Source organism: Macaca nemestrina, chromosome 1 (genome assembly GCF_043159975.1).
Source record: "Macaca nemestrina isolate mMacNem1 chromosome 1, mMacNem.hap1, whole genome shotgun sequence".
NCBI classification, from domain to species: domain Eukaryota; kingdom Metazoa; phylum Chordata; class Mammalia; order Primates; family Cercopithecidae; genus Macaca; species Macaca nemestrina.
Genome location: NC_092125.1, coordinates 183,466,504 through 183,754,861, shown reverse-complemented (window position 1 = coordinate 183,754,861; position 288,358 = coordinate 183,466,504). Strand labels below are relative to the sequence as shown.

General features: G+C 38.7%; 2 protein-coding genes across 32 annotated transcripts in view; one reads left to right on the top strand and one right to left on the bottom strand.

Moving 5' to 3' along the window:
- Positions 1-105,792, bottom strand: part of LOC105495012 (BEN domain-containing protein 5) — a 1,475,945-nt gene extending 1,370,153 nt beyond the window's left edge. For 3 of the 13 annotated variants that reach the window (XM_011764134.3, XM_011764137.3, XM_011764138.3), the window contains exon 1: positions 105,600-105,792. In XM_011764134.3, the coding sequence (XP_011762436.2) occupies positions 105,600-105,633 (34 nt within the window). In that variant the 5' untranslated portion in view covers positions 105,634-105,792. Of the gene's footprint in view, positions 1-2,210; positions 2,290-105,599 lie in introns of all 13 variants that reach the window. The other 10 variants (XM_071093269.1, XM_071093272.1, XM_071093285.1 and 7 more) reach the window with 5 other exon arrangements.
- A 25,269-nt stretch (positions 105,793-131,061) lies between these two features.
- LOC105495017 (ELAV like RNA binding protein 4) lies at positions 131,062-286,720 on the top strand. Of its 19 annotated transcripts, none has more exons than XM_024797006.2 (8): positions 193,137-193,415; positions 225,878-225,964; positions 229,081-229,321; positions 259,752-259,855; positions 276,757-276,910; positions 278,543-278,768; positions 280,410-280,448; positions 283,795-286,720. In XM_024797006.2, exons 2-8 carry the CDS (start codon positions 225,959-225,961, stop codon positions 284,120-284,122), a joined length of 1,098 nt encoding a protein of 365 aa, XP_024652774.1. In that variant the 5' UTR covers positions 193,137-193,415; positions 225,878-225,958; the 3' UTR covers positions 284,123-286,720. The 19 variants fall into 19 exon arrangements, with proteins under 19 accessions (XP_011762453.1, XP_011762459.1, XP_070949334.1 ...); XM_024797004.2 differs by having other exon boundaries at positions 193,241-193,415; positions 283,753-286,720; XM_011764151.3 differs by lacking the exons at positions 193,137-193,415; positions 225,878-225,964 and adding an exon at positions 131,062-131,191 and having other exon boundaries at positions 283,753-286,720.
- Positions 286,721-288,358: the final 1,638 nt, after the last annotated feature.

The following is a 288,358-nucleotide window of genomic DNA, read 5'->3' as shown; positions in this document are numbered from 1 at the left end:
ATTACAGATACTGGCAAATAACTGTCCATATTTGGTATTCAAGAAATACTCATTCTTATAATAATTATAGTGATAATCACCATTGTCTTAGTCAGTTTGGGTTGCTATAGCAAATTACCATAGACTGGATGACAAACAACAAACATTTATTTCTCACAGTTCTGGAGGCTGGACATCCAGGATCAAGGTTGTCAGCATGGTTAGTTTCTTGGTGACTGCCTTTTCTTGCTATGTCCCCACATAGTTGAGAGAAAGACAGCTGGCTCTCTCGCCTCTTGTAAAGCTACTAGTCTCATTCATGGGAGATCCACAAACATGGCCTAGGTACCTCTCAAAGGCTCTACCTCTAAATATCCTTCACATTGCTATTAGGGATTCAACATATGAGTTTTGGGGAGATGCCTTCAGTCCATTGCAACCATATATAATTTAGTTAGTGCTAAATAGAGCCAAATAAAACAAAGGCTTGGAAAAGTAGAGCTGAAGTACATAGGCTGAAGGAACAAAGCTGGAAAAGTATGGTGTTGTCAGATCAGAATGCCAGGCCCATGAACTGGATTCTATATGGGGTCTGATTAGCAGTCTCAAGCACTGAGAATATTCCAGAAGGTAAAGAAATAAGAGGGAAACAATGTGTGCAATATACTTTTAGAATCTGTAACAAATGATTATCAAATAACTACCATACATAAAAGGTAGGCATGGTGGCAGGTAGCAGACAATGGATCCATTTATTCATTAAGGAAATATATATTAAATTTTTGCCATCAGCCACTCTGATAGATGCTAACATCATACAGCTATTAAATTCAACTCAGATCTGATTTCAAATACTCCTGCTCTTTCCACTGTATCATTCTAAATCCCTTCATATGGATACTTTTTCTCAGCCTCAGGGAAATATAAATTAAGCTTATTCCATAAACTTATCCCTAAAAACACAATTATACAACTTTAGACCTTGAAGGGTCTTAGAGCTTATTTGGCCACCAACAACCTGTGCAATGTTATAGGTGATGAAGCTGAGGCTCACCTAAGAGAAGTTAAGGGGCATATTTAAACTCAAAAGTACATTTTAGATCTATGCAAGGGTACCTGAATTTCCAATGTTGGTGCAACGTGGTGACAGAAGCATTGGATAATAATACTTCATGAGTCTTTGAAATTCAACCTCATTACAAAAATAACATATAAACTGGGAAAAATAATCCCTGTTCTCTCTGCACAATCCCTTCATCTTAAAGTTTTCATCAAAATGAAGGCCAATTATGGAGATCCTCATAAGAAATTAGCTCTTTTAAAAACAGCTAGCTGGAAAACTCCAATGGCATTTGTCTCCAAACTAGGTTGCCTTCAATGGTAACTGTAGTAGTTGTCCAAAAAAAAATGGCCACACCCATGTATAGCATAATCAAATCTTACATTCTATTTCTGAAAGTTGCAGACATTTTCAAGAACATTGTATTTTTATAGATAAAACTGATTTCTTACAGAGAAGGTAAACAATCATTCTACTTTGTACTGTGAAAAACCTTAAGTTCTATGAAGTGAGCTGCTAGAGGCTATTTTCATGCCACATTAGGCAGAAGACAAGCATGGCTGCAATATTCTAATTTAAAAACAATGTCACCAAAGAGATGATGAAATTACAGCTGCGGGGTTGGCCTTTGGACAATTAGATTTCAAGAGTGACGGAAAAAAAGAGAACAATGCCTATAAAAAATTTTCTCTGCTGAACACAACATGAGTTTTATGACCAAGTATTATTCAATTTTGACAAAGCAAATTTATCTGAATTCATTGTGATGATTAGAAATTTCACAAAATTAGAAAAAGATATTTATTTTCAGGCAAAGCATCATGACATCACTTCACAGTATAACATACAATTTTCTTAAAATATATATAACTTACATAGGAATCCTCCCTGCTTCACAAATGTTTCCCTAATCTTTTTAGAAACACACTTGCCTTTTGTTTAACATCTAATACAATGTATCCTGAATAAGGTTGTTTGGGGCCTTGACATGGGTGGATTAAAGCATAGGTAGATCATAAATACATTTCATCACCAGCCTCTAGTCTCTTCCCTGGGATCAAGATGAAAAGTCTTTTCCCTGAAATAATCACATGATTACCCTTATGGTGCCCTGGCTTGAGTTACAAGCAAAACCCTTCTGTGTTCACAATCAACATGAAGCAAGTCATACCCTTCCGTTGGTCCAGGATGGTTCAGATTATGGTCCAGGGTAGCTCAGACTATGAAAGAAAGTCAGCAGCAGCAGAAAGCTGAAACCAGAATAGATAATACCTAAATATTTGGGGGCATTAAATTTTATTAGGAATGAAAGGATTATGAACCATTCCTTATTTGTCTATATCACTTGGCTATTTGCTGTGATTAAGAGAATCAAAATATAGCCTGGCCAAGTTAAGGGATACATCCCCAATTTCAACAGATCCCAAAATTAGCCCACAGTCAGATATATTTTGGGTTAGGGAATACATTACATTACAGTTGTAAGAATTATTAATATGACCAACAATTGAGCATACTCTCAAAAATATATTCAGCATACATGAAGAACTGTATATATTAAAATAATAGATTTATAACACCACTTACTTCTTGAGTCTGTATGTAGTTAAGAGAATACAGCTTTAATACAGACTTACAGCTGTATTAAATCTCTACTCTCTCCCTTAGTATGAGTATGATTTTGAGCTTGCTTTCAGAATCCTACTCCATAGGATTTTATAAGAATTAACTAAGATAATGTATATAATGTATTCGGCAGATTATGTAGCTATTGTTGCTGGTATTATTTCAAATCTTGACAGGATTTACTCACTTTAAGATAAAGAGAAACAGGACTCTGTGTGTGTGTGTATAACTTGATCCTTATTCAATTAAATAGCATTGTTATGTGGAAAAAAGTTTTCTTCACAATTATTTAGAAAATAATATTTATTTTTTTGTAGTTATTGTACTTAAAAACATCTTATGTGCATAAACTCATGTATACATGCATAAATAGACATATCAGTAAAGCTAAAAGGGTTCACCACACCAGAAGAACCCTTAGAGATAATCTATTTCTCTTTTCCTTCAGTTTGCACTTAAATAAAAACTAAGGACCATCACTGGAAGAAGTAATTTACATTTTTGTGGTTATAAGTTTTTCCAAAGTTATACAACTATTAATGTCAGAGAGACTAATTTAATAAAAAATCACCCAATCCAATTCTCTTTCCTACTAAGTATACCCAATGTTTATGTCAACCCTCATTATTGGCTAACAGTCAATAAATGCAAAATTCCATAGTTGTAGCCGGGCACGGTGGCTCAAGCCTGTAATCCCAGCACTTTGGGAGGCTGAGACGGGCGGATCACAAGGTCAGGAGATCGAGACCATCCTGGCTAACACGGTGAAACCCCGTCTCTACTAAAAAATACAAAAAACTAGCCGGGCGAGGTGGCGGGCGCCTGTAGTCCCAGCTACTCCGGAGGCTGAGGCAGGAGAATGGCGTAAACCCGGGAGGCGGAGCTTGCAGTGAGCTGAGATCCGGCCACTGCACTCCAGCCTGGGCGACAGAGCCAGACTCAGTCTCAAAAAAAAAAAAAAAAAAAAAAAAAAAAAAAAAAAAAAAAAATTCCATAGTTGTGTAAAGTATATCTCAAATGCTAAAACATTTTGTTAAGACATGCTAACGATTAATTGAAAAATATAGCTAGTCCGTTTCCAACAATAAGATGTGATATATGTGTATGTGTGTGTTTGTGAACTGCATATGTAAGTAAACATGTGTAAAGAAAGAAAATACTACTTTCTGCCTCTAAATTGGTACAGACTATTCTTTAATTTCCTCCAGCAGCACATGAAAGCTTAGGACACAGGAAATAGCAAAAAGAGCCTGCCAGGAACTATTTCAATCTATATGAAATTCTGGTCCTGGAATTTCCTTAAATCCACATTTTCTTACAAGGTCATGAAAAAGGTCATGTTTAAATATAAGATGGGCCATTATATATTTTTTCTACTTAAGTCAATATAAGTTTCTAATCCCTTTTCATGAGAACTATAAAGTTTATTTCACCAAAAGCCTTTCTGCCCATGCTGACCATGCTGAAACTTTTCTAAGTTGTAGCAAAACAATCATAAATGATGTGATAAAAGTTCATATCAAGTATAAACAAGCACTTGATCAAATATACAAAAGGTTGTAATTCATTTAACTTAACCAAGTGCCTAGTTGGTGTAAGACACCATAATACATGCTATATAAAGAAGAGTAGTAACATCTTCACTTCTTAAGTTTCTTTTAATCTTATTTTTAAAGGGCTCCTCATATCCAAGAATGTAAAATTTGAAAGAAGCATTAAGTATACCAGTCCTTATTCCAAAAAGAATATAGTTTTAACTGTAGGAAAATGAGTGCAGGTTTTCCCACAATTATTCCTTTATACTTCATTACATCAGTTAACATGAACTGACAGCTGGTACCAGGCACTGTGCTTTCATATATATTATTTCCATTAAATTTCATGAAATGCCCTTAGGTAGGAATTATTACCCTAATTTGCAAATTGATTACATTTCTAAGTGAAAGAAACCAATCTGAAAAGCCTACATGCTATATGATTCCACCTATGTGATATTCTGGAAAAGGAAAAACTATAGAGTACAAAGATCAGTGGTTATCAGGGGCCAGGGGTTGAGAGACAGAGATAAATACATGGAGCACAGAGGATTTTGAGGGCAGTGAAAAATGCTCTGTATATAATTATAATGATGCACACATGTCATGAAACATTTACCCAAACTCATAGACTGTACAAAATCAAGAGCTAATCCTAATGTCTGATAATAACGTATCAAAGTAGGTTCATTGATGCAACAAATAATACTACTTTTCTGGAGGATGTTGATAGTTGGAGAGGCTATGTACATGTCAGGGTAGGGGTATGTGAGAAATCTCTTCCTTTAATTTTGCTATAACCTAAAACTGCTCTCAAAAAAATAAAGTCTTTAATTTTAAAAAAAAAATCATACTGAGAATTAGAAAAAATAAGTAACTTGTCATATGTCATTTAACTAGTGAGTAGTGCAGCTGAGATGAATAAAACTTTGTTAAGAAAGTGTCTCAAGGCCAGGAATGGTGGCTCATGCCTGTAATCCTAGCACTTTAAGAGATTCAAAGCTGGAGGATTGCTTGAGCTCAGGAGTTCAAGACCAGCCTGGGCAAAATAAATGAGACCTCATCTCTCTAAACTTTTTTTAATTAGTCAGGTGATACAGTTTGGATGTTGTCCCCTCTAAATCTCATGTTGAATTATAATCTCATGTTGGAGTTGGGGACTGGTGGGAGGTGACTGGATCATGGGGGAAGATTTCTCGTGAATAGTTTAGCACCATCCTCTTGGTGCTGTCCTCACAATGAGTGAGTTATTGCAAGACATGGCTGTTTAAAAGTACTTGGCACCCTCCTCCTCCTTCCTCTCTATTGTTCCTACACTCACCATGTGACATGCTTGCTCCTGCTTTGCCTTCTGCCATGATTGTGAGCCTCCTGAGTCCCTCACCAGAAACAGATGCCAGTATTACACTTCCTGTACTGTCTGCAGAACCATGAGCCAATTAAACCTCTTTTCTTTATAAATTACCCATGCTTCAATGTTTCTCTATAAGAACACAGGAATGACCTAATACACGGGGCTTGGGTGCAAGTGCCTGTAGTCCTAGCTACTTGGGAGGCTGATGGTTTGAACCCAGGAGGTCAAGACCAGCCTGGGCGACAGAAGGAGACCCTGTATCAAATAAAACAGGGGGAGGGTCTCAAACTGAGAAATACTAGCCATTTGCTCATAAGATAATTATCTTGTTATTATAAAAGTCAATATCAGTTAATAATATTTCATGAATTTTAAAATCTATACTTTTTATCTTATTACTAGTAATGAATTTCATCATTAACAATTGCTATATATACATATACATATGTATACTGAACCCTATCTAAGAGACAATAGGGCATAACATAGTTAAGTACACAATAGAAGAAGGTGGCCTAACTTCCAATCTCAGGTATGCCACTATCAACTGTTTGACCTTGGAAAGAGTACTTAACAGCACTGTGCCTCAGTTTCTCCATCTGTAAAATAACAATAATAATAGTACCTACTTCCCAATGCTTTATGGGTATTATAAAGAATAAATAATATTTGTAATTTTTGAAGTGTCTGGCATATGGTAAGAGTTATGTAAGAGCTTGTTAAATATATGCATACATACATACACACACATATATATACACCCACATATATACATAAGTATATTATATGTTTCTTTACAAGTAAAGGAGATAGAGGGATAGAAATGGGTTGCTATTTTAAATAGGGTGGTCGGAAAAGATCTCCTTTGAGGGGGATTTCAGTAGAAACCGGAAGAAAGTAAGGGGACGTGAGCCATGTGGATAACTGAAGAAAATGTGTTCCAAGAAGAAGGAACAGCAAAAGCACATATCCTGAGGCAAGAGTGTGTTCAGCACAGTCAGTAAAGACAAGGAGACCAGTATAGTCTGAACAAAGTGAGCAATGAAGACAGAAGTGGGTACTGGGGAGGTACGGGATCACGTAGAACCTTAAAGATCAGTGTAAAAACTTAACTTTTAGTCCAAAGCAGACAAGAAGTAATCAGAAGATTTTGAGATGACATATATGTTTAAAGAATCACTTTGGCTACTACCTGAAAAACTAACTGTAGGGGTAGAAAAGTGGAAGCAAGGAAAATATCAGGACTTATTCATCAGGATTTATATTTGCTAATGAATCTGATATAGATTGCTAGAGAAAAAGAGGATTTAAGGATAACTTCAAGGTTTCTGGCTTGAAGAGCATGAAGAATGGAGCTTTTGTCTATTGAGAAACAGATTTGAAAGGGTAGAAAATCAGAAGTTTATGTCTGGGCATATATGTTTGGGAGGCCTATTAGATATCCAAGTAAAGATATTAAGTTGAGAATTTTATATACAAGTATGGAATTCAGTAGATACGTTGAGGCTTAAGGTATAAAGGTGGGAGCCATCTGCATTTAGATAATACTTAAAAGAACTAAACTGAATAAGATGACATAGGGAACCAGTAGATAGGAAAATTTCCTACAGTACTAAATCCTGACGTATTTCGAAGGTTTAAAGTTCAGGAAAATGAGAAAGAAACAAGTGAAAACAAAAACGAGTTAGGAGGAGAGCCAAGAGAGTGGTCCCAGAAGCAAAGAGATGAAACTGTTTCAAAAAGGTAGAGGACATAACCAACTGTGTCAAATGCTGCCAAGGTCAAGAAAATGATGAATGAGAAAAACTGACTACTGATTTGGTAAACTGGAGGTCACTGATGACCATGACAAGAGCTTCAGTGGAGTAGTGGGCAATGAAAGCCTGATTGGAGTAGGTTCAAGAGAGAAAGGAGGATAAGTGGCAATATCCAGTACAGTTAACTCTTTGGGGGGGAGGCTTTGCTGTAAAGGAGAGTAGAGAAATGGAGCAAATGATGGAAGAGTATGTTAGAAGGAGAGGTGTCAGGAGGTATAATCCGATATTAGAACCTTGAAAGATAAATTTTTATGGGAAGGAGTTTAGAACGATTCTCTGCAAGTGGCAATGAGATGAATGAAGGATTAAAAAAAAAAGAAAAAAGAAGAAAAGAATAAAGAAAGAAAACCGCGCCAGGCATGGTGGCTCACGCCTGTAATCCCAGCACTTTGGGAGGCTGAGGCAGGCAGATTGCCTGAGCTCAGGGGTTCGAAACCAACCTGGGCAACACAGTGAAACCCCGTCTCTACTAAAATACAAAAAATTAGCTGGGCATGGCATCATGCACCTGTAGTCCCAGCTACTCGGAGGCTGAGACAGAAGAATTGCTTGAACCTAGGAGATGGAGGTTGCAGTGAGCTGAAATCGCGCCACTTCCCTCCACCCTGGGCGACAGAGTGAGACTCCGTCTAAAAAAAAAGAAAAGAAAATCAACCTTTTGAATGTAGGGGAAACTTTTCAAGGGAGAACTAGTTTTCAATTACAGTAAAGTTATGCAAGGGAGGTTCAGGGTTGAGATTGAGATTATAGATTTTGCTGATGATAAACCATGAGTTCCAGAGGACACAGTAGAATATTCTGGGCAGTTATACAGGGGTGGATTGAATGTGGGAGTGGGGTTGTATGGTGCCATAAAGAAATGAGAGTCTGGAATAAAAATAATGACCTGGACTCATGAGCCTTCTGTAACTGAAATAAATAAAAAATAAGAAATACATTCTTTCTGTGATTGTTGAGAGGAAGAAGTGGTGGAAATCTTGTGAGAAGCACACTAAGCTCTAGCACCACCTCTTCACTCCTACAGATGGTGGAATAAAAGGCAGGCAAGTTCAAAATCACATATAGTCATTATTGCAAGATAGTTCTATGGATATAGATACTACATACAATATAAATCATGCTCATTGAACAGTTTAATGGAAACTACTGTGAACTTCATATCAACAGACTTGGGACATCACCAAGATAGCAAAATAGAAGGTAACCCACTGTCAGTCTAAAGTCTCTCTATGCGAGCCTCAGGATTGAGGCAAGATTTTGTGAAACCCCTGATGGAGCCCAAAACCTAGGAGGGTCATTTTCACAGCATACACTGATACCCAGGTGGCTGATCTGCCCTACTGAGTGTGCTTCCTGGTTCAAGCCTGAAAAAGTCCCAGTCCCCTAAGAGGCTTGGCTACAGTCCCATTTGGCCTTGAGCCTGCAACCAAAACCATCTGCCAAGGGGTCCAAAAGGAATCACACACAATAGTGCATTGGTGAAAAGGCTCACCTACCCCCTTACATTGGTCTTGGCACTGAATCTTAAAGTTGCCTGAGCTTTGGCTCCAGCCTTCCTCACCTGAGGTCCCAGCTCAGAACTGCTTGCACAGGGACCTGTATTTTACAGCCCAGGAGTATGAGATTCCCTGACTGGTATGCCAACTTCTGTCACAGCAGATCCTGTGGGGCTAAGTCTCAACTTTTGTTCTTCTTGCTGTAGTTGAGGAACTATTCCATCTGCACTAAGACTTGCTACAACACATGTATCTGTATGGACTAAAGAGATGGGCTCCTCGGCCTCTGTCTCACAGGAGATCCCAAGAGGGCCCAGTCCCAGATCCAGCTCCCCTGCTGTAATGAGAAAACTATCCCATCTGTGCAGGGACTTGCTAGGAGGCATGTGCCTCCCCAGAGTCAACAAGACCAGGATCTCTAGCCTCTATCCCACAGCAAATCCTGAGAGGGATTAGTCTCACCTCCAGTCCCTTCCACTACAGTTGGGGAGCTATCCCATCTATGATCTGATGGTTGCTGGAAGAAAAAGTATCTGGACAGTATAGGAAGGCTTCTCTGAGAAGGCAGTAATAAAAAACAGTAATAACAACATCTAATATTTTATAGTATGTAACATTACCAAACATTATTCAAAGTGTTTTATACATTTAGCACATTTAATCTTCACAACAACTCTATGAGGTACATATTCCCATTTTATCAGAAACTGGAATACAGATTGATTAAGTAATTTGTTCTGTTCTCACGGGAACTAAGTGTAAGAGCTGGGATTAAAACCTAAGTAACCTGGAAAAAATACCTATATCCTAGACAATTATGCTACACTAACAGTTTGCTAAATGTCTTACTTTATCTTCTTCTGCTATAATAGAATACCACAGACTAGGTAGTTTATAAGGAAAAAAAAAAAAAAAAAGCCTTATTTGGCTCAACAGTTCTGTAGGCTGCAAAGTCCAAGAACATGATGCCACATCTGGTGACAGTAATTCCACAGCAAAAGGCAGAAGGGCAAGAGAACATGTGAAATAGAGGGAAACAAAGGACCAAAATTCCACAAGAACTAACTCACTCCACAATAACAGCATTAAATGATTCATGAGGAGAGAACCTTCATGACCTAATCACCTCTTAATGGTCCCCACTCTTAACACCGTTATAATGACAATTAAATTTCAACATGAGTTTTAAAGGGGACATTCAAACCATAGCATTCATCCTCTGGCACCCCAAATCTCACTTCCTTTGCACATACAAAATACATTTATTCTATCTCAATAGCCCCAAAGCCTTAACCAGTTCTAGCACAAACTCAAAAGTCCATGGTCTAAAGTCTCATAGAAATCAAATATGGGTGAGACTCAAGGCATGACTCTTCCTGTGGCAAATTCCCTCTAGCTGTGAGCCTGTCAAATTGAAACAAGTTATCTACTTACAAAATACAATGGTGGAAAAGGTATGGGATATACATTCCCATTCCAAAAAAGAAAGACAGGCAAGAATAAAAGGGTAACCGTGTCCACAAAAGAAAAAAACTCAACAGGGCAAACAACATTAAATTTTAAAGCTGAAGAACAATCTCCATTGACTACATGTCCCACATTCAAGGCACACTGGTGTGGATATTGGGCCCCCAAGGCCTCAGGCAGTCCTGCCCCTATGGCTTTGCTGGGCTCAGCCCACACTTCAGTGCTGTTGGATTAGAGCCTCATGCCTGCAACTCTCTCATGCTTGAGTTGGATGCTAGTGGCCCTAAGTTCTGTGGTCTTGGGGGTGGCCCCATACCATGGTTTCACTAGGCTTTATACTCATAAGTACTCTCTGTGACAGCTCTGCACCTGCAGCAGGTTGCTGCCAGGCAACTAGGCTATTTGCAACATCCTTGGATATCGAGGTAGACATAGCTATACTCTCCACAGCTTAACATCACATGGATGATACCAAGGTTTGTGGCATGTACCTTTTAGAGCAGTGGGTTGAGCCGCACCTGAGCCTACCTGAGCCACAACAGCTGGAAAGCACTGTGCCAGAATGCAAGAAGTAGACTCTCAAAGAGGCCCTGGCAGCAGGCCCATGGAGGGTGCCCCAGGCCCATCCCTAAAAACAATTCTTCCCTCCTAGAGCTCTGGACCTGTAATGGAAGGAGCATCCTTAAGGGTCTTGGAAATGCCTTCAAGGTCTTTCTCCCATTGTCTATATGAATAGCACCTGGCTCTCTTCTAGCCATGGTAACCTCTTTAGCAAAGTATTTCCTGGCCACACCCTTGTTTCACTCTTCTAAAGACTCCTTATCATTCTACTTTGCCAGGCTGTGAATTTTCCAAATCTTTCCAATCTGTTTCTTTTTTGACTATAAATTTTGTCTTTCACTCATTTATTTCCTCTCACATCTCTCTGTATGTGGTTAAAAGCAGCCATTTTAAAAGTGTAAATGCTTCGTTGCTCAGATATTTCTTCCACCAGATATCCTTGTTCATCACTCTTCAGTTCTGCATTCCACCAAGCCTCGAGGAACAGAAACAATTCAACCAAGATCTTTGCAACTTTATAATGAGGAAGGTCTTTACTCCAGTTTCCAATACCTTTTCCTTATTTCTGTCTGAACTTCATCAGAATAGTCTTTGTTGTCCATATTTCTACCAAAATTCTGCTCACAATCACTTAAGTAATCTCTTGGAAGATTCAGAATTTCCATACAGATCTCCTGAGCCCTCACCAGAATCACCCTTACTGCTTCTTTTATGGCAATACAGGATTCTTCTAGCCTATTCCTCCAAGTTCTTTGAGCCTCTATCCATTACCCAAATCCAAAGTCACTCCCACATATTCATATATTTGTGATGACAACAGCCCGAGTTTCCTGTACCAATTTTCTGTCTTAATTCATTTTCTGCTGCTATAATAAAATACCACAGACTGGATAATTTATAAAGAAAAAGGTTATTTGGTTCACAGTTCTGAAGGCTGGGAAGTCTAAGAGCAAAGTGTCATATCTGAGGAGGGTGATACCATAGTGGAAGACAGAAGAGCAAAAGGGCCCATAAGAGATAGAAAAGAGGGGCTGAACTCTCATGTAACTAACCCACTCCCACAATAATGGCATTAATCCCTTCATGACCTAATCACCTCTTAAAGGTCTCACCTCTCAACAATATTACAATAGCAATTAAACTTAAACATGAATTTTAAAGAAGGCAATCAAACCATAACACTGAATAAAGATAATTAAAAGAGGCTACTTAGGACAATTTTGTTTAAGTAAAAATTGTTTTGAATATCCTAAAACTCACTAAGAGCAACGCAATTCAATAGATCAAATTAAGATGTATATTCATAAGTTTTAACCATCAATGCAAATATATGTAAGTATTAGTCAGGGTTCTCCAGAGGGACACAACTAATAGGATATACGTATATTTGAAAGGTAGTTTATTAGGGACAAAGGGCTCATATGATCACAAGGCAAAGTCCCACAATAGGCCGTCTGCAAGCTGAAGAAGAAAAAGGCTGGTAGTGGCGCAGTCCGAGTCTAAAAGCCTCAAAAGTAGAGAAGCCAACAGAGCACCCTTCAGTCTGTGGCTGAAGGCCAGAGAGCCTCCAGAAAACCACTGATGTTAAGTACAAGAGTCCAAAGGTTGAAGAAGCTGGAATCTGATGTCCAAGGGCAGGAGAAAGAGAAGGAAGCATCCATCATGGGAAAAAGATGAAAGCGAGAAGACTAAACAAGCCAGCATATCCCACCTTATTCTGCCAACTTTGCTCTAGCAGCGCTGGCAGCCAATTGGATGGTGCCCACCCACAATGAGGGTGGGTCGTACTCTCCCAGTCCACTGACTCAAATGTCAATATCCTCTGGTAACACCCTCACCAACACATCCAAAAAAATACTTTACCAGCTATCAAGGCATCCTTCAATCCAATCATGTTGACACCTACTATTAACCATCATCATCTTGTTTTCTAAGAAATGAAAATCTTCTACCAAGTTAAAGGGAGAAATAAACACATAAAGTAATTTGTGCTTTCTGCATCTATTGAAATAATCCTGTTTTTGTCTTTTGTGGTTTTTTGTTTATGTGATGAGTCACATTTATTGATTTGCCTATAGTGAACCAAGCATCCCAAGGATAAAGCCTACTTGATCAGTGTGGTTAAGCTTTTTGATGTTCTGCTGGATTCAGTTTGCCAATATTTTGTTGAGGATTTTTACTCTCAATAAACTACGTATCGAAGGAACATAGCTCAAAATAATAAGAGCCATATATAACAAACCCACAGCTAACATCATATTGAATGGGAAAAAGCTGGAAATACTCCCCTTAAAAACAAGCACAAGACAAGGTTGCCCTCTCTCGCCACTCCAATTCAACATTGTATTTGAAGTCCTCACCAGGGCAATCAGGAGAGAGAAAGAAATAAAGGGCATCCAAATTGGAAGGGAGGAAGTCAAACTGTCCCTGCTTGCAGACAACATAATCCTATATCTGGAAAACGCCATCATCTTAGCCCAAAAGCTTCTTAAGCTGATAAACAACTTTGGCAAAGTCTTACAAGATTTTATATACAAAATCAATGTGCAGAAATTGCTAGCATTCCTACAAACCAACAACAGTCAAGCCAAGAGCCAAATCAGGAACAAACTCACATTAACAATTGCCACAAAAAGAATAAAATACCTGGGAATACAACTAGCTAGGGAGGTAAAAAATCTCTACAAGGAGAACTACAAATCACTGCTCAAAGAAATTAGAGATGACACAAACAAATGGAAAAACATTCCATGCTCATGGATAGGAAGAATTAATATTGTTAAAACGGTCATACTGCCCAAAGCAATTTATAGATTTGATGCTACTCAAATTAGTATTGAGATTTTTCACAGGTGAACTAGAAAAGAAAATTTTCAAATTCATAGGGAGCCAAAAAAAGAGCTCGAATAGCCAATACAATCCTAAGCACAAACAACATAGCTGGAGGCATCATGCTACTCGACTTCAAACAATCCTACAGAGCTACAGTTACCAAAACAGCATGGTATTGGTACAAAAACAGACACATAGACCAACGGAACAAAATAGAAACCCAGAAATAAGACTGCACACAAACAACTATCTGATCTTTGAAAAACCTGACAAAAACAAGCAATGGGGAAAGGACTCCCTGTTCAATAAATGGTGCCAGGATAACTGGATAGCCATATGCAGAAGGCTGAAACTGGACCCCTTCCTTTTACCAAATACAAAAACCAACTCAAGATGAATTAAAGACTTAAATGTAAAACCTAAAACTATAAAAGCCCTAGAAAACCTAGGAAATATCATTTTAAACAAATGCCCTGGCAAAGATTTGATGATGAAGATGCAATGATGATGACAAAAAAAAAAAAAAAAGACAAGTGTAACCTAAGTAAACTAAAGAGCTTCTGCGCAGCAAAAGAAACTATCAACAGAGTAATCAGACAACCTACAGAATGGGAGAAAACTTTTGCAAACTATGCATTTCACTAAGGTCTAATATCAAGAATCTATAAGGAACTTACAAATGTATAAGAAAAAACAAAATAACCCCATTAAAAAGTGGGCAAGGGACATGAACAGACACTTCTCAAAAGAACACATACATGTGGACAACAATCATGTGGGAAAAAAGCTCAATATCACTGTTCACTGGAGAAATGCAAATCAAAACCACAATGAGACACCATTTCACACCAGTCAGAATAGCTATTATTAAAAAGTCATGGTGGGATTGTAAACTAGTTCAACCATTATGGAAAACAGTATGGCGATTCCTCAAGGATCTAGAACTAGATGTACCATATGACCCAGCCATCCCATTCCTGGGTATATACCCAAAGGATTATAAATTATGCTGCTATAAAGACACATGCACACGTATGTTTATTGCAGCACTATTCACAATAGCAAAGACTTGGAATCAACCCAAATGTCCATCAGTGACAGATTGGATTAAGAAAATGTGGCACATATACACCATGGAATACTATGCAGCCATCAAAAAGGATGAGTTTTTGTCCTTTGTAGGGACTTGGATGCAGCTGGAATCCATCATTCTTAGCAAACTATCACAAGAACAGAAAACCAAACACCGCATGTTCTCACTCATAGGTGGGAACTGAACAATGAGATCACTCGGACTCAGGAAGGGGAACATCACCCACTGGGGCCTATCATGGGGAGGGGGGAGGGGAGAGGGATTGCATTGGGAGTTATACCTGATGTAAATGACGAGTTGATGGGTGCAGCACAGCAACATGGCACAAGTATACATATGTAACAAACCTGCACGTTATGCACATGTACCCTACAACTTAAAGTATAATAATAATAAATAAATTTAAAAAAATAAAAATAAAAATAAAAAATAAAAAGTCATAAAAATAACAGATGCTGGCAAGGTTGTGGAGGGAAAAAACGATTCTACAATGTTAGGGGAAGTGTAACTTAGTACAACCATTGTAGAAGACAGTGTGGTGATTCCTCAGAGACCCAAGGACAGTACTACCATTCAACCCAGCAATCCCATTACTAGGTATATGCCCAAAGGAATATAAATTGTTCTATTATATAGACACATGCATGTGTATGTTCACTGCAGCACTATTCACAATAGCAAAGACATGGAATCTGCCCAAATGTCCATCAATGTCATTCTCAGTAAACTATCGCAAGAACAGAAAACCAAACACCACATGTTCTCACTCATAGGTGGGAACTGAACAATGAGATCACTTGGACTCGGGAAGGGGAACATCATACACCGGGGCCTATCATGGGGAGGGGGAAGCGGGGAGGGATTGCATTGGGAGTTATACCTGATGTAAATGACAAGTTGATGGGTGCTGACGAGTTGATGGGTGCAGCACACCAACATGGCACAAGTATACATATGTAACAAACCTGCACGTTATACACATGTACCCTAGAACTTAAAGTATAATAACAATTAAAAAAAAAAGAAAATGTGGTACATATATACAATGGAATACTATGCAGTCATTTAAAAAAGAGAGATCATGTCCTCTGCAGGCACATGTTTGGAGCTGGGGGCCATTGTCCTTAGCAAACTAACACAGGAACAGAAAACCGAATACTGCATGTTCTCACTTATAATTGGGAGTTAAATGATGAGAACACATCAACACATACAGGGGAACAACACACACTGAGGCCTTCTGGAGAATGGAGGGTGGGAGGAGGGAGAGGATCAGGAAAAATAACTAACGGGTGCTAGGCTTAATACATGGGTGATGAAATAATCTGTACAACAAACCCCTATGACACGTTTACATATGTAACAAACCTGCACACGTACCCCTGAACTTAAAAGTTTAACAAAAGAATGGGTGTTACCTAATCCAAATATAAAATAAAAAATATGATTGATTAGGTTCACAAATATTTATTTAGCATTTACTATCTGGAAGGCATATTGCTGGTCACTACATAGGTGTACAAGTACTTACCTAAGTTTAATAGTGCTTGCTATATACCAGGCATCATGCTAGTAATTCAATTAAGATGATAAACTATCCAATTTAATCCTCATATCTCCCACAACAATAAGGTAATCACTATTATTATTTACACTGTAACAGAAAAAATAGAGAAACTGGAAACAATGCCCTCAAAATAGTAGCAGAGGAGGAGCAAGATGGCTGAAGAGGAGCTTCCACCAATCGTCCTCCTCATGGGAACACCAAAATTGACACCTATCTACACACAAAAAAAGCAACTCCATAAGATACAAAAATCAGGTGAATGATCATAGGACTTCATTTTAACTTCTTATCACTAAAAGAGGCACTGAAAAGAATAGGAAAGATAGTTTTGAACTGTCAACATCACCCCTGCCTCATCCCCCTAAAGTGGTGGTGTGGCAAAGCGAGAGATTCTGTAAGCTTAGGGGAGGGGGAGCACAGCAACTGGGGGATACTGCATTGGAATACAGTGCTGCCACCACTGAATAAAGTACTCTGGGGTCCTAAATAAACTTGAAGGGCTGTCTAGGCCACAAGGATGGTAACTCCTACTGCTGTGCTGGGCTAAGAGCCAGTGGATGGGAAGAAGAGAAGCCAGGTAACCTAGTGCCTAGTGAAACACCAGGAAGGTGGCTAAGGGAGTGCTTACATCACCTCTTCTCTAATCCAAAGCAGTGTGGCTTGTAGCTCATGTAGTGACTCCATCCTTTTACTTGGGAAAAGGAAAAACAGGAGTGGAGAGGACTTTGTCTTGCAACTTGGATGTCAACTTAGCTACAGTGGGATGGGGCACCTGGCAGAGTCACAGGGCCCTCATTCCAGGCACTAGCTCCTGAATGACATTTCTGGACATGCTCTGGGCTGGAGAAGAGCCTGATTTCTTAAAGGAAAGGACCTGGTCCTGACAGGATTCGCCACCTGCTGACTGAAGAGCCATTGAGTCCTGAATTATCATCAGCAGCAACCAGGTGGTACAGGCTGTGGGTCATGAGTGATAGTATGAGACATGCTGGCTTCATTCACAGCCATCATGGCTACAGGGAGAGACCCTTTCTCCTTGGGAAAAGCAGGGGGAGAAATGAAGGGGACTTTGTCTTGAGCTTGGGTGTCAGCTTGGCCAAAGAGGGACAGGGCACCAGGTGGACTTGTGAGGTCCCTGATTCGGGCCATTGCTCTCATACAGCATCTCTGGAAATGCCCTGGGTCAAAGGGGAGCCTGCTGCCATGAAACGTGAGCCCCACACCCGGCAAAATATACCACAAGCTGGCTGAAGAGCCCTTGGATCTGAAGTGAAATCCACAGTGCCCTGGCAGTGCTCCCCATGGGCAGGTGGTAGTGGTGGACACGAGGAGATTCCTCTGCCTAGGGAGTTGGTGAGGGAAGAGTGGGAAGAACTTTGTCTTATGTCTTGGATGCCAGCTCAGCCACAGTAGAATAAAGTGCCAGGTAGATTCCTAAGGTTTCTGACTCCAGGTACTGGTTCCCAGATAGCGTCTTTGGATCCACCTGGGGCACAGAAGAACTTGCCGCCCTGAAGGAAGCTACACAAGCCTGTCTGGCTTTGCCACCTGCTGACTGTACAGGCCCAAGGCCCTGAGCAAACATAGGTGGTAGCCAAGTGGTGGTTATAGTAGACCTTGAGCAAGACTCAGGGCTATGCTGGCTTCAGGTCTAACCCAGTGTAGTCCCAATGGTGCTGGCCACAGAGGTACTTGTGTCATCCCTCCTCCAGCTCCAGACAGCTCAAAAGAGAGAAAGGCATTTTGTTTGTTTTAGAGAAAGTAAGAGAAAAGAACAAGAGTCTCTGCCTGGTAATCCAGAGAATTCTTCCAGATCTTATTCAAGGCCACCAAAGTGGTGCCCCTATGAGTCTGCAAGAACCAGATCATTACTGGGCTTGGGGTACCCTTAATGCAGAAACAGCTGCAGTGACCAAAAATTGAGATCACAATACCCAAGTCCCTTTGAATACCTGAAAAGCCTTCCCAAAAAGGATGAGTACAAACAAGGCAAGATCATGAAGACAACAAAAAATATGTAACTGTTCAATGCCCAGACACCATCAAACATCCACAAAATCAAAACCATCCAGGAAAACAGGACCTCATCAAATGAAAATGAACTAAATAAGGCACTAGGGACCAATCCCGGAGGGACAAAGATATGAGACCTTTCAGACAGAGAATTAAAAATAGCTATTTTGAGGTAACTCAAAGAAATCTGAGATAACACAGAGAATAAATTCTGAATTATATCAGATAAGTTTAACAAAGAGATTGAAACAATTAAAAAGAATCAAGCAGAAATTATGGAGTAAAAAAATTAAATTGATATACTGAAGAATACATCCAGGTCTCTTAATAGCAGAATTGATCAAGCAAAGGAAAAAATTAGTAAGCTCAAAGACAGGCTGTAGGATTCACTAGAGGAACAGAACTAATAGGATAGATACACATATAAAAAGGGAATTTATTAAGGAGTATTAATTCACACAATCACAAGATCCCACAATAGGCCATCTGCAAGCTGAGGAGCAAGGAGAATCAATCCGAGTACCAAAGCTGAAGAACTTGGAGTCTGATGTTCAAGGGCAGGAAGCATCCAGCACGGGAGAAAGGTGTAGGCTTGAAAGCTAAGCCAGTCTAGTCTTTTCACGTTTTTTCTGCCTGCTTTACATTCTGGCCACACTGGCAGCTGATTAGATGGTGCCTACCTGATTAAGGGTGGGTCGGTCTTTCCCAGCCCACTGGCTCAAATGTTAATCTCCTTTGCCAACACCCTCACAGACACACCCAGGATCAATACTTTGCATCTACAATCAAATCCAGTTGACACTGAGTATTAACCATCACAGACTGTATTAGTCCATTTTCACACTGCTATGAAGAAATATCTGAGATTAGTAATTTATAAAGTTCCTCATGGCCATGGAGACCTCAGGAAACTTACAATCATGCTGGAAGGCAAAGAAGCAGCAGGCACCTTCTTCACAGGGTAGTAGGATGGAGTGAGTGCAAGCAGGGGAAATGCTAGACGCTTATAAAACCATCAGATCTCATGAGACTCACGCATTATCACAAGAACGGCATGGGAGAAACCACCCAAATGATCCAATTATCTCCACCTGGACCCACCCTTGACATGTGGGGATTATGGAGATTACAATTCAAGATAAGATTTTGGGTGGGGAAACAGCCAAACCGTATCACAGTTTATATGAAAGTACACAGTCAGAGGAGACAAACAAAAAAAAGAAAAAAAAAAAAAAGAATGAGAAAGAATGAAGCATATCTACGAGATCTAGAAAACAGTGTCAACAGGACAAATCTAAGAGTTATTGACCTTAAAGAGGAGGGAGAAAGAGATACATTAAAAGTCAAAATATCTAGCATCTGATCAAACATTATGTAGCATGCAATAGTCAGAAAATACTGCCAAGAATTAAGAGAATAATCAATCAGTTAAAACTGACCCAGAATTAAAAGAAATGATAAACTAGACAAGGACATAAAAACTGTTATTTTAACTGTATTCCATATGTTCAAGAAGATAGAGATAATATTGTACATATTAGATAGACATACTGGAATGTACAAAAGTTCAAATTCTACTTTTAGAAACAAAAATATGTTAATTAACGAGATAAGAAATTATACTGAATGGAATGAAGATTCACAATGAACATTGTAGAAGAAAAGAATGATGATGAAGTTAAGACACAGAAATAGAAATTATCTAAAAGAAAAAAGACTAAAAACATAAGTATCATTGAGCTGTGGGACAACTTCAAGCAGACTAATATATGTGCTATTGGAGTACCTTTTTTTAATTTTTTTTAATTTTTTTTTTTTTAATTTTTTGAGACGACGTCTCACTCTGCCACCAGGCCGGAGGGCAGTGGCGCGATCTCAGCTCACTGCAACCTCGGCCTCCTGGGTTCAAGCAATTCTCCTGCCTCAGCCTCCCGAGTAGCTGGGACTACAGGTGCGTGCCACTGCGCCCAGCTAATTTTTGTATTTTTAGTAGAGGCAGGTTTCCCCATGTTGAACAGGATGGTCTCCATCTCTTGACCTCATGATCCGCCCACCTCAGCCTCCCAAAGTGCTGGGATTACAGGCGTGAGCCACTGCGCCTGGCCTGAAGTACTTTACAGAAATAAAAGATTGGAAGAGGGAGAATAGAGAAAAATTACGTGAGGAAATAATGGTCAAAATTTAGCATATTTGATGAAAACTATAAACCCATATATCCAAGAAAATCAACAAATTATAAGCTCAAGAAATCGGAATAGAATTACAGTAAGGCACATATAATCAAGTTGCTTAAAACCAGTGATAAAAAGAAAATTCTTTCTCAAAGAACCAACAGTTGACCCACCATTTGACTGAGTATTCCATTACTAGGTATATCCTCAAAGAAAAATAAATCATTCTACCAAAAAGACACAGGCACCTGTATGTTCATCACAGCACTATTCACAATAACAAAGCCATGGAATCAACCCAGCTGACCATCAATTATGGATAAGAAAAAGAAAATATGGTACATATATGGCATAAAATGCTAGACAGCCATAAAAAAGAATGAAATCATATCCTTTGCAGCAACATGGATGCAGCTGGCAACAATTATCCTGAGCAAATTATAAATATCCCCACTTATAAGTGGCAGCTATGCATTGGGTACACATGGACATAAAGATAGGAACGACAGACACTGGGGAATACAAGAAGCGGAGGGGGGGGCAAAGATTGAAAAACTACCTACTGGGTAATAGGCTCATTTCCTGGGTGACAGGTTCAATTGTACTCCAAACCTCAGCATCACACAATATACCTTTGTAACAAACCTACACATGTACGCCAAGAATATATAATAAAAGCTGAAATTGAAAAAAAAAGAAAATTCTAAAGCAGCCCCAAAAATGACACATTATTCACAGAAAAACAAATATAAGAATAGCTTATTTCTTGTCAGAAACAATCTAGAACAAAGTGGAACAACATTTTTAAAGTAGTAAAAGAAAAAAAATAAAAACTAGAATTATTTACCCAGTAAAAATATGTGCCAAAAACTGAAGTAAATAAGTAAATTTTATGGAATTTAAAGTACATTTCAATAAACTGTTTAAAAACAAAATTAAGATGAAATGAAGACTTTCTCTGACATACACAAGCTAACAGAATTGATCACCAGCAGTCCTTCATTACAAATAAATGAGAAAGTTTCAAGCAGAAAAAAAAGATTCCAGATGGAAATTGGGGTCTACATAAAGGAATTAAAAGAGGCAGAAAATGTAACTACATAAATAAATACTTTTTATATTATCTAAATTTATTTTAAAATAATAACAATGTATTGTGTAGTCTATAAAACATATAAAAGCAAAATGTTTCATAACAATAGCACAAAGGTCAGAAGGATAAAAATTGAGTAACACTCTCATTTCCATATGCTATACATGAAGTGGCATCACATAATTTGAAGATAGACTGTGATAAGTTACAGATGTATTTTTTTAAGAAATCATCACTAAAATAGCATAATGAAAAGTTATAGTTAATAAACAAAGAGAATAAAGTGAAATAATAAAGAATACTAGTTCTTTGAGAAAGCCAATAAAATTGATACACTTCACATGGTGATCAATAATAAAAAAGGGAAAAAACAGAAATTAACCATTTTTGAGAATGAGATACGGAAATCACTATAGACTCTACAGATATTAAAGGTTAATAAGGAAACATTAGGAACAACTTTATGCCAACAAATTTGACAAATTGGGTAAAATTGATAAATTCCTTGAGAGACACAAATTACTAAGGCTCATGACAGAAAAATTAAATAATGTGAAAAGCTTCATATAAAATAAAGAAATTGAACTTGAAGATAAAAACCTACCCACATAGAAAATTCCATTCCTTTTTAGCTGTTGAATTCTACCAGATACAAGGATAAAATAACTCCAACTCTACACAAACTCTTTCAGAAACTTGAAAAGAATGCCAGGATTATTCTGGAACAAAAACTAAATGAAGACATTAAAAGAAAATAAAACTACAGACCAATATATTCATGAACATATACGCAAAAATTCTAAACAAACTTTTTACAAATCAAATCCAACCACACAAAAAAACACATGATGTATCATAATTAACTGGGACTTACACGAAGAACACAAGGTTGATTTAACATTCAAAAATCAGCCAATCATCAAATTAACATGCCAAAAACATGTAACAATCTCAATATATCCATTAAAAGCATATGATGAAGTCAAATATCCACTCAATAAAATTCTCAGCAAAATAGGAATGGAGGCCTCAGCCTGATAAGAAAAATGAACAAAAAAATTCAGTAATATCATACTTAATGGTAAAAGACTCAATGTTTTTCCACAAAGATCAGGAGCAAATCAAGGATATCTACACCAACCACTTCTATTCAACATTGTATTTGAAATCTGAGCCAGGTAAATGAGACAAGAAAAAATTTAAAAACATCCTGATTCGAAAATAGAACTTAAAACCGTCTTTATTCACAGATGACATGATTGCCTATGTAGAAAAATCCTATAGAATAGACAATATAAAAGTACCACTAGAAATAATTAATGAGTATAACAAGATCGCAGGATACAATGCCAATGAACAAAAATCAAGTTTATTTCTACCTATCAACGATGAACAATCATAAACTGAAATATTAAAGTACTACTCACAATAGTGTATAAATATAAAATCCTTAAAAATAAATTTGAGCAAAGATTACACTATCTCTATATTATAAACTATAAAATATTACTGAGAAAAAAATAAAGACTTAAATAAATTAAGATATATTATATTCATGGGTTGAAAGAATATTGTTAAGATAGTTGCATTAGTCCATTTTTACACTGCTATAAAGATACTACCTGAGACTGGGTAATATATAAACAAAGAAGGTTTAATTGACTCACAGTTCTGAATGGCTGGGGAGACCTCAGGAAACTTACAATGATGATGGAAAGTGAAGGGGAAACAAGGCACGTCTTACATGGTGGCAGAAGAGAGAGAGCAAGAAGGGGGAAGTGCCAGACACTTATCAAACAACTACATCTCATGAGAACTTACTATCATGAGAACAGCAAGCGGGAAATTTGCCTCCATAATCCAATCACCTCTCATCAGGTCCTTCCATCAACACATGGGGAATGCAATTTGAAATGAGATTTGGGTGAGGAAACAGGGCTAAACAGTATCAGATGGCAATTTTCCAAAAATAGACCTATAGATTTAACAAAATTAAAATTAAAATTCCAGTGAGCATCATTTTAGAAATTCACAAGCTGACTCTAAAATTTATATGAAAGTAGTGAGGACCTAGAAGAGCCAAAAACAACTTTGACAAATAAGGACAAATTTGGAAGACTAATGCTACCTAACTTCCAGATATATTATGAATTCACAGTAATTAAGGCAATGTGGCACAGGTTGTGTATCCCTAATCCAAAAATCCAAAATCCAAACGCTGCATAACCCAAAATGTTTTGAACACTGACATGAAACTGAAGAAAAAAGTTTAGAGGAGCATTTCAGACTTTGGTTTGGCAGATTAATAATGATCAACTGGTAACTATAATGCAAATATTCCAAAATAAAAAAAAATTCAAAATCGAAAACACTTCTTTTCCCACACATTTCAAATAAGGGATATTGAACCTGTACTGGCAACAAGATAGGAAAATATGTCAATGGAACAAAATAGGGAGTTCAGAAATAAAACTAAACATACATGGTCAGTTGCTTTTCAGCAATGATGCAAAGGCAATTTAGTCAAGAAAACATAATAATCATTTAAAAAATTAGATTGAGAACAACTGGATATTCACATGCAAAAAGAAAAAAAAGCTTCAATCCCTATGTTGCACCATATAAAAATGTTATTGAAAATGAATCATTGGCCTTAAATTAATATCAAAACTACAAAATTTCTAGAAGAAAAACATAATAAAAATCTTTATAACCTTCAGAAGGCAAGTTTTCCTTGCACACATTACCAAAAGTAAGATCAATAAAAGAAATTGACAAACTGGACTTAATCAAAATTAGGAACATCTACTTTTTGAAAGACAAGAGAATGGTAATTCAAGACACTAACTGGATAAAAAGCGTTTGTAAATCACATATCTGATAAAAGACATATCAAGAATATATAACGACCCCTTGAAACTCAAAAATAAGAAAGAATGACATCAGCAAAATGGAAAAATAAAAAATACCAACTCACTTTCCTCCCCACAAACCCTCCTAGACAGAAACATTGATGAAAAAAACAGTATTTGGATCAAAATACCATTATCAAACCAAACTGAAAAATTCCCTAGAGAGTTTCTAAAGTCGTCTTGATGAAGCACACTAAAGAATCAGCAAACGCAAAAACTAAAATTATTCAATCAGAGTAGAAAATAGAAAAAGTTTAAAAAGAGTGAAGAAAGTCTACAAACCTTATGAAACACAGTTGGGAAAACCTGTATGCACATTATGGGAATGCCAAAGAAGAAGAGAGACCAAAAACGTCAGAAAGCATATTTAAAGGAAGAATAGAGTTCAAATACTTCCCAAATCTTCTGAAGGAAATGGACATCCAATTTATGAAGCCCAAAAGATCCCAAATAGGATGAACCCCAGGAATTCTACACTGAGATAAATAGCAATCAAATTTTCAAAATTTAAAGACACAGAGAAATTTGAAAGCAGCAAGATAAAAACAAATAGTAAAGTACAAGTGAGTTCCCAAGGCTATCAACAATTTCCCAGGAGAAATATTGCACGTCAGAGGGAGAGGGCATATAATTCAAAGTAATAAAAAAAAAAACCACTGTCAACCAAGAATACTATTACCAGCATAACTGTCCTTCAAAAATGAAGAGATAGAGTTTCCCAGACAAACAAAAGCTGAGAAAATATGTTACCATTATTCCTGTCTTACAAAAAATGCTAAGGGAATTCAACAAAAGAATGAAAAGGTGCTAAACAGCAACATAAAAACATACGAAAGTAAAAACTCACTATGAAGTATAATATATAGACAAATTAGAATACTGTAATACTGTAATTATAGAGTATAAATAACTTGTCATTTCAGTGTAAAAATTTAAAAAACAAAAATATTAAGAATTATAAATACAAAAACTTGTTAATGGATTCACAATAAAAAAGATGCAAATTATGACAACAACATAAAGTGTGAGGGGGGAAATAAAAGTGCAGTTTTTGTATGCAGTTGAAGTTAAGTTGTTATCAGCTAAAAATAAACTATTGTAACTATAGAATATATTATAGAAGCCTAATGACCACCACAAATACATACAAAAGACATAGAAAAAGAGAAAGGAGTAAAAAACATTATAAGAACATCAGCAAAAAACACAAAGGGAGACAGCAAGTGAGGAAAAAAGAAACACAATCAGACAGGACACAATTAACAAATAGCAATAGTCCATCTCTGTTAACAATTACTTTAACATAAACTCCCCAGTCAAAACACATACAATGGCTGAATACATAATAAAACAAGACCCAAGTATATGTTGTCTACAAGAGACTTATTTTATTTTAGCTTTAAGCACACACGTGGACTGAAAATGAAGGCATGAAAAAGAAAGGGACAAAGAAACACCTACAACTATAAAAGGATAAAATCACTATAAGTAGATAGTAATGTGCACATATCAGAACTATCAAATATAGAAAGCAAATATAAACAGAACTGAAAGGAGAAATCAACAGCAACACAGTAATAGTAAGAGACTTAAATGCAGCAGTGTCAAAAACAGGATATCCAGACAGAAAATCAATAAAAGATAAAACTTCAGATAAAATGGACCTAACAGACATATTCAAACATTTTACCCAACAGCAGCAGAATATAAATTCTACCAAAGCACACATGGAACATTCTCTATAAGTAGTCATATGTGAGGTTGCAAAAAAAATCTTGATAAACTTAAGAAAACTGAAGTCATATCAGGTGTCTTTTACAACCACAACTATATACCACAACTGGTATAAAACTAGGAATCAAACAGGAAAAATGTTGAAAGATTCACAAATATGGAAAAAATCAGCTACATGCTTCTGAAAAATCAATGGGTCAAAAAAGAAATTAAAAGGGAAATTAAAAATTATCTTGAAAAAAATTAAAATGTCAACAAAATATACCAAAACCTGAGATGAAACAAAAGCGGTTCTAGGACAGTGCAGACCAGTAAATATCTGTAGTAAGAATAAGAAAGATCTTGAATGAGTAACCTAACTTTACACCTCAAGAGACTAGAAAAAGAAGAACAAACAAAACCCAAAGCTGGTAGAAGAAAGTCAATAATAAAGATCTGAGCAGAAATCAGTGACACAAAAAAAATAGAAAAGATTGACAAAATTAAGTGTTGAATTTTTTAGAAAAAAAAATTATTAAACTTTTAGCTTAACTAAGAAGGCAAAAGAGAGAAGATTCAAATAAATAAAAATATAAATGAAAGAGTAGATATTACAACTGACACCACAGAAATACAAAGGATCATGAAAGAGTACTATGAACAATTATGAGCCAACCAATTGGATAACCTAGGAGAAACTGTAAATCCCTAAACATATACAACCTACCTAATAACTGAAGACAACTTACAGACTGAATTATGAAAAAAATAGAAAATCTGAACAGACCAATAACAAGTAGATTTAATCAGTAGTTTTTTAAAAGTCTCCCATCAAAGAAAAGTAGAGAACCAGATTACTTCACTGGTGAATCCTACCAAACATTTGAAGAAGTAATGCCAATCCTTCTCAGTCTTCCTAAAAACTTCACAGAGGAGAGCACTTCCAAACTCATTTTACAAACCTATTTTATCAAAAATGTACAGGAGAGAATACTACCAAACTCATTTTTGTATCATCATTACCCTGACACCAGAGCCAAAGCAAGATATTACAAGAAAATAAAAACATAGGTCAATATCCAGGATGAATATGATGCAAAAATCCTCAACCAAACACTAACAAACCAGATTCAACAACACATTAAAAGTATCATACACTATTATCAAGTTGGCTTTATAACTAGGATACAAGAAGAATTCAACTTAAGAAAATTAATAAATGTGATATACCCCATTAACAGAATAAAAGATAAAAAAATATATGATCATCTCAATGGATGTAGAAAGAAAACGTGACAAAATTAAAAATCTGTTCATGATTTTTAAAAACTCTCAAAAATTAAATATAGAAGAAATAAGCTTCAATATATTAAAGATCATATATGGCAAGCCCACAGCTAATACCATACTCAACAGAGAAAAGTTGAAAGCTTTTTCTCCAAGGTCAGGAACAAGACAAGGATACCCATTCTCATCACTTGTATTCAATACAGTACTAAAAGTATAAGCCAGAGTAATTAGGCAAGAAAAAGAAATAAAAGGAATCCAAAATGGAATATAAGTAAAATTATATGATCTTTTACATAGAAAACCCTAAAAACTCCACCAAAACTTAGAACAACTAATAAAGTAGGTAAAATGTTAAAATAAATAATCAACATACGAAAATCAGTAGTATCTTCATACACTGAAAATGATTACACAAAAAACAAATCAATCCCATTTATAATAGCATCAAAAATACTTAGAAATAAATGTATCCAAGTAAATAATACATTTGTACACTGAAAACTACAAAGTGAACAAGTGAAACCGAAGGAGACACAAATAAATAGAAATCTCATGTCAATAGACTGGGAAAATTAATATTGCCAAAATGTCCCTACTACACAAAGCAATCTATGAATTCAAAGCAACCCCTATGAAAATTACAACGACATTTTTTACAAGAAGAGAAAAAGTAATCCTAAAATTCTTATGGAACCACATAAGACATCAGATAGCCAAAGCAATCTTGAGCAAAAAAATAAAGGGGAGGCACTACACTACCTGATTTTTCAAAACATATGATAAACCTGTAGTAATCAAGTAACATGGCACTAGCATAAAAATAGACATACAGACCAATAACACAGAAAACATCCCAGAAATAAATCCACATATTTACTATCAACTGATGTTCAACAAAGGTGTCAAGAACCTACCATAATAAAATAACAGTTTCTTCAATAAATAGTATTGGAAAGATTGTCTATCCACATGTAAAAGGATGATATTGGATCCTTTGTAGCATACATACACAAAAATCAACTCAAAATGAATTAATGACTTAAACATAAAACATGAAACTGTAAAACAATAAAACACAGAGGGAAAGCTTCTTGACTGTAGTCTATGCAATGAATTTTTGTATACGGTATCAAAAGCACAGACAACAAAAGCAAAAAATAGACAAATGGGATTGCATCAAATTAAAAAAGTCAACTGAGTGACGAGACAACTTATAGAATACAAGCAAATATTTACAAACTATATATGATAACAGGTTAATATACAAAATACATAGGCAACTCAAATAATTCAATATCAATCAATAAATAGAAATAATCAATTTTTATGTTACAATGGTTATGAGCAAACAGACAAAGGATAACAAATGTTGCCAAAAATGTGAAGAAAAGGAAATCCTTGTGTACACTGTTGGTGGGAATGTAAGTTAATATGGTCATCATGAAAAACAGTATGGAGAGAATCATGGCAGATGGGAGGCAGGACTAGATTGCAGTTCCCACTCGGATGGACAGAGCAGCATGTGAAATATTACATCACGAACTTTTGCTCTAGAACTACTGCAGGAATAAATTAGGAAAGCCAAGAGAACCCACAAACCCTCTGAAGGAAGTGGATTGCTCCTGCAGGACCTGGGAAACATCCCAAATATTGTGAGTGCCCAAACTGTATAAGTGGAAAAGGGGGATCATCTGCCCCTGAACACACACCCTGACTGGGGAACCTGAAGGTCTACATCAAAGAGAAGATTCTAACCTTACCTGGAGCTGAGTCAATTTAGAGAACCGAGAGAAATACAGGGGTGGAGAAAACAGTAGGAAAAGCCCTGTGAGCTCGCTGGGTATCCAAAAAAGCCATTTCCGCCTTGCCTCACAAAGGTCCTTTGAGAGGGCTGCCAGAGGTACTGGGAAAAGGTCACAGGGAAAAAAAAACAACCTGCAGCAGAACTTTGTAACAATTCCTATTAAATGAGAAGTCTCCCAGCCAGAATTAAGGGGAGGGCATGAATCCGGTGTGCAGGCTCCACAGGCAGGGACGCATGAAAGCCCTACTTGCTTTCACAGCTGGAAGGCTGGTAGCCTAGGGCAAGTTCTCTGCCATGCTCACCCACTACCTGGAAACAGATTCAGTGCTGTTGTGGGAGGGGGCATTGTGGGAGTAAGAACAGCCTTCAGAGTTTCATAGGAACGTAACTCCATAGACCTGGGAACCACATTCCCATCCCCCACAGCAGCCACAGCAAGACCTGCCCAAGGACAGTCTGAGCTCAGACACAGTTAGCACTGCTCCCACCTGATGGTTCTTTCCTACACAGCCTGGTAGCTGAAGACAAAGGTCATATACCCTTAAGAGTTATAAGGCCTCACCCACCACCTAATCCTCCCCATACTACCACAGTTGATGTGCTTTTGAAAGCACTGCCTCCTGACAGGAGGCCAACAAGCACAGAAATAGTGTACATTAAACAACCAAAACTAAGGACCCCCAAAGAGTCCATTTCACCCTGCTGCCATCTCCACCAGAGCAGATGCTGGTATTCACGGCTGAGAGAACCACAGATGTTTCACATCACAGGACTCCGTGCAGACAATCCCCAGTACCAGCCCAAAGCCTGGTAGACCGGCTGGATGCCTAGATCAAGGAGAGAAATAACAATCACTACAGCTCAGCCCCCAGGAAGCCACATCCCTAGAAAAATGGGGAGAATACCACATCAAGGGAATACCCTGTGGGACAAAAGAATCTGAACAACAACCTTAAACCTTTGACCTTCCCTCTGATGCAGCCTACCCAAATAAGAAGGAACCAGAATTTGATTCTGGTAATATGACAAATAAGGTTCTTTAACGCCCCCAAAAAATCATACTAGCTCACCAGCAATGGATCAAAACCAAAAAGAAATCCCTGATTTACCTGAATAAGAATTCAGAAGGTCAGTTAATAAGCTAATAAAGGAGGTACCAGAAAAAGGTAAAGCCCAGTTTAAGGAAATTTTAAAAAAAAAATCATACAAGAAATGAAGGGAGAAATCTTCAGAGAAATAGAAAGCATAAATAAAAAACAATCAAAACTTCAGGCAACAATTGATGCACTTATAGAAATATGAAATGCTCTAGAAAGTCTCAGCAATAAAATCGAACAAGCAGAAGAAAGAACTTCAGAGCTCAAAGGCAAGGTTTTTGAATTAACCCAATCCAACAAAGAAAAAGAAACAAGAATAAGAAAATATGAACAGAACAAAGCCTCCAAGAAGTCTGGGATTACGTTAAATGACCAAACCTAAGAATAATTGGTGTTTCTGAGACAGAAAAGAATGAAAAAGTTTGGAAAACATATTTGGGGGAATAATTGAGGAAAACTTCCCCCAGCCTTGCTAGAATCCTAAACATCCAAATAAAAGAAGCTCAAAGAACACCTGGGAAATTCATCACAAAAAGATCATCACCTAGGAACATTGTCATTCAGGTTATCTAAAGTTAAGGCAAAGGAAAGAATCTTAAGAGATGTGAGGCAAAAGCACCAAGTAACCTATAAAGAAAAACCTATCAAATTAACAGCAGGTTTCTCAGCAGAAACCCTACAAGCTAGAGGAAATTGGAGCCCTATCTTCAGCCTCATTAAACAAAACAATTAACAGCCAAGAATTTTGTATCTAGAAAAACTAAGCTTCATAAATGAAGGAAAGACATGTCTTTTTCAGAAAAACAAATGATAAGAGAATTCACCATTACCAAGCCAGCACTACAAGAACTGCTAAAAGGAGCTCTAAATCTTCAAACAAATCCTGGAAACACATCAAAACAGAACCTCTTTAAAGTATAAATCACACAGAACTTATAAAACAAAAATATAATATAAAAAAGTAAACAGGCAACAAATAGTATGATGAATGGAATACTACCTCATATCTCAATACTAATGTTGAATGTAAATGGCCTAAAGGCTTCACTTAAAAGATACAGAATTGCAAAACGGATAAGAATTCAGCAACCTACAACCTGCTGCCTTCAAGAGACTCTGCCTGCTGCCATGTAAGGACTCACATAAACTGAAAGTAAAGAGGTGGAAAAAGACATTCCATGCAAATGGACAACAAAAGTGAGCAAGTGAGCAATTCTTATATCAAACAAAACAGACTTTAGAGCAAAAGTTGAAAAAGACAAAGAGAGACATTATATAATGACAAAAGGCCTTGTCCAACAGGAAAATATCACAATCCTAAATATATATTCACCTAACATTGGAGCTCCCAAATTTATAAAACAATTAGTACTAGACCTAAGAAATGAGATAGACAGCAATATAATAACAGTAGGGGACTTCAATACTCCACTGACAGCACTAGACAGGTCATCAAGACAGAAAGTCAACCAAAAAAAAAGAATTTAAACTATACTTCTGGAACAAATGAACTTAACAGGTATTTACAGAACATTCTACTAAACAACTGCAGAATATAGATTATATTCATCATTGCATGGAACTTTCTCCAAGATAGACCATATGATAAGCTATAAAACAAGCCTCAATAAATTTATAAAATTTGAAATTACATCAAGCAATCTCTCAGACCATAGTGGAATAAAACTGGATATCAACTCCAAAAGGAACATTCAAAACCATGCAAATACATGAAAATGAAATAACCTGCTCCTGAATGATCATCGAGTCAACAATGAAATCAAGATGGAAATTTAAAAATTATTTGAACTGAATGACAATAGTGACACATCCTATCAAAACCTCTAGGATACAGCAAAGGCAGTGCTAAGAGGAAAGTTCATAGCCCTAAACACCTACATCAAAAAGTCTGAAAGAGCACAAATAGACAAAGATCATACCTCAAGGAACTAGAGAAACGAGAACAAACCAAACCCAAACCTAGCAGAAGAAAAGAAATAACCAAGATCAGAGCAGAACTAAATAAAATTAAAACAAACAAAAATATACAAAAGATAAATGAAACAAAAAACTGGTTGTTTGAAAAGATAAATAAAATTGATAGACCATTACCAAGAATAAACAAGAAAACAAAAGAGAAGATACAAATACACTCAACTAGAAACAAAACAAGAGATATTACAACTGACACCATAGAAATACAAAAGATCATTCAAGGCTACTATGAACACCTTTACACACAGAAACTACAAAACCTAGTGGAGATGGATAAATTCCCGGAAAAACACAACCCTCCTAGCTTAAATCAGGAAGAACTAGACACCCTGAACAGACCAATAACAAGTAGAGAGATTGAAATGGTAATTTAAAAAAAAAAAGTTCAGGACCAGACAGATTCACAGTTGAATTCTATCAGAAATTCAAGGAAGAATTGGTACCAATCCTATTGACACTATTCCACAAGACAGAGAAAGAGGGACTCCTTCCTAAATCATTCTATGAAGCCAATATCACCCAAATACCAAAACCACAGAAGTCCATAACAAAAGCAGAAAACTACAGACTAATACCCCTAATGAACATAGATGCAAAAATCCTAAACAAAATACTAGCTAACCAAATCTAACAACATATTGAAAAGTTAATCCACCATGATCAAGTGGTTTTCACACCAGAGATGCAGGGATAGTTTAACATACACAAGTCAATAAATGTGATACACCACCTAAACAGAATTTAAAACAAAAATCACATGATCATCTTAATAGACACAGCAAAAGCATTTGACAAAATCCAGCATTGCTTTATGATTAAAACTTAGAGCAAAATTGACATACAAAGGACATATCTCATTGTAATAAAAGCCATCTATGACAAATCCACAGCCAAGATTATACTGAAATGGGAAAAGTTGAAAGTATTCCCTGTGAGAACTGGAACAAGACAAGGATGCCCACTCTCACCACTTCTCTTTAACATAGTACTGGAAGTCCTATCCAGAGCAACCATACAAAAGAAAGAAATAAAGGGCATCCAAATCGGTAAAGAGGAAGTCAAACCGTCACTGTTTACTGATTATATGACTGTATATTTAGAAAACCCTAAAGACTCATTCAGAAAGCTCCTAGAACTGATAAAAGACTTCTTAAAAGTTTCTGGATACAACACCAATGTACACAAATTAGTAGTTCTTCTATACACCAACAGCGACCAAGCTGAGAATCAAATCAAGAACCCAACCCCTTTCGTAATAGCTGCAAATTTAGGAATATACCTAACCAAGAAGGTGAAAGACCTCTACAAGGAAAACTACAAAACATTGCTGAAAGAAATCATAGATGACACAAACAAATGGGAACACATCCTATGTTCATGGATAGGTAGAATCAATATTGTGAAAATGACCACACTGCCAAAAGTAATCTACAAATTCAATGCAATTCCCATCAAAATATCACCATCATTTTTCACAGAACTAGAAAAAACAATTCTAAAATTCATATGGAACCAAAAACGAGCCCACCAAGCCAAAGCAAGACTAAGCAAAAAGAACAAATCTAGAGGCATCATGTTACACATTAGAATAATTTCAAATTATTCTATAAAGCCATAGTCACCAAAACAGCATGGTACTGGTATAAAACAGGCACATAGACCAGTGGAACAGAATAGAGAACCCAGAAATAAACCCAAATACTTACAGGCAACTGATCTTTTTCAAAGCAGACAAAAACATAAAGCGGGGAAAGGACACCCTATTCAACAAATGGTGCTGGGATAATTGGCTAGCCACATGTAGGAGAATGAAACTGAATCCTCATCTCTCATACAAAAAAAAAAAAATCATCTCTCATCTTATACAAAAATCAACTCAAGAAGGATCAAGGACTTAAATCTAAGACTTGAAACTATAAAAATTCTAAAAGATAACATCGGAAACACCCTTCTAGACATTGGCTTACGCAAGGATTTCATGACCAAGAACCCAAAAGCAAATGCAATAAAAACAAAGCTAAATAGCTGGGACTTAATTAAAGAGCTTTTCCATGGCAAAAAGGAACAGTCAGCCCAGTAAACAGACAATGCTGTGGGAGAAAATCTTCACAATCTACACGTCTGAGAAAGGACTAATATCCAGAATCTACAACAAACGCAAACAAGTGAGCAAGAAAAAAACAAACAATCCCATTAAAAGGTGGACTAAGGACATGAATAGACAATTATCAAAAGAAGATATACAACCAGCCAACAAACAACAAACATATGGAAAAATGCTTAACATCACTAATGATCAGGAAAATGCAAATCACCTTACAATGTGATACCACCTTACTCCTGCATGAATGGCCATAATCAAAAAATTAAAAAATAGATGTTGGTGTGGATGCAGTGAACAGGAAACACTTCTACACTGCTGGTGGGGATGTAAACTAGCACAACCACTATGGAAAACACTCTGGATATTCCTTAAAGAACTAAAAGTAGAACTACCATTTGATCCAGCAATCCCACTACTGGGTATCTACCCAGAGGAAAAGAAGTCATTACACAAAAAAGATACTTGCATACACATGTTTATAGCAGCACAATTCACAATTGCAAAAATATGGAAACAACCTAAATGCCTACTAATCATATATATATATATATATATATATATATGAATATATATATACTACTCAGCCATAAAAAGGAATGAACTAATGGCATTCATGGCAACCTGGATAAGACTGGAGAGTATTACTCTAAGTAAAGTAACTCAGAAATGAAAAACCAAACATCACATGATCTCACTCATAAGTGGGAGCTAAGCTATGAGGATGCAAAAGCATAAATAAGAATGACACAATGGAATTGGGGACTCTCAGAGAAAGGGAGGGATAAAAGACTACAAATTGGGTGCAGCATATACTGCTCAGATGGTGGGTGCACCAAAATCTCACAAACCACCACTAAAGAACTTACTCATGTAACAAAATGCCACCTGTTCCCCAATAACCTATGGAAATAAAAGGTAAATAAAATTTTAAAATAAATAAATTTTAAAAAAAGAAAAGCAAAGTAATTTTTCTAAATAAACACATAATGAAAGTTCAATGAAGAAAAAAAAATAACAGTATGGAATTTCCTCAAAACATTGAAACTAAAACTATCATATGACCCAGCAATCCCATGCTGGCAAGGTATCCAAAAGATAGGAAATCAGTATGTCAAAGAGATATGTGCACTCTCAAGTTCATTGCAGCATTATTTACAATAGTCAAAATATGGAATCAACCCAAGCATCAAATGATAAATAAATGGAAAAAGAAAATGCAAAAATGTCATAAAATTGAATACCGTTTACCCTTTAAAAAGAAGGGAATCCTGTCATTTATGACAACCTGGATGAACCTAGAGGACATTATGATAAGTGGAATAAGCCAGACATAGAAAGACAAATACTGCAGGATCATACTTATATGTAGACTCTGAAAAACTTGAATGTATAAAAGCAGAGAACAGAAACGTAGTTGCCAGAGGATGGGGGAATGGAGGGGAATCAAGAGATCGTGATCAAAGGGAATACAAAGTTTCAGTTAGGATGAAAAATACCTATTGTACAGCACGATGACCATAGTTAATAATAATGTATTGCACATTTGAAAATTGCTAAGCCAGTAGATCTTCAATGTTCTCCCCGCAGAAAAAGGTAAGCATGTGATATAATGGATACTGTGAAATTTGTCAGAATCAACATGGAGTCACTTGTGTCAAATCCCTGAAAAATGGAAACAGGAAAGCCATGAAGTGAGAGTTCTCACACATGTGTGCCTGATAACAAGAACTATTAACTATTAACAAGAACTAACACAAAAGACTGCAAAAAAACACAACTTTGCACAAAAGCCACCATAACCTTACACAGAAAATACTTGGCAAGGACATCTGTCCAGCAACTGCCTGTCCAAACTTGGACTGACACCACCCTTTTTTGATCCTTGTAGCCAAGGATAATTGATTAAAAACAACTTACATAATCCTCATTTTGCCTTTTAAAACTTCCAATTGCCTCAACCTCCCTGAATATTCACATAGTTTACTATGGCATACATATTCCCATTGCAGTGTTACTCCCAAATAAATATCAATTTCTTTAAGACAGAGAGAGACTTTTCCTTTGTTATTTAGGTTTGGCAATGTATCGATTAGTTTTACTTAATCATTTCACAATATATACATAAATCAAAACATCACATTGTACACTATAACTACATACAATATTTATTTATCAATCATACCTTAAAGTTGTGGAAAGGGATATTTAGCAGTTCATTTATGGTTATATTGCTACCTTATATTGAGTATAATGTATATGAAAATAAGCTGAATTTCAGAGGGAGGGAAGAAGCAAGGGAAGGAGGGAAAGAAAGAAAAACAGAGGCTACCAGGGTCTGAGAGAAGTGATGAACGGGGAGTTATTGTTTAACAGGTAAACAGTTTCTGTTTGGGATGATGAAAATGTTTTGGAAATGGATAGTGATGATGGTTGTACAACATTGTGAATATATTTAATGCCACTGAATTTCACACCTAAAAATGGTTAAAATGCTAAAAATAAATGTATAACCTAATTTGTAAAAAGAGTAGGGAGTAGATAGTACTAAGAACACAGGAAGCCTCATTCCAGAGACCATGCTGTTAAACACCACGCACACTGCCTCCCACAGTCTGTTACAACCATACCCTGCAATCATAACATGTAGTGTGGAATGACACAATATACAAAGTATATGATAAAGTCAATAAAAGTGGTATATAAAATCACAAGAGTTAAGCAGAAGCATTTCTCATGGACAGGAAAAAAAAGTTGAAATTTCAAGCACTTATACATTCAGTATACTTTACTAAGGCTTGGCTATGTGTTAAAAATGCCTTTTTACATATGGCATTCCCTACTTTTACATTATCTCTGAGATAAAATTCTCACCCCCACTTTAAAAATTAAGAAATTGAACAAAAAGTAAGAATAGCCAATATCCAAATTCAGTGCCTCTGACTCCAAAGCTCATGTTCTTTTGACCTCTATTCACTGCCTCCTCAAATATAAATGAAAACAGGATAGGCAAAACCCAACATTCTTTGTCTCGGTCAAAAAGACTACCTACAGAAAACAGTCTCAGTAATAGATTCTAAATGATGGTAGAGATTTCTCTTGGTACATGGAAAAAGGCTTGCAGATACAGATGGGATGGTAAAGATATATGTAAATTGAGAAGCAACAATAGGAAAAGAATATGCTGGGAGCTAAGAAAGCTATAGCAACCAAAACAAAACCTGAAAATATTTCTCCCACTGCTACTTTTACTACATTATTTTTCATGATTTAGTAATCCCCAATAAATGGTAAGAATGCATGTCTCTGAGATATTTCTGAAAACCAACCTCCATGAGTGGTACAGAATTATGGCTAGCCAGTCTCCTTCTGAATTGGGACACATAAAGCAAGTCACACTGAAGTAGCTAATAAAAAAATAAAAGAAGAATGGTAGCCATGAACAGAAGCAAGAAGTTTGCAACAATACTTGAAAAATTATGCTTCAAACTTTTATCTATCATCATCTAGGTTTTATGGACCAGTAATGAAATGAAATATCTAAAGTACACATCCCCATATGTGAATCTTTTAAAATCTGTTTACACTTCATTGATCATTTCATTTCCTAATATTTTCAAGATTATGACACAAATGGAAAATTATACAGTTCAAGAGATCACTGGCTGTTTCACTATCGCGTTAGGTGCACTTCTTTGATTAAATGGGACCTTATTTTCTTCATACAAAAAACAAAAGATATAATTAATCAAACATACTTACTATTTTTATGCTATTTTACTGCAAATTTACTAATAAATATATCTCTAAATAATTTAAGCAGAATTTTTTAAAAATTGAGCAGAAGGTTGGCATATTTTTAATGTCTATTCCCAGAGAGGAGAAGTACAGGTTGAGCACACTTAATCCAAAAATCTGAAATCCTCCAAAACTGAAACTCTATGAGCACTGCTATGATGCTGAAAGGAAATACTCAAAGGACCATTTCAGATTTCAGATTTTTGGATTAGGGATGCTCAACTGGCATAATTCCAAACTCAAAAAAAAAAAAAATCTGAAATCTGAAACACTTCTGGTCCCAAGTATTTTGGATAAGAGATACTCAATCGGTATCTAAACACCATAATTAAACCAACAGAGTGTTAAAATTCTAAATTACAAACTCAATATTCTTTCTTATATCTAATAATAAAACCCCATTTATCTGGGTGACAATATTTATTTATTTATTTATTTATTTATTTATTTATTTAGATACAGGGTCTTGCTCTGTCACCCAGGCTGGAGTTGCAGTCATGTGATAATAGCTCACTGCAGCCTCAAACTCCTGGACTCAAACAACCCTCCTGTCTCAGCCTCCTGAGTAGGTAGGACTAGAAGTGTGTGCCACTCCACCCAGCTAGTTTTTTTTTTTTGTAGAGACAGGATCTCACTATGTTACACATATTGGTCTCGAACTCCTGGGCTCAACCAATCTCTCTGTCTTAACATCCCAAAGTGCTGGGATTATAGGTGTTATCCACTGTGCCAGGCTCTAGTTTTATTTTTTAATCTTCATTTCCCTGGTGAGAATGGCAATACCATTTATGCTGAGTGCTATGGCTTCAAGTGTTCACCAAAAAGCATGTGTTAGAAACTCAATTGCCAGTATTAACAGTATTAAGAGGTGGAACGTTGAAGAAGTGATTTGGTCATGAGGGCTCTGCCCTCATGAAGGAATTAATGTCATTTTCATAGGAGCAGGCTCCTTATGAAAGGATAAATTGTGGGTACCTGCTCCTCCCTTTCTCTCTCCCACCATATTCTTGCCCTTCCACCTTCTGCCATGAGATGACACAGCAAGAGGGCCTTTGCCAGATGCTGTTCCCTCCATCTTGTACTTCCCAGCATCCAGAATCATGAACCAACAAATTTCTCTTCATCAAAATTACTAGCCTCAAGTATTCTGTTGTTGTAGCAAAAATGAACCAAGACATTTCATATGACACTATAACTAAGTTCTGGCCAGTTAGGCATAAATATGAGACTTTCTAGAAGACTCTTAAGGGAAGCTGACTTGGCTAGAAGATGCAATCCACTCATCTTCCCCTTTATTCTTTCTGCTGCCTGGTACTAGCCATCTCAAACTATGAGGCATTTTATTTTCAATGGAGGTTACAAATGGTCGATAAACAAATATAGAGGGAGTCTTCGTGTTTTAACACCGTGAGGCTATACCTCTGCATCTCTTTCAGATTGGTAAGAAGTAAATTCTACCATATTCAAACTAGTATTATTTTGGGCTTTCTGTTACATAAAATGAGACCCAATTTTCATCTCAAAGAGGTCTCTCTTATACTTGATTATTAGATTCACTTTCCTGAAATATGCTTACCCCTTCAAAATTTTATTATTAAATAAAAAGTATATAAGACCCAACTGCAGTTGTGACTCACTTACAGACAAAGGATTTTTAATGGATCAACTTCTGAATTATTGAATCATTTAAAAAATTCACATATTGAGGCCAATACATTCTTGAAGATTTCAACTTGTTTCAAGGTTGAGAAATATTCTTGGCCATCTAGATTCACCACAGAAGTTTCAATGAGTACAATCAAACTAATAATTCACTTATAAAAACAAAGTTTCACTATAAAACAATTCCATCTGTGATTGTAATAAGAACACTTACAGACAACAGAATTACATTGGGTAGTTCAACTACTGTGTCAGAGCCAATACTCAGCACTTATTTATTCCCAGAGGCTTCTGCCTTCTCTTTTTCCTTAAAGCATACAAATATGCCTGGATAACTAAGTGATGCAGAAGCAGTAAGGGTCCCAATACTATACATTCTAATGAGATCTAATTGGTTTATAAATAGTTAAAGAACCATTTCACTGATGTTCCCTCTTTTAGTTTGTCCCATCTCCCCTATATCTGTAACCTTAAACTGCAACTCAATTAGAAATAAGTAGGGTAGAGCTCTATTTCTTAATAAAGTTCTTCCTAGTTTGGTAAGAGCCTAAGGGCAATTCTGGACAGTGAAAGTGGTATTGAAGAATGAGACAACACTATAACGTTAGTGGCCAAAAGTTATACCTCTGTCCCAATGAACTGCCCCCCAGAGAAGTGTGCCCTGGAAAAAAAAGTACAATGCAATCACTCTGTGCCAATTTCAGGAAGATTTTATTACCTTCTGGCTTGATAGAACAATATTCCATAATACCCCAGGCACTATTTATTCCCATTAGACAAATACCATCTATTTTAATTCTCATGAGGGCCATATCTCGTTCATTAACAGGATTTTTGGAAAATGGATTCACCAAATGTATATTTTTATATAATTTATTGTGTAGTTTGTCATATATTCTCTTACAATTTTCAAGGTAAATGTTATTATTGGCTGTAGTTTCCTTTTTTCCTCTTCCTCAAAGCACTGTCACTCATCAGAAATATGTCAGAACACAAATACGTTTATTTTATATGTTAAAAATTGTGTGATGAGCATTTAGGATGGAGAGATAAAATATACCATAGAATCTGACTTCAAGGAATTTACAACCTAAGAGAACATATCAAAACTCAGGGCAAGTTTATGTAAACAATTTTAAAAATATGCTGAAGAACACAGCTTTCAATTTTCTGGGCCCAAAATAATTTGTGACATACATTTCTACCTATTCTCTCCAGCTCTAATTTTAGATCAATAATAATAACACTGGATATCCAACATTATACCAGGAAGTACAGAAAATAAAAAGAGGCATAAACAAAATTAATAACTATTTATTAAATAACCATTTACTAGGTATTATGTATTTCATAATATATTTTAAAAGTATATTATAATGACTTACCCTTAAGAAATTTACAATGCAAAGGCAACTTAGTATGCTAGGAAGCAAACATTGATGTTAGAAAACTTTGTTTTGCAAATTATAAATTATTGGTAAACCACTTAATCTTTATCAAGCTTGATCCTCATTTAAAACATAAGGTTCAAATGAGATAAGATGTCAAAGTGATAACACCAATAGTCTCCAAAATTGTGTTTCATGGAGCCCCAGAGTTTGGAATCCCATGAGGTGCCTCATAGAATCAGGAGACAAATATTCTTTGGATCAATTAATGACTTTTGGACCAATTAATAAGAGTTTGAAAATCACCTGTATAAGCAAGATATCTCTGAAAGAGAACTGATCAGTTTGTCAAAAGCAAAACATTTTTCTTATAGGAGAAACAGTAGATTAACCCTAGATTGTGGAGAGCTTTGGATGCCTGGCTAAAGAATTTGTCTATACAGTGTCAGTTATAAGAAGTAGGAGAACAATCTGATCAAAGCAAAACTTTTAGAAAGATGAATTTGGCATGAATGTACAGGATCAACTAAAGATAGCAGGTAAAAGCAGAAAAATCAACAGAAAGGTATTACAATGATCCAAGTGTAATTAAATAAGAGCTGTAACTAGAATGGGCACAGTGGAAATAAGAGCTGTAATTAAATAAGAGTGTAATTAAATAAGAGTTTTAACTAGAATGGGCACAGTGGAAATACAAAGAATATGTCAAAGAAAATTAAAGCAGATCATGGATCAGTTCTGACAAAGTGGTAAAAAAAAAAATTCATATCCCATCTTAGAGGAAAGAGAGGCACTAAAGACCAAATGCGAAAGTCACTTAACAAATTCTAATAGTCAAACATCAAAAGCAACCCATGATAAAAAAGAAAAAAATAGAATCAAAATTCTACCTTTGACTAGGCCTGACTAGTTACTGGTTATCAAGAGAGAGGCAAGTAAAGCAAATAAAGGAGTAGGAGCTATGAATAGAAACCAAGGTCAGGAACTAGCAGAGACAAATCAGATAGTATTTGTGGAAATTCAAAGAGGAGTTGCAGTATAGTCTAATTTGATTCCAGGGCATGGCATATAGTTTTATTAGGCTCTTTTTAAATGGCTGCCTCAGAAGTGCCCGCAGGCATTATGAGTCTTTTGAAAGGTTTTGATCAGCACCTGGCAAGGATTTCATAGGTAAAAAGAAATAGAGACAAGGAGAAAAGAAAAATCAAAGATGTTTCACAATTCAGATCCTGGATATTCTGAAAATAGCAGCATTCATAGAAACGGAAAAGTTGAGTTGAGGGACAGTTCAAGATATCAGAGGTATGAAGTGTGAGGGGAGAGGCAAGAAGCCAAGAAATTGAAAATGTACAACTAGCACAATGCCTGGAACACAGTGGTTGTTTAATAAATATTTCTTGGATGAATTAATAAACAAATGAGCAAGTGAAATAAGACATTCATGCAGCCAACATGTGGAAAGCAGTGTGGCAATTCCTCAAAGAACTTAAAACAACTAGCATTTGACCCCGCAGTCCCATTATTGGGTATATACCCAAAGGGATATAAATTGTTCTACCATAAAGATACATGCATACATATGTTCATTGCAACACTGTTCACAACAACAAAGACATGGAATCAACCTAACTGCTCATCAACGGTAGACTGGATAAAGAAAATGTAGTTCATATAAACCATGAAATACTATGCAGCTATAAAAAGAACGAGATCACGTCCTTTGCAGCAACATGGGTGGAGCTGAAGGCCATTATCCTAAGCGAACTAACATAGAAACAGGAAACCAAACACCACATGTTCAAACTTTTAAGTGGGAGCTAAACAAAGAATACATGAATACCAGGAGGGGAACAACAGACGCTGCGGCCTACTTGAGGGTGAAGGGTGGGAGAGGAGAGGGGATCAGAAAAAAATACCTAGAGGGTACTATGCTTATGACCCTGGTGCTGAAATTATCTGTACATCAAACTCCCATGACCTGCAGTTTACCTAAATAACAAACCTGCATATGTACTCCTGAACCAAAAATAAATGTTTTAAAGTAAAAATTTTTAAAAGGCAGTGTATATACATACACACAATGAAGTACTATTTACCCATAAAAAAGAATAAAATCATGTCATTTTTGGTAACATGGATAGAACTGGAAGACATTATGTTAAATGAAATATGCCAGGAACTGAAAATTAAACACCACATGTTCTCACTCATATGTGAAAGCTAAAAAAAATTTTAATCTCATAGAAGAAAAGTAGAACAGAAGTTACTAGGTGCTGGTAAGGGTAGGGAGAAGGGGAGAGATGAGAGCGATTTCATAAAGTAATAAAACATTACAGCTAGATTAAATTCTTGTGTTCTATACCACTGTAGGATGACTATTCTTAAAAATAATATATTATACAGTATAAAATAGCAAGAAGGAGGCTATAATATGTTCCCAAAGAAACAATCAATATTTGAGATTATGGATATACTAATTACCCTGATCTAATCACCATATATTACATGTATCAAAAGATCACTGTGTATCTCATGGATAAGTACAATCATGTGCCAATTAAAATTTTTTTATTTAATTTTTAAACTTTTAAGTTGGTATTATCTCCATTTTATAGGTGACAAATGTGAAGCTCAGAAAAGGAAAGTAATTTTCAGGTCATGTAGCTCATAAGTAGGTTTGCGAGTAAGTACGTTTGTCTCTTATGCACTGTGTTGTAGTACAGAAATCTAAAAGGCCACAGAATAAGTGGAGAACTTGACAATTATTACATGAATATTTGTGAGCCATATGAATATTTGTGAGCCACACTCATTATTTAATAGAGTGTTAAGTTCAAAATGAAAAGGTAGGTGCTGAAATTGAAAATGTGTACTTGGAATAACAAAGCATCTTCTGTACCATGCTGAGGAAGATGGATTACATTGAATTTGATGAAGCGTCACCAAAGAGTTTTAGAGGCCATAGAAAGATATAATTAGATACGCATATTGGAACGATCCATGTAGTAGAATGGGATAAAAATAGAAAATAGGTAGATTTTATAAAGTTTTAGCCTTCTTTGTACACTTATTTTAAAACTTGCTCTTGGTCAGACATGGTGGGTCATGCCTGTATTCCCAGCGCTTTGGGAGGCTGAGGCAAGAGGATCACTTGAAGCCAGGAGTTTGAGACCAGCCTGGGCAACATCTCTACAAAAAATAAATTATCTAAGTTTAGTGGTGCACACCTGTAGTGCTAGTTACCTGGGAGACTCAGGGGAGACAATCACTTTGAGCCCAGGATTTAGAGGCTGCAATAGGCTATGATCATGCCACTGTACTCCAGCCTGGGCAACAGACCAAGACACTCTCTAAAACATAAAATAAAATCATTCAATCAATCAAACTTGTTCTTTAGGACTTTTCTATTACTTTTAATACCATTACTGCTTCTACTATGACTGTTCTTTCTACCATTATTAAAAATAATTGTAATAAAAGATGCTTTGAATAGTTCAGTAAAGATAATTTTCTTGAAAAGTACGCCAATATGCATTTTAATTAGATTCCAGAGCAATCACAGTTGCTTCAACAATCAACTAAATAATGGTTCAGTCAGTAACTAGAATATATGCAGTCTCAGGAGGAACAGGAACAGAATATACTAGTTACAACTAGTAACTAGTTGGAAAGAACAACTTTGGCACAAACAAAATAAAATTAGTTCCACAAAGGAATGGAAGATATTATAAATAGTTTCGTGTACAGCCCATTTGAAATGTTGAAAATCAACACTATCCAGAAAATATGGAAATAACTTTCTTCTCATTCTCTGGAATTCTTTTGGAGATCAAGTACTAATTATATTTTGTGTGAAAGCTTCTAAACCTCTTCTTTAGTGACTTTAGACTAGATATTTGAAAACAAAAAAGAGAAGAAGCTCAGATGCTGCTTCATGAAATACAGGGGAAAAGAAGACTACTAATTTTAACCTGCATTAAACATCTTAATGGTCTAGTAATTTTACATAATGCAGAAAAGACTAGACCTGTCCCCACAGAGTTCCCTAAGAGGGAATCATGCTGTGTAGTATAGAGTGCATGAATTCCAAGATCATCAATCCCTTCATTAAGTTGTCTAATAAAACTAATCTAAAACTCTTTTTGCTCTGACTTCCTGATAGGTTAATTTTCATGATGTCTTGTAAAGTTTTTCCATTTACTGTGGTAGTTTTAAAAGCTCCCAATTCTAGTAACAGCAGCTTACATCAGGATAAATAAAATACTTTTTCTAAGTGTGGGGCACATTTGAAAAATTGATTCTAATGGCATCATTTCATCAACTGCTTCATGGTAAATTACCTCTGAGAAAGCCCATGTCATCTGCATGAAGTTATCTTAGGGAATCTTGTATTGTAGCTAACCTTCCACTACATGAAATGTCAGGTAATAAAACTAATTAATTATGTTTTCATTTAATAAATATTTAGTGAGATCTTACTATGGCACTGTGCTGGATGTTTAGAATACAATGGTAAGTGAAGACAAACAGTTTTTGCCTCATGAAATTCATAGCCTAGGGGGTCACACACATTTTTAGAAACAATGGATTAAAATGGATAATATAGTAATTTACTTGACAATTATTACATGAATATTTGTGAGTCACTTAAAATCATTGAATTTTAGAGCTAAAGAGGACCTATAAGATCTTCTAGTCTAACTCCCTAATCTGACAAGGGAAGAAAAGTAGGGCTCAGAGAGATAAATTGATTAAATCAAGGTCATAAAAGTAGTTACTGGTTGAGACAAGAATGAAATCCAGACTTCCCGATTGTCCAGTTGATAATTTGCATCAAATCATGACACCTTCCCCTGTGCATCAATCAAAGAGACTGGTTATCTTCTGGTTCCATGTTCCCATCACAGGCTTCTCTGGATAAAGAACATAAAACTGAATATACATATACTTCCCAAACATAGTTGTCTGTTGGGTTTTCTCAGAAATGTAAGTATGGGTCAGACTATAACAAGTAACAAAAATAATTGTATTGGAAAACTGCAACACTTACAAAGAAAATGTAAAATACAGAGGAGGAGAATCCACAGTAGTTTCCTTTTGCCCCAGATTCCCATGTGTCTTCAGTATAGTTTCTTCCTTCGTCTTGTTAAGTATGCAATCATGTAATAAAGTCAAGAGGCACAGAAGCAGTGAGTGTTTGCTAGTTGTCATCATGTCTGTTCACTCCCCTACTCCAAAGGCTAGTGCCTGAACTGGGAACACCAAAGAAGCAAAACCTAACTCTTTTTCTGTATCTCAATATTAACATGATGCTAAGGCAATTATTTGAACTGCTGCAGTACTCATCAGTTAGCTAGCTCCCAACAAAACAACTTAAGATATTCATTCAGCTTTAGTTTCAGAGTAATAAAATATTCCAACATAGGCCCACTTCAGGACCAAAGTCAGGGCAAAGGTTTCTTTTCATGTTGGATATATACCTTGCTGCCTGAGATTTCTGAAAATAACACTGAATTCAGGGTTCTGAATGTTAGAATTTATTTTTCTATCAACTACAAAGAAAAAGAACAAAAGGTTACAAAGGAAATGTTCCAACTGCCAGTGAATATGTGGTACATAACTAAACTTGGCAATTTGACTATATATTCCAGGAAAGAGCAGAAATTATAATGCAGACTTTGTCACCTAAGTAAAAAGAACCATGATTTTTTTAAGCTAAATTCTCCCTTCTCCCCTCAAAAACTGTTCTTCAAAAATGCAATGGAATAATAACTAAGAGTGGAATGGAAAGCTGAGTGTCATAAGAAAAAAAAACTCATATATCTACTGGAAAAATGTTTTTTGTTTCTCATGCAAAAATAATTACAAAAGAAATTTTGAATTAAAGAAAAGGCTAACTTCAAGGGTCCAAATATCATTCATATTGTTCTCTATATTAAAATTTAATTTCTCTCATCTTGGTTGACAGAACCAAGTATGATCTTGTGCAGATTCAGGATTCTTCCTTCCAGCCTGTGATCCTACCATTGAGAATCTATCCTATAGATCAGATACCATCTACATACAATGTAATGGTGAAGAATGGAAACCTAAGTTTTGAATTAAGACAGACCTGGATTTAAGTCCTTCATCTGCCATTTACTGAATAATCTTAGGCAAGTTACTTAATCTTATTAGGCTTCAGATACTCATCTATAAAATGGAAGTAATAATACCAACTTCATACAGTTGCTGTATTAAACAGTATAATGTATGTAAAAGCCTTAACATAGTACCTGAAGACATTGTAAATGATCAAGATATTTAGCTAAAACTAAGAGTACTAGAAGTAGCAATAGTAGTGATTTTTGCTAAGATTTTTATCTCTAAGAATCTATTTTCTAGATGGCTAATATTATAATCATTGATGTCAGGAGTGTACAGAATATATGAGTTCAACCATTCTTTTCTCTGTGCTTTATTAGATACCGTAATATTCATTGATTAAACAGTTATTACAGAAATCATCCATTTTAAGATGACTTAACAGTAGATAATTATCTATTAGATTTTAAAACAATGTATTATGTCATTAAAAAATGAGTAAGTCTCCATTTCTTTAATATAGAACCTGATTTCAAAATTGATATTCAAGTCCAGGAAAAAAAATGTTCTAGAAAAAAGTCCAAACATTCAAAATGATTATTATTGACTATGGTGAAGATGACTTTAACTGACCTCTCCCACACATTCATTTAGGACATTAGATCATTTTTATTTATAATTTAAAGTGAAAAGCCTGAACAGTTGAATATGAACATAAAACATATTTTACTATAAAGAACAAATTAAACAAGTATGTAACTGTTGATTAGTTATTAGAAAGAGCAAAAGCTTTGGAGCTAGACAAACCTGAATTTCAAAACCCACATGAGTACATATTGTATCCATGATTGGGCAAGTTACCTAACCTCTTTATGCTATTACTATTGAAATTATTACATTATTATCAGGCTAACAATAAGAAGATCCAACTCCACGGAAATCAATGATTGTCTCCTATCAATTGTTCACAAACCCATGCTCTCTAGGTGAGCACCTACGTATGCATACATACATGACACAGACCATGCCCATGTACTTATGTAATTACCTTCAGTGTGACCCAAGACTACGATGCTTTACCTTGCTTATCCTCACTCTGGTTTTCTTCATTAAGAAAACAGTGTGGCAATTCCTCAAGGATCTAGAACTAGAAATACCATTTGACCCATCCATCCCATTACTGGGTATATACCCAGAGGATTATAAATCATGCTGCTATAAAGACACATGCATACGTATGTTTATTGCAGCACAATTCACAATAGCAAAGACTTGGAATTAACCCAAATGTCCATCAGTGACAGACTGGATTAAGAAATAGTGGCACATATACACCATGGAATACTATGCAGCCATAAAAAAGGATGAGTTCATGTCTTTGTAGGGACATGGATGCAGCTGGAAATCATCATTCTCAGCAAACTATCACAAGAGCAGAAAACCAAACACCACATCTTCTCACTCATAGGTGGGAATTGAACAATGAGATCACTTGGACACAGGAAGGGGAACATCACACACTGGGGCCTATTGTGGGGAGGGTGGGGGAGGGTAGCATTAGGAGATATACCTAATGTAAATGATGAGTTAATAGGTGCAGCACATCAACATGGCACATATGTATACATATACACATGTATACATATGTAACAAACCTGCACGTTGTGCACATGTACCCCAGAACTTAAAGTATAATAAAAAAAAAAATGGCCACTCAAGCCCTGATTTTCAGCTACAGGAAAGCAGAGAGCTGAGAAGAGGCATGAGTAGAAAGCATCACATCCATCTTATCACACAAGACTATCAGGCAAACTGGCACTCAATCCTTTTCATGTAACCTCTTCATAGTGATGGTCCCTTTTCCCCAAATACATTTAATTGAACTATGAGTTCTGAAACCTCCAAGCAAGTAAACAAAACCCATATAACCAAAATAAAGACATTGAGTACCACTTACCCTCCTTTTCTAGGTCCCAATAAACCATTTGGTTACTAAGTCATCTACTGTATAAAGATTAATATAAATAGCAAAAGTTATACATATTCTCAGATAACTATGATGTCACTATCCAACCTTTCTGTAGGAAAGATTGCACATTGCAAAGCAGTTATGAGATCACAAAAAGGGCCAATATAACAGGGAAGTTGGGCTGCTTCTTTGACAGCTTTGTTTAGCGACTGGACAATTCTACAATAAATAATTTTATTAAATTTTTTTCATTATTGAAGCCATATGTGTTCATTCAAGGCAATTTGGAAAGCAAAATAATAATAATAATAATTCAACCAGAGCCCCATTAGTCTATTACAATGATTTTTGGTTTTTTGTTTGTTTGTTTGTTTGTTTGTTTGTTTTGGAGACAGAGTCTTGCTCTGTCACCCAGCCTGGTGTGCAGTGGTGTGATCTCGGCTTACTGCAAGCTCTGCCTCCCAAGTTCACGCCATTCTGCTGCCTCAGCCTCCCAAGTAGCTGGAACTGCAGGCATCCGCCACCATGTCTGGCTAATTTTTTTGTATTTTTAGTGGAGACGGGGTTTTGCCATATTAGCCAGGATGGTCTCAATCTCCTGACCTCGTGATCCACCTGCCTCAGCCTCCCAAAGTGCTGAGATTACAGGCAGGAGCCACTGTGCCCGGCCTACAATAATTTTTAATAATTTGGTGTATTTCTTTTCTAAGTTTCTAAGCAGAGAGTTATATTTTTACATAATTGTAATTACTTGACAAAAAATTGTATCCTACTTCTGCATCTAACTTAAGTACATCACATATTAACACTAGCTTTTCAAAAATGAACATTTTAATAAATGCATAAAATTCTAGCAAGTTCTATAGTGTTCTTAACTATCCTGTATTATTCCTTTCTGTAAATGCTGCTGCTGAAAACTCAAAATACACAGAAAGACAGCACAGAGTGGTGATTAAACATGCAGACACTAGTACCAAATTTCAGACATCAAACCCCACCATCTCCACTTAGCAGTGAAACAGTGTGAAAATTTCTTAACTTTTCTGCTTGTCAGTTTAATCTAGTATAAAAAGGGAGTGAGGAGGAGGATAATACAGTGTATCTATATCATTAAGTGTCTTGTAAATATTATGTAAAGGGAGGCCGGGCGCGGTGGCTCAAGCCTGTAATCCCAGCACTTTGGGAGGCCGAGACGGGCGGATCACAAGGTCAGGAGATCGAGACCATCCTGGCTAACATGGTGAAACCCCGTCTCTACTAAAAATACAAAAAACTAGCCGGGCGAGGTGGCGGGCGCCTGTAGTCCCAGCTACTCCGGAGGCTGAGGCAGGAGAATGGCGTGAACCCGGGAGGCGGAGCTTGCAGTGAGCTGAGACCCGGCCACTGCACTCCAGCCTGGGCGACAGAGCGAGACTCCGTCTCAAAAAAAAAAAAAAAAAAAAAAAAATCATGTAAAGGGTTATGAACAACACTAGTACAAAGCAACCACTCAGTAAGTATTAACTATTATCATAAAGCCTTTTACTTATTCATGATTATTTTCTTAAAGTAGATTTTCAGAAATGGAATTACTGAGCCAATGAGTGTAAACAACTTTATGATTCTTGATAGAATTGCCAAACTGCTATCTAAAAAGATTATACTGTTGGACATTTGGGTTGGTTCCAAGTCTTTGCTATTGTGAATAGTGCCGCAATAAACATACATGTACATGTATCTTTACAGTAGAATGATTTACAATCCTTTGGATATATACCCAGTAATGGGATTGCTGGGTCACATGGTATTTCTTGTTCTAGATCCTTAAGGAATCGCCACACCGACTTCCACAATGGTTGAACTAATTTACACTCCCACCAACAGTGTAAAAGCATTCCTATTTCTCCACATCCTCTCCAGCACCTGTTGTTTCCTGACTTCTAATGATCGCCATTCTAACTGGAGTGAGATGATATCTCATTGTGGTTTTGATTTGCATTTCTCTAATAACCAGTGAACCCAAATGTCCATCAATAATAGACTGGATAAAGAAAATGTGGCACATATACACCACGGAATACTATGCAGCCATAAAAAAGGATGGGTTAATTTCCTTTGCAGGGACATGGATGAAGCTGGAAACCATCATTCTCAGCAAACTATCACAAGAACAGAAAACCAAACACTGCATGTTCTCACTCATAAGTGGGAGCTGAAGAATGAGAACACACGGACATAGGGAGGGGAACATCACACACCAGGGCCTGTCAGGAGGTGGGGGTCTAGGGGAAGGATAACATTAGGAGAAATACCTAACGTAGGTGACAGATGGATGGGTGCAGCAAACCACCATGCCATGTGTATACCTATATAACAAAACTGCACATTCTGCACATATATCCCAAAACTTAAAGTATAATCAGAAAATTAATTAAAAAATAAAAAATAAAGATTATACTGTTAATTTATACTACAGCCAGAAATATATGAGACCATCCTAACAAGCTTAAAGCCTTAATACGCATTTCATTTTTGCTAACTCCATAGAGTAAACATCTTGGTTTTGGTTTAAATTACATTTCTTTTATTACTAATAAGGCAGAGAACTATGCCATATTGCTGACTACTTATATTTATTCTTTTGTAATTGCTGGGTATAGACTTTTCATGGTTTTTTCAAGAACGTGGGATATACTTTATTTTTCTAAGATTCATCAGGGCCGGGCGTGGTGGCTCATGCCCGTAATTCCAACACTTTGGGAGGCCGAGGCAGGTGGATCACCTGAAGTCAAGAGTTCAAGACCAGCCTGACCAACATGGTGAAACCCCATCTCAACTAAAATACAAAAATTAGCCGGGCATGATGGCAGGTGCCTGTAATCTCAGCTACTCGGGAGGCTGAGACAGGAGAATCACTTGAACCCAGGAGGCGGAGGTTCCAGTGAGCCAAGATCGTGCCATCGCACTCCAGCCTGGGCACAAAGAGGGAGACTGTGTCTCAAAAAAAAAACAAAAAATCACCATTTCCTTGAAAAAAATCTATCATGGCTCAACAAAATAGTATTTTTAAAGCATTGGACATAAAAGTAGTCTTGCACATTCACATACATACACAAATGCAATGATTTTCTGCATTTTTCACACAGAAAAATGATTTGGGGCAGTGACATGTTTTCAAATATTTACATATACAGAGTGAAAGCCAATTCTATGTGACTTTATTTACAGTGCACTTGTGATTTTCCCAAAAACTATCAACTCGCTTACCCATTCTAATGTTTTGGCAGAACTAAAAATTGCCTTTCATTATGCATTTTTACCTTCTTTCTTAATGTCAGAATCTTGGATAGCATGCCTACTAAAATATTTATTTCCCAGCCTCTACTGCAGCTAAGTTTCTCCAGGTAATTAAGTTCTAGCCAATTAAATGCAAATAGAAGTTTTGATTCTGAATTCCTAGAATTCTTTAAAAGAGAAAGAGCAAGTATTCTATTGTCCATTCTTTCCTGCCTCATTCGGCTTCCAGTTTGGAACATGAAAGGGATGACTAGGGCTCCAACAGTCATCTTCGATGGCATGAAGGCCAGCATAGCATAGTAAGAAAAAAGGAGCCTTAGTCTCTCATGACAAAGTGACACTGTATAACTAGCTCTGAGTTACCTAACTCTAGACTTCTTTTACATTAGAGAGAAATAAACGTCTGTGGTTTTAATGATTGTTATTTTAAGGTTTTCTGTCATATACAGCCAAAACATAACCCAAGCTGACACGCATGACCAAAATGCATCTGTATTTGCTTTTGAATAGCATGACTTTCTAGTAACATATAAGTACTCAGAAATGTGGACTGACAAGCAACAGTATTTGAATTCACAGAGCACACATACATTAAACTATCAATAGGAAAGAGGTTGACGAGTTTCTTGGTTAAAATAAGAATAGTATTTCTTTTAAACCACTTTATTGAGGTATTACTGACATACAAAAAGCTATACATATTTAATGTATACAACTCGATGAGTTGGAGCTAAGTACATATTCATGAAACCATCATCATAAATCTATGCCACAAACATATCCATCACCTCCAAAAGTTTGCTCCTGCCCTCTTTGTGTGTGTGTATGTGTGGTATGTGTGTGGGTGTGGGTGTGGGTGTGGGGGGGTGTGTGTGTGTGTATGATACAGACACTTAACATAAGATCTATTCTCTTGGCATATTTCTAAGTATATAACACAGTATTATTAACTATAGACATTATGCTATACAGTATATCTCTAGGACTTATTCATCTGGCATAACTAAAACTTTTTACCCTTAACTAATATCTCCCCATTTCCCCCTCCCCACATCCCCTGGCAACCACCACCTACTATCTGCTTCTATGGCTTCTACTATTTTACTTCATTTAAGTGGTATTATGAAGTATGAGTTTTTCTGTGTTTGGCTTATTTTAATTAGCATAATGTCCTTCATTCAGGTTCATCCATGTTGTTGCAAATAGATTTCCTTCTCTTTTAAAAAGCTGAATAATACTCCATTGTATGAATATACTACATTTTCTTTATCTATTCATCCACTGATAGACATTTAAGCTGCTCACCTTGACTGTCGTGAATAATGATTCAATGAACATGGGAGTGCAGATATCTCTTCAAGATTCTGATTTGAAGCTGTCATAGTCAATACAGTATGGTTACTGGCATAAAAACACAGACACACAGACCAACAGAACAGAACAGAGAACCCAGAAATAAACACACACATACATGGTAATTCATCTTTGACAAGGGTACCAAGAATACACAATGGGGAAAGAGTAGTTTCCTCAATAGATAGTGTTGAGAAAATTGGATATCCACATGCAAAAGAATGAAATTGGACGCTTATCTTACACCATACGCAAAAATTAACCCAAAAGTGGAGTAAAGACTTAAACGTAAGTCCTGAAACATAAAATACCAACAAGAAAACATAAGGGAAAAGCTTCTTGCCATTTGTCTTGACAATGATTTCTAGGATCTGACACCAAAAACATGAGCAACAAAAGGAAAAATAGACAAATAGGACTACATAAAACCAAAAAGCTCCTGAACAGCAAAGGAAATATTCAACAGAATGAAAAGGCAACCTATGGCATAGGAAAAAATATTTGCAAACCAAATATCTAATAAAGGATTAATATCAAAATATATAAATAATGGCTACAACTCAATAGTGAAAAAACAAATAATCCCATTTAAAAGTGTGCAAAAGAAATGAATAGCCATTTCACCAAAGACATCCAAATGGGTAACAGTTATAAGAAAAGGTGCCTGTCTAACATGGTGAAGCACCATCTCTACTAAAACTACAAAAATTAGCCAGGTATGGTGGTGCACACCTATAATCCCAGCTACTCAGGAGGCTGAGGCAGGAGAATCGCTTGAACCAAGGAGGTGGAGGTTGCAGTGAGTGGAGATCGCACCATGGCACTCCAGCCTGGGTGACAGAGCAAGACTCTGACTCAAAAAAACACACACAAAAACAAACAAACAAACAAAACCGAAACGGTGCTCAACATCATAAATCATCAGGGAAATGCAAGTCAAAACAACGATGAGCTATCACCTCAACTCTCCAAATCATTTCCTAAGCTATAATGTGACAGCAAGCTAATTTTAAAAGTTATACAACTCCTTGAAACTATTCATCTCTAATCAAGTGTAGGCCTCTTTAACACAGGGACTGAGTATTATTTGCCTTTTATCTCCTTGTCCTGATACAAAGTAGGCAAAGTTGAATGAGTGTGAGGATGCTACAGAAATTTACTACATTAAAGTATTGGATTATTTAAACATAATTGATAAAATTTTTGAACACATTACAGAAGTTCCCCTTTATCTGTAGTTTCACTTTTTGGCGTTTCAGTTACCCTGTCAACCTTAGTCCAAAAATATTAAATGGAAAATTCCAGAAACAATTTATAAGTTTTAAATTACATGCTCTTTGAGTAGCATAATGATATCTTGCACAGTCCCACGCTGTCCTACCTGGAACATGAATCATCCCTTTATCTAGCATACCCATACTATTATATGTTACCCGCCCATTAGTCACTTAGTAGTTATCTCAGGTATCAGATCCATTGTTGCAGTATCACAGTACTTGTGTTCAAGCAATCTTTATTTTACTTAATAATGGTTCCAAAGCACAAGAATAGTGATGCTGGTAATTCAGATAAAAAGAAGTCATAAAATGCCAAAAAGAAGTCATAAAGAGCTTCCTTTAAGTAAAAAGGTGAAAATTCTCAACTTAATAAGGAAAGAAAAAAGAAATCACATGGTGAGGTCACTAAGAATTGCGGGAAGAAGGAATCTTCCAGGTGAAACTATGAAGAGAAAAAGAAATTTGAGCTAATTTTGCTGTCACACCTTAAACTAAAAAGGATACAGCCACAATGTGTGATAAATGCTTAGTTAAGATGGAAAAGGCATTAAGTTTGTGAGTGGAAGAAATGAAAAGAAAAAAAAAAACATGTTCCAATTGATGGCAACGTTTCACCAGAAAGTACTAAGCCTATATGAAGACTTCACCAAGGGATTCCCTGAAATGAATGACACAGAGCCATTCACTTCATCTCATCATCTTACAAGCATTTTTCAAAATTTTATTTATTTTTATATATTTAAGGAGTACAAGTGCAGGTTTTTTACATGCATATATTGCCTACTGGTGAAGTTGGGCTTTTAGTGTACTCATCACCCTAACAGTGAACATTGTACCCAACTGGCAGTTTTCAACCTTCACAACCCCCCGCCAACCCTTTCCACTTTTCATAGTCTCCAATGTCTATTATTCCACTCTGTACATCCATGCGTACCCATTGTTTAGTCCCCACTAATAAGTTAGAACCCACTGTATTTGATATTTTGTTTTCTGAGTTATTTCACTGAGAATAATGGCCTACAGTTCCATCAATGTTGCTGCAAAAGACACGATTTCATTCTTTTTATGGCTGAGTAGTAATCCACGCTCTTCAAGAAACCAAGATGGGAGGATTGCTTAGGTCTAGGAGTTCAAGATCACAGACATTTTATAATCTCACGCCATCACAAGAAGGGTGAGTATAGTACAATTAGACATTTTGAGAAAGAGACAACACTCATATAACTTTTATTACAGTTTATTGTTATAAGTGTTCTATCTTATTATTGTTGTTGTTAATCCCTTACTGTGCCTAATTTATAAACTAAACTTTATTGTAGGTATGTATGTAGAAGAAAAAAACATAGTGTATATAGGGTTCAATACTATCCATGCTTCGGACATCCACTGGGGGTCTTAGAACATATCCCCCACAGATAAAGGGGGACTACTGTATATATGTTCTAAATACTTCACATTTAGTACATTGCTTAATCTTCACAATAACTCTATAAAGTAAGTAACATTATCTCCATTTTATAGAGGAGGAAATCAGGCCCAGAGAGGTTACTAACCTGCCCAAGATCACATGGCCATTAAGTGACAGAACCAAGATCTGAAGTGAAAACCACCACCTGATAGTGGTACACAGAGCCACTGCCAGCCCATAAGGTGCCTTTGTATGAATTAGAGACAGGTGCCCTTTGAATGGATACAGATCTTTGCCAGGGTTCACAGGTTGGCAAGCCAAACACAAGCTAGGTTTTAGCCCTTACTCACCCCTTGTCTGCAACCCCTTGTAAAGTAAACCACCTGCACAACCATAAACAGCAGCCGTGGTGGAACAGGTTGGCTAATAAACTGATCATAATTCTAATCATTTAGAGCTGTGCTGTTTAATATGGTAGCTACTACATACCTGTGACTATTTAAATTTAGAATTCAGTTCCTCAGTCACAATGGCCATCCTTCAAATGCTCAATAGCTACACATGGCTAGCAGCTACTGTGTTAGATAGTTCAGATACAGTAGATCATTTCCATAATTGCAGAAAAATTATTTGGGAAATACTAATTTAGAGTATACATGTAAGAGTATGAGAATGTTTTAAAATATTATACCTGATTTCTCTATTTTACATATATGTAATTATATATTGTTATATATGGATTATCTATTATAAACATATATTATATATCATAAATATATGGTATATCAATGATATTGTATATTATATAGAAATGATATTGTTATATATCATTATATTATATATTGTATATCATTATATATATGACCTATACAATCATTTACATTTCTATCTTGTATTCCTAAGAGCATTACAGAAAGTGCCCTGCATAGGACAAGGATTTTTTAATGATACTTTAACATGATTTTATTGAATTTTCAGTGTACTGAGGATTTTAACAGAGTGGAGGAAGGGAATAAGAGACATTTAAAAGTACTAGACAGTGGAGAAATAATTATTTATTGGAACACTAAAACAAATGAGTAGAACAAAATTATTCATGAAAGAAAGACAACTTTCTTATTACTACTTTTAACTTCTATATATTACTTGCAAGAATATGTCTTATGAAGGCATCTTAAGTGGACTCTTTAAAACACATTTTTGAGATTTGATTAGACTCTTAAAAAGAATATTAGATAGGAGACCTATGATACATAAGAAAGTTTCATTGCTTTCAACTTAGTGCTTCATACTACCAGAAACACGTAGACAAGTTAGAGGAAGCTCAATGAGGGGAAACAGAATTGATTGTGAGAAAAAATGAGAGTGACTTATGAGAAAATATTAATCAATAAAATATGTATGGTAAAACCAGGTGATTTATAAAAGACCATAATAACTAAATACAAATAAATGGAGGACATTAACTTTAAGGAAATGTTTAGCAATGATGAGAGGTTATAACTTAGACAAAGCCACTGAAATAAATGAGGCCAAATATAAGAGAACTTCAAGGAATAGATTTCAGAAAGCAATATTTATTCTCAAGCGGGGAAATAGTCTTTCTTCAGCTGGTAAGTGGCAAGAGCAGTGTGTATTTCTTAGCACTGCATTTTTAAAAATCAAAGTATTAATAAACCCTAGGAACAGAAATCTGGTACTGATGATGTAGCATTCTATTTTCTTTTAACTGTAGTTCTCATGATGCTATAACATGTCATCATCTTTTTCTAGAAATGATTTTCATGACCCTAATAGGATATCTCCAAAGAGATAAACTAACAGGTTTTCTCCTAGAAGGAAGTAACATGTGTGCTGATGGAGTTCATTCAGAAAGAAGTTCACACTTACTCCTACTATCCTCTCCAATATCCACCTCCTCATTGAATTCTTTTGACATTTTATTTTTAAATACATATGCTTTAAATTTTTAAGGGAAAAAACACTGGAAAGAAAGAATGAAGTTCACAAAACCTGGAAAAAATAAATACGCAGGAAATATTTTTGTAAACATCTAAACCTGTATAGAAGTCTACATCATACACTATATACATTTTTAATAAAAGTATTCCATATTTCACAGATTCCAAAGATATCAAATGATGTGGTAGTTGCTATAGAAACTATTCTCTTTTAATGAAACTAAGATTAAATAACTGCATAAAACAAATTCAAATTTGAAATGCAATTACTATTCTAAAGCATATTTACATATTTGATTTTATAATGGTTACAGAAAATAAGACAAAATATTAAGAATACCTTTTACATTGCAAAATCAGTGGCAGTTATAAACTTAATTGCAACTCTGCCCTTAAATACAGTAGTGTTGGGTATAATGAAATTCTATTTCATAATAAAATCTCATACAAACTCTGTACCATTCGACTGCTTGGAAAAGCACTAATTTGCATGCAGTGAAAACAGTTCTGCAAATTTACCACTTTGCATAAATGGTGTAAATTCAGGGCAAGTATAAAAAATTCCCCAAAGGCTTGAGTACATCAGATCAATGTTCAGAAAACGGCCAGCAAGTAACCAATGGAATTCCACAGCAAGTGACTTGACAAAATAGTCAGGAAAGGTTCTACCTATCTAAAATTATAACACTTCCTCCCAGCCTACAGAGCTAAGATCCAGACTCTTGAGGTTTGCACACTCCTGTCTTACCACTTGCCATATTGGAAATATCACAGAATTTGTAATCAAAGAGACCACATTTGAAATCCTAGCTCTAATATTTACACTCTATAATATTTTAAGCAAGATACTCAACCCCTCTAAACCTATAAAACAAAGATAATACCTACCTCATAAGATCAATGAAAGATTAACAATATTTTGTCTATAATGCCTAGCATGGTTTCTGCACATTTGGTGCTCACTGCCTGATAGCTTCTGTTATTATCATTACTACTACTAAGACCATTATTGTTCCTACTACTGCTGCTGCAAGTACTAAAACAAAAAGTAAAGCCATGGTAACTTTTTTTGACTTTTGTTTCTTATATTTAACATGTCTTCAGTCTTCCTAATGCATGCATTGAAAGGCAGGGTAAGGGGTGTCAGTTGTGTCTGTTTAAGAGAACTGGCTTGAATCTAGCTGTGAAGCTGACCTACCTGGGCTCACCCCAGCCACCTGCTAATTTCACCAGATCCTTCTATGTGACACATTAGAGGAGACAAACAGGCTTCATTTTGGAAGGGCTTCTGAAAATGGAGCCAACTAACAACTAGAATTTCTCATTATTTGTCTTTTTAATTTGAATTGTAGAATTTTTGTTCATTTATTCTTTCCTCAGACAAGTCTTCCCAGATCATCTTTTCTATGTTGAAGCATATGCATAGCACTTTTCTCAATGTATTTGGTATTCTAGTAGATTGGTCGCATTATTGGCCCATATCAATGGCTTCCCTGTACCCATGCCTTTTGGGGGTTAAAATGAATATTGATATAAATAACTACACTAGATAGATATTGATAAGTATCCTAGTAGAGATTATAAATAAAATACCATGATAGTTCGAAAAAGGGAAACTATCTCTAACAAAGAAAATCACTGGGTGGCCAATTTTTCTCATCTTTGTAATTCAGGTAAAACTGTCCTCAGTTTTGGAAACCCTGAGCCATTTTCTTATTAAGTATAGAGAATACTTTCTCCTGTAGTATTACTGCTTGAAAAGCTCAAAATAAAGTACCTCCAGATTTACTTAAACTTGTGCTACAAAATTTCATCAGCATCACAGAGCTTTGTAATGATGTCAAACAATCCTTTAAAGAATATAAAATTCCTACGCTACTTTGTAATTTTAACAAGCAAAACATATATATATATATATATAGTTTTAAAATACTGATAGGCAGCTCCACTCTTCTCCATCCCTGACCCAGTCCTCTTTCAACCATTTCTGACTTCAGTTCTCCTAAAACGATCTCCTCCGTATCTCTAAATAGTATGTATCCATCTCAATTTCTTAACTTATCAATTTAGATGATACATTGTGATGATATCCTTCTGTCAAAGATTAGGCTTTAGCCAATTTACTCAATATACACACATACCTCCCTCTGCCAATATTTTTATAAGTTGCCTTTATAAACATAAATATTAACTCATATTTCTAATTCTTGTTTCTTAACACTAATAGCTTTTCCAACTCTCTTCACTGTCAGATGAAGATAACGTCCTTATTCTTCCCTCTATCTTTCATTCACTTCACCTCCCATCTTCCATGAGCTTCACCTCCCTTCTTCCATGGGCTTCACCTCCCGTCTTCCATGGGCTTCACCTCCCGTCTTCCATGGGCTTCACCTCGCGTCTTCCACAGGCTTCACCTCCCGTCTTCCATGAGCTTCATCTGCCGTCTTCCGTGAGTTTCACCTCCCATCTTCCATGGGCTTCACCTCCCATCTTCCATGAGCTTCACCTCCCTTCTTCCGTGGGCTTCACCTCCCGTCTTCCGTGGGCTTCGCCTCCCTTCTTCCGTGGGCTTCGCCTCCCTTCTTCCGTGGGCTTCACCTCCCGTCTTCCATGGCCTTCACCTCCCATCTTCCTTGGGTTTCACCTCCCATCTTCCACGAGCTTCAACTCTCATTTTAAACTATTCTACTTTTATATCATCTTCTGTAGACATAATACAAATTCATGCTATGTCTAAAAGTTGATTATAAATCAATCGACACCATTTAAAACAGAAAAATAGTCCACTGCAGGACCAGACAGTATGTTAGAATAGCATTTCCTTTTTTATGGCTCCAATGCCACAGCCCATAGACCATCTGAAGGAGAATATTTTTTGTGTAACAGTAAAATGTGTTCTCTTTTCTCACCCTCCAACAATTGCTTTAAATAATACCACATCTTATTTCACTTCATTTTAAAATATTACTTGTGCTACATTTATTTTATTTCTGCTGTTTTCAGTTGGCTTTCTAATTTTTCTCACACAAAAAAAACACACAAAACTTCAGCCTATCCATCCACTGCATAGATGGTTAGGGATATTCCTTTTTTCTTCAAAGGTATTTTTCCAATAACCTTCTATCTTTCTGCTCTAATCAGGACTGATCATGATTAGGCCTGCTGCCTAGCCATTATCTTCCATTTTTCTTTCACTATCATCTGAGAGTAAATCTACTTTTCTCTTTCTGCATATTCTCTTTAATTCTGCTGGTATATATCCTTAAGCAACTTTTGAGATAAGATGTCTCAAAGATACACATTCTGATTTCCAACGTGCCTGAAAATGACTTTATTGTCAAATTTGACTGAAAATTTGGCTTGACATAGAATTCTAGGTTGAAAATAATTTCTTTTGGAACTTTGATGGCCACTGCTTTTTGTTTATACACACACAAACACACACACAAATAATTGGTCAGATGCAGTGGCTCATAGCTGTAATCCTAGAACTTTGGGAGGCCAAGGCAGGAGGATTGCTTGAAGCCAGGAATTTGAGACCAGTCTGGGCAACATAGCAAGACCCTGTCTTTACAAAAAAAAAAAAAAATAGCCAGGTATAGTAGTATGTACTTGTAGTCCCAGCTACTTGGGAGACTGAGGCCAGAGGATCACTTGGGCCCAGAAGTTTAAGACTGCAGTAAGCTATGATTGTGCCACTGCCCTCTAGCCTAGGCAACAGAGAGAGACCCTATCACTAAAATAAACAAGAAAAATAATTATTTCAGGGTTGTTTATAAAAGGTACAACTGTGAAGCCCTAAATGCCCATCAATAGGGACAATTTAAAATAGTAGTTACAGTAGTTGTAGTATATCCAAACTATAGAGAACTTTCAGTCATAAACATGATTACAATGTAAGAATATGGAAAGATACTCAAAATAAACAAGTAAATGTTTTCCAGAAACTAGTTACAAATGAGTACACATATACCATTTTAGTTAAAATGTACATTTTAAGATATACTGTGTATACACATACAGACACTTATATGCATGGGTAAAGGAATAGAAGAATATATACCAAAATATTAACAGTGGTTATACTAAAGAAAATGTATTTTGGGTGATTTTATTTTATTCATATTTTCTGTATTATCTAAATTTTTAACAAAACACATGTGAGCCATTAGAAAGCTCAAAAAATAACATACAGTTGGCCCTTGAACAACATGGGTTTGGACTGTGTGGGTACAATACACACAGATTTTTTTCAGTAAGTATATTGAAAATTTTTTTGAAGATTTGTGACAGTTTTTTAAAAACCTATAGATGAACAATGTGGCCTAGACTATTTTTTAAATTAAGAAAAAGGTATGCCATTAATGCATAAAATATAAGTAGATACAAGTATCTTTTATAATTTACTACCATAAAATATATACAAATTTGTTATAAAAAGTTAAAATTTATCAAAACTTATAAACTGTTAAAGACCTTACATGGTATATTCACAGGAAAAAATGTAAGCAATTATAAAAATGCAGTGTTAAATCATAACTGCATAAAATTAATAGTAGTACATACTGTACTACTGTAATAACAGCAACTTCCTGTTGCTTTTGTGGTGAGCTCAAGGGTTGCAAATATCTGTTTAAAACACTGTGTCACACTAATTATCTCTACGTGAGCAGTTCAGCTCTCCAGTAAGGCATATTGCATTAAAAAATAGTCTTTCTTGGTTTAGTGCAATACCATAACCTTTGAATAACAACACAGGACCCATGTAGAATGCCACTAGTGATGCTGGAAGTGCTCCCAAGAAGCAGAGGAAAGTCATGACACTACAAAAACATAATTAATTGCTTGGTATGTACCATACATTGAAGTCTACAGCTGTGGTTGTCCATTTCAGAAAGATGATTCATCTTGTAAACAGACAACATAAATCTGGGGTATTGACAAATACAGTACAGTATTACAAATGTATTTTCTCTTCCTTATGATTTTCTTAATAATATTTTCTTTTCTCTAACTTATGGTAGGAATACAGTATATAATATATACACAAAATATGTGTTAATTGACTGTTATTGGTAAGGCTTCTGGTCAACAGTAGGCTATTAGTAAAGTTTTGGTAGGGATCTAAAGTTACATGTGGATTTTTGACTGTGTGGGGCTGTCGGCACCTCTAACCCATTGTTCAAGAGTCAATCATATAGCAGAAATTTTTTATCTTTAATTTTAGTAAAAACACTTAGCATAAAATTTAACATCTTAATCATTTTTAAGTCTATGTACAGTTCAGTCGTGATAGGTATATTCATATTATCATGCAACAGATCTCCAGAACGTTTTCATTTTGTAAAACTGAAACTAAATTTTGTAAAACTGAAACTCTCTACCCATCAAACAACTTCCCATTTCCACCTTCCCTTGGCCCCTGGTTACCACCATTTTACTTTCATAATAAATTTGACTACTTTAGATACCACATATAAGTGGAATCATATAGTATTGTCATTCTGTGACTGGCTTATTTCACTTATCATAATGTCCTCCAGGTTCACCATGTTGTACCACGTGACAGGATTTCCTTCCTTTATAAGACGAGTAATATTCTATTGTATGTATATACCACATTTTGTGTATCCATTCATCTCCCAACGGACATTTGGATAGCTTCCACCTCTTGGCTACTGTGAATATGACTACTGTGAACATGAGTGTGCAAATACCTCTTCAAGATCCCGCTTTCAATTGTTTTGGATATATAAATAAACACTTTTAAAGGTAATCAACTCTTAACTTCAAGATAAACTGATATTCTCCATATCCTCCGTAAAACACTCAGGCTAATTGTATGGCATATTAACTGCTCAAAGATAAAAGTTTTTCTCAAGTATGCCCTGTACTTCTGCTACTACCAATTTATATTGTTTTCTAAGAATTCACTTTTATCTGATACCAGGTTTATTTATGTTATTTGCACTTGGTATTGTAATTACTTTAATTGAGTGTTACATAAACTATTTAATTACTAATGTGAAAGAAGGCCACTTTTGAAGAAACAAAGTTGAATACTTCTGGAAATTTTAAGAAGGTGAAGGCAAGTAGCTTAAAAATTGTTAGGTTAAATGCAGAACAGAGAACTGCAAAACACTTATAAAATTATAACAAGCTAGAAGGATTCTGTACATACTTGCTTTATAGGTGTCTTTATATTCTAGCTCAACTTTAAAGAAAGCAAACCTGGAAAATGTAGGCAATGCATTATTTTTGAAGTTTATGCAAAAAAGACAATATGGAATTCCAATCATCAGAACAATACCAAAAGGAATGCCTTAGTCCTACATCCAAAGATTAGAGAATGAGTATATATTTATATGTCTTAAAGTGTGTATGTACCATTTTTATGATTCATTGCTTTAACTGACCTTTCCAATTAACTAAACAACTATGGATTCAGATTGCTCCAGATAAGAGGCATTTTACTATTTCTATTTTAAACTAAAAATATTTAATGTATACACACTATATATGTATATAAATACATACATATACATTTACATATAAATATGAAAACAATGGATACAGGCTGTCTGCATTCAAATCATAGCTCCACCAATCACTAGCTAGATGGTAATGTATTTAACATCTCTATGCCTTCGTTTCCTGATCAAGATAATAATCGCATTAACTTTATAGAGTTGTGCTGGGCACATAATAAATGCGTGCTATTATAATTAAGTAAACCATGAAACCAATTTCCTAATCCAGCCTAGGGACAATTTGGTAAATAAATCTGATAAATGAATTATATCCTTTGCCTCTTTTATCTATTTTGTAATCTTTACCAGAAGGATTTTCTTCCTCTACGTCTTCCTTAAATTTCCCCTTTTATAATTTAAAATCATTTGTTCAATTGTTTCAAACATGAAACTCATTGGATTTGACCAGGGATCCAGAGTGTAACTCTTGATGTCAAAGATACTAATTAAATGTTTAGTGAACATCACTGTTGCAGCTAAAGTACTGTTTTCTGTCTACTGAGGGTATTTCTTAATGTGAGAATTTTTTTAAAGAGAAAGGTCTCTAAAAACAGTGAATACAGTTGAATGGTGATCATTAAGATGTGTTCAAAATTAAGTAGTATCCCAACACTAAGTAAAACTTAGTGATGGCAGTGGTGGCCCAGCTGCCATGATACCAGCTGCAATGGGGGAGATGTGGCCAGGGCTGCACTCCACAGAGCTGGGCCAAGGACAGGCAGAAGCCTCCCGTCCTTCTGAGTTGACAGAATGGGAGCTTTGTGATCCCTGGGTACAGTTGGATATGTCCATGGTCAGGGCAGTACTGGCACACCAGCCCCATGCCACCTTGGCCCCCTGGAGACTTTGGGTACCAACAAGCACAGAAGGGAGGCCAAGGGGGTGCTGAGGGCAGCTCAGCACTGGCCTACAGGCGCCCCCTCAGCACGAACAGCCTGGGCACCATGAACAGCAGCAGGAGGAAGAAAGGCTTGGGGCAGAAAGGGGTGGGTCCCCAATGAAGTCCCACCTTCAAATTAGGGAAGGCCTGAGGCCTAGGAGCCAGGCTGCCAGTTCCATGAACCAGAGTGGGGACTTATGGTGCTTTTTCTGGGGCTACCCGGTGGCCGCCCATGAATCGATCAACACTCACTTCCTCCCTTCTGAAGCCCATTAAAACCCCAGACTCAGACGTCAGGACAATCAGCTGTGGAGAGGGGCTACCCACTCCCTGCTGAGAGCTAAGAGGCAACCAGATGACCAGCTGTGGAGAGGAGCTACCCACTCCAGGGTGTCTTCTCTTCTGAGAACTGAGAGACATTGGGGCAAACAGCTGCAGAGAAGAGTTACCCACTCCTGGATCTCCTCTCTGATAAGAGCTGAGCACTCAGCGGGACGGCCTGGCTATGAATAAGAGCTATCCACTGCAAGTCTCCTCTGACCTGTTCTATCTTTCAATAAAGCTCCTCTTTGCCTTGTTTACCCTCCACTTGTCTGCATACCTCATACTTCCTGGACATAGGACAAGTACTTGGGACCCACCAAATGGCAGGGCTGAAAGAGCTATAATACAAACAGTGCTGAAAAATGCTCCTTACTCGCCATGTTGCAGGCAATAAGGAGAGAAGAGCTGCAGCACTTCGAGGAGCCCAGACCTAGGAGCTCTCCAAACCAGAGCTGTGACACTCTCTTTAGGGCTCTGCAGTTCCTGACATCTCCAAGCTTCTGAGCACCAATGCATTCTCCAGTGCCAGACATAGAAGTTGCGTGTGGTACACCTGATCCAGCCCACAGCCTCACGGGGAGCCAGCACCTTGTGCTGCCTGCCCCACCACAGCCAGCGTGCCTGGCTGTGCACAGTGGTGGGACCCCATGCTCACTTGCTCACACACTCCTCGCTGCTCTACTCACCTTTGGCAGGCATGGGATCCAGGCCAGTAGCACAAGCCACAAGCAGCCTGCCAGGTCAAGTGACCAGTGGCATCTTTGCCCAAGTTTTGCTTGGCAAAAAAACTCAGGCAAAGGTGCCATTGGCCACAGAGGTTTCCAGCCGGCAAAGCAACACCCCAAGCATCCCGTAACATTAGTAAGATTAGAATTTCCGTTAATCAGTACTTTGAATACACCTATTTTGATGATGAACATTTTTTCGATTTTTTTCACACTTACTGGAGTTCATAAAGAAAAGATTTTAAAATATTGTGCTATAACCATAGATCAGTTATACATACCTGGTTTTGCAGTATCCATTTCACTGTGACTCCCAGTCCCAATAACTGACTGAATGGCCTCCCTGTGGCCCAGGAGACCCCAGAAAAACTTTAAAACCTTAAAACTGAGTTCCCAGTCATGACAGGACAGGTCAGATGTGGCCTGTTATACTCTCCCTCTTTTGGGGTTTGGACACAACTGACCAGCATTGTTAAAATAGAGATCATGAAACTGATAGAGCAGACTCTTTTATGGCAGTAAGATACCAAATTATAAACAGGACCTAAGTCCATGCTAGGCAAGGGTAAGGTCAGGCACTCCTATACTTAATGAATAAACTATGTTCTAGCTGCCACAAGGTTTTTCTCGTTCTCTAGCAGCTAAACAAACACTGCCCTTGAGATAAGCAATATTAAAACAATTACAGCTCATCCAGCTCACAGATTCTGACTAACTGACTAATGGTAACTACAGTTTTCATTGGACAATGGACTGATTTCAGTAACTTCCTCATACAGAAGACCACCAGCCATGGACTGGTTCTGGGCAGTTTACAGAGACCGCACGTTTGAGAGCCTTCATGTCCTGAAAAGACCTTTTGACATAGAGAGCTTAACTGTAACACATTTAAATGTTAAGTCTCTACCCAGGGTAAACATAGGTCTTATGTAACATACATGATACATGTTTGTTCAATACACATGGATCAGGACTACCTTCATGAATATTCATAGCTCCTCCTGTAACCTGTTGAACATGTATATTTAGCCAAATTGCTCAGCACAAACTCCCACCTCAACACCCCTCCTCCTTCCAGGTGTCTATCTTTGGTCTTTGCCAGAGGCACACTTCCCAGCCTGCAGTATGGCCACCTTGCAGGCTGTAACTCTTTAGAAGAAATAAAGTCTCCTCTCCAAATTTATAAAGACTTTGTGATTTTTTTCAGTTAACAATTGAAACCAACAGAAATATAAGATATTACATAACTGAAACAAAAGCAGCTTATGAAAGGGTATAAAAAACCACAAAAGACATTTATAAATGAGTCTGAGACTCAGCAGAGGAGTCTGACATGGAGCAATCACTGCAGAGATAGAAACAGAAGATTAAATGGCATCATTCAAAAAGAGCACATAGACTGAGAGAAAAGAGTTAACAATAGAACCCTGGAAACACCAAGAGAGAGAAAGAAGTCATCAGAAAAGACAGGAAACACAGACAATTGTGAGAAAAATCACTTATTCCATCTTTCAACCAGCACTTCTTGCCCAACTACAGTACTACATGCTTGGGGGAAACATGTTATAGAAGCCAAGGGGTATACTGCATGATACCAAGGTTTATAATACAAATAATCTTGTCACCCAGGTAATAAGCATAGTACCCAACACTTAGTTTTTCAACCCTTCCCTGCCTGCGCCACATTCCCTCTTGTAAAAAACCTACACAATGTACCCCCTGAATCTAAAATAAAAGTTGAAATTATTTTTTAAAATAAACAAATCATTTTATTAGAAACGAATCCAAGAGGAAGGCGACTCAAAGACAGAATAAACAATAGTGGCAAATGCTACAGAGAGCTCAAGAAATAAAGGCCTGAGAAACATATTTAGAAGGTGATTATTAACTTTAAAGAGTGTATTTTCTCTATAGTGATGGGTGTAGACGATGGACAGAAAGTTGAGGGAGGTAAGTGAAGAGAAAAAAATCACAAGTACAGACTTTCAAAAAGTTCAGTTACAAGGCAGTAGCCAGAGGGGATGCTTACTTGAGAAATTGATTTGTTGTTCTATAGATGAGAGATGGTTAAGATGCTTACATATAATGAGGAAAAAGTCAGTATACAGGGGCCTTTCAGCACACTCTTTAACAACATATTTGTTTGCTGTTCAGTTTTTCATTAAAAATTACTTGTTTGAATGCAGTATCTATTTTACCTATAGATGTTCAGCTCTTTGAATGTAATGACCCTTGATCTTTGATACTTCTTTGATTCATTTAATAAGAACAGGTGCAATTATATCATATTTTACAATACCTGAAAATCAACTATGCAGTTGATCCTCACAAATATTATTTTCCCTATTTACAGATAAATACCTGAGGTTTAAAGAGGGTAAATAATTTTTCCCAAACTAGTAGGTAGCAAGTTTCTTAAGAAAAAAAGGGAAAATTAAAAAGCCCAATTCCTCCTGCTTCAACACTTTAAGTATATCCTACTACTCTTCTGTTAAGGACATTCCAGATAACATAAGAAATCTCTTGAGTTATTGAAACAGATTGATTTTTAACTCTTTTTATGTAGATGTAACATACATACAGAAAAGCACACCAATCATAAGTATGTAGACCAATAAAATATCACAGTGAACACATTTATATAACAATCACTCACATCAAGAAATAGGACATTTCCAGTAGCACAAAGTCCTCATCTTGCCCCATCCCAATCAAAAGATCTTATGCCTCCCCAAAAGTAAACCCTGTTCTGACTTCCAACAACATGGAGTAGTTTTCTACTGTTCCTGGGGTTAATATTGATGAAATAATGTGATACATATTATTTACTACCCATTTCTTTAACTCAACATTTCATTCACTCTCATTGCTGTAAAGTATTACATTGTAATATGCCATTCTGTTGACTGTTACCTGGGTTACTCCGACTTCCACCTATTATTTAAAAAATAATGTCTCAACATTTTTGTGCATGTCTTTGGTGCACGTATGTACATATTTGGAGGAAGTACATACACCTAGCAGTAGGTCACAGGACATGTATATGCCCAACTTAAACAGATCCTACCAAACTGTCTTCTAAGTGGTTGTACCAGTTTATACTCCCACCAGCAGCATATGAGAGTTTCAAGAGCTCCACATCCTGTGTGGCAGATTCATTTTGAATATAGTTTACACCAATCTCTCACACATTGCTATTTCATATTGCACTCTTTAAAAGCCAAATATTTTGTTAATATTTCTTCTTTATTGAATACCAAGGTCCTAAGCCTTATTAAACTTGGATAGTTAACTTTCTTACATGCTACCATTGCCCATGAAAACAACAAAATGATACCTATATTCATCTATGTACTTTAAATGTACTTATACTACGAGTTATCTGTTATTCCACATTATAATCTTTCTTTCCTCACATTTCTTAGTAAGAAAATATTTGTGTGATACCTAGAGTGCCTATCTAACATCATCTATCTCCCAAAAATCTACAGAAGATTTTGATGGGTTAGTCACTTATTCCTCTAGGAAACCATTTCCCTGCTGGTAAAGGAAATGATCTATGTATAATACAGCCACTCAAGGGAAAAAACAAATCTATAAAAAACATCAGCATATACTAGCATGACTGCCAACTATATTTAACGCTTTGCAAGGCATTGTTTATACTTAATGCCAAATCATTAGAGTAATTCTCATTTTCTCAACAAATGTCAAGAAGAGGCAGAAAAACAGTCTCAATCATAAGAGTTTTGAAATTATTTATTTCATTTTCTAAGAAACAAGCCTTTTAGCCAAAGAGCTTTGGTATAGTGTTAACATTTTTACATTAGCCCTATGATAATAAGAGCTGAACTATCTAAAATAGCTCTTCCTAAAGGCAAATCAATTCAACAGTTTTTAACAACTAAATGGCCAAACTGACATATCTTTAGGGAGATGGGATTCAGGGATATTTTATTAGTACTCAGAAAACAAATGAAATATATTTCAAGGTATCTAGAAAATGTGAGGAGAAGTTATGTAAAATAGCAATGTAACAACAAGTAAAATACTGATGAGCATTTTTGTGTTTGGTGTCATCCATCTGAAACTTGCCAAGCACATATTATATTTAAGAAACTCCAAATCTAAGAGTGTCCGCTGAATTCATACTTTATCCAAATACTATACAGAAATTATAAACTTTTATAATTTTTAGAAAAGTTGTTGTATTATTTGTGTAATTTTTTATTATAAACTTTTCCATCCAATTTCTCATGATGTAACTTTTTAACAAATACATATACATTGTGTTTACTGTACTAAGTACTTTGCAACTATTAACTCACTTAATTGTTAAAAAAAATTGTAGGTAAATGGAGAGCCAGAATTTGAACCTAGACTGTCTAATTCAAGTTCATGCCCCTAACCACACAAAGTACTGAAAAAATATGTATGAATTTAACAACAACAACAAAAAAAAAAACCTATTCTTTTTTATAATAAATCTTAGCTATACCTAGCCTAGAGAATTAAGGGAAGAAAAGTTCATAGGAAGACTCAAAGACAAAAAGTATAATCCTTTGCTATATGCATACTTAGTTTGCTTAAAACAATATGTCATCAATTTTATAAATATATTAAGAGAAAATCTGAAAACATATTTATCCTTGAGCAATAAAAGCTTCTTTTAAACAGTTTAGAACTATAAAATCTGAAGCAAATAAAAATAATTTTAACTTCTCTAATTATGCTTTAATCAAGGATGCAATTCTAATCAAGTTTTTATCCAACCATTTATCTAGACTTTCGTAAGCATAGTATTTGAGAATACCAAAAGGCAGTTTCATTTTGTTTGTCAGGGAAGAAAAAGGATATAAGAGAACTCTAAGGTCATTTAGTCAATTTCCTGCTCAGGCATTTTATTTTCCCTATATTTCCCAGGGCTTTGCAGAGCTACAATAGAGAGTGCTAGAGTGCACATTTTCCCCTCAGTGATATAGAATGTTTCCAGCAAAATGAAAATATGTTCGAGTCAATTTTTTTAAAAAAAGAAAGGCATGCCTGCACGAAGCAAAGAAAGGACCATTCAAGTATTTGCTTTCCTGGTCTTAATAGATTTCAACTCATAATGGCCCTGCTTCCTCTGACTGGTTTTACTATTTAACATAAGTACTGTAATTCTAAATCAAATACATCTAGAATCTTCATGTATTACCAAAATAACCCAAAGAATGCCTGGAAAAACCTATAGTTCTGCAGCTATAAAAATCACTTCAATCCCAATGTAAATTCTCTATAAACTCCATCCCAGTTTCTTAAAAAGTACTAGGAGTAGTAACTGTAAGAGAATTAATATTAGAACCAGATTATATTTTTGATGTGCATTCAAAAATGCTTCTGTCTCCAGCAAACCATAGCACTTGAAATTCCCATTCGTGTAACTATTTGAATATCCAGATAACACCATAAAACTGCCTTAACACTAATACTTTATGCATAGCACACACAATTAACCCTAGAAACAAACCTGTATTTGTGCATTTGTCATAAGAGAAGAATGAGACTCAGTGAAGTTAGCATAACAGTCCCAAGATCACACAGCTTGACGGAGCTACCATTCAAATCCTCACCCAAGTCTAGTATAAATATACTACAGCTGCCCCAGTTCCCAAGTGGGCTGAAAGGAATAACAGATGATTACACATCAACATAAAATAATGGATTAATTTCACAGAAAACAGCATACAACAGAGCTTTGAGGAAAGGGGAAAACAAGACGTGTGCATTTGAAATGTAGAGAAGGCTGAACTTTGGGAGATCTGCAGCCTAATGCCCTCATCAGGCAGGAAAGGCTCCAATGGGATAGCTCCAAAGAGGTAGGGTCTAGATAGTCAGGAACAATGAGGGGACAAGTCCAGCAGAGACATGGTACCTAGATAAACAGCTTTCACAGCTTAACCTAGGCCTGTTGTGGTAGTCATATATTCAATACTATAGGTATAGTTAGTATCTTTATTTCTACCAGCTTACAAACTTAATTTTTTCTTCAGAATATATAAAGAAAAAGCAGATACCCTTCCAACTTTCGGGCTTGCTCAAAAATGCCCAAAATTGACATCAATGAATGACCTCTATTTAGACCATTTAAAGGAATATCAGAAATTCTCCTTTGTTTTAAATCAAGATGTTGTTTGACTGATTTAAAAAGATTAAATCAGCTATATGTCTGTGTATTTGCTTTAAAAATAAAAATAAGTTTAAATATGAAATGGCATTCCAATCCACTCTATCATGCTGAAATGCTCCAGAAATTCCTAAAATATTATCTCTTCACAGTATTATCTCCTTACAGATACCATAGATCTTACAGCAGTTGTACAGTATAAAATGCAAGACAGTATCTGAAGTATCTGAAGTACAGTATAAAAATCAAGACAGTATCCTAGGCATTTTAATTACTTCCTGGTGGGTATACCTTCAATTACATAATTTTACATAATTTCCTATTTCTTTCCAGAAAGGGTAGACACATAAAATACTTAGTGGGTGAGGAGTGGAAGGCAGCTAGAGATTATCTGTTAAATCCGGTGCCTCTAGGCATAACAAACAAATTGTGCATTTTAAACACAATTTTGTAAAACAATCCAAACAAATTAAAAACAAAAAGCAAACCTTTCAACTCTTACCATATACTGGTATAATTTTTATAATGACACTAAGTACTAACATTAATTGTAATACCAATGTGAAGATGGCTTTTGTTTTTCACATTTGATATGATTAGGCTTTCTGTCCCCACCCAAATCTCATCTTGAACTGTAATCCCCAGGTGTTGAGTGAGGAAACCGGTGGGAGGTGATTGGATCATGTGGGTGGTTTCCCCATGCTGTTCTCATAGTAGTGAGTGAGTTCGCATGAGATCTGATGGTTTTATAAGTGTTTGGCTGCAAGTTCCTCTTTCATTCACTTGTCTCTCTCCTGCTGCCTTGTGAAGAAGGTGCCTGCTTCTCCTTTTGCCATGATTATAAGTTTTCTGAGGCCTCCTCAGCCAGGCGAAACTGTGAGTCAATCAAGCCTCTTTCTTTTATAAATTACCCAGTCTCAGGTAGTATTTTTATAGCAGTGTGAAAACGGACTAACACAACATTTTATTTTCTTTTCGCTACTGTATACAATCTTCATAAAGCCCTAGGCTGATAGTAGTACTAATTGTAATGGCATACCTAAAGGCATCTCTGATCTGTCACTGATTAGCCATGTAATCTTGGCCAAGCTATTTAACAACAAGAGTCACATTACTCACTGTAAAACTGATGATACTATAGCATAATACCTCTGAATAGTAGGTCTGTAAGGATTAAATAAGTTTCAGAAATCTGTAGCATGTAGGATATGTTTAGCACAATGACTTTTACTAATGTGAATTACACATATGAAATTTCTGTGTATGTTCTGAAGTGTTGTAAAGATGTGCTATTACCATCAGTAACATACCAAAGATTATATGCATAATCTTCATTAAAAAAACTCAAACCTAATAGGGTCATTTGAGAACTAACAGCATAGCACATGTGAAAAATGTTTAACACAAAGCAAGCTCTCAGTAAATGTTTATTGAAAAATCCACAAGTGAAATATTTCCAACGAAGCCGAACAGGGAGATTTAGTAAACTATGTAGTTCCAGACTATGACATGACTGCAATGTTTACATATAATAACCTTTCATTTATGAGATAGAATATTACGTCGCAGATTAAAATCATCCATTATTAATGTTTGGAGTCCAAAAACTCTCATGAAATGTTATTAGAGCCAATATAATATGAATTCCCCTTGTAGGACATTAGTTTTAGTATACATTAAAAAACACATATATAATTATATACATATATTTATTTCAATATATGTATATATAATTCTTATGCATCTGCATACATGACAATCACTTCTAAAAACAAATATATTGCAATCTTTATAATACTTAGATTTTGCCAAAAATTTTATAAAGCCCGGTTTTTCTAAATCTTTAAATAAATGATTTATTTTCAATCCAACTTACTTTAGACAATATAAATCTATATTTAATCAACCACACACCCTTTCATCAATTTTACCTCCTCTCCTGATTCTCTCCCAGAGTCAAGCTTCACATTTCTAACTGCATCCTCATCATATCCACATGGATATACCATTATTACTGTAAGTTCAAGGTGCCTAAAATCAATCTATCCGTTCTACAACAAAACTGCATCCCCTGTTGATTCTTCCATTTCTGTCAATGAATTCCCAAGTTTAACAACTCCACTTTTTTTTTTTTATTCCTTTCTCTCTCCTCTCTGGAGAGACAACATCATATGCAACCAACATTAAAGGGCTTCGGAGTCAACTAGATCTGAGTTAGTCCTGTTTCTACTTCTTACTATGTGAGCTTAAACAAGTTATTATATGTTCTAAACTTAAGTTCCATATCTATAAAATAGAAATTAATCTCACTTACCTTGCAGGATTATAGAAGACTTAAATATAAGGCATACAAAGTACTAGGAAATAGTGAGCTTTTATAAGTGTTGATAAAGCCACTTATCTTCCTTAATCACAACCAGTCATCAAGAACTATAAATCCTTACTTTGAAATGTCCCCCATGTCACTACCTTGTTCTGGGGCCTTCTCATTTACTCAGGTTTTGGGTCTCATTTAGTTCCCTATGTATCTGGGATAATGGCCACAAAACAGCCAGCCTATCCAGTGATCATTTCTTACCTGGGTTACTAGCTCCTAATAACACAAAAGCTACTTTGCATCTATTTAGAATTCCTGAACATTCACTCCATCCAAGTTCCTTCTGCCTACCTTTCAATACTTTCCCTCATCCCTATGATCCTTTATTATTCCTTTAGGAGTCTCTGAGAGTGACCCTGACACAAATTCTCCATTTCCTTTTGGTCTATCCTTTTTATGCCCATCCAATTGCTCTGCCAGGCAGACAAGCTCCCTCACGTCATCCTACCTTGTAGAACTAATGTAATCTTGAGGACTCTAACTCCTATAAACTCTCCCCAATACCCCTATACTCTTCATTGACTGTTTCCACTAAGGGAACACACTATACCTGCACTATTTCCCTTACAATCCTCTTAAGAGGAGATGGCTCACTTTTTCTTTTTTACCATTGGTTCACAAACATGAGAGGAGAAACACCCCCATGTTAGCTTGCAGATCATTACTATTCCATCCTTACTCAAAAACGCTTTCTCTTTGGAAGGCCAAGCCATAAGACCAAACCATCCTTTCCCTGCTTACAGTGAAATGTTATAGAATTCCTTGTCATTTCTTCACTGGTTGATATGAATACACTGATGAATAAAGCAAATAAAAAAGGATGTTTAGTGGGATATGGTGACCAAACCAAAATACAGTAAGATTAATTTCACCATTTAAAAAATATTTTAATGTGGTTACTAGCAAATTTAAAATTACATATGAAGATTACATTTAAGGTTGACATTGTATTTCTACTGGACATTGCTGAGCTTGAGCTTTCCATTCCAAGTTCCTTGATCCAGAAATCTAGCCTTCAATTGACTAGGAGATTAGCTGAATGTGAGTTTTTAATTTAAACTCTACTATACTCTTCCTTTCTAGCTTTGATAGTCTCTACTCTTCTACCCAGACAGTATACCTATTCTCCTGAAAACTGCTTCTCACTAACTCCTCCATGCAGTTGTGTCTCTTCCTACCCAGAATACCCTTTTCCTTTCCCTTCTCACCCACAATAGACATCCGTGTGACAGAATATTCTTCAAAATACTAGCTGCCTGGCCCTATGGCAGAATTACACACCCTATCTTGTCAGTATTAGGCTTGCTAATATCATGAGAAGTAACATGTGCCATTTCCAAGCAGAAGCTTTAAAAACCATTGCTTAGTTCCAATATGGTCCCTTTTCTTCTTACATGAGACCAGCAGTAACCCAAATAGAAGCTTCTCCATCAGCCTGGATCCTGACATGAAGATGTAGATCAACACTACAACTGGCCCACAATAAACATATAAATGGAAGCAAGTAATAAACCTTTGTTGTTGTAAACTCCTGAGATTTTTAAGTATTTACTATCACCATATAATTTAGCCAAAACTGGCTAATCCTTTTACCAGAATCATTCCCATTGTTCAAGACCTATTTTAAGCTCTACTATCACCATAAAACTTTCCCTGATCAGTTTTGCCCTAAATTAGCTTTTCCTCCTCTAAATTCCAAAATTTCAGCTGTACTATCTTTTTGGCAATTCTAGTCCATTCTGGTTTTGAATTATTATTCAAATATGAATCATGCATATTACTTAATGCCTGCTAACATCACAAAAACAGAGAAAGCCAGACATTATATGTCTCTTATCAGCATATACAATAGTACTTTTGAATTAGTCTTGCAGGGGGAAGGGCGAGGGGGGCCTAAATCTAATCAAGCTTCTAGATATATCCAATCATTTACAGAAAATATAGAAGACAATACAATGTGTTGAACTACACCATGGGAAAGTATTTAGCAAAATGCAAAAAAGAAAAAAGAAAAAATAATAATAAAAAAACCTGCTTTCTTCAAACAAAAAAAAATTGCAGGGGGAAAAAACAGATGGAATGAGGAAGCAGTATAAGAAATAATCAAATTAAAAACTGAGGGCAGGTGTGGTGACACATGTCTATAATCCTGAGGCTTTGGGAGGCTGAGGCAGGAGGATTTCTTGAGTCCAGGAGTTGAAGGCTGAAGTGAGCCACAATCATGCCACTGCACTCCAGCCTGGATGACACAGTCAGACTCTTGTCTCTGCAGAATATAACAATTTTCATTTAAAAACTAACTGGGAGCTTTTTTAAAAAAAAAAAAATGGCAAATGGGAGCCAGGACTAGCTTGTGGCTCCACTCAGACAGAGCAGCATACAGAGACTTGTAAACTTTTGCTCCAAGAATGACCACAGAAACATACCAGGAAAGCTCAGAGAATCTACAGACCCTTTGAAGGAAGCAGCTTGCTGCTGCAGACTCCATAAGACAGTCAAAAAGCTGTTAAGTGCCCAAAGTGCAAAAGGGGAAACGTCCACCCCCCAATACACATTCTCACTGGGGTACCTGAAGGTCCAGATCATGGGAGAAGGATTTGACCTTTCCTGGAGCTCAGACAAATATAAAGAGCTGAGAGAAATACAGGAATAGAGGAAGCAGCAGGAAGAGCCCCGTGGGCACTCTTGGTCCCCAGGGAAGCCATTGTTGACTTTGTCTCAGAGGGGTCCATGGGGAGAGATGCCACTAGAACTGGGGGAAGACTACAGGGAGAAGGAAACTTCGAGCTGAACTTTGTAACAATGTCAACTGAACTCAAAGTTTCCTGGACAGAATCTGGGAAAGGGGTGACCCAGGAGAGAAGATACAGCACAGAAGCTGAGGCAGGGGGTAGGCACAAATCCTGAAAGCTGCTTGCTTTCTCAGTGGGGAGGCTTGGAGCCTGAGACAAGTTTTCAGCCCTGCTCACCGGCTGCCTGGAAAAAAACTCAGTGCTATTGGGGGTACATGGTGAAAATGGGACCAGCCTTTCAGGCTCCGTTGGAGCTGGGTGAGGTCTGTCACTGCTGGCTTTTCCCACTTCCCTGGCCACCTGTATGACGCAGAAGAGGCAGCCATAATCCCCCTGGGAATACAACTCCACTGGGCTGAGAATCACAACCCCATACCCCACAGGGGCTGAAGCAGGCCCTGCCAAAGGAGAATCTGAGCTAAGACATGCCTAACCCTGCCCTCACCTGAAGATCTTTCTCTACCTGTCCTGGTAGCCAAAGACAAAGAACATAATCTGTTGGGAACTCTATGTCCCAAACCACTGCCTGAGACCCAAACACTTATCCAAGCAACCCTAGGAAAAGCTTGTATCTTCCCTATACTACTGCAGCTGATGCTGTTTTGAAAGCACCACCTCCTGGCTGGAGGCCAACCAACAGAAAACCAGCATACTAAATAAAAATACAACCAAGGACCCTCACAAAGTCCACTTCACTCCCCTGCTACCTCCACAAGAGCAGGTGCTGGTATCCATGGCTGAGAGTCCTGAAAATGGATCACATCACAGGAAATGGATCACATCACAGGACTCTTTGCAGACACTCCCTAGTACAAGCCCAGAGCCCAGTATCTCCACTGGGTGGCTAGACTCAGAAGAGCATTAACAATCACTGCAGTCCAGCTCTCAGGAAGCCCTATCCCTAGGGGAAGAGTGAGAGCACCACATCAAAGGAGCACCCCATGGGACAAAAGAATGTGAACAGCAGCCCTTAAGCCAAATATCTTCCCCCTGACATAGTCTACCCAAATGAGAAGGAACCAGAAAAAACAATTCTGGTAATATGATAAAACAAGGTTCTTTAACACCCCCAAAAAAATTACACTAGCTCACCAGCAATGGATCAAAACCAAGAAAAAAAATATCTGAATTGCCAGAAAAAGAATCAGGTCAATTATTAAGCTACTCAAGGAGGCACCAGAGAAAGGTAAATACCAACTTAATGAAATTTTTTAAATGTTAAATATGAATGGAAAAATCCCTAGAGAAATAGATAGCATAAGTAAAGAAACAATCAGAATTTCTGGAAATGAAAAACACACTTAGAGAAATGCAAAATACTTTGGAAAATCTCAGCAATAGAATCAAACAAGTAGAAGAAAGAACTTCAGAGCTCAAAGATGCTTTCGAATTAATCAAATCCAACAATGACAAACAAAAAGGAATTTAAAAAATGAACAAAGCCTCCAAGAATCTGGGATTATGATAAATATTGATAAATTATGATAATTGGTGTACTCAAGGAAGAAGAGAAATCTAAAAGTTTGGAAAATATACTTCAGAAAATAATTGAAGAAAACGTCCTGAGCCTTGATAAAGATCTAGACATCCAAATACAGGAAGCACAAAGAACACCTGGGAAATTCATCACAAAAAGATCATTGCCTAGGCACATACTCATCAGGTAATCTAAAGTCAAGACAAAGGAAAGTATATTAAGAGCTGTGAGGCAAAAGCATCAGGGAACCTATAACGGAAAACCAATCAGATTAATAGCAAATTTTTCAGCAAAAACATAACAAGCTAGAAGGTCCTGGGGTCCTATCTTTAGCCTCCTTGGAAAAAAAAGCAATTATCAGCCAAAAATTTTGTATCCAGCAAAACTAAACTTTGTAAATGAAGGAAATAGTCTTTTTACAATAAATGCTGAGAGAATTCACCAAAACCAAAACAGCACTACAAAAACTCCTAAAAGGAGTTCTAAATCTTGAAATAATTCCTCAAAATACATCAACATAGAACCTCCTTAAAGCATAAATCTCACAGGACCTATAATACAATAATATAAAGAAAAAAAAAACAAGGTATTCAGGCAACAAACAGCATGATGAATAGAAAAGCACCTCACATCTCAACACTAACATTGAATATAAAAGGCCTAAATGCTCCACTTAAAAGATATAGAATGGCAGAATGGGTAAGAATTCACCAACCAAGTACCTGCTGTCTTCAAGAGACTTGCCTAACACGTAAGGTCTCACATAAACTCAAGGTAAAGGGATGGAAAAACATATTCCTTGCAAATGGACACCAAAAGTGAGCAGGAGTAGCTATTCTTATATCAGACAAAACAGACTTTAAAGCAACAGCAGTTAAAAAAGACAAAGAGGGACATTATATAACAATGAAAAGACTAGTGTAATGGGAAAATATCACAATCTGAAATATATATGCAACTAACACTGGAGCTCCCAATTATAAAACGATTACTGCTAGACCTAACAAATGAGATAGACATAAACACAATAATAGTGGAAGACTTCAGTAGCCCACTGAGAGCACTAGACAGGTCATCAAGACAGAAAGTCAACAAAGAAACAATGGACATAAACTATACCCTAGAGCAAATGGACTTAACAGATATTTACAGAACATTCTACCCAACAACTGCAGAATATACATTTTATTAATCAGCATATGGAACATTATCCATGATAGAACATATGATAGGGCACAAAACAAGTCTCAGTAAATTTAAGAAAATCAAAATTATATCAAGTACTTTCTCAGACCACAGCAGAATAAAATTGTAAATTAACTCCAAAAGGAACCCTCAAAAACCATGAAAATACATGGAAATTAAATAATCTGCTCCTGAATGATCATTGGGTCAACAATGAAATCAAGATGGAAATGAAGTCTGAAAGAGCACAAATAGATAATCTAAGGTCACATCTCATAGAACTAGAGAAACAAGAACAATCCAAACCAAACCCAGCAGAAGAAAAGAAATAACCAAGATCAGAACAGAACTAAATGAAATTGAAACAAAAAAAAGATAAGCGAAAAAAAAGCAGGTTCTTTGAAAATATAAAAGAAATTGATTGACTATTAGTGAGATTAACCAAGAAAAGAAGAGAGAAGATCCAAATAAGCTCAATTAGAAATGAAACAGGAGATATTACAACTGATTCCACAGAAATACAAAAAATCATTCAAGACTACTATGAACACTTTTATGTGCACAAATTAGAAAATCTGGAGGAGACAGATAAATTCCTGGAAACATACAACCCTCCTAGATTAAACCAGAAAGATACAGAAACTCTAAACAGACAAATAAAAAGAAGAAAGTTTGAAATGGTAATTTTAAAATTGCCAACAAAAATAAAGTCCAGGACAAAACAGATTCACAGCTGAATTGTATCAGACATTCAAAGAAGAATTGGTACCAATCCTATTGACACTTTTCCAAAAGACACAGAAAGAGGTAACTCTCCCTAAATAATTCTATAAAGGCAGTATCACCCCAATACCAAACCAGAAAGGACATAACAAAGAAAACTACAGAACAACATCCCTGATGAACACAGATGCCAAAATCCTCAATGAAATACTAGCTAACTGATTCCAACAGCATATCAAAAAGATAATCCACCATGATCAAGTGGGTTTCACACCAGGGATGCAGGGATGGTTTAACATATGTAACTCAATAAAGGTGAAACACCACATAAACAGAATTAAAAACAAAAATCACATGATTATCTCGATAGATGCAGAAAAAGCAGTTGACAAAATCCAGCATCGCTTTATGTTTAAAACCCTTAGCAAAACTGCCATGGAAGGGACATTCCTTAGGTAATAAAAGCCATCTAAACAAACCCACAGACAACATTATAGTGAACGGGAAAAAGTTGAAAGCATTCTGCCTGAGAACTGGAAGAAGACAAGGATGCCCACTTTCACCACTTCCACTCAACATAGTACTGGAAGTCCTAGCCAGGCCAATCAGACAAGATAAAGAAAGAAAGGGCATCCAAGTTAGTAAAGAGGAAGTCAAACTGTCACTGTTCGCTGATGATATGATCATACACCCAGAAAACCCTACAGACTCATCCAAAAAGCTCCTAGAACTGATAAATGAATTTAGCAAAGCTTCAGGATACAAAATTAATGTACATAAACAATAGCTCTGCTATACACCAACAGCAAGCAGACTGAAAATCCAATTAAGAATTCAACCCCTTTTACTATCACTGTAAAAAAAAAAATACTTAGAAATATACCTAACCTAGGAGGTGGAGGTAAAAATCTCTACAAGGAAAACTACAAAACACTGCTGAAAGAAATCATAGACAACACAAATGAAATATATCCCATGCTCACGGATGTATAGAATCAATATTGCAAAATGACCATAGTGCCAAAAATTATCTTACAAATTCAATGCAATTCATATCAAAATACCACCATCATTCTTCACAAAACTAGAAAAAACAATCCTAAAATTCACATGGAACCAAAAAAGAGCCCACCTAGCCAAAGCAAGACTAAACAACAACAACAAAATCTGGAGGTATCTTAGTACCCAACCTCAAAGTATATCATAAGGCCAAAACAGCATGGTACTGATATAAAAATAGGTACACAGACCAATGGAACAGAATAGGGAACCCAGAAATAAACCCATATACATATAGCCAACCGAACTTTGACAAAGCAAACAAAAACATAAAGTAGGGAGAGGACACCTATGCAACAAATAGTGCTGAGATAATTGGCAAGCCACATGTAGAATAATGAAACTGGATCACCATCTCTCACCCTATACAAAAATCAACTCAAGATGGATCAAATACTTAAATCTAAGACCTAAAACCATAAAAATTCTAGAAGATAACATCAGAAAAACCTTTCTAGACATAGGCTTAGACAAAGATCTCATGACCAAGGATCCAAAAGCAAAAGCAACAAAAACAAAGATAAATAGAAGGATTTAATGAAACTAAAAAGCTTCAGCACAGCAAAAGAAATAATCAGCAGACTAAACAGACAACCGACAGAGTGAGAGAAAATATTTGTAATCTATATATCTAACAAAGGACTAATATCCAGAATCTACAAGGAACTCAAACAAATCAGCAAGAAAACAAACAACCCCATCAAAAAGTGGGCTAAGGACATGAATAGACAATTATCAAAAGATATACAAATCACCAACAAACATATGGAAAAATGTTCAATGTCACTAATGAGCAAGGTAATGCAAATCAAAACTGCAATGTGATACCACCTTACCCCTGCAAGAATGGCCATAATCTAAAAATCAAAAATTAATAAGATATTGGCGTTGGTGTGGTGAAAAGGGAACACTTTTACTATGCTGGTGGGAATGTAAACTAGCACAACTACTATGGAAAACAATGTGAAGAGTCCTTAAAGAACTAAAAGTAAATCTACCATTTGATCCAGCAGTCCCACTACTGGGTATCTACACAGAGGAAAAGAAGACTTATACAAAAGAGATACTTGTACAGGCACGTTTATAGCAACACAATTCACAATTGTTAAAATATGGAACCAGCCCAAATGTCCATCACTCAAGTACATAAAGAAAAGGTGGCATATAAACACCATGGAATAGTACTCAGCCATAAAAAGGAACGAAATAATGGCCTTCACAGAAACCTGGATGAAATTATTCTAACTGAAGTAACTCAGGAATGGAAAAACCAAACATCGTGTGTTCTCATTCATAAGTAGGAACTAAGATATGAGGACGCAAAGGCATGAGAATAATACAATGGACTTTGGGGACTCAGGGGGAAGGGTGGGAGGAGGGTGATGGATAAAAAACTACATATTGGGTGCAGTGTATGCTGCTTGGGTGATGGGTGCACCAAAGTCTCAGAGACCACCACTAAAAAATAAATAAATAAAAATTTAAAAATTAAAAACATTTAAAAACTGTATATTTGATATTAAGGAATTATTATTGGTTATGATTTTACATACATGATGTGATTATATATATATGTCTGTGTATGTGGTATGACCACATATATATACACACACAAAAATGTAAAATATTTATATATATAAAATATTTCAATATATCCCTCTAAAAGACACACTTTATGTATAACAAAAAATGCAAATATAGGTGATATATTTAGGAGTAAGCAGACTAGGTAAACCCTAATTAAGAGATAAAGCCTGATAGTAGAAGAGTGACTTTATGAAAGTAGAAGAAAGAAGAACACAACCTTACCTTACATTTCTGGTGAATTTTTTCAACTTAGCCAGGAAAAAAACAATTTATATGTGTGTGTGTGTGTCTGTATGTGTGTGTATATATACATATATATGTATGTGTGTGTGTTTATATATGTTTTAGACCATCCCTGTGAATGTTTATATATACATTATACATACATATAATGTGTGTATATATATGTTTTATATATAAACATTCACAGGGATGGTCTAAAACAGGGGTTGCAAATTTTAGGAGCTATGCAGGCAAAACAAAATCAGTGAAGCAGACTAAAAATAAGAAATTAAGGAGAAAATAGGGAATGATGGGGACTGTCATACCAAACAGTCTTTTGTCCCTTGCTAAAGGCGGCACCAGCTGCTCAGCTCCAGCCAACAGTGAATGTGCTATAACACAGGCCCAGTTTTACCAAATCACATGGATTTTCCAAAGTCAGAAATTCATATTTTTACATGAAATCTTTCTATTTTGAAATACTTGACAATCAATGTAATCTAACTCTTTATTATCTTCATGAGCCCAACAAAATGTATCTGATAGCTTGATCCATCCTCTGTGCTGCCAGTTTGCAACCACTGGTCTAAGAGAAACTTAATATGGCATGGCATGGTGGAAAATAAAGGAGATATATTCTAGCTTTTTCCTGATAACAAAAATTTATTTTGTTAATAGCCACTGAGATGAAAAATGAAGGACTTCACCAGATTCACTGCTACCTTCAGTGTACTTTTTGTATAAATACATTCTTGAAAGTAAGTTCTTTGTGGACAGTTTATTTACTACTCTCTCTCATTCCAAGGCATGGCTCCACTAAACAAGGCTCTGCTAAATTAATTTGAAAGAGTACAGTCATAAGCTTCAGTTTGAGTAGGTGAGTCAAATGTACCAAAGGTAACTGGCTTTATCTTTAACTTATATAGCCAGTTTGGGAAAAGATACAATACCCCAATGTTAGCTGAGAAATTGTACTGGTTTACTCAGACTTATCTGAGCCCTTCAATCTGTCCTAGTTCTTATACATGGCCATAAAACATTCAACAGAGGAATTAACTGTGGAGGACTGGTGTGTAAGAGACAGAAAAGACTACCAGAGGCCTTTCACCTTAATGCTACTATCTTTTTGATTACTAGGATATGCATTACAGGATGCTAACAGCCTCAAGTTTCTTATGCTCCTACTTTCTGTATGGATGCCAAGTTTTATAATTCAAAAGTCACAAAAAAGTAAAGTAAAAATAACAAAAGTTAAATTAACAAAATAAAAATTAATAGAAGTTAATCAAAGTTAAAACAACAAAAAAGTAAAATCCAAGGCCAAAGGAAGCTAACGTGGAGGAAAATGAGAGCTTCTACTTACCAAGTCCAATGAGACATTCACTCACCCAATATTAACTCATGTCTGATAAAAATTTGCTTATAATCTTATGAGGAAAAATACACAAAATTAAGAATCATATACAAAAATAACTAGAATACAAGAATGTGATAAATATGATTCAAATAAAGCTATATAAAAGTTAACAGGAAATAAGAATGCTTCATTATTTAAATTCCCCATAACAATTTTTGCTTTTTGAAAACGAGTAAATAAAACTTGCAAGGCAAAGAGATAGATAGTTTCGGAATTAAGAAATGTAGTTATTCCCTAGTGCATTCAAAGATTGCTTTACTATTCTCATCAGAAGCAGTTTCCTTAGATTCAGAAAACAAACATTAATAGAAAGTGGATTTTAAGCCTTGACTTACTATTTTTAATACTGCAATATTCAAAAGACAAACTTGATTTTTAGGAATTTCATATACAGAAGTATTTTTAAAATTATATTTCCTAGACTATTTCTTCTTCTCAGCACTAAATATTCATAGTACTCAAGGTAGCTGGCAATGATAAACAGCATATGAATTTTAGAACTGAAATCTCTAGGGACCAGAGAATTGTATTGGCCTGCCAGAGAGACAATAGCCAAGTAATAAAAAGAGAAAGAGAGAACAATAAAGGTTAGAAGGAAGGAAGAAAGGGGCCAAAGATCTAGGGTTTATTCAGTAGGCCAGTGTCTTTTATTTAACTGGAGCAAGGAAAGGGTACGTAAAGCTTATAGCAGAAAAATTCAGGAACACTACAGCTGAAAAGTTTAAGGATTTTACCTAATTTCTACATTCTTTGAAAAAGAAAGTTCTTGGGTGGAGCCAGATAGCTAAATGGAAGCCTCCATCAATCATCCTCCCCACAGAAACACCAAAAGAACAACTATCCACACAAAAAAGCACCTTAATAAGAACAAAAATCAGGTGAGTGGTCACTGTATCTCGTTTTAACTTCCTATCTATCACTGAAAGAGGTACTGAAGAGGGGGAGGAAAAATAGTCTTAAATTGCCTAAGCCACTGCTCCCCCATCCTCTGGCAGAAGCCACATAGCACAGAAAAAGAATCTTTGCACTTGAGGGAGAGAGAAATGCAGTGATTGTGGGACTTTGCATTGGAACTCAGTGCTACCCTGTCACAGCAGAAAGCAACACTGAACAGAAATCAACCAGCACCCCCAGAAGGAACATTTACACCAGCCCTAGCCAGAGGGTAATTACCCATCGCAGTGGTTAGAACCTGAGTTCCAGCAAGCCTCACCACCATGGACAAAAGGGCTCTGGTGTCCTAAATAAACCTGAAAGGCAGTCTAGGGCACAAGGACTGTAATTCCTGGGCAAGTCCTGGTGCTATGTTGGGCTCAGAGACAGTGTGAGAAACCAGCCAGGGTAGCCAAAGGAATGCTTGTGCATCCCTCCCCCAACCTCAGGCAGTGCAGCTTACAGCAACAAAAGTGACACCTTCCTTCCTCCAGAGGAGAGGAGAGGGAAGACTCAAGAGGAACTTTCTCTTGCAACTTGGATACCAGCTCAGCCACAGTAGGATAGGGCACCAGACAGAGTCCTGAGACCTCATTCCAGACCACAGCTCCCAAATGACATTTCTAGACATACCCTGGGCAGAAGGGAACCTGCAGCCTTGAAGGGCAGAGTCCTAGCAGGATGCATCATTTGCCGATTAATGAGCCCTTAGGCCCTGAATAATCAGCAGCTGTATCCAGGCAGTGGACCTTAGGTGAGAATCAGAACATGCTGGCTTCAGGTGTCACCCAGCACATTCCCAGCTGTGATGGCTATAGGGAGGGACTCCTTCTACTTGAGAAAAGGAGATGGAATAATAACGGAGATTTGTCTTACACCTAAATACCAACTCAGCCACAATGGGGTACAGTACCAAATGGACCCTTGGAATACGCAAATCCAGGCATACAGAGCACAAGCAGATTCCTAAGGTTTCCAGGACTTAGCTCGCTGATGGCATCTCCAGACCTGCCCGGGAATGGGAGGAACTCGCTGCCCTGAAGGGAAGAACACAAACCTTACTGACTCAGCCACCTGCTGATTGTAGAGCCTTAGGGACTTGAGCAAACATAGGCAGTAGCCAGGTAGTGGTTATCGCAGGCCTTTGGTGAGACCCAGGGATATGCTGGCTTCAGGTCTGATCCAGCACAGTCCCAGTGGTGGTGGCCACAGGGGTTCTTGTGCCACCTCTCCCTCAGCTCCAGGCATCCCAGTACAGAATGACAGAGAGAGAGAGAGAGAGAGACTCTGTTTGTAACAAAATCAGGGAACAGAGTAAGAATTCTGCCTGGAAATCCAGAAAATTCTTCCATATTTTATCCAAAACAACCAAGATGGTACCTATTGGCATCTGGAAGAGCCACAGCATTACTGGGTTTCAGGAGCCCCTAAATGCACATATAGTTGTGGTAGCCAAAATCTTAGATCACAATACCTAAGTCCCTTCAAATACCTGGAAAACCTTTCAAAGAAGGACAAGAATAAATAAGCTCAGACTGCAAAGACTACAATAAATACCTAACTCTTCAATGCCCATACACCAACGAACATCTACAAGCATCAAGACAATTCAGGAAGACATGATCTCACACAATGAACTAAATAAGTCACCAGTGACCAATCCTGGAGTTACAGAGATATGTGACCTTTCAGACAGAGAATTCAAAATAGCTGCTTTGAGGAAAGTCAGTAAAATTCAAAACAACACAGAGAAGGAATTCAGAATCCTATCAGATAAATTTAACAAACATATTAAAATAATTAAAAAGTATCAAGCAGAAAATCTGGAGTTGAAAAATAAAATTGGCATACTGAAGAATGCATCAGAATCTCTTAATAACAGAATCGATCACACAGAAAAAAAGAATTAATGAGCTTAAAGGCAGGCTATGTGAAAACACACAGTCAGAGGAGACAAAATAAAAAAGAATTAAACATGTCTACAAGATCTAGAATATAGCCTCAAAGGACACATCTAAGAGTTATTAGCCTTAAAAAAGAGGTAGAGGCCGGTCGCGGTGGTTCACACCTGTAATCCCAGCACTTTGGGAGGCCAAGGCAGGCAGATCACGAGGTCAGAAGATCGAGACCATCCTGGCTAACACGGTGAAACCTTGTCTCTACTAAAACTACAAAAAATTAGCTGGGCGTGGAGGCGGGTGCCTGTAGTCCCAGCTACTCAGGAGGCTGAGGCAGGAGAATGGCGTGAACCCGGGAGGCTGAGCTTGCAGTGAGCTGAGATCGCGCCACTGCACTCCAGCCTGGGCAACAGAGTGAGACTCTGTCTCAAAAATAAAAGGAGGTAGAGAGCGAGAGAGAGAGAGGAGTAGACAGTTTATCAAAGGGATAATAAAAGAGGATTTCCCAAACCCAGAGAAAGATATCAATATTCAAGTACAAGAACGTCATAGAAAACCAAGCAGATTTAATCCAAAGAAAATTGTCTCAAAGCATTTAATAATCAAACTCCCAAAGGTCAAGGATAAAGAAAGGATCCTGAAAGCAGCAAGAGAAAAGAAACAAATAACATACAATGGCAGCAGACTTTTCAATGGAAACCTTACAGACTAGGAGAGACAAGCACGACATATTTAAAGTGTAGAAGTTAAAAAAAAAAAACTTTACCCTAGAATAGAGTATCCGGCTAAAATATCCTTAAAACATGAAGGAGAAACAAATAAAGACTCCCAGACAAACAAAAGATGAGGGATAATAATAGCTACAGACATCAACGCCCTGCTTTTAGCATTGGACAGACAATCCATATAGAACATCAACAAAGAAACATCAGATGTAATCTGCACTGTAGAACAAACGAACCTAACAGATACTTACAGAACATTTCAACCAATGGCTGCAGAATCCACATTTTCCTCCTTAGCATTTGCCTCATTCTCAAGGACAGACCATATATTAGGACACAAAACAAGTCTTTAAAATTTTTAAAAATAAAATTATATCAAGTATCTTCTCTGAACACAGGGAATAAAACTAGAAGTCAAGAACAAGAGGAATTTTGGAATCTATAGAAACATATGGAAATTAAACACTATGCTCCTGAATGACCAGTGGGTCAATAAAGAAATTAAGAAAGAAATTGAACATTTTCTTAAAACAAATGATAATAAAAACACAACATACCAAAACCTATGGGATATGGCACCAGCAGTACTAAGAGGAGAGTTTAATGCCGTAAGGACCTACATCAAAAAAGTAGAAAAACTTAAAATTAACAACCTAATGATGCATCTTAAATAACTAGAAAATCAAGGGCAAGGCAAACCCAAAATTTATAGAAAAAAATAATAATAAAGATTAAAGAAGAAATATATGAAATTGAACTGAAGAAAGTAATATAAAAGATAAACAAAACAAAAAACTTGGCTTTTCGAAAAGATAAACAAAACTGACAAACTTTAGCCAGACTAAGAAAAAAAGACAAATCTCAAATAAATAAAATCAGAGATGAAAAAAGGAGACACTAAAACTGATATGGCAGATATTCAAAGGATCATTAGAGGCTATCATGAGCAACCATATGCCAATCACATGAAAAACCTAGCAGAAATGCATAAATTCCTAGACACATACAACCTATCAAGACTGAACCATGAAAAAATCCAAAACCTAAACAGACCATAACAAGTAATGAGGTAGAAGCCACAATAAAAAGTCCCCAGCAAAGAAAAGCCCAAGACCTGATGGCCTCACTGTTGAATTTTACCAAACATTTAAAGAACTAACACCAATCCTACTCCAACTATTTTGGAAAACAGAAGAGAACGGAATACTTCTAAACTCATTCTATGAGGCCAGTATTACCCACAAAAAGACACATCTAGGAGAAAAAAAAACAACAACACTACAGGCTAATATCTGTGATGAACAGAAACTGATGCAAAAATCCTTGACAAAATACTGGCAAACTAATTTTAATAACACATTAAAAAGTTCATTCATCATGACCAAGTGGAATTTATCCCAGCAATGCAAGGATGGTTCAACGTATGTAAATCAATCAATATGATACATCATATCAACAGAATAAAGGACAAAAACCATGTAATTGTTTCAACTGATGCTGAAAAGAATTTGATAAAATTCAACATCCCTTCATGATAAAAAAAAATTTTTTTTAAAACTCAAAAAACTGGATATAGAAGGAATACATCTCAACACAATAAAAAACCTAAAGACAGACCACAGCTAGTATCATGCTGAATAGGGAAAAACTGAAAACCTGTCCTCTGAAATCTGGAACACAACAAGGATGCTCACTTTCACCACTATTATTCAACATAGTAATGAAAGTCCTACCCAGAGCAATCAGACAAGAAAAAAAAACAAATAAAGGGCATCCAAATTGTAAAGGAAGAAGTCAAATTATTCTTGTTTGTAGATGATCTTGTATTTGAAAAAAATCTAAAGACTCCACCAAAAAACTATTAGAACTGATAAACAAAGTTGCAGGGTACAAAATCCACATACAAATACCAGTAGCATTTCTATATGCCAACAATGAACAATCTAAAAAGAAATCAATAAATTAATTCCATTTACAATAGTCACAAATGAAATTAAATACCAAAAAAAATTAACCAAAGAAGTGAAAGCTCTCTACAGTGAAAACTATAAAATACTAATCAAAGAAATTAAAGAGGACATTGAAAAATAAAAAAGATATTCGGCCAGTCGCAGTGGCTCATGCCTGTAATCCCAGCACTTTGGGAGGCCGAGGCGAGTGGATCACAAGGTCAGAAGATCAAAACCATCCTGGCTAACAAGATGAAACCCTGTCTCTATTAAAAATATAAAAAATTAGCCTGGCGTGGTGGTACATGCCTGTTGTCCCAGCTACTTGGGGGCCTGAGGCAGGAGAATCACTTGAACCCGGGAGGTGGAGGTTGCAGGGAACCAAAACCATGCCACTGCACTCCAGCCTGGGTGATAGAGCAAGACTCCATATCAAAAAAAAAAAAAAAGAAAAAAAAAAAACTCAACGTTCATGGATTGGAAGAATCAATATTGTTAAGATTTTTCACACTACCCATAGCAATCTACAGATTCATTCAATCTCTATCAAAATACCAATGAGATTCTTCACAGAAATAGAAAAAACAATCCCAAAATTTGTATGGAACCACACATACACAAAACACACACACACACACACACACACGAGCCAAAGCTATCCTAAAGCAAAAAAAAAAAAAAAAAAAAAAAAAAAAAAAAAAACCTGGAAGAATCACATTACCTGATTACAATTATATGATACAGCTATAGTAACCAAAATAGCATGGTACTGGCATAAAAACAGACACATTGACCAATAGGACAGAATAGAGAACCAGAAACAAATCCACACACATACAATGAAATCATTTTCAACAAAGGTGCCAAGAACATACAACTGGGGAAAGGACAGTTTTTTCAGTAAATGGTGCTAGGAAAACTGAATATCCATATGCAGAAAAATAAAACTAGACCTCTATCTCTTGCCATATACAACAATCAAATCAAAATAGATTCAAGACCTAAATCTAAGAAATCAAACTACAAAACTACTGCAAGAAAATATTGGGGATACTCTCCAAGACACTGGACTGGGCAAAGATTACTGGAGCAATATCTCACAAGCTCAGCAACCAAAGCAAAAATGGACAAATGGGATCACATCAAGTTAAAAAGCATCTGCAAAGCAAAGGATACAATAAACAAACTTAAGAGACAACTCACAGAATGGGAGAAAATATTTGCAAACTACCCATAACACAGAGAAGAAATTCAGAATCCTATCAGATAAATTTAACAAAAAGATTTGTTAAATTTGTTAATTTGTTAAAGGGATTAATAACCAGAATATATAAGAAGCTCAAACAACTCTATAGGGAAAAAAAATCTAATAATCTGATCAAAAAATGGGCAAAAGATTTGAATAGATATTTTTCAAAAGAAGACATCAAAATGGCAAACAGGCATATGAAAAGGTGTTTGACATCATTGATCATTAGAAAAGTGAAAACCAAAACTACAATGATATATCATCTCACCCAGTTAAAATGTCTTATGTCAAAAAGACAGGCAATAACAAATTCCAGAGAGGATATAGAGAAAAGGGAACTCTCATATACTGCTGGTGGGAATGTAAATTAATACAACCACTATTGAGAACTGTTTGGAGGTTCCTCAAGAAACTAAAATTTGAGCTACCTATGATCCAGCAATCCCACTGGGTATATAACCAAAAGAAAGGAAATCAGTATATTGAGGAAATATCTGCACTCCAATGTTTGTTGCAGAATTGTTTACAATAGCTAAGATTTGGAAGCAACCAAAGCGTCCAACAACAGATGAATGGATAAAGAAAATGTGGTACATACACACAATGGAGTACTATTCAGCTAAAAAAGAATGAGATCCTGTCATTTGCAACAACGTGGATGGAACTGGAGATCATTATGCTAAGTGAAATAAACCAGGCACAGAAAGACATATGTCATCACATGTTCTCACTTATATGTGGGATCTACAAATCAAAATAATTGAACTCATGGACATAGAGAGTAGAAGAATGTTTACCAAAGGCTGAGAAAGTTAGTGGGAGGCTGGGGATAGTTAAGGGGTTGAAAAAAAATAGAATGAATAAGACCTACCATAAGACCTGCTATCGTGATAGCCTAATAGGGTGACTATAATCAATAATAACTTAATTATACATTTTAAAATAATTTAGAGTGTAATTAGATTGTTTGTAACTCAAAGGATAAATGCTTGAGAGGATGGATACCCCATTCTCCTTGATGTGCTTGTTTCATATCTCATGCCTATATCAAAACATCACATGTAACCTAATAAATATATACACCTACTGCATACTCACAATTTTTTTAATTTTTAATAAATAAATAAGAAAAAATTTTAAATTAGCAATATAAGAACATTCAGCTTGCTAGGACGGCAACAAAAGTAATTTATCTATCCTCCTGATAATACTTAATCCTGTTTTTGAAAACCAGTCAAAACTCTTAAGCTTTCAAAATATGTATATGTTCAGAGAAGACCACAATAGGATAAGGATGCTTTTGTCACCCTAAAAACAAGAAGCTCATTCCCAGAGGTTTTTAAGTGTACAGTGTGTTTTCAAGGGTGAGTTGGCAACTTTTGATAACCTAAATGTGAAACTGCATTAAAATTAGATATCTGAAGAAAATTATACTTTATCAGGATCACATGTAAAATTTTCTGAGAACAACTTTTTTGCCAACTTGAAACCACCTGGATAGTAAGAATGTACAAATAATACAGGAAAAGAACATGTCCTCGTTTGTTTCCACCAAAAAGTAATTTGACCCTGGAATCATAATTTGGTTCAGTAGTTAGTTACAACACCCATTGTCTCAGAATATAACCACTTTCAATTTCCATTAAAAATATATACAGTACTTCAGTTGTCTATTAAGTCCCTTAATTGAAGAAATTCAATCGAATTAAAGATACACTGATCTAGTCAAAATGTAAAATCTCCCAGAAATAGAAAAGCTCTAATCAGTACAACACAACCCGAAATTAGTCCCAAACTAGCAAATGTGAATTTAAAGGAAGAAACATTCCTCTTTTTTAGGGCTTTATTAAATCAGGTTATAGGAATTAATAAAAAGAGTAAATGAGATCATGAGTCCCTCCTCAAAATATAAGGGTAAGTTTCTTTCGTGAAGCTGAGTCCTAGACCATGCGTAGTTTCTGTTATATTGAAGCAAAAGAATCAGTCTCATCAGAGAAAAGAATAAAAAATTACCCACCACTTTTATTAAATCATTTGGTTTTCATCCAGCTGTATAATATGTGTGATGCAAATTAAAGACCCCACAATTTGATAAACCTAAACTGAGATAAAAGCTTTTTAGTCTTTTATAGGAAAGTTTAAAACATTTACAATTGTTAGTAGGCTGCAAAAAGTTTACTAGCATTTCCCATAATCACTGCTATTCTTGTAGTGGTACATCATTGGTAATGACACTACTAAATTGAGAAGTTACAGTATTACAGCTTAGTAATATATTTCCAATTTTTATTAAAATTATTAAGTTCTTCCTATATGTTTATGACACAGGGACTGATGTTCCATCCAAATAAAATTATAAAATTGTTTTCTTAAAGCACCTGGGGTAGTTACATGACGGGAGAAGATCTTTAAACATGTATAAAGCTGTATATCTAATAGAATGAAAGGTACCAATTAATCTAATTACTTAGTGAAAACAGTTTCTCCTATACTATATACATTACATATACCTCACACCCCTATTGAATAAAGGACTAGTATCTCCATTTTAAAGATGAAAACTGGGTTAGAGAAACCACTATTACACATTAATTGGTAGAGTTGAATGTTTTAAATCTTATCTTTCTAATTCCAAAATCCATGCCTTATTTATGTCATGCTGTCAACAGAGACAGATACATCCACATGAGGTTTTAAAGGCAGGGTGTGGTGGTGCACGCATGTAATCCCAACACTTTGGGAGGCTGAGGAGGGCAGATCACGAAGTCAAGAGATTGAGACCATTATGGCCAACATGGTGAAACCCTGTCTCTACTGAAAATACAAAAATTAGCTGGGCGTGGTGGCATGCACCCGTAGTCCCAGCTAGTTGGGAGGCTGAGGTAGGAGAATCGCTTGGACCCAGGAGGTGGAGGTTGCAGTGAGCCAAGATCACACCATTGCACTCCAGCCTAGCCAAGTGGGACTCTGTCTCAAAAAGAAAAAAAAAAAAAAAGATAAACAAAACAATTTAGGAGCCAGCATTTGCTTTGAACCTGCTCTAATACAAATGTTATTAGATCAACCCTTTTCACCAAAGTATTCCTACATTCAAGATCAGTTTCCTAAATAGACCTCATAACTAATGAACAGAGGATTTGTTTCTTTTTTTTTGAGATGGAGTCTTGCTCTGTGCAATGGCGTAGTCTTGGCTCACTGCAACCTCCACCTCCCAGGCTCAAGCAATTCTCCTGCCTCAACCTCCTGAGTAGCCGGGACTACAGGTGCACGCCAACACGCCCAGCTACTTTTTGTACTTCTAGTAGAGATGGAGATTCACCATGTTGGCCAGGCTGGTCTTGAACTCCTGACCTCAGGTGATCCACCCACCTTGGCCTCCCAAAGTGCTGGGGTAGGCGTCAGCTACCATGCCCGGCCCAGAGGATTTCTTAATTTGAGCTTCAGGATTTCATACCTTGAAATCATTTCAAATTTTTGTGTGCTTGCACATAGTGTGCATTTCCATGAGGAAGAATGCATTGGTATTTATCAGTTAATCAAGGGAATCTATGACTCCAGAAATGTTTAAGAATCTGAGGAGAAAGGAAGAAATATAGTCTTTAGCTCTGTTAATAGGTGTGCAATTTTAACAACATTCTAAGTGAGCATTATTCTCTCACCTCCACAACTTTGTGATGCACATGTTGCTTTCTCTGCCCTTCATTCCTTCTCTCCACACTTCTGCCTACCACCTCCACTGGGCTAATTCCTTCTCATCATTCAAGACTCAATTAATTTGTCCCTTATTCTAATCTAAGACACCTTCCTGAACTACTACCACTACCCCCAGGCTGTCAGGGAACCATTCTCTGGCCTCAGAATTCTGTGTACAACTCTATGTTGCCCGAATGATAATTTTCTAACTCTATTTCTCCTCCACTAGGATAGGAGCTCCTTGAAGGCAAGGACTTTTTCTAATACATCTGTGAATTTCCAGAGTTTAGCACAATTCTTGGTGCATACAAGGTATTCAATATAGTTTTGAATGAACAAGTAATTTTAAAAACAAATAAAAACCCTGTGAAACAGAGTGAGACCTTGCCTCTACAAAATATTAAAAAATTAGCTGTGTGTAGTGGCATGTGCCTGTAGTTCCAGCCAGTTGGGAGGCTGAGATGAGACAATCACTTGAGCTGGGAAATCAAGGCTGCAGTGAGCCATGATCATTCCACAGCATTGCAGCCTAGATGACAGTGTATCTCAAAACATAAATATACCCAAAGCAATCCTAAGCAAAAAAAAAAAAAAAAAAAAAAAAAAAACAAAGCCAGAGGCATCATATTACCTGACTTCAAACTATACTACAACACCACAGTAACTAAAACAGCATGGTACTGGTACAAAACAAGACACATAGACTCATGGAACAGAATAGAGGAAGCAGAAATAAAGCTGCACACCTGCAACTATCTGGTCTTTGCCAAAGTAGACAAAAACAAGCAATGGGGAAATGACCCCCTATTCAATAAACAGTGCTGGGATAACTGGCTAGTCACATGCAGAAGATTGAAACATATACAAAAATCAACTGAAGGCGGATTAATGACTTAAATGTAAAACCTAAAACTATAAAAACCCTAAAGAAAACCTAGGAAATACCATTCTGAACATAGGCCCTGGCAAAGATTTGATGATGAAGACATGAAAAGCAATTGCAACAAAAACAAAAATTGACAAGTGTGACCTAATTAAACTAAAAGGCTTTTGCACAGAAAAAGAAACTATCAACAGAGTAATCAGACAACCTACAGAATGGGAAAAAATTTTTGCAAACTATGCATTCAACTAAGGTCTAATATCCAGAATCTATATGGAACTTAAACAAATTAACAGGCTGGGTGCGGTGGCTCACGCCTGTAATCCTAGCACTTTGAGAAGCCAAGGTGGGCAGATCACCTAAGATCAGGAGTTCCAGACCAGCCTGGCCAACATGGCAAAACCTGTCTCTACTAAAAAACACAAAAATTAGCCAGGCATGGTGGTGTGCGCTTATAATCCCAGCTACTTAGGAGGCGGAGGCAGGACAATCACTTGAACCCAGGACACAGAGGTTGCAGTGAGCCAAGATTGTGCCACTGTACTCCATCTTAGGCGACAAAGTGTGACTTTGTCTCAAAACATAATAATAAATAAAAATAAAAATAACAAAAAGCGGGCAAAGGAGATGAACAGGCACTTCTCAAAAGACATACATGTGGCCAATAAGCATATGAAAAAATGCTCAACACACACATACATGAGGCCAACAAGCATATAATAAATGCTCAACATCACTAATCATTGGAGAAATGCAAATCAAAACCACAGTGAAATACCATTTCACACCAGTCAGAATGGCTATTACTAAAAAGTCAAAAAACAACAGATGCTGGAGAGGCTGCAGAGAAAGGGGAACACATACACATTGCTAATAGGAATCTAAATTAGTTCAGCTGCTGTAGAAAGCACTTTGGAGACTTCTCAAAGAACTTACAACAGAACTACCATTTGATCCAGGAATCCCACTACTGAGTATATACCCAAAGAAATATAAATTGTTCTACCATAAAGACACATGCACACATACATTCATCACCACATTATTCACAATAGCAAAGACATGTAATCAACCCAAAGCCCATCAACAGTGGACAGAAAAAAGAAAATGTGATATATATATTCCCTGCTCTACAGAAGCCATCACCAAATATTTCCTTACACAAGCAACCGCATCTATAATTCTCATGATAGCTATCCTTTCCAATCACCTATCTTCTGGACAATGAACAATAATAAATACTATTAATCAATTTTCATCCTTAATAACGGCCCTAGTAATAAAACTAGGAATAGCCTCCTTTCACTTCTGAGTCCCAGAGGGGACCCAAGGAACTTCTCTAATATCTGGCATACTTCTCCTTACATGACAAAAACTAGCCCCTATCTCGATTTCAAATTTTCCCATCAATAAACACGAACATCCTCCTATCACAATCCTATCCATTATAGTGGGTGGTTGAGCAGGACTCAATCAAACACAACTGCGAAAATCCTAGCCTACTCCTCAATTATTATATACATATATACCACAGAATACTATGCATAAAAAAGCCATATAAAGGAATAAGATCATGTCCTTTGCAGCAACGTGGAGCTGGAGGTCATTATACTAACGGAATTAATGCAGGAACAGAAAACCAAGTACCACATGTTCTCATTTATAAGTGGAAGCTAAACACTAATTACACATGGAGACAAAGAAGGGAACAATAGACACCAAGACCTGCTTCAGGGTGGAGAGCAGCAGGAGGGTAAGGATTGAAAAATCACCTATTGGATACTATGCTTATTACCTGGGTGATGAAATAACCTGTACACCAAACCCCACAACATGCAATTTATCCATATAACAAACCTGTGTATGTACCCCCTGAACCTAAAATAAAAGTTGAAATGGAAAAAAAATGAAAATACATAAATACATAAATAAAATAACACAGCCCATACATACTAATTTCTTCCACAAAGCCATGACACAGAGATTCACCTATTACTCCTGAAAGAAAGACAAGCAAACTATAATTATTGGCAGGTTGTTTTTGATGTTCCCTTCCCCAAGAGATTTATTTCTATAACATTTTTCAAAATCTTTATTTAGGAATTTACAATCTTATATAAAAGTTTTCAATCCTATATAAAATTTTAGAAGTCCTTTTGTGTTTCATTGTTTTGTTTTCCTTCAGGTGACATGAAAGTACACTTTTTTCCAAGTCTATTTAGAGACTCAAAAGTATACAACCAATAGTTCTTAAATATATATGACCAATAAAAAACATCTTCCTTTGTAGTTTAAAAAAACAGAAATTTCTTTTATGGATCCCATTAAATAAATGAGGAATATAAAAAGCAAAGATTAGCATATTCCCATATGGTGAACACTATCAATGAATTACTGCAAGCTTTTAAACTTCCAATAATTTTTATAATCAGAAACATCAAATTCATCTAAGAATGAAATTTTTCCTAAATCTATATTAAAATTAATACTCCATTGCTGAAATTTAACAACTAATAAAAATACTCTGAAACTCACATAAAACTGCTATTCTTAAATGACTCAAAGACAAAGCTGTGATTTTGTTTAGAATATGTACGCAAAATATTCACATCCTCTGACTTTCTTAATATATCTAGATCTTTAGTATCTTTCATTGAAAGTGACACTGAGCCACGATGCTGAAACTGAAGCAAATTACAACATTCATAGATCTCAGAAATACAGACATTATCCAAAGAGCCTTAGAAGAAACAAGCACATAAACTTTGTCAAAAAATAGCGTTTTCTGTTCCAATACTATTGAGATCTTAATATTAAGTTAAAGCTCACTTATAATATAGAAAATCTGAAAGTGACAAAAATATTTTAAACTTTTGAAAATATTTCCAAAAATGAATAAAATTACGTAAGTCCACAGTCCCTTTTCCAAAATCACCAAATATCTAACGTTGGCACCAAAACTAATTTGATGGCAAAACCCAACCCAATTTATGTGACTCTGTTTATAATTTTTATTCACTTACTGTGAATGTGATATTGATGTGTTTGATTACACCGTACTATCTCATACCCCATTGGGGGTATTATGTAATCGACAGTACATATGCAGTATTGCCTTTCCATAATAAAAAGAAATTTGAGTTCTGAAATATATTTGCATCCAAACCTGCCAGATAAGGGACTGCAGACCTGAATTTCCTCTTATTTTAAAGGTGATTTTCTACTGTGCCTTTAGGAAAAAAAAATATTATCTTTCTCTCTCTGTTTCTCTCTCTCTCTCTCTCTCTCTCTCTCTCTCTCTCTCTCTCTCTCTCACACACACACACACACACACACACACACCAATTAAGATATCATTTCTTTGGGGGTGTAAGACATTGTATACTTTCCATAACTTATCTCTAATTCTCACCTTAAAAGTAGCTGTTATCATCCCCAGTTAACAAATACAGAAACTAAAACAAAAAAGGCTTAACTACTACTTTGTCCAACCACTAACACAAGCTATTAAACAATATTCTCATTTCTAAGGCTTTTTACAATTTCAACATTCTGCCTATAATTGGTTTCAGATTCATATAGAACTGCTTTTTGAAATAGACCCATTTATTTCACAGAGAGTGATTAAGGTCCATTTTAACAGACTGCATCATTTAAAAAAATGTTTGTCTACCAGGGCCTCCACAAAATAACTTGACAAAATAGAAAAACAAATTATTTTACCAGGTAATTAAAATAAAAGCTTTTTTTATAATAGCTGCAACAGAGGGAGAAGAAGCTAAGAAAAAGAAGCAGGTGCAATCTTGCATGAGACTAATACTCCAACATGTAACTAACTGTAAGATTTTCTTTTTTATTAGTATTGATAATCAAATTTATAGGGAAAAAGAAAAGTCCTGACATTTGTGTCCCCATTTTAAAGCACAAGATTTAAAAGAAGAAACTTCCTTTTGTAAATCTGACCCTCTTACAGAGCTATCTACATGCTCTGTAAAAAGCTTGGATATAAAAAATTTCAAATGTATTGCATATACTTTACATATAAAACCATGCGTAAGATATCTTAAGTGTCCCTTCATTCCTCCAAGAAATTCCTCAAAATCTACTTCACACAGAGATCGGTCCTATGATACATAGTTCAGGTAACAATTCTACATTCTCCAAAACTTAATGTCTGTCTTTCTTCTGATAGCAAAGCAGTGAAAAACCAATGAAGAAAAAATAGAATTTCTTATATTCATCATTGTATGTTTATATAATTGCTTTTATATGTAAAGTATATGCAATAAATTTAAATTTTTTATATTCAAGCTTCAAGTGAACTAAGGACATAATATTTATTGGACACTTCAAGTACATGATATCTAATATTCACAATTATCCTGCAAATATCATCCCCATTTTACAAATGAGGAAACTGAAGATCAGAAAACTTGAGTCCAACGTCCATATATAATAAGTCACAGAAGTAGGGTTTATACAAGGATCTGAGCCCATTTCTTTCCATTTCACCTTATTAGAATATGCTTAGTTTAGAATATTTCCTGTAAGGCAGGAATTTTCATCATGGCTATGATTTCTTCAGAAAGTGGTATATTGTAATACAAACACAAAGCCAAATAATGAATCTGGATAATATTCAAATTGTCAAAAAAACTAATCTTCCACTAATTATTTGCAGATCTTAATTATGTTGTCAACTTCTCTGTGCCAAAACTTCTCCACATATAAAACACAGAGAAAACCTTAGACAACTTAGAGAGTTGTTATGAGACTGAAGTAAAATGTATAAACACTTAGTACAACGCATGGTACAAAACAAACACTTCATAAAGGTTGGCTATTTCAAGTGAGATAAGAAATTACCAGATGGCCATATTTTGTATCAGGGGACTCCAGCCAGCAATAGCTGCACACCTAATCTAAAACCAGTCAATCCTGAAACTGGACAGTGATTTAGTGGTAAAAGACAAGGAGGGTCAATAAAATTCTCTCTCTCAGAAATTTGAATTAAACAAAGACTGAGGCATTTATTCGCCTAAATGACCTGTCTTTTTACCATCACCAGTTTTCTACCGTCAATGTTACCAATGACCTCTCTGTTGCTAAATCTAGTTTTTTAGCCTTCATTTTGTATTGCTTGGCAGTATTCAGTCTACTGAGTATTTCGTTTCTCTTGAAACATTCCTTTGGTTGTGCTCTAATCTCTCCAGTTGAACCTTCTCAGTCTCTTTGGGAGGCACTGAAATATTGCAGCTACTCAACACTTCATCCCAGGCCTCTTCTCCCTCTAGGCAATTTCATCCACACCCATGGCTTGAGTAATTATTTCTATGTCAAAATAATTATCTCTATGCCAGTTTCTACTTTTCTTGTAAATACAACCAGCTTGTCAATCTCTCCACTTATTTGGATGTCCTAAAGATACCTCAATCTCCACATAGTCTAAAACCAAATTCATGATCTTTCCTTTCACACCTACCCAAAGCCCCTTCCAATGCTCCCTATCCCAGTAATGGCACCACTAACTATCCAGTTGCACAAATTAGAAAATGAGAAGTAGTCTTTGATACTTCCTTCTCCACCATCCTCATATTTCACTAAGTCCTATTAATTGTAGCTCCTAAGTATTTCTCAATTCCTTCTCTTCATCTCCACTGCTACCTTCCAAGGTCTCTTTGTATGCACTCTTGTATCCTCTGTACTCTCCTCACTGTAGCTGGTGAAGAGTACATCCTATATCAACTCTTGTATCCTCTGTACTCTCCACATTGTAGCCAGAGTTGTTTTTTAATTATTCTAATCATGGCATGCTTCCATTTAAAAGCCTTCGATGGCTTCCCATTATTCTTAAGATTTCTGACGCAAATTCATATCATAGTCTACAAAATACTGGAAGATCTGGCTTCAGCACACCTCTTCTCTCTTTCCATTGCCCCACATATACCCACACTTGTCTCCTTTCAGTTCCTTAAACACAGCATAACATGTTTCCACCAGTCTTGGGTTTTTTTGTTGTTGTTTTGTTTTGTTTTGTTTTTTGAGACGGAGTCTCACTCTCTCGCCCAGGCTGGAGTGCAGTGGCACGATCTTGGCTCACTGCAACCTCTGCCTCCCAGGTTCAAGTGATTCTCCTGCCTCAGCCTCCCAAGTAGCTGGAACTACAGGTGTGTGCCACCACACCTGGCTAATTTTTTGTATTTTTAGTAGAGACGGGGTTTCACCATGTGAGCCAGGATGGTCTTGATCTCCTGACCTTGTGATCCACCCGCCTCGGCCTCCCAAAGTGCTAGGATTACAGGCGTAGTGAGCCACCACGTCCGGCCCTGTCTTGGGTTCTTTGCACATGGTTTTCCTGCTGCCTGGACTACTGTTTGCCCTTTTTTTCAATTATCCAATCCCCATCATATGTCAGCTAAAATATCACTTACAGACAATATTAGTAATTCAGTTATTCATTTAAGAAATATTTATAGAGAACATACTAAACACTTAGTTCTAGACACGTGGTATTGATAAAACAACGCCCTTGTAGAGCTTACATTGTAGTGGAAGGAGACAGGAAATAAGTAATACAAGCAAGTAAATTAAATAGTATGTTCAAAGGCAATAAATGCTATGAGAAAAAAAGGAAAAAAGGACAAGGTAAGCTAATCCAAAGCAGGGAAATTCCCAGTGCCTAACTTATTGCCTGGCATATAGTTAGCACTCAATAATATTTGTTGAGTGGATGAATGAATAAAGGAATGAGCATGTTCAAGTTATGAGGGAGCTAAAACTATAAAATGAGTATAGGAGCTACTCAATAAAACAGAGATGCCATGAAAGAAAGGGAAATAATGAAGGTCTTGAGAGATAATGGTTCCTTGAACCATTTCTGAGGGTGCCATAGTTTTCAGTTCCATTTTCTGGTGTGTGTATGTACCATAACCACACACACACACACACACACACACCCCAGGACCGAAGTAATTCAAGTGGATCACTCTTGTAATGATAATACCCGATCAGGACACATATACAAGGTTATGTATACCACTGCCAATACCCATCACACACATATCCCCAAAGCCACTGATTTTCTACCCACACACCCATGTCATTCCATAACATCCAGGTCTTCAGTGGTCAGCCTCATTTAGAGTCAAACTCCCTCCCATATACTCAAAACTGTAAAAACCTTTGCTTTCTTCTATGACCCTGTGAGACACTTAAAGTCAGTATCTCACAAAGCCAGCCATATGCACAAGAGGTCCCCTCAGGAAGAGGATCCTGGGTCTCCCTTCTTGTCAGTCTCCCTGTCCCTTAAAGGCTATGTTCCACCCACAGAAGTGTGGACATGCACTCCTTTGATTCTGAATGACCTTCAAGATCACTGAACCCACATACTCTCACACTCAGGCTCCAGCCTCCTTTGCTAGGCTCCTAAAGGACTGGGGCTCTGGGTATCCCCTCAAGGCCTCTTGTCTTTTTAAGGACCTATACAAGGATTATTTGCATAAATTTCTCTGTGCCCAGGGGTGACCCTGAGGACACCGCACATGCCCAAACACAAATACTCTAACTCTCCTTTCCATGGCACTGTCTGATATTAAAGTAACACACCTTCCACGTATACCTCCCTCTTTAGAGTCAGAGCCTCCTACTCCCACCCCTAGCCCAAATCATGCCCCTTTAGGGATCTCTCCCATGCTCCCACAGGGCTGTGTACACCCTTTCCATGACACGCCTAGCCCTAGGATTAGCCTTCACCACAGGTGATCCCAGGATTAGGGTCCTGTGTCTTCCCTCGGGTCCCAGCCCCTTCCGGGTCCATGCTCTCTCAGAAGTGTGCACACTCCCCCACACTCCCCTCCACCACCCTGACTTCGAGGTCCCTGACCGCCATTCAGAGGGGTACACGCCACCCTTGACCCCTGACCCTGAGGTCATAACCCACCGCGCAAATATACAGCGGCGCCTCCTCAGGAGTAGGACCATGCCCGAGTCCCCTCTTCCCTGAGACCCAGGACAGCCTGGGTCTGTCCTTCCCAGATCGACCGCCCCCACAGACCTGCCTCAGGCGCCGTCTGGCTCCCCTCCGCCATTTTTGTTGTCCCTCAGCCTCCGAGCCCACGCGAAGACCGCGGGGCAGTAGGGAGCGGGTGGTGGGATCAGTGGGCTGACAGGAGCTCCCTCAGGAAGACGCGGCACGACGGTTGCCAGGGCAACGGGCGGCAGGCGCGCGGGCGGCCAGCGCGCGGCTGAGGGCGGGAGGGACGCCTGGGAGGAGCGTGCGTCCAAGGCCCCGCCCCCGCGGCGCGAGCCCGGGCCTTAGCAGGGACCTGGGCTCCGCGGCGGTGCTCCTCCGCAACCCAGGCACCGCATCCTGGCAAGTGAGCAGGCTCCGCCACCCCTAGAGCGCAGGGGCTAGGTCTGTAGGGATGGCACTTTCCTTCCGGCGACCGGGGTCCTCGTACTGACCGCCCAGACTAGCTAAACTGGCTTTTCTGTGGTTGGTGCTCAACTTTGGGGACTTGGGACAGGTTTCTTGATTTCCCAAAGCTTCTCTCCTTGGCTTGCCTGGGTTACTTGTCTTCAACTGAAATGCACTGAAAACCAACTGTGTGCCCACCCCAGCCCAAACACACAGAGGCCCAAAGGGTTCTGGCTCCTTGCCCCTCCGCGACAGCAGCAACCCTCAACCCCAGAAAAGACTTATCCTTTTGCTGATGTATTTTTCAGTAAATATGGGATGCTCTTTCCCACCTTTCAGTAGCGACACGCCATTATCTTCTAAGACCAAGCTAGAACATTACCTCTCCTGACCAGCTCTGGCCTCCCACAATCCCCTGTATATGCCCTGTATTCCAAATGCTTTATGCATTGTTTCCTTCTCGACCATGAGCTCTCTGATACCTAGGGTTGATCTCTTATCTTTGTATACTCCACAGTGCAGCGTGGTGCATGACACAAAATAGGATGTCAGTCAATGTCTGCTGAATGGAACATGGTGGTAATCTGAAAGGAAGTGAGGTGGAGAGAGTGCAAGACGGAAGGGGGAAAAACGCTAAGAAAAATGTGTTGTTGAGTTGATTGCTTTAGTAGACAACTATTTTTAATCTTACTGGAGACTCTGAAAAACAGGGCAGAATGTGTGCCTGCCATTGTCCCACTGAAGAACACGGAGGCTGGGGCATTTATGTCCTAATTTCTGTCTCCGTTGGTTGAGGGTTACTCTCCACCTTCCAGCTTGAACTCTCTCACATTTCCTGGTTATGCTTGCCAGGGCTGAGCAGACTTCTAGAGTTTGAGAGAAAGCCTTGAGGCAGAAATGCAGAGACAGACCAGAATGCCTTCTAAGTAAGATACTGGCCACATGCATGGAACTATCCATTCATCTGCATTAAAATCAGGGATAAGAATCTTGTACGGAAAGTTACATGAAAATATCTATCAGAATTATCTCTCACATTTGAACAGTTTAAAATTCACAAGCCATGTCCACACAACTATCAAGATGAATATATATGTGGTTTCCACAGTCCTAATGACACTTATATAAAGGCTGTGAGGGTTGTGGGAATGTCGGTGTCGGAGGAGTCAATAAGGGCTAAGAAGAACAAAAGAACTACATTAAGTATAGGGAGATGGAAAATAAAGAGAAAGATGTGGGTTCTACTCAGACTGACATTATAGCTTTATAATCTTGGGCAAATCATTTAAACTCATTGAGCCTCAGTTTCCTCTTCCAACATACAGACAAAGGTCCTGCCTACCACAAAGAGTTGTGCTAAGACACAAATAGGGCGATGAATGAAAATGCATTTGATGAGTATAAATCCAGCCAATAAAAGAATCTAGCATGGTTTAGAATAATTCACTTAAGCAAACATCTCCCATGCCTCTTCTGAGCCAGGCTCTGTGCAGATGCTGAGGATAAAGAGACAAACATAACACTATTAAATTGAACCACATTGGTCAATTTAAATTTTAAGTAAAATTTAGAACTCAGTTATTTAATCAAAGTAGCCACTTTTCAAGTGCTCAATACCTACATGTAGCTACTGGCTACCATGTTGGACAACATATGTATAGAACATTTCCATCACTGCAGAAAGTTTTGTTCATCAAAATTGATAGACAAATGCCTACTGGGCAGAGGAGATGAAAAGCCGGGAAAACCAGCTTGCTGACAGGACCAAGTTCAGTTCTCCTCTATGTCAGCTATTCCTCAGGAAGCAGTGCAGGAGGGAGTATAGACTTCTTCACTACTGCTGGAGTCCTCAGAGACTTCCCTTTTGTTGTGTGAAATAACACAGCATGGGAATTGGGGGGAAAATATCCCCCACATGGGCTCCTGGGAATTGGTTTCCCCATGCTACCATTCATATGTCCCTGGGAGGTCTGTCTCCCCCAGAGACCTCCTATGATTTCTGTCTCCACAGAAAACACCCACCCACAACAAAGGTGCCTTCTTTCAAGCAAAATATACCCTGTAGGATTCACCCACTCCCTCCATAAACATTTACTAAAATGATACCTTCCATGTGCCTGGCCAGTAAGTTAGATGCAGAATGGAATGAGATACATATTTAATTTATAATCATATTTTTACATGCACAAACTCATTTCATTCTCAGAGCAGCATTATGATATTGGTATTAATATCAGCCTCTTGTACAGAAGACGAAATTGAGGCTCACAGAGTTTAAGTGACTTGTACAAAGTTTCAGGCAGAAAGTAGCAGACTCAGGAAAGACTGAAACTATGCTAGGAAATTCATCTATGTTATCTCATGTAATTTTCAGACCAAAAATACCATGCCTTTGAAGTTTACAAACTAACTAGAAAGAAAGGATTAACGTGCACAAATTCAGTTTACAATTAATTTCTAAACAATGTGGTAAGAGCAATGACACAGGCATGCTCAGCAAAATGGAGGAGCACCAAAGAGAGATCCCCCTGATGGGCATCTATAGGCACAGCCCACCAGAAATATTCAAAATAGCCAATCCTAAATGTTTACTCTGCTATACCTTACATTTCTCACAGAAATCCCAATAAAGGCTTTGGTCTAGGATTTCCCCTTGCTCCTGTGTTCTGACATCAAACCAAAACTTGGTGTTTCCCCTGTGACCCTTCATGGCATAAACTTCTTTCCGAGCCTTGTTCTCGTTTACTCCTGTGGCCACACCCACTTAATCATACCACATCCAATATTTATGTTCTTAGGACATACTTGTTATTCTGCCCTTCAATAAACAGGCTATTGTTGTTTACTCTTTCCATGTAAAATTTTAAATCAGCTTGCCTAATTGCAAAAAACGAAAGAAAGAAAAAGTAATAATGTTGCTGTTATTTTATTAGAATTGTGGTAAATTTATAGATTAATTTAGGGAGAAATGACATCTTTATGATACTGAGTTCTTTTATCCAGATACATGATATGTCTTAAAATCTGTTTAAGTCTTCTATGTCCTTCAGAAATATTTAACAAATAGTTTTGTTTGTTTTTTGTTGGTTTGTTTGTTTGTTTTGAGACATAATCTCTGTCACTGAGGCTGGAATGCAGTGGCACGATCTCGGCTCACTGCAACCTCTGCTTCACTGGTTCAAGTGATTCTCCCGCCTCAGCCTGCTGAGTAGCTGGGACTACAAGCATGGACCACCATGCCCAGCTAATTTTTGTAATTTTATTTTTTAGTAGAATCTGGATTTTACCATGTTGGCCATCTGGTCTCAAACTTCTGACGTCAAGTGATTCGGCCTTCCAAAGTGCTGGGATATGCGTGAGCCACCACACCTGGCCAAAACATTATAATGAGATATTTTATATACATTTTCATACTGTGTCTTTAAAATCAGGTTTGTGTTTTACACTCATAGCATGTTTCAATCTGAATTAGCCACATTTCAAGTGCTCAGAAGACACATATGGCCGGCAGCTACCATATTGGAAAGCACAGGTCTAAACACTCTAATTAAAAGGCAGAGATTGACAGAGTGAATTGGGGGATAAAAAAGAAGTGAGACCTAATTCTATGCTGTATACAAGAAATTCACTAAAAATATAAAGGTATATATGGGTTAAAATAAACAGAAGAAAAAACAGACTGTACAAACACTTATCCAAAGAAGGCTAGATTAATATCAAAATAGACTTCAGAACAGAATATATTGCTAAAAAGTTTAAAGAGGACATCACATAATTATAGAGGTCTTTTCAGCAAGAAGATAGATAACATTATTCTTAATAATGAATTACTGAATGCTTATGGTATAAGACCTAAAAATAACATTTTATGCTGCCTTCACATCTAGTAAAAACAGGAGGGCCTGGAATTACCTAACCACAAGTTCTCCTCCCCATTCTTCTCACACAGATAAGGTCCCCAAGTCAAAAAACCCTCCTTATCAAACAGATCAAGTATAGTTCCTGATTATCCCTGAGTGGTTTCAGTTCCCTACCAATCCGTAGAAGTATTCAAACAAGCCAATTAAATCCTCCCATAGGAACCAGGGAAGCACTCAACCCTTTTGAAACTACAAAGCCTGCTTCTTACAGCTACTGATTGTTCACTGTGTTCCTGAGTATAACCTCCATTTGGCCCTTTAATGGTGTACAATGTCATCTTCTCCTGGGCTGTGAGTATATGTGACTAATAAACTGCTCTCAATCTCATCTGTCATGTCAGGTGTCATGTATTCAGCCATTCCCATAAGGCCAAGGCAGGAATTTCCCTCACCAATGGGGTGAAAGGGAAGTAATTAATGCTTTCCTCTATAAATCAGGAAGAAGAGAAGGATGTCCACTGTCAACACTTTTATTTAATATTGCACTGGAAGTCCTAGCCAGTAGAATAAGACAAAAATAAAATTCAGATAGACTGAGAAGGAAAATATAAAAATGTCTATATTTACAAAAGACATGTCTATATACTTAGAAAATCCAAAGGAATATACAAAAAGCTATTAGAACTAATGAGTTTTCTATATGCATATGTCAGTTGCATTTCTATATACTAACAAAAAACAAAACTTCAGGTTAAGAAAATAATACTATTTACAACATAAAAGCACAGATAAATTTAACAAAATATGTGCTAGACTTATACAGTGAAAGCTATAAACTATTTTTGAAAGAAATTGAAGAAGACCTAAATAAATGAAGATATACACCGTGTTCATGGATCAGGAAACAATATTGTTAAGATGTCAATTATCCTGAAACTTATCTATAAGATTCACTATCCAATAAATATCCAATAGCTACATGTAGCTATTTAACTTTATATTAATTAAAATTAAAGTTCTTTGGTCAAACTAGCCAAATTACAAGTTCTTAATAGCCATATATGGCTAGTGGCTACCACATTAAACAAAGCAGATAAAGAATAGTTCTCAGCTGGGCACAATGGCTCACACCTGTAATCCCAGCACTTTGGGAGGCCAAGGCAGGTGGACTGCTTGAGCTCAGGAGCTCAAGACCAGCCTGGCCAACATGGCAAAACCCCATTTCTACTAAAAATACAAAAATAAGCCAAACATGGCAGTGCATGCCTGTGGTCCCAGCTACTCAGGAGGCTGAGGTGAGAGGATCACTTGAGACCAGGAAGCAGAGGTTGCAGTGAGCCAAGATCACACCACTGCACCTCAGCCTGGGCAACAGAATGAGATCATCTCAAAATAAATAAATTAATTTAATTTAATTTTTAAAGAAGAATAGTTCCATAATCACCAAAAGTTTCATTGGACAATAGCAATTTATAAATTCAATGCAAGCTCCATCAAAATTCCAGTCATTAAATAACTTTTATAATTAAAAATGACAAGCTAATTTTAAAATGTATATATAAATACAGGAACTAGAAGAGCCAAAACATTTTGTAAAAGAAAAACGTACTAGGCCGCGTGCCTCAGTGGCTCATGCCTATAATCCCAGCACTTTGGGAGGGCGAGGTAGGTGCATCACTTAAGGTCAGGTGTTCAAAACCAGCATGGCCAACATGGTGAAACTCATCTCTACTAAAAATGCAAAAATTAGCCAGGCATGGCGGCCAGTGCCTACGATCCCAGCTACTTGGGAGGCTAAAGCAGGACTGCTTGAACCCGGGAAGCAGAGGTTGCAGTGAGCCAAGATCACACCACTGCACTCCAGCCTGGGCAACAGAGCAAGACTCTGTCTCAAAAGAAAGAAAAACATGCTTAATAATAAATTACTAAATTGGAGGACTTACACTACTTGGTTTCAAGGTTTACTATAATACTACAATAATATAAACAGCATCTGATTTGCATAATCACGTAACATACAGCATATAGACATACTTATAGATCAATAGAACAGAATAGCATCAAGAAAAAGGTCCATACATATATGGTACATTGATTTTTTTGACAAAAGAGCTAGGGTAATCAATGGGGAAAGACAGTTTTTTAAACAAATGGTAGTAGAGCAATTGGTTATCTATATGCAAAAGTAACATGAACTTGGACCAGTACCTTTACCATATACAAATAGTAACTTGAAGTGGATCATAGACCTAAAACTAGAATAAAAACTATAAAACTTTTAGAAGAAAGCATCAACAAACATTTTTGTGACCTTGATTAGGCAGAGTTCATAGGACACAAAAAGCATAACCATAGAAAAAATTGATAAATCAGACCTCATCAAAATTAAAAATTTCTGCTCTTCAACCCAGTATTAAGAAGACAAAGACCAACAACCCAACTATGGACAAAATGGTTGAGCAAGAAGATATGCAAATGGATGATAAGCATGTGAAAAGATGTTCAATATCATTAGTCATTAGGAAAATGCAAGTTAAAATCACCATAAGATACCACTACCAAACACTATAATGGTTAAAATTTCAAAGACTAAAAATACCAAATATTAATAAGGATGCAGAACAACTAAAACTCTCATATATTGCTGGTGAAAATGCAAACTTGCACAGTTACTTTGGAAAACAGTTTGGCAATTTCTCTCTCTCTCTCTCTTTTTTTTTTTTTTTTGAGATAGTCTCACTCTGTCAGCCAGGCGGGAGTGCAGTGGCACGATTTCAGCTCACTGCAACCTCTGCCTCCCAGGCTCAAGCAATTCTCCTGCCTCAGCCTCCTGAGTAGCTGGGATTACAGGCATGTGCCACTCACATGCCCAGCTAATTTTTGTATTTTTGGTAGAGATGGGGGTTTCACCACGTTGGCCAGGCTGGTCTCGAACTCCTGACCTAAAGTAATCTGCCCTCCTCGGCCTCCCAAAGTGCTGGGATTACAGGCGTGAGCCACTGTGCCCGGCCAGCCATTTCTTATAAAGTTAAACATAGCCTTATGACCTAAAAATTCTATTCCTAATTATGTACTCAAGACACTAAAACCAAGTTGCGGATATAAACATGAGCTAAATAAAAGTGGTAAATCCAACTACCAAGAAAAATGTAAGTGAGGCTGTTGGCCTAACAAGGAAAGGAAGAAAACTTGCAACAGATGGAGGGACTGTATGTTGGAGCAATAAAGAACTAAGGAGCAGGTAGTTTTATTAACTTTTTTCCCAGGCCATATGACTATCTGCAGGGGTCTCCCAGCAATGTTTAGAGGCATAGGAAATTATTTTCATGTTATGGACTGAATGTTTGTGTTCCCCCAAAATTTATATGTTGAAGCTTTCAATGTGATAGCATTTGGAGTTGGAGATTTTGGGAAGTAATTAGGTCATGAAGGTGGAGCCCTCAAGAAGAATAGTACTCTTACAAGGAGAGGCCAGAGAGCTAGCTAGCTATCTTTCTACCATGTGAGGATACAATGAGAAGTTAGCAGTCTGCAGCCTGGAAGAGGTCTTCAACAGAAGCCAGCCACACCTGCACCTTGATCTTGGAATGCCAGAATTCAGAACTGTGAGAAATAAATTTATGTTGTATATAAGCCACCAGTTTATAGTATTTCTTATAGCAGCCTGAGCGAAAACACTTCATGTAGAGAGAAGATATTTAATACCAAATATTAAAAAGAAAAAATTTAAAGATGAGCATGAGTGAACATAGCTAAGTTAATGAGGAGGGTCTCCTTGATTACATGAACACATATAAGTGCTGGATAAAATGTTAAAATTTTAAAACATGGCTGAATTCAAAAGAAAGGAAAATATTCTGAAGTTACAAGGAAGTTTGAAAGATCATGTTCTTCATTAATACGTTCCATTACCTCCCAGCTTCCCCCATACCAAGTTCTCAGATTCAATCAATAACTTAAAGGCAGCCTAATTTGATGGGCAGAGTATTGTCTCAATGATGGCTGGGGTGGAGTACTATCTGAATGAGTCAGACTTGATATTGACTTGAGGAAACTCACAGCCTAGGGAAAGAGACATTGTAGCAATTTAAAAATGGAGAAACCTGTCTCCTTACTAGCTCCTATCTCTCAATCATGGTAACTCATGCCATCAAAGAGGATGTAATTGACACTGACACCAGTCTTTCTGGGTAGCAAAGAGGAAGAGCCACTGACAGCTGGTTTAGTGTGTTTGAAATATAAACCGAGCTCAGGAGAGCACCAACAGCTTCTTAGCACAACAATATCATACTAGGGGCTACTCTTCTGAAAGGAGCAAAGCTAAATGCAACTAATAGAAAGGAAATGCTGTCCTTACTACTTTTTTATTGTCTCCAAGAAATATGAATGCCCAACCCACTGCCTTAGTGAAATGTGATAACTTCTTGGGAAGCAAGTGAGGAAATCAACAGTGATTCATTGATCTTATAATGGCTGAGAAGGGTAGGAATTGATGGAAAATTGACCCAAACCTGGTATACTGAAAAGGTCAGAGAGGCAGACTGTCCTCCTTTAGAGATAAGGAGCACAGTTCCTAAAGGAGGGAATGAGAACATGGCCCTCACGGATCTGGAAGGAGATGGAGTTAAAGAAGAAAGGTCAGGTAAATTGAGAAGGGAAAGAGGTCCCAAGGATGGAAATCCCCACAGAGGCCACTCTCTTTTTAAAGGCCCAAATCTGAAAAGCTTCCCCTTTTCCATCAAATAGACTGAAAATAGATGGGCTCCATTCTGTTTCTCCCACTCCTTGCTAGAGATAACTCCTTAAAGAACTTTGTAAACTTCACATAATTCTTCATTTGGATGAGATTAGCAGGACAACGTTGTCCAAGAAGGGCCAGACCTCATTGACCTCCTAGTATCTAGGGACTTAGTGAACATGGGGCTCGCAAAGGCATTATGCCCATATATAAATTTTTTTAATTGGTATATTACACCACATACTGTTTATGCCTTAGTTTCATAACTTAATGTTAATTCATAAGAATTTCTTCATGTCATGAAATATTCTTTGAAAACATTAGTCTTGTTGCTATAAAATCATCATAAAAGTGCATCATAACTAATTAAAGCATACCCTTCTTGGATATTTGAGTCCTACTTTTTTTCTGTTGTAAATAATGCTGCAGTGAACATCTTTGTATGTATACCTTTTGTCATCATTTCGTCACTTTCTTGGTTTGCATTTCTGTACATGAGGTCACTGGGTAAGGGGTATGAAGCGTACAAGGCTCTTGAAACATATTGACAAATTGTCCTCCCCAAAGACCTCATCCCTTTATGTTCCCACTGTCAGAGTATGCAAGTACCTGGCACATGATGCCTTTGTCAACATTCTGCCTGTGATATTACAGGAGAAAATGTTTTATCCAATTAGCCAGGACACATCTGCCCAAATGAAATTTGAGAAGTTTGGTTTAAACATGGAAACATGAAAAAGCTAATTGTACTTATCACAGATGTGGCACCTGCAGAAAAAGAGAAAAATTGTTTTCAACGTTTTATTTCTATCAGGAGAGAAGGTTTATAAACCCCAGGCTTCATTTCTCTTTCCGGAAAAGAGTATATGGTATGAATTAGTTATGCTGGATTCTCTGTGGTTAACTGGAGAAACAGATAAAGATCTCCATTTTTCCTCATGTTCATGCCCTTAACTGGTACTTATTTACAGGGTATTTGGAAGAAGATAACGTAGGGCTTGTAAGCCTAGTCTATGGCATCAGACGTTTTGATTCTTTAAATTTATTGAAGGATTAAAAGAGTTGGAGCTAAAGGGCTCTGAACACTCATTTTGCTACATCCCCCAGTATCATTCAAATCTTACTTTCTTACTGATGAGACAAAATATTTAAACACACTGAGATTGAAATTCTAGGGAATGAAACAAGGCTGTTGCTGGCTTGTTCAAGGAAGTGGAGACATTTAGACTGAACAGGAGGCCATAGAACCTAAATTATTCCAAATTTTAGTGTATTAGAGTTCTATCGTGGAAATGGAATGACTGTTTCAGAAGAGATTTGTAGATCATGATGTCAGTGAACCTAAATTTTCAGAATTGCTCTTGGAATGCAAACCTTAGGATGTGACCAAATATATATATAAGTATCTCCTCTGTTTTTGTTTTTTGTTTATTTCTTTGTTTGTTTTTTTGACATGGAGTCTCACTCTTTGCCCAGGCTGCAGTAAGTGGCACCATCTCGGCTCACTGCAACCTCTGCCTCCCAGGTTCAAGCAATTCTCCTGCCTCAGTCTCCCGAGTAGCTGGGATTACAGGCATCCACCACCATGCCCAGCTAATTTTTTTGTATTTTTAGTAGAGACAAGGTTTCACCATGTTGGTCAGGCTGGTCTCGAACTCCTGACCTCAGGTGATCCACCCGCCTTGGCCTCCCAAAATGCTAGGATTACAGATATGAGCCACCATGCCCAGCCTCCTCTATTAGTTTTAAGAGGAGATGATTGATATAAAAGTTAACTATGTCCAGTAGAGTCATAATATCCCTGAAACCATGTAGGCAAGTATATAAATCCCAGAACTACATGGAAATTTATGACTGTGTAATGAAACACTAGGCCATAATTTTTTTATAAAACATTCAAAAAGCAGAATATCACAATTAGTGATATAAATCTGGAATTAGAATGTAGATGTTCTCTGATTTAATACACACAACAATTTTTAAAAATAGTTTAGCCTGCTAAAAACATATATACTCACAAAATAGATCAATGGCAAATACTATGCCTAAAACTGTATGTCTTTTTCCTAACAATAAATATAATTAATTTTTACAAAACTTTCATATGACATCTTAATTCCACATTTTTGAACAACCTAAAGGTTTTACTTTCCATCACTGTATTTAAAAGCATGATACATATAGATAATGTTCTATTATAGGCATTATATAGGTTTGGAGAGCAGTAAGTCCAGGTACAAATCCTGGCTCCATCACCCCATAAAGTTCTCTCCTTGACCTTTAAGAACCTACATAACATGGAGAGGTGTGTCTTTGTGGTCTCACCTCCTACCACGTTCTTCCCCACTCATGATGCTTCAGCTACATAGGCCTCCTTGGGTTCCTCAAGCACCTCAAGCTAGCTTCCCCCTTCACAACCTTCAGTGTTCTCTCTGCTAGAACTACTCTCCCTTCATATCTTCACATCACTTGCTCTCTCACTTCATTAAGGCCTCTTTTCAAATGTCATCTCCTCAAAGAACCCTTCTCTGTCCATTCAATCAAAATAGCTCCCACCTTTGGTTACTCACAATCTCACTAATCTGCTTTTCTTTACTGTCTAAAATCATAAATTCTATTTAATCATTTGTCCATGTATTCAATGGCTTTCTTTCCAACAGTAAGCTCTGTGAGAACAGGAACCTTACCTATTTTGTGCCCTGTTACATATTCCATAGCTCAAACAACTTCTGATACACAGTGAGTAAATATTTAATAAATATTTTAATGAATATTTGAATAAATGAATGAACAAAAAATGATATGGGTTGGGCACGGTGGCTCATGCCTGTAATCCCAGCACTTGGGGAGGCCGAGGTGGGTGGAACATTTGAGGTCAGGAGTTTGAGACAATCTGGCCAACATGGTGAAACCCCATCTCTACTAAAAATACAAAAATTAGCCAGGCGTGGTGTTGGGCTCCTGCAATGTCAGCTGCTCAGGAGGCTGAGGCAGGAGAATCGCTCGAACTGAGGAGGTGAAGGTTGCAGTGAGCTGAGATCGTGCCACTGTACTCCAGCCTGGGCGACAGAGGGAGGCTCTGTCTCAAAAAAAAAAAAAAAAAAAAAAAAAGTATGATAGGTCCATGTACAGATAATTGGAGAGTACAAAAAAAAAATTTAAAAAGATCACCTAATTTAAACTTTCAGTTGAAACAGAGTGTAACCAAAGGAGATTTCCCAGAGGAAGGTAAAATGTGAGCTGAGTTTTAAAGGATAATTGGAAGAAAAAGAGGATCCTAGGTCAAAGAAACAGAGATGTGAGGACAGAGGGAAGAAAACACAGCTTAAATACTAACTGCAGGTGATCTGAAATGACTTGACAATAAGTTGAACAGGAAAAAATGGCTTCTCTGTGAGTGGAGAAGTTGAATATAGTCCTAGAAGCTCTATAAATACTTTGAATACCAAAAGCGGTAAAAAACATTGTATTTCTAAAGCCCTCAAAGATGACCAAACTCATGTGGACTTTCTTTCTAACAGAGTTTACAGCAATACAGGAAGTTTAAAATAACATTTATTGGGGAACTCCTCATCTTCAAAATCCTCCGCATGTGCCCTGTTCACCTCCCTCCCATACACACTCTCCAACTAAGATCTGGCAGAAACTCAGGCCAGTCACCCTTTAGGACATCCAACAACATCCATAATTATAAGCCAGCTTCTCTGATGGGATTAGAGACAGATTCTGTATGGTGAGTTCATCTCACAGTAGCTGTATTTAATAATATCCAGTAATTGCTACTGTTACTACCTGTGTCTTGGCAGATGTTTTAAGTGGTAACCTCCTCCCACCTCTCTCCTCTCTCAGGTGCCACACAATAAATTGATTGTTAGAGATACAATTTCTCATGTATATATTTTTAATGCTGCTACAATTGCCAGCTTAACAGCCATGTTTTCTGAATTTGCGGGCAGGGGGTGGGGGAATAGTATATGCTGCTTTGTAGCAGGTAAAATGGTCCAAACAAAAAACTATATCCCTGCCCAAGTAGTCTGTAATCCAAAAGCAAGAGTAGGCAAGCTTCAGAACATAGTAGAACAATACCCACACAATACAGGCAGATGGAGTGGCATATGGCCACCACAGCTGGAATATTTTGTAAATGATCCCCAAACCATTGCTAGTCTTTGAACACTTCCCCAGTTCAAAGTACAGAACACCATCTATTATCAACAAACTCCTAAAAGCCAAATGAGATGTTTAAGATAGCCTTGAGTAAAGGTCATATTCCTAAGTGAGCAGACCTAAAATAGAACGCTTTCTGACATAAAGTAAATTATTATCCATTCACATTACCATCCACCCTCAATGGTAACACATTCTATACCCTTGTTGTCAGAGGCAAGCACAGTTTATTGACTTTTTGTGATAAGATGCCACTAACCAGTTAACCAAATATTAAATGGATATTTTAGATCAATGTTTTGGGTGGGCAAATAATGGAAAAGGGTGTAGCAATTATTCTCTTGCCTTATATTGACCAACCATTAAAGCCTGGTACTGTTTTTGCCTATTTTGTTTCTAATGTTTAGGAGCAGTAGAGAGGTAAATGGGATATGGTGAAAAGATCATTGAAACTAGGGAGATAAGCTGTAAAATTCTTAACGGGCCACCTCATCTTTCTAAGCTCCACTTTTCTTTGCTATAAAATGGGAATAAATAGTTGTATCTCCTTCACTAGACTGTTTTAAAAATTAAGTAAGATGGTATAGGATCATCCAAATGTTAGAAGTTATTGTGTAACATCCATTGTTTCTGTGTTCTTCTGAATTTCTGAGGAAGCTCTTAAATGACCCTACAAGCACTTTTATATGTTGAGTTTTTTAAAATATGAATTTCCTTTTTAGAATAGCTTTAGATTTACAGAAAAATTATGAAGATAGTATAGAGCATCCATATACCTCACACACAGTTTCACCTATTAACATCTTATATTAGTATGGTATCAATTTGTTACAATTAACCATCTAATATTGATGTATTAATAATTTAAGTCCCAATTTTATCACTGTTTTCTTAGTTTTATCTAACATCCTTTTTCTTCTCTAAGATCTCATGCAAGATACCACAGCCAACCTTAAATAACTAGATTCAGAAAATATAATTAAGGATAGAGTTTACTTGAACACAAGTATTAAAGGTGGCCACTTGGAAACATTGACTCCAAATGAATGGGGTCGGTTCCCAAGTGGAGAAGTTAAGGTTTCACTTAATAGGCAAAGGCAGAGACATTTTAGCAGGAATACATTTTCCGCATAGATCAGTGCATATATTACAGCAATTTGATTGGTTACAGATTGCTATATTCCGAGGAAGCTTATTACTTCAGAAGGAGGGGCAGTGATCTGAGGGAGTCTTATCTTCGGTGCTGTTTGGTCTTAACGGTTTTTTTTTTTTTTTGAGACAGAGTCCCACTCTGTCACCCAGGCTGGAGCGCAATGGTGTGATCACAGCTCACTGCAAGCTCCGTCTCCCGGGTTCAAGCGGATTCTGTTTTCTCAGCCTCCTGAGTAGCTGGGACTACAGGCACATGCCAACACGCTCAGCTAATTTTTGTATTTTTAGTAGAGACAGGGTTTTACCATGTTGGCCAGCCTGGTCTCAAACTCCTGACCTCATGATCCACCCACCTTGGCCTCCCAAAGTGCTAGGATTACAGGCGTGAGCCACCATGCCTGGTCTTAACTATTTATGGGGGAAAAAAAGCAGAAGTTGCTACTTCATGTCATGTGACTCAGGCTGCAGAGCCACATCCCTCTCAAGGGTCAGAATAATTTAAAGTTTCAACAGTTTTAAGTATGAATTATTCTATTTCACCCCACATTACATTTAACTGACATGTCTCCATAAGCTACTTTAGCTTGTGACATTTTCTCTGACTTCCCTTGGTTTTGATGACATTGACAGATTTGGGGAGTACTGCTCAAGTTTTTTATAAGATGCCCCTCTAATGGACTTTGATGTTTCTCTCAAGATTACACTGAGGATATGGGTTTGGGGAAGGAAGATTACAGATGCAAAGTGTCATTTTCATCACATCAAATGAAGGGCACATACTATCAACATGATTTATGACTGTTATTGTTGACCTTGATTACCTGGTTGAGGTAGTATTTTTCAGGTTTCTCCAGTGTAAATTTACCTCTTTCCATATTATATTCTTTGGAGAAAGTCACCATTTGCAGCTCACAATTAAGGAATGATAAGTTATGCTCCCTGCATCTGGTTTTGTTTTTATCAAACAAAAGTAGCATTTCCATGGGGCAGAACTTGCCCACTTGCAATAGAGAGAATATTGGGGCTAAACAATATTTCTAAAGAGTTGGCATAAACTTACTCTTTTGTTAGAAGAAAAACTATAGTAAGAGTTGTTTCCTGTTCCTTGCCTTGAAGATCATAAGCTCCTGCTTTTCCTTTAAGATAATTTTTATCTTAAAGGAAAAAAAAAAGTTTGTTAGGTTTGCCATTGAAAGCTTGAGGGGGCCTGTCTTCTTTGTATACTCCTGTATTTTCCTTCCTTTTACTTTCTTACCAGTATCTTCTTTAAAAGAAGAGCTCATACATTCATTTCTTCTTTTAGAACTTTCCACAATACTACTGCAAATATGTTGTCTGTATAATTTTCTGAGATTAAAAAAATTAGAATCCAAAACTTCTCTCTGAGGGAATATTACCTTTAAAGTTCAGGGAGGCATCAGAATCAAAGCAAAATCTACAATTTACTTCCTTACAACAAATTCTGGGAAGATAAAACTAGTAAGATACAAAAGGAAAAATCCGTTTCAAACTGGTAATAAATATGCTGTAATAAGCAGAAAAAGGAAAACATGAGGAAGTCATGAAAAAAGTTACTTTGTTTACAACAGTTGCATTTCCCTAAACCTCAGCAATATTGGGCAGCCAAAATCACTAAATCTTTGTATCTCAAACTTTCCTAAGCAAACTTCAATTCTCAGAATACTAGTCTCTGAGGCAGAATAAAAACACAATAAACATACAAATACACACAGTGAAATCTGACACAAGAAATTTAGAAAAATTAAACTAAGTCATCAATATTTTGTTTTAAAAGAAAGCTGTGTAGAGGTAAGCAACATTTTTCTAACGATAGTCAGGTGAATACACTGTTCTTGTATCTTCTCTAGCAAAAACATACACATATCAGGGAGAGAAATTTAGCACTTGGCTAACAAACCATTGAAACAATTTCTTTTTTAACAACAAAAACAAAACAAAATAAAAACAAAAATCCACCAAGATTAACAGCTTCTTTAGACAAAGGCAATACAGCATAGAGGATAAAATATTACTTTTGGAACTAGAAAGACTTGGGTTTAAATTATAGCTTCTCCACTTACTCACTATATGGTCCTAGATGAGTTATTTAACTTCCCTGAATCTCAGTTTCCTTATTTGTGAAATAGACACATTAGTGCCTACCTTGTGTGTCCTTATTACAATTAGAGATAAGGGAGTTAGAAACATAGCAAACAGTCTAACTGATACATAGCAGGCTCTGAATTAGAGAAAGAGAAGACGCTATCCCTATCTTCACCTGCTTAATAATCTAATAGAAGAAATGGAGATTAACCAAGGAATAGCAAAAATAAATGTAAAATTATCAAAATAATAAATTCTACAAAATGACTCAGAATTATTGAGGTATCATGGGAACTAACGGCTGGGAAAAGAAGTGTCTATTCTGTCATGGTGAATGGTAGTTTCATAAATTTTCTTTGTTTTTAGAGTTACCTTGATTTTAAAAATTATAATGTTTAAACAGCTAAGGAACAGATAAGCTGCGAGATATAAATCATAATTTCACTAACTGAATGTATTTTCTCACTTTCTCACAGTTTTTTTCCCTTGGAAACACTGGGAAGGGACATAGGGTGGCATGAGAGAACACTAGATCCCCGTATACTCCTCATGGAGATCCCGCCATTATGGGTTAAAAATAGAAGCTGTTGAATTGGTGAACTGGATGTAGTTAAAGCCCCACTGTAATTAGTGCAGGAGCCCCACAGATTGTTAATGAGGCTGTTTGAATTAGCACCTGCTCCTGCAAGGATCTGTTGTGAGCCCCTTGGCAATCAGGTCCCTTGGGTCAGTAAGAAGGAAATGGGAGTGGAGGGAGGGGTTCCCTGGGCTGTCTTGTAGGTGTTTTCTGAGAGTCTCTGAATCAATTTTATTTTATTTATTTTATTGGAATCACTATGTGCAAAAGGCTGGGCCAGATGTTAAAGGAGACGTAAAGGTGAGACACACCACTTTCCCCCCAAGAACTCACACAGAGGGGCAAGACATTTACACAAGTAACAATTCTCCAAAGCATCTATGAAGCAACGCGGTTCAGCAAGAGAACTCTGACCTGGGAGTAAATCATGGTCCTTCTACTTTCTAGCTGTGTGATTTTGCAAAGTTGTGCAATCTTTCAAATCCTCAGTTTCCTTATCTGTAAAATCAGGATTATTGGACATTTATGGGGAATAAATGATAGCCATGAGTGAAGTGGGCAGTGTATCACTGGGTGAATCGTAGGTATTCAATAATTAAATTGACTGCAAAATCAAATAAATGCAAAAATGGAAGAAATACCAATGAAATGCTTTGGAACTCCAATGGAGGAAGGTGTCATATCACGAAAAACTTTTGGGAGGTGGTATGTGAGATGAACCTTATAGGAGTTGTCTGATTTTAAAAGGAGGCAATGTAGCTGGGGAAAAAGATTCCCAGGGAGAGATGGCATAAGCAAAGGCATGACAGCAGGAAAATCTGTGACACTCCAACTAGTAGATGTGCTTTTTCCTTAAGTTGTAGTTACATAGACTATAAGTCAGTCTCCAACCTCAAAAAGCTCATAGTCTAGTGGGGAGACAGACATACAACTGAAATCGACAAAGCAATGTGACACCAGTTGTGATACAGGACAGCAAAGGTGCTGTGGGCATCCAGAGGAGGCCCACTTGGATCAGTTGGGCTAGTGCTGACCGTGTGGTATATCAGAAGATGAAGAAGGTGTGCTGAGATTCCAGAGGATGATAGAGAAAATGTTGGGCACACGGCCCATGCTTAGTAGAAGTGCCAGGCATAACATTATGCTAGGCACACAGGATGGGACCTAGGAGGTGAAAAACAGGATGAGAACGAAAACTGAGTTGGTAGCACTGAAAGGATAAGAACAGTGACCAGGGAAGAAGCAGGAATAAGAGAGAAAAATGGCTGAATTCTAGAGCTTAAAGGTGGAGCCATTTAGTACTATAATGAAGCCTGAAATCAGTTGTGAACCTAGGTAGCTGAAATTGAGGAGAAGGGAATCATTGGAGATTAAGAGCACAAAGATTACTGGCAGTAAGCAACTTGAAATATCACTGTTGTCTGATGATGACCCAGAAGGCAGAGATACAAGGAAGCCTATGTGGAAAAGAAAAAGTCAATAAGCCAAGTCTAAAAATCACTCTAAAAGAAGGAATTGTGTCCTGAAGGGCAATAGATGGCTTTGGTATTTGAAATGTGCTAGCTACTGACTGCTGAGCACTAGTTTTATGCCAGGCACTTTAGATTCATTATGGTATCTCCAATTGTGTTGGTTAGGATATTGGTTAGGTTGCTGTGAAAGGAAGGTCCAAAATAACTGTGACCAAAATAAGACAGAAGCTTATTCCTCTGTCATGTAAAAGTCTGAGTATGTGGTCCATGGCTGCTATGACAACACACATAATCATCAAGGTTTCAAAGGCTTTCTGTTTTGTTGTCCTGCCAATTTCTATCTCAGCTCCCACCATTACAGTTCCATGACATCTGCATTCCTGTTAGATGAAAGGGCAGTAGATAGCATGGCCCAGAATCACTAAGAGTGACCAACATTCAAGGGTAGGAGGATTAGATTCCCCTCCTGGTAAGGGAGTGACAAGGTCACAATGCTGAAGAGCAGGTGGGTAGGAAGATACTGTTGTAGCCATATTTAGAAAATACAATCTGCCACACATGACAATAAATGACCTTTAACAGAATGCAGCTCTGCTTAATAAATATGAATAATCTTCAGACCAAATGGCCATGAATAATATTGATTCCATTTACTCATTTCACTCCATTTAATCCATAGAATAACCCTGTAAGGTCAGTTTAATCACACTCCTATTTTATAGATAAAGGAAGTAGGTATCTTGCCCAAGATCCCCAAGGCAGTTGTGGAGCTGGGATTTGAACCCCAACCTGTTTGACTCTCAAGCTGGAATTATTTGCTGGCATGACACAGCCTCTCATGAAGCTTGACATCCAGAAAGAATACAACAGAAAAGAAATATTTTCCTTGCTTATCACAAGGACTCAATAAATATTTGTTGAATTGAACTAAATTAGATCAAACTCCTACAGTGGAATCTTAGGAACAAAATCTGAAAGATATATGTTAAAGTCAGCTATGACAGAAATAGAGTAAATCCTCACTTAACATCATCAATAGTTTCTTGGAAATTGCAACTTTAAGTGAAATTACATATAAGGAAATGAATTTGGCCATAGGCTAATTGATGCAAACAAGGATTTCATTCCTACAGCATATTTCTGGTCACAAAAACATCACTAAACTTCTAAATAAAGACTGAAACACTTCTAATATTAAAAATTGAAACAAATGTGAACTACACATACATTTAAGAAAGGTTAATAAAAACAAATAAGATAATTATTTACCCATTTTTTCCAGTTCAAGGTCGCAGGTGGCCGGAGCCTTTCTTGGCAGCTCAGGGTGCAAGGCGGGAAGTAGTCCTGGATAGGATGCCAATCCCTCATAGGGCTATGCACACATACACCCCCACACTCACTCACACTGGGACCATTTATACATGCCAATTCACCCAACATGAACAGCTTTGGGATGTGGAAGGAAACCGGGGTACCTGGAGAAAACCCATGCAGACACAGGGAGAATATCAAACTCCACATGGACAGTGGACCCAACTGGGAGTCAATTTTTTTTTCTCATCAATGTTATAATAAAATGACATCGAATGAAATGACATTATTCGAGGACCTGCTATACATGAACCAGCTAATAAAGCAAGTTCTCTGTGAATGCTGTTTTTTCATTTACCGGTATCCACAGAAAAAATACTTCTTAAAAATACGTATTTCCATTCTAAAAGGATTTAAGGGATGTGTGTTAGATTAGAAATGCCAGTAAAACGAAATAGTACTCAGAGATTTTGGTTGTCAGCATGTTGGAAATGCCCAGTGAATGGTAGCCATAGCCAGCTGGGTTCTGTTTGTGGATCTGCTTCTCACAAGCGGTGTGAATTTGAGCAGATCACTGAGCTTCTTTAGACCTGACTTTCCTCAGTAAAATGAGAAGGATAATACCAACAATTTCTAAGGTCCTTTCCAGCGCTAAAACCTACATGAAGACTGAGTACTCTTTCTCTTATCATTTCCTGCGTATCATGATTGGCTCAGTTATTTTCTACTACAAAGCAATTAATTATCTAGTCTATTAAGTGCAAACGACAACTGTTAACGAGCAACTAAGAATAGTTAAAACTGTGAGAGCAAAGGATCTAATCAAATGTTTCTGAACATATGCTCATGGGCTTACTTGAGAATAGCACTTATTCATTGTTCACATTAAAATCTCGGGATGAAATATTAGAGATTGCACAAATTTTGTTATATCCATAACAGTCAATAAAAGTATTATACAATGTAACTTTACTCTGACAGTGGAATACCTTTACTTCACAGCCATGTAATGTAGATCTTTTTAAAAAGTACCTCATCATGCTTTGATGTTCAGTTTTTCTAACTCCTGCTTCCTTAAAGTTCAATACTGGAATCGTTTTGGTTCCCACCCCACCCCCAACCCGCTCAAAACTATCCCAATAACCACGATCCACCCACCCCCACATATAAACATACACAAGGCCAAGCTGCTTTGGATGCTCCTGCTCTGCACTCTAGAAGTCCCTCTTGCTTCCTTCTGTGTTGGTACTTGTTACACTGTATTGTCATTGTCTGTCATTTCCTCATCTACAGTCTCCTCAAGCTGTGATCGTCTCAAGAACAGAAGACAACCCTACTGCCAGGGCTTAGAGTGAAGCGTGGTCTTAGTAGGTGCTCAATGAATTCTTGTTAAATGACTGCAGTTCCTTTGTTCCCCCTTAGGAGATGTGGAAATGAATACAAGGCATGTTCTATCTTATGTCAAGTTCCCAAATTCTTCAAATATCCATAATTTCACATAAGCCAATTCTTATGTTGGTGTGCATAGTTGGAGTTTGTTTTGAATGTGCCCAATGCAGAGTTGAAAGGGGAAAGAGAAGCAACTAGTATTAAGCAGCTACTTTACATATTTTTTCCAATAACATTAAAAATCGTCATCTTCATAATAACCTATAAGGTAAGTACTATTATTTCTATTAAATACAAACTGAGGATCAGAGAGAAAAAGGAACTTGCCAGGTATCATGGTATCATGCAGCTCCTGAATAACAGAGGTGGAATTCGTCTGACTCTAATACTACACAGCACTCCACAGGGAGGAGCAGGGCTAGGGGTGTGGGTGGAGACTCACTCTCATGCTCTGAAACCTGTCTTTTAAAATCGACCTGTCCCCTACATCTATGCTTACTAACCCTGAATTTTAGCTCTTTACATGTCGGTTCAGCAGCAAGTGCTCCCCACCATAACTAATACCTCTATTCCTCACCACTCATTATTTGGGCCATGGATTTTATATGGATGCCATTGTTAAGTTGTTCTCATTAAGAGAGAAATAGGGCGGGACAGGGGAGGGGTGTGACAAATCAAATCCTCAGGTCAGATCAACCAGATTAACAAAGAAGCACAGCTGCTCTTATAATTAAGGTGCACAATGAGCTGGTAATGCCTTTGTGTGAAGATTTGGGACTTTTAAAGAAAAATAACATTGTCCTTAATACAGGAATTGCCTTTCTAAGGAAGAAAGTAAGTTTCCATGCTCTTATTGATTGCTTTGTTACATGAAGTTGACTATTCTAGAGCCACAATATGACTAGTAATTGTAAAACTGTAGATTTTACACTTTTACAAATTTGGGCAAAATGATCACAGATACTATTTATGGTTTGTATTGGGAAGGAACATAAATTAACAATTTGCTTTGGAGATTTTTAACATAATTCCAAAACACTTACTTTAAAATAGTTAATACTATGCTAATAAAGTTAATATTTTAATTATGTACATATATGTATACACTCATATACATACCTGAGTTAGCCTAACAATTTTTTCAACTGATGAGAAACTTTTTTTCCTATTACATGGTTCTTAATTCTATGATGATGTACCCTTTTGATAAAATTTTTCATAAGTGGTATTACCTTAATATATTTGATTCCTAGACCTTTCTTAGATTACTTCTGAAACATCAATAAGATAAACAGAAATTATAAGATTGGAGATGTATTTTTAAAGTCTCTATGTGGAGTTTTTCAATTGTTTTTGAAAGAGCTAATAAATCCAGAGAATAGATTAAATCATTGAATATAACAAATAAAATGTACAGTAAAGTCCTATGTATGCCAGATTTTTTATTTTGAAGACTTCGTTGCTGAGCTGATTTTGGAAAAGTTAAAGATGAAAGAATTAATCTTTATATGTCTTGTGTCTGGATTTAACTTCCGTTTTAGTAATATGAGCATATGTAAATGCTACATGGGTTTCTTTTAAATGGGGACAGCTTCCCACTATGAATTATGACAGGTCATACATTTACATAACCTTTTAGTGTTAAATAACAATATGTTTATATATCAATATAAGGAACACGTACTAAAATCTTTATATTAGAATGTGACAAAGAACTTAAAATTTGTTTAATTTGTGATCATTTTTACCAGGGACTGTTCTTAATGCTTTCTGTTTGTTAACTTATTTAATCCTCAGAACAAACCCCATGAAGACAGCTCTAATATTATGCCTATCTTACAGATGAGAAAACTGAGGCACAAAGAGGTTAAGTATCTCACCCAGCATCACAGAGTTACTAAGTGGTAGAGTTGTGAATCAAACCAAGACAGGCTTTAGAGCCCATGCCGTTACCCACCACACTAAACAGCCAAATTAGAATCCCTGTAGAGGTGATTTAAGTACTAAGATGGTTATAAAGAGCAAAAGTTGCTACAGGGTTGTGTCTAAATCATTAAAAACAATAGTGTGCATCCAGTTTTTGTACATATGCCTACCAGTGTTAGGCTACGTGCTTTAAATGATCCCTCGCATTTAATCCTCACAACCACACTATGATATGTAAATTTAGGCAACTTACTTAACTTTCCTATTTAAGTCTCAGTTTCCTCATCAGCTGACATGGGGAAGATATTCTAGAGTGATTAGCACAGTATCTAGCACAAAGTAAAGTCTTAATAAATGTCAGCTGTTAATATCATTACTGTTTTTAGGCTTTCAAAAGATCAAGCAGCTTGTTCAAGATGACATATCTTAAAGAGGAAAGAACTAAGATTTGATTAAGACTATATTAATCATATATTAATGATTAATTAATGGTTAAGACTATATTGTTTACTATGCTAAACTGCACTGAATTTTTGCCTGCTGGCCTTTGCCACAATGCTTTGCTCATTGTAGGTATTTTGATAATAATTAGAGATAGTGATACATTAAAACTAATCTGTTTTATTTTAATTCTAAAATAATAAACATTTACTACTGCTTTTTTTAAAAAAAAAACACAGGCAAAAGGGAAATATAGATCATGCATAATCTCACCTTCCAAAATAACCAGTTACCCTTTCCAAAAACAGGATCATTCTGAAGATACAATTTTGTGAACTGCTTTTCTCACTTTGAAATATATTGTGAACATCTTTTCATGTTGATATTCATCAACTGTATCATTCCTAATGTCTCCAGAATATTCCATTGTATGATCAGTCCCCTTTATTGACTGATGTGAAAAATTAGTCAACAAAGATGTTCACAATATCATGTTGACTGATAGAAAAGTTATAAATAGTATTTATAATTTTTCCATATTTCAAAGAACGCTACAGCAAATAATCATAGAGTCAAATCTTTGAACATGTTAATGATTATTTCCTTAAAATAAATTTATAAAAGTGGAACTACTGGATCAAAGGATTTGAGTTAGCAGAATTTTGAGTTGGTATATCCCCAACTGCTCAGGAACAAAATTCCTTTGTATTACATAACCAAAGAAGATTGTAGGAAAAAAGTTCTTATAGCCATCAGTGATTGTTCAATTTTAAGGCTGCTCTAAGAAACTTGAATTGCATGAGATAGTCCATGGAAAGTGAATAGCGCTTGGCATAGTGTCAATAACATAGCGATTATTACAATGAAACCATCATCAAATTTGTTCCATTTGTCATCCAAAATCTTTTTACTACCTAGGATTCCTCTTTAGTTTGTTTGGGCCTATTTGAAGTTCTGAATCTTGCTCAAGTCTTAAAAACAGGGAAAGCTTGAGAATGCTGAGAATTGTGAGGTAAAGCAATAGGCTAGGGGTCAGGAGAAATTTTATAATTTTTCCTCCTGATTCTTTTGTAATCTGGGCAGGTCTTTTCTGGACCTCAGAGCCTTCACCTATAAAGAGACACTGGATAAGATGATCTCTTTACTATTTCCATTCTAACTCTTGATACGAAGCTTACTTTAGCCCAATAATTTTTACTGATACCTGTACTTCCTGTATTTTGAATCAAGTTAGATTTGCTTTAGTCAATAGCGGCCATTCTCAACAATTCAACTGTGAGTTTCTCAGCCCTAGGAGTGGACTTTCATGAAGGTCAAGGAGGGCCAAAGAAGCTACTTTTTCCATTTTTCATGATCATCCCATTACCTACCACAGAACTAATGTTGTGTTATTCAAGCATCTAGCGTGGTTTAAAAGGCCACAGAGTAATGGAAGGGTCAGTAACTATTTTTACCTGAAATCAGAACTCACAAAGGACTTTGGCATTTCGTTTGGGTCAACTGTTTCCATTTCTCACTTTACTTTGGACATATCTTAGACACCAAACAGCCAAACATGACTTGAAGGATCTACTTAAGGTGTCTACATTCCCTGCCAAAGACAAGCCACCTTCTTCATGCTCCCCTCCCCAAAGGGTAAGATTTATTCTAAGGGTTCTGAATTGGTCACATTTATAAACCCCCTGGGCCCGGCACAGCAATTAACATTGGTCCAAACGGTGTCAGTGAACTTTAGCTTCAAAGAAGCTACCTCATTTAAAATTTAAGCAGACCACAGGTAGCAGCATTGGAGGAAAGAGAGGAGACTTTCTCCTTCAATATTTTGAGCACACTGGAATGCTAACCCCCGAGGTAGGCGCCAGGGCCACCACAGGAACCTGACTCGCAGGAGTTATCCTCCGTCTCTACGCGAAGCGCCCCCTCGAGGTGGCCAGGGGGTGGCGGCGGCAACGGTGGCGGAGCCGCAGAGCGAGCTAGAGAGCTAGCGCAGTGAGATTCTGCGGACGTCTTCCCGCCAGCTGTGCCCCACCCAGCCCAGCCTCCGCCGCCTCGGGCCGAATCGCCCGGCGGGGAAGATGCGCCTCAAGAATCAGGTAGAAGCGCCTCGGCGCAGGCCCCGCACCCCCGACTCCGCCCGCCCTCTGTTACGGACGCCCGCCGGGCCACGTGGTCGCGACTGGCTTCTCCCAGCGGCCAGCCTGGCCACCCTGACTCCCAGGGAGGGGGAGAGGGCCCTTGCAAGAGGATCCTGCCCCGCGCTGCCCAGACCCGAGGGCTCCTGGCGACACTATCCGCCGCCCATCTGGCGGCTCTGGCCCCTCAGGTCCGGGTCACACCCCTGCCGGCCTCCTGAGACTTCCCGGCCCCAGGGGAGACAACCGAAACTTGGGTTGACACGCGTCCCCTCCCCGGCGACAGTCGACCCCACAGCAGCCCCGCGCCACTCCTCTCTGCGCCTTTTCGGAGTTGTCCTCGAGGTGGCTTTGTTGAACGTACTGGTGGCGCCAAAAAGTCCAGGCAGCTTCGGGCGATCAGGGCCCCGAGGCGCTGGGCGCGCCGGCTTGGATCCTCAGAGGTTCCCTCTGTGTGACTTTCGCTAATTGTCACACAGGGAGGGCAGCACCCTCCCCTGTCTTTCCTCTATTACACCCCGCTGTGGACGTGGGACTTGGGTTTTTCTAGACGAGATTAAGAAGGCGCCTGTGTTACACTAAGCAGTGCTCATGTTTAGCTGAGGAAGAAGGAGGCTCACGTATTCGTAGAGTGTACCTGTGTGTGTTGTAATTGTTGTCTCTCTTTGGGCTGGGGCTGTCATACATGGAGGATTTAGTAAACACAGGTCTTGAAGTCTTGAACTTGCTGGAGACTCATTTCTTTCTACCAGGAGAGAACCTCCCCTCCCCCAACATATGTTAAGGGACTTCAGGAGACCACAGGGAAACCGAGGGGAGGGACTTCTAGAAAACAACTCCAGGTTTGGGGAAAATGAGTCATATTGATTCCCAAGCTGTTAGCCAATACCACTCAAGGGTGATAATTCTCATAAAATCTTCCCACTGGGGTCTTAAATACCCGGCTCCACAACAGTTTGTTGAGAGCTCTGTGGTTCCTTTAAGCCTATCCATGCCCCTTACCTAAATGCTTTAACTTAGTAGAGCTCCTTGAAGAAGCTGCCTCACATTATCCTCCTGCGTTTGTGCGCCTAGCTTTTAATATTTTATAATACTTGCAAATTGACACTGAACAAGCTTTAACCTCCGTCATTTCAGAATAAGTTTGATGTTTTAAGTGAGATGTGAATGGAACTCCATTCATGAGGGAAGTAGTCTGTGTGAAGTGTTTTGTAAATGTGAGTGGGTTGAGTTTAAAACACTGAATAAAATTAACGTAACAAGGAATCAAAAGGTTCAATCCAGATGTTTGCCTCCTTGTTTCCTCAATAAAGTGACAGTAAAATGCTGCATGACACCACTTGCTTCCTTAATAAAGTGACAGTACGATGCTGCGCGGCACCTCTCCTTTCAGTTCTTAGGTAGGGTAGACTGTGGCACTGTGGCTTATGGGGTCGACCATGAGCAAGTGGATGGTTGGATTCCTTCCATTCATTTTTTAAAGCACTAACAAAATCCTGGGGCCGATGGGGTTGTGACCCACCCACCTATACAGAGGATTTTCCCCCTCTTCTAACTACTCTAGAAATATATGAGGGATTTACATGCAGGTTTTCAGTTGAAGAACTTGTAAGTAATCCTCTTTAGTTATCATTAGTATTAGCCTCTGAAACCTTTGCTTGCTGGTTAAGATAAGGTACTTGGGTGTGGATTGTAATAGAGGTAGAGTTGTGAGTTAGAGCTGGTGGCCTTGCTAATTCCTCTACTTACTGTGTGTTTTGGGTCGACAGAAAACTCCTTAGCATATGTGTAAGTGCAATAGAGTTTAGCACGAGAGATTTTACATTAGCTATTCTTGGTTCCAGTCTGACCTCAACACTCAGTAGTTATGTGATTTTGCATAATTAAATTTTTGGTCCTTCCCCCGACATTTTTCGCCATAGACACAGGGGTTAACACCAACCTGGTAAAGTTGATATGAAAATTAATAGAAAATTATATGTGTACAGTGCCTGCCATGTGGGCACTCAGTAAGTACTGCTATTATCAACCAAACATAAACAGTAGCTATTACCACCGCTGCTACTACATTGCTTAAAAATGGCTCCCTGTAGTTGGGGAGGGAGATTTGGCTACAGAGGGACAGGAGGGAGCTCACTGGGGTGACTGAAGTATGCTTTATCTTGATTGGGGTATTGGTTACAAAGGTGTATCCATTTGTCAAAACTCATCAAACTGAGCCTTTAAGATCTGGGCATTTGATTTTATGTGCATTATATATCAATAAAGTTCAAGTTTAAAATTAACCTCCAAATGTGTTAAGTACATGCCTTTGGGAGGCCTAATTCTGCATAATAGTATACCTTCTTCATAAGTTTATCCTGAGCCGCAGGAAGGTCAGAGAAGGTGCTTTAATTTTTCAGGTTGATGTCAGGAGTGATGGTCCATGGAAAAAAATGATTGTCTTGTGCCAAGATTTTATTTAATTTGGTACTAGTCTTCATTAGTAGCTTAAAAAAAATTGAAATGTTTTATTTGATCCAGTACTGCTCATTTGCATTATATGATAATGGATATGATAATATCCATCCAGTATTCACAGTTCCTGAAAAATCATAGTGATTTTGCATCCCTTTTCCTGCTTTCAGTAAATTCTATGCATTGTTTTAGTTAAGTGAAATATGTAAAGTGTGTTTAGCACAGTACCAGGCACATGGTAAATACCAATACATGCTAATTGTTAGTGTTTAAACTGATGTATTCAAATTCATCTTTTTTATAGGGCAGAATCAACACTATATAGATTATAATATCAATCTATCATAAATATGCTGTGAAAAGTTTTTGAGGTAGAAACAAACCAAAAATTATTAATAAAATGTTGTAAAACTAAAATCTCACTTATCCAAACTTAGTGGTCGTGAACTTTTTATAACATTATGTCTTGAGAATGCAGGCAAAAACTATGATGGAAGCAGAAACTTTTCTCAAAAGCAAACATATATCCACAAACAGTATGCTAACTCATTTACTCAGAGGCAAGCTCCTCACACATTCCCTCAAGCCTTTTTATTTTTACTTCAGACATAGTTCTAATATGTTTAGTTCCTTAGTTTCTCAGCCTATAGTAGTTTAGAAACCTTGCTAAATACAAGTTTCAAGAAATATTGGCTGAATGTGTGGGGTGAACAAATTGTAAAGATAAGACATGAGAAATCAGTCTTAATCTTGGGTCAAAGTAAAACTTGAATTAGGGTACTGAATAGTATTGCTGAATTATTGGAAATTTTAATTTTTATTCTTTAAAAGAGTTAAATTGTATATTCTCTCTAGAAAGTGGGGCAGTGTATAGTGATGTATTTTAGAAACATTTCCATCTGAAAGGATTAGATTACAAACTTTGGTTTGTCAAGGGCAAGCTTCAGTTATCTGGATATCTTACTTAATGTGGAATGACTTATTCACTCATGGTACTGCATAAATGAGTCATCTATCAACTTGTGATTTTTTTTATTGGGAACTGGATTTTTATAATTAATTTCATCTTTTGATAGAACAACATGATGAGGTAAATCATACATAGAGTATTAGTTTGCTGGGGCTGCCATGACAAATATCACAGACTGGGAGGCTTAAACAACACAAATTTACTTTCTCACAGTTCTGGAGGCTAGAAGTTCAAGGTGAAGGTGTTAGCAGGGCTGTTATTCTGAGATCTGTCTCCTTGGCTTGTAAGATGGCTGTCTTGTCTGTCTCTTCATATGTTCTTTGCTCTGCAGCCTAATCTCTTCTTTAAGAATACCAGTCCTATTGGATTAGACCTCTTTTTACCTTAATTACTTTTTTAAAGGCCCTATATGAAAATCCAGTCACATCCAGAGATACTGGGGGTTAGCACTTCAACATATGAGTTTGAAGGGACTTAATTTAGCCAGTAACACATGGTATTTAGTAAAAAGCTGTATTGATTCTTTCAAAATAATTCAGCATGCAGAATATGAAACAGGTGAGATTTTAATTCTTGTTTTGGAACAGTTCAATTTGGATTTACATGTGAGAAACCCCAAAATACTCATCATGTACCAACACACACACACACACACACACACACACACACACACACCCCCCACACTTTTTGTGTGTTAAGTTGATTATAACTGAAATTGAGTTAGGGTCATTGTCCAAGCTGAGTTTAATCTGTGATAAGGTCCACTAGCAATGTCTTTCATTGACCAAAAAAGACAGCTGTGCAGTAGCTTCCTAATCTTTCTGGTTTTATAGTGTCTTAGGTGATGGAAGCAGAAGGTTTGACTTTCTCAAAATAAACCATTTAACACTTTGATACTTTCATATCTCCTTGTCATTTGAGCTCTTTGACCTTCTAGGTATCTCTGAAACAAAATAATTATACTAATCCCTTGATGCATCTTTTCCACATATTCAAACCATGAATTTATGGACCAAAATTTGCCACACAAACACCTTTGTTCACTCAAGTCAGAGTCTGGCAGTAGTTTACTCAGATGAACCTAAACTGCCTACTACACGGTTTATTCTCCTCACTACTTTGAAGTTCATCTCTGTTCCACATGTTCATGCATCAGAGTATGATATTTTAATCCAAAGAAAAGAAAAAAAAACCTCTAAACTTGTGTTGTACAAAAATGACTCCCAAAAGCATTATGTATATTACTGTTACTACCAGTTTGTGCTAATTTGCACAGCCTCTGAACAACTGGCAAAGTGGCTAGTGTTGATAATGTAACTGCTACAGAGTTCCCAGTTGCTGTAGGAATTTTAAAATTTTATTAGTATGATAACAGAGTTTACAGTTATTCACAGTATGTTAATTGCAAATGCTTATTATCTGTAGTACCAGCTTGATACTTGATCTTATGTTTCTTTTAATAGAAATACTGCAGCTTTTACTTTTCATTATAATGGAGGTTAATCATCACTATGAATTTTCACCTATGAGCAACAATTTTGCAACAAGTTATAGTTGGGGTGAGTCTATTAGATTTAAAATATAACATCAAAATAGCTTTCTTTTTGTACTTTTAATACTTCCATTGACAAAAAATTCTCATGTCTCTGAGCCTCCTAAAACCATTTCAGATGACTGATGGATAATTGATTTGTTTTGTCTTTTATGTTTTGTGTTTTGAGACGGTCTTACGCTGTCATCCAAACTGGAGTTTAGTGGCATGGTCACAGCTCACTGTATCCCTGACCTTCTGGGCTCAAGCAATCCTTCCACCTCAGCCTTCTGAGTGACTGGAACAACAGGTTCACGCCGCTGAGCCTAGCTAATTTTTGCATGTTTTTGTGGAGACAGGGTCTCTCTATGTTGCCCAGGCTATTCTCAAACTCCTGGCCTCAAGTGATCCTCCCACCTCAGCCTCCCAAAGTGCTGGGATTATAGGTGTGATTGATTGATAGATTCAGTGAATATTTATTGAGTGTCCAGTATGGACCTGGCCCAGTTGTAGGTGTTTAGGATGTATCAGTGAACAAAACTCAGCTATCCCTGTCAGCAAAGGAACAAGAGAAAGTAGATATTAAAAATAACCATAATCAAGAAGTGCATCATAGAGCATGTTAGACAGTTATAAATGCTATGTGGAAAAAAAAAATAGGGTAAGATAAAGAGGGATAAGGATTCCAGTGGAGGATTGCAATCTTGAATACAGTAGGCCTCAGTGGGAAGTGATATTTGAACAAAACTTGATGAAGGTGAGGAAGTTTTAGTTGTGTGGCTATCTGGGGATTATATAAGCAGAGGGAACAGCCAGGTCAAAGGCCATATGGCGGGAGTGTACCTACAGGTGTTCAAGTTACAGCAAGGAGGTCATTGCGGCTTGAGAGGAATCAGCAAGGAGGAAAACTATTGTAAACTGAGTTATATGTTTTGTATGCTGAGTAAGTGTTGACATAAATATTGTCTACCAATAAGTAGATGCTTAGCATAGTGGTTCTCTCCAAATGCTTGTTGAATGTTTCTTTGGCAAATGAATTTGTGCTTATAAGAACTGGTTCTGAAATGCAATAGAAAATGGACTTCTGCTAATTCTACTGCTGGCAGAAGTTAGATTAGGAGATGGAAAAGGGAGGAAGGCAGGAAAACAACCTGATAGATGCTAATGTGTAGGTGTCTGAGTCCTGCCCAACCATTGTCACACCCATCTTGCCAGGGGAATTAATTTTTCACTTATCTAGTACTGAAAATTTGGTACTGAAAATTTCCTTTTCTGTTTGATTTTTGTCCTCATGATTGGAAATTTTAACCAGAAAGAATAAATTCCAGTGTAAAGAATATACTAGATTTGAAAGTATGAGATCTGTCAACCTTAGAAGACTCACACCATAGATTGGTATTATTCTTTTTAGTTTATTTCTTATAGGATAGACCTTATAATTATTATATTTGTGTATTTTATTTATAGTTTACAAAGTATTTTTACATATATTAATATTAATTTGATCCTCACAGCAAATCTATGTGAGAGGTGGGCAGCCATTAGTAAGTTTTGGGCTGAGTATCTTCCATTTGCCCTTGAGATCTTACTCCCTACCCCTTTCCCAATCTTTTCTGTGGCCTTGGGGCTGACCTTCATGGCTTCATCAACAAGCTGCCTTGCACTCTTGCTTCTGGAAGGATTCAGCCAATACGGGGTGCTTACAAGATATCTCAGACAGATGAAAAGTGAGTTTGGAATATTTACTTCTCCAGCTCTCTCCCTTCCAGGTTACTGGCTAGCAGTGGCTAGCAGTGGCTGCGTGGAGGCCACAGCACCTATCCAATCTACAGCTACAGCTTTCTCTCTCTTTATGGGTTCTCTCAAGATCTAGGGCTGGGTCTCCACTGTTTCTATCTTCAATGACTTATCTTCATTAAATCCTGCTAAATTTCCCTTTCTGAATATGCCTTCTGTTTCCTGTTGAGACCCTGACCAAGACACTACTCTAAAAACAACAGCCTTGGAGAAGTTGGATGACTTGCCCAATAATAGATATCCAGTAAATGACAAGAGTAGGGACTTAAATCCTTGTTTTGTGACTTCAAAACATGATCAATTTTAAATACACCACAAAGGAACTTATCCCAACTGGTGGATAGTGTTGAAAAAAATCTTTCTACTTTGACCTTCAAAAGTCTATATAGGCCAGGCACGGTGGCTCACACCTGTAATCCCAGCACTTTGGGACAATCAACAAGTTATTTATTGAGCAAATGACTTAGTATGAGCCTCCTTCAACCAAAACCTTTACAAGAAAAGTTTTGAAGTTGTGCTGCCTTGAATTAAAATTTCAGAGAGGTAGGGTAGAGATGGGAGTAAGGAGAAAATAAAAAGCAAAAGTTCTGAGTAGTCATCAACTGCAGAGTGCCTAAATAGGAAGTCTACACCAGGAAGTCGTGTTTTTGCTGCCGAAGGTGTGAGTAGGACTCTGTACAACTTTGCTCTCTTATGCAACTTGTGATTGATCTGGGTTAGTTTGCTCTGCTGTTATTATGAAAGGGATTTCCTTTTCTTTCCCTGAAGATGGGCTGCCCATCTTTTTCCTTACATTTCTGATAGTAAAGGTCTTTTTATTCTCACAGCATGAGTTTCTGGACAAAGGGTCATCTGGGAAGCAAAAGTTTTGAGGATCTTACTCAGGTCACTGGAACTAGTGTTCTAGAAGTGCCTGGTGCATGATGGTAATAATTGAAGTCACACCCCAAGTTTGTATTACTAATAAGAGTTTTGTACTACAAACTTTCGCTGTCTGTTCTTGTTGAGGGGGAAATGACACTGAGTGTAATACTATATGGTCATGCACCACACAAGAACGTTTAGGTCAACAACAAAGTTCGTATATGACGGTGGTCCCATAAGATTATAATGGAGCTGAAAAAATCCCATTGCTTAGTGACTTCATAGCCATTGTAACATCGTAGCATAATACGTTACTCATATGTTTGTGGTAATAGTGGTGCACACAAATCTACTGTGCTGCCAGTCATATAAAAATATAGCACACACAATTAGGTACAGTTTATAACACCTGATAATGTTAATACATTACTAGGTAACTGGTTTATGCATTTACTATACTATATTTTTTATCATTATTTAAGAATGTACACCCGCCAGATGAGGTGGCTCATGCCTGTAATCCCAGTACTTTGGGAGGCCGAGTCAGGCAGATCACGAGGTCAGGAGATCGAGACCATCCTGGCCAACATGGTGAAACCCCATCTCTACTAAAAATACAAAAATTAGCCGGGCATGGTGGCGGGCACCTGTAGTCCCAGCTACTCAGGAGGCTGAGGCAGGAGAATGGCGTGAACCCAGGAGGCAGAGCTTGCAGTCAGCCAAGATTGCGCCACTGCACTCCAGCCTGGGCGACAGAGCAAGACTCTGTCTCAAAAGAAAGAAAAAAAGAATGTACACCTACTTATTTTTAAAAATAGTTTATTGTAAAACAGCCTCAGGCAGGTCCTTCGGGAGTTATTTCAAAATAAGGCATTGTTATCACAGGAGGTGACAGGTCCATGTTGGTTATTGCCCTTGAAGACTTTCTATTGGGACAAGATGTGGAGGTGCAAGACAGTGATATTGGTGATTCTGACCCTGTATGGGCCTAGGCTACTGTGTGCATTTTTAGTTTTTAACAACAAAGGTTTTAAAAGTAAAAAAATAATAATAATAGAAAAAAGCTTATAGAAAAGGATATAAAGAAAGAAAATGTGTACAGCTGTACATGTGTTTGTGTTTTCAGCTAAGTGTTATTATAAGAGTCTAAAAGTTTAAAAATTTATAAAGTAAAAAAGTTACAGAAACTACAGTTAATTTATTATTAAAAGAAAAAACATTTTTATAAATTCAGTGTAGCCTAATTGTACAGTGTTTATAAAGTCTACTGTAGTATACAGTAATGTCCTAGGCCCTCGTATTCACTCAGCACTCATTCATTGACTCACTCAGAGTAACTTCCAATCCTGCAAGCTCCATTTATGGCAACTGCCTATAAAGATGCACTGTTTTTAGTCTTTTATTCTGTATTTTACTGTACCTTTTCTATGTTTAGATGCACAAATACAAGCATTGTGTTACAGAGGCCTGCAGTATTAACTACAGTCACATGCTGTCCAAGTTTGTAGCGTGTGAACAGTAGGATATCCCATATAACCTAGGTCTGCAGTGGTCTATACAACGTAGGCTTTGTGTAAGTACATTATGTGATGTTTGCATGATGACAAAATTGTCTGATGTATTTCTCAGAATGTATCCCCATTGTTAAGCAATATGTGACTATACTATAATATGATGTCAAGTTGCCATGTTGTTTGGGACATATGACACAAGAACAGAGGTCAAGAAACTTTTGTATACATGGGACAATTTTGTGAGTTCCAAATCACACCCTTCAAGGGTGTGATTTATTCTTTTTGGGTATACATTATGCAAGCAAGGCTAGAGTATTCTTACAATAAAATAATTTTAAAAGACAACACCAAAACATTTTTCCAAATTAAAGTAAGCTTGAGTTACTTTTTTCTGATTTTTGAAATGGAAGAATCAGAGTCTATGGGGGGAAGTGATCAGAGTAAACTAAAATTTAGTGCTCTATCCTCTAATCATAAAGTGGTGTCACATAGGGGTCACGATGGACCATGGTCTGCTTTTATAGATAAATGCTGTTCTGTGGGAGACGTTCTCTAATTCACGAGCTAGAGAACAGACTTAACAAATTTACAAAACCAAATTGGGATAACCAGTACTGTAAACACTGTCATTATAACCATGGAACACTAGATTGATGTGAGATGGATTGACATTCAGCAGGGGTAAGGACAGGATAGGATATATAGGAAGAAAAACCAAACCACAAAAAAATTAAATGGGAAATTTTGAAAGGGGCAGCCTTCTTACCTTATGTTTCTATAGTACCCTTTCACTTTTCTTTTACACTTATCCACATAGAAAGGTTGTTATAAAGGGAGCATGAAAATTGAAGATTAAAAAATAAAAATGGCTTCACTTGACTAGTCTAAAGAAAAAAAAAAGTAAAAATGGACCTCTACATTAATGGTAAGAATTCTATGATAATTCCTTTTTTTTTTTTTTTTTTCCTGACAGTGTCTCACTCTGTCACCCAGGCTAGAGTACAGTGGCACTGTACTCTACATACTGCAGCCTCTGCCCCCCAGACTCAGGTAATCCTTCCACCTCAGCTCCCTTAGTAGCTAGGACTATAGGCATGCACCACCGTGTTTGTATTTTTTGTAGAGATGGGATTTCCCCATGTTGCCCAGGCTGGTCTCAAATTCCTGGCCTCAAGCGATCCATCCCCCTCAGCTTCCCAAAGTGCTGGGATTATAGGCATGAGCTGCTGCACCTGGCCCAGGATAATTCTTTTATTATAAGTGTTCTTGTTCCTATATTCACTATTCTGGTTAATGGCACCACCATTTACCCAGTGGCCCTAGGCAGAAAAATATTGAATCTAGAAATTATCCTAGATTCATTTTTCTTCCTTACTGCCTGCATTAAATTTTTCAGTCTCTGGGTCCAGGTAGTCAAACTGATACCTTTAATTAGCCAACATTTATTGAGTGCCTAATAGAGTGTTATAAATTAAAATTGCTACCCTTATAGAGCTTGCATTTTCTTAAATATCAGTTATATTTCTCTGATTCTAAGATAAGATTTCTGAGATGGAAATGCATTTTACAATAAAGTTTAAAAAAATACTACACTAAAACTTAGCAAATTGTGATGCACTTGTCATTGCCTATACATGCATGGACTTAGTGAAGCTCACAGAAAGTATCTGTTAAACTGTCACTTCAGTTCATTTATTTGCATTTAGAAGCCTCATGTAAAATGAAATTTGAACTGAAATTTGGATCCCTGATTGTTATTTAAGATGTTAAGAAATAGCCAGCAAACACATGAAAAGATGTTCAGTGTCATAAAAACCATAAAGAGATACTACTTTATGCCTACTAGCATGGCTATGATTTAAAAAAAAAAAAGTATTGGTGAGGATATGGAGAAAATGGAACCCCCCTGTTTTGCTTTCACTCCTTGGCATATATACCCAAAAGAATAGAAAACAAGTATTCAAGTACAAGTACACACATGTTCATAGAGGCATTATTCATAAATGGCCAAAAGTTAGAAACAACCCAGATATCCATGAGTGGATGAATGCATAAACAAATTGTTTTATATAATGCAGTGGAATATTATTCAGCCATGAAAAGTACAGAAATTCTGATACATGCTACAACATGGATGAACCTCCAAAACATAAGTGAAAGAAACCAGACACCAAAGGTCACGTATTATATTATTTCATTTATGAGATATCCAGAACAGATAAATCTATAGTGTCAGAAGGCAAATTGGTGTTGCCAGAGGTTAGGGAGTGGTGGTGAATGGGGAAAAACTGCTTAATGAATAAGGGGGAATAATGGAAATGTTTTGGAACTTGATAGAGGTCATGGTTGCACAAAAATGTGAACCTACTAAATGCCACTGAATTGTTCACTTTAAAATGGTTAATTTTGTTATATAAATTTTATCTCAATAAGGTATTTTTTAAATACTACACTGTGCTACAAAATTGAAATGAAAAGTTATTGTATGCCCTAAAGTTTGTCTGTCATATACTGTTCATTACAAGTAAATAAACAGAATAAATTGTCACATCTCTTTATATAAAACCTAGAATTTCAGAGTTCAGAGAGATTGTTATGACCTTTTCATGTGTCATCAAGGAATGTCATTTAGGCACCTGCCATCTATTTGTCAAAAGCTCGACTTCCAAAAGAAGCTGTATGACTTTTCATGATACATAATTAGGTATAATAGGAGTGTCCACATTCCTTTTCCCCTCAACAGCTCAAACTACATCAAATGCCACAATCAGGAATCATAAGTGATGTCATGCTTTGCAGCTAAGTCATAGAGAACTGGTGACAGAGTCGCAACTTGGCTCAGGATCAAGATCCAGAGCAGTGACTAAGGACTTTGTGAAGCAGAATCTCCTGCTCTTACTATGGAGGAGGGCCTGGGTCAGCCTCTAGGTGAGAAGGTGCTACACTGGGTCCTCTGTTCTAACTACTGCACTGTCACCAGTATGATCCTACTTGTAAGATACTTTCCCACTGTCACCTGCCAAGTCTCAAACAAGTCTCAGAACTCAGTGGCACAGTGAGCCTATGTTTCCACACTTTACAGGCCCAGAACCTGATTTCCCCACACCACTCCATCTCTTCTTCATCAATTGTGGCTGGACAAAGTTGTCTGCCTACTTCCTCTGGCCAGGTACCCTGAGTGCCTTGTAGCACTCAAGCATGATTTACACCCCTCATTCAAGGTAATTTTTCTCCTATTTCTCTTGTTGGAGAGGAAAAAGAAATAGACATATGTTTAATATCCAGCACAGAGTATCCCTATACATTTAAAAAATCAAAACTTTGAATACCAAACGCAGACCAAACCTTAATATTCCTTGATACCTCTTGAGATTGTAATATCAATCCTAAAGTATCAGAGAGATCAAGTTCACCAGCATGGTTTATGAAAAGTAAGATCCTTATGATGCTCTGCGCTTAACAGTCAATGACCAAAAGTGATGGAGAAGATATTTACATAATAGCTTTGGTTTGTTCATAAAATTATATATCAGTTTAGTTTTCAAAGTTTGACTCTTTGCTGGGCTTGAATAGTGGCTATTTTCTTTGGTATTGTTTTTAACCTGAATCCCTTGAGGCAAGGTATGTACTCTCCAGTTAGGCTATAGAGAGCATGGGCTTCCTGTCCTCTTTTTTAGGTCAATTTACACATTTATGTTTCCTACCTATCCCCTGTAGTCATTCAAGTTTATGATTATGAACATAAATTCAAGTTTTAAAATTATATATAGTTATGCAGATAACTCACAGTAAGACCAAATCCTTAAATAATGCATACTAAATTCTGGGCACTGTTTAAAGTGTGTAATCCATAGTAACTAATGGAAACCTCACAACCCCATCAGGTAGTGTGGCCCTCATGGAGGTGCACCATTCAGATCTGCCTTTAAGAGGAAGCTTATGTTCATTTGCAAGGAGTGCAGTTAGATGACAGTCTCCAGTGGCAGTGCCTGTAGGCCATGCTTTTGCTGAGTAGTCTTAGCCAATGACTAAACACTCTGGTAGTACTAAGGCCTGGCCATTTCTGCCCAGTGTGGGAACTCCCCTAATGGGTAATCTTTATTTCAGAGCTCTCCATTAGGTTGGCAAGCCTTTGTCTGATCTGCCTCGTAGTCTGAGGCTCTGTCTCCAATTCTACTTTCTTCACTGTCCCCGCCCCCATATTTTCACAAGAAACTAATAAATCTCTTGCACTTCTGTCTGTCTCATTGTCTGTTTCTGGGCAGACCCAACTAATACAGATGAGTATTATTATTATCCTCATTTCACAGATGAAGAAACTGAGGCACAGAGAAAGGGCTCAAGGTGTCGCAGCCAAGTGAGTTTCAGTGTTCTTTATCATGTTTTTAATCATTATGGTATGTTGCCTTCCCTTTCTGAAGTTCATGTTCATCCAGTTAAGTATCCTTTGTATCCCAGAAACTTGGCTGGATGCTAGGAGTATATAGATGAATCGCATAGCCTTTGATCTCAAGGAGTCCACAATCTTGTGGAGAAAACAAGGAGAATAAGCAGATAGCGTCAGTCTTTGCTCTAAATGCAATAATGAGATATGTGCAGGGTGCCCTGAGAGCCCAGAGGAGGGACCTAATTTGTGTCATTTCTCTCTTCTTCCACCTCTGAATGGACTACTCTTCCTCCTCTTGTCCCTATAGCCATGCCATTATATTTATCTGGGATGCCTGTTATGTCTTTAGAACACTCCAAATTGATTTGGGCATGACTCTTCTGTATTCTTACAGGAACCCTCTGCACTTACCATACCACACCCACCTTAGCTGATATTTCCCACCCTGTGTCCTGCTTGTCTGTGTGCTCAGTGCTAGTTCATGCCTGCTTTGGGGCCCCAGCTCCTTGAGGAGCTTAGGAAGTGTTTGTTGAATCAGTGAATGAGGAGAATCGTTTGTTTGCTTGGCCTGTAAGGTGTGAATAAAAAAGAGATTTGGAAGAGAATACACAGGAGGGAAAGGGTGGGGACAGATGAATTCTACCATTCTCTTGAGAGTATCTCACCTTATTTCCCACTGTCATCAGCAGGTGTGGATTTGGGATGTTTCCATTCCCCTTTAAATTTTTTATTCAAACATGGACACATGCTTTCTATCTTATTTCCCAACGATACAAATACGTTAAGCTGAGTTTTTATCCATTCTTTCATCCATCCATTCACCCATCCATTCTTGTTTGTTAAGTCTACCAACCCATATTTATCTAGTACCCTCCATGTGTCAGGCCCAATGCCAGGTTCTGTTCACACAGTGGTGAACAAAAAGCACAGGCTCTGTCCTCAAGAAGGTTTCATTCTGGTAGGATAATTGGGTTCTAAACAAATATAACCTGAATGTCCTCTAGACTCCCCAATTGGATCCTAGGAGAGGTCACTTTAAATATTTCCAGTGGATGTGTAGTCTTCCATCTACAAAATGGCACACTGTCAGCCTTGCTCCTTTCTTGTATCTTTCTGGACATCCTCGGGGCCATTTTTTCCAAATGAAATAATGCATATTATTAATAGATTCTTGGTAATTGAGTAAACGCCTCATACATGGTGAATATTATTTTTATTATTAATGTTATTTATTTAATGTGTTCTGCTACTTACAGTTTTGCCTTTCTTTTCCTCTGATGACTCTTCTCACCGTATTTCCTGGTCATTGTCTACTGTTGTTTTGTTTGTTGCTCTAAAGCTGCCCGCACCTTTCTCCTATGCTACTGCCACTGTAGGAAACACCTACATGTTATATTACCTGATGGCTTTTTAGCTTCCTCTATGACCACTGTCTCCAGATCTCTGTTCCTATATCAGCATTTGCACTTATCTATTTTGATACACTCATCCCTGGTTAACCACCCTCTTTCTGTAAGACCTTTTTGAGTGTCTGCCCTTTCTCCTCCTACCACTTGGGGACTTTTGCCATTTTTCCTGTCTCCAGATCTCAGGGGCTCCTCTCTTCCCAGTTCTTGGTGAAGCATTTTCTTCTTGTCTGGCCTGTTTTCATGGTAGTCCCACAGCACTGTGATGTAGGACCCTAGTAACAGACTTATTTCATTCTTTATCACACTGCCTTCCTTTTCTTAGACTGTTAAATGTGGTTTTCAGTTAGAACCTCTCACCGAACCTGGAACCATCGATCTCCTCTAGCTTCAGGCCTACTGTACCAGCCTCTTTCCTCAGGTATGGTCTTTTCCCACCCAGGGATTCCTGTTTTCCCTATTTTCAACTGGAAGTGATATTTAAACTAAGGAATAAAGGAAAAGTAGGAATTATCTAGGGGAAGAGGGAGGGCAGGATTGAGTAGGGTACATAGAACAAATGAGAAATCCCAGAGAAGGAAAAGCTTGTGCCAAGTCCCAGAGGCCAGGAACAGCATTAGTGTGTAATAGAGGAAGGTGTGCTGAGAAACTGTAGTCATTACAATGTGTCTGGTGTGTCATAGAGTGCAAGGGCTTAGGTGGCAAGAGGTACCCCTGGGAAGTTAGGTTGTGTTGGATCAAGGTGGATCTTTTCTGGGTATTGAGAACAGAAAGAAAATAATCTGGAAGTGAAACTGGTTGAATTTTCTCAAGTGCAGGTGTTTTATTTTTACCTGTTTTTTCCCTGGACCCTAAGGGCTAGAACACCACTTGCTGACATACTGTATGTATGATGCATGGCTTGCATTTCTTCTTGGTCCTTTTCTCAATCTTTTTTTCTACTCCCCGGGACTAGACTCATCTCATATTCATTTTCTAGATCTATTGACTGACGTGACCTGGTAATTATTTCAAGTTTCCAGGGTCCAGCTATCAGTCCTGCCAACTTCTGGATATGTTGGAACTCTCAGATGAATCTTTTTTGTCTGCATACTAGGAATTGACCTTGTCCAAAGTCACCAGATTTAAATAGTCACCACATGAATATCTTGAAGATATAGTCACCATGATAATCCAAAACAAGAATCACACACCTATGGCAATGACAGGTTGTGTTCCCACAGGGAATTTCCCATCCTGTTATGCCTCCCATGTGAAGGCTTGCTAGGTAGATCCAACATACTTTTCTCTCACTCCTGTTTGAACTCTGGAATCTGTTTATTCCATTCATTTGACAATTAGTAATACCTCTTACTTTTCATCTCTTACTATTCATTTAGCCTTTTGTATATTTCTGTCTTGCATCCCCAAGTCGTGTTGAGTTCCATGAGGGCAGGGAATATGGGTATAACTGCTTCAAAGCCTCCTCAAGGGCGAGTCCCGTGCCTAGAGACATAGGGGATATTTGGTATATGTTCAGTAATTGGAACAGTTTGACTTGCAATTAAGCCTAAGGAAGACATGGAGAACTTGGAGACAGTTCAGAAGAGTAGCCAGGCAGCATGAGTGTTGGCTGTGGAGTTACTAGACCTGGAGTTACAGCACAACCAGGCTGCTCGCCCCCCACCTTTTCCTGTCACCTCTATAAAACAAAGGTGATGGTGGAAACTTAAATGCTTATTGTAAGGATCAAATGAAATAACATATCAACAAATGAAGTCAGTTGTTACTGTTAATTTATAGAAATGGCCTTTTGAGTTAGAACAATCAGAAGTGAAGGAAAAGGTTAGAACAGATTATCCTGGAGAAGACTGGGAAAAGTTCCTATTTGTTGGATTAAGGAAAAGATTCTCTTTCTTAGATTAAGTGCTGCTCTGAGGTTGGACTGCCAGATTTGAATTTCAGTCCCATTTTTTGCTAGCTGTGCAACACTGGAGCAAGTTAACTTAACCAATGTGCACCTTGATTTTATTATCATCTATACAATGGGAATAATAATATTTACTGCATAAATTTATTATGAGAAACAAATGAAATAATCAAATAATCCCTGTAAAGTGCTCATTAGCAGAATGCCAGGCACGTAGTATGGGTCAGGGTGGACTGGTTTATTTATTGCTACTTGCATCAGTTATCTATTGCTGTATAATTAACCACCTCAAATGCAATGGTTTGAAACAGTGAGAGTTTATTATTGCTCATAAGTCTACAAGTCAGTTCTTTTTATCTCAATTGGTCTTATTCCTGTGTTTGTAGTAAGCTCTTGGGCAAGAAGGTAGCTCTCCTGATCATGACTGGGTTTTTTCACATGTGTAGGGGTTGAGGGCTATAGGCTATCCAAGGATGGCCTTGGCTGGGCTCACTGGGCTATCTTCCATGTGATCTCTTTTCCTCTAGAAGGAGAACCAGGGCTTGTTCATATGACAGCTGGGCAGGGTACCAAGAGAGAGAGCGAAAGTAAGGAAGAAGTGACACGGTGGAATTTCTAATGCATCCTATTGACCAAAGCAGATGACAAGAGCAGCCCAGATACAGGAGTGGGGAAAGAGATTACATCTCTTTCTAGGAAGATCTGCAAAGTCACATTGCAAAGGGCATAGATATAGGTAAAGATTGTGCTAGTTTTGCAGTTGATCTACCCTACCACTCTTATGTTCCTTCTAGAAATAAGAGAAACAAATCGTTGTATCATGTTTTACAGATTACAAAGACCTTTTGCCTGTAACCACTGGGTCTTACAATGAGACTATGAGTTAAGTATGTTTTAACCTTCATAACATGCTAGGTACTATCTTAGGCACATACTTCTTTTGAAACCTTTTTCTTGTCCTTACAGCACACATTGATTGCTAACATTTTTTTTTTTTTTTTTTTTTTTGAGACAGAGTCTCGCTCTGTCACCCAGGCTAGAGTGCAGTGGCTGGATCTCAGCTCACTGCAAGCTCCACTTCCCGGGTTTACGCCATTCTCCTGGCTCAGCCTCCGGAGTAGCTGGGACTACAGGTGCCCGCCACCTCGCCCGGCTAGTTTTTCGTATTTTTTAGTAGAGACGGGGTTTCACCGTGTTAGCCAGGATGGTCTCGATCTCCTGACCTCGTGATCCGCCCATCTCGGCCTCCCAAAGTGCTGGGATTACAGGCTTGAGCCACTGCGCCCGGCCATTGCTAACATTTGACTAGTAAGTTTTCCTCCTAACCCTACTGCTTTCCTGATTCTTCAAGGCTCACGTTTTTTTCTTTCATGGTTTCGTGTTCTACTCATATGCAGAGAAATTGATACTCCAGCCTAAATCCCCCAGAACTTTGTTTTTCCATGTCTAACTGCTGTTGGCCAACTCTTCATACTTGTCACATGGCTGTCTCAAACTCAGCATGTCCAGATGCATAACTAGACATGTTATTATTTTAAAATGTAATTAGACTCATAATTTGCAGAGTAAAAAATACTATGAAGATACAAAATACATGTAGTAATTGTTCGACTCTTCTGTGGCCTGTCTGTATGATTTTTAACCCTCTAAAGTTTTGGATACACTGAAAACGGCTTTCTATAATTAATATTCTTAGGAAAATACTCTCTGCACAAAAGCATTTTTTACTCAGCCTTAATCTTAGGTCAGTAGGTAGGTCCTGAATGTAGATGCCAAAGAGCTTAGGAAATTTTCAGAGTTTTTATTTAGGGTTTCAGTGGTGCTTCTAAATATAGCATGTCCCATTTTTCCTTTTCCCTCAAACTGTCTCATTGATGTAACATGAAACCAAATAGAACAGTGCCGAACAGCTTGAAAGAGTGAATATCATGTGTTGAAAAGGAATATCACAGTATCACCTGGTAAAAATAGCTTGTACCCATAGCAAGCAGAGATTGGTGCACTCTGGGAGAATGCATGTTTTTTAAAGGTTTTATTCACTTTCCCCTCTCCAAGAAACTGATAGGTGTTTGCAAAAGCCCTATCAAGTAAGAGGTTGATGGATTGTAGGAGGTGGAAGGAAAGAACCTTTAAGCTTAGTGGCCAAGTAATTCTTAAAAGGAAGCAACAGAAATGTGGTTAAAATGGTCCTTTACTTTTCCTTGTTACCAATCAAATATGTTCGTATTCTTGAGGATTGAGGTAGTGATTTGACAAAGTTAAGATTAAGAAGCCTGCAGAGGAACAAGTAGGGAACCATATCATGTATTTATTCCATTTAACAGACATTAACCAGGAAACACTCTACCTCAAGTGTCCAGGATATACAAAGGTGAAATAGACATGGATCCTCAAGGAGTTTCCAGCCATGTAGGGAAGATATATGTATGCCTATAAATATGCATATAAATACTACCAAGTTGAAAGGGACAGATGTAGTCAGAAAGATATAGATAAACTGATACAGAGTTTGTATGTGCTGTCATTTATTTGTTCTGACAAAAACTGATTGAGTACCTATTGTATCCAGGCACTGTGATAGGTACTGGGGACAAAGTTTACATTCTAGCAGTGCATATAAATAACAAGCTTATTGTATCAGTCCATTCTCATGCTGCTATAAAGGAGTGCCTGAGACTGGGTAATTTGTAAAGAAAAGAAGTTTAATTGACTCACAGTTCCACATGGCTGCGGAAGCCTCGGGAAACTTACAATCGTGGCAGAAGGCGAAGCACACACGTCTTTCTTCACATGATGGCAGAAAGGAGAAGTGCCAAGCAAAAGGTGGAAAAGCCCCGTATAAAACCATCAGATCTTCTGAGAACTCACTCGCTATCACAAAAACAGCAGCATGGGGGTAATCACCCTCATAATTCAGTTACCTCCTACTGGGTCTCTCCCACAGCACATGGAGATTTTGGGAACTATAATTCAAGATGGGATTTTGGTGGGGACACAGCCAAACCATATCACTTAATAAACTATTGAACAAAATAATGCAGTTTCAGATCATCATTAAGTGCTGCAAGGAAAATAAAGCAGGTTAAAGGGGATAGATTAGGGGAACTTGTTTTAGGTAGATGGTCAGGGATATGTAGAGATGGGGGTGGTAAATTGAAGATCTTCCTGAAATCCAAGACCATGCATAACTAGACATGGGAGAATAAGGATATGTTTGTGCAAGAGCAGTCCACTTTGGTATGGTGCTGGGTGATAAGGGGTACCAAAGCTCAGAAATGTTAGTGAACCTCCATATTCTAGTATTTTGAAGGATTTTCAAGAGGTAGAAGACAGGACGAAGCTGGGATCAATGGCTGGAAGTTTCAAGAGTGAAAATCTATGCTATCTAATAATAGAGTGTAGAAGGGCTTCTGGCACACTGTTGTTAAAGCCTGGTCAACTGCTTATGAACTCCATAGGGGCACAAGAGTGGTGCCTTTGTCATTGCCACATCCTTGTCACCTGCCTCAGTGTCTGGCATGTAGTAGGTGATCAAGGGTTGATTTTTGAATTGCACTTCTGACCATCACATGTCTGGTTGTGTGAAATCTATGCATATTCTAGGACATAGTAGGTGATTAAGAGCTGATTTTTGAATTGTATTTCTGAACATCATGACTGATTGAGTGAAATATATGGATAAGTTGAGATGGCTATGGATTTAAATGGAAGTCTGTGGATAATACTTTCCAAAAAGAATGATCTATTCTGGTTTCAGCATCCCTGGATGAAATGAATTAATAACAATGCTTTATTTATTTATTTATTTTTATTTTTTTTAGACGGAGTCTTGCTTTGTCGCCCAGGTTGGAGTGCAGTGGCCGGATCTCAGCTCACTGCAAGCTCCGCCTCCCAGGTTTACGCCATTCTCCTGCCTCAGCCTCCTGAGTAGCTGGGACTACAGGTGCCCGCCACCTCGCCAGGCTAGTTTTTTGTATTTTTTTTTTTAGTAGAGACGGGGTTTCACCATGTTAGCCAGGATGGTCTCGATCTCCTGACCTCATGATCCACCCGTCTCGGCCTCCCAAAGTGCTGGGATTACAGGCTTGAGCCTGTAAGTAAAGCCAACAATGCTTTACTTAATAGGCATTTTCTTTCTAGGATCACAAAGCAGTTTTATTGACCATAGAGCCACACCTGATTTAAACAGGGTATGGTAACTTAATTTCTATTTATTCCACTTATTCACAAAACATTTATTTATTTTACAGAGAATAAGTATTTTACCCAGGATTTCACAGGTAGTAATCACTGAGGCCTTGTGGCTCTAAGTCCATGCTCTTTCTACTACATCGCGCAGTCTTACATGAAACAGATTTTATTTCATTTTAAACATTTCTGTTTATGTATCTCTGTGTCATATTTTAATTTCTGTAACAGCAGCATCATTTACAAGTTAAGAGGACTGACTGCTTTGGATGGAGACCTACCTAACCACTGTGGTGACAAGGACACCTCATTCTCTGTGAGGTCTTCTGGTTAATGAAGCCCTTCTGTACCTCTCTGGCCTCTATTATTATCTCCTGTCTCTGATTACCTATGGCATTTGTATACTGCTCCACACCTCACACTTAGCTCATTTTCTTGTTAATTCTGGTTGAGTCTTATCTCCCTAGATGGAGAAAAGCCAAAGGCTGTGTTTTAAACCAGGAGCTGCATTGTCCAACACTAGACATGGGTGCTTGTGTTCTCTTTGTTTGATTTAGAATCATTCATGGCTGAAAGGAAGGTTGAACTCTGGCCCAGAGAAGTTGTTCAATAAATATTTTTTGGATGCATAGTCTTGGTTCCCCTACAATCTTGCAATTTATTCTTGGCATTACTGTTTTCCAGTGTTTCTCTTAGTGATATTATTCACCTCACCATCCTTGAATCGAAGTCTGGGGTTTATCTCTGTAATAATGGTAATAATAATAGCAGCTTATTTTTTAGCATTATTACTGCATGTAGAGCATCATACTAAGTACTTTATACAAATTCTCTTAGTAGGCCCTTATCATCACCCTCTGAACCTAAACAGCCTGACCCCAGAACCCACACTCCTCACCTGGGTACTATATTTCCTTCGTAGACCCTTCCTGTGCTCAGCAACTCACAAGGGTTCGGCCCTCATGAATTTGTGGTAAAGGTGGATTGAAGGTATTACCTAAGTATTGTATACATTTCTAAGTCCTTTCTGTTTTAGTGTCAAGGTTGTTTTTAATATCTTCTATAAAATTCTGTGGTTTCTTTTTCTTTAGGTAGATTTGCTAAGTACAGAAGTATTGCAGGGAATGGCTAGACTAGCCTAGAATTGATATATTTGCCACTCCTGGATTTGCCAGGCAACAGGATTCCTTGTTTTCCTGAGCTTTCTTGACATGTTAATGGTGTTGGACCTAGAAGGATAATGTGGAATGTAAATAATGGTCACTGGAATGGAGTGGATAGCAGTTCTTGGGACAGTGTTTCTAGTTTTTAGGAAATAGAATAAAACTTCAAAGGCCAGAGAGGGCTGAAGACTGCATTTATTTTCCTGAATCCTCATTTGGATTACCACTTATTTATTACTATTTGAGAGTGACTTATTGGGGATAGGGAGGATGGGGTCCTCTATGGGACTCCCTGCCTCATCTTTTTCATTTTCCTTTTAACTACCCTGTGCTTTCATTTGATAGCAAGACTAAAGAATATAAAAATGCCACCGCGGCTGGGCGTGGTGGCTCTTGCCTGTAATCCCAGCACTTTGGGAGGCCGAGGCGGGCGGATCACGAGGTCAGGAGTTCGAGACCAGCCTGACCAACATGGTGAAACACCATCTCTACTAAAAATACAAAAAATTTTCTGGGTGTGGTGATGGGCACCTGTAATCCCAGCTACTTGGAGGCTGAGCCAGGAGAATCGCTTGAACCCTGGAGGCAGAGGTTGCAGTGAGCAGAGATTGTGCCACTGCACTCAACCCTGGGTGACAGTGCGAGACTCCATCTCAAAAACAAACAAAAGGCCGGGCGCGGTGGCTCAAGCCTGTAATCCCAGCACTTTGGGAGGCCGAGACGGGCGGATCACGAGGTCAAGAGATCGAGACCATCCTGGCTAACACGGTGAAACCCCGTCTCTACTAAAAAATACAAAAAACTAGCCGGGCGAGGTGGCGGGGGCCTGTAGTCCCAGCTACTCGGGAGGCTGAGGCAGGAGAATGGCGTGAACCCAGGAGGCGGAGCTTGCAGTGAGCCGAGATCGCGCCACTGCACTCCAGCCTGGGCGACAGAGCGAGACTCCGCCAAAAAAAACAAACAAAAAAACAAACAAACAAAAAAAACAAAACAAAATTCCACCACTAAATGGTGAGGTTTCAGAAGGGCAGATAAAGTTATATAGTATTTTTAGGATTCAAGTTTTTGCTTTGGAAATACCACATACTCCATAGGACTGTTGGTGGAATAAGTAAGATCCAAATTCCTAACTGGCTTGCAACATCTTGTATTATCTGATCCCAACCTGCCTCTCAGACACTCAGATCTTGTTGACCCTTGCTCACCCCACTTCAGCCTCACTGGCCCTCTTGCTCTTGTTCCAGGATGTCCAACTGGCTCCTTAGCGCCATCCTGCTATACCTGCACCTCCGGACCCTCACACGGCTTCTTTCTTCACTTGGCTCAGGCCTCTGCTCTCAAGGACCCCTCCTCAGAACAGTCCTTCTGTCATCTGCAGTCCAGAAGAGCTCTCCCTCCCTCTGTTGTTCTGTCTATCCGCCTTATCCTGCCTTATTTTCCTTATACTACTTATTGCTATCTAAAACTATTTTAATTTTTATTATTTGTTTGTGCTACCTTCATTTGAATGTAAACTCTATGAGGGCGAGGACTTTGTCTATCTAGTTTCCTTGTCTCCTCAGCCCCTCCGTTGGAGCCTAGCACACAGTAAGTACTTAAACAGTATTCCTTGACATGGACGTAAATGTGCCTGGCACTATTCATTCCACAAGGAGTGGATAGATTTCCTAATTTCAGCTTTGTAACAACTTTTTTTCTTGAGTTGTGCATCTTTTATTTTTGTGAACGTAGCCAATAAAACTTAATTTGACAATTTGACTAGACTCAGAGTCAAATTGAGGTTCATCGTGAATACAACTTCCTACTGGACCACATGGCTGCCTTTTGTGTAGGAAACATTAGAGGCAGGCTTATTATTATCAGGTGATTTTGAGAGAAGCAGCTAAGGTAAGATGGAAAGAATTGAATTTGAGTAGATCAAGAGAACACCAAGAACTGTATCTGAACATGATGGAAACTGTAACCAAACTGGATGGGCAAGAGGTACCAGCAGCCTTATACTTATGGTGTGACTTTGATCAAGTCCTTTTACCTCCTCTGCATTTCAGTTTCCTTGGGTGTAAAATGAGGCCCATAGATGGAGAAATGGGAGGAGTAGAGGCTGCCTACCACATAAGGGTGTTGAAAAACTGTTGGGAGAACTTATGCGATAGCAGTTTATATTGAGTAGCACTCACATAAATGGACATAAATGCATATAAAGTGCTTGGCATCCAGTAAGTAGTCAACAAATAGTATCTATTACTAGTTATATTAACATTATTAAATCACTTGGAAATGATTTGAAACACTTGTAAAGATTTGGATCTCTTACTAGTGTTAATGATTATTTTCTTTAAATTTAAACAAACTTTCGAATTGTCTTCTGTTCCCTGTTTGCATTTATAAGCGTGGGAGGGCCCATGAGTGCAGTGAGTAAGAATCTGGACTCTAGAGTCAAGACAGAAATGAGTTCAAGTCCTGAAGAAAATGAATAAATAAATAAGCAAATTGACTAAAGTTCAAACTAATCTTACCCCAAGCAAGCTTTCATTTTCTTTCTCTATTAAATTCCTGTCCATCATCTGAAGGAGGCACTGTGGCCAAAAACCAGGAGCAAGAGAAATAAACTGTGGACTGAGTAATTCATGGATGCCTTTTGTACCTCTCTATGAACGTGAACCCCCTGTATTCCTTCTCCAGCAGAGACATGAGCATGCTTTGTCCACATAGCCCCACTGGGCCTTCTCACTGTTTTATGAGATAGATGCCAAGACCCATCAGAGTGGCAGCCTCTCACTGCTGTCATCACTGATGAATGACAAGAAGTTAGGAAAAGAAAGAGCTATGGACAAGTCACTCTCTCTCTCAAGCTCATCAAGTGGGGACACAGATCCTCCTTGTCTCAGTAGTTAGAAACTGATGTACCTTGAAGGTCCTTCACATCTGTGGTCTTTGCAACTGCTGGGAATGACATAAATCATAATCCTGATACAAAGATTGATTGAATTCTTGCTAAATGCCAGACATTGTGCTTAATCCTTTATCTGAATCCTTCTACAGCACTAGGAGTTGTAGGTACTATTATTGTCCCCATTTTTACAGATGAGGAAACTGAGGTTTCAAGAGATGAAATAACTTTCCCAAGGTACCCCAGTTAAAAAGTGGAGGAGTTAGGCTGTCAATCAAAGTCATCTAACACCAGAGCTTGTCTGTTGTCTGCCAGATTGTAAACTCTTTTAGAGGAGAGACAACCCTCTCATTCGCCTTTAGTCCCCATCTATCCCCAATTTCACCTCAGTTAGTAGTTATTAAGATGAAATTTTTAAATCTTTTCTTGTGGATGATGCCCTAATGTATCATGAGTGTATCTTGAGTTGCAGCCTTCACCTGTGCATTCTACTCAGCCTTTGTGCAGACACACAGTCTCCCTCTAGCCTCATGGCAGCAGGGAGTGGAGGGTATTGCTACATCTCTACAGAGGAAGAAACATTCTGCCAGTCCTTCATAGTAGGTAATGTAGTTGGGATATAAGCTCAGGGCCCTCGACTTCATATCTGGCCATTTACCCTCTTCTGTATCTTTAAACTTTAAAGAAATATGGAGATTTTGTGGATGGGGATGATGATATTTGACAAATTCTTTCTTATTATTTTAAAAAATCCTAACTGTGAGGCAAAAGTTATTTTAATCTCTAATACAGGCACAAATGCTCTATTGATTTTTTTAAAGCAAAGTAATAAAAACCCATGTCCTTTTTTTCTGAGTAAACATTATCACTAGGTGTTGAGGTCTGCAAGATGCTAAATAAGGATTCTAGTAAAATGTTTTGCCAAACGATTTCAATGCAAAATCAATAATATGCATTAAAAATGTATGAAAAAAGAATTAAGAACAAAACAACCCCTTACCTTTTAGTGGATATACACACACATGCACAAACACACACAGACACACACACACGAAACATTAACATGAAATGTTAACTTTTGGTCATCCACTGGAGTTTGAGGAATAATGGCTTTGTAGATGAGAAAAACACCAAAAGCCTTGTATGAATATAATGATTGCCATAACTAAACTAGATAAACAAACTAGATGCACAAAGACTCTAGATGCATAAGAAAGTAGAAGTCTAACACAGGATCCTAGAAATCCCAGAAACTCTAGACTTTCAGGTAAGACTCTTGTACCTTTAGTTGCCTTCTGGACATCTTCATTGGATCATGTGAATGAGACTGTGAACTGGTATTTGGGTAGGCATGGCTGCAAAGCATGCTGAGTCATCAGCATGGTAGGTAAGGAGAGGTGAGTGGTGGCCAGCAGTCCAGAAAGCATTATTTTGAAAGGTTTTACTGGTAAAGCTTCAAGATCAAGGGTCCTGGGGCCATAGATGTGCTGGCCTGGCTGGCTGGCTAGGCTGTGCTTCTCTAGTTTGTGGCTGAAGCCCAGACAAATTCCCTTATAGCACTTAGGATTTGCTTTATAGTTACTTATGTTTTTGTCTTATCTCATTGTGAGTTCCTTGAGGAGCCAGTCTCTGACCAGTTCATTATTTTAACTGTTCATGCTGTGTTTACTTCAGAGTAAGCACTCTAGAAATCTTTCTTGAGTGAATTAAAGGATGACTTAAAGAGCATTCACAGGAAGATCAGGTACAAAAATGGCACTACAATAATAATGACAATAATTGCTGCCATTTACTGAGCACCTTCTATATGCCAGGTGCATTGTTCGCATTTCTGATTCCTGTCTTTCAGGTCAGCAAGCTTTTGTCAAATATTCACTGGGTCTGATTATATGTCTGGTTTTGTATTGGCTCCAGAGTTTTCAGGGAAGAAAGGGACCCAGTCTGTTACCTTGAGGAATTCACAGAAAAGATGAAGTGCAATTACTGTATGGTGAGCTCAGTGCTGCCACAGCTATGGTAGTTTATGCACAGTGACCTAATAACCTTGGGAAAAGAGGGACATGGTGGAGCTAAATCTTAAAGATGAAATAGGAATTTGCCAGCTGAAGACACTAGAGGCAGGCAGAGGACAGTGGATCAGTCTGGGTAGACAGAACGGTAAAAGCAGAGGTAGGAAGATGCTCAGCTATGTGATGGGTTTATGGAACATTAATTAAGCAAATATATGGAACACTGGCTGTGTGCTAGGCACTGGGGATATAATTATGAGCAAATCCTCATAAAGCTTATAATCTAGTATTTGTGTTATCTAGAGGATAGCATAAATAATAGTAAAAAGACAAACATTTATCTACAAATTACAGTAAGTTCTGTGAAGGAAATGAATTAGATGCTAAGAGAATAGAACATAACTTGGATTTGGTCTTTGTGAGAAAGGTACATTTAAGCAGAGACATAATGGAATAACGAGGAAGTGAGTAGGATGAAGTGTGTGTCAGATGGGGAATTTCATGTATGTGTAAAGGCCCTAGGGCAGCCATGTTTAAGAGGGTATAAGGCCACCAGGGAAACAGCTAGAAAGAGATCACATAAATTACTTTAGGAGACATTTTAGGGAATTTGCATTGTATCCTAGGTGCAAGGAAAAGATATTGAAAGGTTTTTAAGCAGGGGAGCAGCATGATTTTTTTCCTTCATTTTTAAATGAAAATTTTGATGCATACATCAAAGTTAAAGGAATTTTAAAGTGAGCTCCTGTATACCCATCACATAATACCATTTTCATTTTATTGGATACAAAGATTTGATGTATTTTTAAATGTTCTATCCTCTATGTAGAAGAGTACTGAAAAGGAAGGAGAAGGGGAATTGGGAGCTCTAGCCCTAGTCTCATCATTTAGTGTCATTATAGGTAAAGAAGAGCTCTGGTATGGAGGCCTGGAAGGCTGCACTGCACAGTGGGTGGCAGGGGCCGGACCACAGTGGGTTTTTTGTATTGTGCCAGAGCACAGATGGTCCCAGACTTACAGTAGTTCAACTTACTATTTTTGACTTTACGATGGTGTGAAAGCAGTAGTACACATTCAGGAGCTCCTCGACTTAACAGTGGGGCAACATCTTGATGAACCCATCATAAGTTGAAAATACATATTGTCAGCTGAAAGTGCTTTTTGGCTATATATATATATGGAGAGAGAGAGAGAGAGAGAGAGAGAGAGAGAGACAGAGTCTCGCTCTGTCCCCAGGCTGGAGTGCAGTGGCATGATCTCGGCTCACTGTAACCTCCGCCTCCCGGGTTCAAGTGATTCTCATGCCTCAGCCTCCTGAGTATCTGGGATTACAGGCATGCGCCACCACACCTGGCTATTTTTTTGCATTTTAGTAGAGATGGGGTTTTGCCATGTTGGCCAGGCTGGCCTCGAACTCCTGGCCTCAAGCAATCGTCCCACCTCGGCCTCCCAAAGTGCTGGGATTACAGGCATGAGCCACCGCACCTGGCCATCTTATGGTATTTTCAATTTATGTTGAGTTTATCAAGATGTACCCCTATGGTAAATCGAGGAGCAGCTGTATATGTAGGCCATGGGGAGGTCATAAAGGATTTCAGTTGAGAGTAAGATAGAGCCCTCTTATCAGTGGTTTTACTTTCCACAGTTTCAGTGACCCTTGGTACTTGACCTTGATCCCAACCTTGGTCCAAATCTGTTACATACAGTAAGATATTTTGAGAGAGAGAAAGAGATCACACTTATGTAACTTTTATTACAATATACTGTTATAGTTGTTCTATTTTATTATTAGTTATTATTGCTGATCTCTTACTGTGCCTACTTTGTAAATTAAATGTTATCATAGGTATGTATGTATGTATGCAAAAACACCATAGTATATATTGTGTTAGGTGGTATCTCAGTTTCAGGCATCCACTGAAGGTGTTGGAACGTATCCCAAGTGGAGAAGGGGGAACTACGGTAGTGTGAGCAGGCTTGCATATTCCAAGGATCCTGGAGGCAAAAATGTGTGGGGAAATGTCTGACATGAGATAGAGCTGGGCCTAGAAAGTGAGTCTGGAGCCTTTAGTCCTATGCAAGAAAGAGGATAAGCTGTGTTGTGTGTAAGGCCAGGGTGGATAGGAAGAAAGAGAGAGGGGGAGGGGAAATATTTGACAATTATTTAGGGGTATAATGCCTGACCCATAATAGTTGCTTGATAAGCATTTATTGAGTGAATTAAAGTACAATCAGCAGGACTTAGAGAGTCCTGGTGATGAAGGACAAGGAGACGAGTTGTAACCTGTGCAAGTCACTCAACTTCTCTAAGCCTCAGCTCTTCATCTATGAGAGGGGAAAGGCAAGAGTACTCCCTATTATATTAGTCAAAAATCTCCAGAGAAACAAAGTAAATGGGATTTTTTTTTCTCTCTCTCTAATACATATATGTTAGATACATGACCCTATACTGCACAGCTTGTCCTCTTTCCTAAAGAACACTAAAGGCTCCAGATTCACCTCCCAGACCCAGTTCTATCCCATGTTAGATACATGTACATGACTAGATACATGTATATATGTATTAGGTGTAGGGGAGATATACAGGGAATTGGCTCACATGATTGCAGAGGCTGACAAATCCCAAAATCTGTAGTCAGCAAGATGGAGACCCAAGACAATTGGTGGTATAGTTTTAGTACAGATGCTGGTAGGCCTAAAGCCTGGAAAGAGCCAATGTTACAGTCTGGGTTCAATAGCAGGAAGGAATTGAAGTCTCACCTTAAGGCAGTCAGGCAGGAGGAGTTCCCCCTTACTTGAGGGAGAGTTGGCCATTTTGTTCTATTCAGGCCTTCAACTGATTGGATGAGGCCTACCCAAATTAGGGAGGGCAAATGATTTTATTCAGCCTAGGGAAGGCAAATGACTTTATTCAGTCTACAGAGCCAAATGTTAATCTTATTTAAAGCACCTCATAGAGACACATCCAAATAATGTTTGACCAAATGTCTGGGCACCCTGTGATCCAGTCAAGTTGATACATAAATTAACTATCACACTTACCCTGCTTGCTGTGAAATGCTGTTAAGTTTTAAAATACTGTACACATGAAAGGAAGTATCACTATTGATTCAAAGAGAAAAGTTTACTTTAATGATAATAGCTTAATTTTATCCAGTGCTTCCCATATCCCAGTTATTATTCGGTCTTACTAGCATTATCTCATTTAATTCTCACAATAACTTTATCCCTCTGCTTACCCCTTAGAGAGGTCCATGTGTATAATTGTTGCTGCACACAGATTCCCTGCATTAAGACATGGTGAAGAGGAGCACAGTTTCTGGAGCCAGCCTCCCCTGGTTTCAATCTCAGTTCTGTCACTAGGTACATGACCTTGGGAGCAAGTTACTAACTTCTCTGTGCCTGTTTCCTCTTCTGTGAAGTGGGATAATAATTGCAAAGTGCTTAGGACAGAGCCTGGCATTTAGTATACAAATATATACCAAGTATGTGTGTGTGTGTGTGTGTATATATATATAGTATTTGTGTGTGTTTATATATCTATGTGAATATGTTGCAATAGTAGTGGTGGTGAGGACACTGATTACACAGAGAGCAAACTCTCATGCCTTCAGGCACCAGTCAGGTAGTATCAGTGTGTGAAGTGATCAATAATAGGTCAGTATGGAGTGGGGGGGTGTGAGTGAAGAACTAGGGAGTGTCCTCTTAACTTGAAGGCATTAAAATCCAGGAATTTGTAAAACACTACTTGGGCCACCTAAAACTCATTTTTTTTTTACCCTCAGGTTGCCATCTGCCAAGCTGTGTAATGAGTGTTTCACAAATACTTCCCTTAACAATTGTGCTAGCAGAGTGGCCCATTTTATAGATGTCAAATTCGAAGCTCACTTACAAGGTAGTCAGTACCAGGGGAAACTGGGAATGAACAAAGGGAACAGAGGCCTGACTCCAAAGCCAGTAGGGCTCTTTGGATGGTCTCAAGGTTCCTAGGTGAGTGGAACTGGAACATTCAGTCCATCGTACTGTCTGTCATCTCTGACCCCTTTGAGGACGTGATCTCTCACTGACCTATGACAGAGGTAGGGGAAGTGAAAGAGGAAAGGTGCCTATGGTGCTTGCAGTCTCCCTGGAATGTCTTCTGTACTCTCCCTGTGCAAATCCCACATCCTGCTGATACCACCCTCTCTTCTCCATTCCTGTGCCTATCACATGTGCGTCTGTTGGTGGCCATGCAGGTTATGGCTGTTTGTGTTTGTGATGCTCCTTCCATTGTGAGCTCAGAAGGGTTAGACCCGTATTCATTTTTCCATCTCCTGCCTGTTTGAATTTCCATTGAGTACCATTCATTAAATACCATCTGCTGGGTCTGAGTTCTAGTTATTATCCATCACTCATCAAGTGATGATGTCTGGGTGATTAACTTGCCATCTAAGATGTTCAGTTTCTGCATCTTTTAATTTGTAATTATTTATTATTATTTTTTAAATGGGGTCTTGCTTTGTTGCCCAGACTGGTCTCGAACTCCTGGGCCTAAGCAGTCCTCCTGCCTCAGCCTCCCAAGTAGCCAGAACTACAGGTGTGTGCCACCACACCTAGCTCTCCATCTTTAAAATTGGGATAATAACTGTCACAAGGTGTATTCCCCAGGAAGTAGATTCTGATGTAGACTAGCATGTAGGAGATTTATTAGGGAGTGTCCTTGGGATCATCACAGTGGAAGAGAATGGAAGGAAGCAGGATCAGGCAAAGGGAGAAGAGAGGCTACATCACATTTTTAATGAAGGCCTCAGCTGCCTCCATGAGAAGCTCTGAAGCTAAGATAGCCTTTCAAAATAGTCCTGAGTCAGAGTGAGAGTGTCAGGTCTTTATACCCTATGTTGATCAATCACTGGATGTGGGCACCTCAAGAAGGGGGCATGACCTTGGGAAAGACAATTCTCTCAGTCAAGGCAGTTTCAAAGAGAGTTGACAGTTGAGGGTTGTCTAAACTAAAGTTATTCAGTTTCAAAGGAGGACTTGGAAGGTGTCACAGCCTCCCAGTAACCCAAATATCCCAAGCTGGTTAACCCAGTTACTCAAGTAACAACTTCACAGGAAAGCTGATGCATGTGAAAGCATTCTGTAAGGTGTTAAACTTAAGGTTTTAGTTGTTGTTAATTTTAAGAGTAATATTACTGGGACTGGGTAAATACTTCTTCAACTGAGTTGATTCTATGTTTTTAGAGCAACTTCTCAACAAAACTCATGCAGTTAGTATATACCCTTGTATATACCCTTCTTCTCACTTCCCAAAGACACCCTTCTCCCTCTCTCTTTTGTTATTAAGCTCATCTTAAAAGTGCTTATGCCATCCTATTTTAAAACCTCTACGGTTGATTTGATTTGATTTCCTTTCCACTGAAATGACTGTTCTGAACTCTGACCTTAATCTGGGATGGTCAGAGCAGCTGGAAGCACTTTCTTGACTATCTGTCTTCAGACTTTATATTCCATATAGGCTCAGAGAAAGTCTAAGTGCAGTCTTTAAACATTGCTAACATTAACGATTCCCATCAGTGAAGTTAATTAAACGTAAATCAGTACTGGCACTAGCATTCCCAACTTTGTACTGATCCTGGATAGGCTTGTAGGGCTCAGACGTCAGAATATCTTAGCAAAAGCTGACAACAGGAAAAATGAATGTTCCAAAGATCAAGAATATTGAGCAACTCTGAGTCAATTCCAGACACTAGCTGCTTATAGAAAAGAACTGTGTACAGGAGTTCAGAGGTGTAATATGTTGTTGATTTCACACACACACACACACACATACACAATCACACTCACACACATACTAATGTGGTCAGCCAGTTATTCTCTGAATTCCATCATCATTTGATTTCTCTCAAATATATATGTGTATATATTTCTAACTCACAAATTGCATTGTGTCACTTCCGTGATGAAATATCTTCTGTAGCTCCCTAACATCTCCATCACAAAATTTAAAGTCTCAGCAAAAGTCTTATGTTCCCTAAACATGCCAGAATTTTTATGCTGCTGTGTCTTTGTGCTTGTAATTTCCTTTCTGCAGAAAGCTTTCTCATTGCTTATGCATCCTTCAGGTCTCAGTTCAAATGTTTCCTCCACTGGACAGCCTTCCCTGGCTTCCCCACAATGACACTTGCTGCTTTGTGCTGCCTTTCCTCCAAGACAGAGAGCTACAGGATGGAAGGAAATGAGTTTGTGGACTAGTTGGAGGTGTGAGAAGATCAGGGTAGACAGAGAATGGGAGAAGTTATATGCAAAGCCTTTGTACTTAAAAATTTTCATCTGGCAGAGTCAATACTCATTATATGTATCTCTAAAAGTATGACTTAATATATCTGATATTTGATTTTGTTCTTGGCTTTAAGAAGTCCCAGAATCTTTTGATTCAAGGATTAGAAGAGCTCCTAAAGGTAGGCTTTCTGACAAAAGGAAAACTTTCCCCTGACTGCCCTCTTGTGGAGGTGCTAAAATAGCCCAAAGATGGCAAGTCTATAAAATCATCATAAACCTTGATTGAGAGAGCAGTTTTCTGTACTGTCCATTGTACTGGTTATTCAAGCTGCCATATGCATATAATTACATATTTTTAAAGAATTTGAATGTGGCAAGGCATACCCCAAACTGAATTCAGTTTGTCTCTGGTAAATCAGATGGCTCTTCAAGAATATAGAATACCCATAGTGAAGGTTATGAATAGCACATGGAGACAGGCCACATGTGATTAAGAGCAGTCTCTGATGGATGAAGTGCTAGATGCACACTAGCTTTCACTAGCACTTTAAGTTCCATTTCCCCTAGACCACTGGCTCATGCCACGCCTAAGAGAGGTCTGCTGATGAGCTATGTTAAAATGCTGATTTCTGAGCTGTTCATCCAGATTCTGATTCAGTGTGTCTGGGCTAGAACCCAGGAATCTGCCTTTAATAAGCACACCAGGGTGATGCTAATGGATGTAGCCCTTTTGCATCTTGCAGTGGGGATGGGTTTTATGGAGTCATTTACATACTTTTCTATAACTAGGGCAACTTTCTTATTTTATTTTATTTTGAAATATTTTTATTGTTATACTTTAAGCTCTGGGATACATGTGCAGAATGTGCAGGTTTGTTACACAGGTATACACATGCCATGGTGGTTTGCTGCACCCATCAACCCGTCATCTACATTAGGTATTTCTCCTAAAGCTACCCCTCCCCTAGTCCCCCCATCCCGACATGCCCCGGTGTGTGATGTTCCCCTCCCTGTGTCCATGTGTTCTCATTGTTCAACTCCCAGTTATGAGCGAGAACTTGCAGTGTTTGGTTTTCTGTTCCTGTGTTAGTTTGCTGAAAATGATGGCTTCCAGCTTCATTCATGTCCCTGTGAAGGACATGAACTTATCCATTTTTATGGCTGCATAGTATTTCATGGTGTATATGTGCCACATTTTCTTTATCCAGTCTATCATTGATGGGCATTTGGGTTGGTTCCAAGTCTTTGCTGTTCTGAACAGTGCCACAGTAAACATACGTGTGCATGTGTCTTTATAGTAGAAGGATTTATAATCCTTTGGATATATACTCAGTAATGGGATTGCTGGGTCTAATGGTATTTCTAGTTCTAGATCCTTGAGGAATTGCCCCACTGTCTTCCACAATGGTTGAACTGATTTGCACTCCCACCAACAGTGTGAAAGCGTTCCTATTTCTCTACATCCTCTCCAGCATCTGTTGTTTCCTCACTTTTTAATGATCGCTATTCTAACTGGTGTGAGATGGCATCTCATTGTGGTTTTGATTTGTATTTCTCTAATGACCAGTGATGCTTTTTTTCATGTTCGTTGGCTGCATAAATGTCTTCTTTTGAGAAGTGTCTGTTCATATCCTTTGCTCACTTTTTAATGGGGTTGTTTGTTTTTTCTTGTAAATTTGTTTAAGTTCTTTGTAGATTTTGGATATTAGCTCTTTGTCAGGTGAAGAGAATAGGTAAAAGTCATGATTTTACCTATTCTCATCTATTGTCTCCATTAGAGCACTCTTTTTAGACATTATGCCTTGATTTTTGGTTTGAAAGGCATGGTCTTCATTTCCATACATGAGTTTGCTAGTAAGAATTAGGCATTTGATCTATAACTATGGAACAGACTTTCTTTCCTGTCTCCTTTCCTCCTTCCCTCCTTTTCTTTGTAGCTACCTACCTGTCTGCCTGTCTAACTATGTACCTGTGTACCTACCCACCTGTATTTACAAATCAACCTTCATTGTGCCTTGTACCCGGTGAACCAATGTGAACTTCAGATAAGCTAACCTGTCAGAATGGGGATTACCCTGGGATTTTGGCCTTTTTGATAGGGAAGGATGAAAAAGCATTGGCCAGGAAGTTTAGCTCTCCTATAGAATAATACCAACAGCCATTTTTTTTAAAGAGATGGAGTCTCACTCTCACCTAGGCTGCAGTGCATTGGCATGATCATAACGCCCTGTAGCCTCAAACTCCCGCTCAAGTGATCTTCCCACCTAATCCTCCTGAGTAGCTGGGAATACAAGCACACACCACTGTACCTGGCTAATATTTTTTATTTTTTTATTTTTTGAGACACTGGGTATTGGTTTGTTGTCCTGGCTGGTCTCAAACCCCCAATGTCAAGTGATCCTCCTGCCTCAGCCTCCCCCAACTGCCATTTCTTGAACACCTACCAGATACCAGGCATTCTATAAGACTTTTTAGGTACACTATTACTAATTCATCAAAGTAGTTCACAGGTGAGGAAATTGGAAGCTTAAAGAGGTTATGTACTATGTAAGTCATCTAGAGCCTTTAAGGTTGAACTATAACTTGAATCAGGTATGTCTGACTTCAAAGCTCCTTCCTCTCTCACTGGATGAGCATATATCTAACTACCTGCAGATGGACACTAATGCTCTTCAGCCTTCTCTGGGTCTACTAGTTAGTTTTGTTGTGACTAAACATAAAATTTGGGGAGAAAACTCCATATTCAAAAAAGTAAGTTAGCAAATCAAGCATTTCTCCAGGGCACAGCTGCTATTTTCACACTTTCTGAGAAGTCTGAAAATCAGTATTGAAATTGAAAGGAAAATAATGGTTACTGTGAATTTTTAGAAGTTTCTGAAGGTTGTTTTAGGACCACAATGGGCAGCCATGTATCTTAATTTTGCATTTTGTAAAGAACCTGCGGCATTGTTGACACTCCTGAAAGGTCAATAACAACTTGCTTGATATTTCAAGTTAATTGTGAGTTTCTGCATTTTTGCATAGCTGAACCTTTATTATTAAAAGATCCCTTACAAATGGTGCATTCCCCTCATTGTTGAGAGCTGCCTTGAACGCCTAGTATGCCAGTGGAAATACATTTGTTGCAGTGGAAAGGCATTTGACTTAACACAGCATCGTTAATTTTTCTTTAACCATCAGAACATTTTAAAAAATCAAGTTTGTGTTTTTCTGATTATGAAAGAAGCACATGTTCAATGTTAACAATTAGGAAAATATAAAACAGCATAAAGATAATAAATCATCCACGATCTTCTTACCCAAGAGTAATTATAGTAGTAATTTTTTTAAAGTTCTTTAAATAAGGCGTGTTTACCATGTGTGACCTCTGTTGTAGGGTAGGTGACATAATTCTAATTTTATAGATTTGGTAACTAAGCTTAGAAAAGTTAAATAATTGTCCTGCTTAGTTTACAACATTCTGTTTTTCCCTAGTTCCAAAGCCTGTACTCTCCCACATAACCGCTGGTAACATTGTAGATTGTTTCCTCCAAGTCTTTTTTTATGTATGTTTTTTCATGGCTGAGATCATACTGTGAACACAGTTTTGACCCTCCCATTTACCCTTAACATAATGGTATAAGCACTTTCCTTATACAGTATGGCTCTGCCTCCCTCCCTGCCTTCATCTCATACCTGCCCCCTTCTGTCTTGCATGCCACACTCCAGTCACATTGGCCTTTTTTCTGTTCCTGGAACAAGTCAAGAATGTTCTTGCCTTGGGACCTTTGCACTGGCCATTTCCTCTGCCTCAAACACTCTTGTCTTAGATCTTAATGACTCAATGGTTAGTTTTTTCTCATCCTTTAGGTGTCAGCTTAAACGTATAAGTTTTCCCTGAAAGTCTTATCTCACATAGGTCCTGTTTTCTTTCTTAGCACTTGGTGGATTTCCTTCGTAGCACTTGTTATAACTTACCATTAGTTCATTTTATTCGCCTTTTTATTGTGTTCTTGTATCACCTTCACCTTTATAGGTCTGGGTCTAACATGGACTTATACATGATGCTGCATTGAACATTTTTCTATATAAAACACTTTATCATTATGATAGTTTCATAGAGGTTCAAACTAGATCAAAGCGTAGGAACATTTTGAGGGCTCTTGCTCCACATTACTGCAAAAAATTCATCCCAGCATCCCAAAGTGTATACAACTGTGAGCACTGTGTAGGGGTGCCAGTTTCACTGCACCCTTGCCAGCATCATCAGTTTTTAAAGTCTTAGCTATTTTGATAGGTGACTCAAACCATGCCTGCACACTGTAGGTGCTCAGTAAATTTCATTTGCTAAAAGGATGATATATAAAGTTGACATTTGGCCTGAGTTCCAAGAACACCCACATCCTTTCCTGGACTCCTTTTCCTTTGAGGTCACACAGAGAATATAAGTACAGAGAACAGCAGTAGCCAATGCCACGGTATACACCTATAATCACAGCACTTTGGGAGGCCAAGGTAGGAGGGTGGCTTGTGGCCAAGGGTTCTAGAGAAGAGCGGCAAGTAAAGGTGCCCAGATTGGCTCTATTTTCAGCCTTCATAATCTGGGCAGGATCTTCTGAAGACTTTCTTTTGCTAGGCCTAGAGGTAGCCATTGCCTAAAAATACAGTTGCCCCTTGCTCCTTTTCCCCTAAATCTATATCCAAATAGTAAGGAAGGACCTATTCAGAGCAAAGAAAGCATATTTGCATTGTCATTGCTGGTATAGACCTGTCCAAATGCCATTTCATTATTATCACCTTGACAGATGAGGTACCATTTTTATTCAGATATCTAATTAGCAAATGCTTTAAAAATTCATCATATTTAATGCATGGCGTGGTAAATACCTCTGAGAGTTTAACCCAATATAAAGCTCTTGAACCTGACTATATTTACAGCTGCAAGCCTCCTTAGGGAGGCAGCGAAGGGGGAGATAGATGCAGAGATATCCCCTTAGTATTATTTTCATGTATGAGTTTTAAAACTAGTTATGAGGGTAGATGTTTTCCCACATGTCTGTTCACCAGTTGTAAGTCCTGTTTGGGGTAACTGTTTGTGTGTTTTGTCTGAGTCTTTTTTGTCTTTTGTAATACATTTATGTGAGTGCTTTAAGTAGTAAAAGCAGTGATCTTGCTTTTTTTTTTTTGGTAAATATTTTTCCAGCTTGTCTTCCTTGTAACTTTTTCTGTTTTAGACTTCCTGAAGTACATGTAGGCCATTCTGTCAATATTTTTCCTTGCTAATTGCTCTTAAGCTTATAAGAGACCAAGACTGGCTAATGGGTTACTTTTTTTTCCTGGTTATTTTATGGTTTAAGCACATCTTGCTTAGAAGGTCCTTTCTACTTGTATAAAAGAACGTTGAAATTGTATGAATTGTAAATACCTGGTTCCATAGCATTTTCCTTGAAATTGGGAAATTTGTCTAGTTTGACTTTGAAAAAAATAGATTTCAAAATAAGGTATAACTAGATAAGATTTAAAGGTATTTCTTTGTTTAGTTCCTTGGAACCATTCAGTTTTTTTTTTTATACTCTCTCTGCTCTGTCTCCTGGAATAGTATGCGGAGGAACCCTTTAGCATACTAATATAATAAGGATGCTTTTTATGGCTTAAGAGATCTTGGGAATCCTTGGGAAATTGTTCAGTGACTCTCTGCAATGGAATTAAAGTTTTAAAGCCAGAAGCATGCATTCTATATAAGAAATATATTTTCAGAGCTCTTCTTGCTATGAGCTCTCTAACCCCTGCCTCCTGCCACCCTGGGAGTGGTGTACCCTCCACACCCCGCACCCTCCACCCCCAGATAATTGGATTGGAGCTAGTGTTCTTTGTTGTTTGCTTTTCAGAGAGGGGCGGTTGTGTATTATATTCTGGAAGGAATAGGGACTGCTGTAGTATGAGTGCATTCTCTCGGGGACTCTGCAGATCCAAGGCCAGTTCTTCATTCCGAACCCCTCAAGTCACTCCTTGGCCTCTGCTGTTCTTTAGCTAAAGGAAGAGATTCCCATTGTTCCTATCTATTTTTTCCAAAGGGAGATTGCCATTACTGAAGAAGAGGGTGGGCTTAGAGTCAATCAATTATCTTTTGGGCTTAAAACTAAAGAAAATGAACCCATGATTCAAGGATATCTACTTCATCATTTATTATTTTCCTTATGAAAACCCCCCTGGAGCAGGATAATCTTTTTCTAATCACTGTACTGAATGGATCCCCCAAAACAGCCAACCGGAAATGGAATTCTAAAACATGGTTTATTTTAAATTAATTTATTTTCTTTTTTAAACCAGCTTGGTACAATGAGGAAGCAGAGAGGCACAGAAAGGGCTAGGGACTTAGCCAAGGTGACAGAGCTAATTAGTGACAGAGCGAAGATGCTTGCTGTTCATGTCTTCCACTCTAGTACTTTCTACTGTCTCTTTTCTCACAATCTTCAGAGATGCATGGTTTACAACTGTGGCTATGAACAACAGACTACATCTTCTAGATTGTATTTTTTTAAACTTAGCTAAAACAACCCATTGAAGATAAATATATTTTAATTTTTATAAATTTCACCTTAGCGATGTGACTTAAAATGTAACCACCTCAAGTAGACCCTTTTTTTTTTTTTTTTTGAGATGGAGTTTCACTCTTGTTGCCCAGGCTGGAGTGCAATGGCGCAGTCTCAGCTCACTGCAACCTCCACCTCCTGGGTTCAAGTGATTCTCCTGCCTCAGCCTCCCAAGTAGCCGGGATTACAGGCACCTGCCACCATGCCAGGCTAATTTTTGTATTTTTAGTACAGACAGGGTTTCACCATGTTGACCAGGCTAGTCTCAAACTCCTGACCTGGTGATCCGCCTGCCTTGGCCTCCCAAAGTGCTGGGATTACAGATGTGAGCCACCGCACCTGGCCTCAAGTAGATACTGAATTTTCTACATGAAAAGTTGCTGTGGGCTAAATTGTGTCCTCAAAATTCACATATTGAAGCTCTAGCTCCTTGTGTGACTGTATTTGGACATAAGGCTTTTGGGGGGTAATTAAGGTTAAATAAGGTTATAAGGGCAGGATCCTAGTCTGACAGGATTTTTGGCCTTATAAGAAGAGAAAGAGAGAGATCTTTCTCTCCACCATGCAAGGACACAGTGAGAAGACAGTCACCTGCAAGCCAGGAAGAGAGTCCCCTCTAGAACCCAACCATGCTGGCACCCTTATCTCAGACTTCCACTCTCCACAACTACAAGAAAATACATTTCTTTTGTTTAAACCACCCAGTCTATGGCATTTTGCTATGGCAGCCCAAGTTGACTAATATAAAAGCTTTATTGTCCCACTAAATTCTGGTTTCTAGACCCAGTAGACATACAAATTACAAGATCATTGAGGCTGATCTGTGTTTTAGAAAAATCATTCTGATAGTTCCTTTGAGGCTCTGTGTGCCTTTTGTGTGATTGAGTTGTGAGTGCTTCAGAGCACTTGCTTTAATTGTAAGGAATAGCTTATTGTTGACTGGAAACATCCTGGCTCACAAATGAAATTGATGAAAGCTGGCCTGTCCTTCACTGAACCAGGACTGAAGGATGTATTAGCATTGTGATGTCACTGTGGCCAGAGGCCTTTGCTGGACTGGGAACTCACTTCTGAGTTCCTGAAATCACTTAATTATAGGCGAATGCACATAATACCTGAACAGCATCACTGAACTGTTTTTGTCTTCCCTGCCATGCTGACTTATTCATTAACATTTGTGTAAACCATCTGAACCATAGAATCCTTTTGGGAGGTCCTCAAGCTCATCTCTTCTATCTGTAGACCAACTCTTCCTCAAGCATCCTTAACAAAACTCAGAGGCTCTCATCTTCGCCACTGAAGAGTTGGTTACCTTGAACTGATGGATTCAGCTGATGTCAAACTTGGAAACAAATATTAACAAATATTTAATGCAACCTTGGACAAAGTAAAAGATCTAAAAATGTGTGGTCTCAAGCCTCTTAAACTTCTTGAAATCAAAGGAAACCAACTACTGGCCTGAAGGTCTTGGCAGAATGGTAATGCTACTTCCATAACATTAACCACCAAAAGCCTTTCATCTCCAAGGATAGACAGGCTCCTTCGATCACTCAGGGCACTAGAAACCAGGAAACAAGAAAGGGCACCCACCCACACAGCCAGCCAGCACCTCTCATATCCTCCCACAGACCCTGTTCTCCAAATACTAGACAGCAGAATGATCTGTTGAGCCTTAGTGAGTGCCAGGATGTTTCAGATCCATTCATATGACTGTATTGGTTTTACTCAGGCTTGGCAAGTGTTCTTTGCAGAAGGCTGGGTATAGCAATAGCCCCATTTCACAGTTGATGATACTAACCCATAGCAAAGCTTGAAGTCTCCACAGCAAAGGAATTGAGCAGCTCTGACTAGAAGCCACCTGAAAGTGAATGAGCTCCTCAAATATTATCTGCCATTCTGCCACACTACCAGGCACTAGGATAAAGAGAACCAGAAATGGTCTCTGGCTTTGTAGAATTCTCAATGTAGCAGAAAAGAAAGACTCATTAGAACTTGTCATTACAGTGTGAAAAGTGCTGTAATGTTGGAAAGGAAGCAAGGAGTCTATAGGAGCAGAGAAGAGGGTAACCTAATGCAGATTCTTTTTTTTTTTTTTTTTTTTTTTTTTTTTGAGACGGAGTCTCGCTCTGCCGCCCAGGCTGGAGTGCAGTGGCCAGATCTCAGCTCACTGCAAGCTCCGCCTCCCGGGTTTACGCCATTCTCCGGCCTCAGCCTCCCGAGTAGCTGGGACTACAGGTACCCGCCACCACGCCCGGCTAGTTTTTTTTGTATTTTTAGTAGAGACGGGGTTTCACTGTGTTAGCCAGGATGGTCTCGATCTCCTGACCTCGTGATCCGCCCGTCTCGGCCTCCCAAAGTGCTGGGATTACAGGCTTGAGCCACCGCGCCCGGCCAATGCAGATTCTTAAAAACTGGCTAAATTAAATTAAAGATATAAGGCATTATTAACTTTAAAGGTTTTCCTTTTTAGATTCCAGGGTGATCTCTGTACCTTCTAATACAGTTTTTTTAAAAAAAAAAAAAAACAACAACAACTTGATTTTTAAAAACTTTGGTTTAGTTTCAACATTCTCTCATGTTGGCTTTTAAAAGCCTGTTTCTGGCTGGGTGTGGTGGCTCATTCCTGTAATCCCAGCATTTTGGGAGGCCAAGGTGAGCAGATCAATTGAGCTCAGGAGTTTGAGACCAGCCTAGGCAACATGGCAAAACACCATCTCTACCAAAAAGTTTTAAAAATTAGCCAGGCATGGTGGCATGTGCCTGTGGTCCTGGCTACTCAGGAGGCTGAGGTGGGAGGATCACCTGAATCCAGGAGGTTGAGACTGCAGTGAGCCATGATTGCACCACAGCACTCCAGCCTGGGCGACAGAGTGAGACTCTATCTCTAAAACAAACAAACAAACAAAAAGCATTTTTCTAACCCTTTCTGTTTTTAGAATGGGCTTGGGGAATGGGGTGTATTTTCTCAGTGATGCCATCAGGGGTGGGAAGGATAAGGCCAAGTGCAGTGAGACTACAGCTGGTTGCTAGGGACACCTACAGAAGAATAGCCAGATGGGGAAACTTAATGCCTAAGACGTTCAGATATTTAAGAGTCATGTAAAGGCCTCAAAAGCATTTGAGATCCCAACATGTAAAGTACAGGAATTGTTAGGCTGGTATTTGGGCATCAGAGAGTTGGATGGAGGTTGTGAAAAGGTCTGCCACAGAGGACAATTGGAAGGTTCTGGTGCTGAAATCAGTGGGGAATGACAGAGGCTAAACAGGCTCAGGCAGAGGTTATGTACAACAACTGAGTCTCTTTTTTCCTCCTGTTAAAAAGTTAGTGATTTTATCTATCTCAAAGTTGTCATAATCTATAAATGAAACTCTCACATATAAAAAGACTAGTCCTTGAAAAAATCCCCACCTCTCCTTTCTCATACCCCCTTCCTCTGCATTCTCACACTGCTCTTTTTCACTTTTCAGAAGCCAGTAGTGTAGAGAAAGAGCTATTCTAAAATATTCTATACAATGTGTGCCACTAGGCTTCTAAGGGAGATGGTGATGTTGTAACTTTCAAGACACTTAGTCTAGTATTGCAACTGAAAAAAAAATTGAACAGTGTATATTAGTCATAACAGGCCAATTACTGTAACAAACAACCCTGAAATCTCAATGGTTTGATACAGTAAGGGTTAGCTCTTGCTCATTTCACAGTTCAACATAGGTCCATAGGATGCTGTGCTCCACTCAGTCATTCAGGGACCCAGGTGCCTCTCATCTAGTGGCTCTGTTCTCCTTTAGGACTGCAGAGTTCTCCCTTGTACCCTTTGCATCTACTTGGTAGGCAAAGGAAGAGAGAGAGTGAAGATGGCACATCATACAGAAATTGTTAGAGACTGGTCTTAAAAGTGATGTGCATCACTTCCACCCACATTCCATTGGCCGGAGCTCAATCATTCAGCCCCACTGTAGTCTAGCTGTATGGCTAGGCACAAAAGGAAATAGGACTGGGTGGACATTTGGCAGTCCCTGCACCGCAGTCAGAGGTAGCCCAAAACAAGGCAAATCATTGGAAAAGTAGCGAATGAGCTCCCTTTCACTGAAGGTATGTAAGCAGAGTCCAATGACCCCTTATTTCCCAGTCCTACTGGGGTAAGGTGGGGGAAATTTAAGCTAGAAGAATGCAGAGGACCTTTCTGTCTCTGAGGTTCTCTAATTCAGTAAAGCAGAAGGGAATTGGAGCTGAATTACCCATCTGAATTTCCGGTGACTTAAACTGAGTTCTTGGAGTAGAAATAGAATGTTGAATTTCATTTCATGAATTGTTCTTCCAGCTTGACGTATTGGAGATTTTTAGCACGCACGCTTACACCTGGCTGCTCGCCACCTTCTGCCATTGCAGATACGCTTACAGGAAACCGTAAGTGGATCTGCTTTTGATGCTGGCAGCGTCTTACTAAAATGCTTTTGCTGGCATCATGGAACAGGAGCAGAATTCAGCTGGGACCAATAATGAGGCTATTTAGAAAGTTCTCTCCTCCACCCCCTGACAAGGCAGATGTGGTGGGGTTTTTCCACTCCCATTCTGTCGATGGTGGCCAAAATTAGTTCAAGGCCATCAGAAGTGTTTAGACCTCAAGAGTTGAAACCCCAGACCCATAAAGAGGACAAATCCTCTTCCTCACATCTAGCAAGAGAAAAAGAAACTCACCCCCAAAGACTCCCAACACAGAAATTTGTCACCTATTTTCTGTAACAGACCTAGAAAAGGCACAGCCATGTGTCAGTTTGGAAGGAAAGGAAGCATTGACCTCCATTAAAAATATCTCCAAGTAATTTAAAGTTGCTAATGCTTTTCTTTTCCTGAAACCATGTTATATTGAAACAACATTTTCTTCTAAGCACTTTCACTTCTATCATCTCATGTTAAAATCCCCAGCCATTGTTGTGTGAGGTAGGGATGTCGTGTTTTATCCCCATTTAATAGATAATACTTCTTGAGGTACAGAGATTAAGTGACTCGCTTAAGGTCTGTGAGATATGTATGCAAGATGAGTACCCAAATCTCTATACTTCCAAACTCTTTTGCCTAAACCACACAAGGTTATATCAGCTGATGGGTTTTTTGGCCATTCTAGTTCACTGTAACTGACTCTATTAATCTGTTGATCCATTAATCCATCTGTCCATCCACAAACTCGGTACCAAGCATTGTGCTTCAGATACAGAGATAAATAAGGGTCTTTGCCTTCACAGCTTAGTAGGAAAGATGGAAATAGAGATAAATAAATGACAGATACAAATACATATATAGACAAGTTATAATGGGTATATGTGTGGGGAAGGGCCAGGTTTGGAAACACAAAGAGAGCATGGTAAGTTCTTCCTTAGAAGGTCAGGGATGATGTCACAAAGGTGACATTTGAGCTGAATTTTATAGGTGTATGACCATCAGACACACAAGGGGTCAGGGGGCATCCCAGGCGAGGCACCAACTTGTGCAAAGACATAAAATGTGCCATATGCAGGGATGTTCTGGCATGTTTTGGGATGGTTTTAGACAGTAATGAACCCTATGGGGGCACCCTGGCAGCATTGCTGAGCTAAAAGTAAAGGAAGATATTCTGTGACACTCATGTGCACCCTTGTTCCTGGACTCATGTGGCATCTCAGTTTTCTGACTTTAGGGAGTGATTTGGGTCTGACCCACACAATTCAGTCTTTGATTATGTACTCTTGCCTTATTCTGCCCATGTTTTCATCATTAGGCCTGGGCTCCCTAGTCTGACTGTAAAGTGCCAAGGGACTGCTTGGTGATTTTTAAATATTCACAAATCAAGCAGTGAGCTCAAGAGAATATTAGCAGGATGTAGCACCATGAGAGGGAAAATATATGGACTTTAGTTCAGTTAGGTAAACCAGCACCATGCCAGGCATGGAGGGCACAGATGTTGTTGATGTCAAAGAGCTTGCAGTCTTGAGTGGAAGGTAGACAGGGAAGCTAGTAATCACAATTCAATAAGGACAAGAGTAACCTATGGAACAAGTTCTGTGAGAGCTCAAATAGGGAATCATTAATTCTGCCTATTCTCACTCCAATATAAATTCCCAGGGCAGGGGATTTTGTGTGCCTTGTTTATTGTTGAATCCACAGTGTCTGGCACACAGTAGGTGTTCAATAAATATTTGCTGAGTGAATTTATTGAAATTAATGCTTGAACTTTATTTATGATCATCAAGCATAAGAAGTGGGGACATGTATTCCAGACAGAGAGAGAATAGCTTCAGCAAAGGAACATACATAGGTGTAAGTTTTAATTTGCCCAAATGTTGTTTCCTTGAATGTACTGCCAGAGAGCGTTCTTATAAAGTTTGGGTATCATTGAGATTTCTGGATAGTGGCCTTTCTTTCTTTTTTTATTGTTTGTTTGTTTTTAAGCTTTTGATTGAATTCTCCCCACACATTACTGTGCTAAGTGTCTTGAGAAGATTGACTATACCAGCACATTTTAACCAGGGCCTTTGTCAACTGATGTCCTTTTGAACTACCTGCATTAGGTTGGGCATTGTTGCATCCTCTACCCTCATCCCTTTGTTGGAAACCATAGTGGCTATCAGGTGAAATTGGTCATAGGTAATGTGACCGTGTGACCTGGTTTGCCAGTACTGGTTTATGCCTGTTGTCTTGTTGTAATTATTAATAGAGACTCCTTGCACTCTCAAAAATATCTGGGTTTGACCAAGAGAAGGAAGGATCCCTTCTCTCAAGCATCAGTCAAGAAAAGTGGTTGATGTAGAAAGCCCCACTACCAGATATCAGGAGCACTAATTCAATGCTTACTCAGCAGATGTTTATTGAATGTGATTCTATTCTGGACACTTCAGGGACCCATAAGTATGAACAAAATGTGGTCTCTCCTTTGCCCTTAATTCAAAGTGATGATTATACATATCCTATCTTTCTCATGGTTATAAGAATAACACAGTAAATACTCTGTGAATATTTGTTGAATGATTATAATGAATAAATAATGTATGTCATTTAACCTCTTTCTTAGTTTTTCTTTTATGTCAATGCAAAGATAATAACAGTATCTACCTTATAGGATTGTTGTGAAACTAAGTGAGTAAATACATATAAAGAGCTAAGAGTAGCACCTGACACAGTAAATGCTCAATAGATAGCAGTATTGTGTGAAAGCACTTTGTAAACACAACAGAGATACTGATAGTTTTCTGCAGCTTAAAAATGAGAAAAGCAGCTATTTGGAAACTTTGTCCAGGAAAGGTTGCGTTTGTTAATTTATTTAACTATCATTTATTGCGAATCAGATATAAGCCCCACCCTCAAGGAGCTCAAGTGGGAGAGACAGACATGCAAAAAAGACTATGAATCTACATACATTTATGTCATAAAACCATGTCCTATAAATTTGTGGGTTCTGTTAGAGGTCTGCTGGGTACCACTTTACAGATCACTCATTGACAGTTTCAGCAGAAGGGGTGGATGTTGATTACTATTAATCAAGGAAGCAATGTGGTTAGATTGGAATTTAAGAAAGGTTACTGTGGCTGGTAGATGGTATTCATTTAAAACTGAAGGCAAAGATATGTTGATGATAATAATTCAAGACAGGATCAAGATACCAGCTTTATTTTCCCAGCCCTCTCTCGGTACTTGTGAAACCTGTGTTGTCAACCTTGAGTGTTTCCATGGTTAATTGTTGCACTTCATGTTTCTGTAAGTAAAGAATAATTAGCTGATGCAGTGGCTCATGCCTGTAATCCCAGCACTTTGGGAGGCCAAGGTGGGCAGATCACCTGAGGTCAGGAGTTCGACACCAGCCTGGCCAACTTGGTGAAACCCTGTATCTACAAAAAGTAAATAAATAAATACATAAATAAATAAATAAATTAGATGGGCTTGATGACGGGTGCCTGTAATCCCAGCTACTAGGGAGGCTGAGGTGAGAGAATCTCTTGAACCCGGGAGGCAGAGGTTGCAGTGAGCCTAGATTGCGCCATTGCACTCCATCCTGGGCGCCATAGTGAGACTCCATCTCAAAAATAAAAATAAAAATAAAAAGAGAATGGTTAGGAGGAAGATTAATTGTGTAGCACTCAGGTAGGTGAAAAGTATGAGAGGAGTAAGCACTGCTCTCCTGTATGCTTGGGAGGCCTTAGCAATGGAGACATTCCATTTGGGATTTCAGAGAGCAATGACTGTCTGCTTCAAAATGAAAGTAATAAGGCCGGGCGCGGTGGCTCAAGCCTGTAATCCCAGCACTTTGGGAGGCCGAGACGGGCGGATCACGAGTTCAGGAGATCGAGACCATCCTGGCTAACACGGTGAAACCCCGTCTCTACTAAAATACAAAAAAAAATTAGCCGGGCGAGGTGGCGGGCGCCTGTACTCCCAGCTACTCGGGAGGCTGAGGCAGGAGAATGGCGTGAACCCGGGAGGCGGGGCTTGCAGTGAGCTGAGATCCGGCCATTGCACTCCAGCCTGGGCAACGGAGCTAGACTCCGTCTCAAAAAAAAAAAAAAAAAAAAAAGAAAGTAATAGACAAGGAGGCTTGAGTTAAGTGGAAGTGCTAAGGGACTTGCCTAAGGTCACATAGCTAGTTTATGGCAGCATTGGTGCTCAAACCCGTCTTCTGACTCCCAGTTCAGTTTTCTTTCATTATAGTATTATTTAGACTAGACTAGATTAGTCCCTTCACTGATTGCTGAGTTCCTCAGGATGCCTCAGGAACTGCTAGGAGGACAGCAATGTTCTATTTGTTTATATATTGAGGGTTTTCATAAAATTTTGCTTAGAAAAAAGCACTTGTTGTAAAAAAAAAAAATGTTGAAAATAAATCATCTGAAGCTACAAATTGGCTAAATAGCCTGAAACTACTGTAGTGTAAAACTATATACTCTCCTTTTAAACTAATTTTATATTTATATAATATATATTTTTTACACACACACACATACATACATACATACATATTAACTAATATCTGCGCCTATATAGATACTCTGTTAAGTACTTGTACTTCCTAGGGTTTTCCCAGAGACCTGGTTGTATAGATCTGAGAATATGGGCTACAATATCAGCAGTGCCTTCCTCTTTTCCATAGCTTTCACACCATCCAGACCTATTGGAGTTCTCTGTGACTGAAGACTTTCCAGCTATGGAAGCACAAATTCAGGGGCAAACCCTCACATTATTCACCAAATAAGGTTGCAGTCAGAGCATCCCCATCTCTATCAATAAAACAGTACCTGTGTTGAAAGCTCATAGCATGAACTCAATGGATTTGTTGAGTTTGAAGAGCAACTTCCACTTTCGAGTTTTTGGTTTTTGTCACTTGAACATTTCTAAGAGGAATAATACCTTCCTTTGGCAGAGCTTTCTCACATCAGAAAAAAATGATTTTGTGGAAAGGTGGATTCCAAAAGTTTTTGAGTCATCCTTGGGATTCATCTATTTTTCATGTATTTCTAAGAAAGGCCATATCTCAGCCTGCCATACTAATATATTTGTTTTACTTTAGCAAATATTTATTGAGCACCAACTATGACAGCCACTGTGCTCAGCTGGAGGGAAACAAAGATGAATAAGAACAGTCTTTGCTCTTGAGTACCTTGAAAACAGGTGGGAGAGACAGACCCGTAAACAACTGTGGTAATGCTCTGACGGGAGTTATGTGGTGTCAGGAGGAACAAGCTAGTATGAAAGCTCAGATAACAAAGAAGCTCATTTTGCTTAGCGAAGCTGAGGCCTTGAAGGATGAGTATGATTTTCCAGAGAGAAAAGGCACTCTAGATGGAAGAAATGACAGCAACAAAGACAAGTGTTGTGAGAGAATAGATTGTCATATCTAGAGCAGTGTATATGGAAAGAAATGTCTTGGAGGTATCAGGAAACTTAAATAAAGACAAAATTGTAAAGAGCCTTGAATGCTGTACTGAATAATTGGACTTGAAAAGAGCAATAAGGATCTTAGAAAGATTTTTAGGCAGGGGAGTAACAGAACATAGGGCAAACCATAAGAAATTGACCATGTTTGACTGCTTTTAACCTATAAAAACAATTTCATGTTTCAACCTAATAAAAAATAGTGAACATTTTTTAGTAATTAGCAGCATGTCACACCCCATAATACATGCCTTACATGGATTATCTCATCTAATCCTCACAAGTTTAGGCATTATTGTTGTCCCAGTTTAAATATGACACTACAGTTCAGAGAGTATCTTTGGACTTAATCAAGGTCCTGGTCCCTGACTTTTAAAAGCCCATGGTTTTAATGATTTTTAACCAACCATCTCCAGTTCTGCATTTTATTAAAATAACTTGGTTAGGCACAGTGGTACATACCTGTAATCCCAGCACTTTGAGAGGTCAAGGCAGGAGGATCGCTCGAGCCCAGGAGTTTGAGGCCAACCTGGGCAACATAGTGAGATCTTGTCTCTACTAAAAATAAAAATAAAAAATTAGCTGGGTGTTGGAGAAAAAGCCTGTGATCCCAGCTACTCAGGAGACTGAGGTGGGAGGATGACTTGAGCCTGAGAGGTCAAGGCTGCAGTGAGCCATGATCACACCACTGCACTCCAGCCTGGGTGACAGAGCAAGACCCTCTTTCAAAAAGAAAGAAAAAACAAAACCTCTGGTGACCAGACTGGGTGTTAGAGGAACATGCTACTATCCTGGCTCTTTCTTTGAGGCAGATTTAAAAATCTTCTTCAAAAGCTTAATTTCCCTTTAGCCAGCATTATTACAGTGTAAAGTCAGTTGAAAATCTGAGTAAACCCTACTGAATTAAAATTGCTAATTAAAAACTACTTATTTATAAACTCTGACATATTAGAGCTGGCAGAGACTTCAGGAATCATCTAGTTTCATTTCTTATTTACTCAAGAAGATTCAGGTCCAGAGAGGAGAAGTGGTTTGCCTGAGGTCATAGAATTACTAGTAGCAGAGATGAAACTGGCCTCGATGTCTCCTGGCTCTTCCTTTTATGTTCCCGAGTGAATTAAAATGGATCTAACTTTCACAAACATGCACCAAGCACCTACTGTGTATAAGGCCCATTGTTCTAGGTGTGTTCTTCAGTTCTCTTACACATGCAAATGTGTACAAATTCATGTTAGGTAGATGGTTCAGTTTGGCTAACTACTGATACTATGTCAAAGATATGGGGGAAATCTGTCTTTTAGCTATCCATATCATGGAATTGGCACACATGAATTGATAATAAATTTTTAATAGTGAAGATATCCATTAAGATTACTGTTCTAAGCCCTTGTGTGTTTTGTTTTCTTTTGCCCCAAGGTGTCCATGTGCTAACAAATAATAAAGAAAAAATTTCCAGCAGGAGTTTTTATATGATTTGAGTTGTGAAACCTTGAAGATGATGTAAGCATTTCAAAATCCTTGAACAAGATGTAAGTTTTAATAATATGCATAACATATATAACACACATTTACATTCATAGGATTTTTGAAGGCTAGAGAACTTTTTTGCAAGCATTCTTATTTCACTAACAATGGAAAAATACTCAATGTGATGATTATTTAATTATCCCATGGTTCATTTTATGGATAATGAAGTGGGCAGAGTAGGTATCAAATAATAAAATTAGTAAATACTCTTTATTGACTCTTCTTAGTAAGGGAGGAATAGCAAGTGGTTAGATTGAATAGTGAGTTCGATATCAATAACCCTTTTAAAATAACTTAAGTGTAATTTCTATAATGACCTAGGAGTAACGACGACTTGATGTAAACAAAAAGGAAAAGTTATGTTTGTGAATAATTTTAGGGAAGGACCAGGGCTTTTCTAGAAACTCAAATTTTGTAGAAGCCTAGCATCATTATGGTTACCTCATAATATCATAAAGGAAGGTTAACATGAAATAAGCACTTGTAGCAAACAAGGCTTTGGATGTTGTAATGTTAAAACTTCCGTTCAAAAACCTTACATTAAAAAAATACTTATCTTCGTTAAAGATGTTATCCTTTTCACGGAGGTATTTTGAACTTGAAGCTGCTGTTGCTAAGGGGTTGCTAAGGGAAATGAGCTACTCAGCATTAATGTGTAACTTTACTCTTCTGCTTAAAAGTAGTTAAATCATTTCCCCAGCTTTAGAGTCAGAGAGGGGAAGAACTAAAAAGGGTCAAGTGGAGAGTTGCCTCTTTCTGACAGTTATATAGCATGCCTCTCTTGTTTTCCACATATTTTAATTCACCTCTCATAGAGAAAGGAAGCAACCTTTCTGGGCATAAGAGAGTTGGAAACTAGACTACCAAGTAGGGCAGGGCTTGTAATAAATGTAGAATGTCCCTGGCCAAGGCAGAAGGGAAGTGCCTGACCACTGAAAGAAAAGCAGCCATGGGCTGTTGATCTAAGGCTTCTGCTGGTGACCAACCTCAGGAAAGGGATTTTTGTAATAAGTCAGGGTTAAGGATGACTTGATAAAGTTATGTATTAGTGAATAGAGCATTGACCACCAAATAATTATACCCTAAGCAGTTGGTTCAAATTTTTTCCGAATTATTTGAAATCAGTAATTTATGTTCTTTTCTTGAGTGTCCACCATATTCCAGGTACTGTTATTCTGTGTGCTGGGGTTATAAGGCAAATAACGTACAATTTCTGCCATGCAAACTCACAGTACAGTGTGAAAGTAACAGTGAACTGCCTGGGTGCGGTGGCTCACACCTGTAATCCCAGCACTTTGGGAGGCCGAGGCAGGCGGATTACCTGAGTTTGGGAGTTCAAGACCAGCCTGACCAACATGAAGAAGCCCCATCTCTATTAAAAATAAAAATGCAAAATTAGCCGGGCGTGGTGGCACATGCCTGTAATCTCAGCTACTCAGGAGGCTGAGGCAAGAGAATTGCTTGAACCAGGAAGGCAGAGGTGGCAGTGAGCCGAGATCACGCCACTGCACTCCAGCTTGGGTGACAGAGGGAAACTCCGTCTCAAAAAAAAAAAAAGAAAGAGAGAAAGAAAAGAAAAAGAAAAAGAAAGAAAGTAACAATGAACTATAATCCATTGAATGCAATCTGTAATTGAATTGTTTGAAAATTACTGAGGTCTAGAATTATGTTCACAGTTGGATTTTTAATAAATAAAATTTGGAAATATTTGTAAAGGTAAATGTTTTGGGACTTGAGCAGACAATTTCATCTAAAGATCAGTCACTCTCTACACCACTTCCAAGCATGGGGAATGGAATAGCACATGCACAAAATAATGTAGACAAAATGTTTCCCTTGTAATCCTCATAGGACCAGAGTTCTATTATCACCTGGTGGCAGAATAGTGAATTTATAGGCATATATTATTTTGATTGTTACTGTTTTAAATGTCAGTAGAAGTCAAAGATATTATTTTGAATGTTAGTTTTTGAGTATAGAGTAACACAGAAAATAAGACTTAAATATCTTTAGATTCACACTTTTCTATATAAGTTGGTATGTTACAGAGAAAAGACTGTGGACTGAGGCTGGGCATACATAAGCATGAAACCTAAATTGGCCTCTTCTTACTAGTTACATGATCTTGAGAAAATCAATTAAATTTTGTAATCTCTAGTTTTCTTATTGGAAATCTCAGAGTTGTGAGATTAAATGAGATTTATAGGCACAGCACCTACCATAATGTTCAACACACAGTGAATGTTCCATCAATATTAATTCTTGTTCCTTTTATAAAGAACTTACTGAATAAGAGGTCTGCCCTCCCACAGTAGTCATATCATAATATCCCTCTATTTATAGCTTTTAAAAATGGAGGAGGTTGGAATAGATTCAGAGGAGCCCTCACAGGGATTCTGGCTAGGATGCGATGGCTGTCAGTATCTCTTTCCTTTTCCCCTACCCCACCCCTATTCTTATATGAAAAATATTCTGCATTTTCCTAGCGAATTCTTATCATTCTTTGGACCTCGCCTCAGTTCAGGCTTCTCCCATGAAGCCTTCCCTTCCCCCACAGGGGGAGGCTTATCAACTATCTCTAACACTTAATTTTGGTATTCTTTTTACATCCTTCCTTAGGCTATTAGGATTCATGCGTAAAAAGGAAAACTCCTCCCCAACCAGATTTTAAGCTCCTTGAAGGTGGGGACTATGACTTCTATTTCTTTTTATTGTTCACACCAATAATTTAGTACTGAAGTTTGCCCACAAGACTAAGTAAATGTTTATCGGCAGCAGGCACTTTTTTATTAGAACTGGAACAGACCATTCAGCCTTTGTTAGTTATGATTGTCTTGTTATTCTCTAGTTATTTTGAGAGTCTTTGTATAATATCTTCCTCAACAAGATTGAATTATCCTGAAACTAATACTAATTTATGCATTTCCTCCCATTCTGCATATTAGTAATAATTGCTGCCATTTAGAATGATGCCTCCACCAAGCCTATGTATGCTGTTTTTTCTTTTTTTTTTCCTGGCAACAAACCATCAGTGAAGTATTATTGTGCCTATTTTACAGATGAGGAAATTGAGGCTTATAGAGCCTAACATATCATTTTTCCTGAAGGAGATGTTCAGCAACCCCTATTTGAATCAAACAGAATGGGCCTTGGGATAGCACTTGAAGTGTTAATGAGTGGGACTATTGATCTTCCTTCATTCCCTGTAACTCAGCACTGCTTGGAAATAAGGATACATAACTTAATTCAACTACTGTTTGTTGAGCAACTACTGTATGTAAGGGTTTTTTTCAGGTTTAAAAGAGGAAAAAGGGGTAGGGTTGGGGACTCAATCAAGTACTTATCCTGCTTTCTAAAATGTTTTGCTTTCCAGTTTTAATCTTTTGTATTTCTCCCACTCCAGATTTACAGCCTGATCATAATAATAGATTAAATGAGATATCTTGAGGACATACCTAGCTAAAAGCATGTCACAAAGAAATCTTTTCAAGAAAATTTTTTTAAATAATTTTTAAAATTTTTTTAATCTTGTTATTTTTTAGTTGAGAAAAAATTGAGCATGACTTTCACCTTCCCTTTCCTTTCTCTTCTAGTCTGTGCCCATCTTTCTCACTGACTCAGCAAATATTTACTAAGGCTGGGCACAGAGGCTTATCCCTATAATCTTAGCACTTTGAGAGGCTGAGGCAGGAGGATCCCTTGAGGCCAGGAGTTCAAGACAAGCCTGGGCAAAATACTGAGACCCCTATCTCTACCAAAAAAAAAAGTCTTAATTAAAAAACACAAATATTTACTTAGCATGTTCTTCTGTGACATAATGGAAGAGACATCTTACTTTTGGATAAAGAAAACACCTTTCTAGAAGTAATGCTTAGATATTATAATTGTCACTACTGTGGGGTTGAGTAAAATTGTGCATGTCAAGGGCCTAATACAGTGTTTGGTATACAGTAGACTCCTGGTAAAATATAGCGTTTTCATTTGTGCTTTAGAATTCCTGTTAATTTCTTATTTCTTCTTCTCCTCCCTTTCTCCCTTCCCCTCCTCTCCCTTTGACCTTTTCTTCCTTCTTTCTCCTCCTCCTCCTCCCTTCTTTTTCCACGGATGTACCTTCTTTGCCTTTTACATATATTCCTTTATTATTAGTTACAGAATTATAAACGAGTCCAGAATTTTTTTTAATTCCATATCAAATCATTTTTTAAAATGTATTTAACTGACCAACCACTATATCCTTTAATGGTGTGAATAGCTACTCCATACTTTACGTGCTCAGTGCACTTAGATTTATAAAAATTTATATATATAGCAGGGTTTTTTGTTTGTTTCTTCGTTTTGGTTTTTTATTTTTTGTAAAGCTCATCTGAACTGATATGAAAAGGCCCCAAATCCCTTAATGCAGAGATCTTCAGAAATCTCTGTGTGTTTTCACATTGACCCTGCTGAGTTTTTTAGGGGTTGTGATGAAGACTGTATCACGGAAAAGTCCAGACAGCCATTCTACCTAAATCAGATGCTCGGATAAATGTGTATTTACCTTTTTTTTTTTTTTTTCAGAATTTTGTAAGAAAGATAGTTTTCCCGTACTTCAAATTTTCTTTCCCAGAAAGACATTCTAGTGCTTTAAAAGTATGGTCAAAGGCACATTTGAAAAAGTAAGCATACACTGACTCTGGAAAGGAATCTTACTTTTAGCTACTGTTCTTGCATAAGGCTTAGGAATATGAAAAGAAAGCGGGAAGATGAAGTATGAATCTACTTTTAGGTCCATTTACCTGCACAGGTGAACTCTTGGTGGTTTAGACAGGTTAGACATCCATTTGTCACATTTCCCCCCACAGTAGCATTCTTCTAGCTTTCCCACAATCTGTAGTAGACAAAACTCCTTAGGAAGGAGAAAGGCATTATTGACTATCAGGTCATATATCTCACAGAGAACATTCGACAGTGAATTTCTGGTAGACTCTTTCACGTCAATCTGGTGCATCTTTCTTGCCTCTGTAGTATGTTTGCATTTTCCTATAAAAATTGATTTTTATATGATATATATAATTATATAATTTATATTTCTACATGACAAAGAAAAAAAAAAGGAAACCAACACCACAATTCAACAAAGGAAAATTAAGCTTTAAATTTTCTCAAAAGCTTTTACATATAGGATACCATTTTCTGGGCAGACTGATTGTATTTTTCCTAAAGAAAGAAATGCCAGCAGTCTAGGTTTATTTTTCAAGGGAAGAGGTAAAGGATAAAAAGAAATTGAACTACAAGAAAATGTCAGGTCGTAGTCACTGATGACGCTATTTAAATGGTGTGCTATTAGGGCAGAGCACATGGAATTCCTGATTTCTGCCTAACAGTGAAGAAGGGCCAGCAATTATCTATATGTGTGTGTGTGGATATGTGAGTGTCTGTTCACTCTACCTTCCCACCCCATTTTGCTAATTCAATTGAGGGGCAAGAAGAGGTAATCCAGACAGCCGGAACAGGAGGAAAAGGTCTGCAGCTGTGCTCGGAGGGACTGGTGTGAAGAGAGAGGCTCAGTCTGACTTGGAGTTTTGTGCTGTTGCACGTGAATGCTCTGGAACTGCCCTAATCGACTGAAAATGAGCCGGCTACAGTCATATGGAACAGGTCTGTTTAGCCACATCGCTGGATAGCCTGGCAGATGGTAGACCGTCAATGGGTGGTATTGATTGGCTGGATTTGCCTTAGGGTAACAAGACTTTGGGTCCTTAAAAACCCGCTTCATCTTATTTTCCTTTGTGCAGCTTCATACAGTAGTGGTTTTCTCTTCTCACTCCCCCCAGTCCCCAGTATCCCCTTTTTCCCTTTTCAAATTAAAAGTCTTCCTTGGTAATCAAAATAGAGAGGTTACCTTGAGATAAACACTCTTTAAATTATCACCAAGGCAAGAAAACTTGAGAATATTTTATTTACTAAGCTGATTACATTTTAATGTTTGAAGAAAGTGACATTTTTTAATTAGTGTTTAAGACATATGGTGAGTGTACAAATTAGCTTATTTCATACAACCAGAATTTGATGAGAGCAACTCCTCCTTCTCACTCGCCAGTTAAAAATTGTCACTTGAAACTTAATATATGCAAGGAGGTTAAATGGTATTAAGTGATGCCGTCTTGACTTAAAGATGAAGGAGATAGTCACTATTGTGTATGGCTAAATACTGCCTGGATGGGCTGGAAAAATATTAGTGTCAACACTTGTGTTTGCAAGAAAATGTGGAGGTTCCAGACCTTTAATTTTGTCCAGCCAAGAAAAGAAAATCCCAGGTATCTGTGTGTGTTGGTTTCTGTTTTAGACACATGTGGAACATAGAATGGTGTTGCATGCTTTGTAAGTCATAAGATCCTCCTTAAAATCAGGCCATATAACAATATAAGTGATGTAATTTATTTTTATTCAGGTGGTTCTATATCCTTTTAACATACCCCCAATCACTTGGAGCTTTCAACTTGGGACAGTCTATTTATTCTTGGCAGAGGAGTAGATTAATTGGAATAGAGTGGTACAAAGGAGATGCCAAGTTAGCTATACATCCAAAATAGTATACGACAGAAATGTTCCACTTCGAGGCAGATCTTCGGGAAAAAGAACAGCAATGGGTAGAGATATGTGATTGGCTTGCTCTTGTGGTTGTTTGTCACTATTCATTTAATTGTATTTTAAAAAGAGAGGCTTAAGATTTTGTGTGTGTGTTTTTTTTTTCAGTGTCTTTACTTCTAAGCTTTCAGTTATTTCTTATTAGGAAAGACCCATATTAAATAAACCTAATTTCTACTCAGAAGAAAAGTTGCACCCTTAAACTCTTGCCTCCGTCTTGTATGTGCTTCATCCACATGCACACTTTTGAGTTTTCATCACTGTGTGTGAATATTTTTCTGTTTTTGCTAAAGAGAAATATTTCCGTGAGGTTTTTGGCCTTCCCCCTTGCTCTGTGTTGATTGTATTTTCCTTGTTCATCCTTTGCTGAATGAAACAAAGCTTGTTTGTGTTTCATTCTTCACAGTTCTTATTAGAATTGGTGGCAGTGTTTTGTTTTGTTTCATTTCCTTGCTTTAAGTCAAGAGAAGGAATTTTATTTATTTATTTTGACAAGATATAGTGAGAGACAATCTTGCCTGTTAGGATGGTGGTGTTTCTCATGTCACATTTTACACCCAAAAGCTATTCCAAGGGGAAAAAAAAAAGAAAAGAAATATTTTAAGATGGTTCATTTGAATCTGTGCACTCTACCCACCTGGTGGTTATATAGTGAACTGTTACTTTAAAGAGTAGTTTAAACACCAGCCATGTTTGGGGCAGGCTGCTCTTGCAAAGAGAGCAGTACATATAACAGGAGTCTACTGTGTGTGAGATAAGGGGAAAATTCAGCTCACTGACTAGAGGTTTTAATGTACGAACTCTAGGGAAATAATATATTGACTGTTCCGTGACACGCAAGAAAATTGAAGAACCCTTTGCAGACGGAGTGCTTTGCAAAGGATTCTATCTGTTTCTCTTAAAACAAAATCTGTGGCAAGATGTTTGAAATCAGCAGGACGCTTAATGCTGCTTTGTTAAATAATGAGGTAATATTTTGTCACTTTTTTCTGGGCAGCATCTGTTTTCCCCCCCCCCCTTCTTTTTTTTCCCTATATTTATGAAGGATTCCTTTTTTTCTGCCTCATGGAAGTCAAGGAAATACAATTCACGCTTCCATTTCTGTTCCTTCCTTTTGGTGCTTTTGGAGAATTTGGTTGTCTTTTTTTATTTGCAGTTTCAACCGGCTGCTGTTTCCTAGCCCATTGTGCCACGTAAGGCTTCTCCACTGCGCGGAGTAGGTAGTTATTAACGCTGAATTGGCTTCTGGTACAGTCCATCTGGACTCTGTGTGGGAAAGCTGGCTGCCGGCGACTGATGCTGAGATATCTGCAACCTTTGGGATGTGTGCATGGTGGCAAGGGGCTGACTGATATGAGATTACTTCTTTTAAGGGAAATTGTTATTAATGAGTCAAGAAACTGCTCATTTATGGTAAGAGGAATACAGCGGTGTTGGCAGCCCCACAGTGCTGGGATATCATTTTTAGGTTGCCTTAGCTGCTTGAGTGAGACAAGTTTCTTTCTGTGGTGGTGGATTGTGGCAGAAAAAAAAAAAAAAAAATCATGCATGACTGGGAGACTCGCCTGCCTGATTCTTGAGATAATATATTGAGAATCTGTTGCTTTACAAATGTCACACACTGATGTAGCGGTCAGCCCCTCACTCTGAAGGATGAATGGTACTATTGGAAATGCGATAATAAGGTTGACTTTTCCCAACAATAGGATTCTGCCTTTGTCTTTAGAGAAAAGGCCTCTGAGGACATTTGTGCATTTGTTTGAGGATTCCGTTGAAAGACTTTAGAGTGGAGGTTTGTGGAAAAGTGATCAATATAAGAAATGCATGAATTTTTTAGCCTAGCAAAACCAGCTAGTTATTTATACTGTATATACAGCTACTGTTTTGGAAAAGTGGCCAGAATATCTTTTAATATACCTAATGTTAATTTATGGTTCAATAAGTGTGCTGAGGTTAGTATGGATGGGAGAAAAGTGTTTTGTAAAATTTTATCTTTTATAACCTCCAGAGAAATCTAAGTAAATATTTTGTTCCAAGCGAGCTGTTTTTATTTGTGTGTTTGTCAGCATTGTCTTAATGTTTACTTTTCACAATATTTTAATATTGGTGGAATTGCACTCAGAGTTTATGTTGTTGATTTGGGGCACACGTACCTACTCTGTGCACATATGCTGAACCATTTAGAACACTTTAACCTGTGAATTCATCCTCAGTACACAGTTCAACAGATACTGTAGTACTATTGTGACTCACAAGACATTTTATACATTTGCTAAAGAAATCACTTTAAAAGTTTACTTAACTGAGTATTGTTCCACTTTAAGGAATTATAGTTTTAACATTTTTACTATTCTATTTCATGTATTTTCATTTCTAATAGCTGAACGTATTCATACTGAAGTCTAATGGATTATGCAGCGTACCCAACTTATATTGTTTTATGATGTATCTGTATTTTCTAAAGTATGAATATATATGTATGTTTACATATGTGTGTTCATGAAACAGTATCTTGGACAGAACAGTTTTAATCTTGAAAAATGTAAGGTTATTTTATTTTCTAATAATTTTTCACAAACCCATTTTATTCTTGGACTTTGAAACCCAGAGATATAGCATATTTTTCGGCCTTTATTTCTACTCTGCCTAGTTCTGTCTCACCGCCAAAGATTAAAGATTACATTGAATTTTGTCTTTGGTAATATGTGTTACCACTGTGTATTTATCAAAGAACAAATTGATTAAATTATGAGTTAAATAAACAGTGATACATTAGTTTTTGCATAGGTGTGAAGCATGAACTTCTCAGGTAAGCCACTTTAAAAACCCAAACCAGAACAAAAAATACACTACTGATGGCTTGGTAGTGTAGAGGCTATAAAATATGTAAATAGGCAGACAAGCTGTATACATCACCACACACTTGCTAAATGTCTCTTTGCAAATCTCTTAAGAGGCCAAAGAAAAAAAGACATCCCTTTGAAGGAGAGAAGCAAAATCATTTATTTAGCTAAGCAAAATGAGCACTCTGCACAGGTTTTGAAATGAGGCTGTTGTCAAAAGCATGTTTTACCTTTCTCTAAAACAGTAGGAGAAAGTGTTTTTGTGGATTTTTAAAAATTCAGATCATGCCCCTATCCAAGTTGAAAAATAAATTCATTTAAATAAATCATTCATCATCCTCAGTTTTGAAAAGCTCAGACAGAAGGCAGAAAGGTAGAGGCTGACAGCTGCCCCTCCCTTATCCCCACCATTTTTTTTCTTTTTGTTTATTAGGAAATAGTTTTCTGAGATAAACTTGTGTGAACCTAGTTCACGGAGCAAGCTTAATCCCCAACTTGCTTGCTTTTGAAATGTTGGCCATGTTAGCTGGAGAAGGAGCATTACTTACTAAAAATCAGCAATATCAGGAAATAATAAAGTTAAATTGTAGATGAATTAGCACATTAAAGTGCTTTTGTTGTATCTTTAAGCCTACAGGCAGATCATTAAATATGCATTTCGCTAGAAAGCAACTGTCTAGAAAGATAAGGTGGTTGAAAATATTCTACAGTGGAAAAGCACTCCATCAGAGGGGTGGGATGGTTTGGCCCTCAGGACAGGGGAAAAGAAGGACCCTCCCACTGTTAGTTAAGGTTTGCAAGCCTCCAGTGACCTGCAGTTGTTACAGTACTTTTGAGCTGGGAGGAGGGAAAAGGTAAAAATACAAGTATGGCTGTTGTTGCTTCAGCCGGGCCTTAATTACCAGACACAAGAAGCAGTTCAGAAATCTGGTCTCTGTTGTTGTAGAGGTCACCAAATCATTAACATCGTCAATCTGGCAGTAGCTAATTTAAATAGCACCTGATGTTGCAACGCCTCCCTTCGTTTCCCCAGCCAATCAGATCCAGGCTTCGGCTGACAGATGGTCCCATAAATGGATGTAAAAAGGGGAAGCTTCGAGCCAATTTCAGCAAGGCTCTGTTCAGTTGTTCTTATCTACATCCTAGAATCGGGGGTTTCAGCTCACTGCTCCTTTTCTTTTTTTCTTTCTCTCCCCCGCCCACCCCCCCAAAAATAATTGATTTGCTTTACAATCATCCACACCGTGTTTTGTGGATCTTTAATTATATATAACAATAGTAGTCATTTTAAATATATATTCTGAAATCTTTGCAAATTTTAACAGAAGAGTCGAAGCTCTGCGAGACCCAATATTTGCCAATAAGAATGGTTATGGTAGGTATGACTAGATTTATAATCTGTTGTTTGTGTTGCTGGAGGGAAGAAAAGCATCTACACCTTGACCAGTCTTATGCTTGCACAAGAGTTTAGTTCTGTGCTGCTGTTTGGTTCCTACATTTACTATCTCTTTTGTGTAGAGAGTGCGGGTAGGTCCTTTTATTGAAAAGCAGTGGGGATATAAGATTGTCATTTTTAACAAGTCGTTGTCAGTTTTCCCTTCAACATAAAGGCAAGGGGTGGAGGGGGAGGGCTGAAATAATTGCTGGTTTATTGAAAGAGGTTATATTACTTGAGACATAATGGCAAAAGAAGGGTTTTCTTTTTGTAAGCGAGAGGGGGTTTGTCTACGTGCCTGGGTTTTGTGGGGCTGGGGGTGGATGCAGCGGGGTTAGGAATCTCTCCATTTCCGTGCTGGAAATCTAAACCTCGAGAGGCAGCTCCTGGATACTGAACACTGAGATGGGCAGTTGTGTTTCGGGGGACTGCGCAGTCAAAACGGCAAAGAGAGTGATTTATTTGGGCTTCAGTAAATGCTGCATCTTGTATTTCAAAGAGTTTCCTGTCATGACCTCATAAAAAAGAGGAGGCGGCTTGTATGTGTAGCAGTGCCTGGCGTGTTGAGTTGTTGCTTCCTTCTCTGGGCAGCAGCTCTGTAAGAAGGAATGTCAGCTTTTACATAACGTTTCTTTCCGCTTTTGACACACTGTGTGAGGGTCCATCTTCTTCTGATCACAGATGGAGTGGAATGGCTTGAAGATGGTAAGTGAAAAGAGGAAGGCAGCCTGGAGGTCCCAGCCCTGTGTGTGTGTGTGTGTGTGTGTGTGTGCTTGTATGTGTGTATGTGTAAGGATGCTGGACTGTGCATTGTAAATCACTGTGCTGATCGTTTGTGTGTGTATGTGTGTGTGTGTTTATTAGTATTTCTCTTTTCTGAAAACCAGAATCCATCTCCAAGTGTAATGGCACTGCATGCACACAGGCACACACACTGCCTCTTCCAGCAAACACACATTTTAGCCAAGGAAGGTTGGTGTCTTTTTTGACAATCAATGTCACCGTCACTGTTGGCTGGCGTGTCCACCGCCTCTGTGAGCCTTCAACGGAATTACACGACTGATAAAGTTAAAGGCACATTTCTTTTTCAGTCTCATGCTAGGAGTGATGGGGAAGGATGGGAATGAGGGGTGGAGGAGGTGAGATTCAGTACCAGCAGATGCAATTGTGAAACAGGACTTTCGGATGTGGAAGGGGAAGTGGAAAACCTTTCTGTCGAAGTAGTAAATCTATTTTTAGCATCATCTTTTTCTGAAAAAAGAATCAGGGAAACTCCTTGAGTGCCGCTTCTGTCGCCTGATGTTGACCCTGAAGATAAGGCACAAAATGGCATGATCAGATGCCACGAGTGCCCACTTTGACTTTGAATTTTCTCCAGCAATAGGTTTCACGGGGTTTCAGAGCTGGGTATGGGGGCAGGCTGTAAATTCATAATCATCTTACTTATTTTTCCCTAGAAAAGCCTGGGGAGGACTTTTTGCTCTGCATAGATGTTATAACAAAGCTGTGGTCTTTTTCCCATTCTTAGAGGATTGCCTTTGTCTGGCTGCTTGTTTTGATGGGTGTAAAACAAATAAGATTAGACCGAGCAGCCCAACTGAAAGCGATAGCTGGGAGGAAAACCCAATGAAAGGTTGCCGGGGAAACGAACAGAGGAGAAGCCGAGTAGGGAGCAGGTGGCTATCATGAGAACACACTGCAAACAGTGTAAAAAAAAGGGGAGGGGGACAGGACCTCGATTATCTTTGCTGTTCTTTGTGGCCAGCCCAACTTTAATTATTTGTTATAAATAGGTGTTAATTACATTTCTAACTCTGGTTTACAGTGATTTTTAGAAATCTATTTTTAAGCATCTGCTCTGTCTCCCCTGTTTGTGTGTGTGTGTGCATGTGTGCGTGTGTGTGTTTTGTTGTTGTTGTTGTTGTTTAAAAAACCCAAAGAGGAGGAGAGGGGGAAGGGAAGGTAGGGAATCTTGCTTTTTTTTTTTCCTTTTTCCCCCTTTTCCCTGCTGTGAAATTGTACATGCGAAAAATCGCAAGGAATCCTGTGAGACCATTTGAAAAAAATGTAAATTATATTGAATGAAGTTGACGGAAGCATAATAGTGAACTCCTACAGCTGATAGGTTCTGCAAATGATTTCTTAGAAATTTCCAGCAAATATTCATAGGAAAAATATAGGTAGAAGAGATCTACCCTAAGCAATGATTTGGCGTTAGGTGATATTGGTATTTTTACTAAATCAGATGTTGATACTCTAGTTTCAGGGGAGTTCATTCTACCTCTGATTTATTTTTCCTGAGTAGAAATTTCTTTACAAAATAATAAATGAAGATCCTCTTGCTTTTCTTCTTTCCCCATGCCCACAGTCACAGGATGCATCAGGCTTGCACTCTCACAACCACTGCCTTCCATTTGGCATTTGGTCCTGGTTCTGGTCTTGGCACAAACTGAGTGAAAAGCTGATTTTTATTTTAGTGTCTTTGAACGTCTGGAACCCATGTGTGCACTGGGTGACAAGCATGTCTCTTTTTTTCTCTAAGTGTGTTTTACTAATAGTCTCGTTTTCTCATGATGGTGGGTACCATAAGGATTGAAAGGTGTAGTACTTGGGTGAACAGGAGATAGCGTAAAAACAACTGAAATGGTGATCTGTTAGGGTTTTATACTAAGGGACAAAATAGATACATGATCAGGTAGCTAATTGTAAGCCCCAAAATGAGAGATTAAAAAATGCTGAAATACATTAAAAGATTAGGAAATATAATTGGCTTTATTGAAAGTACTCTTAATTTTTACTCTCTTCATTGAAAATCCCCCCCAATTCTTTTTTCCTTGCAGAGACATCTTTTTGTTTTCTCTTCTTTTAGGGGATTTAAAAATTGTGTTTTCACTCTTGAGGTAAAAATAAATAAACTTATATTTTTTGTGATACACTTGAACCTTGCGGCCATATGTTGAGTGCATAAGCCTATGTCACCTTTAAAAAAATAGAATTTTTTTAAGTCTCTAATATAGTTTCTGTTTTAATTTTCTGAGAATTGTCTGGCAATTTTTAGTCAGGGGAAAATAATTTCTGTAAGAAGTATCATCTTGGCTTGGGTTGTAAAAAAGACACGTGGTTCTGATGCTGACCTTTCTCGCTCCTTTGTCTTAAAAATATTAATGCCTACTACCTTCATGTGGAGGTGTGCCTTTATGGAAGCACAAGGCTGAATGTGCATTTATTAAGAAGTGAAAATCCAATTGGAAATATTTCTGCAAACAACATCTGACTAAGTCGCAGTTTTAATGATCAGAGTGTCCATATATCTCATAGTAATGTAACAGCTAAATCATGTAATATTTAAATTTTTGAAAGGGTAAAATTAACATAGATGGGGAAGTAGCTGAAAAATTACTTTGAGAATCGTTTATTTACAAGACAATTTAATATCTCATTTTTTAGAAAGCTAACAAACAACTTAACCATTCATTTGTGGTCTCAGTCCCATTCATTTCTACCTGCCATTCATTCAAGTCATTCTCCTGGCCAGATATAGATGGCCTTGCTTCCATTTGATGGTTTGCACAAAACCTTAAAACTTTTTCTTTCCCAATACCCCTTCCTTGGTCCTTTGAAAATTAGGGTGTTGTTATGAGAGGAAGGCCAGATTGTCGTGAGATAATAACAATAGAATATTTAAAAAAGAGAGAGAGAGAAGGAAAATGAACTGCGCATTTGCCTTTTACTTCTAAACTTAGTCTTGAAATTGGGTTTGGGACATGTTAGACTTCAGATATTTTAAACTTAGGATTTCTATTAGGGATAAGCTATTTGAAATTTCATATCTAGAAATTATTGCATGAATGGTGCCTTGTATGTGTGTGTTCAATATCTCTAAAAGGACTTGTGGATGAATTGGGGTGTTTTTCTCAAGTTAGAGTTACTATGAATAACAGTAGGGTTTCCTCAGAGTAAGTCCTTTTCTTTGGTTTGATTTCTTCCCTTTACACTTATTTCCTTATTATAGGTGGGTTCTTTTCCTATGTGTAGGCCAAATGCTATTTCTTCTATGAGGAGATGTGCTGCTTCATTTAGCCCTGAGCATCTTAACACCTTATATTAATTTTTTTTAAAAAAAGAAACAAATTGTATGTACCTCACGTAAGAAATGGTGGTCTTCATAGAGGTCATCATACATAGACAAAAGTACTTTGGGCTTGACAAATTTCTTCATTAGCTCCAATGATCTGTGGCCACCAGGCAGTTAATTTGTATGCCTAGATATTTAATATGTACATTTGTTGGTGAGCTGGCCAGCGGATGCTAAACACACGAGTATGCGCTGGCAAATGCTGCAATGCAGTATTTTTTCCCCAATGTCATTGGGAATTTTGGGGCTAGGAAGGGACATGAACATTTTCAAGCTTTTATCTTACTATTGTCCAGTCGATGGGCCATGTTGTACAGAATTGGTCAATTCTCCTTTTGAAAGTAAAATCAACCTTTCATTTACCACTATCCATTCCCCCATCCATTTAATGTATATGTGGAAAGAGTGTGTGTGCGAGAAAGAGAGGCAGAGAGACTCTGTGTGTATCAGTATAAGTGTGTTGCGGATTCCTGCACCTGTCTTAGGCTTTCCTTATTTGGTATTACTAAACATGTACACACACTTACTTGCAAGTATATGTGCATCTATAAATGGAAAGAAAACCAAACTGGGTTGCTTCCCATAAGAACTGGTTTCTCTTCATGACTCCAGGAGTTCTCTTATTAGAAAAATATGAAATTTCAAATATTTATTTAAAAAGATATATTCAGACCCTGCAGTCTGTTGGTAACCAAACACCTTTCTTTAGCTGCTACTTAAGAAATTGTAAGTGTGCAAATCCATAACAATGTTTGTGAGCTAAAAGCCATCCCTTCAGTCAAGGGCCTGGGTATGAATTAAAATGTGTGTATGTGTGTGTATATGGATATGTGTATGTGTATGTGTATGGAGGGGTGGGCAGGATGTTTTTCTTTGAGGGCATTTGAACCTAGTCTTTACCATTGGTAAAAATAAGGAGGAGGTAAGAAGGCAGTGTTAACATCTGAGCTTTGCTTTGTAAGTTGGTGTGCAAGTGTGTGTGTATTAGGAACATCCTTATATTTTTGAAATCTCCACGTATTTTAGGGGTAGAGGGCTTTTATAGGTCACTGGCTTTCTAAGGGTAAAAAAAAAAAAAAGAAAAGAAAAGGTGATCTGCGGGTGGGTGGGAGTCACAAGCAGTAATTGTCTTAAAGTAGCTATTTAGCAGTGAAAAGGAAAAAAAGGCTGGAGGACAAGAGACAAGAGGGGAGAAGAGTACCAACATGTGGGTATGCATCTTTCCGGTATAGGAGATAATGAGTGATAAATTTGAACTGGTGCAGTGCAGGGTGCACGATAATTTCTCAGAACCTTGACTTTGTAGGTCCATTACTTCCTTGCTTGCTTGTTCACACCTTTAATTATATCCAGTTTGGGATGCTAGCTGGGGGCACCAAAGATGAGCCATTTTGTTTGTTGTTTACTTCATTAAGTATTCAGGCAGTGTATTCACAGTAGCTTTGGAGCATCAGTGTTAGGAATCGAGCAGTTTGGAAATGGAATTATTAAAAAAAGAACAAAAAAAAAAGACAGCAATCAGCCAGCTAGCTTGCTTTGGATGTTCACATCCACTCTGCTTAATGGTAATATTTATGCTTTCCCTTGTATATTCATTAAGAAATAACTTACGCAGTGTCAGGGCTCCTAATAGGCTGGTGACTTCCTCTCTCTTTCTCTGTCTCTGTCTTTCTCTCTCTCTAGCTCCAGCTATCTCTTTCTCTCCACCCACCCCTGAGACTGTCTTTGCTCAGACCATTTTAGGACCAACCATTTTTGCTTTAGTAGGGTCTCATATTCAGATCTTTATTGTATCTAATACCAAAGGTATTTCTCCCCTCAATAAACATACCCCTCTGCAAGGATCAAGAAATGCTGAGAGCCCTAAAGGAATCCTTAAATAAATTTTGGTTGAAAAAGCAGTAAAAGTGTTGAGGAAATAAAGTCAGTGTAATTTTTGTGCTTGCATTTTTTGTTTTTTGTTGTTTTTGGAAAGACTTATTTTTAACCCCAAAAGTAAAATGCAAAACTAGCGTATGTGATTTTTTTAATGAAAAAAATATATATGTCATGGGTCTCTCCTGAAAATAACTTCCCTTGGACTCTTCATTTGAAAAATAACATGCAAACTTTAGCTTAATTTTTGAATCACTCATTTTGAACTATAAAATATAGTTCATAAATATTTTTTCTATAGGAAGTGTAGTTCTTTGTTCAGGATATGGGGAAGCAGAGAAACGACCCAGCGAAGACGGTGAATTCTGAAAAAACACAGCATGGAGTTTTCCTCTGTCTGCACTTCGTGCCATTGAGTCTTCTGCTTCTATGAGTTATCCTTTATTCTTGTCTACTCTCTCATAACAACTAGACCTTGAAGTTGTTTTGCCAACAGTGTTCATAGTAGAGGCTGGCTGTCATTCCTTGTTGGATGAAGATGTATTTGTTGAGGACTTACTGTGTGTATTTCTTTGGAACGTGGAATCCAAGGTCACCGTTTCTTTCTCTTTTGACAATGGTCAAAAGACATAACTAATTAGAGGATAAGTCCCTGTGATTGGAGATAAAGTTGGGGTGTGGGATTTTTAAGGTGGCACATTGCACAATGACGTTTGTGTCAAATAATGAGAAAAGGTCTGCTGAAACATTCAATTACATAAATGTCTTTCCTTCTGTATTTATAAGTGTCTAGGTGTGACTCCAAAAGATAGAAATAAGAGATCTTTTGGACATTTTAGTCTATAAGGTTTCATGTGTCCACATCTTCAGCCTCAGGAAGAAATATAGAAGTTTGAACAGTTGAAAGGAACTTGTCTTTCAGTCAGCTGCCCATGAAGCTTGGCTGGAACCGGTTAATTTTACAGAAACACAAATGTCTTGCCTCCTTGCTTCTGACATAAATGGCTTTTTGAATTCCTTTTCCTTGTTACCTCCCAGGAGCATCTGAACAGATAGTGACCCTTTTGGCATGCCAAAGTGGAAGTTTGCTAGTGGAGCAGAAATCGCGTTTACTTTGTCATACACATCTAAATATTGTGGTATGTGTGTGTGGCGTGTCTTGTAGACAGCTGTGAGCCCCGGTGTGCCGTGGGATGTACCAATAATGGCTTCTCAAGTACTCTGTTTTCCTAAGCTGCCAGTCTAAACCCTTTAAAGGTTTGCTTTCTAATTTGTACATGAAAAATAACAGACTGAGTCGAATTTTTTTTTTCAAGTGCCCTCTTTGAAGATGCAGCAGTAGTAAATACTGCTCTAATGATAAACTTTAGTTCTAAGTGCTACTTAAAAGTCTGTGGTAGAAAGGCTGAGAAGTTGCCATCTTTACTAATGAAACTTTCATTAGGAAAATGCTCACTTAAAATGGAGTAAACAACCAAGTCCCTGAAATTTGTGATTTTGACCAGATTTGACTCATCTTTTCTAAGTTACTTTTTGTAATGCAGTCAACCACACATCCAAAATTCTTAGTATTATACATGTCTTCAACATTAATTATCTCTGTTGATGCACTGGGTACAGATAGTACAATTCCCACAAGTCCAGATTCTTACTGTAACACCAAAACAAAAGTGGTATTTATGAATAATATTGGGAATGTTGTCCTCATAGTAACCGTTCCCCAAAGGAAGCTTTACATAAATGTGCACTTATTATTCAGGATATTAAAAGGGAATCCTTAGCTTTTACTTTTTAATTTGGGCTAAAATATGTAAATTGGTTTTATTTTGGAGCTGCTCTGTTTTAGGTGGCTTTGGGGGAGGATAACTTCCTAGCTTGATTATATTTTAACCACCTCTGTAGTGGAAAAGTTTCTAATCTTAAAAGCAACCTGATTATTGTGATTAGGACCCAGAGGGCCTGTGTTCAGATGGGGCTAAAAACATATTATATAGACCTGTACACATGTAGAAAAATCAGATTTGTTTCTACTAGACACCACTATTACCATGCCTTTGTTGGCAAGACTATCTCAGAGACCAGAGAGCCGTGAGTCTGCCTCTGGCCTCTGAGGAATGTCATGGTGTGCTCGTACAGGCAAGCCTCTAAAAAGATTGCTCTTTGTCTTGAGAAACTGGCAAGTGCAAAGGACTTCAGAGTCAGGTGAACTTAAGTTGGAATCCTAACTCTTCCAATTACTAACTGGGCAATCACAGATGAGCTACTTCAACATGAGCCACAATTCCTCATCTTTTTGATTGTGATGATAATATCTAACTCACAGGGTTTCTGCAAGAATCAGATGAGAAACAGTATTAGAAGGCACCAGTCATACATAGGACTTGAAAGTCGAAGGTGTTTTGAGGATGTTAAGTCTCTTTCAGTCTGTCAGTCTTTCTGTCCCTTGGCAAAAGCCCTTCCCCAGAAAGAGGCCCATCTGCCCATGCCAGATGTCCTGGGCAGTGACATTGCATGCTACCCTCACAGTCTCCATACTGTCCCCAGCATGCAAGGAGGGTGGCACACAGTGTTGTTGTTTTTTTTTTCTATATAGACAAGCCCTCAGTTCTTCCTCAGAATTGTATGGCTTTATTACGTTTTCTGCATCCTCCTAGGATTTCGTAAGCTATATCCATGATCTCCTTTGGAATTAGAATTCACTTGGGATTTAGTTGTCAAAAGAAAAAAAGGATGAAGATAAAATTACTTTTACCCAGTGCTGTTTTTTAATTTCATGAAAGAGCCTGTTAGGAAAGTTAGAAGTCAGCCAGAAAGAAAATAAAAATAGGCTGAGCTTAATTGATATGGTCCCATCTTTGCTGTCTATATATTGTAACTTGCAAATTATTTGACTTTTTCCCAGAAACCAGCTTACTTCAGATCTATTTTTTTCCTCTTCACTATATCAGGTTTTTTTCTCCTTTCCCCTTGTTTTCCCAATAGGCTGAACTTTGAAGTTCTGTTTCTCACAGAATGGTGAAGAGGTTGAGGCAAAAAGTGGCTTAAAGAGATTTTTCTAACTTGTCATCAGTTTTCCTTCTGCTTGGCAAGGCAGGATGATGGATGGCTTTGGCAGTGTGAACACCTCTAGAAGTGATCAGATTGACTGAAGAGATGTGCAGGATGTGAGCAGAATGCTGACCCTCAATTCATTACCCTCCCATTTAAAGAAAAAAAGAAAGAAAGAAAAGAGGAAAACCACCACAAAGGCCTTGGCATAGTTGTTGATTATACACTCTTGGGAAGGGATAATGGGTGGTGTCAGGACTGGTGTTAGGTTAAACCTAATTTTGTACCTTTTTCCCAAGGATCTGAAGGGGGAAATAAATAAATAGGCACCATAAATAAATTCACAAATTGTTCTAAATGGGGACCTGTTGCTGTGACCTGTTGCCGTTATAGAGAAATAATACAAAATGTTCCTGAAGGGATTCAAGACTTAAATTGAAAACACAATCTTGAAACACCGATTTATAATTCTACTTCATATGCTGACAGGAAGGATGTAAAGGGAAGTCTATTTTTTTTCCTTCAATTTAATCCTTAAAACTAGGGGAAGGGGTTATAAGTTGATCTGATATCCCAAATGCCATTTTGCAGGTCCTATGTTAGAAAGAAAGAAAGAGAGAGAGAGAGAGAGAGAGAGAGGGAGGGAGGGAGGGAGGAAGGAAGGAAGGAAGGAAGGAAGGAAGGAAGGAAGGAAGGAAGGAAGGAAGGAAGGAAGGAAAAGAAAGAAAAAGATCCTTTGCTGTGAAACAGGCAGACAATAAAACTTTTCTCTTTCCACATGAATCTATTTTAAGTATTCACTAAGAATCTTTGGAGGATTTTGCAGGTGTGTGTCTATACATATTGTATATTATGTGCAAGCTCTGGAAGAATTTGGTTGGTTTTTAGACTGTGTTTGTATGGGCAGAAATGTATCTGTAAAAAGCAGGGAGGAACTTGATTTTGGAGAAGGGATGGTATAGAAGACGTTTCTCCATATTTTAGCCTTGGAAAATCTCATGCCTATTAATGAAGGACAAAAAAGGGATGATTTAGTGATTTGAGCAGGCAAATGAGAAGGTTGGATATTCTTAGGACCTTCTTGCTAGGTAGGTGTTTGTTTATTTAAAAGTTAAAAATTCATCCATATTTAGGTCAATACTTGAATCTCAGTTCCTTCTTTTTTTTAGATTTCTGGCTGAAGTTTTTCATGGGAAGAAAAAAGACCTGGAGCTTAGAACTGCTTTAGTAAGAACTCTTAAACAGGTCTCCAGTCATTGGATTTTGGAGGCATGGGCTTGCAGTTGGTATAATCTTAACAGTATTCTTCCTGAACTATCCCATGTCCATTTTGCAGGAACAGAAGAACAAGTTCGCATTCTAGAACTTCAGCTGTTCTCAGCATAGTTCTACTCATAACAGATCTGTGACCATAGAGATCATCTTTCATATTCACTCAGCCTTGTATAATTTTTGCCCTGTGGTATCAGTTTGATCTCTTTAATGTAATTAGGGCAGGTACTCTTTTTTATAGAAAATAAAGCTTAGCCACTTGACTAAGCTTGCATGTTTAGTAATATCAGAAGTCTTCGCTCCACAGTGTTTGGGAATATGTCCAGCTCAGCCAAAGTTTACTTTCCTTGGGGGAAAAATAAGGTAATTTCTTTTCTATATCAAATTTTCCATTGGAGAATCAACAAATATATATATATATATATATATATATATATATATATATATATATATATATATAGCATGTCTGTTGCATATTCTAGATGGCTCCCAGAACATCATAGTATTTAAAATATATTAAAAGATAGTAAGCAAGGACAATGACAAGCAGAATGATGCGGACAGTGTCTCAGCAGAGGAGATACAATGTACAGAAGAGGGAGACATTAGTTCTTTTGGGGGGAAGGAGATAAGCTTCATGGAGGAAATGCCATTTGAATAGAGCCAGGGAAGCTGGATAGATGGAAAAACTAGAAGAAAGGGGAATTCCACATGGAGGGAATCATATGAGTAAAGGCATAGAGATGGAAACTTACAAGGCCTACTTAAGAAACTGTAAGTAATCTGGTGTGAATGCATCATACATTGTGTAAAGATAAAGCTAGGAGGAGACAGGCAAAAGCTATGATTTAGGAAGGTTCAGGTGTTTTGACTTGGTTTTTACTTTGAAGTGGTAGCTATGGAATGTCTTAGGTCAGAGGACTTTCCTTTCTTTATTCTTTTTCAGGGTCAACACCTGTCTTTATTAAGTCATTATTTCTCAGAAGTTGAAGTCACCCTAAAGATACTTCTAAATTAGGTATTGGTTAGGGGAATTGGCATTAGAGCACTCTTCTGGTCATAATGTGATGTTATGATGATGATGCTCATTGGTGAAGTCACATTAAGGACTGCTTTTAGGGTTACAGTGGCAGAAAGCAGTAGGAGGAAAAATACCGACTTTACTTCAGATTGTAAAGAAATGTGCCATTAGAGGAGTACACTGCATTCTCTCACCAAGAGGTACCCAGTGCTCATTTTGTGGAATAATGTGTGGCCAGAGAGAAGATGGTGGTGAGTGGGGAATACGCTTATTTTCTGTAGTATAAAAATATGCCCACTTCAAACTTGCAAGTACATGTACCAAGGCATGCTTGTCTTGACTGGTCATCTGTTAGCCCTAGAAGGCAGAGATCATGTCAAATCCTCTCTTATTTCAATTTCTGGTACATAGTAAGTACTCAAAAAAAATGTTTTTTGAATTGGGTTGTCATAATATGGTTTTTGTTGGGGGTTTTGTTTTTATTTTTGATTTTTAAAGAGTCTGAACTACAGAGTTAGACTTGTGGATCTTGAATCTGTCATCAACTTCTGGGAGCCTATTTAGCCCAACTAACCTAACCTTTCTGACTTTCAAGTCTCTTAATATGTAAAACAAAATGAGTACAACTTCATGGCTTAATGGGAGAATCCATTGAATTGTATCCTTGATACGCTCTATTGGACAGGATAACAATATTAGTAAGTTACTAGGTTCTAGTTTTACCTATGGATAGTTTATTGGGTGTTGATCAGCGTTAAAAATTAAAACAATGGAATGACAGAATTGAATGAAATAGAAAAGAAAGTATCAGTGGGTGGTACTTATTAAGGGTAAGTATTATTTCGTGAATCTTTGTTTCAGTTACCTCTGTTCTGAGTTGTGATATGAAGCTGTGGTGTTCAATATGGTGTTCAATATGTTCCTTACTTTTTTGTTTTACTTTGTTGGGTCATGGTCAGAAAAGTTTGAGAAATACTGGTCTAGATAATAGTGAGCTCTCTATTATCCAAAGGAAAAATAACAGTCAACTTTTTTAGAACTATGCAATGCAAGATCTCTAGTATCTTCTGAATTATTAAACAAAGGATGACTTCTAGTTGTTTTAGATTTAATATGAAGCATTGTATCCTATATCTTTGATAACTACTGATGTCTGCATGGTATATGTTGGGGCTCTCTATTAACCAAAGTATTTATTAACTAGAAAACCTTATTCCTTGGTTGTGCTACGTAGCTGAACCAGTAACATAATAATAAAAGTGACAATAATCAGTAGTGAAGGTGACCTAGAGGTGGGACTAGAAATAGTAAGATTAGCTTTCATTTCTTGAGCTCTTGATATGAGTCAGGCACTGTGCCTTACAAACACCATACCTTTTAATCCTTAGAACAAACTAAAAAGGTAAATGTTAATTTCTATGTTTTATGGACAAGCTAACTGAGGTTTTGAGGGGTAAATTAAGGTTACACAGCCAGTAATTGGCTGGGCGAGGATTTGATTTGAACCCAAATTTGTCTGATTCCAGAACAAAATTTCAAAAATTTATTCAGTTCCATGAAAATGTATTAAAGTGCCTACTATGTGTTAGCTCTGTACTCCTCTACAAAGATAATTCAGTCTCTGTCCTTGAGGGTTTACTAGCTGCCCTTATTTACCTCTCACTATGTGAGAAGGTGAATAAGGATTTATTTTATCACAACAGGAGATAGGAAAGGCACATAGAGTACTGTATATTTTACTTCAGAAGTGTTAAGAAAAGTGCCTGGCACATAGTAGGCATTCACTAAAGATTTATTCTGTGGAATTGAAGTTGGATTAATTCTCCTCTAGGGATTAGGGAACCTTTGTACTAAAGAAACACTGTACATTTTTATATGTTTAGCTGTATATGCCTAGTGGCACGGGTATTCTTACCTGCAATGTGGGCAGAGCCATCTGTCCCAAATCCATTCAGTGCCTTTTGGAGCTCCTAAAACTGGCAGCACAGAAAAGTCAACAAGAGCTCAACAACTCAAATTGTAAACTTCCAGTTTCATTCAGCCAGAGAGAACATTTTCCATCCTAGTGTGAAAAGAAAATCCCATGGCAGAGACATTTGGGGAATGATAAATGGAAGGTGGGCTTCCTTAGAATGGAAAATTGTTATTATCATTGTTACTGTTGTCTTTACAATGCCATTTACTAGCCTTATAACTTCAAGCAAGTAATATTAGTTCTCTAAGCCTCAGTTTCCACATTTTTAAAGGATTAATACCTCTCAGGATTATTAGGATTAAATAGACCCATTTGATAAAAACTTACTAAGACTTACTATTTGGTAGTCTGTAAATATTTAGTAGTAAAGGAGACATGGCCCCCTGCCCTCGAAGAGCTGAATATCTGGTGAATGTGCTGTGAGAAGTGGGATTCAGACTCCCACCATCTGCACAGCTCACTACTGATAGGATGCAGCACTGTACAGTCCTCCTTGGGGTATGTGTGTATTGTCATATACATGTCTCAATTGCATCATCAGAATTTCAAGTTTATTGAGAGTGAGTGAGCTCTGATATTTATCTGTTTATCTCCACCTACCCCTAAGTTTCATCCTTGCCTGTTGACACAATGTTACCTTATACAGTAGTTGCTAGATGAATCCAGCCCAATTCAGCAAATATTTATCAGGTGGCTCAGGGTACAGTGCTGGGAAAGGGAGGGTAACATTTGCTGAACAGAGTTGAATTTAAAACAACTTTAGAGCATAAAAGGGGAACAGTGTCATGAAGCAGTGATATACTACACTAGTGCTAAAAATACCTGTGATCTACTCAGGAAGAAAATAGGGCCCTAAAGAAAATTCGGCAGTAGGCCTAAAAAATAATGTATTTTTTCACTCTCCCAGTGCTGTTTTGTTTGTATTTCATGAAGAAACAGTGTTTTTGCTATAAGCACACAATTAAGATGAGATCTCAGATGTGGCTACTTAATTCTTCTGTGGCTCAGCACCAAGTCCAGGTAGCTTCACAAAACCCAGGAGCCCCTCTGTGGCCAGACTCCTTCTTTCCTTTCCAGCCTCCCATCTTGGGTCTCTTTGCCTTCTGTTCGTGCTCCACTGTAGAACTGCACCACGGTGTTCCCTACCAGTGCTCACACAGATCCCTTGGTCTCCAACATCTTTCTGCTTTCTTCACCTGGCTTCATGAGACATAGAGGAGGCCTGTGTCACCCAGAAAGGCTTGCCTTAACTTACTCTGAATTGTAACTGTCTCCGTTAACACTGCCAGCATCACTTCATCATTGATCTTCCACACTCCGTAATCAAATGTTTATTTTTCTAGGTTTCACCACTGCCTCAACAATCAGCACTGAGTTTATCTTTATGCTTGGCACCAAGTAGGTGCTCAGTAATTAATTGTTAACTGATGTAGTCAGATATTAATTAGGTTTTTCATAATGTATTCCCATCAGGTGCCTCCTAGCTTATGAGTGGGATATTGGACTCAAATCCCCCTTGTTATGACAGCTGGTTTTGACACAGCTATTGCTCACCAACCCCAGTTCTATAACTTTGAGCTGAAGGTCTTGAGTATATGTATTTACATGAAACTTTCCCTGATCACCATGACTCACCTGTAATTCCTCAGTAATTCTTCTTTCCTCTGGACTCCTTTATGTCACTTGCTGTCTGTACCACGCAGTTAACAATGACACATCACAATAATAGTGACCCTTTATGTAATGTGTGTGTCAGGCTTTGCAGAAAGAACTTTGCTTAGATTATCTCATTAAATCTCACAACTACTTTAAGAAGCAGATATTTTTATTCCCATTTTGAAGAAAGAGGACAACGTAGTGTAAGTAACTTTTTCAAGGTTACGTGGCTAGGAAAATATCAGACTGGGAATTTAAAACCTGGTTTGTTTCATTCCGAAGCCCATGGTCTGTCTCCTATTTTGTATTACTCATCCCTTAAAAGGTAGGAGTTAATGAGAAACATTTAGCCTAGTGATTATTAATAGGGATTTTTTGAGATAGGGTCTCACTCTGTCACCCAGACTGGAGTGCAGTGGTACAATCACAGCTCACTGGAGCCTCAACCTCCCAAGGTAATAGGGACTTTTGATCAAGACTGCCTGGATTCAAATCCTGGCTTTATCAGTTGTGACCTTGGGCAAATCACTTCCATTCCCTATGCCTCAACTTTTTCGTCTGTAAACTAGGGTTGTTGTGAGGATGTGATGGACCAATGAATATTAAGGATTTAAAACAGTTACTTGGCATATAAAGTGATAATGATCATCATCATTATTGTTATCATACAATATTAATTTGTGTCCTATTCTTCAAATATTTGTTGAGTGCCTGCCAGACACTGTTCTAGGTAATGGTGATTACAGTGACTAAGACAAGTCCTTGCCTTTATGGAGCTTTCATTTTAGAGGGAGAAGACAGAGAATAGAGTAAGTAATAAGTAGATCATGGCATAGTAATTAATGTGTGCCTGTAATCCCAGCTACACAGGAGGCTAAGGTGGGAGGATCACTTGAGCCCAGGAGTTTGAAGCTGCAGTAAGCTGTGAACATAGCACTGCACTCCAGCCTAAAAGTAGATATTATATATTATGTGGTGGTTTTTTTTTTTGTTTTTTGTTTTTTGTTTTTGAGACAGAGTCTCACTCTGTTGTCCAGGCTGGAGTGCACTGGCACCATCTCGGCTCACTGCAAGCTCTGCCTCCCGGGTTCACGCCATTCTCCTGCCTCAGCCTCCCAAGTAGCTAGGACTACAGGCACCCGCCACCACACCTGGCTAATTTTTTGTAATTTTAGTAGAGATGGGGTTTCACCGTATGTGGTGTTTTATAATTTCACATAGTGAAATGCTGTTTGAAAAATAAGAGATGCTAGACACTGTGAGTCTCTGTTTGTGGGCACACAGTGAGGCCACAATAGTTCAGTCAGTGCCTTGCTTCTGCTTGATGAGCTGGAACAGTCAATGCCCTACTCTGAAAGGCTGAGCTTCATATGTCCAACTACTACTCTTGGAGACAGGCTTGCCTGACCTGCATTTGGTGTAAGGTAGTCATCCGTGGAATGATTGGACAATTGGACTGAGATGTCTGAGCCTCAGGAAAACTTAACATAGAGAACTCATAAAGAGGCCAGGGGTCCCAGCCTTTGAAGAGAGGTCCTATTCTATTTCCCTATATTAGACTGTGAAATAGGATAAACATTCCAGGAGGGTCAGGAGGAGGATTTGGCCAATCATTCAGTTAAGGACAGGGTCAGCCAGAATGTCTTCTCAAGTAAGGCTATTAAGATCTCCTGATAGCTCCTTGCAGGAGCCTGAACCTAGAAGGTGGTATAGTCATTGGCATTATGATAGGATTCTACCTTTCCATGAGTATTCTGCTGATTAAGAGCATCTTAGGGGTCTGCAAAATGGGGTGTTTTTTCCTTCACTTACTTGTAGTGGGGTCTTGGTAAAGTCATTAACTTGTCTGAGCCTCAGTTTCCTTATCTGTAAAAATGGACTAATAATACCTTCCTCCAAAGTTTGTTTAGAAGATGAACTAATTAACATGTATAAAGAACCTGATTCAGTGCCTGGCATATAGTAGGCATCTAATAAAGGAGGATTTTTAAAATAAGTTCAGTCCCTCTAGGGTGTGCATTTTAGGTATTGGTAATTTATTTCAGGGCTCATAGGGAGAGAAGATTTAGACTGAAAAGTGAGAGCTACTTCCCATTCTATAACTTTCAAAAAAGTGAGCAGATAATCTCAAAACTAAAGATATGTCATCTCAGAAAGAACTGTGAAGAAGATTAGATTTGCTGTAAATCAGTATGATTGAGACTAGTCTCTGTCAAACAACTGTGTTGGCCCCATCCTCTTGGTGTCACAGGCTCTTAGAGGCCTGGGGCTCTGTGAAGAAATGCACTTGGTTAAAAGGGCTCTGGAGTCTTAAATCCTGAGTCCAATTCTTTCTAGTAATAAGTTAGAATATTTACTTTTTAATGGGGGATGAAGGGGGTGGGTGATTTGATTATTTTCATAGGTCAAAAATTTCAAGGAAGGACTCCTATGCTAACTGGAATTATACATAAACCTAACTGATGGTCTGGTGAGAGCAACTGGAAAGCACTAGTTTTAGAATGTAGACATAAACCTTTATGTATTGTATCTCCTCACTCCATTGTATATACTATTATATAAAAATTAAAGATTAAAATTAAACTTTTAAATTTCACTGATTAAAATTAATTTACCTGATTAAAATTAAGATTGAAGATAAAGAGAGAAAAAAGCACAGTTTATTCTCATCCCAAAGCTCCTTTGTTTTCATTAGCAATGTGTAGACTTGAAATTACTTTAAAAGCAAAACAAAACTCCCCCATCAAACACATTTAAGAATAAAAGAATGATTTTCCAAATATTTGTCAGTGCACTTTTTGTACAGGGCACTGGATGAAACTCTAAATATTTTTTTCCTCTGTGGTTAGTAGCATGTGAGTATTGTGATTCACCCAGAATTAATTTGACCCCCTTTGTCACTAGTTCACATTTGTTTTAATATTGATGGCTGCACTCATCTAAAATAAACAGAGCAGGAAGAGTAAGAGAACGCTTTTAAAAAAGCATTTTAAAATAAAGAATTACCAGTTCCTCTTATGATTATCTCAGTATGCTGAGAAAGAAGCCTGCTGGGTTGGAGATAAGGATGTCTCCTCCTATGTCCCCGTGTGCTCTGCCTCTAAAGTCTCCTAGCACCCTGCACCTACCTGCCTTTGAAACCTGATCCATTCAGCAGGCATTGGTTGAATTCCCCATGTACTGCATGCTGGGAGTAAGAAGTCAACCAAAATTCAGGCCCTGTTTTCAAGGCATTCCCTGTCAGTGGGGAGACAGGCAGGTAAAAAGTGACTCAATATAGGATGGTGAGTACCAGGACAGAGGAGAGAGAGGAGTTGTCTGAGACTATGTAGGTCAGGGAGGTGGACTCCAGGGAGTCTTGCAAAATGGCAGGGTAATTTAGATGGTGATGGTGAAAGCATTTCAACGGCCACATATGCAAAGACATGGAAGGGACATACTGCCAAAGGCATTCAGATTCTGGTGCTTGCCTCACTGCATCTGGAACTTTGTTTTCAAATGTCTACTAACTTTCCAAGACTGAATTCCTAGAGGGCAGTGATGAAGTGCCATGGAACTCAGTTATCCAACAACAATAATAGATTTAATCTTTGCCACATTCCTGTGAACCACATTTCTGTGACGCCTATAACATTATCCTATTGATATGCCCCAAGTTACACTTGGAAAACTGAGACACAGAATAGTTAAGTAACTTGTCCAAGGTCACACAGCTAAACAGGAATTTAAACCTGGGCAGTCAAGCTCTAGTGACTCTGTTCTTAACTATTATGCTATGCAATTGATATTTAATAAATGTTTGAATTGATGTTAATTGAATGGATGTAGAAGTGATTACGTGATAATTTATCTATTCACTTATTTAAAAGAAATAACATGCCAGGCATGCCCAGGTCTAATAGTTGTTGCAGGAAAATGTTGAGTCCCTGATGACTTTGGCTTTGTAACTTACAGAAACTCTTACGGGTAGAAATGTTCTGCAGGACTGTGAATCTCAAGATGGTATGCAGACTTTAGCCAAATTCAGACTCAGCATGAAAATGAAATATGAGTTTAGGCCTGAAACAGAGGAGATCTAATTTCCTTTGTGGAGATGAAGAAGCAAAGGCTGTAAAGATGGCCTTACTTGGAAAATGGAAGGCCCTAGGTTTTGAAAATAGGCTCTTGGGATAGTTTGAAGGAAGTTGAGGAAAACAATAATGATAAGGGCAATATAGCTTTAAAAGAATGAATTCCCTCCTACTTTTGCATTGATTCTGAAGAGGAGAGGTAAGAGAGGTTTATGGTGAGAGCGAAGTGGTGATGAACAGGCAAGGAAAGCTAATTTGGCTATAGAAAGCAGGTGAGGACCTAGAGAGTCATCCATTTATTCACTTATTCTACCAGCAAAATCAGGAGCTCTGCACCGGTCCCTGGGATTACAGATGAATCAAACACAGTTCCAGTCCTCAAGTTGCTCACAGTCCAGTGATAGAGAAAGACAGGAGGCTGGAGAGTTTCAATGCTGTGTGGCACATGTCCGTAATGGAAATGTGTATGAGGGACAGAGGTAAGAGCCATTAAGGGGGATGGGCAAGGGTCATGTTAGGTCTGAAGGCAGAGAGAGGAGGGCTTTCCAGGCCAAGGGAGTGTTTATGTGCAGAGGGTGGCACAGGAGAGAACACAGTGTGTTCTGGTTTGTCATTGCTGGCTGCAGAAGGCTACAGAAGGCTGTGGCCTGGAATGTGCATTCCAGGGCTTATGGAACTTGTAGTGGGTAAAGAAGGAAGATGGGAGTCACTGACCGGAAGATGTCAGTTCAGATCCAGGCCCTGCACCATGTGAATAGAGGCTAGTTAGCTTTACCTTCCATTTGCTCCTTAACCCTTAGTTTGCTCACCTGTAAATTGCAAGTGATGGCAAAGGAAGACTCCACCCATCTCTCAGATTCTTCGTGAAAATTAAGTGGGGTGGTGAATGTGAATGTACTTACAAAATCCTCTGAGTCCAGCATGTAATTTAATTATTATAAAATTAATTATTATAAAAAATTATTATTTTGTAAGTGAGGGTTTTGTAAGGGCTTTGTAAGAGTCTCATTTCTTCAGGGGTAATAACACTTGCTCTGTTATCTCTACACTTCCCATCACACCTTTCTGACTGTGCCCTGGAAAAATGCTCTTGAAGTACATTCTGTCAGTTTAGCTGCTTCTTGAGGTATACAGGAAGAAAGGAGCAGTCCAAGTAGAGGATGGACCAAAAACAACCCTGCTCTTCCACCCTGAGTTTCCTTGCGGAAAACCGGAAAAGCCCTCAGCTGTCAGTATGCAGAGTGCACTGTGGCAGTGATCTGAAATTTCCTATGAAAACATGATGGTTTTCCTTGTAGGAAATCAGAAACCCTAATGACTGCTTATTTACATTTGAAGTACCTAACTTGAGCCATTCACAATGGACGGCTTTTTGAAAGAGCAAAATATACCAGAAATTGTGTCTGTATCAAAAATGGTACTTTCATTATTTCTTTTTTAGAATCCACGTAGCCCCTTCCCCTTTGCTATGTATTTTCTGGTTTGGCATTATTGTGAGAGCTTATTAGTGAATGTTTGTGGAACATTGTGAAGATGAAAGGAATAGCTATTGGCATAGGTGATGAGTAGTAATGTTTTTAAGTATACTTTTCTATTTCAGAAATTAAATTCCAAGGATAAATCTTACCCAGCTCTTAGATTAATCAACTTTGCCACCTGCAGCACATTTTAATGGGCACATATTTCAGAATGTTACCTTTTGGACAAGGAAAGGGAACATGTACTGAGTGCTTACTGTGTACTGAGCTCTGAACCAGGTCTCTTCAGATTTGTTGTTTTTAATCCTCACAGCAACCCTGCAAGGCAGATAGAATTGTTCGCATTTTTCAAATGAGTACATTTAAATTGCACTGCAGAGAGTCTCAACTGGCTAAACCAAGGTCAAGGCTGGTGGTGGATTTCCAACCCAAGTCAGATCACCTCCAGATCTCATGCTTTTTCCATTATACCATGTAGAATTTTGAATAATGATCTTTCCTGTAACACCCATTTGTTGGATAGTATTTACTGACGAATAAATAGCAGATACACAGGCTAGTTGATTTTAATAGGATTAGATAATTTACATTCTCTAATACTGGGTTGCATTTCATAGTGATAGGAAAAGTCCTCAGACTTAGAATTGAAGAGAGGGCACGAATTTGGTTTTAGCCTTGGGTTCAAGTTGCAATCCTGGTTAAGTGACAGTGGACACTGCCTGAAGCCTCGTTTCTCCATCATGTGTAGAGTGACAGCACTTCTACATCTGTAAATGAGAGGAATGACAACACCCACTTCTCAAAGTTGTGTGAGAATTAAGTGAAGTGATGTATGTAAAGACACCTCTCACCATTTCTTCTTAGTGTTGGAAGGAGTTAATGATAATTACTTGCCTAAATATTTTCCTGTGTAACCCAAAGCACTTTTTAATCAGCATTATAACAGGATTTCCCTTTACTGAGTGTTTGTCATATTCCAGGCACTTTGTATGTATTTTTCCGTTACTACATTTATGACATTAGACAGTAATTTCTTATTTACTTATTTATTTACTTCCTTGCAGGCAGGAATTCTTTCTCCTTCGTATCCCTGACGTTCAGCATAATGGTTTCTGGCCCATCGAAGGAACTCATTAATGTTAGGGAATTTAGCTTGGCTTTTGTTCCTTCTTTTGAGAGCCAACTTCAGTTTGGGGGAGGGGCTGTTCCAATGAAGTACTATATTAACATCTTTAAATTGTGGCTCATAACTTGCGTTCAAATATATACCTGTAACTAAAGAAATTTTAGATTGCTCTAATTGACAATGGATGATTCTGAATATGTGTTAACATTTTACTTTTTAAAAAGGTAAATTTCTGGGATAAAAATAATATATTGAGTTGCAAAAGTTTACCAAACAAATTTTCTTTGTATCTGTGATTCAAAGGACAAGCTTACCCTACTCAAAGAAGTAATATTTTAGTTTCAAAATACAGGTATTATATCCGTTTGATAATTATACATGATAATATACTTGTATCATATACTAAATATTCTTTGGGACATAGTAAATTAATTCTAAAAGAGCCTTATCTGAGAATTGTAGATTATGCAGCTTGAATTATAATACAAATGTGATTTTTGAAATTTTATTATGGCTTTTTTATAATTTAAAAGTTTTATTTTTGATTTTTAAAAATGCCAACTTGACTTTTGCCCATTAGTGAGTGTGACCTTTCAAAAGCGTATTTTGAAAAGGCAAAAGATTGTGAAGACAGAAATACTAACCATTATTCTCTTATAATCTAAAATTATGTTTTTATGTGGCAAATCATAAAAATACATACAGTAGGAGTTTTTTTAAAAATAGAACAATGGGCCGGGCACGGTGGCTCACGCCTGTGATTCTAGCACTTTGGGAGGCCGAGGCTGGGGGATCACAAGGTCAAGAGACTGAGACCATCCTAGCTAACATGGTGAAACCCTGTCTCTATGGCAAATACAAAAAAATGAGCCGGGCGTGGTGGCACGCGCCTACAGTCCCAGCTGCTTGGGAGGCTGACGCAGGAGAATCATTTGAACCCGGGAGGCAGCGGTTTCAGTGAGCAGAGATCACGCCACTGCACTCCAGCCTGGGGACAGAGCGAGACTCTGTCTCAAAACAAACAAACAAAAAAATAACAAACCTGCACATTATGCACATATACCCTAGAACTTAAAGTATAATAATAATAATTTAAAAATTTTTTTTAAAAAGTAGAACAATGAAGAAAGTGAAGTTAAGGGAAACTAAGAGGATTTTAAAAAGATAAATTCAGAGGTAAAATTCATGTTTGAAAAAAAACCAGAAGTTTGCAGTGAGGGCCTATGCTCTTTACACACAGAAAGCTATAGATTTGGCACCCATTTTCCCAATATTGAAAACAAAAGCAAACCCATCACACAGAGAACAGAGAATATTAGTGGTTCAATGTCATAAAAAGTGCTTGCCTCAGAGCAGACATAAGTATTCTGATACTTGTGATTTCTGGATTTTGTTTGTTTTTTCCATTTTTACTTTGCTTGCTTCTTGTTCATGATATTTTTAATCGATATGTATTAGAAGAATGTTCAAATGCAAGAAAGAGAGAGAGAGAAGCTTAAAAAGCATGGTATGGAATGCCGCTTGACAGTGTCATACATTCACAAGATGTCCTTGAAGATGGAGCACAGAACAGAGATCAGGGAAATTTTGGCAGCTGCAGTTGGGAAAATAAATGGCTGTTGTGTGATTGGGCAGATCCTGAAAGCAGACTCCTGCTCAAACCATGTAATTAAGAAAAGTGGGAGCTTTTGTCCAAGTGCAAAATGTTCATAATATCAGAGTTTGTCAGCAGGAGCTTTTAGAACGGATCAGTACTTTTCACTCCCTGATCCAGGGAATGGTTTTCTTATAAATCATCTTCTCTCCTTGCTGTCCTCATGAAGGTTGCTGCCAGGCGATAGGCAGACTTAAGATTGTAACCTTGCTAATTCACAGTGATTTAGGTGAAGGGGAGACTGAACCAGAGACGGTTTCTAGAAATGTGATTTTTATTCATTTGGGCCCCCATGTGTACTCTAATGTAGAAACAAACAGAGTGTGTCCAAGGAAAGATCCTACAGGATAGCTCTCGGGAGGAGATGGAATCATTTTTAATACTGTGGCTCCAAACTGGTTTGAAGCACTTGACATTTTCTTTCTTTTTTAAAAAACTACTTCCTTTCAGATTATAAAACTACTGTATTCTCATTGTAAAAACAAAACAGTTGACAAAGATGGAGAAAAGTGTGACAATCACCTGTAATTCCGCCACTTACTGTTAGTGTTTTTTATTTTTCCCTCCTACTCTGTACTTGTTTATATAATTGAGATAATCAATCTTTTATTTCACTTCTTTTTCTACATTGATCATATACATTTTCTCACATTGTAAAAACCCATTATAAACATAACTGTAACAATTGCAGAATACTATATCAAAAAACTGCACAGTGAGTTATTTAGCCATCCCCCTTGTTAGACCCTTGGGCTGTTCCCGTTTTTCTCACTCCTCTTAATATACCTCATTGTGTATACTTTTGGTCTGCAGAATTTGGGATTCTTTTCTGAGTTTCAAAATGGACCAGCAGGTCCAAGAATATGAACATAAGAAGAGATGTGCCAATTTCTCCTTCCACCCCTACTTATGAGAAAGACTATTTCACTGCATCTTAGAACTTGACAGTTGCAAACCTTAAATTTCTAGTTTCCATGTAAACATGTTGCCCACAAATAATTCGAAGGCATACTTTTCCTCACCCAGGCCTGAATTCTCACCATCATTGATTTGGTGGAGTCCAGTTTTACTCCTGCCCCGGCTACCTTCCAAGGGAATGTCTGGGGGCAATGGTATCCAACTGGCCCTCAGAGGAAGTTTGAGGGATAAAGTTCTCCTGTCAAGTCAAAAAGTTCTTTTTTTCTAACGTATATCTAAGAAAAAAAAGAAAGAAAGAAAAGAAAGAAAGAAAGAAAAGAAAGAAAGAAAGAAAGAAAGAAAGAAAGAAAGAAAGAAAGAAAGAAAGAAAGAAAGAAAGAAAGAAAGAAAGAAAGAAAGAAAAGGAAAGAAGGAAGGAAAGAAGGAAGGAAAGAAGGAAAGAAGGAGAAAGAAAGAAAGGCAGGCAGGCAGGCAGGCAGGCAGGCAAGCAGTGAAGGGAGTAATTCACAATAAACTTTCAAGTGTGATAAAGTAATTTTCAGATTTAAAACTACTCTATCAGAATGACATTCAGGATATTTTCATGAATGAACATGTAGCTATATGTGGCTGTATGAATTGTCCTTGAGTATAATTTATCATGGCCTGTTATGTATTTAGATATGCATTGAGGTGCTAAGAACCCTTTTATTTCACTTTTTATCTTTATCTTCAGAATGACTTAATCTTTTGAATTGCACAATTAGAAGAGCCGTTGACATTATACAATTTCTCTTAAAAAGAACAAGACTTCTACACAGATTTTTCTAGAGACAAACTCCCTGTACTCCCTTTTACTCCTCCCCTCTTCCTCACCCTGGCTAAGTTAAGAAAACAAGTGTTAATTTTCAAAATAAAATATATTTATATGTAGATTTCTGAAGAATTTAATCTGAGTGTGCATAAAACTTAATTTCAGAGATGTGACCTAATGCTTTAGATCATGGTACATATGTAGAATAGCACATTGCTGTTTACAGCTAAACCTCAAGAGTTTGCTACGACTGAGCCACTAGCCAGGCATTTTATAAATATACAATACTAATGTTTACATGAATTGTGCCATTGGCTATTGTTTATGCATTTAATTGGGAAGATAAGTCTGCCTTAATCAGTTTGTGGGCAGTTTTTCAAAAGATTCATTAATTATGAGAAAGACTGTTCTTTATGTGGAAGATGAAGATAACGTATTTCCCATCACAGCTGGTTCCCATCCCAACAGGTATCCAGAGATTATTATTAGGCATTTTAGTTATTTTGTCCACATTAAACCTTCAGAGTTCAGAGGGACTTAGGGAGCAGAATGGGAAGGAATTGTTTTCCAATCGATTTTTTTTTATTAGAGCTGATATTTTTGCAGGAAAGCTGAGCTTGCCCACAAAATTGTATTTTTATTAAAGTGCAAACATTTTTGTTTTTCAAATCTGACTTAAACAACGAAAGCTTATTGAAAGTGTGATACTGTATTTATTTATTTACTGGCCATTTTGGAAAAGAGAACTGAATTGTGGGGCATGAAGGGAAGGTTCCCTCATCTTTATAATGTACTGAATGATCAAGCTGTCCCTCAGCTCTGGATAGTTTGCTATAAAAGTTGGTTAAAACCACATACCCAGGGGTCTTATCAGAACTGCATCAGGATGGACACACCAGGAAATCATCTTAGGCCCAAAATGAAGCTCTAACGAAACACTGTAAAATGTAAAGGAGGCCAGTATTTATTAAGGAGGGGAAATGTGTGTGATGTGTCTGGGGAAGGAGATTAAAACTTGGATTTCTATGAATTTGAGAATGATGCCTATGAGAAATTAAATTTTGATTATGCTTTTCATATCCATGCTGGCCCTGCTATTTTAAGTATTAATGCCTCTTGTTCTCTCCAGTGGCTGCTGATTTTTTAAAAGGCCTGACTACCACCACTGAGAATACTTTTGGCATGCCTGGTGTTCATCTCCAGAGCAGAAGATGCTGTTTGAAAGAAGGGATGCCTCACGCTTACCTCATTGTTACAAATATAACTTCCTTTTAGATTATAAAGCGCTATATTCTCATTGTAGAAACAAAACAAAGAGTTGACAAATAAACAAGTCATTTGTTTAGGATGTAGGCATTTATACCAGGAATAGGACTGTCAGTTCAGTATCAAAACAGGTAGGATTAGTCTGAGTATATATGATTTATATGCTTTTGCTGAAGAGGGGATGTCATTTGAAGAAACTCTGAAGGGGACTGCTTAAAAGAAAGGGATATACAAGTGATTTTAATGAATTATTTGTTTGCCTGCCCTCCTCCCAGCTTGAACTCTCTACAGGTAGGGACCAAATTATTTTTGTTTTCCCACCTTCTAGAAGAATGTCTTGGCTTACAATAGCATTCAATAAACTTGTGTTGAATTGAATACACTTGTTTTAAGGATATGCTGAGAATTTATTACCACATAACTTCCCAGAGTAAATAGGTCTTTCAGGTTATTTGTGCATCTGCCCAAAGGTATTATTAAGCTGTCAGCATGTGTTTCTTGGATGGAATTAAATATTTTTTTCCAGAGTTTTCTAGTTACCTTCTGGTAGAATCTACAGAAGCATGGTATGAATGGTTTTGGGGAATATGAGTGCAGTCTTTAACCACAGTCCCCTAGTCCAGTGGTCTTTGTGAGCCATCACCTGTAATTTGGTTGGAAGGGTGGTATTTCCAAGTTCCCTTTTCCTAGAGTTATCAGATCGTCAGTCTCAGCCCCTCCTCTTGGGTCCCATTAATAACATATGTCTCCTTCACAGTTGAATCATGACCAGGAAAGTGTTGCATTTCCAAAAAAATATTAACCTGAAGGGACTTGAGCAAATTAAAGCCTCTTGAAAAGAAGGAAGGGAGAGAATAGATTTTATGAGCTGATCTAAGACACTTTAAAGAAATATGAAATTGGGGGGTTGTAAGGAATTTGACAAAAAAAATAATGTCTGTCTTCAGGAACACAGAGCCTGCTGTGTAATTTTCTAACTTTGGGAATTTGTTTTTCAGGCTTGGAAAGGCGGGTGAGACGCAATAGTCTGGGCTCCTGCATCCACCAGAGTCTAACATACTGCATGTCAGAATTTTACGAGGGTTAAGTGGGAAATGCCTACAAAGAGAATTAGGACTTTTATTTTTGTTCTCATTAATAATTTAAATCTATTTCTTTAATGGTTCAATTCAGTGACTGCCCTTGGTAAACATTATTCTTCATGCACCTGGGAGAGCTTGTTCTATTACATAAGGGTTAGCTTTATATGTATATTTTCAAAAATCCTTCCAGCATGGTAAAAGAAAACACCTTTACATACTCATTAAGGGAGAAGGGAAGGGAGAAGGGAAGGGAAGGGAAGGGAAGGGAAGGGAAGGGAAAAAATTTTAAGGGAGCTTTAAATATATTTTTAGTACATCCATACACTTTTCGATTTTAGAATAGTCTTGCCTAATATACGTTAAAGATTTTCCTGGTCACAGGACATGCTGCTGTCTGTCCTCTGACATGTGGACCCTTCATCGATAAATATTTGTTTGATTAGTAAATTAATGAATTCTGAGAGCAAGAAATCATATGAAAAGAGTGATTTGGGGAGGAAGGAAATGTTTTACTTTTGATTAATTGCTGATCAGCTTTTCTTGTCTAACTCCCAACCTAGTTTCTTAGGTATTGGTTTTTATCTTTCTCCTTGTTCTCTTCTAATAATATTAGCATCAGTCACCACTAGCATCTGTGGAGGGATTACCATGCCAGGAATAGTGCTGAGTGTTCCATGTACATTATCTCACTGAGTCCTTTTTATACCGGTAAGAGCAAAGGCTGCCCTGAACCACCAGGTTCTATTCTTTTCCTTTTGACTCATTAAATAGGGCTGAGATGAAGGTGTGGAGGGGCCGAGTGAAGATGATAGACACTATATGCTGCCAACATACTTAATTAACAGCTCTCAGCCACCTTGGTGTGAGGTAGGTAATGGGTAGAGGTTAAGTCAGTGGAAGGGCTGGGGTAAGGCTGTATTCTAAACTTTTCTACCAAGAAGTGAAGGAGTGCTAGTCTACACAGAAGTGCTCCAAAAATGCTGCAGGCTTGAATGGGAAGGAGCAGTTTGGGAACATTCAATCTGGAGATAATAGATTGGCTTTAGTGAACGTAAAATGCTGTATGCATGAACATTTTTCTGAGCACGTAGGGCCAAGGCATTCAATAGGTTTTCTGAGGATATAGGGCCAAGGTATTCAATAGTAGACCCATGCCAGCCAAAGGTTTAACCCTCCTGCCTGAATGAGTGCTTTTTTTTTTTTTTTTTTTTTTTTTTTGAGGTGGAGTCTCACTCTGTTGCACAGGTTGGCGTGCAGTGGCATGGTCTCGGCTCACTGCAACCACCGCCTTCCAGGTTCAAGTGGTTCTCCCCCTTCAGCCTCCCAAGCAGCTGGGATTACAGGCACAGGCACCCACCATGCCTGGCTAATTTTTGTATTTTTAGTAGAGATGGAGTTTCGCCATGTTGGCCAGGTTGGTCTCAAACTCCTGATCTCAGGTGATCCGCCCACCTCGGCCTCCCAAAGTGCTGAGAGTACAGGCATAAGCCACCACTCCCGGCTAATCAGTGCTTCTTAAAATCTGCATTTGACATAGAGATGGAAAGTAAAATGGTAGTTGCCAGGAACTGGGGAAACTAGGGGAATGGGGAGGTATTCTTTAATAGGTATATACTTTCAGATTTACAAGGTGACAAGAATTCTGGTGATGGCTGCAAAGCAATATGAATGTACTTAATACCACTGAACTCTACACTTTAAAACAATTTAGGTGGCAAATTTTGTTATGTGTGTTTTACCACAATTTTAAAAATTGAAAAAATATCTGCATTTGAAATAATATTTAAGCGTATGCCTGGCATATAATAGGTGCTCAATAGGTGACTGGTTGCTTATCTGTCCTGTTCTCTTTGGTTATCTGTAAAATGGGGATGATATTACTACTTTATTGGCTTTTACTTCACAGGGTTGTTTGAGGGATCCAGTAAGCTAATGGACATGTAAGGACTTTCATTCATTCTATAGTCCTTTATCTAGGACCTACCAATTGTTAGGCTTTGTTCTACATTCAGGAGATGCTGTAATAAACAAAACAGGTGTGATCTCTGTGCTGTGGACCTCAGAGTTCAGGTCATGAATTTTTATGAACTGTGAAGTGCTATACTCAGAAAAGTATGGAGGTAGACATGTGTCCACAGTCTGTTCAAGTGCATTTTTTTTTTCTTGAGACAGAGTCACTCTGTCTCCCAGGTTAGAGTGCAGTGGCACAATCTCAGCTCATTGCAGCCTCGATCTCTCAGATTCAAGCCATCCTCCCACCTCAGCCTCCCAAGTAGCTGGGACTACAGGCAAGCTGACCACCATGCCCAGCTACATTTATTTTTTGCATTTTGTAGAGACAAGGTCTCACTATGTTGTCCAGGCTGGTCTCAAACCCCTGGATTCAAGTGATCCTCCCACCACAGCCTCCCTGTTCAAATCCCTCCCTGGAATTATAGGCATGAGCCACCACGCCCTCCCTGTTCAAGTGCATTTCTATAATATGGCCACCCATTAGTCCTTGCCCAAGAGGACAAGTAAATCCTCATCCAAATGAACATGCCCATATTGTCACAAGAATACACAAGAGAGGTAATCTGTAGACCTGGGCTCCAATCCCATCTCTGACTCTTAACTAGCAGTGTGACCTTGGGCAAGTCATTTCCCTCTTCTGGTCCTCAGTTTCCTCCAGTTTAAAATGACAGGGTTGGGCTTCATGGTCCCTAATGTTCTCTCGTATCTGTTGCACATCCACAATGTGAACTCAAGAAGGGCCCACTCTTTGTCTTTGTTATCTCTGTATCCCCAGAGTCCAGCACAGATCTCGGCTCCATCTCTGTGTATCTAACATACCCAGATATAGCCATAGTGGAAATAAACCCTTTTTAAATGTGCGTATGACCTGACATATCCAGGAAGTAGTGTTACAGTTAACTTGGGTAGACAAAAGGAGCCTGAATTGTGTTGAGAGAGGTGGAAGAGAGGGGTGGTTTTTTATTTTCCAGGAGCAGGAGGCTGGCTGAGCCTCCACTCCTTACCTCCCCTCTGCAGAGATAAACGACCCTGGTGATGATCCAGCAGCTGCACATCTGAAGCCTTCCCTCTTGCTTTTGTTGTATATTTTGCAGAAAAGAGTGGTGGGAGGGGTGAGGTTAATGCGTTGAGTGTGAGTAATTAGTCATTCAAACCATCGACATTTACAATGACAGGATTTGAGTGCCTACGTTATTGTGCACCGCTCTAATAGTTTATCCCTGAAATTTTCTGCCTGTATAATGTTTCTTAAAATATATCACAGAAACATAAAAGATTTAATGTAGTGCTTTGTACAACCATTAGAGTTTGAAGTCAACTGAACCTCCTCAATGCTCTATCCTGGATGCTGACTGTAATTCTGTTCTTAATTGCTATTCAAATGAGGAAAGGAGGGCAAGTCAGGGGCTTGGAACCTGGTCAGCTGCAAAGTTGGCTGTGAGACCCACACAGAATGTTTCATTAAAGTACATATGCACACTTGAGTAACTGATATATTTATTTGCAATGAAAATTGTGCTGTTAGAATATCAAAGGCGTTAGCCTGAGGAATCAAGTGTTCTGATTTTCCCAGCCAGCCTCTGTACTTACTGGAGGATGTGCTTTCCAACAACACACATTTTTTTCTACCCCTAGTCTGTCCCTCTGTTTCCCAAGTAGAGAGTACAGGTGTCCTCTCTTTGAGATCTGTCGCATAACCTTAAAATGCTGTAGTTTCATATTCGTGCATTTAATATCTTTACATCTTGGCAACTTCTCTTATTTTCCAGGTAATGTTTTAAAATCCTCTTGGTTCATTCACATATCAGATTTGATTCTGAAGTGTTACATTTCTGATTTTTTTTTTCAGCCTGTGTTGCATCCTAAGATGCATCATTAAGACCCATGAGGGGTCTTATTATAGGATGTATATTAACACATTTAAAAATGTTTCTCAGTTTTCAGACTGTACATTTTTATTGAGAAAACTCTCTTTGTATGTGTCCATTTGTGTGTTTTCATCTGTTCCTTCTGGACACACAAAAGAATAACTGTGTAGCGTAGATGCAGAGCAAAGAGAGCTCCATCTACATTGGATGAGAATGACTTGGCCTAATTTTTAGATGTGGTCAGCTGAAGTAGCTCAGTAGTGAACATTGTATCTCATGACTCCTTTTAGAAGCTAGTGGGGACCAGTTGGGCTGTCTAATCTACAGATGGAACTCACCTCCAGGAGTCAACATAAATTAGGAAATCCACATAGAATGTAAGGAGAGCCACAAAGCTGATGGGGGGACTGAAATTATTTTGCTGCAGCCTTGTTACTTCATAGGCCTTCCTGGAACAGGTGGACCTGTGAGATGTTCACGTGGACAAGCGCTGGCCTTCACCACGTGTCTGAAAATGAAAATGAAAGATGAACCTGACTGTCAGGTGACCTTTAAGGGTTTTGGTCCCACAGAATCTCAGCATGAAATTCTTCCACATACTCCATCATTAGCACTAAATAAGCTGCCTTGGTGTGGGATATTTTCTAGGTGTTTGTCAGGCAGCTGAAAGAAGCGTAACCTGAAAAAGGTAGAGAACAGAGAAGGGTTTCTAAAGATTGTAGGGCTCGGGGGGGGGGGTTTGTCATTAAATCAAAGGTAGAGGTCGGGCCTCCTGAATGTATAAATTCTGATTTTTCATGTTCATTATCAAGTTGGCAGTGCTTCTTATGTTTGTTGCCTGGACACCTGACTCAGTGAAGCAGTGAGACAACACAGCAAATGGAGGCACTGCAAAGACTCAGAAGGCCCCACAGCTTGGCAGAACTGAAACCTGCCTCCTAGCCAGGAGTTGTGAGGATGCTCTATAATGCCATCTCCTTTAGCATGCCTCCTTCCCTGGGGCCCATCTCCCTGATTATTTTCCTGGACCCTTGCCTCGAAGGCAAAGCGGCTGAGTAGGCTTTGCTGGGTACAACTTCTATCAGTCCTGAGGGGAGCTTGATTTAAGATTCTTCTCAGAAGCTTTTGCTTTCTCCTTGCTGTCTGGACCAGCCTTCTAGAATCCTAAAGTTGACCTGAAGCCAAGAAGAAAATTCTGGTGATGGGAGAAGTGGAGCCACTTAAATTACTTACATGATGGTAAAGAATCTTAGATGCTCCCCATCTTTCTCAGTCTGCTTTATTTCCTTGGCTCCTCTTGAGGCTTTCATGTTTTCCTTTTTGTTTCGTTTATCATTTGTGACCTTCAGAAGATGAAAGAATTAGAGTAACACTCACCTACGTGGGGCATGATGAGGAATAATCGTTATGATGCCTCTGGGCCCTTTGTATTTTAGACATTTAATGTACATTATCTCTCATCCTGAAGATAACCCTGCATGGCAAGCATTTTATTCCAGTTTTGCCGAAGAGGAAACTGCGGCTCAGAGTATTGAAGTAACCTGCCTCAGATCACACGGCTAATAAGTGGTAAAACTAAGTTTTTTTTTTTTTCTTTTTTCAGATGGAGTTTCACTCCTGTTGCCCAGGCTGGAGTGCAGTGACTCAGTCTTGGCTCACTGCACCCTCTACCGCCCAGGTTCAAGTGATTCTCCTGCCTCAGCCTCCTGAGTAGCTGGGATTACAGGCATGCGCCACCACACACACACCTGGCTAATTTTGTATTTTCAGTAGAGACTGGGTTTCTCCATGTTGGTCAGGCTGGTCTTGAACTCCTGACCTCAGGTGATCCGCCCACCTCGGCCTCCCAAAGTGTTGGGATTACAGGCGTGAGCCACTGCACCTGGCCTAGAACTCGGAATTTAAATCACCTGTTGTCTTGACTCAAACACACATTCCATTTTTACTATGCCACTCTGCTTCAGATGAAAAAATAAACAAAAACAAAAACAAAAAATGGTTTCTGAACATTGATGAGGATGTGGAGCAACTGGAACTTTCATACTCTGCTGGTGGGAATATAAATGGATACAGCCACTTTGAAATACTGTTGGCAGTATCTACTGAAGCTGAATATACGTACACCCTATGACCCCAAAAATAGAATCCTGGGACTATCCCCAATAGAATATGTTTTTGTACCAAAGACATTTTTGTACCAAAAGACATATACATAATGCTCATAGCAGCATTATCTATAGTAGTTCAAAATTAGAAACAATCCAAATATTCATCAACAGATAAATAAAATGTAATATTTCCATACAATGGAAATTGCTATGGCAGTGGGAAGAACAGTGTATTGTTACATGTAACAGAGCAGATGACACTCCATACATGTGTGAAAAGGCACAAAAGAGTATGTGTTGTATGATTCCATGTATATAAAGGTGAAAAAAATAGGTAAAACAAATCTGTGGACTAGAGTTCAGAATAGTGGTTACCTTTGAGGGGTGAGGTAAATGACAGGAGTGAGAACCTGAGAAAGGCTTTTGGGGTGCCAGTCATGTTCTATATTGTGATCTGAAAGGTAGCTACCCAGTTGTGAATTGTGTTCTCTTTGTAAACATTCTTTGTATTGTACCCTTAAGATTCATACACTTTATTACATGTATGTTATAGTAAATGAAAATGCTTCCCCCCCAAATCCTCTGAGCAGGCAAATGGTAATAATAATGGAAGCTACTAGTTATCGGATGTCTGCTATGCCTTCATTTCCTCATCTGTAAGATGTAGAGAATATTAGAATATGCCTCATTGCCTTCTTGTGAGGAGACAATGAGAGAAGTCACATTGGATGATTGGCAGAGTAACTAATAAACATCAGTGACTGTGGTTATGTGCCCACCTCTGTTCTGATGTTTTACACAAGTCATATCACTGGATCGATCCTTACCGCTTTGCAAGACAGGTGGCATTGTTCCCATTTTTCAAATGAGAAAAATGAAGGCTCTTAGGGTTTAAGTTCCTTGCCCAAGGTCACACAGCTAGTAAGTGGCAGAGCATGATTTCATTTCCAAAGAGTTGATGATCAATTTCTGAGGAGATGGAAGCCATTTTATGATGGACAAATAGAGGATGGTGATAAGACAAAATGGAAAGTTGCAAATTATGGGCTGCGTTTGGGGCCAGGAAACCTGGGTGCAGGCCTGGACTTTGCCCTCATTTTTGTATGATAACAGAGAAGTAATTGGACATCTCTGGGCTTCATGTCCAATGTGAGAGTGTTGAGCTAGATTTTGTTCCCTTAAGCGCCTTCCGGCTCTGGAATTTTGCAATTCTCCATGTTTGTCATCCCATACAGGGCATCTTCATGACCTGACTTCATGAGCTTAAACTCATTTTTCTTATAAAACCCTATTCTAGCATCTTCTCAGAACTTTCCCTGAATCTCCCTATCCTGTAAGCAGAAGTAATTGCTTCTGTATTGCATGGTCATTGCCCTACACCAGCTGTTTACCTGTCTGTGTCCTCTATAGGCTATTAGCTCCTTGAAGATAAGGATTCATTCATTTCTTTATTCTCATGCATGCTGCCTAGAACATTCACACCAGCCAGAAATCTTTGTTTAATTAAATATTTTAATCAAGAGAAAGTCCTTTTTGAGTAAGATGTGAGTGGACAGCCTCAGGCGGTGCCGGACCTAAGGAAAACTTTGCCTCCATGTTTTTTGTTTTATTAGAGGTCTGGGAGAAACAATAACAGAATGGCTAGATTTAAAAAAAAAAAAAAAGACATTAGAGGACTTTGCAGCTACCTAGCATGTACCTATAAAAATCTAAAGTTTGATCAGTGATTAAGCATCAGTGAAAAATTTAAACCCTTCCCATATTGAACAACCCCACTTAATTTAATGTCATTTTATTTTATGAGATAGTTAATAAACAGGTACTGTATTTGATCTTGTGAGTGTAGCCCTCTATATTTAGCTTTTTCAGCTTTAATGGAACTATAATTTTAATCATGATTATTACTTTACATTTTAATTATAATTTGGTGTGGCTTAAGTATACATTTCTGAGAGTGGTTGTGTAATGAAAACAGGAATTAGCTTTTCATTAACAAAATAATGGGAGAGTTCCTACTGCATTCTAGTCTGTGTTCAAAATCTATGGGCTGGCCTAAAAATAGAAAGGGGAGTTTAACATTTTGGTTAAAAACAGGCTTCTAAATTGGCTGTGTTCACAACCCAGTCTCTTGCTCCATCTTGCTTTATCTTCTCTTTCTTTTCAAAAAAATAAATAAACTTTTAAAAGAGACTTTGGTTGTGTCTGAGATTTCAAAAGGCTTTTTCAATTGTTTTTATTTTTATTTAGATAATTAGCACCATGGAGCCTCAGGTGTCAAATGGTCCGACATCCAGTACAAGCAATGGGCCCTCCAGCAACAACAGAAACTGTCCTTCTCCCATGCAAACAGGGGCAACCACAGATGACAGCAAAACCAACCTCATTGTCAACTATTTACCCCAGAATATGACCCAAGAAGAATTCAGGAGTCTCTTCGGGAGCATCGGTGAAATAGAATCCTGCAAACTTGTGAGAGACAAAATTACAGGTATGCACAGGATTTGAAGCTATGTTGTTCCATTAGATGTGCAGATCTTAGCAGAAATGCACATGTGTGATGATGCACCTGAGTGTCTATATCATGTACCCTGCTTGCAGGGTGGCACGGATACACAGTCATAAACTTACACCACATACACCACATAAGACCTTATTGTAGATTGGTACTGCTGGGAAGCAGATGAAGATTTTGGCACATCTTCATCTTCATGTAAAATGATCTTTTGATTTTGTCTCCTTTTATTCTTAATCATCCATTCCCTCCCTTTGTTCTATAGTTTCCAGTCCCACACTCTGCTCTCCCTATACTTTACACTAGTTTTGTTCATGTATTCTTCTCCTCTCAATATTTGCTTCGTGTGTGCCCAATGTTCTTCCAAGTGCCTGAAACAAGTGTTTTAAAAGGGGCCACTGTGGATGTGTGAATGGTTGACACAACTGCCCTTGTCCCTGGGGAGAAACAGGCCCTAAGGATAGCAGATTAATCTGGAATGCAACTACTCTGCAGTAGGAGGGAGATACTTAATGAAGATCTGCATTTGAGGTATTTTGTTTTATGTCATCTGTCTGTTTGTTTTGAAGATGCTCTTTAAGAAGTGAGGGAATTTTTACTTGAAAGTGAATCAACACCCTGTACAACTTCAATACATGAGATTTTTAGGTTCTGATTTTCTCCTAATTGACAACTGTTCGTTGAGAACCAAATGTTTGCCAGACACTGACACTATAATTCTTTGGGGGAAAGTTTCCCTGAAATCTTATTGGCAGTGAGAATATTTTCTTAGAGATATATTAGGCTACATAACGATGGCAGTGAAGCTGCTACTGTGTGATACTCCACCCCTGAAATCATTCATATCCAACTTTGAATACTTGTCAGTTTTGAGTATTGACTTTTGTTTTCTTTCTCTAGACAGTTTAATTAATCAGCAACTGTCCTGTAGTTTTTTTTTAAAAAAAGGAAGCTGTGTCATTAAAATAGGGGTATACATCATCTTTATTTTAAATCAGAGATTACATTCTATATGTGTGCGTGTAATTATATATATTCTTCTGTTCTCATAATTCACATGTAAATTTGTTCCCCTTATAAATTAAGTAGTTTGCAAAATCATAAAACTTAAATACCACTGCCACTTTCCAAAATATAAGTCATATAACACTCCAGATATAATTTTCTTATTTGAAAAATTGTAAGATAATGCTTGTCTCAAAGGGCTTATTGTGAGGATTAAATGAGAGACTAGATATATTGCATCTAGCACAGTGTCTATTGCTTAGTGGTGCCTCAGTAAATACATCTATTATTATAAGTACAGCTAGTATGCTTCAAGGAAAGTGGCCAGAACAGAAAAAAATATATCTATCAAGTTCTCCAAATAGGGCCAGGCTTTGATGATCTTGTACCAGAGCACTGGAACATCTATCCTTAAACAGAATTTCCCATACGTTCAGAAAGCCAATATTTAGATTCCTGAATAATCTTTATGTAATAGGATGATAATTCAAACCAAATTAAAACCAGTTAACCATATGATTCTTCCTCCTACTCCTATATAGGAAATGTATTTTTAGTGTAGCCTACCTTCAAAATACAGAGTCTGCCAGCTATATTAGTGAATATTATTAATCACCTTTTCAGAATTCCTTCAGAACTGTAGTGAGATTTTTGAGAAGTACTGATTCATGGTGTTGTTCCTTGTTTTCTAAAGACACATGTTTAAACAAGCAGATTCCTTTACTGAAAGAATGCTAATTTGGTAGTTCACCGAGTGGATTTGAATAGGAGTGACAGCTTCGAAGACAGCCTTTAATTTGGTATACAAAACCAAAATTGTCAACTTTGGTTTGTTTAGCACCCTCTCCAGCACAAGCAGAGACATACAGTAGCATCTGAGCTTAAAGAAGAAACTTATGGGGTTGAAAGCAGAAATACAATTCAGGCATAAATTTGTAATTATGCATCCTTCTTAAATTCAGGCCCAAAAAGTTTTTATTTGTAGAGACCTTATGGGAATGAGGCAGAGAAATATAGAGAGAGACCAGAGATATTTGCCCTCATTTGGTAGCAGTGTTTAATAAAAGTAAAACTTGTGGTTGTAAAGAGTGCTTATTAAATTCTTCATTTACACTACCTAATTAATTCTAGCATTTTAAATTAACAGTGAAACTAGTCCCTGCTGTACCATTCCATAGATGCAGCATATTTCCTCCATCCACCCGTTGTTCAGGTTTAATTGGCTATGCTAAAAGTCAGAGAAGGAGGGAGAGATAGGGCTGTGGGGAAATGGGGAAGGAGTGGGAATCGCTCTAGCGGAGGACCTCCCTGAGGCCAACATTTGGGGTTAGGTCACAATGCAGACTGGAAGAGGTGAGGTATATCACACTAGGCAAATGGAGATGCTGCCGCTGGTGGTTCAGAAGTCAGGGTAAATGACATCATGGGTATTTTTGTTGCCCTGATTTTTAACATCCCAGTCCCCCCTTTTCCTCCAACACCTCCTACAGATCTCAATGCATCTCGATCCTGTGAAGTTTACAAGGAGTTCTAAATATCCAGTGGGAGGATTGGGGGGTGGGAGGTGGCAAAGAGATAAGAATTCAAGATTAAGATTTTCCAGCCCCAACCACTCCCTAAGAGAATGTAATGGATTCCCTTAGAAAGTTCTGGCTTCTGTAACGTTAAAATCTCTTTAGAGAGAGAGGAAGTGACTCTTGATAGCCTTACCAGCAGGCTAGATTCATCCCTGGCTGTGAATTGTCAATGAATTCTCCATTTGAGAACAGATAGAAGAAATTTGGGCGTGGACTTAAGTGTTATGTGCTGAGGACGTAAACATCACCATTTATCAAGCACTTCCTCCGTGCTGGATACTTGCTAAGTGCTGGACATACCCTATTTCATTTAACACGGAGAACAGCCTCCGTTTTCTTAGATGAGGAAACTGAAGCTTAGTGATTTCCCCAGGCAACACAGTTATTATCAGGTGGTGGAGCTGGGAGTCACCCCTAGTTTCCAAAAGCATGATTTTATTTGGAGGCATGTACAGGGTAAAGACCCTGCCTAACCCCCACTTCATAACCCAATGCAACATTGTGTTCTTCTGAGCAGAGGTTCTTGGGCACCCTCTGGAGAGTCTATCTAATGCACCATGACTTTAAACAAGACTCATGTGTATAAAGGGAGGCAAAGATAACAACATTTATCATCCTCTGGGGATATAACTCAGCCTTTGTCTTCCTTTAGAGTAGAACCAAATTTACTGAAAATTCCAGTTTTAAGATACTTTTGGACATCTCTGTTACTTATCTTCTCAGAGACATTACATTTTTCTTTTTCCAACTGGGAAAGGACACTTATCAGGATAATCCAGGTACCAGGGAGAAGAGAGGCATATCCTGAGTTGCTCTTGTGTACATCCATGACACATGATGGCATTGGAAACTAAGTCTTTAGTTTTTCTTCTTCATCTACCTGCAGCCTCTGCTGCTGGGGAAAAAAAAGGAAGTGGCATGTGACCCACTGAGTTCATGCAACCTAGAAACTCTGGCAAAGAACACCAAATACCTGGTAGAAATTATATTATTCCTGTGGACTCCAAGGAGTTGATTCAGTTTCTTTTTTTTTTTTTTTGTTACCATTTTGGTTTCGTTTTGTAAACATTGAGATTGCCTTACTGAATGCAAGTTCCTATGTGATCAGTATTTTAGGGGAGAAAACATGTGGCTTGACCAAGGCAAGGTTAGGTGGCTCAGGGTATGTCTTGAAATCAGCAGAGCTGGATTATTATTATTATTTCTTTGCTTTTTTTGCGTTTTAATAAGTGTTTATCTTGTTACCACCCCAAAACAAATAAGGAAAGAAAAAAAAGAAAAATCTCTAGAAAGAAATTAGGTGGGGTGCAGTGACTCACTCCTGGAATCCCAGCACTTCGGGAGGCCAAGGCAGGTGGATTACCTGAGGCCAGGAGTTTAAGACCAGCCTGGCCAACATGGTGAAACCCTGTCTCTACTAAAAATACAAAAATTAGCTGGGCATGGTGGTGGGTGCCTGTAATCCCAGCTACTCGGGAGGCTAAGGTAGGAGAATTGCTTGAACCTGGGAGGCGGAGGTTGCATTGAGCTCGATTGCACTCCAGCCTGGGCAACAAGCGCAAAACTCTGTCTCAAAAAAATTAAAAAAAAGAAAAGAAAAAAGAAATCAGTGCAAGAGCAAACAGTTTTGACCTGCCTGTTTACATTGTGTGATTATTTGCATCACAGTGATAAAAAAAGAATTATATTTTTACCTCATGTCACTCTCTGTGTATCCATGCAGTGTACTTTTTTTTTTTTCTTTGAGTTGAAGTCTCACTCTGTCTCCTAGGCTGGAGTGCAGTGGTGCTATCTCGGCTCACTGCAACCTCTACCTCCTGGGTTCAAGTGATTCTCCTGCCTTAGCTTCCCAAGTAGCTGTGACTACAGGCACCCACCACCACACCCTGTTAATTTTTGTATTTTTAGTAGAGATGGGGTTTCACTGTATTGGCCAGGCTGGTTTCGAACTCCTGACCTTGTGATCCGCCTGCCTCGGCCTCCCAACATGCTGAGATTACAGGCATGAGCCACTGCACCCAGCCACAGTCTACTTTTTAAGAGTAGTTTTCTATTCATTTCAAGTGAGTGTGAGCTCTGAAGGGAATTTTTTGAGGACAGGGCAGACCAAACTGAACATTATCAATAACAAAACTGAATCTATTAAGAGACAAATATATGGAACATGCTATTAATACATAAGTGCTATGGGTGGTTGGAAGAGGTAAGGTTGGTGTTAGCTGGAGCTGTTGGGGAAAGTTTAAAAGATAGGGTAAGGATTTAGGTAGAGGAAAGAAAGGCAAAGGAATAGAGCTAAAATTTTAGTCAAAGAACAAAAGCATTTTGTGTTCCTCTGTGCTTTGGACAAAAGAAGTAGAGCTGGAACGTGTCTCTTTGGAAGCAGTGGTCTAATATGAAGCAGCATGGCCAAATGAAGTTAAGCATAGCAAAAAATTAAGTCAGTTAGAGTTGTACCCCAATGGACAAAGACAACATTTCCTAAACACCACTTCTAATCCATGTCTTCATTTCTTCCTTTATAATACATCTCTTTGGTTTAATTAATATCATTTAGTGGAAAAAGAATAAGGCCAAATAAATAACCTTTGCTACTGTGGACAAGAGGGTGGATATTTTGCTGCTACCTTTGGATCTGAATTTACAACCTAATTAAAGGAACCAACTCAGTTTTGATGCAGTAACATTGGGTAACTTGTGTTCTTTCTCAAATTTCTGAAAGTGCTAACAATCCTGTGTGTGTGTCTCTCAGTAGGAAAGATGTGGGACATGGACCACAGCAGTGGTGACAGTATCTATTAGAGCATCTGATAGGCCTTGAGTCATGACAGAGTACAGTCTATTGGGTTGAAGAGGAGAGGGGAGTGAGGGCTCTGGATTGTTTTAATGTACCTTATATACTTTCATGTACTGGACTTATAGGAACACTATGGGAATTTGGTTGAATTTTACTTCTGAGATAACTGTATAAACAATAAAAGGCTCTGAAAAATCCTAAGATATAAAAATTCCTTAAACTCACTCCCAAAATGTGAATTCAGCCCCAAGGTGAGTTTATTGGCATAATTTCTTACAACACCCAGCAGACATATAAGAATAACTGCAGCAGCTTTTATTTTTTGTGTATGCCTTAATGTGTGTACTGGGCACTATAAGAATGCTTTAAATATAGTAGCTAATTTAAATAATAAATCAAGTTATCTTGGAGAATCGTAATGGCCAGTGCTTTTGAGAACTTACTGTGTGCCAAGCATTGTGCTGAGATCAGTAGACAAGAGTCTCATGTAATCCTCAAGATAGCCACTTTACAGATGCAAAAACTTGAACTTAGGAGTAATTGAATTACTTGCCAACGTGACTTCGCTTCCAAGTTAAGGCAGCTGGTACTTGAACCCAGCACTGCCTAATTGTGAATTGTCAAATTTATACTTTACCTCTGGCAGTGTACCCCAAAATACTAAACTGACTCCTCCCCTTTACAAACCAACTCAGTTTGTATACCTAGGGAATGAAATTTTTTAGTACAGGGAAAACATAATTAGAGCTCAGAATCTTTTGTTTTGGAAAATAGCATACTGTGCATTAGAAAGAATTTTTTTGTATTAAACAGGTCACTGCTTAGCTAAACAAAGAAGACTAGACTTGGAGTGGTTTTTTTCACTTCTGATATTCTCTTTTCATGAAATACTCTTCAGTATATTCACCTTTTCTTTATTGTGCAAGCACTGTATTGACATGGATGCTGCCTACAATTTAAGCATAATAAAAAACCCAGCCTCATTTAGGCATATCCAAGAAAATCCCAAGATATTGATCAGCTAAATGAACTTTTCTATATGCACATCAGAAGGAGAGTCATTAGTGATGGGAAGAGTACAGCAAATGGTAGCATTTATCAGCATATTTTGCTGCTGATTTGGAAAATGTGCTTAGTACAATGTGATGTGTCTCCTGAATTCAGAGGAAAATCAGGCAGATTTGCATCTGTCATTTTATTTATCACCTCCCTGCAGTCATACATATTCTACAAAGAAGAATAAAAGAGTTTTGATTTGTTGACTTGGGAAGGGGGGTTGGTTATTGTTGGAGGTGAGTGGAAAATTTTTAGGTATGGAGGAGATTTGGCAGCCTAATGGGGTTACAAAACAGGAGAATTGGAGTCTGCCTTATTAAGGGGAACTTGAAGAACGTCAGAACATGAAGTGCAAACAGTAAACCATATAATCATTGTGCTTCTTACACACTCATCAAGGGGAATCAGAGACTTTCCATCCTTTCTAATTAGAGCAGGTTGGCAGTAGAGTGGAGCTGTGAGGTTTAGGGTTTGTGCAGGTACATTATGCATCTTCTGACACAATTTTTTTCCCAGAATGGCAGTAGTCAGGATTACAAACCAGGTATGGTTTCCTTTTGCCTCCTGGCTGTGTTCCCCTTCATCTTACCTTCCAAATCAGACGGTTCTGCCCTGCTTCCGAACTCAGATAACCGTAGGAAAGTATTCTCACATCCCAGGAGAGATGTCTCAAAGGATTTTTACCTAGGATGTGAATCAGGCTGGGTATTTTAAGAATTTTCTATTTCTGTACTTTAGCTGACTGTTTGGTTCGTAAGACCAATTCCCTGTTCACGCAGCCTTCTCTTCTTCCCCCAACACACACACACACACCCACACATTCACTCACTCACTCCTCCCTTCTCTGTAGAATGGCCTGGTTGATTGAGACTAGGAACTAAGGAGGAAGGTAATGTCAAACTGAAATTTCCACACATTATCTAAAAATGTAATTCATCAGCTTCAGGGTAGGAGGAAAGTGCTTTCTGAAATGTGTTAATGGGAAATTCATTTTCTTCTTGTCTTCTGTGAGGTGTAGTAGTGGTGATTTCTTTTTTCAATCTGCCCCCTCGCCCCCATTCCACATCTCCCTGACTGCTCTTAACTGATAAACTCTGTATCTGTGTTTATTCCTCGTAAGAACCAAAGATCTTTAAGTTGCCTTTTCGTTTTTTCTACAGTTCCCAAATTGAGCTTTGATAGGAGAAGATATTTCTAGTTTGGAGAGAAGATAAAATTCAGATAGAGATCATATATTTGTATAAGGTTTTTACATTTGTAAAACATTTTCAATCAGCCAACAGTATTTGTTTAGTGTCTACTCTCTCAGACTAAATAGGTGTTATTCCCTTTCCTTTCCTTCCCGTCTCTGAAATTCTGTATCACTGTCTGTGAGGAGGTCAAAATGGATAAGACCTAGTTTGTGCCCATGTGTTGCTATGGGACCAATGAGTCAGGGAAACCAGAACAAATGACAGCCCTTCATGAAAGTCTGGAAGAGACTGGGCCCTGGCTGCTTATTATGCATATTAACTACACATCTACCTTTGCTGTTTTGTGGCTGGGGGCAAAAGGGGAGTGGAGGTTGTTTTGTTTTGTTCTTCACCAGGGCCCAATCTTACCCTTCCTTGGTCCTGGCTATTAATGTCATTGCAAGAATAGTGAAAAAGGATTCATAATGATACAATGAAGTTGGAGGTTTGATGGAATGCCTACTATGTGTCAGCTACAGTGCTAGGCACATTATAGATGTTATCTCGTTGAAGCTTTATATAAGTGTTGCTTAATCAGTGATTTTATTCCCATTTTGCAGATGCACAACCCAAGACCTAGAATTAGTCAGCTGGTGAGTGGGGTTAGGGCATCTGACTGCAAAGTCTATGGTCTTTCTGTTACCTTACCACTGTCTGTGCTGAATGAAGACAACATCAGTTATGGGTGTTCAAAGGAGAAAAAGATGACAATGGACTGAGATTCTCTAAGCAAGTGTCAAAGAAAAGTGAGCCTTCAGCTTGGCCCTGAATTTGGCAGAGATTAGATTGTAGGAGACCAGTCCATGCAGAGGAGGCAGCTGAGCCAAGCTTCAGAGACGTTGTTATGGAATGAATGTTTATGTCCCCCCAAAATTCTTATGTTGAAGTTCTAACCCCCAATGTAATTGTGTTTGGAGATAGGGCCTCTGCGGAAGTAATTAAGGTTAAACGAGGCCGTAATGGTAGAGCCCTGATCTGATAGGATTAGTGCTCTTATAAGAAGAGGAAGAGAGACTGGAGTTTTCTCCATACACATGGAACAAGCAAGAAGGCAGCTATCTGCAAGCCAGAAAAAGAGCCTTCACTAGAACCCAACCATGCTAGCACCCTGATCTTGGACTTCCAGACTCCAGAACTGTGAGAAAATAAATTTCTGTTGTTTAAGCCACCCAGTCTGTGGTATTTTCTTATGGTAGCACAAGATGCCTAATACAGACATCTTCAAGAGATAGTGAATAGAACAGGCAGGACTACTCTGTCGGGTAAGTGAGGATACCACCTTTGTGTCAGTAAAATATCTGAAGCTCAGAGACGTTAAGTAATTTATCCAAGGTCACCGTTAATAAGTGGTGGAGCTGAGATTTGAACCCAAGTCTGATTCTGAGGTCTGCGTTCCTACTACTTTGCTGGTAACTAACTCTACTTAACACAGAAGGAAGCTGACAGCTTTCACACTTCCCATGGTGTCTGTAATCTGAGAATCGTTATTTATCTCTCTAAGGTGATGTACCCGTTTGCTCAGTGACTTGCTTTCCACCTACTTCAAGTTCTTGCGGATTTCTAAGTTTAGTTTTCTGCATGTCCCTTATTTTGTAGTTGAATGTCTGGTGAGATGCAAGTCCTCATAAACACAAAGTGGACACAGCTAGCTAGGTCAATAACTCTAATTCGTATGGCCACTAATGGAATTTCTCATCACAAACATCTGGAATCAGATTAAATAATTTTATTGGTGGTATAAGCATAAAATGTACACTTAGTGATCCCTGATATTTGCCCTTTGTGTTTGTTTTCAGAGGCTTTTATACTCAGTACTTCCTTTGACGAGTCAAGAGCACTTGACTTCTTATTTTTCTTGCTCTTTCTTCCTCTCTTCTTTTCTTTGCCTGGTTTGTTGTTGTTGTACTTTGTGTGTGTGTGTGTGTGTGTGTGTGTTTTGTCCTGCTTCCTCTTTCTGCCTTGTTTTTTGACATGTCACTTTGATCAAAAAGGATTTGCATTGGCTTATTAGATAGTGTGGAAAAAACTAAAATGGAAATAGCCATCAAAATTTTAAAAACAGGATAGAAGTAAATGAATATAGAATGGTAAAAGGAGACCAGAGGAAAATTAGTAAATTAAATGTGATTAAATGTCTCAAACGGACCACCTAGTTTGAGTTTTTATACATCAAGGAAACATGAATGGTGACAACTTTGGTTCCTTTCTCAAGTGGTTACCAGAATCCCAACCCCACACGCTTTCCCACCACTGGCCCTGTAGCCCTTTCTCTGGATCGACAGGCCTCTCATTGCGGAGACACTTGCCCACTATAATGCAGGATTGGATAGAAAACCTGGAATCACATACATGGAATTTTCCTCATCTTTCTTGCATGGGTCCATTTTGGATTGATTGACTTGCTTTTTATGGCTAGGGCAGGCAGTAACTCAGAGAAGCTGCCTGAATGGAGTTCTTGTTTTTATTAACGTAAGGTATAAACAGTGTGCCCTATGGAGGAGATGGTCTGAAGCAGGCCTTCCTTGCCTGCTGCCCTGAACTGAGGTATTACTGGGGTATTACTACTTTCTGAGTCACTTCAGTCTTTCCTTTCCCTTCAGACCCCAAGTCTGGACATGCAGGAACTTCAGTTTTCAGCTTCCGTCTTTCTGGTGAGGGCTTCTGCAGTGAGTTCTGTCTAGTTCCTCATTGCCCAGAGCCCTGAGCTGGACAACAAACAGGAAACTCAAATGTCACTCTCATATCCTGGTCCTAACTGTAGAAACTGGAACTAGTCCTCAGCCACCTTTGATTTTCCCAGTGCCCCTCACCAGTCAATGGACACAGATCGCCCTCTAAGTACGAAAGAGAGAGAGCACTACCCAAGAGCTCCACACACCCCAGCACACACACACATCCCCCAAACACTTTCTGGTCAGAAATACCAAACACAGTGCATCAGAATAACCAGAATTGAGACAGACTTCACTGAAAGTCCTGCCTTGCCTTCCCCACCGCCGTACTTGATAGATATATTTGAAACCTTATGTATCTCCATTTCCTCAATATACAGTAGAGAAGATAAATCTTCACCCTACCTTCTTTGGATGGTACTTGTGACTTCAAACCAGGTGATACATGTGAAGGCACTTTGTAAACGAAAGCAGTCTATAAATGGGTTGCTCCTACCTCGTAACTCCTAACCACTTCTCACCAAGGGTGTTAGCCCTGGGCCAACAGATGGATAAAGGGGGAGGAGAGGGAAGGTGGATGTCTGTTCCTGGTTCAATGTTAGGTTATGTAATTCCAAGTAGGAAGTAGGAGATAGCATCTGAGAAGGCAGGAGAATAGAATGGGAACTTACATTTACTAAGCACGCACTAGATGCCAGATGTTAGGTGTCACCTTATATTTATCTCATTTAATCCTAACCACATCTACTGTAGGTAGATATTAGTGACCCTGTTATTTAGACAAGGAAACCAAGGCTCATGGAGTTTAACGTGACTAGCCTAAGATCACACAGCAAGCAAGTGGCCAAGCCGGCTGCATACCCATGTCTGGCTGCCAGTTGGGACGAGAGACCTTCACAGAGAGGGTTTCCCACATTCTTGCTGTTTCATCCTGAGTCACGAATGCGACTGTAGGTTGTATTCCAGTGAGCCTCAGGAATAGCCGCAGAAATAATGAACGCCAATTGCAGTGGTTCTGGAAGATTGTAAATGCAAGCCTTTAGTTCAATAAGATGCTCCTCCATTTACAATGGGATTATATCCCGATACACCATCATAAATTGAAAATATCATAAGTTGAAAATGCATGTAATACTCTGGTAAACCCATTGTAAAGTCAAGAAATCATAAATCCAACCATCGTAAGTCAGGGACAGTCTGTAGTTGAATATGTCAGGATAATTTCTGAGATTTTGTTTTAAATTAGGCCACTTCTATGAGTGGTAACATGATAAAGTGGAAGGATCCACCAAGCTCTTGTTCTCGGGCTAGCTATGGGACTTTTGGTGGATCAAGGCATTCTGTGCCTCAGGTTGTTGTGCATAAAATGCAGATAATACTGACTTTTCGCACCTTTCTGTGTGTTGTGAGATCAGATGATTTGCTAATGTGCTGGTAAATTCAGGGTATTACTGTGGTCACCTATAAGACAGGACATTGTAAGCATGGGATTTATGAGGGTAAAACAAACACTTAAACCCCCTGTGATAAGCTATCTTTCCTTCCTAGTCTGCCTTCCAGATGTTTTGTTCAGTTATCTACGTACATCTCAACAAAAGCTGATTAACTCTCTCAGACATCAGTGTCTAACTGTTATTAATGCGCAAGCTGATCAAATTACAATGCCACAGATCCTACTTGTGCTGTTAATATTAGATTTTGGATTCCGGTCTACAATGAATGATTTTTCCTCCATGCATTGGGAAAATTGGTTAGCAGAGTTCATAAGAAAGTTTAATTAGCAGGCTGTTTGTGAAAATAGCGGCTGTGAGTCATCATTCAGAATGAACTAACATTTCTCAGGCTCGAATTTGTTCTTCTGTTCCTTGAGCAGCCACATGGGATCCTTGTGTTTGGGAAGCTGGTGTCCACATGTTGCCCATTTGAATGGCACCATGTAATAAACTAATAATCAAAACATCAAATTTTAAAAACCAGAGAGGAAGTGGAGGTATAGGGTGTTTGTATATATGGATACGTGTATCTGTGTCTGCTAAGGGAATATTTTGGGCCTAAACTAATCCAGCACTGTGCTAGACAGGATGGTCTAGTGATTAAGAGCCAGACCGCCTATGTCTACATCTCTGCCTTACCATTTACTAGCTGTGTAACAGGCAAATTCTTAACTTCTCTGGGCCTCAGGTTTATCATTTATAAAATAGGGATATGGATAGGATGATTGTGAACATTAATTTATGTAAACTGCCCAGAACAACACCTGGCATATAGTAATACAATTCTTACAGCAGTTCTGTGAGATGTAGGTATTATTAGCCCCATTTTATAGATGAGGAAACAGCTGTGTGATCTTGGATAAGAAACTAACTTATCTAAGATCACACAGCTTCTAAGTGGCAAAGTTGAACCAATGTTTATTTGACTCCAAAGCCTCTGTTTTTATTTACTATACTGTACTAGCTTCCAGGGTCATATGCCTAGTTCATTAAGTGTAGATACTGTGTGTGTGTGTGTGTGTGTCTGCATGTGTGTATGTGTGTACCTGTGAGAGTGTGCTCCTGCTTGACTATTCATGCAGCCACACACAATTGTTTGGCATTTTTTTCCTTGGGTCTATGGTTCTCCTAGTGAAACAGGGAGCTCACTGCTTTCTACTCACACAGTGAGCTAGAACCAGACTTGTACAACTTGTACCAAAATGAAAATGTGTCTTCAGATGTCTGACTCTCCTCCCACTATGCACTGCTGTCCTGTGTCTAGATTATCCCAGAAGCAAGACTGTGTGATGTCATCTGAGAAGCCGAATCATAGACTGTCACAGTGAAAAGAGACATTAGAAGTACTCCATGGCAGCCGGGCCCGATGGCTCACGCCTGTAATCCCAGCACTTTGGGAAGCCAAGGCAGGTGGATCATGAGGTCAGGAGTTTAAAGACTAGCCTGGCCAAAATGGTGAAACTCCATCACTACTAAAAATACAAAAAAAGCCAGGCATGGTGGTGGGTGCCTGTAATCCCAGCTGCTCGGGAGGCTGAAGCAGAGAATTGATTGAACCCGGGAGGCAGAGGTTGCAGCAGTGAGCCAAGATGGTGCCACTGCATTCCAGCCTGGACAACAGAGCAATACTCCTTCTCAAAAAAAAAAAAAAAAAAAAAAGAAGAAGAAGTAGCCTGTGACTTGGTCTTATTTTCAACTGGTCCCATTGTTATCTCAGGAATTATAGTTCAGCTTTGGGGACCAGATCCCACACCTTAGGTAAAAATCTTGAGACAGTATTCAGTCTTGTTTCAAAGGGTAATATTCATCTGAGAATTCCATCTAAAAATCTTTCCCAAAGGTGATCTCATCTCACACTAGGCATTTTTTTTTTTTTTTGAAAATTATTGAGTACTGAGCACATTCTGGGTATGATTCAAACCGTGGGTTCATTTGGTGTCCTGACTGTCAGGGTGACATTTCATTTTCCATTGCCTGGGAGAGCTGAGCCATTAGAAGGTGTTCACATTTTGCAATCTCACTCATATTCCTGGGCACTCCTTCATTTTCACATCTGCCAGGTACTTGACTCCATGTAATGAAACTGGTCATTCTTGCTTGGTGTAGCCATTCCCCAAGAATCCCCAGCTGTTTAGAAAATCAAAGAAGATGACTTTCCCCCGCAATTTCTACCCTGAAGACCTATTTCTGCATGAGTTGTTCTTGAGTTTTTATCTTTATTTTGCCTTATTTCCTACCTGCAAGTTAAATAGCAATGAAAAGGGAAAACATACTTTTGTTTCTTGTTTTTCTCTTCTTCATGGATCTGGGAATTTCTTTCTTTTTAAACATTTGTTGAAATCAAGCTAAGCTGTTAGAACATGATGGAGAGCTTTATGCCTGGCACTTTACTGTCAGCGAACTCCTCGATGATAAGGACAGAGGTGTCCATTTCTGCATTTCACACAGATATTAGTGGTAGATCCAAGGCCAGAGAACCCCTTAGCGTTATTTCAGAAAGGACACGCTGACAGAGGTTTTCAAACAAAGTCCTTCAGCCAACATTTGGCATCCTGACTTATCTCTGAATGGACAAGTTATTTATCTCATCTCCTTGAGTGAGAGCCATAAATGTCTTTTACTTTGAATAAGGCAGTTTTAATGGATTTATATTCAGTTAATGTTTATGAAGTATTACTCTGTGCCAAGCCCTCTCATGTAACTTATCTCTTTTGATCTAAATCCCAACATGATATCAGGAGCTTCTACGTGCCCTTTGTAAGAATGGTGTCTGGTGGGAGTTTTAGAAGCCATTGTCTTAGTGTTAAATATAGCAGTTCCTTTCACGCACAGACATTTCACCCACAGACATTTCACCCACAGAAAGTCTCATTTTGCCCAAAGGCTAATTACAGTGTATGTAATTAGTATTAACCTGATAATTTTTTCTACCTCTTCCTCCTTTGTTGCTAAACCCTCGCGGTTAACATTGCTGGAATCACCTGTTGGTTTGCATCCACTCTGAGTGGAATGTCTTGTCTATCTGACACCCAGACCTTTGTTTCATGTAAGAGTAAGCCAACCAAGAATTAAGAATTCTGGTGCATTTTTCTGGCTAGCTGGGAGTTTGCCAAAATTCTCCTCTTTTTTTTTCAACCCTTGTTAAAAATATTTTTAAACGTGTGACTATTCTTTCCTGTCTTGTAAGAATATTCTGAACATAATTTAATTTAATGTTGCTTCGATTAAGAATCTTTCCTTGCCCCAGGATCATCAGTCTGAATACTCCTTCTTTTTGTATGATAAATGCTGAAGGTGAGATAGTTGTCACAGGCTTCTATAGTCCTAGTGCACTACTTAGAATATCTTTTCCTTTTCAGTTTTTTTTTAACTAAGTACTTGATACCAGCTTTTTATCTTACAAATTTCCTTTCTTTTCTGAACAAACAGAAGAAAAATCAAGTTCAGATTAATTCAGTTTTTCATTTATTGAGGTGTATTTTTGAAATGTATATTTAAAGACCTGTCATTTGGAGCAATTTATTTTATATAACAAACCAAAAGAGTAGGGGGGTGGAAGAAAAAGAAAACACCTCCTTTGAGAAATAGTTGGCTGGCCTTTCTTTTGTTTGTTTTTTGAGTCAGTGTCTCCCTCTGCCACATAGCCTTGAGTGCAGGGGCAGGTTCGTGGCTCCCTGCAACTTCTCCTCCCAGGCCCAAGCAATCCTCCTGCCTCAGCCTCCCAAAGTGCGGGGATTATACGTGTAAGCCACTGCACCCAGCAGTTAGCCTTTCTTAATGAATAGTGTAGTTTTGTAATTGTTTTTTTCTGCTTTTGGGACGGCTAGAAATGAATGTATATAGTCTGTGCATTTTCATGTTCAGAGACATCATTTTACATCCATGTGAACAGTTTGGCTATCTTCTCTGAAATCAGAAACTCTATTAAAGGCCTGTGTGTGCTTTGGAGCTGGATGGATATTCAGATCTTGGAATCTGAGGCCTCCTTGATTATAAATTGCAATGATAATGCCTACCTTGTAGGATTGCTTTAGAGAATAGATAAAATGATAGAAACAAAATGTTTAGTATACTGACTGGCACTCAAAAAATGGTAACTGTTTTTGTTACTATTCATTCACTTGCTGAATTAATTAATTCATCCATCCATTCAACATAGATTTCTTGAAAATCTACTATGTACCAGACATTGGTCATAACAAGATCCATGTGGGTCATAATAAGACTCCCGCCCTCCCGCCCTTAAGGAACTTAGGGTCTATTGAGAAATACATTTAGTTCAACAAACTTATATTAAATACCTACTGTAGGCCAGGCACTTTGCTTGTTGCCATCTTGATGCCACATGATGAGTACAAACATCTACTTAGGAAGCCAGAATATACCCTCTGGAAATAACCAAGGACTGGCCCAAGGTAATTTTAAATACTTTGAGAATTCAAAATAAGGGAGACTAGGTCCTGGGTTTGTTGTCATTGTGTTGATATTATTTTGAGACAGAGTCTTGCCGTGACACGCAGGCTGGAGTGCAGTGGTGTGATCTCGGCTCACTGCAACCTCTGCCTCTCAGGTTCAAGTGAATCTCCTGCCTCAGCCACCCAAGTAGCTGGGACCACAGGCGCATGCCACCACCCCCAGATAATTTTTGTACTTTTTGTAGAGACAGGGTTTTGCTCTGTTGGTCAGGCTGGTCTCAAACCCGTGACCTCAAGTCATCCACCCGCCTTGGCCTCCCAAAGTGCCAGGATTACTGGCGTGAGCCACCGTGCCCAGCCAGTCCTGTTTTTTTAAACGATATTGTTGGCAGAGAGCAGATACACTCAAAATTACAGATGCTTAAATGATTCCTGAATCTCTGCCAGAGATATAAGGAGACCTCATATAAAAATCTGAGGATGGATTCAACTTAGAAATGGTATTGACAGTACAGGTTAATATCAACAACATGTGGAAGTGATGACTATAAATTTCGTGACAGTTCTTTCTTCTCAAGGAATGGGTGCTCATTGTGTCCTCTCCTTCTGAAATGCCCTACTATACCTGTTGCCCTTGACTGCCTATGGCCTGGCTGTCTCCTGTCAATTTTTTCAAATTAGTCTCAATTCACATCCTCAATCACATCCTCCAGAAAGCCCTCTCTCACTATTGTAACACTTAACTATACTATCACTGATAATTCATGAGTCTGACTTTTCTACTAGATCATGAGCTCCTTTCTTCTTTCTTGGTTCTCAGTTTCCACATCTGTAGAAGGGATTTGAAGACGGTTGATACTAATGTCCTTTCCAAGACTGTCATTTTATGATGCATCAGATCCAGTTTGAAAGGCACAGCCAAGTTGGGAGATGGGAATGGGATACTTTGGGATATATATTGGAATTAAATGGGAGAACAAAGACTTGGAGTTGGTACTAGAAAACCCATGCCCTCTCGCCGGGTGCAGTGGCTCATGCCTGTAATAACAGCACTTTGGGAAGCCGAGGCGGGCAGATCACTTGAGGCCAGAAGTTCGAAACCAGCCTGGCCAACATGGCAAAATCTTGTCTCTACTAAAAATACAAAAATTAGTTAGGAGTGGTGGTGCATGCCTGTAATCCCAGCTACTTGGGAGGCTAAGGTACGAGAATTGCTTGAACCCAGGAAGCAGAGGTTGCGGTGAGCCAATATCATGCCACTGCTCCCCAGCCTAGATGACAGAGTGAGACTCAGTCTCAAAAAGCAAGCAAGCAAGCAACCAACCGCATGCTCTCTTAAAGTCTCAGGCATACTATGCTAATGTCAGGGCAGGTATTTAAGCATACAAATGAGCACATATTCAAGAAACCAGGGCACAGCAGAAAGTGCACTGGCTCTGGAGTCAGATGGGCCTAGCCACTATTTTCTAGACAAGAAAGCTACTTCTCCCTCCGGGCCGTAATGGGCCTTAATTTCCCCTTCAGTAAAACAGATATCAAAATGCCTACTTCAGAGGGTTGTAAAGAGTATGTAAGTAGTGATGTAAGTAAAGTGCTTGACCGATAATGGGTGCTCAAAAAATATTCGCTGTTATTTTTATTTTCTCAGAAATAAGGATAAACTGAAACCCACTATGAGCATTGAGTCTAAAATAAATAGAATTTAGAACCTTTGAAGGGATCTTATGGGTCAGTCTTACCAACTGCTGTAGCATCCTCTGACAAATAGTAGGTCCAGCTTCTGTTTGCATATGTTTAGGCATGGGGCTCTTACCACCTCACAAGGCAGCCCACCCCTTAAAAAAGCATTATTAGAAAGTTATCCTTTTATAAAGGCAAAAATCTGTTCCCTAATTTTCTTCCACTGCCTGGCTCTCATTCTCTCTTTTGGAGCCCCACATAGCAAGTCTACCCTTATTTTCCCATCATGACCTGTCAAAATATTAGAAGGGGCTTTGAGGTCAGGCACAGTGGCGCATGCCAGTGCTTTGGGAAGCCTAGGTGGGAGGATTGCTTGAGGCCAGGAGTTCAAGACCAGCCTGGGCAACCACAGCAATACTCTGTCTCTACAAAAATAAAAGAAAGGGCTTTGGATATCTCTAGAGTCTTCTCTCCTTCAAACTAAATACCCACAGGTCTTTCACATGTGTCTTATGGGATCGAGTTACTCTTATCAACTTCCTATGGACACGGGTAAGGCTCTGGTAAAAAAAGATTTTGCTGCTTTTCCTGGTCCTTTTATGTTTGGTATTTGGGAGACTGAAGGTGGTTAAGAGAATGTAAATATCCACGTGAATAGATAATATTCATTAGTTTACCCAACAAACATTTACTGGATATCCAATAATGTTATGGGCCCTTTGTTAGTTCCTGGGGGAACAGGAATGAATAAAGCAGCACCTTGTTCCCATGTTGCTCCCAGTCTAGTGGGTAACAGAGACACATTACAAGACAGTTTTCAAAGGATATGTCAGTGAGAATGTTCACCTGATCTGCAAGACTGAGGGGAGGGGGCCACTGCAGTTTTTTCATACATGTCTTATTCAGCAGCATGGTAATTCAGATTGAAGAAACCAAGGGTGCCGCTTTCCTCTTTTCAGTCATTTGATAAGCGTGATGGTAGATTACCCAGACATTCACTTGTGCCACTGCTCCAACATGCCAAGCATATTCCTGCTTCAGGACCTTTGCGCATGAGATTCCCTCTGCCTGGAATGCCCTTTTCTCTGATAGAAGTGACTGGCTACCACCCTTCAATCACCCCAGCCCTTTCCCTCAGATCTCTGCTCTCACATCATGTTAGCAGTGAGGCCTTACCTGACCACCTGTATTAGTGAGGGTTCTCTAGAAGGACAGAACTAACAGGAGATATAGATATGTGTGTGTGTGTGTGTGTGTGTGTGTGTAAAGGGGAGTTTATTAAGTATTAATGTACACAATCGCAAGGTCCCACAATCGGTTGCCTGCAAGCTGAGGAGCAAGGAGAGCCAGTTCAAGTCCCCAAACGGAAGAACTTGGAATCCAATGTTCAAGGGCAGGAAGCATCCAGCACGGGAGAAAGATGTAGGGTGGGAGGCTAGGCCAGTCTCTCCTTTTCATGTTTTTCTGCCTGCTTTATATTTTAAGGCAGCTGATTAGACTGTGCCCACTAGATTTAAGGGTGGATCTGCCTTCCCTAGCCCACTGACTCAAATGTTAATCTCTTTTGGCAACACCCTCTCAGACACACCCAGGATCAATACTTTGTACCCTTCAAGCCAATCAAGTTGACACTCAGTATTAACCATCACAAGTCCACCCCTGTCAACTTGCACCCATACACATCTCTTGAGGTTATACATAATCTTCAAATAAAGGTAGTAATAAGCTCATGATTACACCAAGCATAATACAACTATCCTTCAAACAACCAGAAATGCACCAATCCCCAACCCAAATACCATTATATTAAGTTAACAATACTTACATGCTGATATGAAATCAATAAATCTTATGTCACATGACAATGGAAAAGGAAATAAAGATATTTTCTTAGTGCAAGTTTATATAAGCACAAACATGTTTTTAGCAAAAAAGGAGGAAATACCCAAGACAATTACTGTCCCTGTTTCTGTACCCATTCTGTATTCCCTTTGCCTTCAGCAAGCACCTCAGCAGGTCATGGTTTTTTTTCCTGATGGAGTGACCCAACCTTCATTCCTGAGGTGTCTGGGCCATTTGTAGTCCTGCCTGGATTGGGCTGTTGTAGTTTCCCATTGACCTTAATCACAGTGCATGGTAATACTAAGAGACACCCTAATGAATCTCCTGTATTCCATGTATATTCTTCCTTACCTCTGTTGTGGAGTAGTAGACTAACTTCATCTTGATAGTCTGGGTCAGTCACCCCAGCCAACACTGCAACTCCCTTCTTAGCCCGTTGACTTAAAGGTAGGAGGAGCCCAAAGTATCCAGGCAGCAATCTTAACTTCCAGTTTAATGGAATCGTTATTGTGTCTCCTGTGGCAGTATTCCTCCCTCTGGAACTAAGACATCTAGGCCAGCAGAACGTGATGTTGCAGGAACAGGAAATAAAAATTTTGCTAGTGGATCACTAGGGGTGATGGTGAGTGGTGCCACTTCCGCTTCCACCCCTTGATTCCCCGACCCATGAATCCTGGCTATGGGAGAAATAGTACCATATATTGGACACTGATTCAGAGCATACACAGCCTTCTGGAGAACTCTGCCCCAGCCCTGCAAAATATTGCCATCTAGTTGGTTTTGTAATTGTGACTTCAAAAGGCCATTCCATCGTTCTATCAATCCAGCCACTTCAGGATGATGGGGAACATGGTAATATCAGTGGAATTCCATGAGCATGAGCCACTACTGCACTTCTTTAGCAATAAAGTGAGTGCTTTGGTCAGAGGCAATGCTGTGTGGAATACCATGATGGTGGATAAGGCATTCCGTGAGTCCACGGATGGTAGTCTCAGCAGAAGCATTGTGTGCAAGATGGGCAAACCCATATCTGAAGTAAGTGTCTATTCCAGTAAGGACAAACCTCTGCCCTTTCCATGATGGAAGAGGTCTAATATAATCAACCTGCCACCAGGTGGCTGGCTAATCACCCCGAGGAATGGTGTCATATCAAGGGCTCGATGTTGGTCTCTGCTGCTGGCCAATTAGGCACTCAGCAGTGGCTGTAGCCAGGTCACCCTTGGTGAGTGGAAGTCCATGTTGCTGAGCCCATGCATAACCTCCATCCCTGCCACCATGGCCACTTTGTTCATGGGCCCATTGGGCGACGACCGGGGTGGCTGGGGAAAGAGGCTGAGTGGTGTCCACATAACGGGCCATTCTATCCACTTGGTTGTTAAAATCCTCCTCTGCTGAAGTTACCCATTGGTGAGAACTCACCTGGGATGCAAATATCTTCACAGTTTTTGACCACTCAGAGAAATCCATCCACATACCTCTCTCCAGATTTCTTTGTCACCAATTTTCCGATCATGCTTCTTCCAAGTACCTGACCATCCAGCCAAACCATTGGCTACAGCCCATGAATCATATAAAATTGCACATGTGGCCATTTCTCCTTCCATGCAAAGTGCACACCCAGGTGCACTGCTCAAAGTTCTGCCCACTGGAAAGATTTCCCTTCACTGCTGTCCTTCAGGGATGTCCTAGAAAGGGGCTGTAGTGCAACAGCTGTCCACTTTCAGGTGGTGCCTGCATATCATGCAGAACCATCTGTAAACCAGGCCCTTGTTTTCTCTTCCCCTGTCAACTGATCATAGGGAACTCCCCATGAGGCCATTGGCACAAGCTGGGGAAGAGAAGGCAGGGTGGCAAGAGAGTCTCCTGCTTCATCAGGGTGGCAGGAGTGTCCCCAGCTTCTTTAGGATCCTCCCACACATCCCCATTCCAAGTTTCAGGGTCCCATTCTTTTCCAATCAATGCCCTCACTTTAACAGTAGACACCTGGTGAGGCTGTGCATGCATGTTTAGTTGCAGGTCAGCCACTCACATGAGAAGAGCTCGTGTCTGTTTTTCCACAATTTCAGCTCTTTCTCTACAAGACGTAAGACTCTCACTCAAGGCAGTCTTAGCAGATTTGAAGCTCAGTATCTACTTCTGAAGCTGGGAGACAGAATCCCTGAGTTCATCATTTTCTTTCATCACTTTGTCCACTGAACTTAGGAGCAACCAACCCGCTTCATTATGCCCCTTGGTTTGCCACATACAGTCAAAGGTCTTATGTATAGAGTCACTAAACTCCTTGCCGCTCACAAGCGGTGAATCAGGAGTATCCAATGTGTTTATTTTGCATAACGCTCTAAACAGTTCACGCCAAAGACTATCAGTGTTCTCCGTACTATTAGAAGTAGAGTACTTAGCACTTTGGGGTCTAATCATATTAAGCAGCCAACTCCAAAAACCCCAAAACTAATTAAAGAACCTAATCCTTAATATTCTGTTCCTCTAGAAACACTCCTGGTACCAAAATCTGTATTAGTCAGGGTTCTCTAGAGGGATAGAACTGATAGGAGGTACATATACACACACATACACACACACACACACACACACACACACATATATATATATGTGTATATATATAAAGGGGAGTTTATTAAGTATTAACTTACATGATCACAGGGTCCCACAATAGGTTGTCTGAAAGCCGAGGAGCAAGGAGAGCCAGTCCGAGTCCCAGAACTGAAGAACCTGGAGTCCAATGTTCAAGGGCAGGAAGCATCCAGCGTGGGAGAAAGATGCTGGATCTCTGGGAGGCTAGGCCTGTCTCTCCTTTTCTCATTTTTCTGCCTGCTTTATATCGCTGGCAGCTATTTAGATGGTGCCCACCAGGTTAAGGGTGGATCTACCTTCCCCAGCCCACTGACTCAAATGTTAATCTCTTTTGGCAACACCTTCACAGACACACCCAGGATCAATAGTTTGTATCCTTCAATCTAATCAAGTTGACACTCAGTATTAACTATCATACCTATTTAAAAATCATCATACCTATTTAAAAATCACAACTCCACCCCCTACACTGCCTTTCCTTCTTCTCTGCTTTATTTTCTCCCTACAACTCACTATCATCTGACAAACATTATATTTTATTTATGTAGTTATTGTCCATCTCCCTCAACCCCAATCAGAATGTAAATTCAGTGATGGCAGAAAACAAGTAGGTTTTGTTCTCTTCTATATTCCTAGTGATATGCCTGGCACGTAACACATGCTCACTAATTATCTGTGGGATAAATGTAGTACTTGGATTCAGCCCTCAAGTTGGAATGTCATCAGTGTGATAGGGAAACTCTATCAAAACTCTGCTTTATCTTCAAAGCCCAGCTCAAATGTCTCCACCTCCATGAAGCCTTCCCTACTCTGCTCAGTCAGACTCAATTTCGACTTTCTCTCTGTTCTTATATATAGCTTTAAAAGAAAAATACCTATTATATGTATTATTTTTGCTGGGCTATAATTAGTTTTTATACCTGTGTTTTCCTTCTACATTATATGTGGGGACAATTTTTTGGTCATTTTGGGGTCTACCCATAGTGTCTAGCATGTGGTAGGTGCCAGTTATATGTGGGATTTGTGTGTGTGTTGAATATTATATGCCCCAATGTAAAAGAAAGGCATCAGAAGCAGTCTCTACCTTCAAGAAGGTTGTGGTTTCTTGAAGGAATAACATTCACATAGACAGCAGTCTCAGACAGTATCTCATGGGGAATGAGAGAAGAAGGAAAAGGAACCAAACATCCATTGAGCATCTGTTATACGGCAGTGACTTTACATGAATTACCACTTTTAATCTTCTTATTAACCCCTTGCAAAAAGTAATATTAGCCCCATCTTATAAATGAGATTATTGAAGCAGAAAGACGCAAAGTAAGAAAGCAAATTTTGGAGACAAAAAGAAATAGCATATACCAAGAAATTCTGAGAGCTTTCCCATCAGAGCTTCCCTTCTCTGTTACCATGAGTTGGGTGTGTAGTATCCCCAGAAACCAAGGCACAGGGAGTTTAATTTAACTTAGCCAGAGTCACACAGCAGTAAATTGAAGAACTGGGATTCAGACACACGTCTGACCAACTCCAAGTCCCTTTCTTTCCAGTGTTTCTCGTCACACTTTAAACCAATGCTTCTTAATCCTTCATGTGCATTTGACTTACCTGAGGATTTTGTGGAAGTACAGATTTTGATTCAGTAGGTCTGGGATGGGACCTGAAGATCTGCATTTTTCACGAGTCCCTGGGTGATGCCAGTGATGCTGATACAGGAACCACACCTTGAGTAGCAAGGTTTTAAACCATACGTAAGCTGGGCATGGTGGCCTGTAATCCCAACACTTTGAGAGGCTGAGGCAGGAGGAATGCTTGAGCCCAAAAGTTGGAGACCAAGCTGAGCAACAAAACAAGACGTGATTTCTTAATAAATAAATACATTTAGCCAGGTGTGGTGGCATGCGCCTGTAATCTCAGCTACCCTGGATGCTGAGGTGGGAGGATGGCTTGAGCCCAGGAGTTTGAGGCTGCAGCAAGCTATGATCATGCCACCGTACTCCAGCTTGGGTGAAAGAATGAGACAAAACAAACAAGCAAACAAAAAACCCCACATACTTAGTTTGAGGAAATTGTGTGAATGACCAAAAGAAAATAAATCCTCTGACTAGTTGGCTCTAGTAACACTGGGCTTGCAGGAAATAAGCCAAGACTCATTGTAAGCCTCTCAGAGGTGGGATGGGAGGGAACAGTCATAGGTACTCCAGAACCCCAACGGACCCCCAGTCAGTGTGTTAAAAAAGAGAAGAGACCCCCAGTGCAGGTGAATGCATCCCCTTGAGTAACTGCCTGATGCCAGACACTCTGCTGGACACTTACACTCGGGCCAGCCCCTGTGGAGAGAAAGCATGAACTGAGATATCCAACAGACTGGAGTTCATTCAAATCCTAGCCTTGGAGCTACTTGCTGGTTGACTTTGGACAGATTATTTAACATTTCTCATACCTCACTTTCCTTATCTGCACAGTGGGCCTGATGATACCCATTTCACACAGAATTAAATGAGGTAACATTAATAAGCCAGTTAGTACAGTGCCTGGTACATAGTAAGCACTGAATAAATTGTAGCTGCTATTAGTCCCCATGTTAATATAATCTTCACAGTGATCCTTTGATTGTGAGAATTAAGGGATTATCTCTATTTTTCCAGATAAGAGAGCATGCTGATAAAGCTTAAATGACTTAACCAAGGTTATACAGCAAGTAGTTTTGAACCACACACACATTGATACATGCAGTAACAGCCATTCATCTGACCCTTTCTTGGGTGTGTTTGGGTAGATTTAAGGCTTCTGAAAGCAGGAAAGACCTCTCAGAATGGGCAGTGAATGGGAGTCCCAGGATATGGAGTTGGCTGCAATTAACCTAGTACGTGGATTATCACCATGCAGGTGATCTTGAGGTGACTGGGGATTTTATCATGTGCTTTGAGAACAGGATTTCAGCCTGAGCTAGGGGTTCTAACTTCCATAAAAATTCCTTACTCAACTCAGAAGTTTTCAACAGCAGCTACCCATCTGGCTGCCTCCTCAGGGGCTTTGCAGATGAGGGGAGTAACTGTTCAGTTTCTGGAGAATGATGGTTTTTAAAGAGCAAAAGAGCAAGGTGTGCAGATTGGCAGTGCAGAAATGCTGAGGTTCTTTCTGGCCAGCTTCTCTACTGCAGTCATCAACCATGAGGACGTCAGGATCAGAATAATCCCCAGGACCCTAAAGGCAAGGAAAAAGTATGTCTATCCAGAATGGCTGGGAAAATAAGGGGTTATAACCAGCTATGCTCTCAACACTTTCTAGAGATTAAATATAACAAAAATGCTTAACACAAACTACTGGAGATAATTTACTTTTTCATGGCAGATTCAAAAAGACTCTGATACATTTCAGGTCTCAGAATCATTGTTATAATAACATTTTAGTTCAAATGGAGTAACTAGCTGTGGCAGAGAGTACAGGATTTGAAGTCAAATGATCTAGACCAGAAGATCAGCAAAGTACAGCTCATGGGCCACATTGGGCCTACTGCCTGTTTTTCTAGATAAAGTTTTATTGGAACACAGCCACACTCATTTGTTTACATACTGTCTATGGCTGCTACACAATGGCAGAGTTGTCAGGGACCATAAGACCTACCAAGCCTAAACTATTTACTGTCTTGCCCTACACATAAACATGTTTTCTGACCCCGATCCAGACTATGATCTAGCTCTGTAATCTTAGGCAAATCACCATTTTCTCTGAGCTTCAATATCCGCATCTATAAAATGATGATTATCTCTCACACAGGGTTGTTGGGAGAATCAAACGCATAGAAGGATGGGAAAGCATTTTGTAAACTCAGAATCTCTGTGGAAAGGTGGATAAGGGTGATTTTTGTTGTTCATCTGATCTGTACCGGAGGAGAACCTACCCAGGATATTCCTTGTTTGTGTTTTGTTTTCCAATCCCCAGAGTCAGTTTGTTGTTGTGTTCTCTCTTTCTCACAAATGCAAAATTAATTCCCTGGGTACCCACTCTTTTCCCCTTCTTCCCCCAAACTTACCAAACATTCTGGTCATATGCTTTCAGTAGTAGAGGACTAGTACAAATGCATACATCCCTTCTTTCATTTATCAAGCATTTGTTGATTACTTACTATGTGCAAGGATACAAACTTTTATGAGCTAGTTATTTTGGGAAGATGTGTTTGGTTTCTAAGGGGAAAAGTTAGATATACAAATTATTATAACAGAAAGACGTTGCCATGTCATAGTAAGAGGAGACATTGTGTATTTGTGTGTGTGCCTATGTGCCTATGCTTTATAAAAACAGAAATATTGAAGTTCAGATTTAAGAACAGCTTGTTAAAAACAAAAACCTGTTTAATTCAAAATACTCTGAAGTGCTTTAAAGTGTAGCCATTATGTGTAGCAGTTTTCTCTTGGAAAGTACATTCTGAATTGTAAGTTACCATCTCAAACTGCCAAGAATGCATTTCCTGCCCATGCACGATAACTGGGGACCATTCACCCATGCCTGCTGGACAAGATTATTAGGGACTGGTCACAGTAAGGATTGTAGGTCACCTGGGCACCAAGGGGCCAAATGCTCACTATAGTTTCTAAATTTTGGAGACAGTCTTAATTTCATAATATCTTATTTTTTAATAAAGAGGATTCAATAAACATAACTTTAATGATTTCCTTTTTATTTGTTCACCTTCCATCAAAATAAACTCACAAATTGGGAGCAAAAATACAGTTTGTTTTAATTTTCTGTTCTGAAAATACTGTTGCCGTCCCTATGTTCTCAAATCTTGCTGCTGCCGATAAAAGGAGAAGATGTAGCCATTTGGAAAAAAAAAAAACAGAATAATAAAAAGATATGATTTCTGGAAAGCAGATACGTACTAGCTCTAGGTTCCAGACTGGATCCCTCAGGCCCTCCCGACATAGCATTTCTCTTGGTCCCCATAGAAAAAGTGTTGCTATTTTTTGTGAATGTGTTTCATCTATTTTTTTGTAGGTACACTTACATACAGAACTGCAAATCTAAAACCCATCACCAATATACGGCCACCAAAATTAAAACATAAAATTTTTCATCATTTTACTCTCCTTTACTACTGAAATAGTTTCTAAAAGAAGTAAATCTTTGGGTTTTTATGTTTTCTGCTTAGAGATTGAGTCCTCTATAGGGCATGTTAAAAGAGAATGCTTAGATCCATAGAGTATTTTTTATTAGACTTAGTTGGACTCCTATGATGGTGAGAAGCATGTTAAGAAAACCTGTTCGTGAACTAGGCTAACCACAGGTAGTTTCTTTGTGATGCCAGACTATCTCATATCTTTCAATTCATAGGCAAGTTTTTCTGCCTCTGTCCTCCTCTTGTTCAATGCAATGTTCTGTTTCAGAGCTTGCAGTTCATTATTTTATATCAAGGAGAATCATCATCTTTTTTTCCTCTTCCTTTCTGAAATGATGTTCATCTGTGTTTTATTTTTATTTTTTCATTTTCCCAAAAGCACCCTCATTCTTGATGTTAAATGCAGTCTCTCTCTAAAGCTAGAGCAGGTGATAACACAGTTGTGCTAATTGCAGTCAGGAACTAAGGTGATGGTGGATTTGGGACTGATACAAGCAAGTGGCTTGACATGATACGTCTTGCTGGGCAAGAGGGCTCCTTTCCCTCATTTGACCTTCAGAGTCTTCCTGGGACTTGAATGTGTTTTCCTTCCTCCAGAAGCAAAGGTCTAAAACAAAATAAAATATATAATGTAAAAATTATGCTCATTATATTTATTTTAGATTTTCATCAATATATGAGTAATTTTAGAAAGATGGGCAGTGTGTCAGGAGCATGTACCACTAGTAAGCATGATTCCTCCACATATATTCCATGAGTATAATAAATCAAGTACTACTCCAATGTGAGTTAGGTCTAATGTTTCCTGTTAAGTGGTGAGTGTTTTGTTTATATTTTTCGTAGTTTATTTCAATTTTACACAAATTAAATTGGGCTGGATAGTTAGACCATCTGACCAGTTTCCTAGAACTTATACATAAGGTTTATATTGACATAATTGTTTTAAAAATACCCTTTAAAAGCAGCTCAACTTGGTGAATGACTGTTTTTAAAAAGTGATTATAAGAATACTTTAGTACAGCAATTTTTAAAGCTTCTCATATATGCAAGGTAAATATGACTGAGAAATTTGCATGATGAAAATATATTTAATTAGGTGAATTATTTAGCTGGGTTTAATGAGATGGAGACAAATTTCGGATAAATGATATTTTTAAACCAATGAAATTGGTCTCTGTATTTTTGTATTTGCAAGATGAAATTTCTTGGAACATATGGCAGGATCTTGTAATTCACCTCACCCTGCCCCCTCCACACACACACACACACACATACACACCACTCACACACCATACTTACACAGTGAGATGGAAAGAGAAGGGTCCCAGCAGCTGGAGTGCACCCAGCATTCTCTCCTTCCTCTTCAGTTACTAATCCTGGCTGGTGAAGGGCATGTCTGGTAAAGTTTGCCCCTGCCTGTCTTCTTCTCACCCTGTTCTTCCAAAACAAAGGAATATCCTAATGGAAGGTGTTGTCATTTTGGGTTTTCCATTTGGGGTCAAATGCCATCGAGCTTTCTTGTGATTCTCTTTGCACCATCCTATAATAAGTCGCCCATTTTCTCATCCAGAACCCAACTTGTTTTCCCAGGTTTCCTCCTACAACCAACACAAACACAGACATTTACCAGCAAAACAGAAGCTGTTGGAAAGATTTTTTGGCCGCTGAAATGGGCTCCTGTCACCAGGACATGGCAGGCTTTTGCTGTATTATCTCCCAGCCCTGGCCCCAGTACTCCAAAGAGAGCTTTATGTAATCAGTCTTTGCTGACATGTGATGTCCTGTCATTTTCCTCCCCTTCGGCTCTGCTGCCGCCCACAAATCAATAACATTGCCTGGGAAGTTCAAGCTGGTTTTGCAGCCACCCCAAGCTCTGTGTTTCTTAAAGGGTATGTCAGAAAATGTAAAGTTTCCTAATGATATTTCTGGCTGATGACACATGGCAGAGCTGATGGACTATTTATAATCAGTGGCACGATTGCAAGCACATTATTTTTATTTCACTTGGGGGGAGCCCTATCACTTGCTACCTCTCTTTGCAGACAAGTTGATGCCATCTCCACCTAAAGTAGCTAAATCCTCTTTTCAGAGTGTATTTGCACTCTTAGCTTTGTGTTAGGAGCTCCTCAGCTGTTTTCAGTAGAAACCCCCTCTCCTTTTTCTTTATTGTTCTTTGACTCAGGGGATGATGAGGGTAAAGAACGATTTGTAGCAACTGCTGTAATTCCAGCCATGCCTGCGTCCTTCACTATACACGTCTCCAGTCTTTGTTACTCAAATCTTGCTACATCCCTCTGAGTGTGGGTGTGGCTGGCATGACCGAGGCAATAGACACAGCTACTGTGTCCAGCACTTGCCTCAATTTTACGGGCCTGAGCAGAGCATAGCTGTCTTTTGTTGAGCACCTACTCCAATCTAGGTAATGTACTTGGTAGGCATTTTGTACACAATCTCTCACTCTCTCAAACCTACCTGAGGTAAGTGCTGTTATCTCCAGAACAGAGATTGGAGGTGGGAGGGGGAGAGAGATTAAATGACTTCCTTACAAAGTCGCACAGCTGACAGGGAAAGCTCTAAGGCTCCAGTTTCTCTTCTGACAAACCACACCTGTTCTCTTTCCTCTACCATGTCCTGCCTCTCCCTGATTATGTGGATACTTGTGTATCTCTTGTGTGGCTGTGCAGGGGCACTTACCCAGTTTTAGCTTGCTCAGCTCCTAAAGTTTAATAGCCAACAAGAGTAAGAGTTGGAGGAATTAGACACCTCTCAATCTGGGGGTAAACCCTGGTGTAAGAGGAACTGTGTATCAAAGGAGAGTTTTGACTCACTGCAGTGGGAAGTGTTGCCTCTATAAAGATACTGAGCATGCTCTCTCTCTCTCTCTTTCTCTCTGTCTCTCTCTCCCTTTCTCTCTCTCTTTTTAATATTTCCACAGGACAGAGTTTAGGGTATGGATTTGTTAACTATATTGATCCAAAGGATGCAGAGAAAGCCATCAACACTTTAAATGGACTCAGACTCCAGACCAAAACCATAAAGGTAAGAGGTGATGTGCCGGTTCCTGATTCAGGAGGCACTGGTTAAATTTCATTCTGTTGATCTGATAAATCCAGGCTATGTGGGGGCTGGAAGCAGTGTTCTTGATTTATTCAAAGAACATTTACCATCCACTATACTAAATGGGAGACACAGGGTGTTACAGAAGAGTGAGGTGAGGGTTGAGTAGAGGGAAGGGATCACAAGCTGTGAGACCTCCAATTAAGAGAGCAGATGGGATATTTGGGATTCAAGACCCCACAAAGAGGGCCTGTGAGCCTGAGTCTGCAAAGATGGCCAGAGCCGAGCCAAGGGAAAAGGCTGAGGCAAGGAATCTGTTCCAGGCAGAGGAAACAGTGCATGCAAAGCTGTGAAAATGTAAGACGTTGTGAGCAGGGACAGCATATAAATAGTGTGGCCTAAGTTTGGATGGGAAGGTGAAAAGATGAGGATGGGAGGTGGCAGGGCCAAGTCAGGAAGCTTTGTGTGCCAGGATGCAGCTTGGCTTTACCAAAGGGTGGCTAGGACCCTCCTAATCGAGACTCGAAAAGGGAGTATCAGTTATAAATAAACATACCAGTGTAATAGGGAGGGATGGGTACTATAATAAAATCGATGAGAGCATAGTATGGGAATGACAGAAAAAGTAACATTTCAGCAATCCGAAAATAATTAGATGGGTAGATAATATCTCAGGAAGGGTTGTTTTAAGTCAAAAAAGAAAAACGATAACCCAGAACCTGCTCCTCCAGAAGGAGGTTTAAGTTTCTGTCACTGGATAGTCATACTCTCAGTTCAGACTTCACTTGTGGGATCCTTCAGGAGGTAGTGCTGTTTGCCTTGGAGATTCCCTTGGGCAGCCAGTGGTGGTCTAGTGGATGGAGCCTGCCTCCTCTTCGGCCTTCCTTCCCTTTCTTCCCCCACCTCCAGGCAGCGTCCTGCTTAGGGGCAGCTGCCAGCCAATTAATGAGTCCCCATCTTTCATAGCCTATTAAACTGCAGGGAAGTGTCTCCTGGGCGCTCTTATCCTCACGACAGCAGGTCTGACGCAAAGTAGGACAAAAGAGAAACCTCTCCCAGAATGGAAATCTATAGATGGCACCAGCTCTCAGCATCTGAAAACACAAAACCAGAACTTTTTAGTCCAACAAAGCTACTTTTCCAACATCGAGCCTGATAGAGGAGACTACTGGTATAAGATAATCTTAGCTGGAAGGTAATCAAAACAAAAACAAAGCAAAACCTTTCTCTTTTTAGAATATGTGATTATCTTTCTTTCTTTTTTAAGCAGCTTTACTTTTGCAATTGAGTTTAGCTTATTTCTAAAGACAATTGCTTTCCCTGATCTCATACAGCCTGGTACACAAAGATCCCAAAATGGACCTGATTCAGGCTGCCTCAGTCTAGGCTTAGAATCATTTCCTGTGAGTTCTCTAATGAGGAAATAACAAAGAGTTGTTTAATTGTGGGGTAGTCCTCTGAGAGGCAGGAGGATTAATTTCTTTCAAAGTAAAAACATACCTATTTTCATGCTTTAAGACAAGACCGGATGCTCATGTCACCTGACTCTTTGATGAGGCCACACTAGACTGAGAGCTATATTTGTAGTTTTGATTGATTTTCTGTGCTATCCAGTTCAGCATTAGAATGTCAGACATTTACTCTTCCCTTGACAGACACACTAACCTTGAACTGAAAAAGGTACATTTCTTTACAGTTTTCTTGAAACTCCAACTCTTCTCCAGGGGCTTAGGATCAAATAATCAACCTTCCATTTTGCTTTTTTTTTTTTTTTTTTTTTTTAAGTATTCCACAAGGCCATTGTGGTTTCCCCAAAGACTGAGTAGACCTGGCTTTTCTGGTCTCAGATATACCCCCTAGCCCATCATGCCATCAGAGGCTTCATCTAAGTGGATCTTAGAGACAAGGAACATTGATTATTTTCTTTCTGTAAAGAGTGAGTCTGCCTCCTTCCATTATCTATATTCCTTTCCCCACCCCCTCACCCACCCTGTGCTCAACCTGCATCAAAACGCTGCCAACACATTTGCACCCAGCGGTAATGCGGGCTTCTGAGGCACTGTAGGATTCAAAATGCACGATGCCACGGCTGAATCAATAATTTCCATTCTCCACTACGAATGAAAATTTAATGTGCAAACCTGGGGATTTCAGCCCTTTCATTAAAGCAGTTTATTTGCTGTACTAAAAATTAAGTTTGAGTGATAGGTTCCTTTATTAACTTTTCTTCCATTTTCTAAAGGGACACAATGTTTTAGGTAAAAATCATATTACAGGGAAGAAAAAGCAAACCCCTTTTGTGTGCTGTTTAATAGTCTCATCATTTATTAATTTTTTTAAATTGCTCTTTTGTCTTTCAGGCCACTGTTTACCTCTGCTTCTGTTTGCTTTGATAAGTGACATGAGATTTATCTCTTTGCTCTGACTCCTATGAAGGAATAGTTAACTTGCCTGTCTGCAAAAAAAATCAAGTATCTTGTTTGGAAGTGTACATTACAGAGATCTCAGGACCATCTAGTACATGTTTGTGAACTTTGGTCAAATTTCTCCCTCCTTTTCAAATTTCTGGAGTGCAAAACACTCTACTTTAAATGTAATGCACAAAATAGGTTCAGGCAAATCAATAGTTAATTCCAAAGCCGTGAAGGTTAATGATTAACAGGTGGATTCAGGGAAGGTTCTGGAAAGCGCTAAGGGAGTGGTGGAGACTGTAGTGAGCAGTAAAGAGGACAGCTATTCTGCTGCTGCTGCTAACTGTTTAAACCCAGATTGTTGCCAGATCTACCGGTTGTTCAATACACATGAAAATCTAGATTTTTTTCATGTCAATCTCCCAATTTTTAAAAGCTAGAAAATAACTGAAAGAATGTTAAGTGTTATATAGGTGGGCCAAACAGAAATTAATAGTTGACCTTCTGACAGGCAGTTTGCAAACCACCCCCCAACCCACCCCCACCAAAAAAAAAAAAAAAAATGAACTCACATTTAAATATGAAAACATTGTTTTGCCAATTGGTAGTGAATGGCTCATTACAAGTCCACTACAGGCTGAGCATCCCAAATCAGAAAATCTGAAACCCAAAATGCTCCAAAATTTGAAACTTTTTGAGCACCTACGTGACACTCAAAGGAAATGCTCATTGGTGCATTTCAAATTTTAAGTTTTTGGATCAAGGATGTTGAATCAGTATAATGCAAATATTCCAAAATCTAAAATCTGTGGTCCCATTTCTGATAAGGGATACTCAACCTGTACTAGGAGGTACCCAAAAATGATGGTTCCCAGTCAACAAATATCCATTTCCCTTTTATTAGGGGCAGTGTTACGTGACTGTGTGTGAATACTGACAGCATTTAGAGAGCAATCTAGACCTCTGTCCTCCAGGAGCATGCAGTCTAGGCATCAGCACAGCACCAAAGCAGAGAAAGAGCATGATGTGTAATTAAGCTCCCAATGTATAGTGTGGATGGTGACTCCAGGGGAATTGTTCTTTGGGTTATAACTTCTTTAGTGGGAGAAAGTTCCCACCACACATCTTGGAGATCAGGCTCAGGCTCAGAGACGTGAAGTGACTTGTCCAAAGCCATACAACAGGCCAGCAGTGGAGTTCAAGTTAGCTTCAAAACGGCCTCTGAAGGATTCTGTCAGAAGAGGAGCTGCTTAATGTGTTAGCATGAGCTTGAAATAATAATAGTAAAGATTAATAGTAATGCTAACTTATAGTGAGTATTCACTCTGTATCCAATACTATTATAACCCTTTTACATGCTTGATATCATTTCATCTCTGAAATATCCCTGGAGCTAGGTGCTTTATACACATCAACTCTAATTCTTAAAATAGCCCTGTCAGGAGGTACTATTATTACCTCCTTTATACAGGTGAGGAAACTGAGGCCCAAGGAGATTTAGAGACATACCCCGGATCACACAATTGATAAGCGAGACTTGGAGTAAGAAAAAATGTTTTAAAAATAACTCTCTGGCAGTAGGTCGTAAGTGTTGGAATGTCATACTGCCTGCTTGCTCAGCAACACGTGCATTCTGTGAGGATGTGTGGGTGTGTATTTGGCTCTGTGCACACATGGGTTATACTCTGTGGCATGGGAAGGAGAAAAAAAGCAAACAAATGAATTGTTTGTCTCCTCCAGGTTCTTTAGTAAACAGACATGGCTCAGGGCTTCTGCCATCAACCTAGGGACAGACCTGACTTCATTTCTTCTTGAGTCCCTGCTTTCCAGGCTCTGTGCTAGGTCCTTGGATTTGGGTGAACCAGAAATGGCAGTGCCCTAGAGATTCTTCCATCCATGTATGTCAGAGAGCTATGGAGTATGGACCATGGGCTTACATTCACTAGCCTGCCAGAGCAGCCTGGAACCCCACTTGGGAAATTGGGTCATTGTTTAGTGTTTCAACCCTGAGCCCAGTAGAGATGACTTGCCTCATTTAGGGGTTTGGGATGCTATTTGTTTAGCTTTGTTTTTGGTGCGTGCATGCGTGCGTGCGTGCGTGTGTGTGTGTGTGTTTTTTAGACAGAGTTTCGCTCTTGTTGCCCAGGATGGAGTGCAATGGTGCAATCTCAGCTCACCGCAACCTCTGCTTCCCAGGTTCCAGCAATTCTCCTGCCTCAGCCTCCCGAGTAGCTGGGATTACAGGCAGGCAGTACCACACCCGGCTAATTTTGTATTTTTAGTAGAGACAGGTTTTCTCCATGTTGGTCAGGCTGGTCGTGAACTCCCGACCTCAGGTGATCTGCCCGCCTTGGCCTCCCAAAGTGCTGGGATTACAGGCGTGAGCCACTGTGCCCGACTGGCTTTGTTTTTTAAAGTCATCTCCAATAGGGATCATTTTAGACTCTGGAAATGGCTGTGGATTCTGAAAAATTATTCCTGGTACTCCTTGACCCCACACCTGATGCCTGTCCCAGGCCTGACCTTCTCTTGGGCTCCAAAAGAACAGCTTCTGAATTTACATTGTAATTTTATACTTTTACTAAGAACCGCTTCCGTGAGGTTGCATTTGGTCCAGCTCTGTCACATTCATTAGGAACAAAGAAAATGAGTACCTTCAAAAGAGAAATATGTTTACTAAAGTTTTGAATTGATGTTCAAGTTACATTGAGAACTTTCAGTAAAAAGGGATCCAAAATGGAATGTGAGGGTTTGGTATCACATCCCCTAAACCGTTCAGAGTGTTGGGACACCTGTTTGGGTTTTGACCTAAATATGAAGAGTAGGATTAGACAAGTGTTTGCTGCTGGCTCTGCCTCCAGAAGCTCCTGCCTCATGGGGGACACAGACATGCAAATGACCAACTCTAAAGCAGTGGGACGAGGCAGTCATGGGGCTGCAGAGGTTTCTATTTGATATTGGGGTTGGGGAGACAGGGAGCTGTGCAAGGTTTGAGTGAGCGAAAGATCTGATCAAAGTAAAGCTCCAAGAAAGTTCATCTATCAACGATGCGCCACATAGAATGTTTGGCAGATGAAACCAGAGCTTACAGGCTGCTGTGGAAGGTCTTCGTCAACCTTAGACATTAGTTTCCACCAGCTCTATTAGGAGCCTTATCCACTAATTTTTAAAGCAAAACATGCTCCTTTGTAAATAATTTGGTATTTACAGAATAATATCATGAAGGCAATATCAGCCATTCCTAAGCCAACAGTGTTAACATTTTTATACATTTCCATCCTTTTTTTTTTTTTAATTGAGATAGGGTCTCGCTCAGGAGTGCAGTGGTGCAATTCCAGCTCACCATAACCTCCACCTCCTGGGTTCAAGCAATTCTCGTGCCTCAGCCTCCCAAGTAGCTGGGATTACAGGCACCTGCCACCAAGCCCTGCTAATTTTTGTATTTTTAGTAGAGACAGGGTTTCACCTTGTTGGCCAGGCTGGTGTCAAACTCCTGACCTCAAATGATCTGCCCACCTTGGCCTCCCAAAGTGCTGGGATTACAGGTGTGAGCCACTGCGCCCGGCCAATTTCCATCTTTTTTTTTTTATTGTATTATATGTGCACAAATGACTTAGGGACTTACCTTTTTCTAATAATTACATTAAGCTATTAGCCAAATGATTAAAATATGACTTTAAATAAAATATTTCCAGAGGACAGGTATTATGAATGATTGCAGGACTGGATCTGGGATGAAGGGGCAAAAGAGCTGCTCCTGCCACTCTGAGCAAATCTATGAGAGTTAGCACTTAGGCAGGCAGCGGGTGAGAGAATAAGAAAGACGCTTAGCCATGAGGCAGCGGCCCAGTTCTGGAGGCGGCAGGCATAGAGAAGGGGAAGGTGTGTGAGGGAAAGCTTTTCAGAAGGAAACACCTTCCTTCTCTGGGAAGGAGAGTGTGCTCCTTCATTTCCGCCTCTTCCTGTTGAGATGCTGCTTAACCACTTCTCCATTTTCACTTTATTCTTCTAATACCACTAATGGTGCCTCTGGGGGTCTTTCCACACTTGAGCTTTGCAGGTTCCAGTTTGCCCCTCCCACTTCTTTCTCTTGCCAGGGGTCGTGGGGGAGCTGCGCCTCCCCTCTCCTCCCTGCATCCACCTGCCTTGCTAAGGGCCTCCATTCCGCTGAGGCATCTTTTCTTTGCACTCAGCGTAAGCAATTATTTCTCCTATCACTGCTCTTAATGCTTTCCGGAGAGTTAGCAGATCATTTTTTGCTGATGGATATCACCCCACCCAGAAATGATGGACTGCCTCCCTCAGTCTTGTTAATAATAAAAAGGCATTTTCTCTCCTCCTCCATTATCGCTAGAGTCACAGCCTGGGCGAGAATGCTTCTCTGCCAAGGTCAGCAGGGGCGGCTGGATCACTGAATCCCCAGGGAGCCAAGAGAGAGCATGTGGCAATGCCAGCGGAAACCAGAGACACGTTTACCCCAGTTGTACTAGCAACCCTCTCTTTCTTGTGGGAGATTTTATTTGGCTGCTCAGCTTCCCAATGCCCTGTTCACTTCCTTTGAGTGAATAATTTCAAATACAAGGATAGGAGTTGGATAGATGGAAATACAGTTCCCCTCTTTTCTCTGCTCAGTGAAGGTGATATGATCCCAGTATCTTGAAGGTCATTCATAGTGTCCTGTGTCCACATCTAAAAAGGAAATTAGACCAGTATGGGTTGAGAAGACACAGGTTTTCAGAAGTACATGGAATGGGATCTGGGGGCTTTAGCTGTCTACAAGTGTAAAAGAAGCCAACAGTGTGATGCGAGCTGCTTAAAAAAACAAACAAACAAACAAACAAACAAAAAAAAACTCAGCACAACTTTGGCTGTGTTGGGAGAATTATGGACTCCATATCACAGAAAATAGTGGTCCTTTCCTGTCCACTCCGGTCAGCCCATCCTAGTGTCTTATGTCCCATTCTCAGCTTACATTTTAGAAGATTGTCTAAAGGTGAATGACAAAGATGGGAAAGAAGTCTCTGCACCCACAAATTCACCTCACAATAGTTGGCTTTCTATTCTCTAGGAAAGAAAATTCTGCAGTCATCCTGAGGCATTAGTTTGATCCTATATTTCAAGAATCTGGGAAGAGAACCTGTATAGATATCAGAGTAGAATGTTTGCCTTGGGTGGTGGTGAGGCTCTGATCATCAGAAGCATTCCAATGAACTCATAAGGGATGATGCAGAAGGGACTTCAGCCCCACAATGGAGCCTGACTAAATGATCCTAAAGGTCCCTTCTAACTCTGAGATGCTATAATTTTGTGTTATTTCTGGTCATAGAACTGCTCTGTCCAGCATAGTAGCCACTAGCAATATATGGCTATTAATATTTGAATTTAAATTAATTAAAATTTAATAAAATTCAAAGTTCAGTTTCTTAGTCATACTAGGCATGTTTGAAGTGCTCAGTAGCCACTTGTAGCTAATGGCTACCTATATTAGACGGCACAGATAAAGAACATTTTCCTGATCCCAGAAAATTCTGTGGGACAGTGCGAGCCTAAAACATCAGTGGCCCTGAGGATTAAAGACTCACTTCTTCATGGTGCTCATGCAGCCTCTGGTCAGGATGGCTGATCTGTCAGTGATCAGAGAGCACCACACTCCTCTTCCTTCTCCCCTTTTGTCCATTCAAAAGAGCTCTGAGTTCAGATGGCAAGTCAAGTTCCAGCTCTGTCAAAAACTGGTAAGGATGACCTTGGGCAACTTACTTTACTCTCTGGACTGGTTTTCTCATCCGCAAAATGATTTCTTCCAGTTCCAACAGTATAACTATAGTGTGATCTTTCTGGCTTGGTAACCTTTCAGGGAAAGTAACAGTTTGTGCCAAGCACACGGCTTTTATTTCACTGTCTGGGTTAGTGTGGCATAGTGGAAACATCCCAGAACATGGAATTGTATCCCAGTTTGTCTCTTAGTTCAGCTGTGTGACCTTGAATAAGTACTTATCTCACTGAGCTGGAGTTTGTCATCTGGAAAATGGAACTAATGATATCTTGTAGGGAATTGTAGCTTACAGTGGATGCTCAAGAAATGCTCCCCAGAATGAAGATGATGGTGAATGGTGCTATCCCTAAGGTGAACATTACATGAGGAGAGGGGAGGACTTTTTTCCATCTACATGTTTCAGAGATGAGTAAGGCAGTAAAGAATGAGTCTGAATTTTACTAAGACTCGGGCAACATATGTAAAAAGCTTTGTATAGGGAAAGTATTATGAAACTTCCAGGTGGCCACAGTAATCATATCAGTCTTTTATAAAGCAGGAGCCAGGAGTTGCAGTCTAGTGAAGAGACTGAATCTGGGGTCCTGAGCCCAAAACCAGATATTCCACTAACCAGGCCATGAGACCTTTAGCACAGCTCTCCCTTCTGGAGACCACTAGATAGACAGAGAGAACTTAGTACGTACTAAGTATGCCTCTTTGATAATTTGATAGATATTTTCAAAGAAGTTGCAAGACACATGAATCTATCATCATAGCTTTCCTGTTCTTTAAAAGAAATACTTACCTGGCCTACTGGGTGCCAGACACCCTTATGATATCCGTAGATACTCTTTAACTGCATGATTCTTTCTGGCTTCTTCATCACATCAGAGTCAGCTCTTAAAAAATAAGCTAAAATCCACAGCATAAAGTATATGATACATTTCATTTCGCTTGAGAGAGCATTTTTTTGAGCTCTTGCCCTGATAAAGCTTTGAGACTAGATGCCGCAGGGGTCTATGGAGATCACCAGAATGCTCAGACTCATAGGGCAGGTAAGGTGTTAACACAGATGCCTGCAATGGGAGGTAGGGTAAGTGTAACTATTGCCATTGAAATATACTGCCTTGTATCTTCTGTGGAGTCAAAGGAGAGGAGAGTCATTTGTGCCTGGGCCTCATGGAGGAGGTGGCATTCAGTATGGGCCTAGAAAGATGGGCAGGAGTTTATTTTGACATGATGATGAACAAACAGCAAAACAAAGACATGGGAGTAGAAATTTTCTGGACATATTCAGAAAACTGTGACCATGTTTTTGTTTGAACTGGAGCATAGGGTGCATGAAGGGGTTGGCACGAGATGAGAGGTTAGGCCAGATTCCAGAGGGCTTTGAATGCCCAGGTAAGGGGTTTAGACTCCCATCACAAAATGGCACAATTGGAACTCATTAGAACCATTACCATCAAGTTTTACCTCTGATAAAAGAATAGCACATATTAGGTGGCAGGTAGGGGAAGTGTAAAGAGTGGTGCTACATAAGCGGATGCCTGTCCTGCCTGTGGACAGGCCCATAGCCACAGGCACAGAGGTAAACTGATTCTCACAATCAAAGCTGCTGTTTCCAGGAACCAGTTGGCTTCTTTCTTCTGTCCCTGCTCCTAGAAGTGGGATTGTAGGTCCTTGAGAGGGTTTGTTCCTAGAAGGCCCTGGCAGCATCAGAATCTGTTCTCTGATTCCATTCTCCTCATCTCCGCAGGGACTTGTCTGCTCTGCGGAGTTTGTATGCGCTCAGAGAAAAGGGTGTTACAACAGATTGGGGAAAATCTGCAGCCTGATCTTCTGAAACGATTGGTTTGTGCGTGTGTGTGTGTGTGTCTCCTCTGCTAGACTAATAGTCCTACATGTCAGGGACTGTTGTATTCATCTCTGCACCCTTGGTGTCTAGCATAAGGCCTGATTACATAGCAAGTGTATCAAAGCCATTGTTTGTTGAGCGTTTACTGTGTGCCAGGCATTGTGCCTAGGAGTCTTAAATGCCTTTTCTTGTTTAACCCTCAAACAGCTCTATTACAGAGCTTCTAAACTATGTATTCAAGTGATGCAGCTCAGAAAGGTTAAGTAACTCACCCCATAGTCACACAGCTAGCTAATAAGGGTCAGGTTTCAAGTCCACATCTCTCCAACCCCAAAGCACTTGCTTTTAATTGCTGTCTTTTCATTCTAGAGCAGGTGCTCACTTTCAGTTAAACATAAACAAGAACTTCTTTGGAGTGATTTGTCTCAAAATATAGTTACCCAGTACTCTAACTAGCACCTATCAATGAGACCCATAGGATAAGGGGTGGTAAGGCAGAAAAGATGGCCCTGGGGTGTGAAGCTAGAATAATAATAGGAGAAGAATGGAAGCTAGAGGGGAGACACATGTGAACTCAGTAGAAGGAAAAACTTTTCAACAGTTAATGAGGCTGGGCCTAGTGGCTCACACCTATAATCCCAGCACTTTGGGAGGCTGAGGCAAGCAGATCATCTAAGGTCAGGAGTTCAAGACCAGCCTGGCCAACATGGTGAAATTCCTCTTTTACTAAAAATACAAAATTAGCCGGGCATGGTGGCGCCTGCCTGTGATCCCAGCTACTTGGGAGGCTGAGGCACGAGAATTGCTTGAACTCAGGAGGCAGAGGTTGCAGTGAGCCAAGATGGTGCCACTGCAGTCCAGCCTGGGTGACAGAGTAAGACTCAGTCTCAAAAAAAAAAAAAAAATTGACAATGGCCAGCAATAGTGTAGGATGCCGCATGAGGTGGTGAGCTTCCTGTCCTTGGAAATGTATAAATTGAGTGGTCGGCTGTCTTGGATCCTGCCCTAAACTTTTGGGGCCACTTCCAGCACCAAATTTCTGTGAAGCAGATTTCAGGAATATAACTTTCTGCTGAGTTCACCATTGCCACTGTATGTCACCTTTATGTGACACTATGTCTCCACTTACTATGAACCACAGTTATAGAAATTTGCAGTTTTGTGAACAGAATGCCTAGCTCATGAAAAAAATCCAGTCAGTGATAGAGGCCACGTCATTACTGTAATCCAGAGGGGCCCAACAAATGGCATTGCTGTTTTCCACATCCAAGTTCTTTTTTTTTTTTTTTTCTGAGACGGAGTCTCGCTCTGTTTGCCCAGGCTGGAGTGCAGTGTCTGAATCTCAGCTAACTGCAAGCTCCGCCTCCCAGGTTTACGCCATTCTCCTGCCTCAGCCTCCCAAGTAGCTGGGACTACAGGCGCCCGCCACCTCGCCAGGCCAGTTTTGGGTTTTTTTTTTTTTGTATTTTTTAGTAGAGACGGGGTTTCACCGTGTTAGCCAGAATGGTCTCGATCTCCTGACCTCGTGATCCGCCCGTCTCAGCCTCCCAAAGTGCTGGGATTACAGGCTTGAGCCACCGCGCCTGGCCCCACATCCAAGTTTTAAACCAATTGAGAAGTAAGACAAAAGACAAAAGTGTATGGAATCCTAAGGTCATCTTTATTGCCAATTAAGGCCTGGATGGGTTGCATGGACACAGTGGGCTCCATAACACTGAACTTTACACTTTTACAGACTGACACACCCTGTCACAAGTGCTCTAGATCCCACAGGCAGAGAGCGGGTTCTGCCCTCATAAGACAGAGCCTGGAACAGAATGTCTGCTTCCAGCTGGCGTCTGGCTCCCAGAAGGAAAGAAGCAGGCAGCATCTGAACCTCACATGCCTATTTCTTTTCTTGAAGCCTCCATTCAGCGGAGTCACTCCTTTCCCGTGGAGAAGAGTGGGTGAAGGGATAGCAATAGGCCTGGTCTGTTACTGCGGAGGGTTCTCTCCGCATGGAAGGAAACATTGGGAGTAGGAAATGAGTATCTCCCTGTTGGAAGCAGCCCTCTGTATTGAGTGCTTCATTTCTTTCCTTTCCTTTCCAGACTGGGATTCTTGAAGCAGAGACACTCCCAACACCCGTCCCAGGGCCTGGCACACAGTAGATGTTTAGGAAGAGGAGGAATGAATGAACTCCCATCTTCAAATGCCAGTGTTTTTCTAAAGGAGCAATTTTCTGGGGCTGAAAAGGATACCTTTTCCCTCTCATTTTATTCCCCTCATTGCACCCAACGTGCCTTTATTGTGTTTTCCATGTCCTCACCCTTTTCTGTATTATGGAGGACAGAGAAGGAGTGAGGTGTTGCTGGATGATTCAGGGAACATTTTTCCTCAGGTCATGCGGTTCTTCCCACCCTTCCCAGGCCAAGCCCTGTGTATGAACAGGTAAAGGGAGTTGTGGGTGCTGCATGGGAAGAGGCAGCCCCAAGCCCTGGTCCTGATACCCCATCTGTGATGCATGACAATGCCTGCCTTACCCACCTTGGTGAGATTTGCTGACAGCAGAATTGGGAAGTCACTTTGGAAAGTGGAAAGTACTTTGTCGGCATAAAGCAGTGGGATCTGTGGAAATGTGTTAGAGGACATTCATGTCGGTTAAGTGGTAAAAGATGGTCCAGACCCCACCAGGGTGGCAGAGGAGGGCAGTGCCTGTACAGGCATTCCCTGGTAGTGTTCCACATGTTTTGTTTTTGTTTTTGGTGAAATTGGAGGTTATGTCCCAATGGGAGCTAGATTCCCAGGCTGGCCCACAAAAGCCTGTATAACTCATCACATAATAATATGTGTAAGTATCTACTAAGTTCTAGGTATGTGCTAGACATATTAAATACATTATCTCAGTTCTTACAATAACCCATCAAAGGATGATTGACCCCCTTTTTACCAGCAAAGATGTTGAGACTTACCAAGATCAAATTACTTGCCCAAAGTCATGCAGCTAGTGAGTACTGGAGCTGACCCACAGTCAGGGATCATAAGCATGATGCTATAGCATCCTTCTGGTGGAGGATGGGAACACTGCGAGCACCAGGGATGAGGAGAGCTGAGGAGCTTGGAGGGACTGCAGATCTTCCATGGAGATCATCTGTAAAGTCAGCTGCTCACAGTCACCTGGCCATGAGCCACCCCTACCCAGAGAGAGGAGTGGCTTCTTCACTCCCAGCTCTTTCTGAGTTCCAGAGGGAGGTCAGTGCTGGCTTAGAGATGACAGTCTTGTCTTCAGAGATTCTGGAGGAATGAAGCAAACAGGATCCTGACTGAGGCAAGGGGGGTTCTCCAGGGTGCTGGCTCCAGTGTCGGAAGCCCTGTGACTCCAGGCCACTGGCCCAGGAGGATTAATATGCCATCAAATCTGACCCTCTACAGGGGCCAAAAATTGGCAATTTTTTGGAAATCTTTCAGCCTAACCAAGGACCTGACAACTGTAGTCATTCAGTTAGAATTTAATACTTCTATATGGAAAGTTGAAACTTTTAGATACTAGGATGAACATTTGGATATTCAATGTGGGAATATCTCTTTTCTGTCATTTTTATCTATCCTAACCCCACAGGTTTCATGGACAGGGGACTAAGAGAACAATAGACTTAAGGTTCCATATAGGTGAGAAATACTAAACAGGAATTAGACTTGGTATAGAATGACTGATGTGCTGTTCACCTTTGGGATTTGTTGCTGCCTTTGGGGATTTAGGGTCTGTCTCTGGAGATGTGTTGCAGTAATTCTCCCTGGCTGAGATTCTACCTGTGTTGGAATCAACTTAGGGGAAATGGTTTTTGTTGTGTCACCAACTTTCAAGTGCCAGCTCCTCTTCCCTGGCAGGGTTCACCCAGTTCCCTCTGTACCCTAGCTCTGACTGTGCAGAACTAATGGGAGTTAAGGTCATGACTATCCATTATGCATTTATTGGGTGCCAGGTACTGTGCTAAGCCCTCGATCTTCATCACCTCATTTGTCCTAACGACAGAGGAAGGCTATTATCAGGCCACCATTCCCAGACTCCACCACCACCTTTCTCACCACCAGTCTCAGCTCAGCTCTGTCTCCTTCCTGGCCCTTTTAACCTTTGATTAATCTCTCCTTCCTCTGTGTTTCAGTCACACTCATACGTATCCCTGGCATAACACACACATCTTGTGGCACTGTGATAATTAGTCTGTGTGTTTACTCATCCATTCTTCTGTTCAACACATTTTATTGAGTGCCTCCTGTGTATTGTCTGTTGCCCTTTTTGGACTTGGAGTTCCTTTACAGCAAGAGACCATGCCTTGTTCTTGCTGTGTTCCCAGCACATACCACTGTACCTGGCTCACAGTAGATCCTGAGGAAATATTTGCTAAGAGAAGGCCTCTATGTGATGTCTAGTCCTAAAACAATCTTCTTTCAGTCCTTCCAACCCCAGGCACTAGAAAATGGGAAATTTGTCCCTTAGCTCTTAGCTTGGTGGAGAATCACAGCTGGGATTCTGGGTGCCTGACTCTTCAGCGGTCCACCTTACTAGAGCTACAGTTAACTCCAAAGAGCCAGTAATGCCAGCATCATTTCCCATGAGCTGTGGGTGTTTATTCTTTTTTTTTTTTCAGTTGGTGTTGAACACTCGATAGGTATCAGGCTATGTGCTGGGAGCTAGAGCCACAGAGTTGAATAAGACACACACACACACAAGACCTACAACCTAAAGAGATCATCAGCCTCAATGGAGAGGTGATGAGTTAAGGTTGAAACAGGTTAAGTACCATGGTTCATTGAGAGCACTGCTGGGGAGATTATTTAGGAGAAGGTGAGATTAGAGAAAGCTGCCTAGAGAAGATGTCATTTGAGCTGAGCCCTGAAGAGGAGTAGGATTTGGACTTGGGGAAGTAGGTAGAAAAAAAAATGTCTGTATGAGCAATGGCATAAAAGTGGTAGGTTGTGTTTTGAGGGAGCACAAATGTCATTCAGATAATTAATTTGTCAGTAATTGGCAGGGTGAAACAAGGGTGACCCTCATTGCCATGGGCATATCACTATGATGTTTTTATTTCCTTCTCCTACCACTTCTTCCTCCTACTCAAAAAATGGTTCTGCTATTGACAGACTTGGTCCCTTAAAAAACAGGGGTGGGAGAACCTTCCGTGGAGTGAAACCCCGTCCAGACAGTCACATGGGGTTCTTAGTCCTTCAGCCCACACCCAAATGCACACACTGGGACCCTGTGTATAAAGGCCCCTCTACCTCTCAGCCATGTGCTGGGAAGGAGCCTCCAGAGGCCTCCCAGCCCACCTATGAGTTTCTAGAAGATGGAGATACTGAAGGCAGCTGCCTCACTCCATCAGCAGGAGGAGGCCAGCGAGGCAGATTAGTCACTCACATCATTTTATCTGTTGAGTCAACATCTATTTTTAGGTGTGGAACTCATAAAGGGACCTGGCATGTCTGTCATGGAAAGGGGGAGAGTGCCATGGATGAGGGTTCTGCTCATCCTTCATCTTCTTTGCTAGACCCATTCTCTTCCCTGAAGGTCACAGAAGCAAGGCCCACTTTACTGCTGGAGGTTTAGGTCTTAATGTCAAAGGTCTGGTTTAACGTGTTCAATTCCTTTTGCACACATGCTTTTGTGTGTATGTGCACACACACACACACTCTCACCCCTACAGTCTTAATAGGTCTTATGAATCAGTTATATGGATTAAATAAAACTTCCAACTGAAAAATGCTAAGGCATATAGGTCTCTTCCTGTCCAACGTTGTCAGATGTGCTCTGAAATGACTGTTTTCATCATCTATTCTGAGCCATAACCACCCCAGAAATAGCTTTAGCAGGAAAGCGCTTTTGTTAGACTAGCTGTAAATTATATTTCAAATGTCTGATGTTGTTTTCTTAAAAAATAAATAAATAAGTAAATGAAAGTCTAAAATTAATGACTGCTGGGGTTTGCTTTGCTTATGTGTACTGCTACAGATTTGGCTTCTTGCAGATGGAATTTCAGATCTGTTTACACTTCTGTGTTAGCTTTTTGGGGGAAAAAAAGCAGTTGAGAGATCTGGGAGGACAAATTTACAAAGTCGAACTTATTATAACCATTGGTGAGGCTCTCTTCTCTCTCTCTACTGCCCTTTCCCTCCCTCCTTTCCATCGTGCCCCCATTTTGTTTGTTGTGGTTTTTATCTGCCCTGCTTCAAAGTTAGAGGCAACTGGTCCTTGCAGATGTGACGACAAGGTCACATATCCAGTTTCGCAAGCAGATGTTCATTCAGCCCTATTTCACCAGCACTTTGTCATTCGTTGAAGAGCAGACCTCATGGGAGCAGACTGGAGCAACACAAAGGATGGAACATAAAAAAATCTTGCAGAAAACCTGATTGCTTTTATGTATTCAGGAAGAAGGGGATGGGGGTAGGGAGGGTGGCAAGGAGAGAAATGTGCAGAGCAGAATTTCATGAGTTTTTTTTTTTTTTGGTTTATTCAAAGATTATTATGTGTTGGATACAGTAAATCATCTATACACCCACATCCAGGAGGTAAATCTTCAGAACTCCATGCGTGGGTAGCTCTGCATTTAACAGCTGCCATACAGTAGCTATTTTGTTCTGCACTTAGAGACCCTTATCTGTGCATTTGTTTTAAGTTATCATCAACTCTCCTCTTGTTCCTCTATTGTTGTTCTCCTGGTTCTCATTACTATTAGAAGAGTAGCTAAAAATCTGAACTACTGAGTGATTTAAACTGACACCATTAGTTGTAACGGTAGATGAGGGACTGTCATCTTGTTTGTGGACTCGGCGTCTACTCTGAGGGTGATTGCCTATAATGGAATTAGCTCCTCTTGCCTTTTCCTAGGTCTCATATGCCCGTCCGAGCTCTGCCTCAATCAGGGATGCTAACCTCTATGTTAGCGGCCTTCCCAAAACCATGACCCAGAAGGAACTGGAGCAGCTTTTCTCGCAATACGGCCGTATCATCACCTCACGAATCCTGGTTGATCAAGTCACAGGTTAAGTGTTTCTTTGTAATTTCTTTCTGTGTATATCAATGTCATCAGCCCTGTTACTCATAAGAGCAGAAGGCTGATGGCTGCTTAAGGCAGATGATAGGGATCATGAATAGACAGATTTTTGACTTGGAAGAAAGACTTCTTATCGGTCAACTGCCCAAATTTAAAATGGGCCATCTTGGCAGGTAGTTCTCCATCATGGGACTTGTTTTAGCAGCAGCTAAACTACTTGGCAGGGTTGTAAAAAGGATTCAGGCATCAGGTTGAGAGTCGAACTGTATGACCTTCAAAGTCTTTTTCAGCCCTCAACCAAATAACATTACTTTTGTATGTGAAAATAACCTGTATGCGTAGCTATAACTCCAACTCATGGCATGATAGAGTTAGGAATTGTCCCATTTCACACATGAGAAAACAGATTGAAAGTGGGGGATCTAACTCCCCAAAGCTAGTGAGTAGCAGTACAGGGATCTGAACTGAGGATCTGGTACTGGGGTTCTTTGTCTACAATAAAGAAAGGCAGCCACCACCTCTCAGTAAGAAATGTCAGGTACTCTAGGTTGCATTTTTAATGACAAGGTGTTTTTGCCTACCTTCAATTTGATTCCAATTTAGAACTCACCCCCTGAGAATAGTTTAGCACATTTATCATATGATTCATGAGACAAACCTTCACAGAAGCTGGCTCTGCCCCAGACATTGTGCAGAGGGACACTGGAGACCAAGAATGAACAGGCACTGCCCCACCCTTACAGGACTCCAGTGTGGAGTCCAAATACTTGCTAGAAGCTGTCAAGTGCCCCTGAGAGCTCAGGGGAAGGTGTGCCATGCCTGGTGGGAATTGCTGGGAAGGCCCCATCGAGGAGGCAATGTTTGATAAGGGGTTGGGAGGATGTTTCAAAGGTATCCAGCAAAAAAGGAGGGACAGAGCATTCTAGGTGGAGAGGAGAGCATAACCCAAGGCATGGAATCGAGGAAGAACACAGTCTATTCAAGGAGCATCAGGCAGTTCATGGTGGCTGGTGTGAGCCTCAATAGGGAATTTGGGGCCAGATTGTCAGAGGCATTGAATCTTGTACCAATAAGTCTAGAGTTTATCTGGGTGCAGAATGGAGCCATGGAAGGGTATTTTGTAGGTTTTGTTTGTTTTTCATTTTAGAATGGGAGTCAGTGAAGAATAGGTACTATGTACAAGGTACAAAATTTAAAAAGTACAAAAGAGCTATAGAAGATGTTTTTAAAGTATGTGATGTGGTCAGAGTTCACTTTTCAAATAGATTGCACACTCGCTACATGTGGAGGACACATGAGAAGACTAGAAACTGGACTGTGAGTGATCAGTGATAGTAACTTTTGGGAGGTGAGGATGGAGCAGAGCAGTGGTAGAGGACCAGGGGGGCCAGATGCAAGAGATCCCTATGTTCTATGGCTGAGAGGCATCAGTCCAGAGCCATGATGGCAGGAATGCAGATAAATGTGTTTTGATGGGTGAGAGAGATCAGGGAGCTGGGCTCAGCCGTGGCCCCACAGGTGGGTTTACTCCTCACACAATATCCATCGGACCCATCTCTTCCCGAAGATGTTTACCAGTTTGGTGTGTTCACTCTACAAAGGCTCTTTCTCTTTCCCCAGGAGTGTCCAGAGGGGTGGGATTCATCCGCTTTGATAAGAGGATCGAGGCAGAAGAAGCCATCAAAGGGCTGAATGGCCAGAAGCCCAGCGGTGCTACGGAACCGATTACTGTGAAGTTTGCCAACAACCCCAGCCAGAAGTCCAGCCAGGCCCTGCTCTCCCAGCTCTACCAGTCCCCCAACCGGCGCTACCCAGGTCCGCTTCACCACCAGGCTCAGAGGTTCAGGTAGGCATGCCCAAGAGGAAGAAGCCCTGCTACAGGGGTTCAGAGCTGGGCAAGAGCCAGGGAAGCCCATGGTCCTGACAAATGGGGCAAGGGTAAAAGCTTCCACCACCAGGAATCAGTGTGCAAAACTCCCCCCAAGCCTCAGTTTCCATTCCTGTAAAATGAGACAGTTGGAACAGATGCCCTTCTAAGCCCTTTTCCAATTTACTACTGTGACTGTATAAACTTCAGATTCTTTGGTAGAAACAAAATTTCTGTATTTAACCAAACATGAAGGTTCAGTTTCAACAACAGTTTATCACAGATCAGTGACCACATTCAGCAGATTAGACTTAAGGCTGGACAGTGGCTTTTAATAAATTTTAAAAATAGATCATAAGGCAGATCCTTGCCAGAGGGAGTGGTTTTTCCTGTCTTCTTTTCCCTCGGCAGATAACTCTGTTGAGTTCAGGGGACGGGGGACTGTCTAAGGTGTTAACCTTATTATGTTAAGTCAGTAGATTCTGGGAAGACAGGGAGGAAGATCCTGTCCAAGCCTGATTAGTGTTTATTTCGAGTACCCAACTCCCAGGAAGCCCCTGGGGCAGGGGGGCATTGCCCTTCTCCTGGGACTTTCCTAAAGACAGGTTTCTCTCCATGAAGGCAGTATGACCTTGACTGGTCTCTATTATACAAGAGATAAAAATATTTGTGACTTACCCATGATAAATTCTAAACAATTATTTTATTCCACACCACATCCCAGCCTCCCTTTGATGAAAATGTTTTTCTCTTTGAGAAACTTCACGTGGGAAATAGTAGGTCCTTCTATCTAGGATAGTATGCTCCATCTGGCTACATGAGGAGAAAAATCATCCTCTTTCGTGTCCTCCTATGCCCCGTGAATTTGAAATGGTTAATGATTTCATGAAGAGTCCAAGTCATCTAATTTTTATTTTGCATGAGAGCACATGCAGTATTTATGTAAAAGCCTCTCCAGCAGACTTCTAATGGTGGAAACTATGGTTACTACTGCCCTATGGTGTGAATAGCTTGTCCCCAAGTAAGGTACTGAATGTGAGGAAGATTATAGCATAATGGCAGTTTGCTGGGAGGTGCTATCAGGCAGTAAACAGTAAGCTACTTTTTAAAAATCTTAACCTGCAAACTCCCCCCTGCCTCCCAAAAATGTGTGTAGTAAGATGATTTAGTTAATATAGCAAGGCTAACAGAAAATATCCGTTCCGATACATATTGTGTGCCTGTGTATTATTAATCTGGAACAGAGACCTTTATTTACAAGTTTAATTATAGTAAAAAGGTGAACAATTTAAGAAGCCCCTGCTTTGAAAAATTTCACATACAATGTAAAACAAAATCCACACAAACGTTCTGAGAGGTGGGGGGAATGGTATTAATTCAGATCTTGAAAGAAAGGGAGACTCGTTAGACACTTGCTTTAAACTCTAGCATTGACCCGAACATGAATTACTTGCAGTTAGAGACAGAAAAGGGGGAAACTACCGGTGGAGAGACTCCCAAGCAGTGGGGAAAGTTGTTGAGCTTTTCTTCTTTGAAAATGGAGCATTCTTATTAATAGTTCCATTGAGCGATCTTGCCATCTGTGAGGCATTAACCCAGAGACCCTCCTTCTCTTTGCAGGCTGGACAATTTGCTTAATATGGCCTATGGCGTAAAGAGGTAATTAAAACTCCACAGATTGCCAGATGTCCATGTTGGCACAGACTGGGGCTAGAATTTTTTTTTTTTTTAATTCACTAACTTTACTTTAAAAAAAAAAAAATTCCTCCTTTTTCTTCCACCAGCATGTCAAATTCTTAATTTTAATTTCGGACCTCAGTTGATTTTGTTTCTTTTAGGGCACACAAAATGTATTTGTGTGTTTCACTTTTTCTTTTATTTGCAGGTGGGCTTCTCCTATGGTTCAGGTGCCACAGCTACCAAGCCCTTAATAATCTAGTCCTTTGAATGGCTCCCCTAAGGGGAAAGGCTCCGACTCTTTGCTGGCTGGTTTTGCAAACTTGCAGAGCAAACTGTTTTGCATTAGCAATGCCAAGATTCAGTTAAGAGGGCAGATTCCAACAAATCAGAATTAGAACATTTTGCTAATTGTGGTTGACAATCTTATGATTTTTCAGTAGAAAAATTAGATTTTGGACTACCAGCTCTGGCCAAAGGATAAACAAACACAAGGATGACTTTCTTACTCCTGCCCCCACTTCAGTGTGCATTTCAGAGCACATCCTGAGAATGAAGTGTATCTGTGTGCACCTCAACCAGGGGTTTCTTTTGTTACAGGTTTTAACAGTTATTATAAATCCTCCCTTGGTTATATGTTATGTGTGTTTTAAACTTGCTGTTCCTTTCACTGAAAGGCTTTTTGTGGGGTTGGGGGCCCAGAGTCAAGGCTTTTGGGGCTCTCTGAAGGCAGATTCAAAGGTTTTCCAGACCCAGTGTGAAATCTGAATCTTGGAAAGTTGGGTGTGTGATGTCACTGTGTCCATGAGATTCCCATATGTGCTTCTGATAAGCTCCACCGCACTGCTAGGGACATAGTGTCTTCATCATCTTGCTCAGTAGAGCTGCACACTTTAATTCCCCTTCCTACAGTCAAGGGAAAGAGATGTAGTATTTAATAGTCCACATCACACTCCCAGTTCTTTCACTGACCATGCATGGTAAGTACCCTGACTCTGGGAACTGGTGCACAGTAGAGGAAGTAACCTGACTGCAGACTTCACTTCAGAGGACCAGCCTCTCAAATCTCAATCCCAACATCAATGAAGATAACTATGAGTTATCTCCACATTTCCAGCACACTGTATGCCTGTTCCCAGGGATTTTACATCTTTCCGAGCTCTATCTCATTCCTTTGCTCCTCTCTGATGTTAGCGAGGTGGTGCTAAATGTTATGAAAAGAGAAATGCTTATAACATAGATAAGATAGGGGAAGACACAGCTGTGGTAGGCCTGCCACCACCTCCTCCACTGCCCCACCCAGAGTAAACATCACTAGCTGATAATAGCATTCTCTTTTCCTATTGAACCCAGATTTGGACTTAGAATGCTTCCTACCAAAATGCCGCAATTAACTGTCACTAACTAGGATAAAGGCTGTACTTGAATCTCTTTGCTGGCCCTGACCTTTGACTTATAATAAATACTTAGCTGTTTTCCACCTATAAACAGAAAGAGGTCAATTCACCAGGGTCAACTCACCTGGTTGGAGGAGAGAAGATTAAAAAGACAATCTTCAGAAATGATACAAGTTACAAATTGTCATGGATTTGCACTTCTAAGAATCTACACCGTAATATTTTTTGGCTTTTTCTTGTTAATTGTTTTTAAACAAGAGAGAAGATTGACTTAGTGAATAATAGCAAAAATATTGTCTATTGAGTCGTTAGATTTAGCATATATTCAGTAGCCATTTGATTATCCAAATTCTAGTTAGATACAGAACTATTCTTTAAGAGGACTTTCAAATCTCCAAGAATATTTGCTTATTTTTAAAAACAGTTGTAGCTCACACTTTATACCATGCTCGTCCCTAGTTTTTGCTTTCTCTCCTTTTCCTATCTCCCCCAGTAAAACCCCGGCCAAATGAAAAGCAAGAAACTATTCAGTGTATAGCATCAAAAATCTCTATATAAGATCATGCCTGTAATCCCAGCACTTTGGGAGGCCCAGGTGGGTGGATCACCTGAGGTCAGAAGTTCAAGACCAGCCTGGCCAACATGGCAAAACCCCGTCTCTACTAAAAATACAAAATTATCAGCCAGGCGTGGCAGTGCGTGCCTGTAGTCCCAGCTACTCAGGAGGCTGAGGCACGAGAATCACTTGAATCCGGGAGGCAGGGGTTACAGTGAGCCGAGATAGCACCACTGCACTCCAGCCTGGGTGACAGAGTGAGACTCCATCCCAAAAATAAAAAATAAAAAATCCCTATATAAGCTTTGATGTGAAACAAGACATTAACAAATATTGTTCTGCTGTAGGCACTGGTAACCTAGTTGTTTCATCTGGTGCATCCATCACAAATCACACAAGGATTTATTTCATCAGACAGTGAATCGAATTTAAAGGGTCATTTTTTTCTTTTCAGGATTACACAAAAACTGAGAAGATTTCTAAGCCTAATACAAAAGCAGTTGTAATAGGGCAAATAACAATTTTATGTTTTTCTAATGTACAGCGATTCAAGATATATAAATGCACAAACCACTTGAAGTCTTGCTCCAATGATGCTTAGGAATAAATTCCAGATAACATAGCATAAAGGAGTAATACATCTTTATTATTATTGCTTGAGTTTGTAGGGGAAACTCTTTTGGATAAATGCTAAATGAAACATGAACCACCCATCTGTTTAATAGCAAGACATGCCTGTTCATTGTCAAGTATCTCCATCCTCACCAAGAAACCTTTGACAACCATAGGTCAAGGGAATGCAAAAATGGTAGACTTAAGCACTTTAGGGCCATCTCCTAATCTGCCTTTAAAAAAAAAAAAATGAAATTTCCCAAGCACTGGCCAAAGTTAGTCACTTATTCAACCAATAAATATTTATTGAGCATTTTCTATGTGTCACTGTATCTGTGAGATTCCCATATGTGCTCCACTGAATAAACAAATAGAGCCACAGAATGAATGAAATAGACCCTTTCCCCCAAGAGCACATTGTCTATTGTTGGGGTGGGGTGGAGTCAGGGTGGGGTGCGCTCTGAGCATCTACTGTGATAGAACTATTATAGAGCCTTGCTCTGGGAGCCCTGGGAGTCCCTCATGGTTTTTAGAAATGGACCTAGATCTTTCTCTCAGCATGAACATACCCTAGCCAGTCAAGCCATTCCCATCAGAGGAAATGACATAGACATTAGTTTTTACATTTTGGTTTTTGAACCCTGAAGACTCTCCTGCAAACACTCACTCAGCCCTCTGCCCCGTGTCTGTGTCTGTGCATCTGTGTGTTATCCTTGGTCAGACTGATGTCTGGACCAGTCCCCCCTTCTGCTTGTCCCCCCAGGTTCTCCCCAATTACCATTGATGGAATGACAAGCCTTGTGGGAATGAACATCCCTGGTCACACAGGAACTGGGTGGTGCATCTTTGTCTACAACCTGTCCCCTGATTCCGATGAGAGTGTCCTCTGGCAGCTCTTTGGCCCCTTTGGAGCAGTGAACAACGTCAAGGTGATCCGTGACTTCAACACCAACAAGTGCAAGGGATTTGGCTTTGTCACCATGACCAACTATGATGAGGCGGCCATGGCCATCGCCAGCCTCAACGGGTACCGCCTGGGAGACAGAGTGTTGCAAGTTTCCTTTAAAACCAACAAAGCCCACAAGTCCTGAATTTCCCATTCTTACTTACTAAAATATATATAGAAATATATACGAACAAAACACACGCGCGCACACACACACATACACAAAAGAGAGAGAAACAAACTTTTCAAGGCTTATATTCAACCATGGACTTTATAAGCCAGTGTTGCCTAAGTATTAAAACATTGGATTATCCTGAGGTGTACCAGGAAAGGATTTTATAATGCTTAGAAAAAAAGAAAAAAAAAAAAAAAAAAAAAATACCTTTGATGCATTGAATGTTCTTTCATAGCTGTCGTTGTTGAATATAATATACATAGATAGCGATGTGCAGGGATTTTTACCCAGCCAGCTAACTTTACTACCTTCCTTGAAGGTGGATCTTTTTAAGATGACCATTCGCTCATTTGAAGAAGAAAAACAAAAAACAAAAAAAATAATAAAAATAAAACAATTTTTACAAAGTAATGGGATACAAAGAAAGGAAAAAAAGATTTTTCTTTTTTGTCAAAATGTCGATCCAATCAGATTGGTAAAAACCCCCACACAAATTAAAGAGGAATAATAAAAATTGCAAAAATAAAAAAAAAAAAACTTTTGCAAATTTTTTTATTTTTCCTTTTTTCTTTTATATCATGTGAACTAAAACAGTCTTCTGTTAGGGGATGGGGGCAAGGGGGATACCTGATGACATTAACAATTTAATAACATTAACATTGTTGCCAAAGAGGTGGTCTCTTTGCTGAAAATGGGTTTCAAGAAAAATCTATTTTTATAAAATATAAAGAATTTTTACAAGAGAATCTGGATTTGAGAAAAAAATATTTTGACTGGCTAATTTAGGGGAAATTGACAACTTTGTCGCGTTCATACTGCACTGGTAACTTTTTAGAGATCAAGATGTGTGTTTTAAACTGGATTCGTAGACTGTTTTTTGAAGGATGGGCTATAAACAGATGATCTTCATATCTTTTCATAGCATGTAATAATAATTAAAAAACAATTATTAATTACTAGGGGAAAGGAGTGTTCGTTCTACCCAGGGTACCACAGTTCCCCACAGTCAAAACCCAAAAGCAAGGAGATGAGTTGAAAGACAGTTTTTCTTTAAGTCATCAGTATGGGATGTCAGCAGAACAAAAATTAAAAAGATTAATTTTCCTTTTGATCTAAAACTTCCTTAGTTTGAGCAGTAGGTGCTACGAAATTATTTACATATCTTAGTATCATAGTTAAATGTAATGTGTTTAGGAGAGGAAAACAAAAGATACATTTGCTTTAAATTCATTAAGAAATTTTGAAATTCACTTTGTAGCCCATGCTGATAGAATTGGGCTGTGTTGGTACATTTGAAACACTGTTTATGTTGCTTGAAACACTTATTTATTTAATCGCCGATGTGATGATGCCTATGGCCGAGATCAAATATAGCTAGATTGGCTAGACTACTTATTTGTTTACTTAAACTATGGGAAGAAGCATATTATTGTGTCATTCTGTTGTGTGTGTATGTGTATATACAATATAAATATATATATATAAAGTTATTTTTTCTTTGGGTTAATTTATTATAAGTTGTAACACTTGGCTAGTTTTGTTTGTATATGTCTTAAAATGTTTTCTTATGATATTTAAGTGACAGTTAAAGAGGTATCAAGGTAACTTGTGTAGAACTATTGTTTGATATATTGTCATGTTTGTTGTGAATATTTTTTCTTACTGCACAGTAGAAAAATAAAAACTGAGTCTTTATTTTAATGTAACTCAGATTGGGGAAAACAAACAGAGCTAAGGGAACAAAATGACTGAGGGAGCACTCTCCCACGTCCAGTGCACTGATCATTTTAGTATGTTTGTGCTTTGTACGGTTATATATTTAAAACAAAAACAAAACAAAAAAATACAAGGGTTCATGCTCTTCCCTGGGTAATAGAAACAGTTACTCGCTATGCATAATCTAGTTGATAGTTAAATTTGCTATTGCTTTTCTTGTCTTGTTATATAAAATCTTTTCAATACAAGTTTAGTCTTAATGGTAATAAAACGTTATGGTTATTTATAACTTGTGCTTATTTTGTGCATTTTTTCCCATGCTGAACCCACTAAGTGCATGTAGACAGGACTGTTGTTTTCACACTGAAGAGGCAAACTTTGTAGTAGTCGTCGTAGTGGTAGACAGATTACGAATACCAAGGCTGCATCATAGACTCCTCCTTTAAATTTTTTTTCTGTTTTTTTTTCCTCTTTTCGGTTTTGGATATAACACCAGATTTCAGTTCAGAGAACACTCGTTCAACATTCAGGGAAACCTTTTTACGTCACCTGCTATGAATGAACGCAGTTTGCTGGCAAAGTTTTGATGCATTTGCTAAGCATTAGTGGGAAAGGCATGCCAAAATCTTCTCTATAATGTGTTCAATCTTGGGGGAAAAAAAAAGGAAAAAAAATCTTAGGACCAGGCAGTTGTATACTTTAGTTATTAATGAATGACTTCATGTTAATCTTGCTAGTTTAGATTATTTCCAAGGGAAAGTATTGTAAATGTTTTTTTTTTCATAATCTTGTTGTGTTTGAATTATTTGTACTTTATCTGTCCAGACAATAAATGAAAGTGTGTAGAATGGATTTGACTTCCCAAATTTTTAAATGTGTTTATTTACACTTTTTTCCTGTACCATCTTCAGAGTTCCCAATATTTTAGCCCAGTCCCTGAAAGTCAGCTCGATATTCAGAAGTCACTGTTCTGGTTCCATGCTATTAAAAGTGTGGTGGTCCGCAACCAGCAGTATCAGCATCATCTGGGAGCTTCTTAGAAATGTAGAATCTGCATTTAACCAGATCCCCAGGTGAATGAATCACTGGTACTTTCAAGTTTAAGGAGCACTGCCCTGGTTGATAAGCCAGAACACTTGGCCTTACCTTTGGTGTTACGATACATTAGCACCTGTTAGTCATTTATAAGAAGGCTTGTGACTTATTCAGAGGACAGGGAGCCACCATTTGCAGAGCATCTATTATGTAACGGGCAGGCTGTATAGTATCCTCTACATTCTCTCACTTTATCCTCAGCAACCCGAGGGATGTAGACAACATTATCCTCATTTCACAGATGACAAGACTGAGGCTCAATAACAATAGTAACTTGACACCAAAAGCAAGTTTCCAGCTAGGATTTGATCCAAGTCTGATTCTACTGCACAGCACTCAGCATTAAGGTTGCAGAACTTGAGCATTAAGAAATATTAAGAAAGCAGACCGTTTGTATTGAAAGTGACAGCTAAGCAAGAAAGGTCACCTTCTTATTTTAGCACTCATTTCTGTTTAAAAGTAGGAAATATTTGGCTGTCTTACCTCTGAATAAAAACTCTAAACAAGGAATTACTCATAATGTGTCTAAAGAACATGATTTATGTTCAACCTAGGGAGAAAAATACTGCCTATATTATCATGAAGTCACATTAAAATATGCCCTGAACTTTACAGATTAGCTTTTTAGTGATTTCCTGATACAATCACTCATTGATGATCTACTGTCTTTCATTTTCACTTTCTCACTAACTGAAAATTCATACTCTATAAAACATTGCCATCCATAAACTGACACTTCATGAAATGCCCCCACTGAGCCAGATGAACAAATAGTCAGATTCTCTTCTATTTCTAATTAACCTCTTTTTTATTATTATATTAAGTTACCACATTGGTTGGAATAATTAAATTCAGGGCAAAGAATGGGATTTAATTAACCAAGCTAAATATTAAACCTCTAAGTCAGCCTGAACCTCATATAGTTGAACTTAAAGGTTCTTATTATAGTTTTATCTTAAAGACAAGCCCGTACGTTTCTTTTCTGGAGGAAAAAATGGGCATTCAAAAGAACAGTTTCCCACAGGGATAACACAGCTTTACAACCATGTTTGTAGGTCTAAAAATGTTGCTGCCAAACCTATGATAGTTGCCAGTCATCACCACCCCTGCTCCTTAAAGGTGTCATTTTAGTGTACTTTAAATGGACGGCTGCATTATTTTGGAATACCCGAAGTTGGTAGAATCTTCCCAGTTCATGTAGTTCATTCACTAGGTTCTCCTACAGATCTATGTTGAAAATTTTACAAATAGATGTAGGTATTTAAATAGGTCTTGAAAATGTCCATAGAAGACATTCTACATATACTCTCTCAGAAACACTTTCTGGCATCAGCACAATGTGTCTGCCTAACATCTAATAAAAAATTCATCTTGTTGCGAGTATAAGCCTGTTAC

Coding starts and splice junctions, on each gene's coding strand:
- LOC105495017 (XM_011764144.2), top strand. CDS start 190,494: ATGCTGAGATATCTGCAACCTTTGGGATGTGTGCATGGTGGCAAGGGG. Junction 229,322..259,751: donor TGTGAGAGACAAAATTACAG/GTATGCACAGGA, acceptor ATATTTCCACAG/GACAGAGTTTAGGGTATGGA. Junction 278,769..280,409: donor CACCAGGCTCAGAGGTTCAG/GTAGGCATGCCC, acceptor TTCTCTTTGCAG/GCTGGACAATTTGCTTAATA.